Source organism: Antechinus flavipes, chromosome 6 (genome assembly GCF_016432865.1).
Source record: "Antechinus flavipes isolate AdamAnt ecotype Samford, QLD, Australia chromosome 6, AdamAnt_v2, whole genome shotgun sequence".
Taxonomy (NCBI): Eukaryota; Metazoa; Chordata; class Mammalia; order Dasyuromorphia; family Dasyuridae; genus Antechinus; species Antechinus flavipes.
The window spans coordinates 256860311-257138811 of record NC_067403.1 but is presented as its reverse complement, the minus strand read 5'-3'; the positions used below and the strand labels follow the sequence as shown (position 1 = coordinate 257138811).

General features: G+C 52.7%; 9 protein-coding genes and 1 long non-coding RNA gene across 23 annotated transcripts in view; 6 read left to right on the top strand and 4 right to left on the bottom strand.

The window, feature by feature from the left end:
• TMEM225B (transmembrane protein 225B) overlaps positions 1-2170 on the top strand; it is a 9622-nt gene extending 7452 nt beyond the window's left edge. Inside the window, exons 3-4 of the mRNA XM_051967216.1 lie at positions 1150-1284; positions 1709-2170. Of these exons, the coding sequence (XP_051823176.1) occupies positions 1150-1284; positions 1709-1890 (317 nt within the window). The 3' untranslated portion in view covers positions 1891-2170. The remainder of the gene's footprint in view (positions 1-1149; positions 1285-1708) is intronic.
• A 38095-nt stretch (positions 2171-40265) lies between these two features.
• Positions 40266-44049, top strand: LOC127541899 (uncharacterized). Of its 4 annotated transcripts, XR_007948505.1 has the most exons (4): positions 40799-41107; positions 42314-42634; positions 43263-43396; positions 43528-44049. It is a non-coding gene; the product is annotated as an uncharacterized LOC127541899 (long non-coding RNA). The 4 variants fall into 4 exon arrangements; XR_007948503.1 differs by lacking the exon at positions 40799-41107 and adding an exon at positions 40266-40475 and having other exon boundaries at positions 43263-44049; XR_007948504.1 differs by lacking the exon at positions 40799-41107 and adding an exon at positions 40681-40791 and having other exon boundaries at positions 43263-44049.
• Positions 44050-44137: 88 nt separating this feature from the next.
• On the bottom strand, positions 44138-46527 carry C6H11orf86 (chromosome 6 C11orf86 homolog). The gene is made up of 2 exons (XM_051967218.1): positions 46070-46527; positions 44138-45295 (listed from the first exon to the last, which is right to left on the bottom strand). Exons 1-2 carry the CDS (start codon positions 46382-46384, stop codon positions 45185-45187), a joined length of 426 nt encoding a protein of 141 aa, XP_051823178.1. The 5' UTR covers positions 46385-46527; the 3' UTR covers positions 44138-45184.
• A 22422-nt stretch (positions 46528-68949) lies between these two features.
• Positions 68950-143171, top strand: PC (pyruvate carboxylase). 2 transcript variants are annotated; one of them, XM_051967207.1, is made up of 21 exons: positions 68950-69054; positions 121386-121509; positions 121673-121857; positions 121937-122102; positions 122180-122325; positions 122445-122562; positions 122661-122812; positions 123515-123633; positions 124368-124530; positions 127470-127652; positions 139102-139246; positions 139381-139470; positions 139552-139773; positions 140049-140205; positions 140644-140884; positions 140971-141220; positions 141406-141650; positions 141772-141951; positions 142026-142274; positions 142345-142485; positions 142593-143171. In XM_051967207.1, the coding sequence occupies exons 2-21, from the start codon at positions 121386-121388 to the stop codon at positions 142839-142841; spliced, it is 3525 nt and encodes a 1174-aa protein (XP_051823167.1). In that variant the 5' UTR covers positions 68950-69054; the 3' UTR covers positions 142842-143171. The 2 variants fall into 2 exon arrangements, with proteins under 2 accessions (XP_051823167.1, XP_051823168.1); XM_051967208.1 differs by lacking the exon at positions 68950-69054 and adding an exon at positions 109464-109567.
• On the top strand, positions 89949-90278 carry LOC127541707 (small proline-rich protein 2H-like). The gene has a single exon (XM_051966925.1). It carries the CDS (start codon positions 89949-89951, stop codon positions 90276-90278), a length of 330 nt encoding a protein of 109 aa, XP_051822885.1.
• LRFN4 (leucine rich repeat and fibronectin type III domain containing 4) lies at positions 129248-132872 on the bottom strand. The gene is made up of 3 exons (XM_051967210.1): positions 132770-132872; positions 130989-132393; positions 129248-130163 (listed from the first exon to the last, which is right to left on the bottom strand). The coding sequence occupies exons 2-3, from the start codon at positions 132335-132337 to the stop codon at positions 129599-129601; spliced, it is 1914 nt and encodes a 637-aa protein (XP_051823170.1). The 5' UTR covers positions 132338-132393; positions 132770-132872; the 3' UTR covers positions 129248-129598.
• A 944-nt stretch (positions 143172-144115) lies between the features above and the next one.
• On the bottom strand, positions 144116-146844 carry RCE1 (Ras converting CAAX endopeptidase 1). Of its 4 annotated transcripts, none has more exons than XM_051967211.1 (8): positions 146116-146844; positions 145798-145900; positions 145607-145690; positions 145439-145517; positions 144974-145141; positions 144790-144820; positions 144647-144709; positions 144116-144567 (listed from the first exon to the last, which is right to left on the bottom strand). In XM_051967211.1, exons 1-8 carry the CDS (start codon positions 146586-146588, stop codon positions 144246-144248), a joined length of 1323 nt encoding a protein of 440 aa, XP_051823171.1. In that variant the 5' UTR covers positions 146589-146844; the 3' UTR covers positions 144116-144245. The 4 variants fall into 4 exon arrangements, with proteins under 4 accessions (XP_051823171.1, XP_051823174.1, XP_051823173.1 ...); XM_051967213.1 differs by having other exon boundaries at positions 144249-144567; positions 144790-144861; XM_051967214.1 differs by lacking the exon at positions 144647-144709.
• A 90-nt stretch (positions 146845-146934) lies between these two features.
• On the bottom strand, positions 146935-208356 carry C6H11orf80 (chromosome 6 C11orf80 homolog). 3 transcript variants are annotated; one of them, XM_051967209.1, is made up of 16 exons: positions 207880-208356; positions 205297-205438; positions 203175-203228; positions 188921-189024; positions 165436-165519; positions 163902-163957; positions 163618-163689; positions 162065-162257; positions 158426-158573; positions 156393-156533; positions 153812-153933; positions 153183-153293; positions 150097-150180; positions 148573-148642; positions 147178-147365; positions 146935-147068 (listed from the first exon to the last, which is right to left on the bottom strand). In XM_051967209.1, exons 1-16 carry the CDS (start codon positions 208354-208356, stop codon positions 146985-146987), a joined length of 2130 nt encoding a protein of 709 aa, XP_051823169.1. In that variant the 3' UTR covers positions 146935-146984. The 3 variants fall into 3 exon arrangements, 1 of the variants encoding a protein (XP_051823169.1); XR_007948498.1 differs by lacking the exon at positions 148573-148642; XR_007948499.1 differs by lacking the exons at positions 146935-147068; positions 147178-147365; positions 148573-148642 and having other exon boundaries at positions 152892-153293.
• On the top strand, positions 208309-248104 carry SPTBN2 (spectrin beta, non-erythrocytic 2). The gene is given in 38 exon segments (XM_051967219.1): positions 208309-208407; positions 227103-227280; positions 230431-230582; positions 230721-230894; positions 232176-232267; positions 232350-232430; positions 232549-232664; positions 233208-233320; positions 234053-234240; positions 234330-234447; positions 234650-234808; positions 234912-235214; positions 235323-235476; positions 235564-236434; positions 236626-236763; positions 236851-237607; positions 237830-238032; positions 238144-238234; positions 238660-238806; positions 239514-239777; positions 240009-240233; positions 240366-240455; positions 240563-240832; positions 240938-241068; positions 241331-241535; positions 241816-242190; positions 242486-242730; positions 242809-242947; positions 243249-243333; positions 244015-244164; positions 244167-244210; positions 244379-244527; positions 244616-244691; positions 244780-244824; positions 244998-245218; positions 245677-245850; positions 246560-246602; positions 247325-248104. Coding segments are annotated over 37 exon segments (7182 nt in total). The 5' UTR covers positions 208309-208407; positions 227103-227120; the 3' UTR covers positions 247559-248104.
• A 7652-nt stretch (positions 248105-255756) lies between these two features.
• LOC127539790 (RNA-binding protein 4B) lies at positions 255757-265361 on the top strand. 5 transcript variants are annotated; one of them, XR_007948034.1, is made up of 5 exons: positions 255766-255969; positions 256785-257208; positions 262373-263060; positions 264659-264740; positions 264976-265361. XR_007948034.1 is itself a non-coding variant. In XM_051964125.1 (4 exons), the coding sequence occupies exons 2-3, from the start codon at positions 256797-256799 to the stop codon at positions 261173-261175; spliced, it is 444 nt and encodes a 147-aa protein (XP_051820085.1). In that variant the 5' UTR covers positions 255757-255969; positions 256785-256796; the 3' UTR covers positions 261176-261191; positions 262373-262469. The 5 variants fall into 5 exon arrangements, 4 of the variants coding, with proteins under 4 accessions (XP_051820085.1, XP_051820086.1, XP_051820084.1 ...); XM_051964125.1 differs by lacking the exons at positions 264659-264740; positions 264976-265361 and adding an exon at positions 261144-261191 and having other exon boundaries at positions 255757-255969; positions 262373-262469; XM_051964124.1 differs by having other exon boundaries at positions 264659-265361.
• Positions 265362-278501: the final 13140 nt, after the last annotated feature.

Here is a 278501-nt window from a genome sequence, read left to right as displayed (position 1 = left end):
AGGAAATATTTGGAAAAGCACTTGGCTAGCTCTTGTTATTTCCATTTTGCAGTTGAGGAAACTGAGGCCTGAAGCAGGGAAGTGACTTGCTTTGGGTCATCCAGCCCGTTAGTGGCAAAGCTGGGCCTGGGAGCCAGATCTGGGGCTCTGCCCCCATGAGGCACGGGAGGCCAAGACTGGCCCGATCCCTGGGGAGAAGGATGGCCTGGCATGTGGGCGAGAAAGGTTCCCGAAGCTCCCCCACTCCCTCCTGGCCTGCAGGAAAGCTGTCATAGAAAGCCCCTGGGAAGTTGTGAGAGCCAGGTAGGATAGCCCATTTCTACACTGGCACTGCTGGGGGTCCCAGGGAGGAGCAGAGAGCTCGAATGCAATGTGAAAAGAGAAAGGGACCGGCTGACCACTCATAAGTCCTCTGAGTCTCAATTTACCTGATGCTGATGCATTTTGGGATTCATAGGATTTTTAAGCTGGAAGAGACCCTAGAGATATTCCAGTCCAATCTTCTCATTTTACAGATGGGGAAACTGAGGCCCAGAGGGAGTAAAGGGCTTTATTTAGAGTCACTCGATAGCTAACACACTCAGTTTGTCCACCTGTAAAATGGGGACAGTAATTTTATCTTGTATGTCTTCCCTTACAGGGCCATTTGTAAAGATGAGCTATTTATCATCATTATGATTGTTGCTGTTTTCCTGGGAGTGGGGAGTGAGCAGGGGGTAGGCAGCCACAGGACAGAGCTTTTGGGCCCAGCTACCTCCCTTCAGACTCCCCCCTCCCTCCCCTTGCAAATTTTGGGGGCCACATGAAAGAGTTTAGAAGCGGGGGAGGGGGGTGATGAGCTGTCTCTTTTAGGTAACACATTTATGGCAGCAGCCCTTCAGGCCAGCAGGAAGAGACCGGGAGGTGGTGAGGGCCTTGGGCACCCCTGTTATCTGGGGGTCTTCAGGCTCCTCGAGAAGTGTCTGGTGTCTCCTCTGGGAGGCTTCCAGGAAGAGGCCCCACTTCTGGCCCCCGGCTCTAACAGAGGAAGGGCTGAAAGGGGAGGGGGTTTGGGAGGCGCCAGCGCCTGACTGAGGGGTCCGGGCCCGGGTGGGAGCTACTCGCGCTCAGCTCCCCAGGAAGTCCACTTGCTTTGGTGTCTGGGACTAGGACTGGCCTTGTTCGGATGCCTCATGTTGTTCTCGATGCAAGTTCTGGATATCTTCAGCCAGGAAGGCTGGAACTTCGAGCTCCAGTGGCCCTTCTACCTCGCCAGTGTCAGCATCCTGGCCTTCTTTGCAGCTGGTGAGAATCAGGTCTGGGGGAACCAGGGCTAGGCCCAGGGCCTTCGAGGGCGGGTGGGAGCCAGAGCCAGAGCCAGAGAGAGCCCAGGGAGGATCCTCAGGGCAATCCTGCCTCCCCCTCACAGCCCTGGGGGATATCTCCTCACTGTTGGTCCCAAGGGACACAAACTAGATAAGGGGTAAGAGCTGAGAGGGACCTTAAAGCCAAGCACTGATGTCACAGCTGCGAGGGGCCTAGAAGCTAGAACCCAGACAATCTGAGCTGGACGAGGTCTTGGGACCTAGAACCTCGACAGACCTGGGAGAGGCCTTAGAACAGAAAGGGCAGAATGTCAGCATTGGGAAGACCCTTTGGGGGAGTCCCTCGGGGCCCACGCTCTGCCCTGGCCTTCCAGGCCGGCCCTGATGTCTTTTTCTTCCCGTAGGGACTATCTGTCTCAACAGTTACAAATATTCCTGGAATATATTATACTTATCTCCCAGCAAGCTTATTTCCAGATTAAAGAGACACAAACCATCCAGAAGCTTACGGAAGCAAATGATCACGTCAATCACCCCCCGAGAGTCTATCCACACTGGCTACGAAATCACCGGCAGCGATCCTTAATGGCCCTCATGTTCTTTCCCACGGGCTTCTCTCTAGCTGATCCCCGCTGCCCCACCCTGCCTCAGGCTACCTTCTCCTTGGCAGAGAGGGGTCCCAACTTGGGCTCTGGGCACTGGGTCGCCTCCCTGCTCAACCAGCCTGCCCCTTTGCACCCCTTCCCCTGCTCTCCCTGAAGTAAGAATTGTGTCCATGTTTAACATATATTGGATTATTTGCCATCTGGGGAGGGGGTGGGGGGATACAAAGTTTTGCGAGCTTCAGTATTGAAAAGTTTTCCATGCATATGTTTTGAAAATAAAAAGCTTTAATTAAAAAAAAAATTGGTTGTATCGGTCCCCATTACCAAGCACCCCACCTTGCAGATAGTAGGCACTTAATAATTGCTTGTGGAACACACGAATCATGACCAGAACCCTCTGAAGAAGTGACATTGTTTATTCCTCACCAGCAGCCCTCTGATAATGCTTTATCCCTATTTTACGGAGGCAGAAGTGACCCTGGAGAGGTAAAAAGGATTCACCCAGAGTCAATAGGGAACAGGAAATGGATGTTAGCTCACTGGTCCCTTCTGAGTACCAGGCCAGTACTATTATGAATGAGCGGGTGAACGGATGAAACAAAGAGTGAGTGAATTAATGAGGGAAGTATGAGTGGATGAATGATGAGTGAATGAATGAAGTAAGGAGTAAATGAATGGATGGAATAGTGAATTAAGGAGGGAAGTATGAGCAGATGAAGGATGAGTGAGTGAATGAAATAATGGAATGAATGGATCAAACAGCAAATTAATGAGGGAAGTATGAGTGGATGAATGAGTAGTGAATGAATGGATGAAATAGTGAATGAGGGAAGTATGAGTGGATGAATGATGAGTGAGTGAAGTAATGAGTAAATGAATGGATAGAATAGTGAATTAATGAGGGAAGTATGAGCAGATGAAGGATGAGTGAGTGACTGAAATAGTGAATGAATGGATGAAAGTAAGCAAATTAATGAGGGAAGCATGGATGAATGATAAATGAGTGAATGAAGTTATGAGTGAATGAATAGATGAAACAGTGAGCAAATTGAGGGAAGTATGAGTGGACGAAATAGTGATTGAATTAATGAGGGAAGTATGAGTGATTGAATGATGAGTGAGTGAATGAAGTAATGAATAAATGAATGGATAGAATAGTGAATTAATGAGGGAAGTATAAACAGATGAAGTGTTGGAATCTTTACAAACTGCTAACTCATTAGAGTTGATTATTGCTCTGATCATACAAGAAGATGTTTTGGGCCAGAACCTGAAACAAGGTACTAAGTAGAACTAATTGATACAATGCTTGTGTTCACACCTTTACTCATTGGAGTTCACAAGTGTGGGAGATTCACAGAGTAAATTTTGTAACTTTGTGAATTCACACCTCCCTTGGGTGTGCCTCCAGAAGGAGGAGTCAACCTTTGGGCTGCGTTTTGGGTGATTATTTACTCTTAACTGAAATTAAGGCTGCCTCCAGAAAACCTCCCTGAGAAACCTGCTCTCTCTCCCAGAGAGAACCTTTATATTATTTTAAAGAAGAAAAAGAATACCACATTTTGGCGCCCAACATGGGGCTGACAAAATCCTGATTCCAGTGGAAAAGCCTCTGATCCTGATCCAGTGGAAAAGTCTCTTCAACCCAGAAATTAGGGTGAGTACAACAAAGAAATTTTGTTAAAAGCATTAAAGTCGAATTTCAGCTAAGATGGGACAGATATTTAGAAAACAGCCTGTTTCTGTTCAAGGAAAACGTTTAGAGAGCATTGTCAAAGTTATGGAAAGGTTTGATTATAATTTTGGAGCAGATCACTGAACTTTTAGAAATTGTTAACTACATATGTCCTTGGTTCTCTACAGAAAAGGAATTGGATTTAGACGAGTGGAAATTAATAGGAGAAAAACTGGGTGAATACTACAGACCTAAATCAAACTCAATGCAGTGGACATTAGAAAGAGAGGATCTTTTTTATAATAGAAATGGACCTGACTCAGTTTCCAAAGACATAATTAATACGTATAATTTAATACAATTGGCTATAAGAAGTTATTTAAGTGTTAGAATGAAGAAAAAGAAAGTGCAGGAGGGAGAAGTGCCAACTTTACTAGGTGAAAAGGAGGATGAATCAGATGAGAATGGAGTTAATTACAATTCTGAGTGTGATACTTCGCAGCAGGAGGAATTAGAACATTCCACATCTCATGCTCCTCCCCCCTCAATTAACCCTTTATGGGTGGAGGAAGAAGGGGAAGGGAGAGAGGCAGAAACACAGTCAGCATCTCCTGTGAAGCAGAATATGACAAGATTAGAAGAGGCATTAATTAAAGCAAAAAATGAAGGAGAAGATATATCTGATTTTCTAACTGCATATCTTGTGATTGAAAAGCTTGACTCTTCCAGTCAAAAAGAGAGAAAATACACTCCTTTTAATTTGGAAAAAATTAAAGATTTGAAAAAGGGTTGCACTCTTTATGGGGCTACATCCTCTTATGTGACGATGTTACTAGATAATTTGTCTTATGAAATCTTAACCCGAATGACTGGAAATCAATAGCTAAGACATGTCTAGAACCGGGACAAAATTTATTGTGGCTTTTGGAGTTTCATGAATTATGTAGGATTCAAGCCCAACACAATAGGCAAACAGGAGCTATTGGACAAATAGTTTTTGACCAACTAGCTGGTGAAGATCAGTATGCAGAGAGTTCAGAACAGATTTATTATCCCATAACAGTGTATGAGCAAATTTCTAAGGCTTCAATAAAAGCTTGGAATTCTCTCCCTGGACAGAAAGATAGAAATAAAGCTTTTACAAAAATAGAGCAAGGTCCCAATGAACCTTTTGCAGATTTTGTGGGACTTTTGCAAACAGCTGTAATAAGAACCATTGGAGACAATGCAGCAACAGAAATAATGACTAGACCTTTGGCTAAGGAAAATGCCAATGAGGTTTGCAAAAAAATTACATGGGGGCTAGACAAAGTTGCTCCTTTGGAGGAGATCATAAGACGCTGTGCCACAGTGGGCACAAATGCTTATTATACCCAAACTATGATGAACATGGAAAGACAGGGTCCTTCTTGGCAAAGAAATTCTAGAGAAACTCGTCGATGTTTTCAGTGTGGAAAAGTTGAACATTTGAGAGCTCATTGTAGAAATGGAGATAGATTGAGAAGACAGGGTGAGAGAAAACCCAAAACCCCATGTCCAAAATGTAACCGAGGCTTTCACTGGGCCTCTGAATGTAGATTGACCCAGAGGAATGAGAGGCAGGGCCCAACTCCAAAGTATCAATCAAAAGATAGGTGGGGCATGATAGCAACTGAGGTTACACCCAAAGAGACTTTAGAAATTCAGGACTCTGATGTTATCAACCAACAGAAAAGCAATCAGGATTACAGTTGGGGAGAATACAGATTTTTTTTTAACCCAACTGGGCAGTGTCCAGGGCAAACAGCTCCAATGTAATTACTAGATGATAATGAGAAATCGCAAAAGTGGTAAATAGAAGGGAATTAGATAGGTTAACTGCTTGGGGAAAAGGGTCTGCTTATATTTCCACAGGTGGAGAAGGAATCAGATGGCTGACAATGAGACTGTTAAAAGAACTTTAAAATCTTCAGCTTTCAGTTCCTGAAAAACCAGCAACAATCATTGGATTTCCTGAGATGAAATAGAAAAAGAGAAAAATTTCAAAACAAAGGAGATTTAAGAAGCATCTGACACTGAAAGAGCATGGCTGACAATGAGACTGTTAAAGGGACTTTTAAAATCTTCAGGAATCATTGGATTTCCTAACACAAGATGAGACTGTTTTAGTTCTTGAAAAAACCAGCAAGAATCATTGGATTCCTTGAGATGAAAAATTGTTGATGAGACTATTGCAGTAATTCAGAGCTTACGGGAACTATTGGATTCCTGGCACATGAACTAATGGACAATGGATTCCTTTTGGACGATTTCTAGGACTTATGGACATGTGTAAATTCTCAGATTGATTCATGTTATTTGTTACATTATTACTAGCCTGTGTTATATTGCTATGTGCTTAGGTAAATTATGTGTAATGCCTCCCATATTGATGGATTTATATATACCATGTATATCTGTTTCAACGTTCTGGCCCAAAACATCTTCTTGTAAGATCAGATCAATAATCTATCAATTCTAATGAGTTAGCAGTTGTAACGATTCCAACAATGAAGGATGAGTGAGTGAATGAAATAGTGAATGAATGGATGAAACAGTGAGCAAATTAATGAGGGAAGTATGAGTGGATGAATGATGAGTGAATGGATGGATGGTATAGTGAGTGAATTAATGATTGAAGTATGACTGGATGAAGGATGAGTGAGTGAATGAAATGAGTGAATGAATGGATGAAACAGTGAGCAACTTGAGGGAAGTATGAGTGGATGAATGATGAGTAGTGAATGAATGGATGAAATAGTGAATGAATTAATGAGTGAAGTATGAGTGAATGAATGATGTGTGAGTGAATGAAGTCATGAGTAAATGAATGGATGGAATAGTGAATTAATGAAGGAAGTATGAGCAGATGAAGGATGAGTGAGTGAATGAAGTAAGGAGTGAATGAATGGATGGTATAGTAAGTGAATTAATGAGGGAAGTATGAGCAGATGAAGGATGAGTGAGTGAATGACAAAATGAGTGAATGAGTGGATAAAATAGTGAATTAATGAGGGAAGTTTGAGCAGAAGAAGGATGAGTGAGTGAATGAAACAATGAGTGAATGAATGGATAAAATAGTGAATTAATGTGGGAAGTTTGAGCAGAAAGATGAGTGAGTGAATGGAATAATGAGTGAATGAATGGATGAAACAGTGAGCAAATTAATGAGGGAAGTATGAGCAGATGAAGGATGAGTGAGTGAATGAAGTAATGAGTGAATGAATGGATAAAAAAGTGAATTAATGAGGGAAGTTTGAGCAGAAGAAGGATGAGTGAGCAAATGAAATAGTGAATGAATGGATGAAACAGTGAGCAAAATTAATGAGGGAAGTATGATCAGATGAAGGATGAGTGAGTGAATGAAGTAATGAGCAAATGAATGGATAAAATAGTGAATTAATGAGGAAAGTTTGAGCAGAAGAAGGATGAGTGAGTGAATGGATGAAATAGTGAGCAAATTAATGAGGGAAGTATGAGTGGATGAATGATGAATAGTGAATGAATGGATGAAATAGTGATTGAATTAATGAGGTAAGTATGAGTGAATGAATGATGAGTAAGTGAATGAAGTACTGAGTAAATGAATGGATGAAACAGTGAGCAAATTGAGGGAAGTATGAGCAGATGAAGGATGAGTGAGTGAATGAAATAGTGAATGAATGGATGAAACAGTGAGCAAATTAATGAGGGAAGTATGAGTGGGATGAAGGATGAGTGAGAATGAATGCATGAAATAGTAAGTGAATTAATGAGGGAAGTATGAGCAGATGGATGAGTGAGTAAATGAAATAATGAGTGAATAAATGGATAAAATAGTGAATTAATGGGGGAAGTATGAGCAGATGAATGATGAGAGTGAATGAAGTAATGAGTGAATGAATGGATGAAACAGTGAGCAAATTGAGGGAAGTATGAGTGGATGAATGATGAGTGAGTGAATGAAGTAATGAGTGAATGAATGGATGAAACAGCAAATTGAGGGAAGTATGAGTGGATGAATGATAAGTGAGTGAATGAATAGATGAAATAGTGAGTGAATTAATGAGGGAAGTATGAGTGGATGAATGATGAGTGAGTGAATGAAGTAATGAGTAAATGAATGGATGGAATAGTAAGTGAATTAATGAGGGAAGTATGAGCAGATAAAGGATGAGTGAATGAATGGATGAAACAGTGAGCAAATTGAGAGAAGTGTGAGTGGATGAATGATGAGTGAGTGAATGGACTGTGACAGAAGCAGTCAATCCTGGGAAAGACCTTGGTCAGAGAAGCAGAGGGTTCTGATTTTCTGAGGGCCATGCACAGCCTGAGAGCCAGGAGAGGTGCCATTTCCATGGGAAGGAAAACATATCTCCATCTCAGCAAATCTGAGTCCGTCTTCCTCATGGCAATCTTTGAGGTCCTTGCAGGTGGCTATGGCGTACTCCCAAAGTCTAGCCTTCTCCAGGCTTCCCATCGCCATTCTCAATATCCTAGGTTCCTTCACCCCCTGCTCATACTTGATCCACCTCCAACTGGTCTTTCCTTCCCTCATTCTTTCCCTCTTTTCTTTCCTTCCCTCTCTTTCTTCCTTTTCCCCTTATTATTGATGCCGGATGCTGGAACGAGAAACAAAGAATGAATCAGCTTCTGACCTGGAAGAACTTGCATTCTGTTAAGGAAAAGCAGTGGATGGACAGCCCAGTCAATACAAAGTTGAAGAGGGCAGGAACTCTGAAAAGGTATAAAAAAGATGCAGTGTGATGGATGTAATCTTACAACAAGATATTCACTCAGTGGAATTGATGAGAGAATGGTTCCCTAGTGATATAATGACTGGCTTATACTCAGTATGATGGATTGATGTCACTGGAATAGAGTACTTGAGAGGTCAGAGTCAGACCGAAGGGAGAGACTGAGATGTGCAGACTGCTGACTGGCTGACTGGCTGACTGGCTGACTGGCTGACTGGAAGAGACTGGAGACCATAGACTGGCTGACTGGCTGAGACTGCTGGCGCAGACTGGGAGACTGAAGGAGACAATAAAGACTTGGGACTTTATTTCTGATTATTCTCGTGATTATTCTGCTGAGACCAAGGCTGGTCCCAAGGCCTCAGAGGCCATCAGATTCAAGCTCCCCGTTTTACAAAGGAAGTCTACAGCTGTTATATGACTTGTTTGGGATCTAACAATAAATGTATATTTTATCCATCATATTCTTAGAATTTTCAGAGGACTGGAGGCTGGGAAAGAGCTATTAAATCAGGATCAGGATCCCCCTAAGCCTTCCACAGGTAAATCAAGTCACAAGAATGACAGGGAGACCATAATTATTTAAGCAAAAATGACCGAGACACTTCAGGAGACTACACGGAAGGTCAGAGTCATGTGTTCTTCTCTGCCCTGCCCAGATCTATCCCACCGCAGCTTGCTGCCGCTCAGCTTGCCCACCTCCTGGAGATGGCATTCCAATGCTCGTGTCGTGCTACGCACAGGCCGCTTGCTTTCCGTACCTGAAACGCTCTCTCCTCGTTAGAATCCTCATCAAGGCTCAAGGCTCTGATCCCCACGCTCCCCAGCTAGGCTTCCTTTCCCAGATGACTCGATTTGCCTGTGTAATGAGCTTAAACTTGATGGCCTCGAGTCAGGATCCCGTGAAAAAAGTTTATCCAAGATCACAGTGGCAGTAAATGGCAGAGACATCTGAGTCAGGAGGTGGAGAGAAGAGACGAGGGAGCTCGTGGAGAAAGAGAATGTTTTCTGCAAAATAGGAAGCGAGGACCTCAGTGAGGGGGCAAGGAGAAGCTATGGGAGATGTGAGGAGGGATGAGGAGGTCTGGAAGAGCAGTGGAATAATGAGTTAACAAAGGTAGCATAGTATGATTACCTAGCAGCAGTGAGAACCCAATCGATTATAGAAAATAAATGTGTATTGGACTTATTCAAAACAGTTGCATGATTTCCCCCAGCTTCAGACAGCAGCATGAATGTAGGAGCAAAAGAAGTGAGTTATGGGGGGATCCAAGGCTGAGGCTTGGCTGGGAGCAATGGGTGAAACGAGAAGGGGATCCAAGAGGAGACTCTGGAGTTGACTTGGTTTGGGGTCAAGAACTGGTATGGGGACAAGCGTGAGGGAGATGCTCAGGGAGACGCCTGAGGATCGAAGGTCATGGCATGAAGAGGCTGATTTGGGTATTGGAAGTTGATTGACTGGACAAGAGAACTCTTTCTTGAATTTTGTTTTTCACTGCGCCAACTGCCTGGCTGTGGGGAAAGGACCAGGCAAACTCTCTTCCGGCTTAATCGTTCCTTTTTCTTCATATATTTAATACAAGTAAATAGGAGAAGAGCACACGGTTAACAGGATTATTCCTGGGTTATTCAAAGCCCCCACATCACTCAATCAATTTAAACATTAAGTGCCTACACTTGCTATGTACCAGGCACTGTGCTAGGAACTGGAAAAAAAAAAAAGACAAAAATGAATTATCTCCTCAATTTCAAGGAGATTGTGTGATCACTTCAAAGCCTAGCTGCCTCCTGCCTTGGTTGGCCCCTCTCACTTCTTTAGGGGAATTATACCACCGGCTTCTAGAAGTCTCTGGTGGCCCAAAGTCAGAATTGTCCATTTGATCTCCTCTGATTTTCTCTACCCCAGATTTCATCAGGAAGCTTCTCCTATCACAGAAGGGAAAGATGTCTCCTTCTCTGCCCCTCTAACTTACTTTTTTTGAGGATCATCTCTAGTCATCCTAATCTATATCTTTCCCCTAGCCCCAGATGGTTCTAAAGGAGAAAATGAGGCTGGTGACTTTATACAACGTCCCCTCCCTCAATCCAACTCATCTGCTTGTCATAGCGTCACCTCCTCGACATCATGGTTTTCTTCAAGAATGAAAGACAAACAACAAAAACAAATTAACCTTTACATGAAACAACAAAAGCAAATTAACCTTTACATGACCTTTTACATGTGGGTCATGTGCCCATTTGGAGCCTACCTTGGTGTATAGTTAGCTGGACTAAACCTCTGCCATGTTGCTTTTCAGTTTTGCCAGAAGCTTTTATATTTTTAATATTATTTTATATATTATTATTATTAATTATTTATATATTATATATTATTATATAATATATATTTTTATTAATATATTTTTAATTTATAATGAGTCCTGCCCACCCATTAGGGTCTCACTCCATCATTTTACAGATGAAAGAACTGAGGCCCAGAGAAGGAGAAGTGACTATGGCATGTTGGCCCTTCAAAAACAGAAATTTTAAGAGATCCAAAAGCATCTCTTATAACAGCCTGAAGAGGAGAGGATTTGGGGGATGATAGTGGGGACTGAGGAATGCTATTCTGTAGGATCGGGATTAGTTCTGCTAGACCCAGAAGACAAAACAAAGAGCACCAGAAAGAGTTGACAAAGAGCAGATTTAGACTTAGAGTAGAAGTTTCCTAATAATGACCACTGTCCCAAAGTGCAATGGGCGGCTTTCTCTTTCACTGGAAGTCTTAGAGAAAAGATTGGAGAGACCAGTTGTCAAGACTGTGATGGAGACCAGGTACCTTTTCAGGGGAGGCTTAGACCAATGGTGACCACTGACATCCCTTCTGGCTGGGAGATTGTGATTGGGGATCTCTGGGAAATCTCCCAATTGCCAGCCTTTGGAACCATTGAATGGTAGAATTTCAAAGTTCCTTGGAGGACCTTGGAGAGCGACTAACGTAGCCCCCTGCACCCCTGGGCCTTTACTTAAAAATTGTTCTTTTTATTGTGACTTTGATAATCAACAAACACACACATGATGAGCCGTCTTTGCATAGCACTTTGGGGTTTACAAAGTATTTCAACATCCCAATGGTCTTTTAGTTTTCCATTGAACACTGCCAGAGAGTAGGAACTCCTTGACCACGGGGAACACCTCTCCGATGCATTGTCCAGAAGTCTATTTTCCTTATGGAGCAATAATGGTGAATCCGTGGGGATTTGGGGTTTCTTCTTGCCTCTCTGAAACCTATTGACATTTCCTATGTGGCATTAATAGTGAATCAGTGAGGATGTGGGGGTTTTTTCTTACGTCTCTGGAGCGTGTTGACATTTCCTGTGTGGTAATAATGGTGAGTCTGTAGGGATGTGGGAGTTTCTTCTTTCCTCTCTGGCTCATTGCCTCTACCCAGAAAATCCAGGCAACTCATCTTACAGTAGCCAGAATTATATTGTCAACAACTCCCCTTGCAAGCAGATGATTCACAAATTCCAAAAAAAAAAGTCTTGAGTTCAAATCTAGCCTCAGATACTTTAATACCTGTTTGTAAAGTAACTCAACCACTGTTTGACTCAATTTCCTCCTCTGTAAAACAGGAATAATAACAGCATCTGCCTCCCAGGGTTATTGTGAGGATCAAATGATATATTTGTAAAGCACTTAGCACAGTGCTTGACATATAAATGTCAACGCTGATGATGTACATGAATATACTGAATCTTACTGAACCATAATGAATTAGGAGAAATGTGGAGTGGTAGGAATTGATGCAGAGTGAAGTGAGCAGGCAGAAGAAAAACATACAAGACTACCAGAGTGTTGAAGGGAACCACAGCAGAGGATGGAGTTCAGACGAAGGCGATGACCCAGGTCGATGGGAGGAGGTGGACCAATATTGGGGGGTTTTGTGTACGTTGTCCGACAAGGCTAATGACCTGGTTTGTTTTTGCTAAGTTGTGTTTATTTTACACAAGGAGGGCTCTCTCCCGGGAGGAGAAGAAAGTGGGGGTACTGGGTAAATAGGCACACCGGCTAATGAGCAATAACATTCTCCAAAGACCTATAAAGCCTGTCAATGACAAGAGAAGGCTCCCAGCATGTCCTGTGCTTCCCGTGTCCTCAGAGGGCAGTTCCTTCTAAAGTTTGGGGGGACATAGGTACCCCTCAGTTAGTAACTCATCAGGCCATCACCAGCCCTTTGCAAAAACCAAACAAAGCAATCTTTTTCTGTCAAAGGGACCCAACCTGACCCTGCAGAGGAAAAAGATACTCAGACCTTCCCAGACCAATTGTGAGTCATCCCGGCTCCTCTGGAACGTCATCTCTTGCTGTGGCTTCCACTGACCTTTGGGCTCAGGATAACTGACTCCATCTCCTGGCATTTGTCACCAGTGTCATGTGGAGACGTAGTGTCTCCTAAGCTCAATGGTGTCTTTGCTCCAGGTATCCTAAGATCTGCTCATCCACCCCCTGGGCCCCTGTTGTCTCCCGGTGTTTAGATGCCCACGAAATCCACTCTTTCCCAGATTTTCTCTCAAGCTCACACATCTCTCTCTGGGGACAAATATGGAAGTGAGGTGTGGGGGGCAGTGGAATAGAGAAAGCTGATTCTGCCTCTGATTTGGGGACTTTAAGTCCTTGTCTTACTGAACCTCAGTCTCCTTTTCTATAAAAGGAGAAAAGAGTAGATAACATCTGAGATTTCTCCCAGCTCTCAATCCTACGAGCCTAAGAACTAGAGATTTTTTCTAGGTTCTGGGAGCTACTGTCTGCCCTGTCTGCCATAGCTGGGGTAAGAAGAGCAGATGAGGGCAACCACCCGGTTTTCTGATGTAATTCAAGGCAGGAGAAGGTGAGGTGGGGAGCAACAATCAGGAAACCCACCTCCCTGAGAATATGTAAGTTTAGTCTTCAGACACTTAAGTTTTCCCTTGTCCAGGCTAAACAAACCTCCTTCCTTTAGTTGGTCTTCCTAAGGCATGCTTTCCGGTCCCTGGATATCCTCATTTGCTTCTAGCTTGTCAGCAGGAGCAGAAAGGAAACTGAGTCCTAGCCCATTAGAGACCAGTTCCCCTTCTGTGGGGCAGCAAGAAGCCAGTCTGGTCTCCAAACATATCCCAACTCCCGAGGGCAGATTGGCCTTAAGGATGGCAAAGACATTGTGGCATTTGGGCAGGGCACAGTAACAGAGACTGTGTCTCTTAAACAGAGCATGGAAAACCACTTCTGCAGACCAGGCCGAGGACAGTCAACCGGTCTCAAACCCATTAGTGAGTTGGGGGAGGATCTGCCCCAACACGTGAAGACCTCTCCCGATTTGTTCCAGTAGCCACAGTGCAGAAGCTGTTTGGACCAACATTGACATCGCCAGGGTCATCCACTGCTTCCCAACCCATCTCCAATCATTTCGTCTCACCACTGGGCTCTGGACCAGAGAGTTTGGTTAATTATTTTGTACGACTCCATCTCACCTAAATCCAATTCACTTGGAAATCAAGACATCACCCTTCTGGCCATTGGTCTTCTTTGAAATGAAAGACGAGCAGTTCCTTGCGCTGCTGCTCCTCCTCAGAACTGGAAGGCTCATCTAGCCTATTGTACCCAAACTGGACTCTGAATATGGTTCCTGTGAGACAATATTCTTTTCCTCACGACCAGTATTAGATACAAAACTGTATTCCCAAAAGTCCAGATTGATTTTCCACACAGAAGAGCTCACACTTTGAGTCCCACAGAGGCATTGAGCTCTTTTCACCTTTGGGCTCATTGTCCTATATTAGCATTCAGGGGAAAAATCTCTTATATAAAATTTAGATATGGTTCAGGCCTAGAATCTCCCCTAAGGAGGTTAACAAGCTTCTGGAAAAGTGCTTAATGTAGAGCTATCAGATATAGGACAGCTATTTTATTTCAACTACACAAAAACGATTAAAAACTAAGAGACTCATCAGTACAGATTAACCAATAGTTAAAAGATAAAAACAAAAGAACTCACTATTTGACAAAAATTGCTGGGGAAACTGGAAAATAATATGTCAGAAACTCGGCATAGACTCACGTCTCACACCCCATAAGGTCAAAATAAGGTCAAAATCGGTACATGATTTAGGCATAAAGGAGGATCCCATAGACAAATTGGGAGAACAAGGGATAATTTATCTGCCAGACCTTTGGAGAAGGGGGGAATTTGTGACCAAAGAAGAACTAGAAAACATTACGAAAGGCAAAACAGAAAAACTTTGATTACATTAAATTAAAAATTTTTTGCACAAACAAAACCAACAGTAACAAAATTAAAAAGGAAATACAAAGCTGGGGGAAAATCTTTATGGTCAGTATTTCTGATAAAAGTCTCATTTCTAAAATATATAAAGAATTGTGTCAAATTTATAAGAATACAACTAATCCCCAAATTGATAAATGGCCAAAGGATATGAACAGACAATGTTCAGGTGATGAAATTTAAGCCATTTATAGTTATATGAAGAAATGCTCTAAATCACTATGGATTAGAAAAATGCAAATTAAAACAACTCTGAGGGACTACCTCCCACCTCTCAGGTTGGTGAAGATAATAGGAAAAGATAATGCTAAATGCTGGAGGGGAGGGGAGAAAACTGGGACACTAATGCGTTGTTGATGGCGTTATGAAATGATCCAACTATTGTGGAAAGCCAGCAGGAATTATGGGAAAGGGTTATCCAACTTTCCTACCCCTTGATCCAGCAGGGCCATTACTGGGTCTGTATCTGATGGAAATCATCAAGGAGGGAGAAGGACTCACGTGTGCACAAATGTTTATAGCAGCTCTTTTTGTAGTGGCAAAGAATTGGAAAATAAGTGATGCCCATCAATGGGGGAATGGCTGAACAAGTTGTGGTACATAAAGGTAATGGAATATTATTGTATAAAAATGATGAACAAGCTGATTATGGAAAGGCTTGGAAAGATTTACAGGAACTGATGCTGAGAGAAACAAGCAGAACCAGGAATACATTGTACACAATAACAGCACGAACGTGCGATGATCAACTACAAAAGGATCAGTTCTTCTCAATGGTCCAGTGAATCAAAGCCACCTCAATAGACTTTGGACAGAAAATGCCATCTGCATGCATGGAAAGAACTAAGGAGACAATGTAAATCAACCTATGCTATGTTCACTTCTTTTTCTGTTTTGTTTGTTTGTTTTTTATCTCTCCCATGTTTTTCCCCTTTTGCTCTGATTTTTCTCTCACTTAACACTTAACAGTGTGTGTTAAAAACAAAACAAATAAACCTAAAAATATTTTTAAAATAAAAGATAAAAATAACAACGCATCTCCTACTCTATCTCTCAGGAGGCAAAGACGTGTCACCTTAGATTCTTACTTAGGCAATTAATAAAGGTCAGATCTTCTGAAGAGTGGAAATAGCTCTTCATCCTTCCTACTTCAGGATCTTTCTGATGATGGTATCCTTTCCAAGAAGCTGTTGCACAAGCAAAATAACAGTATGGATATGGATACATATATTGGATTTAAGAGATACTTTAACATATTCAACATGTATGGGACTACCATGTGGGGGAGGGAGTGGAAGAAGGAAGGGGAAAAATTGGAACACAAGTTTTTGCAAGCACGCATATGCTTTGTAAATAAAAAGCTATAATAACAAAAAAGAAAAATAAAAAAGAAATTGTTGCACAGTGAGATGATTGAGGCTGGTTCCAATGATCTTGTGATGAAGAAAACCATCTGCACCCAGAGAGGGGACTGTGGGGACTGAGTGGATTATAGCACAGCATTCTCACTCTTTTTGTTGCTGTTTGCTTGCATTTTATTTTCATTCTCATTTTTTTCTTGATCTGATTTTTCTTGTGCAACAAGATTATTGTATAAATATGTTTACACATATTGGATTTAACATATATTTTAACATATGTTGGATTACTTGCTATCTAGGGAATGGGATGGGGGGGGGGGAAGGAGGGGAAATTTGGACCACAAGGTTTTGTAAAGATCAATGTTGAAAAATGATCCATGCATAGGTTCTGAAAAAAGAAAATTTTAATAATAATAAAAAAGAAACTGTTGCAGATATCTCCTCTGGCTATTCAGCCAACACTGTACTCCTGAACTCTCCTACTGATGTGGAGGTTTCCAAGGAGACAAATGGATGCTCAGGACTCCTATTTGCAGGTAGCCAGGGATATGAGATTCAGTCTCAGGCTCACCTAGGCAATGCCATGTTCTCTCTGTTATGTGCCATGCTATTGGGAGAGAAGGGAAAGAAAATGTCCTCCCTATCCCCCCTCCCTGCTGGGAGGCAGAGAAAGAGAGAGGGGGAAGGGAAGGAAGGAGAAAGGCTGAGAGGAAAAGAGAGAAGGAAGGAAGGAGGGAGAGAGGGAGAGAGAGGGAGGGAGGAAGGGAGAGAGGGAGAGAGAGAGAGAGAAAGGGAGAGAGAGAGAGACAGAGAGAGAGACAGAGAGACAGAGAGAGACAGAGAGATAGAGACAGAGACAGAGAGAAAGTCAATGAAACAATTCTCTTTTCCTTTGTGCAGCTCACTGGGAGGAGCCTCCTTTTGATTCAGCCACCAGCCATCTTTGACATAGGTCCCCAATCATCAGGGAATGATGCATCTTTTCAAGTGAAGTATCTAATCCTTTGGTACAGAATGAGAGCGCTTGTCCATTCCCTCAGAGCTAGAATTCGAGCTCCTTGGGCACACCCAGGGCACAGAGAACCAACATTACGTGCAGCCATTTTATTTTGTTATGAAACTAGGAGGAGGTTTCTCTCTTTGCTGCAAAATTTCCCCACCACTGGGTTTCATAGTCACAAGTGTCCCTGAAACCATTTGTGATTGACACTAGATTTCTATTGTTTCATGGGACCAGCTGGGGAACCGTGTTGTGACTTCCCCCTTGTTCAGAGGATGCACTTACACCTCAGAAATTCTCCAAGGGAGAGCTTGGTTTGTTTTTCTGTTGATTGTCCAAAGTTAAGAAAGTGGCAGAATGTGTTGAAAATGCAACTGTTCACAGGTACCAGGTGCCAAGGACAGAAAACAAAACGAAGTTTTCCCAACTTCCAGAAAGGGAGACAAGATGCCCACCTGTTTGTACATACAAACTGTTTTCCTTTTGCGCCTGCTCTCAGACTCTTCCTTCTCCCCCCAGTTTTGCGAGCTCGGTGCCCTTGGAGTTACTTCTTTGGGATCAGGGTCCGGACTCCCAAACCCTTCGGGGTGCAGTTACGGAGAAATGATCAGCACAGCGTCAAGCAAAAGCATGTACTAAGATGGCCCGATGGCAATAGCTACAAATCACTTCTCGCTTTAATTGGAAGGAAGAGGGAGCACAGATATAAACTAGACTAGGCATGAGAAGGACACGTGGCCAAGGTCTTAGCCATCCCACTCACCGACGGCCTTCCCCATTACTCAGCTCCCACCTGGGCAGAGCATCTCTGTTGGGCAGTTTGCCCCTCTCGAGGCTGGGCTCCCTAAGCCTCTCCATAGCTCAACTCTCAACATCCAGGGCTCTCTGGATCCATGGCTAGCTCTCTTCTCTGCTGCCAGAGATCACCTCCATGCAGCTCCCTCCACTGACTCTCCAACAGTCCGCCATTGCAGAGCCATCAAGAGCTTTGAAAAAGCCTTCAGAGACATGGTCAATCGTTGACCAACCAGTGGCAAACTACCCCCCCACAATTCTATGATTTAATAAGGGATGATGAGGTAGAAATGATCCTTTTACCTGCCCTTTCTGTGATTTCATAAACTGGGCTGAGAGTCTTGTGACTGGTCCCCTCCATGCAGAGAAAATAAATTCAAAGTAATTTGGAAGAAAAGGGATGAAATGGGAAAGAGTATCAGGAAAGGCCTTAGGAGGGAAGTGGCATCTGACCCCCTTCAGAGCAGACGGGGAGGGGAGTGGAGGGAGCAAGACCATCCCAGGCATCGGGAGCCAGTCCCTGCAAAGACCGGGATGGTCTTTGCATGAAGCACTAGATTTCGGCCCTCGGAACCCACTTGGTATAATGGGAGGGAGCAGCATCCCGTCAGAGAGAGAGGTCTGGGTGGACCCAGGAGATGCAGTCCGATCCTGCTTCCAACACAGGCCCTGAGGACCCTGAGGAATCCCCTTCTCCCCTCAGACGCTTAGTTCCTTCATCTGTAAAATGGGGATAACACTGAAACATCCCACCCCATATGGTCGCTATTAGGTTCAAAAGCAATGTGGCAATTAGAGGTCCTGAATTCAAACTTTGCCCCCTTAGTCCCTGTGTGTCCTTGCTCTCTAGACCTTGGGAAATGAGAGGGTCTGATTGTAGAGCCCCCCTCCCCCAGGGTCCTTCAAGAGCTTTGCCTCTGTGGCAGCCTGTGGAAAGATCCAGGAGTGGGAGCTGGAAGGCTGAGCCTGTGGAACAGCAGGGGCTGCGAGGCTGCAGCAGGAGCCAGATTTGTCTCCTACCATTCAACCTATGGTAAGGAAACGTTCCGTTTCCAAGGCAACAGGAAACAGGGAGTCTGACCCCCTCCTCTGTAAAATGAGGGGGTGATTTGGGCCCCTCCCACCTCTCAATGTCAGGGAAAGGGCTTTGAAAAGCTTTAAGGAAAAAAACAAACCGGAGCTCGGCTCCAGGCTGGGAACGGGGGGCCAAGGTGACCTGGGGAGCGGGACACGTGACAGGCGGGGGGCAGATTCAAGCATCTCTTCATTCCCCACCGAGCGTGGCTGTTGCTGCCCCTGCCTTCCAGCGGTTGCTAAGCAGCAGCTCCGCGAAGCTGCCGCTGACCCTGTTTCCATAGCAACAGACAAATCCTCGGCAACCGACAATGCGGCACTCTGGCCCCCCCAGCAAAGGTCGCTCTTTTTCCTCCCAGCCTTTCCTCCCAGCTGCAGTCTCTCCCTCGCTTAACTTACATATTTCCCAAAGGAAAGGACCAGTGGGTTTTAATCAAATAAATCCTCCCCCACCCTTTCCAAACATATAAGTGCAGCCTGAAGTTTCCCCTCCAGATGGGGGGTCTGAGCCCCAAATTGTCCGACCGGGGTCAGCGAGGGGCCCAGACCTGCCGCACTGTGGGTGTCTCCCCCCCCCAGAAGTCTTCACCAACAAACGAAGCTGTCCTTGTCTCCCAGTCTTTGGCTCCCAAAAGCCAGAACCCCCCATGCTAGTCACTGCCCATCTCTGAGAGCCTCAGTTTCCACATCTGTCAAATGAACATAATCATTAAACCCAGAGTTCTCTTCTCCCAAAGTCATGGCAAAGCTCAAAAAAGGGCTTTGTAAGCTTTAAAATGGTGCAGGATGTTATGATAATAGTGTACATCGCCATGTCAAGGGGAATAAGAATCGGCTGAAAGAGACAAAATGTAGTTAGGGTAATTAGCGGGCTGGTCTGGGAGTTGGGGGCAGTGAGGGATAGCAGAGGATAAAGTACTGGGCTGAGAAGTCTCATCTTCTGTGAGATCAAATCCAGCCTCTCACCCTTAAAAGCCAGTCTCTTCACCCTGTCTGCCTCTGTTTCCTTATCTGTAAAATGAGCCGGAGAAGGAAATGGCAACCCCTGCATTATCTCCACCAAGAAAAGCCCAAACACTCTAAAAACGAGGAATTGGACAGGACCGAACAACAGTCCCCTCCTGCCTGTAGGTCAGGGGTCCTTAATCTAGGATCCACGAATATGCTATTTAAAAAATACTTTGGCCACTGTATTTCAATAAAATTGGTTTCCTTTCACTACATGAACATGACAAGACCGTTCTGAGCAGGGACCCAGAGGCTCCCCAGGGCTGACCCCCAAAAGGCGAAGAAGCCTTGCCCCCAGCTACATCCTTCTATGGTTTGCCACTGGATGAGGGGGATCTCATCTTCACCCCCACCGTCCCTTCTTCTTCCTCGCCCCATGGCTTTCAGTCTCCTCTCTGGCCCCCAACTCCAACCAAGGTCAGTCCAATCTGATAGAACTCCCCTTTATCTCCAGGCTTTATTCAGCTCAGACAATGGCTAAATACTGTCTCCTGCACCAGCTTCAAACTCTTGCTTGGGCTTGGCTTTCAAGGTCCCCCTCCCCCTTCTGGTCACACTCCCCCGCCCCCACAGAGTCCTGCTTCTTGCCTTTGTTCCTGCCTCCCCTGCCCCCACTCTCCTCTACCTCCCCTCCTTTCAGGTTCCCACCCCCACCCTAGCTCTTCCAGTGCTCAGATCTCATCCCGGAGCCCCCCACCCCCGCTGTCTTTCTGTAATTGTTCTTGCCAATCAGCCAACAAATTCAATTACCAGCAATGGCCCAAATGAGCACATTTCTTTAGCTGTTGAGGCCCTTTGGGGGAGGGAGGGAAGAAATGTTATTTCTTTTCTTTTCTTTTTTTTTTTTTTTAAACAGATAGAGAACAGAGGCAGCTGAGAGACGGGATTACAAGAGCCCTCGGCTCAGCTCAGCTCCTGGTTTTTCCTACCCTAGGAGTTAAACAGGAAGGGATTCAAAGCTCCAAAGCCGCTAACCAGGGGCCCTGGAATGGTTGTCTGTGGTCCGGGAGGCTGGGGTTCCAGTCCCTCTTGGGGCAATGGCTAGCTAGAACATTAAGCACCTAACCTTAGGCAACCATTTGAAGTGTTAACAATTAAGCACTGACTGTATGCGGGCACTGTGCTGAGCATTAGGGCTTCAGAGGCAAAAGTGAAAAGTCGGGTCTCATTTTGACATTCGAAGGTCCTGATAAAAGCCTCCTTTCTAAAATTATAAAGAATTGATTCAAATTTATAAGAATTCAAGTCATTCTCCACTGGATAAATGGTCAAAGGATATGAACATACAATTTTCAAATAATGACATTGTAACCATCTCTAATGACATGAAAAGGTGCTCTAAATCACTATTGATCAGAGAAATGCACATTTAAGACAACTCTGAGGTACCACTACACACCTGTCAGATTGGCTGAGATGACAGGAAAAGATAATGTTGGAGGGCATGTGGGAAAACCGGGACACTGATACATTGTTGGTGGAGTTGTGAAATGATGCAACCATTTTTAAAAATTGCTTTTTATTTACAAGTTATATGCATGGGTGATTTTGCAGCATTGACAATTGCCAAACCTTTTGTTCCAATTTTTCCCCTCCTTCTCCTCCCACTTCCCTCCTCCCCATAGCAGGTTGGCCAATACATGTTAAGTATGTTAAAAGAAAATTAAGTACAATATAAGCATACGTGTCCTAGCAATTATTTTACTGTACAAAAAGAATCGGAGTTTGAAATAGTGCACAATTAGTCTGTGAAGGAAATCAAAAATGCAGGCAGACAAAAATATAGGGATTGGGAATTCTATGTAATGGTTCATGGTCATCTCCCAGAGTTTTTTCACTAGGTGCAGTTGGTTCAGTTCATTATTACTCTATTGGAGCTACTTTAAGATCTCTTTGGGATATAAGCCCAGTAATAACACTACTGGATCAAAGGGTATGCACAGTTTGATGTTTTGAGCATAGTTCCAAATCGCTCTCTAGAATGGCTGAATGTATTCACAATTCCACCAACAATGTATTACTGTCCCTGTTTTCCCACATCCCCTCCAAATTTGCACATTATCTTTCCCTGTCATTCTAGCCAATCTGACAGGTGTGGAGTAGTATCTCAGAGTTGTCTTAATTTGCATTTCTCTGATTAATATTAACTTGGAGCATCTTTTCATATGGCTATAAATAGTTTCAATTTCTTCATTTGAGAATTGTCTTTTCATATCCTTTGACCATTTAGCAATTGGAGAATGGCTTGATTTCTTATAAATTAGAGTCAATTCTCTATATATTTTGGAAATGAGACCTTTATCAGATCCTTTGACTGTAAAAATGTTTTCCCAGTTTATTGCTTCCTTCTAATCTTGCCTGCATTAGTTTTGTTTGTATAAAAACTTTTCAATTTGATATAATCAGAGTTTTCTATTTTGCAATCAATAATGATCTCTAGTTCTTCTTTGGTCATAAATTCCTTACTCTTCCACAGGTCTGAGAGGTAAACTATCCTATGCTCTTCCAATTTATTTATAATCTCATTCTTTATGCCTAGGTCATGAACCCATTTTGACCTTATCTTGGTGTGTGGTGTTGAGTGTGGGTCAATGCCTAGTTTCTGCCATATTAATTTCCAATTTTCCTAGCAATTTTTGTCAAATAGTGAGTTCTTATCTCAAAAACTGGGGTCTTTCGGTTTGTGAAACACTAGATTATTAAAGTTATGGGCTGTTTTGTTCTTTAAACCTAACTTATTCCATGGATCAACTAGTCTATTTCTTAGCCAATACCAAATGGTTTTGGTAACTGCTGCTTTATAATATAATTTTAGATCTGGTACAGCTAGGCCACCTTCATTTGATTTTTTTTCATTAATTCCCTTGAAATTCTTGACCTTTTGTTTTTCCACATGATCTTTATTGGTTTTTTTTGGGGGGAGTCTGATTGGTATAGCGCTAAACAAATAGATTCGTTTAGGTAGTATTGTCATCTTTTGTTCGCCCAATCCAAGAGCATTTAATATTTTTCCATTTGATTAGATCAGACTTAATATGTGTGGAAAGTGTTTTGTAGTTTTGCTCATAAAGTTTCAGATTTTCCCTTGGCAGATAGATTCCTAAATATTTTATACTATCAGTAGTTATTTTAAATGGAATTTCTCTTTGTAACTCTAACTGTTGGGTTTTGTTAGTGATATATAAGAATGCTGATGACTTATGTGGGTTTATTTTGTATCCTGCAACTTTGCTAAAGGTGTGGATTATTTCTAATAATTTTTAGTAGAATCTCTGGGGTTCTCTAAGTGTACTATCATATCATCAGCAAAGAGTGATAATTTGGTTTCCTCATTGTCTACTCTAATTCCTTTAATCTCTTTCTCAACTCTTATTGCCAAAGCTAGCATTTCTAATACAATATTGAATAGTAACGGTGATAGTGGGCAACTTTGTTTCACTCCTGATCTTATTGGGAATGGTTGCAGTTTGTCTCCGTTACATATGACGCTTACTGCTGGTTTTAAATAGATGCTAGTGAATATTTTAAGGAAAAGGCCATTTATTCCTAAACGCTTGAGTCTTTTTAATAGGAAAGGATGTTGGATTTTATCAAATGCTTTTTCTGCATCTATTGAAATAATAATATGGTTTTTGTTAATTTGGTTATTAATGTGGCCAATTATACTGATAGTTTTCCTAATATTGAACCAGATTCAACTATTCTTGAGAGAGTTAGGAACTACGCCCAAAGAGTTATCAAACTCTTTGATCCAGCAGTGTTTCTACTAGCTCTGCATCCCAAAGAGATCCTAAAGGAGGGAAAGGGACCCACATTGCTGTTTATGGCAGCCCTCTTTGTAGTGGCCAGAAACTGGAAACTGAATGGATGCCCATCAGCTGGGGAATGGCTGAATATGGTATATGAGTGTTGTGGAATATTATTGTTCTGTAAGAAACGATCAGCAGGATGACATCAGAGAACCCTGGAGAGACTGACAGGAACTGATGCTGAGGGAAGTGAGCAGAACTAGGAGATTCTTGTACACAGCAAGAAGAAGATTATATGATGATTAATTCTGACAGACGTGGCTCTTTCCAACAATGAGATGTTTGAGACCAGCTCCAGTGATCTTGTGATGGAGAGAGCTGTCTGTACCCAGAGAGAGGCCTGTGGGGACTGAGTATGGCTCACAACAGCATTTTCACTCTTTTTGTTGTTGTTTGCTTGAATTTTATTTTCTTTTTTTTTTAGTTAGTTATGACTATTATTTTAGTACATAAACTAATATTTATGCAACCAGAGCAGCAGCTGTGGATGATTCATAGTTCCAATTGAGTGGGAGCACTTTCTTGGTCTCGTAGTACCGAGCCAATGAATTCGGCTCTCATTCAGAATCGGACGGAATTGGGAACCCTCAGCCTTCTGTTTCTCTCAAGATGCTTTTGAACAGCAACAGCTTTCTTCATCAAGTGATAAAGTGTGGTGATCTTTTTCTTCTCAAAACACAGTCAGGTGATAAAAGTTCAGATCTTTTATTATCTCCAATATAGCCCGGTTAACTTAGAGGCCTATCTCTCTGCTTGGTTCCAAGAGCTCTCTCCGAATGTCGCCAAATCCAAAGGTCTGGTCCTTCAGCCTCTGCCTCTGCTTTCTTCAGCCTCCAGCCAGCTCCACTCTTCATCTCATTCCGGAGAAATCCCGACTTGTAGCTTCTTCACTCTGAAGAACTTCTTTGACTGGCCCATTGAAGCTCTATTTATGCTAGTGCTCTCTGGCCCAAAGAGCTTCAAGGGAGGTGTGAACTCATTGAACTCCAATGAGTAAAGGTGTGAACACAAGCCTTGTATTAATTAGTTCTATTTAGTACCTTGTTTCAGGTTCTGCCCAAAACATCTTCTTGTAAGATTAGATCAACTCTAATTAGTTAGCAGTTAGTAAGGATTCCAACAATAAAGCCCTTCAGGAAGGGAAGGGGCGAGTCCCTCGGACTTTAGAATTCTCAAAATATTGCTGCCTATTACCAAGAGTCCTTGTGCCACACCATGAGAATCCCTAAGGATTGCCCGGCTCTGGGAGGGCACCAGGCCCGTCTTGGCCAGTTGATAGATCTGCTCCTTCATAGCAGCCAAGATGAGCATCAGCACATGGCAGAGCAGACTGGGACAGGCCTTCCCAGGAGCCTGCATGTGACCCATGATGGCAACGATCAGGCAGCAAAGGAGAGAGGACGTTGGAGAGCAGGACAGGAAATCGTTCAACTCGACAGAAATGAATTTTCTTTACTTTCTCATTTTTCTTCCTTTTTGATTAGTTTTCTTGAACAGCACAATAATTGTATGAATGTGTATGCTTATGTTCGATTTACATAATTTTTTTTACCATGTTTAACATATATTGCATTATTTGCCATCTAGGGGAAGGGGTAGGGGAAGGGGGGTAAAATTGGAACACAAGGCTTTGCAAGGGTCAGTGTTGAAAAATTATCCTTGCATATGTTTTGAAAATAAAAAGCTTCGATAAAAAAAGAAAAGTTAGGTCTCTTCCAGGAGTTTGGAGGCGGGGGCAGGTTGGGCAATGACTGTTATTTGTGGAAACAGCCTAGATAAGAAGTGATCGCCAGAAGGGTCGCCCCACGCTTATCAGCCAGTCTGTTAATAAACCTACTACAAGATGTGCCAAAATGTTTGTGGCAGCCCTGTTTGTAGTGGCCAGAAACTGGAAAATGAATGGATGAATTCAATTGGAGAATGGTTGGGCAAATTGTGGTATATGAATGTTATGGAATATTATTGTTCTGTAAGAAATGAGGAGCAGGATGAATACAGAGAGGACTGGCGAGACTTACGTGAACTGACGCTAAGTGAAATGAGCAGAACCAGGAGATCATTATATACCTCAATAACGATACTGTTTGAGGATGTATTCTAATGGAAGTGGATTTCTTCGACAAAGAGACCTAACTCAGTTCCAATTGATCAAGGATGGACAGAAGCAGCTACACCCAAAGAAAGAACACTGGGAAATGGATATAAACCACATGCATTTTTGTTTTTCTTCCCGGGTTATTTCTACCTTCTGAATCCAATTCTCCCTGTGCAACAAGAGAACTGCTCAGTTCTACACACATATATTGTATCTAGGATATACTGTAATATATTTAACATGTAAAGGACTGTTTGCCATCTGGGGGAGGGGGTGGAGGGAGGGAGTGGAAAAGTCGGAACAAAAGTGAGTGCAAGGGATAATGTTGTAGAAAATTACCCAGGCATGGGTTCTGTCAATAAAAAGTTATAATTATTAAAAAACAAACAAACAAACAAAAACCCACTACAAGGCGGGCTCCGGACTAAGACCTCAGACTTGTAGAGCCTCCAAGCTGGGAAGAACGAGCCAGTCTGAGTCAGGGGACCCTTTGAATGGTAGCCAGGTTCTAAAAGGGTCTTGGAAAACTAGAACCCTATGCTGAACGTTCTAAGCATTTCAGTGGGCAGATCAAGGTCTACACCAGTTTCCCAGGTTGGGGTGGAGGAGGCTGCGCTCACACCATAGTCAACCTGAAAATTACAAGTTTCAGTAAACCGGAAGCTCAGCGTGGGCCAACAACCCAAAGGAGCAGCCATTGGGGCAATGGCCAGAGCTTAGCTGATCAGTCCCCACTTTGGGATGGTGGCCATTAGGGGCAGCCCATTTTGGCCAGGATATCATTTCACTGGAGAAGACCAAGGGCAAGAAAGTCAGGAGCCTGGAGCCCGTAATGGAGGAGGACCTGGGGCGGGAGAAGAGAAGGGCTGGGGAGCTCAGTCCGTGGAAGAGGGCGCTCCTCCCGTCCCACTGGGATCTAAATGCCCCCTATTAAGCTCAGGGTCAGGGAAAGCCTTCTAGCCTGGAGCTATCCCTCAGGAGGGAGGTTCTTGCACCAAGACCGGGTATGGGGGTGAGGAGGTCCCGGGAGGGGGAGTCTGAACCTCAGTTCAGCCCCAGATTAGAGCAACTGCCTCTTCTGTCCTTCCCACGCCCAAGATTCTGGGGTTCAGACACTAGAGTGCCCAATACCCATCAAGCAGCACATGTTGTGTGACAAGACCCTGGACACAGGGAATCATAGAACCCAAAAAGTGAAAGGGCTTGGGGGCCGTTACTGGAAGAGCTCAGCCCACAAAGGGGGTGGGGGGCTGGGCACAGGAAACGCCCTCAGGCGAGCCCCGGCTCCGCCACTTAGTCTTGGGGAAGTGCCCCAAAAAGAAGCAACTCCCAGGTAGCCATGTGTAGAAGTAGTATCTGAATCCAGGTCTTTCAGGCTCTTAGTCCCCAGCTCTGCTTCCCATGCTCAGACACTTGCAAAGTCTGGGGAAGAAAGGCCTTGGTATGGGCACCCTAAGTGGTGGGACTCTAAGCAGTGGGGGCACTAAGCAGTGGGGGCACTAAGCAGTGAGGGCCCTAAGCGGTGGGGACCCTAAGTGGTGGGGACCCTAAGTGATGGGACTCTAAGCAGTGGGGGCACTAAGCGGTGGGGACCCTAAGTGGTGGGAACCCTAAGTGATGGGACTCTAAGCAGTGGGGGCACTAAGCAGTGGGGACCCTAAGTGATGGGACTCTAAGCAGTGGGGGCACTAAGCAGTGGGGACCCTAAGTGGTGGGACTCTAAGCAGTGGGGCACTAAGCAGTGGGGCACTAAGCAGTGAGGGCCCTAAGCGGTGGGGCTCTAAGCAGTGGGGCTCTAAGCAGTGGGGGCACTAAGCAGTGGGGGCACTAAGCAGTGGGGGCACTAAGCAGTGAGGGCCCTAAGCGGTGGGGACCCTAAGTGGTGGAGCCCCTAAGTGATGGGACTCTAAGCAGTGGGGGCACTAAGCAGTGGGGCTCTAAGCAGTGGGGCTCTAAGCGGTGGGGGCCCTAAGTGGTGGGGACCCTAAGCAGTAGGGGCCCTAAGTGGTGGGGACCCTAAGCGGTGGGCACCCTAAGCAGTGGGGACCCTAAGTGATGGGACTCTAAGCAGTGGGGGCACTAAGCAGTGGGGCTCTAAGCAGTGGGGGCCTAAGTGGTGGGGGCCCTAAGCAGTGGGGGCCCTAAGCAGTGGGGACCCTAAGTGATGGGACTCTAAGCAGTGGGGGCACTAAGCAGTGGGGCTCTAAGCAGTGGGGCACTAAGCAGTGGGGGCCCTAAGTGGTGGGGGCACTAAGCAGTGGGGCACTAAGCAGTGGGGCACTAAGCAGTGGGGCTCTAAGCAGTGGGGCTTTAAGCAGTGGGGGCCCTAAGCAGTGGGGGCCCTAAGCAGTAGGGGCCCTAAGTGGTGGGGACCCTAAGCGGTGGGCACCCTAAGCAGTGGGGACCCTAAGTGATGGGACTCTAAGCAGTGGGGGCACTAAGCAGTGGGGCTCTAAGCAGTGGGGGCCCTAAGTGGTGGGGGCACTAAGCAGTGGGGGCCCTAAGCAGTGGGGACCCTAAGTGATGGGACTCTAAGCAGTGGGGGCACTAAGCAGTGGGGCTCTAAGCAGTGGGGCACTAAGCAGTGGGGGCCCTAAGTGGTGGGGGCACTAAGCAGTGGGGGCCCTAAGCAGTGGGGACCCTAAATGGTGGGGACCCTAAGTACTGGGACTCTAAGCAGTGGGGGCCCTAAATGTTGGGGGCCCTAAGTGTTGGGGTCCTAAGTGGTGGGGGTGAAAGGGAAAGCTGGGAGCAGGGGTCTTTAACTTGGCTCTGAGAGACAAAGGAGTGGGGGAGGAGGCCATCCTAGAATCCTTGCAGTGTTTGGAGAAGAGGTCTGAGCCCCAGAGCTGCTTCTAGAGAGGTTGCCAAGGAAACCAGACACAATCAGGAAAAAGTGATTCCTGGTAATTGGTGCTTCAGGCCTAATGGGAGGCTCAGGTAGGAAGCAGAGAAGGGAGGGAGGGAGGGAGGGCTCCTCCGGGCTGGGAGAAGATGAATGTCTTCTCCAACCCCCTTCCCTTGACAGGTCTCAGTTTACTGAACTGTAAAAACACCAGGTGGATTGAGCTAGGATCAGAGATTTACTAGAAGCCCTCTTGTTGCAGAAATAAACCAAGACCTGGCAAAATTAAATGGCTCGTCCAGAATGACCCAAACTGGCAGAGCTGGGATCTGAACCCAGGATCTCTGCCCTCGTTCATGCAGCATGGAAGCTGGAGAGAGCTAGAAAGCCAGTGTTTAGATCTACATTCCCACCAGTTGGCGGCCAGGTCTGGAGCCGGGACTACCTGGAAGGGATGGCTTCAGCCAGTCTGAGCGGGTCTCTTCCAGACCTACTGTGGGTACAGAGAGTCCTCCCTGGGAGGACCCCCCAGTGTCAAGGACTGGAGTCAGGCCCGATACACGGCGCATCCTGAGGCCGTCCATCCGGCTTCCAGGAACACCCATGAGCCCGTGCCCCAGGGAGCACCAGGGCTGCTGAGGAGGGCACGATGTCCTCAGGTGCACGAGGTTCTCAAGCAATCTGGGAGCACCAACAGCCGACCTGGGCCACGTGGGTACAGTGGGTACAGTGCCCGTGGGATAGAGTGAGCACCCACAGAACCCTGGCACTGATGGCCACGAGGGGGTTATCCCAGAGCTGGAGAAAGGGCACTCCCGCAGCCCAGGAAGGACGGCCCCCAAGCCCAGGGTCCATAAGTCTCAGGATGCACGGGCCTCTCGGTCAATTCCCCTGGCTGGGCCAGAGATGGGTGGTGCTACTTCAGGGAAAAGTCTACCACTGGGAGGTTTCCAAAGCACTTTCCAGTACAATCTTACCTGCTCTTCCCCACAAGCCTGGGAAGCTTGGGGTGGGGAACCAGGGTTAGGGGGTCCTGCAGGGGCTGAGAGCGCTGAGTGATGGCTTGTGAGTGGAAGGAACGGATTGGATGCCAGACGGTGCCGAGGCAGGAATGGTGAATCTGGAAGGCATAAGCACAGCCGGGTGAGGAGCTGAGGTCCCCAAGCTGGGAGTCGGGGAGCGGGGCCCTTCAAAGAAAGACAAGGTTGGAAGAGGGAGATTGCAAGGGAGCGGCAACGCCTTCTGGGGGGGATGCCTTGAGTCAGAGTTCTCCGAAACATTCATGGAAATGTCTGCGAGGTAGTTTGTGACTCAGAGTGCGACACCGGGCTGGCTCTGGATCTGGGAGTCGCCTTTCCATGAGGGGGCCGGTGAGGGGGACAAGGGAGAGGGCCCGGAGCAGGCAGGGCAGCCCTGGAGGAAACCCCCCCAGCCAGGAGGACCTTGGCAAGGTCAAAGATTGAAGAAGAGACTGGGGAATGATGGAGAGGGATCCTAAAATTCATGGCAATAGATTTACAGTTGGAAGAAATCCCCATTTTACAGCTGATAAAACTGAGGCATTAAGTGAGTTAGTCAAGACTACAAAAGATAGAAAGAGTCAGAAGTGAGATTTGAACCCAGTTCCCCCCACTCCAAATCTTTCCTTTGCACCTTGGAAACTTTATTGTCTTTTTACAGAGGGATCAAAGGTGTGAGGGAGAAAGGAAGTCACTCCCAGTGGATGGCCTCCAGTGCCTTAGTAAAAGGAGAGGGCCAAACTCCACCCCTCTAGGAGGATTGCCTTTACCTTGTTCTCAAGCTATCTCCTTCCAACTCCAAAGGGCAAAAATTGGTAACTAAGGAAAGCCCAGAAATAGACACTGGAAGTGACTCACAAAGCCAAAGACGGTCCAGTCTTCTCCACCCGAAGAACATGACGCATCCGAGAGCGGATCAAGGAAGTGGCTCCGCTCAAGTCACTCCGGACTCTGGGACCCCTGGGTGCCCCTTCATCCCTTTAGCCCTTTACCCGGCCTCTGCTCTAGTCAAGCCACAGGCTTGTTCCTCACCCTCCCGCCCAGACAGATCCCACTCCAGGCCAGTCACACAGATCTCATAGACAATCCGAAGGCCTGGGATGTTTGTCCATTGAAAACGTGGATTCCTCCTTGGGAAAAGGGAGACCTTGTGTGAGTGGGCAGATTTCAGGGCCCGAGGGAGCTTTAGCCACTGAGCTGATGTTCATAGTCCATTTCTCTCTTCTCAGAATGAGCTGCGATATCCCATCTAAGATGGCTGAATTAGAGAACCTCAGACTGCCATCAATTATATTACATGGGAGACACTAGCTCAGGACCGCCCAGCATGGCGTACCTCGTCAGAGAAGGGGCTGAGTCTGTGAACCAAGCAGGATTGAATTAGTCCAAAAGAAATGCAAGATGTTCAAAGTTAGAGAAGCCCCGCCCCCCCCCAAAAAAATGTTCACATGGACTATTTGTGTCCGACCCGTGGCAGAGCACTCCGTGCTCATATGGGTCTGATGGGCCACAGTCGGGCACACTGTAACTGGGCTCTCGAGAACAAAGGACACAACCAAGACTGCTGCTGAGATTTCCTGCCTTTAACCTCTCCAGGATTGCCTTGGGGGGTTTCAGCTCCCTCTCAGGCCCCGTTTGAAGCTGACTGAAGGGATATTAAGCCTGATACTCAGATAAAGTAGCCTCCCAAGAGTCAGCGGCCTGGGAACTCTACAATTCAGCCCCCACCTTGAGAACAAGACCACCTCCCTGCCTCCCTGAGCTGTCCAGCCAGCCCTTTTTAAAGGAAGCCCCAGTCCCAGCTACTATCACAAAGGCATGAGGAAGGTCAGGAAGCAGGGATGGCAGTCTCTGAGCACGAGTTCTTGCCTTTGTCCTAAGCACATTTATTAAGAACTAACTCTAAGCCTAGTACTGGGCCACGTGCAGATGCAGCTAAAACTGCCCCTGACTTCCTTGGGCTAATATTTTACTAGGATGGGAGAGAGAACAACATAGGCACAGATAAGGAAAAACAAATGATATACAAAATGAATGGAATAATTGTTGGGGTTGGGGGGAGAATGGGTAGTTTTACTAACAGAGGAAATTCCAGTTTCCAAGGGGGACGTCAAACCAAAGTTGGGAAGATTGAACAGATTTCTGGGGGAAAACCAGGGCTCACCAGAAGAATCAAGAGTTATGTGTGTGTGTGTGTGTGTGTGTGTGTGTGTGTGTGTGTGTGTCTCCCAGAAGGACTTTGTTTTGATTTGTTTCATTATGAACTGAAAGTCTATCTTGTAATGAATAAACAGTATTACTTGGGGTGCTTGCATGGGAAGCTGTTTCCCAGAGGAGGCTTGAGATGGGGCCAAATTAACTTAAGAGAAGCAATCTAGGGGGGAAAGTCCAGAGTCTGGGGTGTTTGGGTTACACAAGAGAGGGAAACTTTCCACTTACAAGTGGAAAAGATTTGCTTACGTTATCCCGCTAGTAACAAAGCTGGGCTTTGACCCCAAATAGATCTCCCCACAGACTGGGAGCCCAGCCCCAGAGCCCAGAAGAATGGAACTATCCCTTGATGGGTGCAAATGATGGGTCCTTCCGGGCACTCCCGGCTTCCAGCTTTGAGAGAGAAGGATGACGTCCAGTCCAGCTCAAGGGGCTGAAGGAAAAGACTGGGAAGACACGGAGGGGCTGGCGGTCTCCATCATGTCCCTCTCCCCAGCTTGTTGCAAGAGGGACTTGGTGCAGTTTCTCCCTGGGGGATGATCCAGCTTAAGCTGTTATCTCTGACTCAGTTCTGCAGTGTCTGATACATATTCTCTGATTTCCGTTTTATTACTGGTTTGGTTCAATGGATTTTCTTGGCTAATTGCTAAGTGTGTGTGCACTGTGGGACTGGGGGCAAGTCTTGGACGTAGGCCTGGGGCTCCTTCTTCCCCTCTAAATTTGAAACAGCATCAGAAGTTAGCTTGAAGCTAAAAATCACATCCCTTCGATTAATAAATTTAAGGAAAGAGATGTCATGTTAGCCCTTTTCTCTGAGAAGAGCAGCGTAGCAGCCTCTCACTCCAACCTCCTGCTTCATTTCCTGGTGGGAATTAAAATGTCTCTTGGAGAAGAATGGGGGGAAGAAGCTAGATTTGTCTATTCTGCCTCCCCATAGCTTATGTAGGACTGTCCTTCTCATCACACGGGGCTTGTCACATATAGGCATATGTGTATTACATGTGTCTGTCCGTGGCTATACATTGTGTCCCCAAAGTCTTCGTGCTGTGGGATGCTATTGGAGCTTTAAGCTGCCCTGAGACTTTTGGGACAGCTTCACATACATAGGCAACATACATGTCGTTTCCAGCCATGTTTAATCCTGCCCGGGTCTACGGGAGAGCCGTTCTGCTCTTCACTTCCAGCAACGATTTCGTTTGTTCCTCCCAACTCCCCTGAGAACAGTGGGAGGGCAGGAATTGTTATTCCCACTCATGGATGGATTTCAGCAGAAGCCGGAGCCATGGAGAGCAAATTACTCACTGCGTCATGAAGAACGCGCGGATTGGCCAGAGAGAGAAGAGGAAGTCGGGGCTAGTCAGCCATTTCAGGCGCCCGGGGACCTGCTTTCTCTTGTAGACAGAGAAAGGAATCAAAATGGAGACGGAGATGGGGATGGAGGGGGAGAGAAACATGCACGGAGATCAGAAGCGAGGGACAGATCTGGGGGAAGATCCCAGGGACGGATAGGGTCAGAGGCCGAGACAGAGACGGGAAGAGGGTTCCAGTCGTAGCCCCTCTTGACCACTATGGATTGCGGGGGCTGCTTGGGGGGGGATCAGTTCTGCACCTCACCACCTGGGGCTCCAGCCAATCCCTTCTCTAGCACCGAAATATCCAAGAGAGACTCAATTCAACGGCAAAAGCTTTTGTTTCTGACCTGACGCAGGTAAATAAAGAGGAAGCGAATGAAGCTCTCGGCCCTCTTAGCCCAGATGTAGGAAGAGGAGAGACAGAATCCTCCTGGTGCCCGGTACAAAGGCCGGAGGGCACACCATGGCCTGATGGTAAATGCCCCCAGGGTGTGCCATCTGCCTTGTGCAGACCCGGGCTCTGGTCAGCTTGTGTCTAGAATCCAGCTGAGGCTTAGCCAAGGCGTCTCCCTCCTGCCATTTCTCAGTTTGTTCATCTGTAAAATGGGCCTGGGCTGCTTACGTCCATCACAAGGCTCAACGTAAAGTACTCTGCAAACCACCAGATGCTATGTAAGGAACAGCTTTTGCTATTCTCTCTGATGTAATTGTGTCACGGCCACGGCAGGATTACTCCACGATCAGTCCCGATGGACGTGGCTCTTCTCAACAACGAGCCGATCCGGGGCGGTTCCCGTGATCTCGTGATGGGGAGAGGACTGTGGGACCGGGGTGTGGACCCCAACATGGCACTCTCACTTTTTGTTTGCTTGCATTTCGTTTTTTTCTCATTTTTTTTTCTTTTTGATCTGATTCTTCTTGTGCAGCAAGATAATTATATAAACATATGCACATAGACTGAATTTACATACATTTTTATCATGTTTAACATATACTGGATTACTTGCCTTCTAGGAACGGGGGTGGGGGAAGGGAGGGAAAATTGGAACACAAGCTTTGGAAAATAAAAAGCTTCAACCAAAAAATGACCCAAAAAAGAGATAGAATTGTGTCAGTAGGTGTGTCGTCTCATTCAGCTTCCTCTGGGAGCTGGCAAATCCCCTACCTGAGAGAAGCCCAGAAAATGGCAGCCTCCCCCAGGAGGAGGCAGCCATGGCATCTGTGTACGCCACTGTCTCAGGGGGAGGCTGGAGGGAGGGTGGACCGGAGGTGGCCTCCCAAAGTCTGGAGGACTCTCTCCACCCCTCGTAGTTCCAGGGAAATGATACCTTTTTAAAACTCCATCAGCCGGAGCCTCCCCCCTAGTACATTAACTGCCAATGATCAGCGTCCCGGTTCCATTTAACCAATTAACGTCAATTAGCAGTTTGTTGTGGTCTTTGAGTCTCCCCACCCCCAGACCGCTGGATCCCCCCTGATGAAGACTCACTATAAACCCCCACGGGATGTGTGGCCCTGATAAAGTCCCTTAACCTCTTCTTTATTTCCCTTTAACTGTGAAATTGACTATGGGGGGGAATGCAATTGCAAGTTTGTGGTGAGAATCCAATGAAGTGATATTTGTAAAGCACTTAGCATGCACCTGACACATAGTAGGCACTTCCTAACTGCTTATTCCCTCCCCTTCCCCTTCCCATTCTTATCATGCTGATGAGATTTTCCTGGGGAAGGCCAGAGCTGCCTCCCAGTCACAGACTGGTCACAAGATGGGTTTGCACTTTATTACCCACATCTGCCCTCCTTGAAATGCCCCCCCCCCGCAAGGGCCGTCACCTCATGTGAACACATGTTCAGGCTCCTGGCCGACTTAATAATCTTCTGTTTGGATTTCAGTTTCTCCCTGTGCCCAGTGAAGGCTCTTATGGCTGACGACAGCAACAACAATAGCTCAGATTTGTATAGCACCTACTATGTGCCAGGTACTAAGTGCTTTACATACTATTCCCCCAGATTCCTATGAAGTAGAAGCAGGTATTGTCTCCTATAGCACCTACTATGTGCCAGGCACTAAGTACTTTATAAATACTATCCCCCGAGATCCCCGTGAAGTAGAAGCGTGTATTGTCTCCTATAGCACCTACTATGTGCTGGGTACTTAGTACGCTTTATGTGTCCCGTGTGAAGGGAAGTAGGTGAAAAAGCGGCTGGGCAGCAGAGAGCTCTTGGGCCGAGGAGGCACGGGGTCAGAAGCTGCTGGTGGCAAATTCCTGGCAGAAATCCTCTGTTTCCAGGCCTCGACCCCATCGGGCCTCCCGGCTGCTCCTCAAACAAGACCCACCATCTACGGACGGCTGTGCAGCTAGGGATGTCACATTCACTTCTGTCTTCCTCAGTTCCACCATCTGTAAAATGGGCACAGGATGCCTCCCTCCCAGTGTTTTTAACAAGCTCAGATGGGATCACTTGGGAAGGAGGTGACTCCATGTGTAATCTCTGCCTCACAGCGCTGGCCTTCTCAATGGGGGGAGGGGAGGAAGGGAGAGAATCTGGGACTCAAAACTTAAACCTGTTAAATGATAGAATATATATGTGTGAATATGGGAATTGGAATATACATATATTTATGAAAGAGGCAGCTATGTTTGGGCTTCCATGACATTAGACCAGAGAAGGAGTGGGAAGAGAAGAAATAAAATTTGGACAATCCAAGAGGGAAATCAGCCTCTCTGGGCTCCCCTCAGAGCATCAGCTCCCTCCAGAGCCAGGGCTGCCGGGATCCCGCGCCCATCCTCATTGAGGAAGGCGAGGCGCTGGTTCCGGGCTCCAGGCCCAATCTCTAGGCCCCTCCTGAGCCAGAGAGGCTGTGATGAGGCGATGGGAGCCAATGGCGACTGTTACCCCCCTACCTTGGACAGCAGACACAGCAGAAAATGTATCAGTGGAAGGGGCTTCCCTGCACTAACAAAGTCCCCACCCCAGCCCAAAATGTTTATTTGTCAAGGTCACTAACAAAATCGTCCCCCCCCAACCCCAAACAGTTGTTTTTCAAGGTCACTAACAAAGTTCCCCCCAGCCCAAAACAGTTGTTTGTCAAGGTCAATGGCAAAGTCATCTCCAATCCAAAACAGTTATTTGTCAAGGTCACTAACAAAGTCATCCCCCCAGCCCAAAATGTTTATTTGTCAAGGTTACTAACAAAGTTCCCCCCAGTCCAAAACAGTTATTTGTCAAGGTCACTAACAAAGTCCCCCCAGTCCAAAATGTTTATTTGTCAAAGTCACTAACAAAGTCATCCCCTCCCAGCCCCAAACAGTTATTTGTCAAGGTCACTAACAAAGTTCCCCCCAGCCCAAAACAGTTGTTTGTCAAGGTCACTAACAAAGTCCCCCCCAGCCCAAAACAGTTGTTTGTCAGGTCACTAACAAAGTCATCCCCCCCCCCCCCGAGCCCAAAATGTTTATTTGTCAAGGTCACTAACAAAGTCCCCCCAGTCCAAAATAAGTATTTGTCAAGGTCACTAACAAAGTCATTTCCCCCCAGTCCAAAATAAGTATTTGTCAAGGTCACTAATAAAGTCCCCCTAGCCCAAAACAGTTGTTTGTCAGGTCACTAACAAAGTCATCCCCCCCAGTCCAAAATGTTTATTTGTCAAGGTCACTAACAAAGTTGTCCCCCCCCAGCCCAAAACAGTTGTTTGTCAAGGTCAATAGCAAAGTCATCTCCAATCCAAAACAGTTATTTGTCAAGGTAACTAACAAAATCCCCTCCCCCCAGTCCAAAATGTTTATTTGTCAAGGTCACTAATAAAATCCCCCCAGTAAAAAATGTTTATTTGTCAAGGTCCCTAACAAAGTCATCCTCTCCCAGCCCCAAACAGTTGTTTGTCAAGGTCACTAACAAAGTCCCCCCCAGCCCAAAACAGTTGTTTGTCAAGGTCAATAGCAAAGTCACCCCCAGCCCAAAACAGTTGTTTGTCAAGGTCACTAACAAAGTCATCCCCCCAGCCCAAAATGTTTATTTGTCAAGGTCACTAACAAAGTCCCCCCAGTCCAAAATAAGTATTTGCCAAAGTCACTAACAAAGTTCCCCCAGCCCGAAACAGTTGTTTGTCAAGGTCAATGGCAAAGTCATCTTCAATCCAAAACCGTTGTTTGTCAAGGTCACTAACAAAATCCCCTCCCCCCAGTCCAAAATGTTTATTTGTCAAGGTCACTAACAAAGTCCTCCCAGTCCAAAATAAGTATTTGTCAAGGTCACTAACAAAGTCCCCCCGGTCCAAAATGTTTGTCAAGGTCACTAACAAAGTCATCCCCCCAGCCCAAAATGTTTATTTGTCAAGGTCAATAACAAAGTCTCCACCAGCCCAAAATGTTTATTTGTCAAGGTCAATAACAAAGTCTCCCCAACCCCCAGCCCAAAACGGTTGTTTTTCAAGGTCACTAACAAAATCCCCCAGTCCAAAATAAGTATTTGTCAAGGTCACTAACAAAGTCCCCCCAGTCCAAAATGTTTGTCAAGGTCACTAACAAAGTCATCCCCCCAGCCCAAAATGTTTATTTGTCAAGGTCAATAACAAAGTCTCCACCAGCCCAAAATGTTTATTTGTCAAGGTCAATAACAAAGTCTCCCCAACCCCCAGCCCAAAACGGTTGTTTTTCAAGGTCACTAACAAAATCCCCCAGTCCAAAATAAGTATTTGTCAAGGTCACTAACAAAGTCCCCCCAGTCCAAAATGTTTGTCAAGGTCACTAACAAAGTCATCCCCCCAGCCCAAAATGTTTATTTGTCAAGGTCACTAACAAGTCCCCCCAGTCCAAAATAAGTATTTGTCAAGGTCACTAATAAAGTCCTCTAGCCCCAAACAGTTATTTTTCAAGGTCACTAACAAAGTCATCCCCCCAGCCCAAAATGTTTATTTGTCAAGGTCACTAACAAAGACCTCCTAGTCCAAAATAAGTATTTGTCAAGGTCACTAACAAAGTCCCCCCCAACCCAAAATGTTTATTTGTCAAGGTCACTAACAAAGTCCCCCCCCAGTCCAAAATGTTATTTGTCAAGGTCACTAACAAAGTCCCCACCCCAGTCCAAAATAAGTATTTGTCAAGGTCACTAACAAAGTCCTCCTAGTTCAAAATAAGTATTTGTCAAGGTCACTAACAAAGTCCTCCCAGTCCAAAATAAGTATTTGTCAAGGTCAATAACAAAGTCCCCCCGGTCCAAAATGTTTGTCAAGGTCACTAACAAAGTCATCCCCCCAGTCCAAAATGTTTATTTGTCAAGGTTACTAACAAAGACCTCCTAGTCCAAAATAAGTATTTGTCAAGGTCACTAACAAAGTCCCCCCCAACCCAAAATGTTTATTTGTCAAGGTCACTAACAAAGTCCCCCCCCCAGTCCAAAATGTTATTTGTCAAGGTCACTAACAAAGTCCCCACCCCAGTCCAAAATAAGTATTTGTCAAGGTCACTAACAAAGTCCTCCTAGTTCAAAATAAGTATTTGTCAAGGTCACTAACAAAGTCCTCCCAGTCCAAAATAAGTATTTGTCAAGGTCAATAACAAAGTCCCCCCGTCCAAAATGTTTGTCAAGGTCACTAACAAAGTCATCCCCCCAGTCCAAAATGTTTATTTGTCAAGGTCACTAACAAAGTCCTCCTAGTCCAAAATAAGTATTTGTCAAGGTCACTAACAAAGTCCCCCCAGTCCAAAATGTTTATTTGTCAAGGTCACTAACAAAGTCCTCCTAGTCCAAAATAAGTATTTGTCAAGGTCACTAACAAAGTCCCCCCAGTCCAAAATGTTTATTTGTCAAGGTCACTAACAAAGTCATCCTCTCCCAGCCCCAAACAGTTGTTTGTCAAGGTCACTAACAAAGTCCCCCCCAGCCCAAAACAGTTGTTTGTCAAGGTCAATAGCAAAGTCACCCCCAGCCCAAAACAGTTGTTTGTCAAGGTCACTAACAAAGTCATCCCCCCAGCCCAAAATGTTTATTTGTCAAGGTCACTAACAAAGTCCCCCCAGTCCAAAATAAGTATTTGTCAAAGTCACTAACAAAGTTCCCCCAGCCCGAAACAGTTGTTTGTCAAGGTCAATGGCAAAGTCATCTTCAATCCAAAACCGTTGTTTGTCAAGGTCACTAACAAAATCCCCTCCCCCCAGTCCAAAATGTTTATTTGTCAAGGTCACTAACAAAGTCCTCCCAGTCCAAAATAAGTATTTGTCAAGGTCACTAACAAAGTCCCCCCGGTCCAAAATGTTTGTCAAGGTCACTAACAAAGTCATCCCCCCAGCCCAAAATGTTTATTTGTCAAGGTCAATAACAAAGTCTCCACCAGCCCAAAATGTTTATTTGTCAAGGTCAATAACAAAGTCTCCCCAACCCCCAGCCCAAAACGGTTGTTTTTCAAGGTCACTAACAAAGTCCCCCAGTCCAAAATAAGTATTTGTCAAGGTCACTAACAAAGTCCCCCCAGTCCAAAATGTTTGTCAAGGTCACTAACAAAGTCATCCCCCCAGCCCAAAATGTTTATTTGTCAAGGTCACTAACAAAGTCCCCCCAGTCCAAAATAAGTATTTGTCAAGGTCACTAATAAAGTCCTCTAGCCCCAAACAGTTATTTTTCAAGGTCACTAACAAAGTCATCCCCCCAGCCCAAAATGTTTATTTGTCAAGGTCAATAACAAAGTCTCCACCAGCCCAAAATGTTTATTTGTCAAGGTCAATAACAAAGTCTCCCCAACCCCCAGCCCAAAACGGTTGTTTTTCAAGGTCACTAACAAAGTCCCCCCTGTCCAAAATAACTATTTGTCAAGGTCACTAATAAAGTCCCCCTAGCCCAAAACAGTTGTTTGTCAAGGTCACTAACAAAGTCCCCTCCCCCCAGCCCAAAACAGTTGTTTGTCAAGGTCACTAACAAAGTCCCCCCAGTCCAAAATGTTATTTGTCAAGGTCACTAACAAAGTCATCCCCTCCCAGCCCCAAACAGTTGTTTTTCAAGGTCACTAACAAAGTCCCCCCCAGTCCAAAATGTTATTTGTCAAGGTCACTAACAAAGTCATCCTCTCCCAGCCCCAAACAGTTGTTTTTCAAGGTCACTAACAAAGTCCCTCCCAGCCCAAAATGTTTATTTGTCAAGGTCACTAACAATGTCCCCCCACTTCAAAATAAGTATTTGTCAAGGTCACTAATAAAGTCCCCCTAGCCCCAAACAGTTGTTTTTCAAGGTCAATAGCAAAATCATCTCCAATCCAAAACAGTTATTTATCAAGGTCACTAGCAAAGTCATCCCCCAGCCCAAAACAGTTGTTTGTCAAGGTCAATAACAAAGTCCCCCCAGTCCAAAATGTTATTTGTCAAGGTCACTAACAAAGTCATCCCCTCCCAGCCCCAAACAGTTATTTGTCAAGGTCACTAACAAAGTCCCTCCCAGCCCAAAATGTTTATTTGTCAAGATCACTAATAATGTCCCCCCACTTCAAAATAAGTATTTGTCAAGGTCACTAATAAAGTCCCCCTAGCCCCAAACAGTTGTTTTTCAAGGTCAATAGCAAAATCATCTCCAATCCAAAACAGTTATTTATCAAGGTCACTAGCAAAGTCATCCCCCAGCCCAAAACAGTTGTTTGTCAAGGTCAATAACAAAGTCCCCCCAGTCCAAAATGTTATTTGTCAAGGTCACTAACAAAGTCATCCCCTCCCAGCCCCAAACAGTTATTTGTCAAGGTCACTAACAAAGTCCCTCCCAGCCCAAAATGTTTATTTGTCAAGATCACTAACAATGTCCCCCCACTTCAAAATAAGTATTTGTCAAGGTCACTAATAAAGTCCCCCTAGCCCCAAACAGTTGTTTTTCAAGGTCAATAGCAAAATCATCTCCAATCCAAAACAGTTATTTATCAAGGTCACTAGCAAAGTCACCCCCCCAGCCCAAAACAGTTGTTTGTCAAGGTCAATAACAAAGTCCCCCCAGTCCAAAATGTTATTGTCAAGGTCACTAACAAAGTCATCCCCTCCCAGCCCCAAACAGTTGTTTTTCAAGGTCACTAACAAAGTTTCCCCAACCCAAAACAGTTGTTTGTCAAGGTCACTAACAAAGTCCCCTCCCCCCAGCCCAAAATAGTTATTTGTCAAGGTCACTAACAAAGTCCCTCCCAGCCCAAAACAGTTGTTTGTCAAGGTCACTAACAAAGTCCCTCCCCCCAGCCCAAAACAGTTGTTTGTCAAGGTCACTAACAAAGTCCCCTCCCCCCAGCCCAAAACAGTTGTTTGTCAGGGTCACTAACAAAGTCCCCTCCCCCCAGCCCAAAACAGTTGTTTGTCAAGGTCACTAACAAAGTCCCTCCCCCCAGCCCAAAACAGTTGTTTGTCAAGGTCACTAACAAAGTCCCCCCAGTCCAAAATGTTATTTGTCAAGGTCACTAACAAAGTCATCCCCTCCCAGCCCCAAACAGTTGTTTTTCAAGGTCACTAACAAAGTTCCCCCCAGCCCAAAACAGTTGTTTGTCAAGGTCACTAACAAAGTCCCTCCCCCCAGCCCAAAATAGTTATTTGTCAAGGTCACTAACAAAGTCCCTCCCAGCCCAAAACAGTTGTTTGTCAAGGTCACTAACAAAGTCCCCTCCCCCCAGCCCAAAACAGTTGTTTGTCAAGGTCACTAACAAAGTCCCCTCCCCCCAGCCCAAAACAGTTGTTTGTCAAGGTCACTAATAAAGTCCCCCCAGCCCAAAACAGTTGTTTGTCAAGGTCACTAACAAAGTCCCCCCAGTCCAAAATGTTATTTGTCAAGGTCACTAACAAAGTCATCCCCTCCCAGCCCCAAACAGTTGTTTTTCAAGGTCACTAACAAAGTTCCCCCCAGCCCAAAACAGTTGTTTGTCAAGGTCACTAACAAAGTCCCCTCCCCCCAGCCCAAAATAGTTATTTGTCAAGGTCACTAACAAAGTCCCTCCCAGCCCAAAATGTTTATTTGTCAAGGTCACTAACAATGTCCCCCCACTTCAAAATAAGTATTTGTCAAGGTCACTAATAAAGTCCCCCTAGCCCCAAACAGTTGTTTTTCAAGGTCAATAGCAAAATCATCTCCAATCCAAAACAGTTGTTTATCAAGGTCACTAGCAAAGTCACCCCCAGCCCAAAACAGTTGTTTGTCAAGGTCAATAACAAAGTCCCCCCCAGTCCAAAATGTTATTTGTCAAGGTCACTAACAAAGTCATCCCCTCCCAGCCCCAAACAGTTGTTTTTCAAGGTCACTAACAAAGTTCCCCCCAGCCCAAAACAGTTGTTTGTCAAGGTCACTAACAAAGTCCCCTCCCCCCAGCCCAAAATAGTTATTTGTCAAGGTCACTAACAAAGTCCCTCCCAGCCCAAAATGTTTATTTGTCAAGGTCACTAACAATGTCCCCCCAGTTCAAAATAAGTATTTGTCAAGGTCACTAATAAAGTCCCCCTAGCCCCAGTTGTTTTTCAAGGTCAATAGCAAAATCATCTCCAATCCAAAACAGTTATTTATCAAGGTCACTAGCAAAGTCACCCCCCAGCCCAAAACAGTTGTTTGTCAAGGTCAATAACAAACTCCCCCCAGTCCAAAATGTTATTTGTCAAGGTCACTAACAAAGTCATCCCCTCCCAGCCCCAAACAGTTGTTTTTCAAGGTCACTAACAAAGTCCCTCCCAGCCCAAAATGTTTATTTGTCAAGGTCACTAACAATGTCCCCCCAGTTCAAAATAAGTATTTGTCAAGGTCACTAATAAAGTCCCCCTAGCCCCAAACAGTTGTTTTTCAAGGTCAATAGCAAAATCATCTCCAATCCAAAACAGTTATTTATCAAGGTCACTAGCAAAGTCACCCCCAGCCCAAAACAGTTGTTTGTCAAGGTCAATAACAAAGTCCCCCCCAGTCCAAAATGTTATTTGTCAAGGTCACTAACAAAGTCATCCCCTCCCAGCCCCAAACAGTTATTTGTCAAGGTCACTAACAAAGTCCCTCCCAGCCCAAAATGTTTATTTGTGAAGATCACTAACAATGTCCCCCCACTTCAAAATAAGTATTTTTCAAGGTCACTAATAAAGTCCCCCTAGCCCCAAACAGTTGTTTTTCAAGGTCAATAGCAAAATCATCTCCAATCCAAAACAGTTATTTATCAAGGTCACTAGCAAAGTCACCCCCAGCCCAAAACAGTTGTTTGTCAAGGTCGATAACAAAGTCCCCCCAGTCCAAAATGTTATTTGTCAAGGTCACTAACAATGTCCCCCCAGTTCAAAATAAGTATTTGTCAAGGTCACTAATAAAGTCCTCCCAGCCCAAAACAGTTGTTTGTCAAGGTCAATAACAAAGTCCCCCCCAGTCCAAAATGTTTATTTGTCAAGGTCACTAACAAAGTCGTTCCCCCCCAGCCCCAAACAGTTGTTTTTCAAGGTCACTAACAAAATCCCCCCAGTCCAAAACAAGTATTTGTCAAGGTCAATAGCAAAGTCCCCCCCAGCCCGAAATGATTATTTGTCCAGGTCACAGGCCATGCAGGCTGGGCGGGCCAGAGGGCACCTCAGAATGCTGCCGGCCAGTCCGGGGCTCCTGCTACCATCATGCTTCACTTTGGGAAGTGAAAGGGTTTCATTGCTGATGTTTCGGGATTCGGAGGCACGAGAGGGTCCCGGGGAAAGGGCTCGGGGAGCCAGCTTGGCTGCGGCCCCCTCTCCTTCCTCTCCAATCTCAGGGACCCGCCCCTTTGGAAGGATGGCTCTGCTGCTGGCCAGTGGGCACCCTCTGGTGGAAGAAATGCTGAACGTCTCCCCATCCCCGCCTTCCATCCCGTTCCCCCCTCCCTCAGTCTCCCTCTCCCCATTTCAGTCGCCATGTCCTCTCCGGGGGAAAAGGGAGGGGAGATGGGCCAGAGGAAGAAGGGGGCGGGCGGCGGCCTCTGAACGAGACACCTCGGAGCAGCATCGGGCCTTTATTCATCAGCAGATGGTGACTTGTGTCCGGTCCCGGCCCCGGCCCTGTCAGTGTGCGGCCGGTCGGGCGGGGAGGGGCAGGTCACAGAGCAGCGGGCACTCCCCGGCACAGCCGGGCCCCCTCTGCCTCTCTGGCCCCTCCTGGTGCAGCCAGCCCCCGCCCAGGCCCCTTGGAAGGGAAGGGACCGCGGCCAAAGGCCCAGGGTGGGCCCTTCCCTAGGGCAGCATCCTTGCTCAGGCCGGGAAGAAGAGGGAGGTATTGGAGGGCAGGTTTTCGGCCAATCCGTGGCTCCGTGAGCATTTATTAAGTGCCTGCTGTGTGCCGGGCACTGGCCAAGCAAAAGCTCTTCCGAGAGGCTACAATCGAATAGGGAGACCCCCTGTCCACAGTCCCCTGCGAAGGAGCCCGGCATCGGTCAATCGGAGGCAGTCGCTCCGGGGAAGGGCCTGGGGCTGAGGGGGCCGGGAGAGGCTTCCTGGGGAGGCGGGATGTCAGCCCCGCTACAGGAAGCCGAGATGAGGAGGAAGAGCATCCCGGGCCCAGGAGCCCACCCGAGGGAGAAGGGGGGGGTCTGTTCTCGGGGGGCAGCGAGGTCCCGGCAGGGGGTCAGGGGTCAGAGAGGGCTTCAGCAGGAGTCCGGCGTCAGCAGCCCTCGCTCTCCAGGCCCCTGAATATCTCCCTTCACCCCAGGGAGGCTGCTGAGGCTAAGGGCCGGCCTCCCCTTCTGGGGCAGAGCCCCAGAAAGATCAATGGCTTCGGCCTCCAGAAGGAAGTCAGCGGCCGGCCAGGAGCACCAAGGGGGTGCCCGGGCCGCGAGGACGGAGGGGGCGCCCGGGCCGCGGGGCCGGGCAAGGCACCCGAGGAGACGCCGCTTGGCCGAGGAAGGGACGAGGCTGTAAATTATAAATAAAGGAGCAGAGCGGCGCCGGCGTCCGCCCGGAGGAGCCTGGGGACTCCCTGGAAGTTCTGGTCATCCCGGGCCCGGAGGAAGCTGGGACAGGGGGTCCTGCCCACCGCCGCCCCCCTTCAGCTGGCAGAGTCCTGGGCGGGGCCGGGCGGGGCCGAGCGGCTGAGGGTCACCCCCGGGAGGTTGGCCACGAAGCTCCCCCACGTTCTTCTCAGGGCATGATCCACCTGCTGGGGGCCAGAGAGGCAGAAGACGGTCAGTGGGGAGGAATTGTGTCCCGGGGGGACGGCTGAGCCCTAGCAGCCCTTGCCCCGCCTCCCGTCCCAGCTCGGCCGGGGATGTCAGCTAGCTCCGTCGCCCCTTCCCCCTTCCAGCCCCGGGCCCTGGGGACGCCGGCTGTGCTGCTGGCCGCCCGGCCACTCTGGGTCTCCAGGACGCCCCCTCCAGAGTCCCAGGATGCTCCGGGGAAGGAGGTCCTCAGGGAAAGCCCCCGCAAGCGCTGGGAATGAAGCCGTGAGGGCCCCCGATGAGGAATCAGGCAGCGCTCCCCCCAAACCAGAACGACAGCCACAGGGATCCCATTCACAGACGGAATTCTCTGGGGTCTGCCCCGTCGCCTAGCCTCAGTGTATTCAGCTGTGAAATGGGAGGACGCTTGCTCGGCTTATGGGAAGCTTCGTCCAGAGCGCTGAGGGATTCTGGGGGGCAGCCCAGGGAAGGAGACCCTCGAAGCCTTATCGTTCCCATTTTACGGACGGAAACTTTGTTTATCCTTCATTCTGGGAGGGCCCTGATGTCAGAGATCAGGCAAGTGAAGTGGAGTTAAATGAGGGAGGGCTGGGCAAGGTCGCCCGCCTCACTTTCCCCTCCAGACTCATGGGGCCGTGGCCAGATCTGGCTCGGGACCAGACACGGCCCAGCTCTGGGTCTCTGTCTTAGGGCCTGGCTCAGGAGGGCGGCCGGGGCCCTTCCCAGCCTCCCTCCTCCCAGCCCCCATCACTTACCTTCTTATACTGGTGCATTCGCTGCCTCCCCCGAGCCTTGCCTTGGATCAGCTGCTCCGTGTCCCCGGGGTTCCCGGCAGCGCCGTCGGGAGGAGGGGAGTCCCCGCCCTCGGGGAGGCCCCCGCTGGCTTCCGGCGGCCGCTTTTCTCTCCGGGGCCGGAGGCTGAGGGACCTCTGGAAGCGGGGGCCCTGCTGGCGGCCCTGGGGGACGAGGGGGCTCAGCCCCTTGCGTTCTGAGCGATCCCCCCACGCGTCCTGGAGTTTGTTATAGGAGGCCCGGGGGAGCCTGAGGGACTGGCTCCGAGTGGTCACCATGGCCGCGGCGGGGAATGACCAGCCCGGGGCCCGGCTCTCTCCTAAGTACCCGGAGCTGCCGCTGCTCGGCCGGGGGAGTCCACACCCAGCCGCCAGGTGACGAGGGACCAAAGGTTGGAGCGGCTGAAGCTCCAAAGTGCAAACCACAGCGAGCTCCAGGTCAAAGGGAGCCCTGACCACCACCGCCCCTCCCCCTCGCCCCCAGCTGCCCTCTCCCCATTTCACAGATGAGAACACTGAGGCTCAGAGAACTTCCGACTTGTCCACGTCCCACAACCAGGAAGGACCAGAGCTGAGATCCCAACCCAGCCCTCTTGATCCCAAGGGCAGTCCTAGTCGTTCCGCCAGAGGTGTCCTGTATAGACGGCTTGCCCTAAGTTCAAATTCAGCCCCTTATTAGCTGTGTGATCCCAGGCAAATGACTTAACTGCTGTCTGCCTCAGTGTCCTCCGCTGCAAAATGGGAACAATCACAGCATCTGCTTCCCAAGGTTGTTGAGCAGATAAAGGAGCTAATATTGTGTTAGCACAGTGACTGGCCCAGAGTACACAATAAATGCTGGTTTCTGCCCTTTCTTTCCTCTCCCTCCTTTCTTCCTCCTTCTTCCCTTCCTTTCCTCCTTGTGTTTCTTCCTTCCCTTTCCTTAATTTCCATCTATTTCCTTCCTTTTCCCTCTCTCTCCCCTCCCTTTCTTCTCTACCTTCCTTCTTTCCTTCCTTCCTTTCCATTTACATCCTTCCTTTCCTCCCTTCCTCTCTCCTCCCCTCCTTTCTTCCTTTCCTTCCTCCTTCCTTCTTTTCTTCCTTGTCTTCCTTCCTTCTCTTTCCTTAATTTCCTTCCTTTTCCCTCTCTCCCCCTCCTTTCTTCTCTACCTTCCTTCTTTCCTTCCTTCCTTTCCATTTACATCCTTCTTTTCCTTCCTTCCTCTCTCCTTCCCTCCTTTCTTCCTTTCCTTCCTCCCTCCTTCTTTCCTTCCCTGCCTTCCTTCCTTCCTTTCCTTCTACGTCTTTCCTTTCTCCCCTTCCTCTCTCCCTTTTTTCCTTCCTCCTTCTTTCCTTCCTTCCTTTCCATTTACTTCTTCCCTTCCCCTCCCCGCCTCCCTCCGTTCTTCCTTCCTTTCTTTTCTCTCCCCTTTCCTCCCTCCTCTCCTAGCACTAAAGGATCCTAGGACACCAGCTGGAAGGTGCCCCAGAGACCCCAGAATAGAAATGTGGGAGTTAGAAGAAGCCAACTAGGACGGGGGGGGGGGGCAGAGCAGTGTGGCTGCGCTCGAGTTCCTCTGGAAGCTGGCAGGGGAGAAGGGGAAACAGAGTCTGTGGGGGACACATCCAAGGGGGGTCTGGGGTGGAGCCCCCAAGACCACGTTTTGTCAGGGGCGTGAATGAGGAGCAGGGGCGGCCCAGTATAGCAGCGTCAGGGACAGGGAGAATTTAGCCATAATGTTTTAAGTCTGTGGGTCGATAAGCATTTATTAATCACCTACTGTATGCCAGTGCAAACTGCCGAGGATACAAAGAAAGGCAAAAGACAGAGTCTATCCTCAAGTAGCTTTTTTTTTTTTTAAATGTGGAAGCAACATGCAAACAACTGCTTACAAAGGAGAAACATATAGGATAAAATGAGGACAGTCACAGAGGGAAGGCAGCCTTGGGGGGATGTAGAAACTGGGGTTTAGTTGGGACTTAAAGGAAGGTCAAAAGCCCCAGAGATAGAAATAAGGGGGAAAAGAACATCAGGGGAGCGGCACCGTCAGGGAAAATGCCTGGAGGGGGGAAATGAGGCAGCTCGAGCTATTATTATTTATTTGTTTGATTGTTTTTGCTGAGCCACTTGGGGTTAAGTGACTTGCCCAGGGTCACACAGCCAGGAAGTGTTAAGTGTCTGAGGCCAGATTTGAACTCAGGTCCTCCTGACTGCAGGGCTGGTGCTCTAGCCACTTGACCACCCAGCTGCCCCAGCTTGTGCTATTACTCATGGATTTATATGATGGCTTGGGTCTGAGAGGATTTCTGCAGAGGGCGTGCTTGTATTGTCCATCTTGCCTAGCGAAGGGCTGGGTCCTAGGTCCAGAGGAGGCAGGAAGGGAGCCCGGAGGACCCCGGAGTGCTCTTCCCCCTTCCCCTCCCCCCTCCTCCAGTGATTCCTCCCTGTTCTCTGGGAGTAAATAGGAATGCCAGTTTCCCAGTGTGATCTGTTATTCCCCATCTCTGACTCTGTTTTACTTTTTCATCTGTAAAATGGGATAACAGTGTTTTTGCTCCCTACTTCAGAACTTGGGCAGTTAGGTGACAACGTGGACAAAGTTGCAGGGTCTGAAGTTAAGAGCTGAGTTCAAATCCAGCTTGAGACACTTACTAGCTGGGTGACCCTGGGCAAGGTCCTTAACCCTGCTTGCCTCAGTTTCCCCATCTGTAAGATGAGCCTCAGAAAGAAATGGCAGATCTTTCCAGTATCTTCACCCAGAAAGCCCCGCATGGGATCACGAAGAGTGGAACAAGACAGACCCACAAAAACACCCAGAGAAGCTTAATTATCTGGGTGCAATATCTGCGATGGCCACCAGGTGATGCTGTCCTGAAGCGACCGGTCTAGGGCTGCCCGAGTCGTGCATAGCTCTTTCCTGAGAGGCTGCAGTACCCAGTGATCGCCACAAGAGGGCGCTCCGACTGCAAGCATGGGCGCCCCTTGGATTATTAACCCTTCCCGGAGCTCTCCGAAGGAAGAGGATGAAATGGCCGCAATACGGCTCAAATTATTAAACGTCACATTTTCAGTCTCACTTCTCTTAGACGCCCCTCCCCCCTTGCCCTCCCTAACCCCCCCCCAATGTCTCCGTTCCCCTCCCGTCGCCCTCCCCGTGCCAAACAGTCACCCCGTGGGATTTCACCACTGCGTGTGTAGGAAATTAAGCTTAAAATTAAGCGCCTCCCCCCCCGGGGGTCAGAGAATCCTCCTGCCCCCCCCCCGCGAGAAGTCTGGGTGCGGAGGGGAAGGGCCCGACTGCCCCCCCCTCAGCTAGAGAAGGACGGGGCTTAGTGCCTTCCCTCCGACCCCCCAGACTGGCTGCAGGGGGTCCGGGGCCGGCAGTCGCCATCAGTCCGCCTTTCCCCCTGCAGGCGCCAGCCGCGCCCGGATCGGCCCCGCCCCCCGCCCCCCCCCCCCCCCCTCTCCGGCCCGCTCCGGTCGGCGCTTTCCCCTCCCGTCCTGGGCCCCCTCCTCCTCCTCTCCTGCAATTCGGAACCATCAAGTCAGAGGATGCAAACAGAGAGGCGGCACGGGGCTCGGAAGCTGCAGAAAGCGCCCCCTCCCGGCCAGTGTGCTCCCAGACTCCATCATCGAGGCCCTTAGACAGAGCGGGGAGGCGGGGGTTATTTCCAGTGGGGGATTGCTCAGACTCTGTCCTGTCTCTCTGCGGAAGATTTTCTGGTCCCAAGATCACCGCAAAGGTGGATTTAAGGCAGGGAACGGCAGCGGTCTAAATGTTCTTGTTCCCAGGGACCCTTGCTCCCATGTTACCTCAGAGCAGGTGGAATGGAGTCTTTCTTTAAGGAATAAAACATTTTTTTTAATTAAAGCTTTTTATTTTCAAAACAGATGCATGGATAATTTCCAACACCGACCCTTGCAAAACCTTGTGTTCCAATTTTTCCCCCTCCCCTCATTCCCTCCCCTTATATGGCAAGTAATCCAATATATGTTCATTAAACATGTACAATTCATATATATTTCTATGCTTCTCTTGCTGCACAAGAAAAATCAAAGAGGAACAAAATGAGAAAGAAAAGAAAATGGAAGCAAAGAACAAAAAGAGAGACAATGCTGTGAGCCACACTCCATCCCCATAGTGCTCTCTGGATGCGGGCAGCTCTCTCCATCACAAGTCTAGTGGAATTGCCCAGAATCACCTCATTGTTGGAAAGAGCCACATCATTGCTCATCGCCTAATCTTGCTGTCACTCTGTGCAGTGATCTCCCGGTCCCGCTCATTTCCCTCGGCATCAGTTCCTGTCGGTCTCCCCAGGCCTCTCTGAAATCCTCCTGCTGGTCGTTTCTTACAGAACAATAATATTCCATAACATTCATAAACCATAACTTATTCAGCCATTCCCCAGCTGATGGGCGTCCACTAAGTTTCCCTGTGAAGAAAAAAGGCCTGAAGAGGCTGAGGGGATACGGACAGAGCTGGAGGTTATGGGTTAGAAAAAAAGTGGCCCAAAGGGAGAAGGAAAGACGGATCCAAGAATACGGGGAGCTAAATCAGCAAAAATGAAACTCTCATGAAGCGGGAGGCAACAAGACTACGGGGAGCATGGCAACCAGTCTTTATTAAGCACTTACTATATAACAGATAGGGTAAGAGTAACTGAGAAAGGGCAGAAAGACAAAGAGGCCCTGCCCTCCAGGAGCTTCCAATTTAATTGGGGAGACCTGGTGTGAACACCCGGGGCAGGGATGGAGTTCCTTCTGCTAGGAGTTGGGAAGAACTTTCTGTTCCACCTGAAGGCTTGCAAAGGGTTACACCTAATAACTATGATCTCATCTCAGGAGGTAGTTCTGGAGCCCAGATGAGGTAAAGATACAACAATAAAGAAATCTGTTTATTTCCCCAGGGTAGGTCCCTAAGACTTGACTGAACTCCCCAAGACTTGTTCAACAGAATGACTATCAATCATTTCTGGTAATTCATGTGGGCCCAGACAATGCTTCCAGGCAGAATCTGGGGAGTTTTGCCAAGGGTTACAATGACTTGGCCAATGACCAGGGCATAGGTAGTATTTTTCATATTTTCATCAGTGTTGGCAATGGGAGAGAATTTTGAAAGAGAAGGGTAGATTTGAGAAGTGAATGACGCTTTTTGAGAATATATCGTCAGACGTGGCTCATTTCGACATTCAGGCCGGTTCCAATGGTCTTGTGATGGAGAGAGCCATCTGCATCTAGAGAGAGACTGTGGGGATCGAGGGGGGATCACAACAGAGTATTTTTCCTTTTTTGTTGTTGCTTGTTTGCATTTCGTTTTCTTTCTCATTTTTTTTCCTTTCTGATCTGATTTGTCTTGGACAGCATGAACATTGTGGAAATATGTTTGGAAGAATTGCACATGTTTAACATATTGGATGACTTGCTGTGTAGGGGAGGGGATGGGGGGGAAGGGAGTGAAAAAAATCTGGAAAGCAGAGTTTTGCAAGGGTGAATGTTGAAAATTATCTATGCAATTGTTTTGGAAATAAAAAGCTTTAATAAAAAAAGAAGGAAAAGAAAATAAAACTCTTGTTTCCACTGGGAAAAAAAGGAAGATATTGTCAGAAAGGAATTTGAATCATGACTTGAAATGTAATATGGAAACTTTAGCTTCAACAGATCTTCCCACAAGACACTCTGGCTGCTATTGGTGTTATCTTAGATAGAATTTGGAGGCAGTCGATAAGAGTTTCTGGCCTGGAGTCAGGAAGGCTCATTCTTGTCTATTCCCAGAATCAAAGTTTCCTCGGCGTTCAGCTCCAAGGGAAGCCAGATTTCTCCAGAGAGGAAGTAGACTCTCAGTCCTCACATTTATTATCTCCTTTCTCTCTTTGTTTCCCGAGGGAAGTTGCTTTACTATATTTCTCTAATAATACTGATTTAGAACATCTTTTCATATGACTATAGAAAGCTTTGATTTTTTCTTCTGAAAATTGCCCATTCATCTCCTTGGACTGTTTATCAACTGAGAAATGATTTATATTCTCATAAATTCAACTCAATTCTCTCTATATTTGAGAAATTGGTCCTTTATTAGAGAAATTTGTTGCTAAAAATTTCCCCTCTCCCAAGTTTCTTGCTTTCCTTGTAATAATCTTGGCTGCATTGGTTTTGTTTGTACAAAACTTTTTAACTTTTCATGACATTAGCTTAATGTCATCAAAAGTCTCCATTTTACATTCCTAATTCTATCTCATTTGCTCATTTTTTGAACGACAGATGTTCTGACAGGTATCATTTTTCATGCTCTCCTAGTTTGCTTATGATATTATTCTTTGTTTCAACCTTGTCCCTATTTTGACTTTCATATATGATATAAGCTATTATTCCTTACATAGTCTCTGTCAAACTGCTTTCCCAGTTTTCCCAGCAATTTTTATCAAGAAATGGTTTCTTTGTTCCCAAAACTTGGATCTTTGGGTTGATCAAACACTAGATTACTATGGTCATTCACTACTGTGTTTTCCACTGATACAACATTCCAGTTCTTACTCACTACCAGATAATTATCTCTTTGTAACACAGTTTAAGATCTGGTACTGCTAGGCTACCTTCCTTCTCTCTCTCTCTCTTTTTTTTTTTTTTTCTTTTTGATTCCTTAGATTTTCCAGATAAATTTTATTATTTTTTCTAGCTCTATAAAAATATTTTTATCAATTTGCTGGGCATGGCACTGACTAAGCAAATTAATTTAGATAGCATTGTCATTTTTTAATTATGTTGGCTGTGATGACTATTTTTCCAATCAAAATGAAGTCTGTGTTTATTTGTGTGAGATATATTTTGTAATTGTGTTCATATAGTTCCTGGGTTTGTCTTGGCAGGTACACTCCCAATATTTGACACTGTCTACGATTATTTTAAAAGGAATTTCTCTTTCTATCTCTTGCTGCTGGGTTTTCTTGGTTAATATATAGAAATGTTGATGATTTATGTGGGTTTGTTTTATACCCTGGAACTCTGCTAAAGTTGTTAATTATTTCAATTAGTTTTTAGTTGATTCGCTAAGATTTTTTTAAGTATATGATATATATCATCTTGTTTGCAAAAAGGGAGCTTTAAAAAAAGTATTTTTCAATGTTCACAAGGTTTGTGTTAGGAACAAAGGTAGCAGAGAAGTTTGGGTCTCCATCGCCTCGGTCAGTGGAGTGTGTGCTCTACACGCCAGTTCCCAGAAAATCCTTCCTTCCTCTGCTCCCTAAGTGCTGTCCCTGTTGCCCGCCAAGAGTTCCTCCTGCCCCTGCTCTCCTCCCTGCTGTGGCGTCCTGCATCATCAGCTTTTCTAGGTCATCGGTCGGTGAAGGAGGCTCCACTCAGGGGCCCTTGTCCTACTGCTGCTCTTCCTTTTCCAGACCCAAGCCCCGACCTGCCCTCTCGGGTCCTGCACCCTCAATGCAGGAAGTCTCACAGCTGTGGGGATCGAGCTCTTCCGCCTCAATTGGGCACTCACTACTGCACAGCAAAGCTTGCATCCTTCCTTCACCAGCTGTCAATCCCACTAAATCAATCAATAAGCATTTATTAAGTGCCTACTGTATACTAAGGAGCTTACAATCTAATAGGAGAGACAATATTCAAACCAATACATACATACTTACATATATAAATTATATATAGGAAAAATAGAAAATAATTCATAGGAAGAAGGCACTAGAATTGAGAGGTTGGGGAGGGTTTCCTGTAGCAGGGGGGAGTTTAGTTGGGAGTTAAAAGAAACCAGGGAGGTCAGGAGTAGGAACACAGGAGGGAGAACATCCCAGGTAAAGGGGCCGATCAGTAAAAACTCGGGGAGCTAAGAGCTGGAGGATTTTGTTTGTGGAACAGGGAGGAGGCCGTGTTACTGAATGGAAGGGTCCATTGGGGAACAAGGTGTCAGAAGGCTGGGAGGGTGGCTAAGGAGCCTTGAATGCCAAATAGAATATTTTATATTTGCTCTTTGAGGGGATAGGAAGCTTCTAGAATTTATTGAGTAAGCAGACAATATAATTGGGTTTTAGGAAAATCTTTTTAGTGTCTGAATGAAGGATGGACTAGAGTGGGGAGAGACTGAGGCGGGCAGATCCAATTATCTGGGGATCCGGTGATGGAGGGTGGGGAGAAAAGGGGGGTCCTGGAGAGATGCTGCAAAGGTGAAGTTGACAAGTTTGGGCAAGAGTTTGGATACTGGGGGGCTGAGATAATGAGGAATCCAGGCTGGGAGCCCCGGGGACTGGAGGAGGCTGGTGCCCTCAATAGTCATTGGGGAAGTTGGGGAGGAGGTGAGGGGGAAAGAGGAGTCCTGTTTGGGACCTAGAGTTTAAAACACTGAAATCCACTATGAGACATCTGAGAAGCGGTGGGAGGAATGCGATTGGAGGTGGGCCAAGAGACTGGGGCGGGAGGACGATCATCAGCACGGAGACGGCCGTGAAACCCCCCCCCCCCATGGCGCTGCTGTTGAGATCCCCAAGTGAAGGGTCTACAGGGAGGGGAGGAGGGTCCCAGCACAGAGCCCGCAGGGACCCCTGGGGTTAGAGGCTGGGGTTTGGAAGAGGAGCCACCAAAGGAGACTGAGAAGGTGCAGTCAGAGAGGTAGGAGAAAGGGGGGGGAGCAGAAAACAGAAAAGAAGGGAGGAAGGAGGGGGCTGGAAGTATACAGAGGTCAGGGACCCCGAGGATGGAGAGGAGGCCATTGGATGAGCAGCCGGGAGACCGTCAGTCATGTCAGAGAGAATGGTCTAGGTGAGAGAAGGGCAGGAGCCTTAGCAAGAGAGCGGGAGGAAAGGGGAGGGGGGGCCCCATGGGCTTCGGAGTCTGGGTACACAGGGCAGAAGGGAGACGGAGGCCAGCGGGGAGGGAGGGCGCGCGGGGCTGGCAGACAGTGAGGGTGGAGGAGACTGGTACGTTTGCAGCCACACGAGAGGGAGAGAGGGAAAAGGGAGATGAGGGCTGAGGGGCCGTGGCTGGAGGGGAGCGGGCAGAGGGCCTTGTCTGGGTCAGGACTGGGGCCACCTCATCATGGGACAGAGGGTGAAGGAGGAAGGGCAGAAGGTGCCTGGGTGATGGGGTTTGAGGAGGGAAGAGAGGGTCTGGAAGAGCAGCTGTGGACAGTGGGAGAGAGAGGGTTTAGGAGATGTAGGGGGACAGAAGCCATTCCAGACCCAGACTTCCTCCTCTCCCCCCTTTCCTTTCCTCCCCCTTCCTTCTTTCCCTCCTTCCACCTCCTTCCTTCTCCTCCTTTGTCCCCCTCCCCAGCATCCCTTCCTTCTCCCCTCCCATTTCCCTCCTTCCTTTTCCTCTCCTCCCCTCCTTCCTCCCCTCCTTCTCTTTTCTTCCCCACTTCCTTTCTCCTCCTTCCCCCTTTCTTTCTCTTCTCCTTCCTCTTCCCCTCTTCCTTCCCCTCCCCTACTTTCCCTTTCCTCCCCTCCCTTTCTTCCTTTCTCCTTCTCTCCTCTCCCTCCTTCCTTCCTCCCTTCTCCAATCCCCCCATCTCACCCTCCCTTCCTCTCGGCAAAGGGCCTTCGCTCTTACTTTGATTAATGAGCTTCCTTTCCCTCCCAGTTTCCCTCTTGAATACTCTTTGGGTCCGCTCCGTTCTACTTTTGAGGACACCCAGTCCTGGAGCCATCCTTCTCCGCCCCTTTCCCTCAAAGGCCCCTTTCTCCCAGCTCTCCCAGCCTGGGTCCCTTGCTTCTTCCCCACCTCTGGCCCCGGGATCAGAGCAGCTTTTGCCCTCCCAGGCTGTCCCTGAACCCCGGGAGGGTTGATGCTCACCCCCCCACCACCACCACGTAGCTTTCCCCAGCTGCCTCTCAGACCAGGGTTTCTTCTGGCGTTCTTTTCCTCCATTGGGGGGGGAAGGCTGCCCTTGGGGCAAACTCCCTGACTGAATGGTGGGTGCTGCTGAGCCTTCAGACTGGACCTCTTGGTCTGGGGCCTCTGGAGCTGGGCTCTCCTGGGGTCCCCATTATCCCCCTTCTCTGGGGCCTCTTCCTCCCTTTGGGCTCTGAGGGGCTCCCCCTGCGCTGGGTTCTCCTGGGGTCCCCATTATCCCCCTTCTCTGGGGCCTCTTCCTCCCTTTGGGCTCTGAGGGGCTCCCCCTGCGCTGGGCTCTCCTGGGGTCCCCGTTACCCCCCTTCTCTGGGGCCTCTTCCTCCCTGTAGGCTCTGAGGGGCACCCCCTGCACTGGGCTCTCCTGGGGTCCCCGTTACCCCCCTTCTCTGGGGCCTCTCTCTCCCTGTAGGCTCTGTCTGAGGGGCTCCCCCTGCTGCTGGGCTCAGGTCACTCTCCTCCTGAATTCCCCCAGACTTCTGGGTCTTGGAGGGCTGGACTGTGCCCCAGGCCTTTCTCCCACAGCTGCCCTGGGAGCACCCACCTGCCCCTGCTTCTAGCACCGGTCCAGGACTCGTGAGGGCTGCTGGGAGTGGGCATTATCCAGGAATGATAATGGACTGGTCAGGAGCACCCCAAGGCCTGGACAGGGCTGCTGTTGCCCATTATGGGCAGGGAACATCAAGCACCAGTGGCCTGGAAGTCCCTCTCCTATCGCTATGGCCTCAGGGCGGACTGCGTCCCACCAAGCCCTGGCAGTGCCCATACCAGGCAGGGACAGCCTCCCCTGCCCACCCCCCCCCACCCCTTGCCAAGGCTCCAAGGTGCCTGACCCCTGGCCCCTGGCCTCGGCAATTAGCTGCTGGCCCGCTCTGAAGGCCTGCCCACCTCGAGATAGTTTACTGAGTGGGAGGGTAATATAAGCAGCTTTTGTGGCAAGAAGCTCAATTAAGAGGCTATTGCCGTAGATCAAGTGGGAAGTAATGGCTGATGGTCATAGGAGGACACGGGTGAAGGAGCTGTTGGGGGAGGGGAACAGCAGCAACCGGTCCCTGGCTGGGAGAGGGGAGGAGGAGAATAAAGGCGGGGAGGAATGGTAGACGCCATCCTGGATGACTCAGACCCAGTGGGGCCTCCAAGGGAAAGGGGGAGGAAGGGTGGACGTAAAAGGAAAGATAATGAGTTCTGTTCTGGACAAAGACTCCCAAGTCTGGGGCTCCCTCTGGATTCCTAGCTTGGGTGTGGAAATTCTAGTCGTATCAGGTGGCTGGCTCTTTATGACCTCACTGGGGATTTTCTTGGCAGGGAGACTGGAGTTTGCCATTTCCTTCTCCCGCCCATTTGACAGATGAGGAAACTGAGGCAGAGTGAAGTGACTGGCCCAGAGTCACACAGCTAGCAAGTATCTGAGGCCAGATTTCAATTCAAGAAGAGGTTTCCTTATTTACCATATTCACAAAAAAAGCATTTTCATATTCAGTAGCACATAAGAGAATCACATGTAAACCATGAGTTTCTACTTCAGACCTCTCGGTTTTTCAATAATTCATGTTTTTTTCAAAACTATCCTGCAGTCTGTGCTCCCTTCTGTTCTCTTCGCTGCATTTTTTTTTAAAGGTCTCAGTGGTGGTCCTCTTTTCTCTGACATCATTATTGTGAATCCCTTCCCTGTCCTCTAGTGAAAAACCATGAGAGAAAAAAAAAAAAAAAAAGCCAAACCTTTCTTGGAAATAAACATAGGCAGGCAAAACAAATCCACCAAATGGCCAAAATGAATGTCTGCTTCTGGACTTGGGTCCGTCTCCTTTCTGTCAGGGGTGACTCACATTCATCATAGACCTGATGATCTGATAGTCTGAGCCCGAGACCCGGAGCAGGGCTCAAGTCCGGTGCCCTCCGCCAACCACTCGGGGCAGCCCCTGTGAGAATCACCTGGGAACCGCTCCTTCTTGTCAAGGTGCCACAGCATTAACCATCCTATCAGTTTCTAATGTTAGACCATCGGACTAAGCTTGGGACTTTATGACAACCGAGAGGACGGTTAATATGGAAATAGGTTTTGCAAAACTTCACATATAAAATGGATAAAATATTGTTGCCTCCTTAATAACTGAGGGAAAGGCAGGAAAGAAGGAGAGAATTTGGAACTCAAAAACTTTAAATGAATTTAAAAAGTAAAAGAGAAGTTGATATGATTTCATCAGTGGAAAGAACACTAAGGAACAGGTATCATCACTTGCTTCGCACCCAAAGGAACATGGGACTTTTCTACCTGATTTGCAGCAGAAATACCACGCTCTAAGATCTTGCCTAGTAACAACCGCTTTGTCTTGTCTACTTTATTGATACTTAAGTTTCTTCGGTCTGCTTGCCTGCAGTTTCTATTTTGACACGGAAGCTCTGGACTTTGGTCATTACAATATGGAACTTTTCTTTTTAGAATTTCTTTCGGGAAGCTACTGACAGATTCTTTCTGTTTTCCCTTTGTCCTTTGATTTTAATAGAACTGGGAGTTTTCACGTATGATTTCTTGAAATGGAATGTTCAGATGTAAAAAAAAAAAAAAAATCTTTGGTTTCAGGGAGTCCAGTGATTCATCGGTGACCTCTCTTTGAACCGTGTTCTAATTCATTTCTTTTGATATCAGATATCTCATATTTTCTTTTAGTTTTCCAACTTTTGATTTTCTTGTAATATTTTTATGCTGACTCATGGAGTCTGGTTTCTCTTGGGTAGATTATTCGGGGAGTCGATTTCTTCCTTTTTGCACTTTTTAGCATTTTTACGTTGCTCTTTAGTGTGCAAAGCACTTACAAATATTAACTTATTTTATCTTCACAAACCATCCTGGGAGGTAGGTGCTAATGGTACCCCCATTTTTACAGATGAGGGATGAGGCAGAGTGACTTATCTAGGGTTACAAAGCTATCTGGATCTGATACCTCCAGGTCTTTTTCTGTCCACTGAGGTACCTGGCTATCTTTTGACATCTTCCCCATTTCTTGAGTAATTATCACTTTCTCCCCAGAGATAATTCTTCTTTCCTCAAAAGTCTTGATTTCCTTTCTTTATTTCTTCTAGGTGTTCATGTTGACCTCCTGGAAAATCCCTCTTTTCCTTTATCTCTGCTGATTGTGATCATGGCACCCCTTTTTCCCACCAGGTTGGATTTCTGTGGCGTCTGTGAATTGGCGCAGATCTCGGGCTGCCCAGTGTTTTCTCCGATGTCTCTCTGTCCAGCTGATGTCAGGGCCAAACTCGGCACCGTCCTCCCCACTCCGCTTTTGCAGCGTGGTCAGCCCTGCTTGGCGGGTCATTCCCCTGCAGTTGAGCCCCTCCCAGATTTCATGTTGAGCTCCTCGGTCTCGAGGCCCTCTACGGCATCTCAGAAGGGAGCGCGGGGGACCTCGAGCTCTGCGGTCTCCTGATCACATCTGGATCGCCAGCTCTTGCTGTGGGGCATCCAAGGTCCCCGCTGGGGCTTTTCAATCCCCTGTGGTTCTTCCCCGCTGTCTCTGAACACAGAATCCCGCAGGCTAGCCATCTCTGGCCCAGCTGGATCACGGCGGACTCGCTTGTCTTGGCTGGCGCTGACCGGAGGCCCTCTTTTATGCTGCCCTGGACTCCAGGCTGACTGAGCAGTTCTGGAGGGTGGGGTAGTCACTGACTGTAGCTTCTCAGGGCATTTCTGGATCATTTACAGCCTGATGCGATTTGTTTTTGCTGGAACAGATCTGTTCAGACGGCCATTTGGCCAGAAGTCCGCCCCACACTCACTCCCACTCCCCCATTTTGTTAGGCTGATTACAATACTCCCCTTTGAGCATTTTACCTTCTAGATGGACTGACCTGTTTGCTGTGTTCTCTGCATATGACATCCCATCTCCCACTTCCGAGTCTGTCCAAGTCTTCTCCGTGCTTGGAAGGCTGTTATTCCTCCTCTCTTCTTCTTGGAATCTCCAGCTCTTTTCCAAGTGGAGCTCAAAAAGTGCCACCTCCTCTAAGAGGTCTTCCTTGATTGCTCTGGCTTGAGAGGTACTACTTTCCTCTAACATGGTGGATTTATTTTGTCTAGAATTTATATTTACTTCTTTGTCAACATCTCTTGACACACAATTAAGCAAAAGCAGCTACCAAAATGACTTCTTTGCAAATCTAGCTCAGAACTGCTGTGGCTTCTTTTTTAATTAATTAATTTATTTTTAATACACACTGCTTTATGAATCATGGTGGGAGAGAAAAATCAGAACAAAGGGCAAAAACATGGGAGATTTAAAAAAACAAACAAAACAAAGAAATGAGAATAGCCTGTGTTGATTTACATTCAGTCTCCTTAGATCTTTCTCTGCATGCAGATGGCATTTTCTGTCCAGAGTCTATTGGGATTGCTTTGGATCCCTGAACCACTGAGCAGAACCGAGCCTTTCAAAGTAGATCATCGCAGGTTCTTGCTGTCACCGTGTCCAATGTATTCCTGGGTCTGCTTGTTTCTCTCAGCATCAGTTTGTGTAAATTTTTCCAGGATTTTCTACAATCAGCTTGTCCATCATTTTTTATACAATAATATTCCATCACCTTCATGTACCACGGCTTGTTCGGCCATTCCCCCCTTGATGGGCATCCATTCATTTTCCAATTCTTTGCTACCACAAAAAGAGCCGCTACAGACATTTTTGCACATGAGGGTCCTTTTCCCTCCTTTAATATTTCCTTGGAATACAAACCCAATAATGGCTCTGCCGGGTCACAGGATATGCACAGTTTTATAACCCTTTGGACATAGTTCCAGATTGTTCTTGGAATGGTTGGATCATTTCACAACTCCACTAACAATGCATCAGTGTCCCAGTTTCCCACATCCCCTCCAACATTTATCATCTTTTCCTGTCTTAGCCAGTCTGAGAGATGTGAGGTGGTACCTCAGAGTCATTTTAATTTGCATTTCTCTGATCCAACATGATTTAGAGCATTTTTTCATTTGTCTCTAGACGGCTTTAATTTGTCCGTTCATATCCTTTGACCGTTTATCAACAGGGAAATGACTTGTATTCTCATAGATTTGACATAGTTCTTTTTATATTTTAGAAATGAGATCTTTATCAGAAATACTGACTGTAAAGATTTTTTCCCAGCTTTGTACTTCCCTTTTAATTTTGATTTTGTTTCTGTTGATTTCTATTGGGCAAAACTCAAAGTTTGTCCGTTTTGCCTTTCATAATGTTCTCTAGTTCTTTGGTCATAAATTCCTCTCTTCTCCAAAGGCTGTAGTTCCTCCTCTCTTCTTCCTGGAATCTCCAGCTCTTTTCAAATCCCTTTACCTGATCTGAGAGGTCAATTGTCTCTTGTAGCGCCGTGTTTGTTTACGGTCTTATCGCCATTTTGAACCTTGTTCTTCTGGTTCTGTTTTCTTTGTCCTGTATCAATTCATATAAGTCTCCCTTTGTGTCTTGGGATTTGTTATATTAACGACTATCGCATATCCTAATTCATGCCTCTTATGACTATTCATTAGCTTCGTTTACCTAGACTGGCAAAGTCTCATGCTATTGTTGGGGAAAAGACAGAGAGATGTGGCCTAGACAATAGGACAATTAAGTAGATTTGAATGAAGAGCTGTCATCCGTGGTCCTTTGTCAGCTCGAGACCTTTCCGTGGAGTGACCTGAGCTGCCAGCAAAGTTATTCTTCTGAGGACTGGTTGAAGGACATGGGGACGGTTAGCCTGGAAAAGCTCAGATTTGGAAGAACATAATAGATGGGTCCTGGTACGTCAAGGTTTTTCTATTAAATAGCGGTTAGATTTGTTCTAGTCAGACCTAGAACTAGAACAGAATTAGGGGAGGACAAACTAGATACAGATGGAGGTATGATACCTTGACGCTCTAGATCCACCATCTCCATCCCATCATCTGTTCTAGGCTGTCTATTTCTCTCCAGTCTTCTCTCTGTGTCTTTCTTGCTGCTTGTTTGTTTATCTCAATTTATACTCAAACTGACAGGTCTGTGACCCCCTGACTCCCCAGATTGAGGCCCACCATATCCACATCCGTCTGGTCACCACTCAAGCTTTTTCTAATAGCCCAAGGAAGTCACTCCAGTATGGGAAGCAAACATTCTTACTCTCATCACTGCAGCTCCTGATCCTCATTTATATGTCATTAAAAGTATAAATGAATAAAGTATAGTTTTCTTAATTTTGTTATATTGGTACAGCCTATCCATGGACATTTAATATTTCTCCAGGTATTTATTTCTTTAAGAACTTTGTGACTGAATCTCTACAAGTGCATTTGCGTATGGCCATTCTCAGATATTTTATGCATTTTTTGGTTATATGATTGTTTCTTAAACATAAATCATTTAACTGCTAAGGCAAAGTAATAATAATCAATCAAAATGGACACACACTTTCAGGCGTTTGCGAGGAGTTCAATGAGTGGGGAAATCCAGGTTTCCTGGTTGTACCCAGGATGACTTGCAACTCTAGATCACAGATCTTGATATCCTGGGTCCTCTGAGGCACGATCTGCACACATAAAGCGGTGTCTCTGTTTGCCCTTCCCTTCTGGTCCTATTGGGCAAAACCTTTCTTCTTCTACTCCAAAGCATTGGTGAGCTCTTTTGCTTCACAGCTCCCCTTAACAGGGCTTTGAGAAAATGTTGTTGTGCTAGATGGGCTCCGAAGTCTCTGAGTTGCCAGATTCTGGGCTATAAACTATAGACTGGACTCTTTATACCCAATGGGGATGATCACTATACTTTCCTACCAGAGGAATCTACCTTCTCCAGTCCCAGCTCTAGGTCCAACAGGACAAACAGGCCAGGGAAGTTAATCAATCAGCCATTTCACTCAGCAGGACAGCCCCAAGGCCCAAATTTCCAAGTCTGGAAGGACAGCAGAGGCAAGGCAAGGTGTGGAAATACATGTGTAACAGGAATGCCATGTCATGAGGAGGGGGAAGCCAGCCAGGACAGAACCGGGAGGAAGCTCGGCCATCGGCTCTCCTACGCCTTTTTGGCGAAGAAGAAACCGAGGTCCAGAGAGCTTCGATAACTTGGCCAGGGGCCCAGGAAGGAAGCAGCAGATCGCTGAGCTGACTGCAAGGCAACACTTTCACTACTCTCTTGTACTGTGTATGGAATCACCCACATGCTCTTTGAGCAGCACCATGCCCTGGGCAAAAGGTCCTATGAATGGGCTCCGGGTAGAGTGGAAACCTGGATGCTGCTTTATCAGAGAGACAGAGAGAAATGGGAGGGGAGGGACAGAGAGAGACAGAGAAATAGAGACAGAGACAGAGAGACAGAATTGGGACAGGAAGGACAGAGACAGAGAGACAGAGAGAGACAGAAATGGGACGAGCAGGACAGAGAGAGACAGAAAATAGGAGGGAAAGGACAGAGGGAGACAGAGAAACAGAGACAGAGAGAGAGAGACAGAAAGACAGAAATGGGAGGGGAGAGGAGGGGAGGGACAGAGAGAGACAGAGAAATAGAGACAGAAACAGAGAAACAGAGACAGAGAGACAGAGAGAAATGGGAGGGGAGGGACAGAGAGAGAGACAGAGAGACAGAAATGGGACGGGAAGGACAGAGACAGGGACAGAGAGACAGAGACACACAAAAAGACGGAGAGAGAGACAGAGAGAAAAAGGAGGAAGAGGAAGAGGAGAGGAAAAAGAAAGAAGGAAAGAAAGAAGAACAAGAAAAAGAAAAAGAGTGGAGAGGAAAGGGAAGGGATTGGGAGAAGTGGGGAGACAGGGAGGAGGAGGGGGGCTGGCTACTTGCTGAAATGACCAGGGTCACATCCCAGCTCCGTCAGTGAATACTCAGGTGACCTTGGATGTGTCCTTTGCTTTTGTGGGTCTGTGGCTTTCTGACCTGTACGGCCAGAAGATCAGACTAGTGTGTCCTTTTCAGATCTAATCTTAGAGTAGACCTGAGCCAGGGGTCCGAGAGGCGCTTGAAGGGGGGCTCCCAGGTTGGGCCCCCGGATCCTGGGCTGTTCTGAGGAGGGGGGGGTCGATCTAGGACCTGCCTGGCCCAGGAAGCTGCTGGGGGGCACCAGTACCCTCCTGGCCCGACCTCCCCCATGGGGCACTTCCTCAGCCCTCTGCCCCTCCCCAGCTCCTCCTGACTGTGCCTTGGCCCGAGATTAGCTGTATTTGTAACACTGCCAGCCCCGTGACTGAAGCCGGGTTCCTGAGCAGCTGACAGGCTGGAGTGGAAGGAGGGGAAAAGGGCTGGGGGCTGGGGGGGGGACGCTGAGGTCCGAGCCTGGGCCTCCTGTTCAGCCTCCATCCACAAACCAAGGGAAGTCGCCAGGGACCTGCCAGGGCCGGCACTGGGATGGCAGACCATGACCCGAGGCCTTTCTTCTCTGCTTTCTATTCTCACCTCCAGCTCCAGCCTAGCCCAGTAACTAGAGCAGCCCTTGGCACATAGTAGGTGCCCGGGCTCCTTCCCGCCAAAAAGTTTTCCTTGCCCTCTGCTGACTATACTAATTGTAAGAGGATCCGGGCGGAACAGAAACCCCTCGAGGACGGGGGCTGTTGTACCTCCAGCCCCCCGTACAGACACTGGCCCAGTTGGTGGAACGGAGCTGGACGGAGAGCCCAGCCCTGCCTTCCCATGGGCCCCGGCGCCCCCGCTCGCATTAGTGTTTGGGGCAGCGCTGGGCCATGGGCTCCCAGACTTAAGTCCCTGCTCCGCGGCTCTGGGCCTAAGCCTTCGATCCCTCCCTTCTGTCCCTCGGGCCTCGGACTCTGAGCTGCTGCCCCGAGACACAGGCCGAGCTTCCCACCCACTTTCTCCCAAGAAGCTCGTGCCCGACCCGGGACATGGTACATAAAACGAGCACGAGCAGAAAACACTTATGGAGAATCATTCTGCGCCCCCATGTTCGGCTAAGAGACCACATCCTATGATGGGGAAGGGTTAAGAAGCTGGGATGTGGGTAAGGAGGAACAGGAAAAAAAATCTGGGAGAATTGGGCAAAGCAAGAAAACCGGGTGGGGTTTTTCCTTGGGAAAAGTCCCTCTGTCCCAGGGAGGCCCCTGGAAGAGAAAGACAGTACTGTGGGGCTGGGGCCATGTAAGCTCCACCTTTAGCAGAGTGTGGCAGGGTCATTCCCGAGCCCACGTCCACCCTCAGAGCCTTCCTCCTGTGTGACTTGGGGTCTTCTTGCCTCAGTTTCCTATCTGTAAAATGGGCCGGAGGAGGGAAAGGCGAAACTCTCCAGCTTTGCCAAGAAAATCCCAAACGGGGCCAAACGGGGGAGTGAGCAACCACCAAAACAACTCCCGCCCTTGGCCCAGCCAGGAGTCCCAGACTCGCCCTTCTCCTTTGGCCACCATCAGCTTCTGGCTCCCCAGACAGGAAGCAGACCGGCACCGTCATCCACATTGGGGTTAGTGGGACCCACCCCCTCTCCCATCACGTCCCTGCGGCCCTTAGAGCAGTGTTTGAAGCCCCCCTGTTCTTCCATCTGTCCCCCAGGGCCCGGCCTTCCCTGCCAAGGGTGTTTCAAATGACTCAAGAGCGATTCCACGGCAGAGGGACCGGCCAAGGGAGCTGCGACCTCAGTGTGCCAGGAGGAGAAAGAAAAGGGGCCTTGTCTGCAGCCCCCCTCACCAGCCTGGGCTTCCCGGGCAGCCAGGGCTCTCGGCCCCATAGAGAGCTGCTGAATAGTTGAAAAAAAAAAAAGAAAAAAACTTTTTTCTCATCCCCTCACAACATGCACATGAAAATCACACTGGGAGGCCCGGGTTCCAACTCCAGCTTTCTTAGGCCTACCTGAGATCTTGAGCAAATGGCCTGGCCTTTCTGGGTCTCGGTTTGCTCCTCTGTAAAATGCCCCCATAAAAAGGCCCCCTCCAGAAGCGTATCTCAGGGGGAGCAGCCCCCCCCTTCCCCCGTGACTCACCTTGCCAACCTAAGGTCAAACATTCAAGGAAAACCTGAATCCCCACAATTCTCAGCTCTTCTGTTCCCAGCAGCAGTGAGTGGGGCCCAAGCCCACCATCTCCCCAAGGAGACCCGTGCAGGGGCCCCCTGAGAGTTGTGATGTTTGGCCAAGGGCTTCCTGAGGAACATGAGGCTGGGCTACCGACTCCTGGGGGACACTGGGGGAGTCTGGGTGGTCCCCGGCCTCGGTCTACTCCTCTGTAAAATGAGTAAGAGACCCCCCTCAAAGGTCCTTCATGGAGGACCCCAGTACCAGCCCCTCCTTTTCCCAGGCCTGGTTCTGTCCAGTGCTGGGGGAGAAGCACTGACAAAGGCCAGATCCGGGAGATGGGGGTCCGGGGGGTCCATCGGGAGGGCCAGGCCCCTTCCTCCCCAGGCTGACTGGGCCCTCTAGAGGGGCAGGGAGAATGGGAAGGGGAGGGAAGCAGCCTCAGGCACCCCGGCGCCATTTCTCCTTCCCCAGCAATAGGTGAGCTCAGCAAGTCCCTGACAGTCTGGTGACCTCCCGAGTCAGCCGGAGACCCCCCTCCGGCCCCCCTGAAGCTCACAGGCCCGCCTTTGTTCTCCCTTCCTCCTTCCACTGCCTTTTCCTCATGGCTTTCCAGAGGTTCCGAGCTAAAAAGCCTGCCAAGCCTTACAGAGCTTCATTCACGTCAACAAGCACTGAAGTGCCTTCTTGTGCCGGGCACTGGCCAAACAAAGACGGGCACCAGACGGCCCCGCCCCTCCCGCTGAGGGAAAGAGGGGGCTCAGAGTCGGGGGTCAAATCCGGCCTCGGACACTTGGGAACTGTTGGCCCGAGTTTTCTCATCTGTATCTTTGCCAAGAGAACCCCTAATGGGATCACAGCTGAACAACAACATGCCCAAAGTCCCATAAGCGCCTGGGCCGGGGGGTCTGGGCCGGGGGTCTGGGACATTTTGGTGTCTCTGAAAGAATTCAGGCTCAGGCAGTCTCCCCACCCCCCAGAAAGAGAATTTATTGGGGCATTTAGGGGGACTGGGGTGAGGCAGCCTCGGGGCTGTTCTCCTTTGGGTTTTTCTAGAGAAGGGAGAGGAGGGAAAAGCGGGCAGGAAAACTGGAAAATAGCAGAGGAGATTTTGCAAGTTTGGACAATCTCAGAGAAAGCTATGCTTGGGGAAAAGTGATCGGCGTTTTCAGGTAAGCTTGGAAAAAGGCCAAAGGCCCTTTTGTTCCGAGGTGAGAGAGAGTGGGGGAGGGAAGATAAGACAGGGTGTGTATTGGTGGGGTGGGGGTGGGGACAGCCGCCACCAATTCTACGGGGGACCGTACAATCCACATCCACGGAGCGCCGGCGGGAAATGAATTCTGCCTCTTCCCAAGGGGGGGTGCAGGTGAAAAGGAGGCCAAGAGAGGATTTGGGGAAGGCCCTAGATGGAGGCCGCGGCCGTGACCCCCAGGAACTATTTTCTGAGGCCGCCTCTTCCAGGCTTGCTCTAAAGCCTCATTCCCCACCTAATTCAGGCCCACAAACGTGGCTCAAGTACCGCTAGAGGCTTGCGGGCCGAGCTTTCACTTCCCTGGCCCGGATGCGGGAAAGATTCCCTTCTCGATTCCCAGCCCCTCCTAGTTAATAATGTAAATTGCTCTTTAACTCACACATCCTGGTCCCTTTGAATTCCAACAGAAGATCCTGTCCCAGCCCCGCCGGGATCTGAGCCAACTTTGGGGCTGCACCCAGAAGCCCCGCGAGCTAAGTCTCCTATTATAAAAGGGAGACACTGGGACCCCCTCTTTGCAGAGGTTCCAAACATGCCGCCATGTGAGGACCCTCTGCCCGTGCCCTCCTTATCTCCACCTTCGCCTATACTTTAATCACCCAATAATAAACCTCTTTTATCAGTCTAGCTCTCCGGCCAATAAAGCTTTTATTGGGAACTCGCCGGTACTAGACCCCTTTAATCCCCGTATCCTTGCGCCGAATCCAAGGGGGCTGCAGGGGAGCTTTGCTTGACTCCCTGTGCCCCAAACCTGCCACTAGACCTCAACTAAACCCTAATCTCGTTTAGGTCCCCAAATCTAGACCTCAACAGCCCCAGCGCGGCCCCTCCGGGCACAGGCTGGCCGTATTCCCGGCTCTGCCCACCCTGGAGATCGGAGGCAGGGTCCTTCAAGCCCGGGCTAGCAAGATCGGCTGAGGAGGGAGAGAGGAAGGGGAGGGGAAAGGGGGGGGGGGAGAAAGGGGTCCGAGGCGTGAAGAGGTTCCCAGAGGGGGAGGGTGCGGAGGGAAGGCCAGGTGTGGAGGTGGGTTTGCATAACGCCTTCGAGGGCCCTTTCCTCGGGAAGAACCCAGGGATGGGCTGGGAGTCTGGGAGGAAGCTCCCTGAGCTTCGGGTCCGGTCCTTTCATTTTCACAGAGGATTCGAACTCCAAGCACTGACACGGGGAGAGGGGAGGAGACAGCTGCCGACTGCGTGATTTCTCCCTTTGCCCTGCGCCTCAGTCTCCCCCCAGTAAAGCGAGATAAAGGTCCCCGCTCCCCTGTTCAGACTTCCAGCTTCCCAAGCTGTGCCGCGGGGCCCCGCCCCGTCCCCGCCGATTCCTCCTTTCGGCCGCTCCCTTGGGGCCGCCCGGGGCTTTCCGCTGTCCCCGCCCAGCTGGGCCCTGTTATGGTTGCGGTTTTAAATGACACGTGCGGCTCAGATGAATGAACCCGGGGGTCCCACCCCCTCAATCAACCAATCACTGCGAACCTCAGTCCAGCCGCTTCCGCCTATCGCGGCGCCCGGGCCGGCGAAGACCGGGGGCTCGACAGCCCACGTGGGAGCTCCGGGCCAGAGGAAAGGGGCGGGAGCCGGGAGGAGGCGGGCCCTAGAAGTCGTGCTGGCCATTGGCTGGGCCTGCTCGGGACGCGGGGGCGGGGCGAGCGCGCGGCGCCAAGGCTTAAAAGTGACTGACAGGCGGGCGCGGGGAGGGGCTGGCCTAGGGAGTGGTGAGTGACGGGGAGAGATGGCCAATGGAAAGAGGGGCCGGGCAGTGGCGCCCAATGGACATCGGGTGGGCGGGGCAGCAGCCGAAGCAAGTTCGGTTGCGCGGGGCTGCAGCGCAACTGTCAGTGGAGGCGGCGGCGGCAGTGGCAGTGGCTGAGGGGCAGCAGCGGCGGAGGCGGCAGAATCTGGGTCTGAGGCTGCGGTGAGTCCCGCGCCCTGAGCTTCCTCCTCCTCCTCTTCGTTCCTTCCCTTCTCTCCCCGCCCCCGCCCTCAGGGGAGCGCGCGCGGACGTTTATGTAACACGCGCGTGGAGGCGCGGGCCCGGCGGGGCTCTAAGGGGCGGGCGGGGGCAGGGACGCGCCCCCCCACGCAAGCGTCACGTGACCCCGGGTCTTCTCCCCCCCTTCCCCCCCCCCCCCGCGCCACCTCATCCTCCGACGCGACCCTCTCAAGTTTGTCATTCTGTGTAATGAGTGCAGTGCACCCGGAGGGGACTCGGTAGTTTCCCCCCTCCTCGCCCCATTTGTACAGGTGTGGAAACTGAGTCCCGGAGAGAAGCCTTAAGCCCCCTTTCTCTGAGACCCCGGACGATCCGTTTCCTAACTTCTTGGAGCCTTAGTTTGCTCTTCTGTAAAATGAAGGGGCCGAGGGCACTCGCGGGTGCCCCAAGGGCCCCCCTTCCCGCATATTCCCATTTTCTGCCGGGTGTCCCCCATCCTCCGGCAGCCAAGAAGGAGGGGGAGACTGAGGCTCCGCCCCTCCCCCACCTCTCCCGGATCTGTAGTGAGGGGAACTTGGGCTTTTGCTCTCCAAGGCGCCTAACTAATGGGTTTTCTGGTCCCGGGCTGCATCTCCTCCCCTTTCCCCCTCTTCGCCTTCCCCTGGTCCTGACCCTCCTCCCCTTCTGAGTATCTGCTGTGTGCCAGGCGCCGGCTCTCCCCGTAGTGCGAACAGAGAGGGAAAATCAGCACGGCCCCCCTCCCCCGGGAGCTCTCAGTTTGGAAAGTGTGCAGCAATTGTGCGCCTGCAGCATACGGACAGTCCGTGGTCATCCCGGACTGCACCCAGCAGTGTGACCTTGGACCTTAGTCACTTTCCTGGACCTCAGACCACACATTAAGGGAGGTGCTCTGCTGGCCGTCCCCCAGCTCCTTCCCGGGCCTGCCCTCGGGGCCCAGGACCAGCACCCCAGGGAGCCAGGCTCCCCAGGGAAGGGTTCATCCCCCGGGCACGGCACCTTGGCCTTTGCCCCTCTCCCTGGGACAGTTCTGCCCTGGAGGTGGGGACTCCGGGGCGTCTGGATCGGGCCCAGCAGCTTAGGCTGGGGCAGGAGGGGGGGCCCACCCTCCCCCCAAGAAATGAATGACCCCGGGAATGACTCAGAAGGAGGAAGCAATTATGAGGCACCTACTGTGAGCCCCACTGAGGCATCCTCTTAGCCCAGCCCCTAACAAATAGCACCTCGCTGGAGCCGAAGGGGCTGTTATGACTTCGGGGGTGTCGGGGGCTGGGGGAGGCAGCAGGAGAAGGTTGGGCTGCTGGGACAGAACTGCTGAATCCCCATTTTACAGATGGGGAGTCTGAGGCGGGGAGCAGTTCAGCTGGTTTGGGCCCAGCCATTGCCGGGGGAAGGCCCTGGGCCTGAGGAGTTGTGGGTCCCATTATCCTGTCAGGTTTCTCTCACCTGCCTTCTCGGCCTGGCTCCCGCAGACCCCTGGTTCTGATTGGGCCCTCCTGGCCCTTAAGGGGTCATGACAAAGCCCTGGGCCGGGCATTGGAGGCTGGCCTTTAGAGCCGAAGCTTCTCCCAAGGTGGCCCTGGTCTCTACCTCCTAAATGACCCCATCGTCCCTCCCGCCTCCTCTCCCCCTGCCTCCGGCTGGCAGCGCCCCCAGGCCCTCGGCTCCCTCTTTACTCCGCCATCCCGTGGACCCCGTCTGGTCTGGCCTGGGCTGATGATTCCCAGCCGAGCTCCCTTCTGACCTCCGCCGGCCTCTGGGCCGGCCCCAAACTCTTCATGGCAAAACGGGGTTTCGGTTTCGTACTCAAGCCCTCACCTCTCTCTGATTCTCCTGTCACCACCATCTTGGCAGTCTCCCAGATCTAGAACGTAGGCGCTGGGTTCTGGTCTTCACCATCTCGCCCTTATCCCCAGTCTCTAGTCTCTCCCATTTCCACTGTGACGTCCCCCCCCGCCCCCAGTGGCCCTCGCCCGGGGCACACTGGCCGACCGCAGTGGCTGCTGGGATCCCGTCCGTCCTTCCCAATCCATTGTCCCATCACCTTCCCAGGAAAATTCTCTGGTTTCCTAATGTCTCTAAGAGCAAATAGAGTCTTCTGCTGGGTCCCCAGAGGCCTTGGCCCCTGCCCCGCTCTCGTCCCAAGCTTCTCCCCCCCGCGTGGCTGGGCTGGGGGCTGGGCCCCCTCAGCACAAGAGGAAGACCTCCCGGGGTTTGGAGTTGAAGAGGAAACAGCGATATATGCAAACTAGCTGGAGAGAGATAAATCTGGGGGAGGGGAAGAGGAGGAGGAGGAGGAGGAGGAGGAGGAGGAGCAGCAGCAGCTACTGCTGGAGACTGAGCAAGGCCCCCTGCAGAGATGGGGTTTAGTGAGATGGGAAGGGAAGGCTTCCCGCCAGGGAAGATGCTCCCAGGTGTAGGGCGGGCCAGGAGGCTGGCAGGGACGGAAGGAGTGGGGCGGGGGCAGGGCTCCCCAGCCCGACCGGGCGGCCGACGGTGCTCCCCACGGTGCTCCCCAAGCTTCGTTTCTCCGTATTTTGCTTTTTTCGACGTGCGCTGTTTGCTGGGACAGAACGTGAACTCCGAGGCCGGGTTTTGCTCTCTGCCATGCCTAGAAGCGTGCCAGCAGAGAGTGGGCACTTGTCGCCCGGGGTCTGAACGGGAACAGCCCCGGCCTTTAGCAGCGTCCCAGAGGCACATCTGGGCCTGCAGTACAGCTGATGAGGCAGCCCGCGCCCCCTCCCCCCAGACCTGGCTCCTTCCGCTCCGGGCCTTTGCAGGATTCGAAATTGGAATCGCCCCTTTTTTTCTTTAGATAATGGTTCAGAAAAACAGGTCCCCAGACCCCAAGGGCTGTTTCCTGTTACCCAAACTCCCAAGATTCTTTGGGCGTCCGAGGTCAGCGGGAGGGCTGAGGAATGTCGGCAACAACGGCTTACCTTCGTGTAGCCCTTGAAAGGTGCAGCTTCTCCCCCGACCTCTAATGTCCTTCAAGGTGGAGGATGACGGCGTTCTGACCTCTGGTGTACAGATGGGAAAACTGAGGCCCAGAGTCAGTGACTTGGTTAGTCAAAGGAAATGCCCAGAGAAGGTTTGAACCCATTTTACAGATGAGGAAGCTGGGGCCCAGAAAGGCCATTACTACTACAAAGATAGGAACGACAGTGGTATTTCCATTGTCCCTCGCTGCCTCTTCTGACTTCCATTCTCCCCTCCCTGCCACGCTGGTGCCCTTTGCACCAGAAAGGGGCCTCTGGTCCCTGGCCCACCACTGACGGAGGGACGGGGCGTTGGGCTGGGCACCAGCTGGCAGCAGGCTGGCTTCTTTTTCATTCAATGTGTTTATTTAAAGCCTCCCACGTGGAAGGCCCCGAGCTCCCTGCAGGGACCCCCAGAGCTTCTCGGAGGGTCCGGGGACGGACGCCAGGGCGAGGACACAGGTGGACAATCGGCATCAAGCTCAGGGGCGGAGGCCCGGAGACCGGAGGCTGCTGCCGTCCCCGCGTGGGGCACTTGTTGGGAAGAGCTCCCTCTGGCTCCCGGCACCGGCCTTGCCTCCGGGGGGCGGCCGGGAGAGAACGCCAGGAGAAGGGTCTCTGTCGGGTGTCTGAGGCCTTGGATGAAGGGGTTTGGGCTCCATGATGTTCTTCAAAAATGAGTTTGAACATTCACTTAAGGCTTTTTTTGAGTTTGGACTTTTCTTCCTCCTTCCATGGAGAGGGGAACGAGCCGGACCGTCCCTGCGGGGCCGAGCACGACGCTTCCCTGGTAGCCAGGCTGCAGAGAGGAAGCGGAGGAAAGCGGTCGCTTCTCTCTGCGCTCAGGGCTCCTCCATGGGGGCCGCCCGTCCCACGGAGCACTCGGCCGGTCGCTGGGGGGGCTCGGGCTCAGCCCGCTCTGCTTGGCGTCAGCCCTGCGACTTCTTCCGCGCTGTTTCTGGACCCGTCGTCCGTAGTCCCGGCCCACGATTCATCCCAGCGCGCCCGGCTTCCCCACAAGGACCACTCTCCGCCCAAAAGGCGCTGCCCCGAATGGTCGTGCTCCTCTGGGGCCTGACCTCGGGGTGTGGGGGGCCACTGTTCCAGAAGGTTCCCGACCCACCCCGGGAGGGCACGAGGAGCCCAAGCTTTGCCCGTCCCTCGGCCTTTTCCTGGTCTGTCCTTTTAGCCAGTCTGATGAGGGGCGGGGCAGAGTTTAACTCCTAGCTCCCATCAGCGATCAGCTCTTGTCCTGTGACTCTCGCCCAAGCTGCCCGTTCGTAGGCTCTGCCCTTTCTTTGGGCCGTTCCCTCTAGAGGTGATGAGAAGCTTGACGGCCTTTGAGCAGAGGGCGGGCAGGCCCTTGGCCGCGGTGCCTGGGCCAGAGGCGGGGAGACACGATGGGGAGAGAGCCGGATGGGGGGCGGCTGGGGCCCCAGGAAGCTTTGGGGGAGTCGGTGGGGCCCCGCGACGCCCTCCCTGTGTGACGAGGGTCAACTCTGCTTCCCCCCCCCTTTTTTTTGTCATGACAACCGTGTTCTTCCTCAGGTCAGTGTTCTCAGCACATTTTAGTGTGGACATTTCCTGGTGACATCATCAAAAGGGACGTGGGTCATCCCCTCTCCATGAGCGGCAGGAGCCGTGACGGAGGCCGGGCCTGACCCTGGCTGGGTGACCCTGAATGAATCACTGCAGACCGTCTCCCCGGCCTTAGCACCCTGAGTCACAGCGTCTCTCCCGCCCTCCCCCTTTCTCTCTCTGTGTCTCTCTATGTTTATTTCTGTCTCTCCTCTCTCTGCCTCTCTCTTTCTGTCTAGGTTTCTCTGTGTCTCTAGCTCTCTTCTCTCTGCCTCTTTTTCTCTTCTTTTCTGTTTCTGTCTCTCTCTTTCTCTCTTTGTCTCTCTCTCTTCCCCCCTCCCTCCCCCTCTCTCCTCCTTTTTCTATGTCTCTGCCTCTAATACTCTTCTCCTCTCTGTGTCTCTGTCCCTGCCTGTGTCTCTCCTCTCCTCTATCTCTCTCTGTCTCTGTTTCTCTGTCTCTGTCTCTCTCTCTCTTCCCCCCTCCCTCTCTCTGCCTCCTCCTTTTTCTGTGTCTCTGCCTCTAATTATCTCCTCTCTGTCTCTGTCTCTGTCTCTGTCTCCTTATGTGTTTGTCTCCCTGTGTCTCTGTCCCTGCCTGTGTCTCTCCTCTCCTCTGTCTCTCTGTCTCTATCTCTTTGCCAACCCTTCCCTCTGCCCCCGGGGAGCTCGCCATCATTATTTCTATTAAGCTATTTTAAAAAGAAGAAGCCGGGGCCTAGACTGTCCCACTTTGCAGCAGTCGTGGGGCTCGTGACGGGTCCCTTGTCCCCGCTCGCTCCTGCAGGTGACAGGGCGTGGCCGGTGCTTGTCAGCTGCCAGGGGTGAAAAAACAATGGCCTCCGTTGGGAAATGTTCTACAAATAAACACAGAGTTTGCCATGTGGGGCCTGTGGCTCCGGGAGTGTCTGTGGCCTGCAGGGATCCTCTTCTCCTGGGCCTGACGTCACTGCCCAGGCCCCTTCCCGGTCAGCCCCGCCGCTTCTCTCCCCTCCCCCCTCCCCCCGGCTGGGGATGTCTTGCCATCCTTGTGCCTTTTCATTCTGCTGAAGTTCAGTCAGGTTAGAGCCGGTAACGGGCACTCTGGGCTTAGGCCCTTCGGGCGGAAGGGAACCTGAGAGCGTACCTCCCCTCCAGAGACCACATCTGCCAGCGTTAGGGCCGCGGGCCCAGAGAAGGATGCACGGAACCAGGGAGGGGCCGAGGGCTCGGGGGGGAGAGGGAGAGCGCCCGCGAGTGTCTGGAGCCCGGGGGTTTTGTGGCCGCGGCTGACGTGAGAGGTAGATAGCCAAGGGGACGTTTACCTTGGCCGACCGTGTCTAGAACGCCACGTGACAGCCCCGCCTGGGCCTCCCAGAAGTTCTGGCTCTTGGGCAGTGGCTCGGGGAAGGAGAGGTGGTGACTTGTCCCTCAGGGTCCCCTCAGTCCCCTACAGTCAGAAGAAAGACCGGGGCAGCTGGGTAGTGGGTACAGCACCAGTCCCGAAGTCAGGAGGATCTGAGTTCAAATCTGGCCTCAGACATTTAACACTGCCTAGCTCTGTGACCCTGGGCAAGTCACTTAATCCCGATTGCCTCAGGGGGAAAAAAAGACTGGAACCTACCTCCAGCTTCAGGACTCCAAGGCCCGCTTTCTTTCCATCATGGCATGATGCATGTCCCACTAGAACATCTTCATTCTACAGGTGAAGGAACTGAGGCTGAGAGAAACAAAAGCGCCCCCCCCCCCCAACCCTCTGCTCACCTGAGTTGGTTCTGGTAGCTTTATGGGAGATTGGGAGCTGAGATGGGCCCAGAAGGCCCTTTCTGCAAGTGAAGAAACAAGGTGTATACGGCTCAGCTCGGGTCCCCCAGCCCTGTCGCAGAGTCTGCCGCCCAGCGCCTTGAACTGTGATTTGTGACACCATGTGTGTGCACAGATATGTGCACAGGTGTGCGCGCAGGTACATGTGCAGGTGTGTGCGCAGGTGTGTGCGCAGGTACATGTGCAAGTGTGTGTGCAGGTGTGTGCGTAGGTTCGTGTGCAGGTACGTGTGTACAGGTGTGTGTGCAGGTATGTGCGCAGGTGCGTGCACAGGTTTGTGTGCAGGTGTGTGCGCATGTACGTGTGCATGTACGTGCGCAGGTGTGTGTGCGCAGGTGCGTGTGCAGGTGTGTGTGCGCAGGTGCGTGCGCAGGTATGTGCGCAGGTGTGTGCGCAGGCAGGTTTGTGTGCAGGTACGTGTGCAGGTGTGTGTGCAGGTGTGCACGCAGGTACATGTGCAGGTGTGATCTGCTTGGTGGAGTCAAGACTGTGTGTATGAATCAAGGTTCCGGGACTTCCCTTGAAGTGAGAGGGAAGCTCACCTGTAGTGTTCTTTTTCTTCTTTAAAATAATAAAATATGAGATGATGGTTCTCTCTGGGAGAAGGGAGATTTTCTGGAGGCAGCCTTAGTTTCAGTTAAGAATAAATAATTACCCCAAAACGCAGCCGGGTGATAAAAGTTCAGATCTTTTATTGTCTCCAATATAGCCCAGTTTGCTTAGAGACCTATCTCTCTGCTTGCTTCCAAGAGCTCTTGCCGCTTCGTCCTTTGCTTCTGCCTCTGCTTTCTTCGGGCTCCAGAGCCAGCACAAGTTGAATCTGTCTTGCCTCTGAGAGAGCCTTCTCAATCTTCAGTTGAACTCTCCACTGGTAGCTTCTTCCCCTGAAAACTCTTCTGACTGGCCCCTTTGAAGCTCTATTTGTTTGAGAGAGAGGAATTGTGGGATGCGAGAGAGAGGGATTATGGGTTTCTCCCAGAGTGCTCTCTGGCCCTAAAAGCTTCAAGGGAGGTGTGAATTCACAAAGTTAGAAATCACAAAGTTTGTGAATCTCTCATACTTGTGAACTCCCATGAGTAAAGGTGTGAACACAAGCATTGTATCAATTAGTTCTACTTAGTACCTTGTTTCAGGTTCTGGCCCAAAACATCTTCTTGTAAGATCAGATCAATAATCTATCAACTCTAATGAGTTAGAAGCTTGTAAAGATTCCAACACTCACCGGCTTTTTTCCTGCCTGTTTCATGGAGCCCAGGAATGATATGTTTAAGAACTCTTGGTTCTGCTGCTTCGTTCGCTCCCCGGGGCTCACCTGGAAGGACAGAGCCTGCCCCGTTCAGTGTCTCTTTGGGATCTGTCCCGCTTAGGTTTTCAAAAAGGGGCATGAATGTTTCAGAAGGAAACTGAGTCACCAAAAAGAGGCCTTTGTAACAATTTGTAAAACTCCTCCCATCCCCCCAGCCTCAGCCGTGTGCCGGAGGCTCCCTCAGTAGGTCTCTTTATGTCCCTGCCACCCCAGTGCCTGCTCCTGTCCTTGGCGCTGCCAGGGAAGAGGGTGGCTGAGAAAAACTGCTTGTGAAATTGTTGGGGGTGTTTTGTTTTGGGGGGGGGCGCCGCCTGGGTCCTGCTCTTATTATCGTGTCATCGTGACCCTTTACTTTGCCCTCTTCTGAGGGGGAGCTGGTCAGAGGGCGGCTTCACCAGCCGAGCGTGGAGCCAGGTCCAGACGGGGCAGGGAGACATCTCTTTTGACTCCTGGAAAACTAACCCACGTGGCCCGTGTGTGCAACCGTGTCTTTCTCTGATGTGGTGCGGCTGGGCCACGGCTGACTTGGGTTACTCTCTCTGCCATCTGTTCCTGGTCAGATGTGCCCGCGCTTGGATCGAGCCCCCGGTCCCCTTGTGATCCAAGACTCTCCGGGCCGACAGGAGCCCGGGCCCGTCTCAGTTGACCCCCAGAGATGAATTGGGACCGGGCTGCGCTCCTGCAAGGAAGCCCGACGTAACCGAAAGGGCGCTGGCCTTGGGTCAGGATCCGGGTTCCAGTTCTGCCACTGCAGCCTCCATTTCCTTGTCTGTAAATGGAAGACTAGATAATCTCGGAGCTCCCTCTCAGCCCCAAATCCTGTGCTTGGAGGCTTCTTTGAGCCAGAAAGCTTGACAGGCTCCTTGAGACTCAGTCCCTGAAATTCTTTGTCTCGAGGTTTAGCAGAGGAGGTCTCTGGGGGACAGTGAGCATTTTGAGGGTGAATGGAGTTAGAAAGTCCGAGTGGACCTGCTGTTCTTTGGGTAAGACCGTTGCGGGAAGCGTCGTCAGTGGGTAGAGAGTGCTGGAAATCATGGCAGCGTTTCTCCTTTCCAGGTGACATGGCTACATGGGGGGCGGCCGGCAGAGAAGGGGCCCGGGTTTTCCATCCCCTTCTGCTGCTCTGCTTCCTCTCTGTTGCGACCCTTCCCTCATCCCTGGCTTTGTTCATCCCAGCCCAGTGCAGAAGAGGTCGTCGGGGGGCCTCCGTGGAGGAGGCATGAGAGGGCTGCTGCCAGTGGGGCAAGGAGACAGTGAGGTGTCCAGAGAAGTGACTCGGACCTTGTCAAAAGGGACAAAAGAGCTCGGAGAGGCCTCTTCAGCTTCCCAAGCGAGCACTTCCTCTTCTTGTTGTGGGGCAGGGCAGAAATCTCTGCCTGGAAGGCCCGGCCGGACAAAGCCTCCAGCTCTAGTCAAACCTGCTTTCCCAGAATGTTCAGGGAAGTGGATTAATGGGGAATGGACCAGAAAATCTTCTGGGGGGGCAGAATCAGATGGATAATGAGCCTCCCCTTCTCTCAAAGACCTTATCATCTAATTGGAAGCATTTAGCTACAGGGCAGATGGCCAAGCCCGGGGTGGGGGTTCTGAGGGCGCTCTGGCTGGGCAAATGGTGATGTCGTGGCACAAGTGCCAAGATAAGCGATAGCACCAAATGGTTTTTAGGACCAGCACTTTCTGTGAGAAGTCCTTAAGTATAATTTGACCTCTGGGAGAAGGAATGGACTCTGGGCAGCCAAGGTTGGGGCCTTTGACTAAATTCGGCAGTAGATATACTAAAATCGGGGACAACACTGAGGAGTTGAGCATGGCCCTGTGCAAGGGGGTCACACAAATAAGCACTTGTTCATTGTTCGGAAGCCTCCAGCAGGGACCAGACTGTTGTGCTTAGGACTTTCCTGGGCTAGTTTCCTTAGGACTGACCCTGGAAATGTTTTTTTTTTTTTAAAGGAAACCCTTTTAAATCAAGATTTGTTTCTTTAAGATTTTTTCCTAAAAGTTTCAGGGAGAGAAGAAAAATTCTGATTAATTTAAATTCTTCTGTAATTCTGTCAATTCTATACAGTCTCTTCTCTACTCCTATCCCCCAACCCGATTTCTCTTCTTCCTGTCAGAGAAATTTAGTTATGTTGGTCTTTGTTTTTTGTTTTCAATGGGTTTTAATTGATGTCTTTTGTTTTTTACATCATCTTAAATTCCCCTGGTATCCCTCCCCTTCCCTCTTCCAGAGAGCCAACCCAAGAGTATTTTTAAAAGGTTTTTAAAAAAAGAAAAAGAAGAGGAAAAGGAAATAAAAATCACAGCTGATTAATATATATTGAAAAAGTCTGAAAACATGCCTACAAGTAACAGCTGTGGACCTCCCACCTCCATGAAGCGCAAGGTTGGGAATGTCTTTTCATATTTCTTTGGAGCCATAATTTTTAAAATAAGTTTACGACATTCACTTCTGATTTTTTTGCACGAGTTTCTTTGCATTTCCATTGTTGTAGTCATTGTGTGAAGTGTTTTCTTGGCTCTGCATCGGTTCATTTAGATCTCTGTGTAGATTTATCATACTTGTTAGAGAACGGGACTATTCCATTCTATTCAGAAACCAAGCTCGGTTTAGTCATTCCCCAGGCAAGGGACATGGACTCTTGTTTCCACTTCTTTGCTCTCACAGAAAGGGCTGCTATAAGCATTTTGGCATATGTGGGGACTTTGTTCTTATCCGGAACTTCCTTGGAGCATAAGGCCGTAATGGAGGCTCAGAGTCCAGGGATACGCACGTTTAATTCACTTTTATTTGCACGATTCCAAATGACTTTCCAAAATGGCCTCACCGGGGCACGGCTCTCCCGGCGTTGCCCTTGTGTGCCTGTCATTCCACAAACCGGATTGCCGTCATCTTAACCAACTTGCCGGTGATGACGTGAAACCGCAGAGTTGTTTTGGTTTTCTTTAAAGGCTTATTAGTGAATCCCTTCACGTAGTTGTCTTCTTCGGAGATCTGTCCGTGTCTTTTGGGCTCTTGTCAATTGGGGAATAGCTTGAAGCCAGAGTTTTCTATTTTTATCCTATATAAAGGCATCTATCACTCGTTTGGGTAAGAATACATAAACTTCTGTATAGACAAAATTAATGCAGCTTCAGTCAGAAGGGAAGTAGTTGAATGGGAAGATGATTTTTTTCAGATTTTTCTGATAAGGGTTTGGTCTCCAAGATACATGTGTTAACAGTTAACATGTATCTCACACACACACACACACACACACACTCATCCCTGTCATCCGCTTCTCTTCTAATCTTTGTTAATGTGATCTTTGGTATTAAGGTCATGTATCATTCAGAAAGTATTGTGGAAGGTGGCGTAAAGGACTGAGCTAATTTCTGCCTGGCTGCTTTCCAGTTTCTCCAGCATTTTTAATCAGCCTGGGATTCTTTCCTAAGTACTTTATGTTTTCTGCTTTATGGGATGCTGGCTTATTGGATCCCATTGTTTCCGATTCCCTCTTGCCGGGTCTGTTTTATTCGACTTTGGGATCTGGAGCCTCGGACTTTAGAAAAAGATGGGACGGAGACTTTCACTGGGGTCTGCGTTGTGGCCGAAAGGCTCACCTGCAGGGGATAGACAGCTTGACTTTGTCATTGCTTTTTTCCCTCAGATAGGACGGTTGTCCTGCTTTCCTTGTTTCCCCTTCAGTCCTGAAGATGCTCCTGTGTGAATTCCCCTTGCCCTTCTCCTGGGAAGAGACCAAGGGGAGCTCTGGTCAAAGACGCTCCCTGCCCAGTTGAGTCTTCGGGGTGCGGACGCCTTGCCCGCCCCTCCCCTCGCCCCCCAGCAATGTCTGTGCTGGAGGCCAAGCTCTGTGGAGTTGCCTGAAACTTCTCAGCTTTTGAGCTTCCCACCCAGGGGCTGTCCGAGTCTTTGTCAGGCCTTGGTGTTTGCTCGTTTTGAAATGGTCCCCTTTTGACAGACTGAGCTGAGAAGGAGGCGGAGGACGGATGGGAGAAGGTGGAGCCTGGAGGTGGGGAGAGTGTGGTCCTGCTGGAGAGGCCCGATAAGGCCCTGGCCTGGATCAGTGCCACGGAGCCAGAGATGGGGGGTGGGGGGGTGGGCCCGCCGGGGCAGCTGATTGGCCACCAGGGAGAGGCGAGGACAGAGGGTGACTTTGAGGCTGGCTTCTTCTGGGGGCTGACTGACACGGTGATTAATGAGGCGCAGGCCCCCCCAGAGGGCTCCTCCATCCAGAGGCCCTTTCATTATCCACTCTGCACCCCTGGCCTTAGGACTCGGCCATTGTCCTTCAGAAAGCACTTTGGAGCCTGGCAGGCCTTCTGTTAGGGGAGGGACGGGGCTCGGCCTTGGGAAGTCTTCTCCCAGCCTTGGGAAATGGGGAGCCTGCCCCTGAGCCGACGGACACCAGCCTGCAGGACGGTCCTGAGCGGCAGCGCCGGCCGTGGAGGAGCGCCTTCCCATCCTTGCGCTCCTTCAGGCTCGGACGCTGCAGAGGAAAGGAGCTCCCAGCTGAGCAGGGCTGGAAGGGTGGCGGGCTCCCGGCCAGAAGGACTGAATAGGCAGACTCCGGGCCGTGGGAGGAATAGCAAGCAGATGGCCTGGCCCAGGTGGGGGCAGGGCTCGGTCTGGGGAGGCAGCAGAGCAGACAGCAGGCGGTGCTCCTGGGGAGGACCGGGGGAGAAGGCAGAGCCCGGGCTGGGGAGGGGGCTCGCCTGGCCCCCGGCCCAGCAGTTCGGGCTGCTGGTGGACCTTGGAACCCTACCATAGGAACCCCTTATGGAAGTGGGACAGATGGGCCATAGCAGTGAGAGAGCGGTGGGTGATTTCAGGGGGTGCCATAGTTCACAGAGAGCTGGACTTCGATGGGAGTTCTAATCCAGCCTCAGACACTTGCAAGCTGTCTAATCCTGGGCAAGTCCCTTCAGCCAGTCTGCCTCAGTTTCCTCATTGTAAAATGAGCCGGAGAAGGACATGGCCAACCCTCCAGTATCTGTGGGCTCACGGAGTCAGACATGGCCGAAATGGCCCACGAGAACAAGGGCCCGGAGCCCGGCTCTGGCGTGGCCCGCTCCCCATCTCCACTTTTGCCAGAGGGCGCCCGCCTCCGTCCGCGTGGGGGACCGGCTCCTCCAGGTGCGAGCCCCGGGCCCTGCGCAGCCCTGAGGGTTCCCCGCGGCCGAGGCTGGCTGGTGCGGGCCCTTCTGTAACTTTCCTGAGGCGGGTGGAATCTTTGACAGATGCTGTGGGGAACATGATCCTGATAACAAGCCCAGCAAAGCCTTCCCGGCCCTGGGAGCGCGGACCTCATGCCTCAGCCACGTGGACCCTCCCCGGGCCCCCAGCGCTTGTGCCAGCGTGACCTTGGAGAACCCTGCTCCCTTCTGGGCTCCCCTGGGACGCGGGCTCAGGAGGAAGGGCCTGGCCTTCAGACAGCGTCCAAGTTGAATTCTGGGGCCCAGAATGTCTACGGCCCTGAGGGACGTAGCGGGACAGGGAAGGCGATAGTTCTGGGGAGTGTGACCCAGAAGGGGGCTGGGAGGGGGCTGCTCGCAGCTGCTCTCCCGGGGGCGTGCAGAGCTGCCTGGGGAAAGGCAGTAAAGGGTTGCCGTGGCCTGGAAGTCAGCCTCAGCCCTGACAAACAGCGTCCTCAGGACAGAGAAGGCAAAGGAGGCAACTCCCGAGCCTCGTGGGGATTTTGAAAGTTTGTGAGGCTAGGACAGGGGCCCGAGGAAACTCTAGGCTGGCGAGCTCGGCTGCCAGTCCGGGAACAGTTGGGAACAGAGCCCTCAAGGGCTGTTTGCTACAGGGCAGCCCTGCCTTGGTCTCCTTTGGTGCAGGAACATCCCGCCGGGAGCCCGGGGACGCGAGGCTCCCAGCCCAGCCCTTCCTGGGTGCTGTTGGCTGGCCTAGATAAAGGCGGAGGCGGCGCTTGCCCAGTCCGAGTGAGCGTTGGCATTCTGCGTAGTGGAGTCAGCCCCCAGAAGGGTCCCGACGGGTTCAGGCCGCTTCCAGCGCAGGGACTTCAGGAGGGTCAGTGCAGAGTCCTACAGATTTTAAAACATATTTCGTAAATATCTCCCAGTTGCATTGCAAAAGTTTTGAGTTTTAAATTCTCCCCGCCTTTTCTGCATCTTCAATACCGGGAGAAGGCAAGCCATGTGATATTGGTCATGACAGTGGGTAGAGCGCTGGGCCTGGGGCCAGGGAGACGCCTCGGCCTGAGTGCAAATCCTGCTTCAGACGCCGACTAGCCGTGTGACCCTGGGCCGGTCCCTTCATCCCGTCTGCCTCAGTTTCCTCATCTGTAGAATGAGCTGGAGAAAGAAATGGCCACCGCCCCAGTGTCCCTGCAAGAAACCCCCACGTGGGGTCCCAGAGTCAGACACGACTCAAATGACTGAGCAGCAGCAACATGACAAAGTCTTAGACCTGCCTTCAGGGAATGAACTTGGCCAGGACAAGGGGACAGTGGTGAGCCAGGACGGCTGCTGAGCCACGAGAAGGGGGATCCTTATCAAAGGATGAACCTCCTCAGAAGGAGGCCAGGAGGGAGACGGGAGGGTCCTCAAAAGCCCCAGCTGCCTGGTCTGTACCTTTCCATTTTAGAGATGATGAACCCAAGATCTTGGGCCCGATTGCTTGATTAAGATTGATTTTAGGACCCAGGCCTGTTAAATCTGGAGAAGAGAAAGGCTGGGGGGGGGGGAGGGGAGGAGGAGGAAAGGTGTGGGGAGACATGGACCCTGTAGCAAGTGATGGGGAGGAGCAGTCCTGGGGCCTGGGTCAGGGCGAGTTGGAAGGATGCTCTGTGGACTGGAGGTCAGCTGTTGGGCAGCCTGGCCCAGGGCAGACCTCGGCCAGAGCCCGGGCCACCGGCCACTTGTTCGCTTTGGGCCCCGCTCTAAGTAAAGAGTTCTAGAACTCGTACTGTGGTAAGAAAGGGCAAGGCCTTCCGGCTGCTCTGAGAACTAAACCAAGCTCAGAATGAAGTATTTTTAGCTGTTGTTTGTTTTTATTCTGAACAGAAATACCCCAAACCTCATGCGCTCCTGTGAGTGTAGAACACAAAAAGACGCTTGTGTACGAAACAGAGAGTGTCTGTTTTATCCTGCTTGCCTTTTTCCCTCTTTCAGAACTGTCCCTCTTGTCTGTTCTCCTGAACTTCTGTTCTCTTGCCGGAATTAAAGGAAGGTGTCCGTGGTGGGCCTCTCTTTGCTACCACTGTGACTCTTCCCTCAGCCCTTAAACCCCAGAGAGAAATTTAGTGAAGCGAACAAATCCCGAGAGGGGCCGGCCTGGTCCTTCTTCCTGCTCCTCTGCCTTCATCCCTAAAAGTGAGTAACACACTCGATGAGGGTGTTATTTATTCCAGGTCCTCTGGAAGCACGAAGGTTATTGCCTCAGGCAGCAGTCTTAAGTTTTCTGCGTTGTCTGTGTAGAAATAGTTCTCCCAGTTGGGCTCACTTGACCCTGCATAGGCCGGACTTCCCAGGATTCTCTCTTCTTACAGTGAAACACTAGCCCATGACGGGCACAGATCTTGGCTTGCTCTGTTACTTCCTGAAAGAAGGGCCCTCCCTCGGATTTTAATACCTGATTTTCTTCACCTCCCCTTAATACTGCCTTCAGGAAGTTTGTTTTGCTTGTGATTATTATCCCTCCCTGGATCATCCTCCCCCTTAACCCTCTCCTGCATCCTCTTCTGCATTTCTCCATGTGTGTAAACCCTTCATCAGTCAGAGAAGAGGGAACGCCTCCGTCTGGGCTTCCCCCGTGTTTGTACTCCCTTCTTCTCCTCTGATTGAAAAACAGCTAATCCCACCTCCCTCTTCTTTCCTCCTGCTTTCAGCCTCCTTTCTCTTTCTTCCACTAAGATCCTCCAACGATGAGAAGCTGTCCGCCTGCTTCAGAGCCTCAGATCTTGGGGTCTGGAAGCACCTCAGTTTCTCCTCCTCCTGTTAGGATACTAACCGTATGATGAAGCTCCTTCCATTGGATCACATTGACTTTTCTAGGTTTCTCTTGGGGCTGCATTTCCGAGTTCCTAGTCAGCTTTTCGGTGTTTTCATTAGAAATGTTTAGAGGTTCCCCCACAGTCCATTCCGCCCCCACCTCTAAATATCAGATCATATTTAGCTTTGCAGGCAAAGTTATTCTGGGAGCTGGGTCTCTACGTCTTTTGCTCTTTGGAATATCATATTCCCAACTCTTCTCTCTTCTGGTAGAAGCTTCCAGGTCTTGCGAGATCCTGCTTCTTTCTGGCTGCAGAATCTCTTCTGTGACACGTGAGCTCAGTGATATTCTTGGTTCTTTTTCTTCTGTGCTTTTCCTGGGGTCTGAGTCAGGAACACCTGAGTTCCGGTCCTGCCTCAGCTATGGACTAGCCACCTGCAATATGGGAATGATATTAGTACCCAGCATTCAAGGGCTGTTGTGAGGATGGATGAGAGGACATATAAAGGGCTTTGCAAACTGCAAAATCCCGTGTAAGAGCCAGTCATTACTGTTCTGAATAGACCTGAGCAGTCTTATTTGGGCCTTCTGGAAATGATGGATCCAGACTGCTTTTCAAGCTTCCTGTGCTGACGCGGCCTGGTGCTGACGCTCTCCCCTGCTTTCGGTCTCTTTCCCTCCATCTTGCTGTTTTCCGTGTCTCCGACTCAGTGGGGCCTCTTGTGCCAACCTTTGACCTTCAGCTCCTCTGCTGCTTCTTCCCCTTCCATCCTTTACTCTTGGGCTGTTCAAACACCCCTTGGGGAAAGGTCATTCCTCCCTGTCTCTGCAGTTGGAAGGAGGTTGACTCTTCTACTCTGGCTCTTTGGATTTCATACATTCCCTTTATTTGTCACTAGGTCTATGACATTGGTAATTCTGGGGAGTGTTTTCTTGGTTTGCTCATCTCTCCATCTTTAGATCCTAAACCAGGGCTTTGTTCTGGGAGAGCTCTGTGTGGGCTGTCAGTTAGGGCCCCCTCCTGGGTCCCTGCCAGAGTTTGGGCCCCCAGGGTCCCTAGTGTGACTGCCAGAGCTAGGCCCCCCCTGGATACCTGCCAGAGTTAGCCCCTCCCTCTCATACCTGCCAGAGCTAGGCCCCCCTGGGTCCAGAGGACTTGTTTTTTTTTTTTTTTTTTTTTTGATTTTTCAAAAGTTTTATTTTAAGAGACAATAATAATAATAACTGACAATTTTAGAAATTTTAAGGTTTGAAAAATATTTTCCATACATTATCTTGCTTGACTTGGAACAACAATCAACCCAGTGAGGTATGGACAGAGGACTTGTAAAGGAGGGACTTTGGCCCTCTCCCCTGTGCTGGAACCGACATAGTGTCAGCGTTTTCCTCTCTGTGGGCCGCAGCTACCCCCGGGCCTTTTGCAGGGACTTTCCCTTGGTTATCGCCTCTGCTGGGAGGCAGGACCAGATTTGCTGGAAACCTGTCTTCCGGGGCCTATGGGTTTTCTGGCAAGGTCTTTGCCGACCGAGGTAGGATCCATGTGAGATGTGGGGCCTTTGGGGTTTTTGCAGGGCAGCTCGGCGCTCTGTTCAGGAAGCCATCTTGGCCACAAGTAATCAGTTAAGTATTTACTCTCCTCCTCGGTCCCAGATTGTGAAGGACTGTGTGTGTTTCCTGGGCTGGGAGTCAGTAGGTCAGACTCAGAGGCCTTCTACCACTCATTGGCTCTGTGACTGTGGACAAAGCACTTAGCTTCTCTGAGCCTCCTGTTCCTGCTTTGTAAAACAACAGAACTGAGTCTCTGCCAGGGCTCCTACCTTCTCATCAAGCTTCAGGCCGAGTGTGGTGTATTGCCAGGCTCGGGGGCATCCCAGCCCACACATTGGCGTTTCGCACCCTCCCCATCCCTTTTGCCTTGGGTAGCGGCTTAGGCCAGCCTTTCTGGAGCTTCTTTGGAAAGGGGGGGATCCTGTATGTCCCAGAAGTCTTTATAAGAATGATTCCCTTTGGGGGCATGTAGGTGGTCTGCAGTGGGTACAGTGTTGGGTGGCGCATCCAGGATACCCGAGTTCACCTACCTGTCTCGGGTAGCTCAGCAAGTCACAGGACCTCCATCAAAGTGAAGCTCCCTTTCATTGACACCATAGTTATAAGCACTACGTAAAAGCTCACTGTGAGTTAGCCCTTATTTAGGGAGCACTTTAAGTAGGCAAAGCACCCCCTCACCACCTGGAAGGGGGACTATAAGGCTGTAAGCGCCCATTCTACAAACAGAATAGTTAAGAGACTTGCCCATTGTCATCTGGCCCCAGCATCAGACCTCTATCCCACCTTTGGCCCAGAATGCATCATGTGGACATGTTCTGCCGGCTTCTTTTATGTTTGACTGGATTGTGAGCTTCTTGAGGGCAGGGGCTGTTTTAATTCTCTCTGTATCTAGCAGCTTGCTTTGCACATAATAATATTTGAGTAAAAAGTTGTTGAAATAGATAAATGACTCCGCGGATGCTCACGAGGCAGCCGAGACGTTCCAGTGACTGAGGCTCCTGGATCTGTGTTCTTTCCCGCCTACCAGCAAGAAGTGCACAAGGGCCAGAAATTCAGCCTCATTTCCAGAATGGAGCCTTCGTTCTGGCCATTGGATACTGGGGTCTGAATGGAGCTTGATCCCTTAAGAGATCCGAGGGCTACAGGCTAGCCGCTCGGGTCAGCTTTCCCCAAAGATTTATCCCCGGCCCTGGGAATCTCCAAGCTCTCTTCCTGGTCATTCATCTAGGCCGACACTAATCCCTTGGCCTTTCCCCGGCCCCAAAACTGTAACCTCCCCATGGAGCTGGAGCAGGCCCCGAACCTCCTTTGTTTAATGCTGAGAAAGAAGTGCCTGTGACCGAGAGAACGTGGCAGTCCTGCCTCACTGCCTCCTCGTCCTGTCTTGGCCACTACTGGACCGGATCCACTAATGCATTGTTCCTTCTAGATTGGGACACAGATACCAGAATTGTGAAATATTAAGGAGCCATGAAGGAAACTCTTGCTTGTTGAGAAAGAAAGCCACCTCTTGGATTTCTTCAAAGTCCCTGGAGAGACTGGTTTGATTTTTAGACTTAGAAGGGTTTGCCTGGAGTCCTCATGGATGCCTTTAGGAGTTGCAGAACATTCTGGCTGCTTCCTCCTAATCCTTCCTGGGTTCTTGAGTCCTTCCATACTCTGCTGGGGCAGCCACAGGACCTCAGTGGACATTTCTCTTGAGGGTCATTTTTCAAGCAGAGGCTTTACCCGGAAGGAGGAGGCTATGGAAAGGTTCTGTGGATGGGGATGAGCCAGGAGGAACCTGGGAGCCAACGAGGCCTTTGAACTCCAAGATGGTGCTATTTCATTTGGATTCTGAAATAGGCTTGAGGAAGAGACTATGACCCAGGAGATGGGCGAGCCTGAGAGAATGGGGAGAAAAGCTCCGGAGCCTGGTGTGGAGAAATCTGGGGATGGGGCTCAGGGCCTTTGGCTCTGCGGGCTTCTCTGCCCTCTGACCAGTGAGCCTGGTCTTTAATGCAGCTCACCTTCCAGGGAATAGCCCTTTTCTACTGGAAAAAGAACCCACTGATGTCTGGGGCTAAGGAGGAGGATCTTGATTGTTCTGGGGAACTCCCAGCTGAGAAAACCCCATCCGTCAATGCAGGTCAGCACCTTAGCACCTTCTCTGTAGCTTAGTGTCTGAAAGAATTGCCCAGAGCACAGAGAAGTGAAAGGGCCTGCTCAGGGTCACCCAGCAAGAGGTGGCCCTGGGTCCGCCTTGCTCCTGAGGCTGCCTCTCAGAAAAGCAAAGCCAGAAAGCAGCCATAAAACTTGAGAGAGGAAAAACCGCCCTGCTCAGGCCGTCAGTCTCATGCTACAGGCCAGGCCTATTGGCCCGCCGAGCAGGTGGAGAAGCCAGCAGGGAGCGTCAATGTTCTAGAGGTTTAAGTACATATTGTTGCAAACTGGAGGGAGCAGCTTTCAGGTAAAGAAAGGAGCACGCCTGCCCAAACCGGCCCACAGAACCAAGGCTGGTGTCTGCTGGTCGAGGGCCCTGGAAAGGCCCTGAAAGTCATGAGGAAAAATAATTGGGTCTTTTTTTTAAAGGAGGTAAGACCAGGCAAACCAGAAAATCGTAACGAGAGAGCAGATGGAGCAGACTGTCCCGGGCTGGTGGCTCAGAGGGCGCAGGAGCCTTGGTGGCAGCCCTTAACATCAAAGACAACTACAGATGCTGAAGGACCGTGGGAGGAGGGCAGCCGGGGGTCCTGCACAGCCTTCTGGTCCGACCCTTACAGTTGGACATGTCTGAGGAAGCCCAGGGTTGGGACTGGGGAAGGTTGTGCTCGATGTCATTTGGGTTCTCATCCAAGTGGTAGAGAAGGACAGAGCCAGGATTTGAATCCACATCCTCAGATTCTGGATTTCTTCCTGCTTTGCCCATGGTCACTCCATGTCTGTACATACGTTTGTTACACAGAAATCACGTGCGTCTCAGAAGGTCAGGCAGCTGCCCTCGTCCTCTCCCGGCTCACATGTTGCTTTTTAAAGGCAGGGCAGTCGTTGGTGGGGAAGTCAGGCCAGACCCTGACATGAGGAAGGGGCAGAGGGGGTCTGGTCAGAGGAGATGGTTAAAGCACCAGGGAGGTCAATGGCAGATGGGTTAAGAAGGAGCTGGGGGCGAGGCCCTAGCCCTTCCTGCCTGTGCTCTCTGGTTTCATGCTGCAGCCCCATTACAAAGGTGGTTCAAGAAAAGATTGGCCCATTTTTCAATGGGAAGAAACTGAGGCTCAGGAAGAAAGCCTCTTGTCCCTACGGGGTAGGCCTGCGGATTCTGTCCGTCTGGGCTGGCCCCAGGCCCTTTGCTGCTTCCACAGCCGCTGAGGAGCATGTCTCAGAAATGTGGGGCTTGTTGTCCAGGTGGGACTATGTTGGCCCCGAGATGTACTTTGAGCAGTGAGATTAACCCCCCCCACCCAGCCACATACACAGCAGTGAGGGCCAACCTTTCACACTTGTACAGGGGGAAAGGACACACGCAACTCAAGAACTGTTTATTTTGTGTCTAATATGTAGCTAGTAGGTGAAAGGAAACACAAATTTGAAACTTCGTAATTCCCTTGCTTGGGTCATTGCTGAAATTCATTTGCAATCCAGAAATTTCAGGGAAAGTGTCCATAAAAGTGCCAGATGGCACGAGGAAAAATCCGGCCTGAGACTCAAACCTCATGGCCAGCTCCCCCCAGGTGCGTAAACCAGCTAGCCCCCTCCAGGTACGTGAGCCAGCCAGCTCCCCCCAGGTGCGTGAGCCAGCCAGCTCCCCCCAGGTGCGTAAACCAGCTAGCCCCCCCCAGGTACGTGAGCCAGCCAGCTCCCCCCAGGTGCGTGAGCCAGTTAGCTCCCCCCAGGTGCATAAGCCAGTTAGCTCCCCCCAAATGCGTAAGCCAGTTAGCTCCCCCCAGGTGCATAAGCCAGTTAGCTCCCCCCAAATGCGTAAGCCAGTTAGCTCCCCCCAGGTGCGTAAGCCAGCTAGCCCCCGCCCCCCCCCGGGTGCTTGAGCCAGCCAGCTCCCCCCAGGTGCGTAAACCAGCCAGCTCCCTACCAAGTAGATAAGTCCTGTACATATGAGAGGAGAGATTCTCACCTCTACCATTTCCTAAAAGGGAACGGACTAAGGTCACTAATTGGGAAACTTTCTATTTTTAAATAGGAGCAGAGGAAAAGCTCATGGGCTAGTAGAGCCCAAAGGAACTAGGAGCCTGGTCCAGTTCCCTCATGGGAGAGATAAGGAAGACTAAGGTCCAGATTGAGAATTGATATGTCCAGAATCATACAGGCAGGATGTGCGGGGTCAGAATTGAAATCCTACGACTATGTAGTAGATCCAACTGTACCAGAAACATTGAGGTTCTAGCTTGAGATCCTATTCATCTTACCTAGAAACAAACCTCAACAAAAACTGATGGATGGAGATATAAAATCAAGAAGTGAATTGGGAGTCAGAGTTCTAGATCTGGATGGGGGGCATCCAGTTGCACACATTCAGGAGGCAGAGATGCATGACGGGAGGTCTCATCCAGAGAGACCAGGACTAGACCTGCCTGCAATTCAGGAGCCGTCTGCATAGAGATCACTAAATCTGTGAGAGCTGATGAGGTCACCAGAGAAGAGGGCCCATGATCTAGACCTGGATGATCAAAGAGATTGAAAAAGGTTCCATCCTGTGGGGAGGAGGAGAATCAAGAGCGAATGCATCACACAACCCTGAAGAGGTCACAGCATCCTGCCAGAGGGGGCCCGGCAGAGGCAGAGGCAGCCAGGAGGGCAAGCAGAAAAGATGATCAGATTTGGCGTTAAGAGAGTTTTAGAAACTTTGAAAGAACAGTTTCAATTGGATGATGTCAAGATCCAGATTCCAAGGAGGTGAGGAGTGGGAGGAGAGGAAGTAGAAGAAACAAATAGTTTTGTGGAGGAGTTTGGGAAAGAAGAGGATCTTGGGAGGTTATTTTTATGTCTACTATGTACCCAGTACGTGGAGGCAAACACAAAATTGAAACTAAGGTTTGCTTCATAATTCCCTTGCGTGGGTTAATACTGAAATTAGCTTGCAATCCAGAAAACAATTTTAAAAGATGGGGGAAGCTTAAGCATGTTTAAAGGCAGTCGAAAAAGACCCGATTAAATGGGTTGAAATCACATATTCAGAGTTGTGGGAGAGGAGGGAATACTGACCACGGCCTGCGATTCTTTCAGTCATGAGGGCTTGTGGGAAATTATGTCAAAATGGATTGTGTGGAGAAGTCCATGACTATTATATGCCAGCTCCACGGCGGCATGCTTGCCTGAGTTCTGGACAATGGACGGTGTTATCCAGCTTTCCTTTGAAAATAATATTTGTAAAGCACTGAGCTTTACAAATCAGAAGTAAAGCAGGGCTGTGGGCTTGTTCCCCCGCCTTTTAGGATGATGTTTTCAGCAATGATGGGGATGGGCACGGCATCAAAGTCAGCTACTGCGCTGATAGAAAATTATTTAACTTTAAAAGGCTATATAGACCAAGACAAAAACGGAGGGAAAAGTGGTATATGATTTTTTTTGTTCCCAGATAATTGTGCACTTAATGCAACACTTGAGGTCGAGATGTGATAAAGTACGGATCGATTCTCTGCAGCTAGTGGTAATTTTGGTTTCACAATTAATACCAAGAAAACAGTTTCTTCACCAGCCAACATCACACCATCCATACCTAGAACCATCAGTTACAGCAAAGAGAGAACTTTTTTAAAAAGCTTTTTTTTTCAAAACATATGCACAGATAATTTGTCAACACCGACTCTTACAAAACCTTATGTTCCAAATTTTCCCCTCCTTCCCCCCACCCCTCCCCTATATGGCAAGCCATCCAATATATGTTATACATGTTAAAATATATGTTAAGTCCAATATATATAAACATATTTATACAATTCTCTTGTTGCACAAGAAAAATCAGATCCAAAAGGAAAGAAAATGAGTAAGAAAATGAAATGCAAGGGAACAATAATCGAAAAGAGTGAGAATGTTATGTTGTGATCCACATTCAGTTCCCACAGTCCTCTCTGGGTGTAGATGGCTCTCTTCATCACAAGATCACTGAAACTGGCATCAGTCATCTCATTGTTGGAAAGAGTCACATTCATCGGAATTGATCGTTGTTTAATATTGATGTTGCCGTGTACGATGATCTAAAGGGAGACGTTTTGAATGCCGTGGCTAAGTTCACTTGTTTTGGCTGTATGCTTTCCAGGGATGTACCCATTGATAATGAGGTTAATGCATGGAAGCTAACTCGGTGTTTGGGAGCTTCCAAAGGAAAGTGTGGAAGAGGAAAGGTGTCAGTCAGCCTACCACTCAAAGTCCAGAGAGCCATCGTGCTGACCTCCTTGTCACAAGCCTTTGAAACCCGGACAGTCCACCAGCGTCATGCCGGGAAACAAAATCGCTTCCATGTGAATTGTCTTAGGAAGATTCTGAAGATCACCTGGAGGATAACTCCAAAACTGAGGTCCTTTCTCTAATCAAAATGCCAAGCATTCAGACTCTGCTGCAAAGAGCACAATACCCATGGACTGGCTATGTTGTTTAAATGTCAAATGTACTTTTGCCTAAAAGACGATTTTATGGAGACGTCTCACAAGGCAAGTGCTCACCTGAGGTCAGAAGAAATACAAGGACACTCTCAAAGTCTCTCTGAAGAACTCTGAAATGGATTGGGAGATGTGGGAGACGCCGGCGAAGAACCAGTCAGCATGACCTTCCCACAGTAAAGAAGGCTCCAGGCTCCATGAGCAAAGCAGAATTACAGTAGCCCTAAAGAAAAGTGAGATGCACAAATTTAGAGACGGTTCCACTCCTGCTGTTCATATGGACTATTTGTGCCCGACTTGTGGCCGAACCTGAATTTGTATCGGTCTGATCAGTCACAGTCGGACGCACTGTACTTTGGCTCCTACAGAGTGATGTCATTCGGGTCCTCCTTAAGACTAAAGGATAACAACCAACCATTTTCCAGGCATTAGCTTAGCTCTGTGCTTTACAAATATTATTTCATTTGATTTTCTCAAGCTCTCAAGCTAGGTGCTTTGTTATCTTCATTTTATTATTGAAGAAACTCAGAGGCAGAGTAAGTGACTTGCCCAGTGTCACACAGCTAGTCGGTGTCTTAGGCCAGATTTGAATGCAGGTTTTCCTGACCCCCAGGCTCAGCATTCTATCCACTGCAGCTATGTAGCTGCCTCTAAATTAATTACATAATTGAATAGACAGTCTGCTTGAGAAGACAAAAAGAGATGTGGTCAAAGGGTCCTGTAGAATAGCTAGCTGAGGCAAGGAAAAAAATTCCCTTTGTTATTAAAAACTGGCACAAAAAGAGAAATTAGGAGAGAAGATGTTGGGGGACTTTGAGGCAAAAAGAGGGGGAGATTTCATGAAAACCTTGATTTCCTCAGTAAGGTACATGGGGAGATCAGAGAGCCAGGGGACAAGGAAATGTGGGAACTTGGGAAGAAAGGACAAGGGTGAGGGTGGAGTCAGAGAATGTCCTGGCTTTGTGAGGGCACAACATAAAAGTGTTGTGGAGCCAGGCAGCTTGGTGACCTGAATTTCTCCAGCTCAGTTGAGCAGCATGGAGGAAGATCCAAGAAGGTAGTCGAGGTGGTCCACCCTTGGGGTTTAGCCAAGCTTGCCTTTTTTTTGTTTACTCCTTTGTTTGATTTTCAAGGCATGAATTGTGATAGGATGAGGGGACAAAGGGCTCAGAGTTGAGGACAGCATGGGCATTGAACTGGTTGGTAATTAGCCAGTGAGAATTGGCAGGAGAAGAAGGTGAAACAAGAGCCCCAGAGGTGGAAAAGTGGGAGGTCATGGGGATGAAGAATAAGTTTAGAAAGACCTTGGAAGATATGGGATAAATGATTATGTTCATACAGGTTCTGGTCAGCTTTTGATCATTGAAGTGGACACTTTTGGTTGATAAAAGTGGCTGAGTGTGGGTTATGGGACTGGGAGAGAATGGGGAGCTGGAGGACACACAGGCCTTCAACGTCACCTGGGATGAGGATAAGTGTTAGGGAAAGGAGGAAGAAACTAGATGCTGACCTCCTTGTGAAAGGAGAGAGAATGACCAAGCCACGGGAGGCCAATGGACAGAAGTCACCAGAAAAGGGGCTGCTGAGTGATATCAGCCAAGCGGAGGCTCTGGGAGGAGGAGTGGACATCTCAGTGGGACACAGTATGGAGAGGAAGTGTAACCGGGCCTGCCTTGTCATCTGGGAGGAAGAAGCCTCTTCACTCTCTGAACATGGAAGTGATGAGGTTAGTGGCAGTGCAGAGAATGTGGAAATCCCCTTTTGGTTGGAGGCTCAGGTTCTTCATGAAAGAATTCACTTATCCAAAATATTAATGGCAAAAATGGAAGTTTATTATTGGACAGGAAGCCAGTTTTGCTAAGAGACCGACTTCTTTAGTAGCAAAGTCCTATTAGGGAACTGGAGGCCGGCACTGAGAAGAGAATGGCAGGGTCCTATTTTGGACATTCTGCAAAGAGTGAGTTTAGGAATTGCCCTTTAAAAAGGAATCTTGAGCTCAGGTTTCAGGTTGAAAAGAAAGTCAAAGTCCCCAGGCCTAGCTGCTTCTCCATATCTGGCCCAGATCTCCATTGGAATTTCCTGGAAAGGGTCTGAATCCCCAAAAGATCAGTGCGGCGCTTTTTGACCAAGATTTCTAATTGAATAATGATACTTGACTTGTCTGGGGAGATGTGCTTTCCCAGGAGGGCCTGAGACTTCAGTGTCCCTTCTTTACAGATCAAAAGGGAACACAGTTTCAGTGACAATTTTCAAGGGCACACAGTTTTACTCCCCTTTCAGAAGGACCCCAAGAGGAAGAGGAAGCTTGCTTGTCAGTGAGCCAAGGGGAATTCCAGCAGGCATAATGGGAAGGGCAGACCGAGCCCAAGTGCAACCCGGAGAGGGCAGGAAGATGGTAGCCAGAGAATGGAAAGTAAGGCTGGGAAGAGATTTACTAAAATGCAGCTAATGCTGAGCAAGGAGCAGGTGGCCGCTGGCCTCGGGGAGCAATGGGAAGAGCATTGGGCTTCAGAGGCCGATAATTGGGTTAGAACTCTTTTGAGGGCAGAAAAGCTGGCTTTGGCCTCCTCCTTTGGGCTGATGATCCTCTCCCTAAAGCTGCTCCTCCTTCAGATTCTTACAGGTTTTGGCTGAGAGCCTCGCCCTCTCCTAATGGCTTCAGTTAACAACCTCAGAGATCCTTGACTTTTCCCTAATTCCCTCCCCACTGCCCCAGCCTGGGCACTGGCCAAAGCTTGTCAGTTCTTTTCCCACAAACTCTCTCCATTCCATGGCCACCAACCTTGCTTGGGCCTCCAGAACCTTTTACTGGTCTTAACTTGGTCTATTACAGTAGTCTTAATTTAAATAAAACATTCTGTTTTTACTTTACCTTTATTTGGATCCAGTAGACTTTGTTTGGATTGGCCTACCCACCTTGCTTTGAGTCTGTCTCCTTTCTAAACCAACTCCCACACGGCGCCCAGTATTATATTCCTAAATCTGACACATCACGTCTACATTCAAAAAACCTTCTGTTTCCTAAGGTCTTTGGGATGGAGAAATACTACTACTATTAAAAATAGCTACTGTTTCTTTAGCACTTACCGTGTGTTTTACAATTATTACCATTCAATCCTCACAACAACCAGACAAGGAGGTGCTATTATTATCTCCATTTCACAAATGAGGAAACTGAGGCAGCCAAGATTAGGTGACTTGCTTAGCTAGGAAGTATCCAAGGCTGGTCTCCTGACTCCAAGCCCAGTGCTCCAGCTAAGTGTTTAAACAGATTCATAAGCTTGACGTTTGAGCTCTTCACAAATGAGTTCCTAACTTACATTTCTAGCATTTCATCTAACTCTTTCACGAACTCTGCTTTCCAACAATCCTAGACTGCTTGCTGTTCTTGATTCACACCATTCACAGGCCCAATCACCACCCCCTCCAAGGTATTCTTGGAAAATTCTGCCGAACGTCTGCCTTTCCCATAAGGACCTTCTCTGTTCTCTTCCGGTATTCATTCTCTGACACTCTCTCTCTCCTCCATCTTGTTCCCTCCCTTAGTCTCTCTTCTTCCTTTCTTAACCAGCCTGGTATAGTTGGGCTGGGCCTTGTATCTAGACTGGAGAGTTCATTGATTTTAGGAATTCCTTGGTGAAGAAACTAACTCTACCAATGCAGATCAACAACTTTCCTTGAATTCATTTTTCTATTCTTTTTTTAATTATTAAAGCTTTTTCTTTTCTTTTTAACAATCATCTTTTTTTATAGCTTTTTTATTTACAAGTTATATGCATGGGTAATTTTTCAGCATTGACAATTGCCAAACCTTTTCTTCCAACTTTTCCCTTCCTTCTCCCCACCCTTTCCTCCCATGTTAAATATGTTAAAGTATAAATTAAATACAATATAAGAATACGTGTCCAAGCCGTTATTTTGCTGCACAAAAATAATAGGACGCTGAAATAATGTACAATTAGCCTGTGAAGAAAATCAAAAATGCAGGGGGACAAAAATAGAGGGATTGGGAATTTTATGTAGTGGTTCATCGTCATCTCCCAGAGTTCTTTCGCTGAGTGTAAAAGCTTTTTTATTTTCAAAACAATATGCATGGATAATTTTTCAACATTGACCCTTGCATAGCTTTGTTTCAGATTTTCCCCTCCTTTCCCCTCCTCCTCCCCTAGATGGCAAGCGATCCAATATATGCTATATATGTTAAAATATATGCTAAATCCAGTATATCTATTCTTTAAATAGATTTTCATTTATTTCATTAAACATTTCCCAATTATGTGTACATTTTTTTAAACAATCATTTACAAAATTTTTGAGTTCCAAATTCTCTCCTTCCTCTTCTCCCCTCACCCGTCCTTGAAAAGGTAAGAAATGAGTTATTGATTATACGTGTGATTATAAAGTCATGCAAAAGCCATGTCGCAAAAGAAAGCGCAGGTTAGGTTTTACAACTGTCGATGCTGAAAAATTACCCATGCATATATTTTGTAAATAAAAAGCTATAATAAAAAAAAGAAAAAAGAAAAAAAAAAGAACAGGTTTAAAAAATCAAGAAAAATAAAGTAAAACAGTATGCTTCAATTTGTATTCAAAGTTAGTTCTCTTTCTGGAGGTGGATCCTTTGGAATTGTTTAGAATCATCGTCTTGATCAGAGTGGCCAAATTTGCCATGATGGATCATCCTTCTAGTGTTGCTATAGTATTGTGAGAATGTAGTGTTGTTATTACTGTGTACGGTATTCTCCTGGTTCCGCTCCCCTCATTTTGCATCAGTTCTCGGTTTTTGTGACATCATCCCCCTCGTCATTCTCGTCGTACGGTAGTTCTCCACCACAATCATTTACAGTTTGTTCAGCCATTTCCTAATTGATGATCTACTCTTAATTTTCAACTCTTTGTCACCGGGAAAAAGCATGTAAGTATCTACACAAACGGGAGCTTTCCCTTTTTCTTTGATCTCTCTGGGCTGCTGACCTACTAGTGGTATTGCTGGGTCAAAGGGTACGCAGGCTTTTATAGCCTGTTGGGCAGAGTCCCAAATCATCCTCCAGAATGGCCGCTCCAGTTCCCGGCTCCAGGGCAGCTTATTGTGCTAGAGCTCAGCCTGGGCTCGGGGCAGGCCGGGTCAGCGGCAGAACTCGACCAACACATTCCCCGAGCGCTCTGCTCCTGATGCCGTCCCCGTCCGGGAAACCATCCACACCTGTTAGAGTCGGTGCTGAGTGGGCAATCGCCCTCTCTCCCCTCCTGCCTCCACCTGCTCTGTGACCACGAATAAACCGGCTAATCCCTGCGCCTCAGTCTGCGTTTGCACCCACCTCACCCCTGTGCGAAGATCAGCATGGTGGGTAGAAAGCCTTCTGTAAATGCACCTAGTCTCGGTGTGCATGTACATATAGGGACTTAAAGAAGGCCAGAAGAAATGAGGGGGGGGATTAACTCCGGGGGGTGGGTGTGAAGACTGAGAGGTGCCAGGGGGTGCCAGCTGCTCCTTGTCAGGCAGAGGGGAGAGGAGGGCGATTGTAAGGGAAGAGAAGAAGAAAATGAAAGCCAAAACCGGGCCTCTGGAGACCCGGGACCTTGTGGGCGAGATTCGGGAAGGGGTGGGGGAGTTCAGGGGCTTGGGAGCAGGTTTTGGCCTCCCCCGGCTCCGATGGGGCCCGGGATTTCTGCATGGTTGCCTCCTCCATTCACTGGGTGTGGGATTCCAGAATGTGTTTCACTGAAGTCTCCTAGGAATCCACCACGGGGCCCCACAGAGGCGGCCCATTTCACAGCGCCCAGGCAGCTTCTCACTAAGGAGGCTTGGTGTGGTGCCAGTCACCAAGGCCCAAGAGCTGGCTTCTCTCCCCCCTGCAGCCCCCCCGCCCTTTGCTCATTCATTGCTTCAAGACTGCACACAGAGGCATAAAGGGGGTGCGGGGCAGCTCCCCCCTTGGACAGAAAGTCTCCTCTGATTCTGCAGCAGTAATTGGAGGGCCAGGCACGTCTTCAGCTTGGTGCCCACTCTATTTCTCTCCCGCCCCCCTCTTTCTCTTCTCTCTCTCTCCCCTCTCTCTGTCTTTCTGTGTTTGTTTCTCTCCCTCTTCTCTCCTTTCTTTTCTCTCTCTCTCTTTCTCTCCTCTCTCTTCTCTCTGTCTCTCTGTCTCTCTCTTTCTCTTCTTTCTTTCTTCCTCTCTATCCCTCTCTTCCCTCCCTCCCCTCTCTCTCTGCCTCTGTCTCTCTCTCTCTTTCTCTTCTTTCTTTCTCCCTTTCTATCCCTCTCTTCCCTCTCCCCCCTCCCTCCCCTCTCTCTGTCTCTATCTCTGTCTCTCTCGCACTCTTTCTTTTCTCTGTCTCTGTTTCTCTCTTTCTCTCTCTCTCTCTATCCCTCACCCCCCTCCCTCCCTGTCTGTCTCTGTCTCTGTTTCTCTCTCTCTCTTTCTTTCTCTCTCTCTCTCTCTAACCCTAACCCCCCTCCCTCCTCTCCCTCCCCTCTCTGGCTCTGGCCCTCTCTCTCCCCTCTTCCTCCTCCGTTCCAGCCTTCCAGGTGTCCACACACAAACCCGGGGGCAGAACTGTGTGCACGTCCTATACTCTCCCCCTTTTGGCTCCTCCCCAGTAGGGAGCATTCTGTGTGGGGAGACTGAGAGGATCCTGGCCCCGCCAGAGAGATGGATGGAAAGTTTGAGTCCAGGGGCCGGGCCACTTTGCCTTTGTAAAGCCCAGCTGCCCCCAGCCCGGCCCCAGAAATGGTGACCCCCAAACAGACCCGTTAGCCCCTCTCCCCCAGTGTGGTAGCTGGGAGAGTGTGATCACACGGGCCACATTCGCCATTTCCACGGGCTTTTCATTCTCTTCTTACTTCTCTCCCTTGACCAACCTTGCTGAAAGCCAGCTGGCCCTGAGCGGCAGAAAAGTCCGCCGGGGGAGGAGGCAGCATTCACAGCAGTGGAGCTGCCACTGGCCCCAGCTCAGGCAGAGGAAGGAGATGGATGGCGAGAAGGGAGAAGCTAATGTCCTCGCGGGACTTGTCAGCTCGCCATTCGGTGCCCTGGCTTTCGCCTTGCCCCGTTACCCCGACAATCCCGAATGAGCTGGGCTGCGGGGTCTCTCCCCTTGGTTGCTGTGGGAAGACCTGGAGAGGTCAGTCCCCGTAACCCCTGACCCCGGGGTGACTGGCTCCGGAGCCCCTTGCTGTGCTCCCTGACTGGTGGAAGGATGGAGGAATAAGGGCCATTGACTGGGGCCCGGTGTCCGAGGGGGATGTTGGCCCCCGCGGGGCGGGCAGCAGCTTTCTGTGGCGTTTGTAGCCTCTGGGCCGAGGGCGCCTTTCCTGACTCACTTGGCTCCAAAGTTTCATCATCTTCCCTGTGTTTTTGTGGAAAAAGTAAACTGCCGGTAAGAGCCCCGGGCGGCTGACGTGGGGGCGGGTCTGGTGGGAAAGGGGCCCAGCCTTCCTGGCTCATCCTTCTGTCGCCAGGGGCCCGGCCCCCTGTGGGGGAAAGGCAAAGTCCTTTGGTGACAATAGACCCAGGGGCCCCTCCCAGGAGTCCCAGCAAGTCTGCTACGGGGAGTGCAGGGGGTTGGGGTGGAAGGAGGCCGGGATTAGCCCGCACCTAGTGGGCGCCCAGCCCCAGGCTAGCTGTGGGGCGAAGCAAAACAGTGACTGAAACAGTCTCCGCTCACAGGAAAGCGATGCCCCTGACAGGTGGGCAAGGAGGCTCTGGGCACTGCCAGGTTAGCCGCTCGCCCCTTCGGAGGCCTCCTCCTACCCCCTCCTGGACGCCAGGTTCCCTCCCCCCACCAGACAAATAAAACAGGGTAGGAACCTTCCAGCTGGCCCGGACTGGCCGGAACATGGCGGGGAAACATTCCCAAAACCGGGGGGGCCTAGAATATACCGAGGCCACAGAGAAAGAAAGAAGAGCGAGGGCAGGGGGGGGGGTCCAGGAGCAAGGCAGGGAGGAGGCAGGAAACCAGACGCTGCTCAGAAGGGAAGACGTGGGGCTGTGGACGGCAGGCAGTGCCAGGAGAGGCTGGCGTGGATCAGCTTGGGGGCACCGCGCTGGGCAGGGACCCTCCCTGAGGCCTGGGCTCCCGTCCGGATCGGGCCTGGCCGGTCCAGCTTCTCCTCACGCCCGTTTCATTGACTTAGCCCGAGCCCCATCTAACTCTTACTATAAATAACACTCTCCTATAAACACACACTCCAAAGTCCTCACTCTCTATGTGCGCGGACATAAACTGAGCACTTAGAGGAAGACATAAACACGCTTAACAAATCTCCCGTCCGCGGACACTCGGCCGTGTTTGGGGACGGACACGGTCATCGCAGAAAGTCGGGCGCAGACGAGCAGGACGAGCAGGAAATGTCCTCGGGCTGCGGCCTTGGGGAGGCTTCCTGGGGAAGGGGGACTTTACCTGGGCCTTCAGAGGAAGCTCAGCAGGAGGAGTGGGAGAGGGGGCGCCTCCCAGCCGGGGGGTTATTGTCGGAGGCTCTTGTTCTTGCGATAACCAGGAAAGGGGAATCGTCGGATTGAAGAGCATCCGACAGGAAGTAAAATAGAAGAAGACGGGGAAAGTAGGAGGGGGCAGGTGATGAGTGGCTCTGAGGGCAGACTGCACTTTGTGTCCGATTCCGAAGGCAGGAGGGAGACCCTGACGGTTACTGGGCAGGGGCTGGCGTGGTAGGACCCGCGCTTTAGGAAAAACCAGTCACTGAATGAAGCGTAGGCTGGCGCGGGGGGAGGCCGAGGCGGGCAGACTGGCAGGAAGGCTAACCCCGGGCTCAGTTAGGGTGGGAGCAGAGTCACAGAAGGGGGACACTACGGAGGGCAAATCTCAAGCCTTGGCGCCATGTTGGATCTGGGGAGGGAGAGATCCTGAGGGATCCAGGCGGACCCCATGTCCTGAGGGCCCGGGGGGTGGGTTGTGTCGCCCCCTAAGTAGCAGGGAGAGAGTTGGGGGGACTTGGGTCCGTTTGGCGGCCTGCTGGACATCCAGTTTGAGATTCCTGAAAGGCCACTGGGGGTGCAAGATTGGGAGTCGGCAGAAAGATCAGGGTAGAGTTAGGAATTCTCGGCATAGAGAGAATGGATCCACGGGAGCTGAGGAAGCACCAGCTAAAGGCACAGAGATGGAGCCGCTCTGTGTGGCAGGGGCTGTTTAGCCGGTGTCACCTGGATGAAGATCCAGCAAAGGGGACTGAGCAGGAGCGGTCTGATGGGGAGGGGGAGAACCAGGGTCCCAGAAGCCTCGAGAGGAGAGAGGAGAAGGCGACTGACGGTATCTGAGGCTGCAGAGGCCCCGGAGAATGAAGATGGGGAAAGACACTGGACTGGGCAGCTCAGAGATCAGTAGCAGCTTTGGAGGGGCCGCTTATGGTGGGGGGATGGGCTGGGGAAGCCCGGTGGGAGAAAGTTAAGAAGAGCATGAGAGGAGGGGAAGTGTGAGCCCCTCAAGGAGGACAAAATACAGGGGGGGAGAGAGAGAGAGGGACAGAGGGTGGGTCCTGTTAGAGCAGGGGGGAGACAGGGCCATGTTTGCAGGCAGGGAAATGGCGAGCAGAGTGAGAGAGGGATTGGAAATAAGTGACGGGGCGGGGATGGCGTGGGGGCAGGCGTGGAATGGAGTCTCTGGGGTCAGTAGCGGGCGAGCTTTGGTGAGGAGGAAGCCATCTCTGCGGGAGAAACGGGGGGAGACACTGAGTGGAGAGAGATGAGGACCAATTTTTCCCCTTTTGGATCTGATTTTTCTCGGGCGGCCATTGTGGGAACGTGTAGAGGAGAACGGCACTTGTGCAGCACATGTTGGATTTCTTTTTTTTTAAGCTTTTTATTTACAAAGCGTATGCATGGGGAATTTTTCAGCATTGACTCTTGCTAAACCTTTTGTTCCAAATTTTCCCTCCTTCCCCCACGCCCTCGCCTGGCTGGCAGGTAGTCCCATACGTGTTAAATAGGTTCAAATATAAGATATAATACATATCGGATTTCCCGCCGCCGAAGGGAGGGGTCAGGGGAAGGGAAGGAGAAGAAAATAGGGGACACAAGGCCTTGCCAGGGTAAATGTTGAAAACTATCTGCATATATTTTGAAAATAAGAGGCTTTAAAAAAAATAAAAAGAAAATATAAAAGATAAAAAAAGAGGAGAGAAAAGGAGCTCATGGAGGATGGCCTCTTGTGTGAAGTATGAGGTTAAGTTTTAGCTGAGAGAATGGGAGGGGGGAGCCTGGGTTTGGAAAAGCTGCTGTGGGATGAGTGACCCAGGGAGGCCTCGGCCTGCCTGGCAGCAGGGAGGGCCCAGCCGGGGTGACATGTCAGAGTTGTAGGAGCTTTAACAGAATGGTTCGTTCAGCAGCAGAGATGGCCGGCCGGCGGGGGGAGGGGGCCAGAGCTGCAGCTTGGCTGGCAACGCCAGGCTGAGGGACTTGAGCGATTGGCTGCAGTTGGCCTGGCGCACAGAGGGCTCGAGATGGACAGTGGCTTGGAGGGTTTCTCGCCTCTGCCACGTGTGTGACGTGGGCCCTATCAGCCCTCGGGCACTGCCTCCACCCCCACTCCTGGAGACACAGTAGTGGGGGGGGGGGGTCTGGCTCCCACTCTAGGCCCGCCTCCATTCAGCCACCCTGGGGATTTTCCTAAAAGCTGTCCCTTTGCAGTCAGTGGCTTCCTGTCCCCTTCTGCAGCCAATGCAAATCCTCTGTGTGGCATTCAAAGCCCTTGGCCACCCAGCCACCTCCCACCTGCCAGTCTTTTCCCTGGCAGTCCCCGGGCCTGGAAGGCTCTCCCTTTCCATCCCTGCCCACTGACCTCCCTGATTTCCACTGCAGTCCTCTTGGGTTACTCCCCATCCCTCCCCTGCAGGGCTTGTTCCCCTCTCCCTGGGTGAGCCCCCTGAGCCCGGGCCTGGCTTTTTGCCTTTTTCTGCTGTTTCCCCAGAGCTTTATCCCTGCTCGGCCCAGAGCAAATGTTCCTCCGGAGACTGAGCAAGTGTGGCTGGTGTGGATAAAGCCCCAGGCCTGGCGGCCCGAAGCTTCTGAGTCCTGCTCCGGCCTCCGACACTCCCTAAGGTGACTCCGGCCTCTGCCTCAGAGGAGCTGGAGAAGAACACGTTAAAGCCTCCGGCATCTTTGCCGAGAAAACCTTACCTGGAGTCACTTAGAGCCGGGCCCGGCAGCCTGGAAGGGAACCGAGGTTGGGCAGAAGGGCAGAGGGCCAGCAGGAAGCAGCAGAGGCTGGTGGACACGGAGGTGGGGCATCTGTGGGGGACAGAACAGTCTGGGGGCCGGTACTTCCAGCAGTTCCACCTCAGCCCCTGAGGTCTCCCCCCATCATTCTCATCCCTGCCGGGGCAGCCTGGGAAGGGGGCTCCTTGAAGCCAGATCCTGAGGCTGCCCTTCCTGGGCCTCTAAAACCTGTCAGACAATAAACATGGGTTAAGTGCCTACTTATGTACCTACCAGGTACTTAAGCACTGTGCTAAGCACTGGGGAAACAAATGGGAAACCCCCCCCCCCAACCCTGCAGCAGAGGTGACCTGGAAGTTTCCTCCAACTCTGCACCTAGGGTCCTTTGTCACGTGAGGAGCTGACCTGCCTCCCCTGCTGGCCTAACCTTTGCCCTTGTTATCTTGGGCTGGCCCTCGGAGCAGGGTCCTGCAGAGACTGTGGGGGGAGGAGAAGCAGGGCCCAGGGTTGCAGGGCTTCCCCCTCTGCCTCGTTTCCCAGCTTGTTGATGGGGGGCTCTGGAAGCACACCCCAGCCCTCTCCCCTCCCCCCATGGCTGGGCCAGCCCTCACCTGGGCTGCAGCTGGCAGAGCCTCCCAAGGAGTCTCCCCCACTTCTCGTCCAGTTCTTGGGACCAAGAAAGGTCATCGTGTTATCAGTGATTCCAGAATGCTGACTTGCTGTTGAGCTGGATCAGTTTAACCTGTGCACCCTGGGCTTCAGCCAGCGCCTCGGGAGGCTCCTGATGGCTCCCACCCCCCGCCGTGGCTCACCGGGGGCCCGGATCCCTCTGACTCTTCTTAGGGTCTCTGCGAGGGCCTCCATCCACCCCCTTCCTTATGGCCGTCACTCAGGGGGCCCTCAGAGCAACGGGTTCCTTTAGTCTGAGGGGAGCCCTTGTGAAGGAGGAAGGTCCGGGGCCCCATCCACAGGTGGGGCTGCTCTGTACCCCCACGGGCACTCACGGGGCTTCCCGAGTGAAGGAATGATGCTGGTGGGGGGCTTGCTACACGGCCACCTGTGTGAGAGCAGCTCTTAGCTGAGAGTCTGAGTTGGGACAAGCCCCCGATTTCTGCAAGGGGGGCTCCCTGCTGAGGGTTCTTGAGTCGCCCCTGTCTCTCTTCCTAACTTGGACTCCTCCCAGCAGCCTCTTTGCTATTACCCTCGTAAATGGAACACACCAAAGGCAGGCATGGACGTAATTGCTAGGTTTAATGTGGGTAATTTGCAGCTGATAATTAAGGTGCTAATTGCTGCTCGTTCCTCCCAGGCCTTTCTCTTAGGTGGTCTGGAAGGGAAAACAGTCTTGCTGGTCATTGCTGCTGCTCACTGTAAACTTAGGGGCCCGGTGCTGGACCGTAGTTGGGCCACAAAGCGGCTTGTGCCCAAGAGGCACCTTCTGAGTCGGAGGCTTCTGAGCCTCCCACTGGCCTTTGTCTTTATTTTTAAAAGTTTACTTATTTGTTTATATGAACAAAAACTCACCCGTCCTTCCCTTCCTCCCCCATGGAAAAAGGAAGAAAAATTTAGCTGATATTTCGATAGCACCTTAAGGTTTCCTTTACAGATATTATCTCGTTTTATCCTCACAACACCCTTCACAAGAGGTGCTGTCATTCCTGTTCTAGATGAGGAAACTGAGGCAAAAAGGAAGTGATTCTCTCAGGCTCACACAGCTGGCCAGGGTCTGGGGCAGGAAGACTTAAACCTGCTGCCTGCACTGTAATCAAGCAGAGAAGAATCCCCCCTCATCACGCTTTCATCTGCCCCCGAGTCCTCATGTCTCTGTTGGGAGGTGAGGAAGCACGTTTTCCCCCACAAGGGCACTGGGCTCAGCCCCTTCTCTCTGGGGGCCCGTGTTTCTGGAGGAGGTCGGCAGGGCCGGCCTTTCTCCCCGGGAGCGTGGTTGGACTGCCAGTCTCTCGGGCGTCTCCTTATTAATTAGCTAGCCAGTCCTGGGAGGCTCCTCCATGCCGGGTGCCGGAGCTTCCTTTCTGCCTGGGGAGACCACCTGGCCATGTGTAAGAAAAGGCAAGACAGACCCGAGGCGGTCCGGAGGGGAAGGCCGGGGAATTCTGCTTATTTTGACTCCTGAGAGGAACTGGGAATTCCAAGAGGTGATGGAGGGAGCCGGTGCCAGTTATGGGGGGGCAGCCCAGCCAAGGGAGGTGGCCCCCCCTAGAGGAAGCTGGCAGGGGCAGGGCAGGGGCCAACCTGGGAAAGGCTGGCCAGGCCACTGAGGAGATCCTGGAGGGTGACCGCGGGGCTCTGCTAAGTGACCGTGCCAGCCCAGGGACGCCGCCGGAGAGGGGCAGCATGGGTCAGGCCGGGGATGTCTTGGGGAATGTCTTTGGATTCCTCATTCCTATTGTTTCTTACACGGAGTGCAATGATCCATCACGTCGCCCGGCTCCACGTCCGCAAGGCGAGGGGCATTACTTTGTCCCATTTTATGTGCTGCTGTCACTGTGTAGACTGGGTCAGGGGGCGGGAACAATTTCATCACTTTCCCCATAATCCTGAGTGGTTTTCCAGGACATGATCCAGATCCACCAAGTGATTATTGCTTCGGGAACTGAGCAGCGAGCCCCCGTGCGCCTGCTTTTTTCTCATCAGTTCCTTTGATGTTTTAGACGCCCCCCTCTCCCCCCAACAGAATTCTATAATTATTTGTCTCTCTATATGAAGTGGTGTCTTGTTTGGCACAGAACCAATTAGCCTTTGGAGGCAGCATTTTTATTATTGGTCGGGTACAGTCACAGAGAACTGGGCGGGTGACCCTGGGAGGGTCACAGTCGCTGAGGGCGGGCAGTCTCAGGGCCCGTCCCTGGGTCACTTTGTCCTTTGTGCTTTAGACTCCCGAGCCCCTCTACTCTTCTTCGGGCCCCTCTGGTTTTCCCAGGAGCATTAGGGATGTGCAGGCCAGAACTGAGCAAGAAACAAGAGCGCTCTTCTGGGGCTCCAGGAATGGCTTCCTCCGAGCCCTGGGACCAGCCCTGTTCCAAGCGTGCGGAGCCTGTTTCTCCTTTAACAAGGAGGGTTTCAGTGCTTGTCAGCGAGGGTTCTGGGGACGCGTTGTAGCCCTCTAAGACCGAATTTGAAATATTCTGGTTATTGTCTCTGAAATCCTCCTTGGGGAGGAGAGGGGACTGGCTTTGTGGTCAGAAAGCCCCGGGTTCTAATTCTGCCTCGGCCACTTAGCGGCTTGTGACCAGCAAGTAGGCCTTAAATTTGGAAATCTCCAATTCATGAGGCCTACAGTTGAGCTGAAGAAGTTCCCACTTAGAGAGTTCCCGCCAGTGTAGAAAGTGAGGCTTCTCTTCCCACAGTATTTAGGCTCAGAGGAGAAAAGCACCTTCTTTCTTTCAGAACCTCTGGGCTGCCAGGCATGGGAAGGGCCCCAGAGTAGTTAGGGGGAAGAGGAGAGAAAATGTTTGCTCAGCCAACCTGTGAAGCTCATTTCCCCATCAAGATGGTCCTCCCTCTCCTCCACTCAAGTCTCCTGTGATCCCTCCCTTCCCTTCTTTCACTGGCACCCTCCGTTCCTAAAAATTAACTGGAGAGAGAGGACCAGTCGAAAATCTCGGGGTACCTATCGGATCTCTTCCCTCTCACTCTCAGGACTGATGTGGAATAATTATTGTTGAAAAAAAATGAAGTAAAAAGAGGAACAAAAATGAGTTAACGAGAGGAATTCTGAGCAGAGCAAAGGGTCACATGGATGTTCTTGTTATTTCATTTGATCCTGGGGCCTCCTTTTGGTTTTCTCCAGAGCCGTCGGGCCCCAGCCTCTGGGCCCTTTCTCTCTCCTGACTAGAATATGCTGCCCCACTTACTCAGTTCCATTTCTAGGACCCCATGTAGCCCATGGAGATTTCCCCTAACCTCAGGTTTCTGTCTCCCTTTCTTCCCTCTCCTTTTTCCCTCTTTACTTCTAAATTTCCATTCTCAGAAGAGTGCTGTTTATTCTGCCTAATACAGTTATCTCTTCCACACTGGGACTTTGCCCACCGAAGTTTTGATATGTCTGGGGCTGGCGAAGAAATTAAATGGAAATTTTGAGGAAGTTTTGCAGAAGCTGCAGATGACACGTGAAGGTCAGCAGGTCCATGACCAAATACTTTGCCCAAACTTTACGATAAAGTACTGATTACACCCCATAGAAGGAAAAAAAAAAAAGAAATCGGACTTCTCTGATATGGAGAGAGCCAGAAAGTTTTACAAGGATTGTCCAGGTTGAACTGTATCCCTGACTCCTGCAAGATGGAAGCGATAACCGTGATTAGGAAGTATGGCTCTTCCCAATCCTCCTGATAATTCTTCTTTGTAGTGGCCAGATTTCCTTTTCTTCCGAAGCTCCCATCTCCCCCTCAGCCCATCCACAGTAACCTTGTTCTTTTTCTCTTCCACGTCCTTCCCTCTGAGACCTACTTCAGAATTCCTCCACAGACTCTCTCCTTCCCTCCTCCTTTAGCCAGTCCCAGAGGACGTAGGTGACCTTCCTTGTGCCCTCATCAACTAGAGGAAGGGTACATGGGAGCTGGCCTCAGACCTCGGGAATAAGTGGGACTTGATCTGGGCCTTGAAGGTTAATCGAACCCATTTATCTCTACAGGCAGGTTTTCCTTCCAAAGATGGTTATTCAGACATTTTCTGATGCATCTCCCCGGGGCTTAGCCCCTTAGCCCTCTGTGGCTTTGCACTTACTTCAGCACTGCCTGTGATAATTTATCCAGGACATTTTGTCTCCTCTAGTGGCAGGAACGGAAGCCCCTGGAGGGCAGGCACTTCCTCACTTGTCTGGGTCCTAGCCTAGAGCAAGTAAGTGCTTAATTAAGGCTTGTTGAGTGTAACTGCCCGTCTTCTCCCTCCCTTGCTAAATAATAATAGTGATTAATAAACACTGTCTGACTCAACTTCAAGCTCTGACTCAAGAAATTGAGCCTACAGGGGAGGGAAAGGGAGAGAGAGGAAATGGAGGAGAAAGAGAGGGGGAGGGGGAGAGACAGAGGGGGAGGGGGAGAGACAGAGGAAGGGGAGCCTGTTGTGTCCGGGCTTCCAAAGTGGAAGGGCAGAGTACCAGGCGCCCCAGTAGGGCTGGAGAAAGGCAGTGTACTTTCCCAGGCCTCCCTTCGGTGCCCGCTGCCCTGCTCAACCCTCCTCCTTGGCTGCCTCCTTGGCGCCCTTTGTTCTGCTTGGAGAGTCAATGGTCTTCCAGGGGAAGGACTTCCAGGCTGAGACCGTGGAAGGCCCTTCTGCCAGCTCACTCTCACCCCTGACCTGGTTTTTTTTTTTCCCTCTCTTTTAAACTGACTTTGCTCAAGGCCTGACCCTCGGCCTGAGATTGGATTATGGGCAGCAACTTTCTCCTCCCTAAATCTAGGGGAGGCCTTCCAGCGTCTGGGAAATCATTGAAAGGGGCTGAACCTGGAGGGAGGCGAGTTAAAAACGGGGCCGGGACAGCAGCCTCGGCACCACGGGCTCCTCTGAAGACCCTTCCTTCCTGCCGCGGTAAGGGGCCGGGCTCGGTGGGTTGGTGGGGGTGGCAGGGGCAGCGCTGCGCCCGAGCCAGGCCTGCTGCTGCTGCCCTTGCCCTCTGGGCAGCTGGCTCTCTCCCAGGCTCTCGGGAGGTGCCGAGGGAGGATAAGCATGCGGGGGGCAGATGAAGCCTTGGTTATTAGGCGATCTGGGCCAAGGAAGGGCAGTAACTGCCGTGACTCTGGCTGGCATTCAGGGGGCTTTTCCCCACCGAGGATGATCCGCGGGGAGTCCCGGCGCTCGCCGTGCCCGGAGATTCCGGGTCAGTGGGAACAGGAGGTGCTGTGGGAGGTTAAAGCCTTATCCTGGGGAGAACAGGCAGCCGGGAAGTGAGCTTTGGGCCAGGCGGCCATAATGTGGCCTTATCAGGCGGCCAGGGGCCCTCTGACCCTGCGGCGGCCTCTGATAGTGACTGTCCGGCCTCCCTGCAAATCCAGGATAGGAAGCTGAGGAACCCTGGGAGGTTTCCCCAAGAGGAGAATGTTTTTTAATCTTGTAGAGTCACAGATGGCAGAACTCGCTTAGTTAGTGACAGAAGGGACGAAGGGCTGGTTCCCCATCTCTGCTGAAGGGAGAGGGGGGCACACAAGCAGCCGGGAAACAGGGGGAGCTTGTCCACAGCTCAGAGTGGCTGCCTTCTCACTGGGGGAAAAACAAGCTGGCCACCTGCTCCCCGCCCCAGGTCACTCTGGGAAGGACAAGCTGATAAAGACTTTCCCTTTATCTCTCAGTACTAATTAACCTGGCTCTGGGGACAGCCGGAGGAGAGCGCCCGGTGGGGCTGTTGGGTGGGATAGACCGTCGTACCCCCTAGGGGCAGCAGGTGGACAAGGCGCTGTGGGAGGCGGGGTCTGGTGCCTTTTCGTCTCCCTCTGACCTGCCTGAAGGCAGGGCCTGGGCCTCTGGGGGGAGGGGGGGGAAGGCAATCACTGCACGTTGTCAGAGGTTTAAGATTTAGAGCTAGCAAGGACTCGGGAACCATTCACTCTCTAATCATCTTACAAGTGAGGAAACCGAGGCCCAGAAAAAGGCGCCTTTCCCCGCCCTGGACAGAAGGCAAGAAGTGACGGCTTCCTGTCGTTACTGCTCTCCTGGTGACCTTCCTCTCCCCCAGACGGACACCTGCTGGGGCCTGGCTCCAGGGCCCAGATTCTCCCCCTCCCCCCTCCCTGCAGAAAGCACATCCCCGGAATGCCTTTCCCACCATCTTCCATCCCCTGGGCACGAGCACTCCCCCGTGCGGGCACAGCGAGCTGGGAAGGCCTTAGCTGGCAGCCAGGGCTTTTCCTTTTCCCTGCTCTTCCCTCTGTCCTCCGCTTGCCTGCGGATTTCTTGGTGGCAGGGAGCCTATGTCCCTTCCCTAAGCATCGCGTGACCTTTGACACTCAGACTGGACGGAAGCATTTGGCTTTTAGAAGAGAGTTGCAGGGAAGAAAGGGGCAGATGGCAGGTTCTAGAAGGAGAAAAGACTGGAACAGAAGAGCGGCTTCAAACTGGTCAGAGAAAGTAGGTGACTTCTTTGCCCCGGGGAGCAGCCTTCAATCAGAACCTTGTTGATCTGGTCACATCCAGTCCTCCCCAGTGAACGAGCCTATACATCAAAAGCCTTTTCCTGTTGTTTGCGTCCTCCTTGTTTCCCCCTCAGAAAGTTAGACCCTAACCCTCATCCCTCTTATTCTGGTTTGATACCAGCAAACAGCAGCCACCCTGCCCCGTCTCTTCTCTCCCGATGCGCTGGCCTATGATACCCCAGAGATGTCCTTTTCTGGGGGCAAAGAATTGGAAATGTAGAGGACGCTCATCCACTGGGGAACGGCCGAACAAACTGTAGCATGATGGGGCTGGGACACGATCGCGTTGTAAGGAACGATGAGCTTCCTGCAGGGAAAGGCTTCCAGGACTGATACAAAAAGAACGTCCTGTGTACACGCGATCTGGCGTCGCGGTCCGCTGTGAATGGCTTAGCCGCTCCCAGCAATACGGTGACCCCGAAGGACGTAGGAGGACGAATTAAAGAATAAAACTTCCTCTATTTTTCCTGAAGGTTTTTTTTGGGGGGGGGGGGGGTCTGTTTTCTCTCACAATGTGACTGAAATGGAAATAAGTTTTGCACGACTACACACTGTGCACGCTTCCCTTCTCCGTGCGTGGGGATGGGAGGAAGGCGGAGAATTTGGAACTTACAGGTTTTGAAAGATAATGTTCAAAATCCTTCACATAGAATTGGGGGGAAATAAAATCCAAATCAAATAATACCCCCAAAGGGGTCGTAAGCTCGGTGAAGGCAGGGACTGCCTTTCTTTTGCTTGTACCTTTTTTTCTCAACTCAGTGTCGTTCTCATTTTAAGACTTAATAAACTCTGGTTGACTTTAGGGGAAAAGAAACTGAAATGTGGGTCTCCATCTCATCTGTAAGGTGGAAGAGGGGAGCCCGACGAGGGGTCTCCTAGTGGTTCTGACCCACCGTCACGCTTCTGTCTGTGATCTCCAAATCCAGACCATAATAGTCCAGAGAAAGGCTAGCCAGTTCCGGCGTCCTTATAGGAACCATTAAAACCTGAGAAGGCAGCGCCCCAGCTCTGCACGGGGCAGGGCCTTGCGTCTCGTGCGTGAGACAGCTCAGCCCCTCTGTGGGCTCGCCCCCTTGGGAGCCCCAAGCGTCCTCATCTCTGATCTGTTCTTGTCGATTAAATTCCCGTCGCTAAAAGGATTTGTATTTTATTCCACAGGAAGCCCTTTCTTTTGTAATCTCCCTCCCCTCCCCAAAGAAGTCTCTTTTGCTTAAAAAAAAAAAAAAAAAAGTTTAAACTCTGATTTCAGGCAAGGCAGAAATGTTTAGGCCGGTGATGCTCAGCTGCTAAATGTGTGAGCTCAAGCCCATTGACTTGACTTCACAGGAGGAGTCCCAGGGATCTGGCCCGGGAAGTGACCTTTCCGCTCACCGGAGCCTTTGCTTCCACCCAGCGGCTCACACAGAGCAGCGGCTCCGAGGCCGCGCTGGCCCCTGCTCTGCCCGAGCGGGCGTTTCACCTAATGGTTAACGTCAGTCTTCCTCGGGGCACTTGGAATCGGCCCGACTTCCCGGGTGCCCCAGCGGCCCCTTACTGTGGAGAGGGAACTTTGCTCTTCGGCCCCTGCTCCGGGAGCGTGAGTTGGAGCCGGGATCCCAGGTCTCCGAGCAGCCGCCGAGCTGGGCCTGGGGGAGCGGCGCAGACTTACTACTCTCGGAAGACCGTGGGTGGGGGCGATCCCAATGCCCCGAGCCCCTCTTCCCCCTCTGGAGACGCTCGTGCACTTCCCGAGGCAGACTGTGGCGTTCTCTGACACTTTGTGAGCCTTTTAGTCATAATTCAGCTGGGAATGACTCCCAGGGACCCCTTTTTTGGGCAGAGATACTAGAGTTGGCCATTCCTTCTCCGTTTTGCAGATGAGGGAACTGAGGCAGACGGGGGAGCTAGGAAGTGTCTCAGGCTGGATTTGAACTCAGATCTTCCTGATTATGGACCTCGGAGATCCTCTGGGACTCTCTGGGGTGAGGGCCTGGGATAAGAAATGCAAGTTCCCCGAAGTTCTGGAGGTCGCAGGGGCCTCCTCAGCATTCTTGCAGGGATCTGGCCCATCTTGGTCTCTGACCAACAGAGAGCCCCATGTGAGCCTGTCATAAAGCCATAAAACCAGCCCCATCGGCTGGTTCCTCCCCTGCTGCCCACAGACAAGCATGGGGGTCTCTCCCCGCCGTATCCTCTTCCCAAATCCTCTTCTCCCCCGCCCCGAGACAGCAAGCGTGGGGCCCCCGTGATGTCTGACGTGCTTCCCAATGTGCGCCCGCCTTCCCCGGGACTCCGGACCACCCGTCCTTGACCTCCCGGCATCTGGGCCTTGGGGCCAGGCTGAGGGGAGGGGGAGGGGAGGAACCCCACATGGGGGGCCCACAGCCACCCCTGGCCCGGCCCAAGACAGCTGGGAGCCCCCTCCGCAGCTCCGGGCAGACCCTTCTCTGGGTCTCAGTTTCCCACTCTGTACAACCAGGGGGAGAGCTTAGTCTTTTTGTGGGGGGGAGACTTCCTTCTTGTCTGCAGGGGGGCCGCCATTGCTTCTGGTGGGCACTAGGTGGCAGTGTTGGCCCTGAAATCCCCCCTGCTCCGCTCCTTTTCTTTGACTCCCCCAGGACAAGGTGAACGCAGTCCAGGTGATCTGAGCCCCCGGCCCTGCCTGCCCACACCCCGGGGGGACGTGGCCGAGGGGCCATCCCACTAATGGAGCATTAATCCCTGGGCCACGGCCGGGCACTGGTGTCCGTGACCATTGGTGTCTGTGGCCATTGGTGGCCGGCAGCGGTCAGTCAGCCCGCAAGTAGGAAAGACCTACTGTGTGCCTGGCATAGGGCTGAGCTAACCCGGAGCCCACAGAGCCTCTGCCCGCGTGGGCTTGGGTGGGTGCCCGGGCTCTGCGCTGCCCTCCCCCTTCGTGGGCCGTGGCCCCTCCTATTCTGGGCCCTTTCCACTCACCCAGTTCTCAGTGTCGCGGCACCTTCCCCGGGAGACCCAAGTGTCCCCTGACCTTGAGGAGGGCGAGGACCTGCCTCCTTCCGCGTGGCATCCCTTCCAGCAGCGCCGTCTCTTTCACCTTCCGTTTGCCAGGGACCTCTCAGGCCGGCGGGGAGGAGGGGAGGAGGGGAGGCCGCCCATCGCCGGCCTGGGATTTTCAGCTCCTTCCGAGGGTGCAGGGGGCGCCTCCAGCCTCCCAGGCCTGGCCAAGCCCCCCTTCCCCGATTGCACAGAATAAGGGCCCTGCTGGCTCTAGGCGGGGGGTCCTGCCAGGCCCCGAGAACTCAGGTGGGAGAACACGGCACAGGCCGTGGGGGGCAGAGCCCCTGTTTCTCCCGGAGCCATGTTGGCTTGTGAGCGAACGTGGTCTGTGCTGAGGCCGGTCCTCGGAGCGCGGCTGGGCCTGAGCAGCCCCATGGGGCCTCCGGCCACAGGGAGAGGGAGGCTGGGTCACTGCGGGCGAGGGAGGTGCGGGTCCCCTTGGAGGGGCCACTTTTGGTCAAAGCTGGGGCTCTCCACCCTTGCCCTGCCTCAGTTTCCCGGCGCTCCCCCACACTCCATCTGAAGCGCAGGGTGACGTAGGATGCTCTGTGGCCACACTGGGCGAGAGCCCGGCCGGGCAAAAACCGGAGGCCTGACGTGAGGCGCGGGGCGGCCCCTCCAGGGTGGGTCACTTCTCCCCCTCCCCCCAGGCATTAGCTCTCTAGAGAACAAGGCAGGCTGGAGGACGTGCTGGTGGTTGCCTTTCCCTCCTTTTTAGAGGAGTGCCCAGCTGTCTCCCTGGCAGCAGCAGGAAATGTTGCCCGGGCTTGGGCACCTGCCCTCTTACCCCGAGGAAGACATCGCAGCCGTTTCTAGGCCTGTTGGGGGGCTCTGGGTCACTATGAGTGCAGGAAGGCAACGTCGGACAGCTCTGAGGTGCCGCTTCTCGCCGCTGGGGTTGGCTGAGATGATGGGAAAGGACGGTGAGGGCTTGGAGGGGGGGGGGAGCTGTGAAGGATCTGGCCGTCCTGGGCTTGGGGACTGTGGGCCTCTTGGTCCAGCGCTGTCTCTGCTGGGTCTTACCCGGAGGACTTCATAAAAGAGGGAGGGGCCCCTTTGTGGTGGCGGGGAGCGGAGGGGGTTGTGACAGAATGTGAGTGTTCTGTGGGAGGTGACGGGCGGGCTCATGTTGGGGGGGCCCGAGAAGAGTTGGATAGACGGGGCTAAGTGAAGGGAGCGGAACCAAGACAAGTGAAGACTGTGTGACCGTCACCCGCCCTGGGCTTGGCTGCTTTTGGGCCCCGGGGACGGAAGGAGCCATCCCCGTATGGAGACAGACCCGTGGGCCCGGGAAGGGCCGGGGCGCCTGCTGGCACCTTTTTGTCACGGTGGGTTTCGCTGGCTTGTTTCTGTCTTCATCGTGTTTTTTCATTTTTGAGCTGATTTTTCTTGCGTATGGGATGAATGTGGGGATGCGTTGGGAAGAATCGCACGCGGGGCCGTACGACTCGCTGTCTTGGGGAGGAGGGAGAGAACAATGTGCAACATGAGGTTTCGCAGGAGCCAATGTGGAAAGCCATCTTTGCGGGTGTTTGGAAAAACAAAATACTATTAAAAAGGAGGAGGAGGAATGTCCTTCCACGGTGACAGCGCGGTGACAGCCTGGCGCGCCTGGGCTTTGGCGCGATCCTCTCAGGCTCCCATCTTGGGCGCCCTCCTGGGGGCCAACCAAATTCAAGAGTTCCTCTTCCTGAGTGCGGCCCCAGCCTCCCACCACACTGCTCTGCTCTGGCCCGGAAGCGACACAAACACGGAGACGGTCTGGACAGAGGTCACCTTCCTGCCTTACCGACTCCTTCCGTGTATCTGCTTACCAAGGTCGGCCCCGGAGCACTAAGAAAACGGCCCTCGCTTCTGCTCAGACCCTCGGAGAAGGACTTCATGCATAACGTGTTCTGAGGGAAAGGCCGGCTTCTCTGTCTGGTGAAAAAATAGAGCTCGGGCCTGACGGCCAGGGGAGTTTCCAATTGCAGCAGCCCCCGAATCCTGGAAGGGTTTTGTTTAAATCCTCCCGATTCACTGCGGTGCCGGGCAAGGTTGGGTCTGTCCCAGGAACGGTGGAAAGAACACTCGGATATATCAAGACACATGAAGGGTCTGATCCTGGCCCTGCCACCAGCTCTCCATGTGAACTTGGGCTAGTTTCTGAGCACTGGACCTCAGTTAGGTCATCTGTAAAATGGAATATTAACATCCTTCTTTCTTACCAGGTTCTTGTGAGATAAGATGAGTAAAAGCATTATTCAGATGGCCTCCCGGCAGCTGCCTGGAGGTTTCCAGACTCTGAGTCAGCCCAGACACTGGGGGCTGTGAATAAGGACCTCCCCGCAGAACACAGAAGGAAGAAAAGAAAGAAAGAAAGAAAGGAAGGAAGGAAGAAAGAAGGGAGGAAAGAAAGGAGGAAGGAAGGAAGGAAGGAAGGAAGGAAGGAAGGAAGGAAGGAAGGAAGGAAGGAAAGAAAGAAAGAAAGAAGGAAAGAAAGAAAGAAAAGAAAGGAGGGAGAAGGGGAGAAGGGAAAAAAGGAAAGAAACCTTTGAAATGAGCACCCATAGTTGAACCAAACAAATGGACACGGTGGTTATGGGCAGACCCTTGTGTCCGTCCTTCTCCGACCGGACCCGGTGCTTTTCTTCCTCATGAGTTCTTTGCCGCCATGTCCCGGATTTCAGGTTTTTGGGTCCTCGCTTCACTGTGCAGCTACACTACCCTGGATTCTCTGGAATGGCGTCTTTCCTCATTTCTTACTGTGTAATAATATTCTGTGACATCCACATGCTCCATTTTGATCGGCCGTTCCCCTGTTATCTAAAAGGCAATCTAATCCTCCTCCCCACCGAGATTCGAGTTCTTTTTTTCCTCCTTTAATCTTGTAGGTGCTTAATAAATGCCAGGTGACCCACAGTGTCCACCTGACATCATCTTCCCTCTTAACCACCTCCTCCCTCTTCCTGCTTTTTTCCTTGTTTGTTCTGGTGTCTTTCCCTGGGGGTGTATGTTCCACCTTAAGATGAGAGCGTTCCACCTGACGTTCCTGCAGCACCCCTTCCTCTGAGTTTGTATGTTGTTGTTCTAGAAGAAGATCGTGATGTCAGGGAGGTGATGCAAGTGAATCAGACTGAAGCAAGACAGGGCCGGCTAAGGTCACCAGCCTCACCTTCCCTCCAGAGCCATCTGGGGCCAGTGGCCAGAGAGATCAGGACAACGGGAGAGGGCCCAGGATGCACTGGGAGACCTTTTTTAGCCTTTTTACGCACAGGTCCTCAAACAAAACAGGGCTTAGTTTGCTTGATGCAAGGCCCAATCAGTGAGTAAGCCCAGATAAGAAATGAGGCGGAACATGGCCTCTTACCGAGTAAAACCAAAGCAGTCTGGGAGAGAAGGCCCTTAGATTTGGGGCCAAAATAGAAGCCCTTCTATTTCCATTCACTCTGAGCCAACCAGGGCTCACATAAAATGTCTGTATATTCCTCTTCTCATCCACCCTACTTGGACACACTATACCCAAGGATATTCTTCTGGTTCAACTAGATCTGGGCAGTTTTCACTGTAAGATCAGTTCCCATGAGTGTTCCCAAGTTTCTCCAGAACCAGCCCCTTCCGTTCATTCTGGCGCTTTCCTGTAGGGACGTCCTCTTGTTTTGTAATTCTTCACAGCTACAAACCAAGCTACTATAATTATGTTTGACCATATGGTCTTTTTCTCCTTTCCTTTATTTCCTTGGGTCATAGACCTTTTAGCGGTATCGCTGGATCAAAGGTTATGCACAGTTTAATGGTTCTTTGGGCCAAGTTCCAGATTACTTTACAGTTTTGCCAACAGTCCATTTTCCCACAGCTTCACCAGTCCGATGGGCTCCAGGGGCACCGCCGCAGGGGGTACCTCACAGTTGTTTTAATGACCATTTCTCTCGTTATTTAGAGCTCTCTTTTTAAAAATACACCTATTGCTAGCTTGGATTTCTTCCTCTGAGAGCTGCCTAGGTCTTCTAATCATTTGTCAGTTGGGGGATGACTCATAAATTTCAATCAATCCCCTGTGTATCTGAGAAATCAGCCTTTTATAATGAGAGAACCATGGGAAAGATTTCTCCATACTTGCTTTCAAGTCTTCTAATTTGACCCGAATTGATTTTGTTTGTGCAAAAACTTGAATTTTATGTAATGAAAAATTCTTCATCTCAACCCTTGGTGAAGCAGATTTCCTGTCTCTAGCTCTGCTGGGCACTTTCCTCCAGGTTCTTCGCCATTTGTGTCTAAATCCGGTACCCATTTGGAGCTTATCTTATTATATGGTATGAGCTCTTGGTCTCTACTTAGTTTCTTCCATTCTGCGTTCCACTTTTCCCAAGAGTTTTGGCTGCATCGTGAGTTCTTGCCCTACTGGGCAGTCCTTGGGCTTCTCAGCCATAGGTTTCCAATCTCATTGGTTCCTGTACATCCTATACCCAGTTTGTTCCACTGATCAACCGTATCGATGATGATGGCTTTGTGATAGTTTGGGATCTGCTCCTGCTTTCGCTTCCTTCCTTCCTTCTGTTTTTTGGTTCTTCCAGATGAATTTTGTTATTCTTTTTCCTAGTTCGGGGAAGTGATTGTTTGACAGTTTTCTTGTAATGGAACTTGACGTACCCTTGAACAATGAGTATTTCTCCATTTATTTAGAGCTGCCTTTATTTGTGTAAAAAGTATTTGGTAACTGGGCCCGAATTGGTCCTAAGAATATGCGTTTGACAGCCGGGTGGGGGATAAATGGCAGCGGGACCGGTTGGGAGACCAGCACTAGGCCTCCGGGCAGCTGGGCGAGACCTCAGTTGGCCAGAGGCTGGCAGGGACTCTTCATCTGTGTCTATAAATTTTTTTACAATGTTGATAATTCCAATATAATTGGTTTCCTAAATTTCTTACCCATTTGATAGTATTCGGAATAAAAGTTATATTAGCCGGCGTTAATATGGCCCTTGGGATTTTGCCAAGCACATTAGGGATGTTCTCATTTGCTCCTCGCCAGGCTCGGGTGAGGAACACTGGGATTATGCTCACAGACAGGAACCTGGAGGCTGAGAGAAGCCGAGGGGCTACATCCGGGAAGGGTCCGGGACAGGATTCCAGGGTAGCATTTCCCCAGAGTGCCAAAGGGGCACTTGATCAACCCCCCTAGGGAGGAGATGTTCCCATTTTACAGATGAGGATATTTTGGAGCACTTGCCTTGCCCTTGGCCAAGGTCATACGAGCCAATGTTCGAATGCAGGTCCCCTCGCTCCCAACACTTTTCTTCTTCCTTAGACTACGACCCTCCTCCTCCTTAGCTCTTAGGGACTTCAAGGAAGCAGTGGGCACTGCCTGGTCCCTAGCACACGTGGGACCATATTTTGGGCTGACTTCCTTCCTGGAAGTGGGTGAAAGGGACCAACTGGGGGGGCTGAGGAGTTCCGGCTCAGTTCCTGGAAATGCTAAGTGAGGGAGAGGTTTCAGGCAGTCCCCCCGACAGTTTTCCCTAAAGATTACCCATGGATCCTCACGTGCGGACTGGAAAAAAGGAGGCCCCGGGGGCCGGCAGGTTCAGGGCTGGGCTCGAGGGCCCTAACTTGGCCCCTGACAGGAGGGAGAGGGATGCTGGGAGCTGAACTCGGCTGGGCAGCCCTCGCTGGTACGAGACCTGCTGCTGGGCCCCTCCGAGCTTCTGCCAGTGCCCCAGTAAATCAGGGGCTTTCCTTCCCCTCAGCAGCCCACCCGGGCACATGGCTGGTGCTCAGTGGGCTCTGTTAGGGCCTTCTCAGCCTCCCTTTGGCCCCGATGGGCCCGCCATCCACCCACCCCCTGTCCTCCCTCCTCGGAGGGCTCTGGCCCCACTGGCGGCTCCAGCTGCCCCCGGACGAGGAACGGGGACAGGAAGTTGCTCCAGCAGGGCCCATTCTCCTGATTTAACTCTTGGCCGGGACCCAGACTTTCACTTGTCTACTGGGCAGCTGGACTTTGAGCTCCGGGGCCAGTGACCACAGGCAGATCAGGAGCTCCTGGTGGGGGAGCCCCAGGCGGTCCCGGCCCCCAGCCTCCTTCCCGGCAGAGGCAGCTCCCTTGCCTGGCCCTGACTCTGGCCCTTGGCAGGGTGAGTACTTGGTGAGGCTGGGCCCTGCTGGTGGCGGGGACAGGACCTCCTGTGTGAGTGTGAGTGTGAGTGTGACTGTGTGTGAGTGAGTGTGTATGTGTGAGTGTGTGTGTGTGAGTGTGTGTGTGTGAGTGTGTGTGAGTGAGTTTGTGTGAGTATGAGTGTGTGAATGTGAGTGTGTATGTGACTGGGTGTGTGTGTGCGAGTGTGTGTGAGTGTGTGGGTGTGAGTGTGTGAATGTGAGTGTATGTGTGAGTGTGACTGTGGGTGTGAGTGTGTGTATGAGTGTCCCGCATGCATGTGGGGAGGAAGCCATCACCAGGGCCCCTCTTCCCGGCCCCTCGGGGAGCCTGCTGAGTGTTGGTGGGTCGCACTGGAGGTCAGCCTAAATCCGTGCACCTCTGGGTTCCTGTGGCCTGGGAGGCCCCTTCCTCCTGCCCCCCTCCCTGGGCTCCTGGACGCAGCTCGGCTCTGGGGCGCTGCCCTCGGCCCCGGGCCCGGCCTGTCTCCGTTCCTGTCTCAGCAGCCTCCATGGCGGCGCTGCCCGTGTCTGGGTTCCCGGGCCTCCCTCCTCTCGGAGCCTCCGGCGGCCCTGATCTCTGACCCCCGGGAGACACGCGCTCACTCAGCAAACATTTCCCACGGCCCGTTCTCCGGTTAAGGTGGCGCTGCCGGCCTTTCAGTCCCTGAAAGCGAAGGCCCCCCGGGGTGGGGACCCCTGCCGGGTGGTCCGCACAAGCTTGTCTGAGAGGGCTCAGCCCCTCCCCCCAAAGGGACTAAGGGACAGCGGGACAGGGATGTGGAGGCTGCTGCTGGCGCCTGCCGAGTGGGCCCGGCCCCTCCCTCCTGGCGAGAGACGCCACGCGAGGTCGCCCCCTGTAACTTGGAGCGAGGATGTCCATCCTTTGAGAGCCCGCCCTTCCCTCCGGGACCTCTGGCAGCGCGGGGCCACTGTGGGGGGCGGGCATCCCTTGTCCGCTCAGGACTCTGTGGCCGGCCCAGTGGAGACCATCGGAGGGAGGCAGGGAGGCTCCGGGGGCCTCCCCGCTGGGGCCGCTCTGACCTCGGGCTCTCTCTGCCTTTCTCTCTCTGTAGATGTGGAGGTTCCGTCTGGCCCACGGGGGCCTGAGGCTCCTGACTGTCCGACGTGCCTACAGCTCCAAAAGCAGCCACTACCCCGAGTACAAGCCCATCAAGAAAGTCATGGTGGCCAACCGAGGTGAGGGAAGGAGCCCCCTCCCCTGCCCGGTCCCCCCTCCCCCGCCCGGTCCCCCCTCCCCCTCCCGGTCCTCCCTCCCCCACCCAGCCCCCTCCCCCCACACACACCCCCGCCCCGTGCCCCGTTCTGGAGCAGAAGCCGAGCATCCGCTTCCCCCCGGCAGGTGAGATCGCGATCCGAGTGTTCCGGGCCTGCACGGAGCTCGGCATCCGCACCGTGGCCGTGTACTCGGAGCAGGACATCGGGCAGATGCACCGGCAGAAGGCCGACGAGGCGTACCTCATCGGCCGGGGGCTGGCACCCGTGCAGGCCTACCTGGACATCCCCGACATCATCAAAGTGGCCAAGGTAAGGGGGCGCCCGGCGGGGGCTGCGGGCTCCGGCCGCCCGTCCCGCGGCCCCCGTAACGGCCGCCTTCCCCGGGCAGGAGAACCACGTGGACGCCGTCCACCCCGGCTACGGCTTCCTGTCGGAGCGCGCCGACTTCGCCCAGGCCTGCCAGGACGCCGGCATCAAGTTCATCGGCCCCAGCCCCGAAGTGGTGCGCAAGATGGGGGACAAGGTGGAGGCCCGCGCCATCGCCATCGCCGCAGGTACGGCCCGCGGGCCCACGGGGGGGGGGGGGGGGCGGCCTCGGCTGCAGAGGCCCCACGCTCCGCTCCCCCCACAGGCGTCCCCGTGGTTCCCGGCACCGACAACCCCATCTCTTCCTTGGGCGAGGCCCGCGAGTTCTGCAACACCTACGGCCTCCCCATCATCTTCAAGGCCGCCTACGGGGGCGGGGGGCGCGGCATGAGGGTCGTGCACAGCTTCGAGGTAACCGGAGAGGGGGCGGGGCGGAGTCGGGGGTCCGGGGGCCGCGCGGGGGGCAGAGCGGGGGGCGGCCGGCGGGACCCGGAGCCCGGGGGAACCCCCTCTCTCGCTGCCCTGCTCAGGAAGTGGAAGAGAACTACAACCGCGCCTACTCGGAGGCCCTGGCCGCCTTCGGCAACGGGACGCTGTTCGTGGAGAAGTTCATCGAGAAGCCGCGTCACATCGAGGTGCAGATCCTGGGTGAGTGCCCTGGGCCGGACCCTCCCCCCCCCAGGCAGGGCAGATGCGGGTGTTTGGGGCTCCTGAGGGGAGACTGAGGCCGGTCCCTGCCTCCCCAGGCGACCAGTTCGGGAACGTGCTGCACCTCTACGAGCGCGACTGCTCCATCCAGCGCCGGCACCAGAAGGTGGTGGAGATCGCCCCGGCCGCCCACTTGGACCCCCAGCTCCGGAGCCGCCTGACCAGTGATTCGGTCAAACTGGCCAAGCAGGTGCTGGGCCGGGGCGGGGGGTCCTGTGGGGGAGAGGAGGAGGGGGCGCCCCCAGTGGCAGAGTGAGGAGAAGGACACGGGGGGGCCTTTGGGGCCCGGGCCAAGCGCTCTGGGGCTGTGGGCAGCAGAGAGCCCGAGGGAGCCAGAGCGTCCTCAGCTGCGGCTGCTGCTCCCCCTCTTCCTCCTCTTCCTCCTCCTCCTCTTCCTTTTCCTCTTTTCCTCTCCCTCCTCCTTCTCTTCCTCTGCCTTTGAGCCTCCCCCACCCCATGAGTCCCACCTTGGCTTCCCTAAGGGAGACCCCCCCCAAGGCTGAGCCTTCCCCCTCCCCCCGCCCCCCATAGACTTCTCCGGACTCATTATCTGCCTGTGCCCGCGGGCCGCCCCCTTGGCCCGGTCGAGCTGGCCGGGACCTCTCCTCTCAGAGCCAGCGAGGGCTCCTCCGACTGCAAAGCTGGAGCTGCCCCTTCCTCAGAGGCCCATGTAGCCCAAGCTACGGTGGCCAGGGGCGTTCCCCGCATGCTCGGCACCAGACCAGCTGGCTCACCCCCCCGCCCCCCGGCTTCTTTGCTCCCTCTTCGCTGCCTCCTGTTGAGCCCGGTGGGCACGGCAGAAGGGAAGGCGCCGGGCCCCCCGATGCCAGGGGATGCCCACCTCCTCTGCCCTCCGGCTGCCTGGGCCCTGCTCACCGGGCTCCCCCCACAGGTGGGCTACGAGAACGCGGGCACGGTGGAGTTCCTCATAGACAAGTACGGCAAACACTATTTCATCGAGGTCAATTCTCGTCTGCAAGTGGAGCACACGGTCACCGAGGAGATCACCAAGTGAGTGTGGGGGAGGGCGAGCCGGGGAGTGCCACGGGAAGGGGTCCCGGGGGCCGCAGCCCCACCCAAAGTCCCCGGTGCCTGAGGAGCCTCTGACAGGCCTGGGAGCCGCTGGGGCCAGCAGGGAGCTGTCCGGGGCCTCGGTGCTGAAGAGCCCCTCGGGCCCACACAGGGGGTGAGAAAGTTGGCACGGGCCTTCAGTCCCCCCGAGGCCCCAGACAGTTCCCCCAAAGTCTGCCCGACCCAACCCAGGCGGCTCGGCCGCTTTCCCCGGGGTCCGTGGGGTCGTGGGCCTGCCCTTCAGTGGGAGGGGGCTCTTTGCAGCACTTGTTGGTACAGGCCTTTGGCCCCCTGGCGCCTCTGCCCGGCGCTTCCCCCAAAGAACTGGGCCCAGCTGAGCAGCCGGGCAGTGTTACGGTGGCAGAGACTCTGAGAGGGAGGAGGGGGTGTTCAGGAGAACCTGGGGAGAAGAAAGGGGCCATGGGGCGGGGGTGGGCCCTGGCACACAGGGACGGCTCCTGTTTTCCTTCAATTTGGCTCCTCTGGAATCTCCTGCCAAGGTGGGGGGCAGGAGGGGGAGGAGCCAGGCCCTGGGGGGGGGGCCGCAGGGCGGGAGGAGCAGTGGCCTGCAGGGGCCCCTCCCTCCCGCTCCTGGTTCCGCTGCCTGGCCCAGAAGCCCTGTGGCCTCGGGCCGGTCCGGGCGTCCCCCCCTCACTTGGCCGCCCTTTTTGCAGCGTAGACCTCGTCCACGCCCAGATCCACGTGGCCGAGGGCCGCAGCCTGCCCGACATGGGCCTCCGGCAGGAGAACATCCGCATCAACGGCTGTGCCATCCAGTGCCGGGTCACCACGGAGGACCCAGCGCGAGGCTTCCAGCCGGACACCGGCCGGATCGAGGTGAGGAGAGCCCCCCCCACCCCAGGGCCCGACTCTCCCGGCTGCTCCCTTTGAGCTCTTACTTCTGGAGCCGCCGCCCCGTGCCACGGGAGCCTCCAGGAAACATGAGGTCCTGCTTGGGCCCCCCCACGGCCTGTGCCTGAGCGGGGGCCACGGGAGGAGCCGCGTCCTAGGCCCAGACCCCGCCTTCCCCAAGCGGGCGGCTCTGGGCTGGGGACACAGAGGGGGCGCTCTGCCCCTCGGAGCCGGCCGGGCACGGTGCCGCCACCGGGGGGCGCTCTGGGTTCTTCCAGGCTGAGGCCCGAGGTCTCACAGGTGGGCCGTCCCGTTGCTGAAGGGGCTCCCCAGGTAGCAGCAGCTGCAAATGCTCCTGGCTTAGTTCTCCGCCTGAATTGGGGGCTGCCGGCGGGTGCAGAGCAGTAACGCGTCCCCCCGGGAGACGAGGGAAACCAGGCCGGGAGCCGGGGAGGGGGGGAGTGGGGCGCAGGGGAGGAAGGAGGCCTCTGCCCCCGGGCTCCGGCCAGCCTGAGAGACGAGCCCGGCCCCACTTCCCTCTCCCTTCTGTCTCTCACCACGGCTAAGAATACCTGTGTATTCTGGGTGTCAGCGGAGCAGCTGCCGCCCCGTCTCCTGACATCTCCCCATCTGGCCCGGCCCCTCAGGGCGGAGAGGAGGCTCTGCAGAGGGACCCCAGGGACCCCCAGGGAGCCAGGGCCGGCTCCCAGCTCAGGGCATCTGGCGCGGGGGCCCCGGAGGGAAGGCCGGGAAGGAGCTCTGCCTGCTCTGGCCCTGGCCCCAAGAGTCAGCCTTGCCTGCACAGCTGCGCTCTTCCTCCTCCTCCTCCTCTTCCTCCTCCTCCTCCTCCTCCTTCTCCTCCTCCTCCTCGCCTGCTTCACCACAAAATATTTTTAGCTGACAGCTCCTGCGCGCACTTGAGTGCTTACCCTTAAATATTTCATTAAGTTCCTCTTTATTGAACACAACAGGCCTCTGCCCCTGGAAGATGGCGCCCCATGCCTTGGGTGCCTCCCCCGGGGAGTCACAGTCCCTGACCCCCCCACGCCCGTCTGTCCTTCGGCCTCAGTCCCTGCCTTGCCCACATCCCCGAGGCCCCCCCGGCCCTTGGAAGCTGGCTTCTCATTTCCCGGCCCGTGAGCCTCCTGCCGGGCCGCCTCCAAAGGCCCTCCCTGGACACTGGTCCGGCCGTTTCTCTGTCCATCCCACGCAGACTGGCCGCCCCCGGCCCCCCTTTCTCTCTCCATCTCCTTCCCCCTCTTTCTCTTTTGTTCTCCTCGTCTTTGTCGGGTTTTCTTGTCCCTTTACTGGTAAGACATCCGAATGCAAAGGAAAGCGTTCCCCCTTCGGCCTCCAAGGGCCCGGCCCAGCTGGCTGGTCCCGCCCTGGGTCTCTGTGCGACGCGGCCGACTCGGCCCCAGGCCTCGATGGAGGGGCTGGGGAGGCACTTAGAGGGGCCCTGAGCTCAGCGGGACACGCTAGATCCCATTTGGCCCAAGAGAAGCGACCTCCCCCACTTTACAGAAGGGGAGGAGGAGTCCCCCATTCTCCAAAAGGCTTCCGTCCTTCCTGATCTCGGCAGCCCTGGACACCATTGGTCACCTCTCCTGGAAACGCTCCCTCTCTCACCCCTGAGGATCCACTGGATCTTAGCTTCCCCAGGGTCTCTCTCTGTCTCTGTCTCTCTCTCTCTCTGTCTCTGTCTCTCTCTGTCTCTGTCTCTCTCTGTCTCTATCTCTGTCTCTCTCTCTCTGTCTCTGTCTCTGTCTCTCTCCCCCACCCTCTCCCTCTCTGTGTGGGTCTCCTGGAGTCTGGCCTGGATCGCCCTTCCCCTCAGCCGCTGTGCCCATTAGTGGGCATGGAGCCTTTTTGGAGCCCGGCTTCTTAGCCCAGTGGCTGGCATGCAGGAGGAGCTTATTAAATGCTTGGGGGGCGCTCTCCCTTGCCTGCTTCTTTGGAGCCTCAGCTAACAACTCCCTGCAGCCACAGGTGGCTCCGAAGCCTCCGCCCATTGCCCCGCTGGGTCGTCTCTGCCCCTTCCCCCATCAGCGGCAGCTCCTGCAGAACAGGCGTAGACGTCACCTTTCCCTTCCCCTCTGCCTCCACTTCCCCAGCTGCCAGACGCAGCACCCGCCTCCCAGGGGCCCGTGGGGCTCAGTGAGCACGCTCTGTGGCGCCCTCAGCACGGCGCCCGGCCCCACTGCCCGGGCACCCGGGCGGTGGTGGGAGCCCAGGGGCCAAACTCCTGCCTTGGACGCTTGGGAGCCTCTGCCCGCCGCGGCTGTAGATCCCCCGGGTAGTTGACAGAGCAGCTAAAATATTTGTAAACAGTCTGGCAAGTAGTAGGTGCTTTGTGAAGCCTCCTCCCTTCTCCCACTCGCTCACCCAGCTCTTGGCACAGGGCCTGGCACTCAGTAGGCCCCTGGGCCCGGGGTGCCCTCAGCTGCTCCCACTGAAGGCCCCCGCGGTGTCTGCCCCCCTTATCCTGCTTCTTCTGGCTTATGTTGGGGGCTGTTGGGAGGGCGAGCAGGCGGGTGCCCAGAGGCCGGCGTGGCCGGACAGGAGAGGGCGTGGCCGAGCAGATGCCGCCTTTGGCTCCTGGGGGGCACCGTTTTCCACCCCTTGTGACGCACAGTAGGTGCTTCCTACGGGCTCTCTGCCCGCTGGTCCCTGGCCTGGCTCTTCTCTCGGGGCTTCTCCTTCCTCCCCAGGCTTTTCCCAGAGAGGGGGCGGAGGATGTGCGGGGGCCGGGGAGGGGGGCTGGGCACCCGGGTTCACTTGCAGAAACAGGCTTGCCAAGTGTCACGAGCCAGAGCGGAGCAGAATTAACCCTTGAGGGCCCTGGAGCCAGCTGGAGCCCCTCCCCGGCACCGGGCTCTCCGGCCGGTTCCTCCTGCCCCCAGCCTTGCCCTCCTCCCCCCCAGGTGTTCCGGAGCGGCGAGGGCATGGGCATCCGCCTGGACAACGCCTCGGCCTTCCAGGGGGCGCTCATCTCCCCGCACTATGACTCCCTCTTGGTCAAAGTCATCGCCCACGGCAAGGACCACCCCACGGCTGCCACCAAGATGAGCCGGGCGCTGGCCGAGTTCCGCGTTCGAGGGGTAAAGGTGAGTGCTGCGCCTCGTTCTGTGGTGTGGTCCCGGGGCAGCGGCCATCGTCACGTCCCCCCCCCCCCCAGCCCGGCGGCTCACCCACACTGGTCTGCTGGAACCGAGCTGTGGCTGGCGTGAATCTGACCCCGGGGGGAGGCTGGTGGGCTCCGTCGTACCCCGGGGGGCTCGGGACGCCCTCTCCTTGGCAGCTGTTCTCAGCAGGGTCTGATGGGCCACTGGGGCCGAGGCAGAAGTTCCAGGGAAAGGACGCTGCCCTTTGGTTCTGTGGCTCCCCCCAGAGGCCCCCGGGGTGTCCGGGTCCGGCCATTGTTAGCATCAGGCCCCTGCAGGCTGCAGTGGTGGGGAGCCGGCCCGCAGGGCTCCGGGCTCCCTTGTTTGCACCAGGCCCGAGGCTGCTGCCCCTCCCTGGCGCCCACGCTGCCCTGTGGGGCTTTCCCAGCTGAGCCGTGGCTGTACCCCACAGTGCGACCTAATGGGATTCTCTCCCCTCCCCAGAACCCCTGGAGGGGCCTGTTCTCCCCTCTGCAGGGGTCTCTGCCCTCTGTCTCCTCGCATCCCCTGCCTTCTTTTCCTCCTGGCACAGCAGCTCTTGTGGTGCTGCGGCCTCCCCGCAGAGATTCACCTGTTGGCATGGCGTGCCTGGGGGCCCCCTGGCACATTTGCCCGGCTCTGTCCCTGTGGTCGGGCACTGCCTGTTATGCCCCACAGCCTCAGTGCCCACTGGCACTCATCCCCACATCATCCCACTGCTAGATGGCACAATGGTGTCCTTGGCCCTGTCGTGCCATCCCTGCCCTGCACAGGGCGACTGGGCGGGAGTCTTCTTGTTTGCTCTGAAGCCCTAGAAAGTTTCCTCTGATCAAGGGCCACCAGGCTGAAAAAGGCCATGCCCAATGCTTGGCTGCCCCCCCTCCCCAGGGAGGAGGGCAGACCAAGGTGGTCACGGCCCAGGAGCAGCCAGGCGGTCTCCGCTCCCAAATCTCTCTGGGTGTAGGGAGACCCCCCCAGATCTCCACCAGCCGGGCTCCCAGATTCCCTGCATCCCTCCCCCAGCTGCATAGTCCCCGTTCCTCCGGAGCCCACTGCCCACCACTCTGGCCCCGTTCCTCTTCCTCCCTGCTCTGTTCTTTTGAAGGCTCCATCTGGTTTTTCCCCCACGGCGGTCGGCGTCGGGGTCCGTGCGGGTGGGTCTGGCCTCGGGCACGGGAGACAGAGGGGCAGCCGGATGCGTACGCGGGCAGGCAGGGGGGCCGCGCCTGGCCAGATGTGCTCGGCCTGGGAAGCAGGGGGAGTTCCTGTTCCTGTCCGTGGCTGAGCTCCCAGCCCCCCTCCTGCAGATGGGATCTCAGGAGAATCAATGGGGCTTTCAGACCCAGACTCCCTTGGCTCTGGCAGTGGCGCTGGGCACGCTGGGAAGGGCACGGGCTGGCGGCTTCTCTCCCCGCCACCCCCCGGCTCTCCGTGCCCACGGGGCCCACCCCTGCGCCCTCCGCACTGACTCTCGCCCTCTTAGCGCCTCTTCCCCGCCCGGTCCCCCCGGGCCTCCGGAGCGGGCTCTCCTCCCCACACGACAAGGCCGGAGCCGAGGCGAGGTGTCCCTGGCATTTTTATTAAGAATAAAAACAAGAATCCAGGTCGGTCCCTGTAGCCCATCGCCCCACAGTGCCGCGAGCACCTCTTCTCCGTGAGTTCCCTCCCCTCCCCAGGTCCTGGAGAGCGGGACAGGGTTAGGGAAAGGCTGTTTTCTTCCCCAAATTACAAAGGGGGAACTGAGGTACAGAGAGTTAAAATGGGTGAAAACCCAGAATCCCGACTCCTCAGCCAAGGAGTGCTCCGTCCACTCCCTGGGCCGCTCCCGCGATGGCCGCCCCGTGTCCCGGGGCCCCCTCTCCTCCAGAGGGCCCGGAGGGAAGAGCTGCAGGCTCCGGCCGGCCCCGGCCTCAGACCACGCTCTCTTCCAGCCGCTCCCCGCTGCCCCCCGCCCCTCGGCACCCAGCCCCGAGTAAGCCGCCGTGGACCGAGTGGCTCCTGCGCGTCCAGGCTCCTCCCAGGCGCCGGGCGTAGCCGTAGCAGCCGCCCGTCTCCCCCAAGTCCAGAGAGCAGCTGCGCTGTGGGCGGGGCGGGGGGCTCCGGGGGGGGTGAGGCTTCGGGCCGGGGCTGGCGCCTCCGCCGTTGGTCTGGGAGTGCACGTGGCTGAGCTTGAGCGGGAGGCGGGCGGCCCCGGTCCCCCGGCCCCGAACCAGCAAGGCCACCGTGAAGACCAGCAAGGCGGCCACCAGGACCCCCCCCACAGCCACCGTCAGGGTGCCCCCGAGCACGTGGGCCTGCAAGGCGTGGCACAGGGGCATGGCTGGCAGTGTAGAGAAGTGGGCACAGCCCAGCAGCCTCGTCGCCGTGAGGTCAGAGGGCACAGCAGCAGGTGACAGGGCCAGGAGGCAGAGGTCGTAGTCAGCCCCAGGGACCAGGTGCTTCAGCAGAAAGTGGCGGCTGGAAGCGGGGACGATCCTGTAGGGAAGGGGCAAGGTCAGTGCCAGTCTGGCCTCTGCGGCCCCCTCTCAGTCCGCGGAGGGCCCCGGCCCAGTGTGCCCCGGGGGAGGACCCGGCGGCCCCTCAGGGGGCTCTTGTGCGTGGAGACAGCGGTGCCCGTGTGGAGACATACACAGAGATGCACGTGTGTGGGTACGGCCGGGGAGGGGGGTGTGAGTGTGAGAGTGTGTGAGTGTGTGAGTGTGAGAGTGTGTGTGAAGCAGACACTCAGCTCTCCTGAGATGCTAATCTTTGCTCCATGGAGTCACTGGCAGAGGCCTACACTATGTGTGCACACGAGTGTGTCTGTGTGTGTGTCAGTGTGAGTGTGCGTGTGCGTGTGCACAGACCCCAAAACAACCCCAGAGCCCCACAGGCAGGAGGAGCATTCACCCTCGGCTCCGACGGCAGCGCGTGCAAACAGACGCCAAGAGATGGATGGAGAGCGCGCCAGGAGCCCCCAACGCCACCCGCACCCTTCCTCTCCTCCCCCTGCCAGCTTGGCTCCAGGGCAATCTCCCCAGACCTAATTTTCATTCCCCGCCCCAGCTTCCCCACCCTGGTCCCCTGCCCGTTCCCTGTCCCACGTGCCCACTGCCCCTCGCCCCTGCTCTTTGCGCAAGCCAAGCCCCCTTCTCTGCAGCTTCCCGGCGCACAGGGGCTGAGGAAGGCGGCAGGGAGAGCGAGAGGCTCAGCGGCCATAGAGCACGCGGCGTGGCCTGGTGGGTGGGGAAGCAGAGGAGCCAGGAGGTGACGGGAGAAAGGGGCCGCCCTGCGTGCCGGGCCCGGCCGGCGGGCTCTCACCGGTAGATGAGGGTCTCGTCCTCGCTGCTGTTGTACTGGATCTGGAACATCCAGACGGGCTCGTTGGGCCTGCCGGGGCCCCAGCTCACCAGCCCAGACGTGGCCGTCACCTCGGACACTTCCACCGCGGGCCCCAGCTCCTGGGCGCCCTCGCCCTCGGCCGCGGTCCGGGCGGAGGCCGCGATGTCCGAGGGCCCGGGCCGGCCCCCGGCGGCGCTGCTGTTCCCGCCGTGGGGGAGGGCCAGCACCCGCAGCTCGACCTGGGCCGTGGCCTCCCCGGCCGCGTTGGTGGCTATGCAGGTGTACTCGCCGGCGTCTCCGGCCCCGGTCACCCCGATCTCCAGCGTCCCGTTGGGGAAGGCCTGGGCCCGGGAGGAGTTTCCCACGAGTCTGTCGTCCGGGCCCACCCAGTGCATGGTGGGCATGGGGTCCCCCAGGGCCCGACACCGCAGCAGGGCCCGCTGGCCCTCCAGCACCCAGAGCCGCTGGGTGTGGCGCGCGATGAGAGGCGGCTCGCAGGAGAACTCGCCCTCGGGCACCGCCCAGAAGTAGCGCCCGGCCAGCCCGGGCGGGGAGGCGCAGGTCTCCAGGTCGTCCGGCCGGGCCAGGCGCCGCAGCCACAGCAGCTCGCAGTTGCAGTGCAGCGGGTTCCCCCCGAAGCTCAGCACCAGGGGGCTGGGGGAGGCGGCCGTGTCCAGGCCCCGCGAGAAGATGGGATCGGGGGCCAGCGTGGCCAGGCGGTTGGAGGTGAGGTCCAGGCGCGAGAGCTGGCCCAGCTGGGCGAAGGCCCCGGGGGGCAGCGCGTCGATGAGGTTGTGGTCCAGGTTGAGGGTGTGCAGCACCAGCATGGAGCCGATGCCCGCCCAGGGCACCTGCCGCAGGTTGTTGTAGGACAGGTCCAGGTCCTCCAGGCTCTCCAGGAAGTCGTCGAAGGCGCCGGCGGCGATGCTGCCCAGCTGGTTGCCGCTGAGGATGAGGTGCTGGAGGTTGACGGGCCCCCGCAGGCTGCCGGCGCCCAGCTCGGCCAGCCGGTTGCCGTCCAGGTGCAGGGAGCGCAGGCTCTCCAGGTCGCCGAAGGAGCGCGCCCCGATGCGGTGGATGGCGTTGCGGGACAGGGTCAGGTCCACCAGGCCCGTCATGTTGCGGAAGTCGGGGGGCCCCAGGGCCTGGATGAAATTGTCGGCCAGCCGCAGCTCCACGGTGCGCCGGTCCACGTTGGGGGGCACGAAGAGGAGCCCGCGGTGGGCGCACAGCGTGCTCAGAGACTCAGAAAGGTTCTGGCAGGTACAGGGGAGGGGGCAGCCGAGGGCCCCGCCGGCCAGCAGCAGCAGCAGGAGGGGGGAGGCCATGGTGAGCCCCCCGGGGCGGGAGGGGAGAGACGGGGCGCCGGCCGCAAGCGCCGTCCCTGGGGAGCAGAAGGCGGGAGTGGGGCGGGGGCCTCGGGAGCCTCCCCGCCCCGCCCCCACCCTCAGAGCAAAGGGGATCCCAGTGGCCGGACCGGCTGGAGCCCGCGAGGAGGCTCCCCCGGCTTAGCTCTGGGGACGGGCCCAGGTAACTTCCCTCCCAGGATCCCTCTGGCATCTTAGACTGGGTTCGGGCTCCCCGCCCGGCCTGGGGTGGTCGGCGCCCCCGCTTCCTCCCTTCTTTTCTCCGCCCTTCCTTTCCTTCCCTCCCCTCCCCTCCCCCAGCCCGATGGCCCCTCCCCGCCCCCGCCCCGCACCTGCCCCCTCCCCTCCCCTACCCTCCCCCGCGTCCCCCGCTCCGCCCCCGCCGCCCCTCACCTGCGCTGTCCTGGCGGGAGCCGCTGCTGCTCCTCCGGGCTCAGGGGCTGCGGCGGCTGCGGGCCGGGCGGGCCGGGCGGGCCGGGCTCCCCCCGGGGCCCCCGCGCCTCCTGCTCGGCCTTCCGCCGGAGCGGGGGCGGGGGCGAGTTCTGGGGCTGGCCGCCGCCCGCACGGCTCGGCCTGGGGTCCAGGCCCTCCCCATGGCGCGCGGGGCTGCGGCCCCGGACCCTGGCCCTGGCCTCCCGGCTCTGGCTCCGACTCCGGCTCCGGCTCCGGCTCAGCTCGGCTCGGGCGCGCGGGCGGGGGGCGGGGGGCGCGCGGCGCGGCCACGGAGCGCGCGCACTGGGTGGGGGGCGGGGACCGCGCCGGGATCCACCCGTGCCGTGCCGTACCGAGCCGTGCTGTGCCGAGTCACAGCCGCCCGCTGTCACCTGGCCGCGCACCTCCCCGCCCGGCCGCGCGCCGCGGCGCCCCTGCGCCCCGGCCCGGGCCGCGAACCCCCGCGCGATCGCGCCCCGCGCCCGCTCGGGCCGTGCCGCAGCCTCAGCAGCAGCGGCAGAGCCGCGCCCGCTCCCACGCCGGCTCCCAGCCTCCTCCCGCAGTCAGCGCCAGCGGCTGCCCCGGCCCGGCGGCAGCGGCGGGGGGAGGGCGGGGAGGGGGCGCCGGCGGCCCCCAGCAGCAGCCCGAGCCGCGTGCCACAGACACGCACGCACACTCACTCCAACTCCCACTCTTGAAGGTCACGATTGTTCTGCATCACTGAGTCACGTGGTGGCACAGCCCCGGGAGCTGGCTCACGCACGTTCACACCGCCCGGTCCCACGTTCCCCAGACTTTGTTCTCCGCTCCCTGGCAAGGTGACACTCGGGGTGGGGCTTGACCCCCGCCCGCCCCGGCCCCACCTGCCCGCTGGCTCTCCCCTCCCCCTACCCCGCGAGCCCTGCCAGGCAGCCCCGGGCCACTTCCTGTCTGTTGCGGCTGCTTTGGGAAGACTTAGAAATAGCCAGACAGAGAAGGAAGTGACCCGGGATGCTACGGGGCCCGTGGGAGCGGGCCAGCTGTTCCGCAGACGCGGGAAGGGGCTACTCAGGTGTCTCCCATTGGCCCGCCCACCCCCGGTCTTACAGGCTGGGGTTGGAGCGTAAGGAAGGGAGAGAGGGGCAGGTGCGAGGAGCGAGGCTGGCCCGCGTTTGGCTAAATGGATGGAGCCCTCCTGCTGCCGCTTCCGTTCGGTGGGACGGGCCGAGTTCCCGGGGGGACGGCCGCATTATGGGGCGGTCAGGCCTTCTCTTCAGGAGCTTCATGCTGTGCCCTCCACGAGCGGGGGCGGGGGTCTCTCACCGAGACGGTCAGCTCGCACCGGGGCAGACGCTAACAGCCAGGAGACAAGGGATTTAGCAGATCCGGTGACCCTGGGGCTGGGGGGTAGAGGAGGGGGAGGGGGCGGCCTGGCTGGGGCTCCTTATTAGTATTTTCCCCAGAGTTACTTAGCATTTTCTTTTTTCTCCAATGACAGACACAGCTTTGAACGTTCTCTTTAAATTTTTATTTTGTAAATTCCAGATTCCCCCCTCCCTCCTCCCTAAGACCGTAAGCCAGCGAGTCAGGTTATACCCGTGCAGTCCCGGAACACGTTTCCACCTTAGTCTTTTTGTGGAAGAAACCTCCAACTAAAGCAAAAAAGAGTGAAAAATTGTCTGCTTTCATCTACACTCAGATCTCGTCTGTTCTTTCCCCTGTGGGGGGGGGGGGATTGTCTTAGATCATTGTATTTCTGAGAGTCACTGGGAGAATCATTGGCCCAACGTGGCTGTTACTGGCTCTAGTTGAGTCCATATTCTCCCTGTTCTGCTCACTTCACTCTGAATCTGTTCCTGTCAGTCTTTTCAGGTTTTTCTGACACCCCCCCCCCATCCTACCTTCCTGCACGGTAGGCTTCCATCGCATTCATATACTTGTTCAGCCCAGTTGAGCGCCATTCCCTCAGTTTCCAGTTCCTCCACCACAAAAAGGGCGGCTGTGAACATTATGGCACATGCAGGTCCTTTCCCCTTTCCTATGGTCTCTAATGATATTAGACTAGCATGTTTATTACTTAAAAAAAAAAAAAAAAAGCCAGTGGCCCTCTCCAATGTCACAGACAGACCCCTCCTGGCAATGATCTCAGTCCGTTTGCTTTAGAAGAGCCTGGTTCTGTGGATGGCAATTCATCTACTCCGGCTGACAGTGAAAATGACTTATAATTGGAGGCTGATTATATTACAATGAGGGTCTTGAGGTCTATGACTCAGTCACCTAAGTCTCGGTCACAGATTTAGCCATTTCTGTTTCTAAAGGAGAATCCACATTTTCCCAGACCCGAGTAATCACCATGAGCAGGAATCTATCTGTCAGGATTTCTTTTACTGTCTGATTCAGGCTTAGTCCGGGGAAGCTTTACCTGGTGGATTCTGGATGAGGAAGTAGGAAAAGTGGAAAAAACTTTGGTCCTGATGATGCTTTGGAGTCAGAATGGGAGCAATTGCACAGGATTCTCCAAGTCAAAGCTTTATTTTGTCAAAGCAGAACAAGAGAGATGAGGCCTTTATCAAAGATACTTGCTCTTAAAAAGTGTTTTTCCAATTTCCTGCTTTCCTTCTAATTTTGGCTTTGTTGCTTTTGTTTGTACCAAACCTTGATCTAGTCAAAATGATCCATTTGACATCTTGCGAGGCTCTCTGTATCTTGTTTGTCTTAAATACTTCTCTTATCCATCGATCTGACAGGTAAACCATTCCGTGCTCTTCCGATTTGTCCATGGTTGTCATTCTTTGTCTAACGTAACCCATATGGATTTCGGGGTACCGTGCGAGATGTTTCTGTTGTATTGTCTTCCAGCAAGTTGTCCGATCATGTATATTTGGATCGTTGGGTTTATCAAACACTGGGGTACTGTGGTCATTTACTACAATACACCGAGTACCTAATCTATTCCACTTATACACTCGTATATTTCTTAGTTTGATGATTGACACTTTATAAAAATAGAGTTTGAGACCTGGTGTGGCTGGGTCACCTTCCTTCCCATTTTCTTTCCATTGCTTCCCCGAGTATTCTTGACCTTTTGTTCTTCCGGATGAATTTCATTATTTTCTAGTGTTATAATTTCGTTTGATTGGCATGGCACGAATTCGTTAAATTAATTTAGGTCGAATTTTCATTTTTATTATATCGGCTCGGCTAGCCTACTAGAGTCATTTTAGGAACTTATTTTTAGAGACGAGTTTTTTTAATTTCTGTGTCTCTATCACAGCTTTGGGAGAGCGATGCTCCTACTTGATTTTTTTTCAATCTTATTTTTTTAAATTAACTATTATTTTCAATTGTAAAATTTCTTCTCTACCCCACCCCACCCCCCATTCATGAAGAAGTGTTCATGTGAAGTCAAGTAACTCATTTTCAAAAATCATCGTTTTGGTTTTTGTTTTTGATTTTGTTTTTGAAAGGAAAATCCAAGAAGAAAAAACTATGTTTCACCCTGCCTTCTGAGTCCATTAATTCTCTCTCCGGGGGTAGCTACAAGTTTCCGTGGGAGTCCTTTGGGATTCTGAGGGATCATTATATGGACCAGAGTTCCTAAGGGTTTCACAGTTGATTACGGTTACAATATTGCTGTCAATGGTGTAGATTGTTTTCCCTTCTCTTCATATTGCAGTTCATACAGATCCTCCCAGGTTGTCCTGAGACCGGCCCTTTCATCATTTCTCATAGCAACATAGCGCTTCATCACATCCGTTACTCAAACGTGTTCAGTCATTCCCCGGTTGGTGCACGTTGCCTCAATTTGGATTCCTTGTTTTGGAAATCTGGACAATTGGTGCCTCGATTTCATAAGTTTATTGCCTGGAGTTACCTTGGTGCTCTAGTTGAGTGCCCTCATTTTAGTGACGAGGACCCCAAGTCTGGCCCAGTTCCCATCATCCCACTCTATCCTAATAGAACTTTGACAATTTTCCCGCGTTCATCTCTCTCTTCTCTTGGCTGAGGCAGTTAGGGTTAAGCTGACCGCACAGCTAGTGTCTGAGGCTGGCCTTGAACTCGGGTCCTCCTGACCTCAAGCTGGCCCTCTGTCCACAGCGCCCTCTAGCTGTCTCTTTCGTGTCTCTCTGGCAGCACAGATCCTTGGCGTGGCCTTGGCTGCAGCTGCCACTCTCCTGGCCTTGGTCTCTAGGGGCATCTCCCCTTTCCTTGTCCAGCATCACAGGGACCGAGGCGTTGGGTGGGGCCCGTGTTGTAGAAGGGACCGGTCATTTATTACTCTCTGAACGTCTTTATTTTAAAACGTGGAGTGATTTAACAGGGCCGTGTTCATTTTCTCCTGCTTTGCATTGTTTTGTGAGGCGCCCCTGCTGACAAATCTCCCACCATCCTCTTTCTTTGGGAAGGACTCCACTTTCCCAAGCAGGGCTGCTCAGGCGGCCGTGCCGAGATCGTGCGGGCCGACTTGAAGGGCCTCCAGGCCCGTCCGGCCTCCTGGTTGCGGCGACCGCAGCCCGGGGTTCTGCGGGACAGAGGCTGGTTCCCAGGGAGGTCTCGCTTTGTTTGACATCAGGCCGTGGGCGGGGCGGGGCCCCCTGCGCTGTAACTGTATCTGCAGCTTCTGGTTGGGGACAGAATGTAACTCGTTAGTTTCCCACTTTCTCTTAAAGAACCAGCGCCTTTCCCTAAAACCAGCTACAATGTTGCCTCTTTGTCTCCTGGCAAGCACCCAGAGGGGCCAGGACTACAGAAAGGGCCCGGGATCCGAGCTCGGGACCCGGCTGCAGGGCTAGAAGTGCTAAGGCCCCTCCCCGGCTGGCCTGGGGGCTTATGGGTACCCAGAAGCAGGGGGTTCTCCTCAGTTCTCAGTACTTGTGGCTATAAAGTCGCCATAGACACTGAATTAGCCAGTCCGGGCCCTTCACTTCTGGGTGAAACTCGGGGTTAGGCGGCTTCTGGCCACGTCGTCAACTGAGCAATGGACGTGACTCGGTCCAGGTTTGTGCCTAAAGATCTTAATAGACGTTTCCTTTTTTGACGTACATCAACAGCGACCCCAGGGCTGTCCCAAGCTCCTCTAGGCCCCTCCGTCCTCCGTAAACCTGCCGCAGCGCTGGGTCGGGAGACGTTTTAAACCGTAAAGTCACGAACAAAAAGCACGTGTGTGTGAAAAAAGTGAGCACCGAGGAGGGCGCGTGAAAGGCCCCCTCCTACGGGCAGTGGCTCAGCCTGGCCACCTCGGGCAGGGAACACGATGGGCTCTGTGGGTCTGGCGCACCCGGGAGGGCGGCACAAGCTCGGTGCCGAACCCCGGCCCGGGAAAGTGGAGACTCTTGCCAGAAGCGAGGGCTCAGCTTCCCCGGGATGGGGCTCCGTCCCTGCTGGCCCGTAACTACCCGCCGGCAGCCACGCTGAAGCCCCCTGGGATGGGGGCCCCTCGAGCACTTGGGGGGCTGCACCCACAAGCTGGGGTGAGCACTGGACAAGTCCCGCCCAGCGGCAGTTTGGGGCAAGCGGTGGCCAGATAGATGTGGTGACTCCTGCTGCCCCTGGGGGCCAAGGCTCAGGCCAGCAGGAGGAAGGGGGACAAAGCGCTCCCCTGAGGGCGGGGCAGAGGGAGGGGGTCTCCAGCTGACTTGTGAGCTCAGCCACAATGGGGTTGAAGGGAGAAAGGGCACTTGGCGGGGGGGTTGGGGCTGCCTACCTGCCCTCCTTGCCTCCTGACTTCAGGCCTTAAGCTGCTGGGCACTGGAGAGCCCAGCCTGCTTCCTCCCGTCAGCCTGTGGGGGGATGGGGGATGGGGGGTGGCCCTTGCTACTGGGGGGCTCCAAGAGGACCCCTTGACCACACCTGTCCTAGGTTCAAGCCTTCTCCCTCTGCACAGGACAAAATGAGGCCAGGGAAAGGAGGGTCCGAGAGGCCTGGGGCAGGCGGCTAACCTGATGTCTCTGAGCCTCGTATGGCGGGAGCGTGGCGGGGCTCAGGGGGCGTCACCCAGATGCCGGTTATTCTGGGGCCCCAAAGGCTCCCAGACCCCCCGGGCCCGCTCCCCTTGGCCTGGCTCCCACGCCAGGGACCGAGGCCTTCCCGCATGCCACCATCAGTGTCGGGGTTCTTCTTCTTCATGATCGGCACAGACCCGGGCCGAGTGCGGTCAGACCAGTCCTTGTTGCCGTTTAACAGTGGGGGGGCCGGGATCGGCCGGCACGCCCTGGAAGCAGCTGCGAAGCTGTTCCCCCTCCCTGGGCCATCCCTTCCCTCGCCCCCTTAGCCCGGCTGCTCAGTGACTCTTCCCCGCCTCCTCTGTCCTGCAGACCAACATCCCCTTCCTGCAGAACGTCCTCAACAACCAGCAGTTCCTGGCGGGCACCGTGGACACCCAGTTCATTGACGAGAACCCCGAGCTCTTCCAGTTGCGGCCCGTGCAGAACCGGGCCCAGAAGCTGCTGCACTACCTGGGTCTGAGCTCCCAGAGCCCCCCTTCCCCAAGCCGAGGGGGGAGGGCTGTGGGAGATAGCGCGCCCCCTGCCCCCAGCCCAAATACTCTGCCCTCTCCCCGCCGGCCTCTGACCCGGGTTCTTCTCTTTGCTCAGGTCACGTCATGGTGAACGGTCCTCAGACTCCGATCGCTACCAAGGCCACCCCGAGCCCCATCGATCCCATCATCCCCCCCGTGCCCATGGGTGAGTCACTCGGGCCCGGCCGGGCTCCTGGGAGGGGGGACCGGGGCGATCCGCGGGGACCTGACGCTCCGTCCTCCCCAGGGCCGCCTCCGGCGGGGTTCAGGGACATCTTGCTGCGGGAGGGGCCGGAGGGCTTTGCGCGCGCCGTGCGGAACCACAAGGGGCTGCTCTTGATGGACACCACCTTCCGCGACGCCCACCAGTCCCTGCTGGCCACGCGCGTCCGGACCTACGACCTCAAGAAGATCTCCCCTTACGTCGCCCACAGTTTTAACAACCTCTTCAGCATGGAGAACTGGGGGGGTAAGAGTGGGCAGAGGACCGGGGGCTCGGAGCCGGGCCCGGGGGGAGGGGCAGGGCTCGGACCTTCAGGAAGGCTGCGTTGGGCTTCGTCTCAGAGCACGTGGGGGGGGGGCGAATCTGGGCTCAGGCCGGGGCTTAGTGTGCTGGGGGAGACGGGGGAGGGGGCCCGGGGCCCCGAGACCTTCTGTGGCCAAGGGTGACTCCGGCATGAGGGCCGAGGGCGGGGCCGGGAGAGCTCTGGCCGTGCTCCAGGGGCCCTTCTCCCTCCTCCCCAGGGGCCACGTTCGACGTCTCCATGCGTTTCCTGTACGAGTGTCCGTGGCGTCGCTTACAGGAGCTCAGGGAGCTCATCCCCAACATCCCCTTCCAGATGTTGCTGCGGGGTGCCAACGCCGTGGGCTACACCAACTACCCTGACAACGTGGTCTTTAAGTGAGCGCCCCCAGACAACCCGGGGCCCCAAAGGGGGGCAACGCCCCTTCCCCTGGTCCCAGGGGCCAAAGGCAAAGCACTTTGAGTGGAAGGAAGAGGACCCACAGGGGGCCCCCGAGCCCCCAGGGGGGCCCTCCCCTCAGCATCCGGGTGGTAGGGCCCCCCCAGGGTGGTCGGCTTCGGCGCTGTGCCCATCCATGCCCACCTCTGACCCTGCTCCAAGCAGAGCCTTCAGGGGGTCCTGTTGCCCCCCCCCATGAAAGATCAAACCGGGCAACTGGGGCCGAGCTGCCCGGGAGTAATGAGGGCAAACCTAAAGGGGGGATGAGGGCCCGTGGGAACGGGGGAGAAGGAGGGCCCCCAGAGGGCCCGTGAGGGACGGGAGACGCTGCTGCCCCGAAGCGGCCCCCCCTCAGCCCCTGCCCTCCCCCCCCCCAGGTTCTGCGAGGTGGCCAAGGAGAACGGGATGGACGTGTTCCGCATCTTTGACTCCCTCAACTACCTGCCCAACCTGCTGCTGGGCATCGAGGCGGTGGGCAGCGCGGGGGGCGTGGTGGAAGCCGCCATCTCCTACACGGGCGACGTGGCCGACCCCAGCCGCACCAAGTACTCCCTGAAGTACTACACGGACCTGGCGGAGGAGCTGGTGCGGGCGGGCATCCACATCCTGTGCATCAAGGTACCCGGGCCCCCGTGCCCCCTCTTCGCCTGCCCCCCGCCCCCTGCCTGGGCCCGCCCGCCCACCCCGCTCTCCTTCCCCCTCAGGACATGGCCGGCCTCCTGAAGCCGGCGGCCTGCACCATGCTGGTGGGCGCGCTCCGCGATCGCTTCCCGGACCTCCCCCTGCACATCCACACCCATGACACGGCGGGCTCGGGCGTGGCCAACATGCTGGCCTGCGCCCAGGCCGGGGCCGACGTGGTGGACGTGGCGGTCGACTCCATGTCGGGGATCACCTCCCAGCCCAGCATGGGGGCCCTGGTGGCCTGCACCAAGGGGACCCCGCTCGACACAGGTAGGGGCGCCCGCCCCCGGCTTCCTGCAGAGGGGGGGATACAGCCAGGGCCTGGGGGAGGGGGGGGCAGCGAGGATCTGGGGGTGGTGAGGACGGGGGATGTAGGGGGATCCAGGGGTCGGGGGGGACACAGCGAGGACCCAGGCCCGTGGCCCAGCTGCCGGCCTCTCTCCCCGCTCCCCCAGGGGTGCCTCTGGAGCGGGTGTTCGACTACAGCGAGTACTGGGAGGGGGCCCGCGGCCTGTACGCGCCCTTCGACTGCACGGCCACCATGAAGTCGGGGAACTCGGACGTGTACGAGAACGAGATCCCGGGGGGCCAGTACACGAACCTGCACTTCCAGGCCCACAGCATGGGGCTCGGCTCCAAGTTCAAGGAGGTGAAGAAGGCCTATGTGGAGGCCAACCAGATGCTGGGGGACCTCATCAAGGTGAGCCCCGGAACGGGCCCTAAAGATGGGGGGACGGAGGCCGCGAGGGGCGCCGAGGCTGGGCGGGGGTCGTGGCCCGGTCTGGGGGTCCCTCCTCAGCCCCGGCCCCTCTCCCCCCCAGGTGACGCCCTCTTCCAAGATCGTGGGGGACCTGGCCCAGTTCATGGTGCAGAACGGGCTGAGCCGGGCCGACGCCGAGGAGGGCGCCGAGGAGCTGTCCTTCCCGCGCTCGGTGGTGGAGTTCCTGCAGGGCTACGTCGGCGTCCCCTACGGGGGCTTCCCCGAGCCCTTCCGGACTAAGGTGCCTGGCGGGGGGCGGACGGGGGGTTGGCCGGGGAGCCTCCCGCGGGCCGGCTGACGCCGCTCCCTCCCCAGGTGCTGAAGGACCTGCCCCGGGTGGAGGGCCGGCCGGGCGCCACGCTGCCCTCCCTGGACCTGGGGGCCCTGGAGAAGGAGCTGGAGGAGCGGCACGGGGAGGAGATGACGCCGGAGGACGTGCTCTCGGCCGCCATGTACCCGGACGTCTTCCAGCAGTTCAAGGACTTCACCCACACCTTCGGGCCCCTCGAGTGCCTCGACACGCGCCTCTTCCTGCAGGGGCCCAAGATCGCCGAGGAGTTTGAGGTGAGAGCGCGGAGCTCCGGGCGCGGCCCCCGGTCCGGCCCCCCCTCGCCCTGACCCCCTTCTCCCGCAGGTGGAGCTGGAGCGGGGCAAAACCCTGCACATCAAGGCCCTGGCCATGGGGGCCCTGAACCGGGCGGGGCAGAGGCAGGTGTTCTTCGAGCTCAATGGCCAGGTGCGCTCCATCCTCGTCAAGGACACCCAGGCCATGAAGGTAGGACTCGGCCGGGGAGGGAAGGAGGCTGGGAGCCGGGCCGGACGGAGGCTGGGCCCGAGGGCGCGAGGCTCTCCGCGACCCCGCTCTCCCACCTCCTCCCGCAGGAGATGCATTTCCACCCCAAGGCCCTGAAGGATGTCAAGGGCCAGATCGGGGCCCCGATGCCCGGCAAGGTGATCGACATCAAAGTGAAGGAGGGGGCCAAGGTGAGCAAGGGCCAGCCACTGTGTGTGCTGAGCGCCATGAAGATGGAGACTGTGGTGACGGCGCCCATAGAGGGCACGGTCCGCAAGGTCCACGTGACCCGTGACATGACCCTGGAGGGGGACGACCTCATCTTGGAGATCGAGTGACCCGCTCCCTCCCTCGTCCCCAGTGCCTTAGCATTGGAGGCCCGCTCTCCCCCGGTTCTTTCGCAGACGCCGCTGCCCGGGAGACCGGGCCGCGGGAAGGGGCGGCTCGTGGCCCGTCGCGGCCACCCCGGGGACCAGCTGCTCACGGCCAGGGGGCCGAGAGAGGGGCCCCCCCCGCCTTCCCCGCCACGTGCAGGACGCGTATCTTTGCCAAATTGGTGCCCTCTTTCTTTGGGGGGAGTGGGGGTCCTGGCCAGGAAGACTGGGGGGACGAGAGACCGCCTCGTCTCAGCCTCGACAGACTCACTCAATAAAGCCGATTGTCATCTCCTCGCTGCCTGGTCCTTTGCCCTCTAGGTCAGCATCAGGCTTCTGGATCGAGTGTGAAACGGGGCGAGAACGGCCCCGTCCCGGGCCGCACTGAGAGCCCCCCCGGTGGGGGCAGGAAGCAGGGTTTGGCCGGAGGGACTTGCAAGGACAAAACAAGCGGGGCTTCCGACCCCACAGCCGAGGGGCTCAGGGAGCTGGGGCAGAGGGAGGGGCCTCCCAGCTCCCCCGCCTCAGAGCAATCCCGAGTGTAGACCTCTCAGAAAGGCTCCTCAGGGACCGGAGGCGAGGGGGCGACACCCCAGGCTGCGTGTCTGGTCTGTCTGGAGCTTCGAGCTGTTCTTCCCCCTCCTTGGTGCCCACAAGACCCTCTGCCCGACCCTCTCGGGCCACAGATTTCCCAATCAGGAGAGGCCCTGGAGGCCAAGTCCAGCCCCCTCCTCACACACAAAGTCACCTGACCAGCACTCGTATCTAGAAAGCACCAGAGGCAGCTCCGAGTCCTGTGCAGGCAATGCAGGGCACCTCAGAAGGTGGTCAGGGATGGGGTGGGAGGGAGGGGGCATCATAATTCTAAGCCGGACTCATTTTTCCTGAGCTAGGGACAGCAGCGCGTATCACCTCCCTCCCCCACCCCCAGTCCTGTCCGTTAGCTCTGCGCGGCTTTGGCCAAGAACCCCTCCCTGTGCTCCCCACAGAACACATCTGTGGGCGGATGGCCAGTGTCCGGGGCTCAGCATACAGTAGGTGCTTAATAAAGGCTGAAGGAGCCCCTTATTCACAAGCACCACTTTCTGAGGAGGCCGTTCCCATGTTTAGCCCCTTTTCAGAGGAGGAAAGCCGAGGACAGGCGGCTGACCTGTTCTGAACCCGTGACCCCGGGAGTGGCGGGGAGGGATGGGGGGTCCTTCCCCATCCAGCTGTCAAAGGTCAGCCCTGACTCTGGGTTACCCAAGTTAAAACTCTTTTAATCTCTGAATACAAAGCCCGATGCAAAAACGGGGGGCCGGGAGGCTGGAGGGGCCGAGGCCCACCCTGGAAGCTGGGATCCCCCCACCTTCTCTTGGTCCTTGGGGTTCAGCTAGCTCCGGTTCCTAGCCCCCCGCCCCTCACCCCCCCTCTCTCGCCGGGAGCCCCGAGAGTCCATAGGGAGGGAGCCGAGGTCAGGAGCACAGGGGGCCGGCCGAGTCCCCGGCCCGGTCCAGGAGCAGGCAGAGGGGGAGGCTGCTGTACAGTCTGGGTTCGGTGAGGGGCTGCAGCAGCAGGACGAAGAGCGCCACGCCCAGGGCGTAGCCCAGCAGCAGCGGGCACCTCTGGGGATGCTCCAGGGCCGCACACACGGCCGGGAAGCCCATGTAGTTGCAAAAAGAGTGACAGAGCACCGGCCCGATCAGGTGACCTGGGGAGGGGGACAGCGGGGGTCAGCGGGCCAGAGCTGGGTGCCCCCCACCCGCCCCCCCTGCCCGGGTCACACCCACCCGTGCGGATGAAGAGGAAGGCCGTGTACGCCCCGAAGACAGCCGTGTAGGAGAACTGGAACGCTGCAGGCAAGGGGGCTCCCGGTCAGCGGGCGCCCCTTCCCGGCCACCCCTCCCCCCCACGATGGCCCCCCAGGCCTCACCAGCCGACAGGAAGATGCTGCCCACACTGCCCTGGCGGAAACGCAGCTGTTCAATCACGTGGTGGAAATGGGCTGGAAGGGAAGGGGGCGACTTGGGGACACCCCGGCCTGCTGCCCCCGCCCCCTGTGGGGAGAGCCTGCTCCCGGGGCCCCCACCCCGCCTGGCCCGGGGAGGGAAACTCACCGACGCCGAAGAAGAGGGGGCAGGTGAAGACGGCGGGGCCCAGGCCCGTGCAGGGGGCCAACATGGGCAGCATGCAGGCCCGGAACACCAGCTCCTCCGTCAGGGGGGCGATCACCTGGTTGCGCAGCCAGCGCATGTCCGTCAGGCATTGCATCCAGGCCTGGGGGGCTGGGGAGGAGGGAGGGTGTGAGCCAGGGGTCCCCCAGAAGCTACCCGGGCTCCCATGGTCCTCCACCCACCATCGGGGCCTATGAGAAACACATTGGGTTTGTCCAATCAAGAAAGTACCGTGAACCTTACTGCACCCATTTCCCCGGAGGGGAGACTGAGGCTGGGATGGCAGTCTGGAGCAGTGCCGAGCCCCGATCCCGACCCTCCTAGGGCCCTATAGGAACCGAGCTCACCCCATGCCCACAATGGGGAAACCGAGGCCTGTCTCCAGCCCCCGGCCCCGTCCCCACTCACCCAAGGCTACCTTCAGTCCATTGGCCAAGTCCCAGGGACAGTCCAAGGAAAGCTGCATCAGGGGGCCCAGGAACAGGATCTGGGGGAAGGTGTGGGAGGGTGTCTGTGAGGGGACTGCCCCACCCCCACCCCCACCCCTTCCCCACCCGGCCCCGACCTGGGACGTACCATGGTCAGCAGCAGCGGCAACAGCGCGGCCGGGAAGATGCCCTCCAGCCTGACGCCCATCAGGGTGAACAGGGATATGCCTGGCTAAGCCCCAAGAAGAAGGGGCGTCAGGCGGGCCCCGCCCCGAGGCCCGGCCCCGTGCCCCGCCCCGCCCCTCCCACCCCCCACGCTCCCTGGCCCCGGCCCCAGACCTGGAGGCCGGTGAGCTCTTGCCAAAGCAGCACGCAGAGCGGGGAGAGGCTAGACACCACGAGGACGCTGGTGAATCTACGCTTGATGACCGCAGGATGGTCCCTGGGGAGGGGGCGGTTAGTGTGCGGGACTCTCCGAGCCCCACCCCCGGTCGGGCAGAGACCCCGCCTCGGGCAGGCCTTCTGTCAGCCCCGGCCCCGCCCCGGAAGGCTATCATTGAGCCCCCGCCCCTAGCCCCACCAGCACCGTCTCTTGCTCCGGAAGCCCCCTGTCACGGCCCCGCCCCTTTTGCGCAAGTCCCGCCCCCCGCGCCGCACCTGGGCAGTTCGCTCTTCCACACGTAAAGGCTGCCTACGTAGGAGCAGGCGAGGCTGAGGCAGGAGCACACGGACACCCAGCAGCACAGGCCAGGACCCGCGCCATTCAGCGCCGCCGACTCGGGCTCGGGCTCGGGCCCAGACACCGACAGCAGCCGCAGTCCGTCGCCGCCCAGCGCCGCCATCGCGCTCTGTGCCCGGAGCCGCGGAGTCCGGCGCGGCGCGCACCAATGACGCGCACCCGGCGACCGTTCAGGCGGCTCCAGCAGGGCCCCCGGGACGCGCAGCGCAACGTCACGACGTCGCACGGAGCTGCGCCTCTGCGCCCTTCGGGCTCCACCTCCTCGCTCGGGCCCCGCCTCTCCCCGGCTTCTGCCTCTCCTTCGCGTTCCCCGAGACCCGCCCCCTCCCTGATCTGTCCCCGGCCCCGCTTCGCTCCGATCCCATCCACGCGCGCCACCGCCCCGCGCCATCCCCGACCCCCATCCGACTCGGACTCGGATTCAGACTCAGACGTCGACCCGGACTTTGACCTGGAATATTATCTGGCCCCGCCCCTCCTCCCGCCCCCCAGCCCCTCGTCTCTCCGGCTCCGGCCCATCCGTTCCCAGGCTCCATCCCCACCCCCACTGTTCTCCAATCCTCAGTTCAGCGTCCACCGCCTCCTCCCCCTGCCGGACCTCCGGTCCCCCTTCTCCCCGGATCTGCCTCCTTCGCCCCCCGGCTCCCCGGTCACCCCCACCTTCCTCTGGCCCCGTCTGCGCATCCCCCGCCCGCGCTCCCCGACCACGGACCGGCGCAGCGACTGACAGGAGCGGCTGGGCTGGCGGGCGCCTTTATTGCAAAAAGAGAGGGTCGGGACTGCCCCTCTAAGGTCCGGGTCCGGACCCGGACCCCGGGCCGGCGCTCAACCACTCGGACAGGTTGGACACCTCCTGCAGCCACAGCGTGTCCTAGGAGGAGAGACGGGGAGGCTCTCAGGGGCCTCCGGGTGGACCCGCTCCCCACCCCCCTCCCTAGGGGCCCCCCTCCCTCCTCCTCCCCTCAACCCCAACCTGTTACCTCCCCGCGGGTCTCGGGGCTGCCGCTGCCCTTGGCCTGGGGGCAGGCGGCTCTCGTTGCTATCGAGCGCTGGGTGGCTTCCCTGAAGCCCGGCAGGGGCGGCCAGCCGGCAGCCTGGGCCTTCCTCGCCAGCCCTTCTCCTGGGCAGCACTTCTTGGGGCTCGGAGCCCCTCCAGGACAGCAGTTCTCTGGAAAAGACCCCAGCCCTCACCCTGTCTCCAGGGCTCAGGCACGTGGGGCAGCATGCAACCCTCCTCCCTCTTGTACCTTTCCACGGGCTCCCAGTGCCCTCCCAGCATCCCATCCAGCCTTGTTTCCCCTATCTCGGGGCCTTTCCACTTTGTCCTCTCAATCAGCGGCCCTTCACCCCTGCCCTCTTCGCTTGGCTTCCTCCCTCTTGGAAGGGTTCCGTCACCCTCCCCCAGATGTTGCCCATTCATCATGGGCTGGATAGCCCTGATCCACTATTCTAGTCCATATCAGTCTCCCCGTTTCTGAATCCATCCCCCCAACCTTTCCATCCCCATCACCACACTCGGTCCCACAGATATTATGTAGAGGACAAGCTTCCCGTATCATGGCCCAATTGCACCTTCTCTGCACCTGCAGAGGCTGAGAGCTCTCAGACCAGACCAGGAAAGTCGCCAGCCATTCTTCCCAGAGGCCACTTGGCAATGGGGAGACTGAGGGATTCTGGGAAGGCGGCCTCCTGGGGGTTTCCATGGCCTAGAGCCTGCTGGCTGCTGGCCTGACTGATGGAGCTCTACCCCAGAGGTGGTTCTCCTCCCCCAGCTGGCCAGTGACTGACTGGTAACCCGGAGCGTGGACTTTGTTAATCATGAATGTATGTAACTGAGTTACAGGGGATGAGCCTCCAGACAACATTCCTAGTACCAAGCACTTTTTGCTATATAAAATATACTTTTGGTGGATGCCTTCAAACCGTGCCGTGCCCTGGTAACTTTAAAGTATGGACTGACGACAGACGTGCTTTTCAGAGCACGTGCCCTGGGCGAGTCGTTCAGTGACGGAGGTGAGACGGCGAGTGGGAGACCCCCATCCATGCGCAGTCCCTGGGAACCAACTGAATTTAGGGATTCTTTTCCCAATCATGCGGCTTGTGGACTGGGAAGCTTTGGGTGTTGGGATGACACTTGTGCTAAGGGGGACCCTTGACGGTCACTTTCAGAGCCAAAAACGGGGCTGCAGTCGAGGGTGGCCCACCAGTTGGGCACGGTGTCCCCCACGCCTGTAGCTGCCACCTTCTCTGCATCTGGCTGTCCTCTCTGCCCCAGGGGACGAGGTTCCTCCCACAGCACCCTGAGAACACTTATTGGGATTCTGGTCACAAGTAGAAAGTGTGAATGTGTGGGAGATGCACACCCAGACCCTCACCTGCCAGTGGCTCCTCCAGGCTCTCCTCCCTGTCCTCCCTCTCCTCAGTGTGGCTCGGCTCAGGAAGCAGCTGGTCAGAGTCAGAACCCCCCCATCCCCCCATGAATTTAGCCCAACAGGCACAGGCCCCGGGAGAGGGATCCCCTTCCCAGAAGAGTGTGGGACATGGAACGGCCACCTCAGATGCCTCCCATCATCCTCCTTGAGAGCATGGCTGGAGCTGTGCCTCTCCTGGGGCCGCTCTGTCCCCCTGGGGGGCAGGTCACCTGATAGCCTTTTTTCACAGCTCGGGAGGATCAGCTCCCTCTAGTCTGAGGCAGGAGCCCCTTCCCCATTCCCAGAGGCCCCAAGCCCTTGCATCTGCAGTGGCAGTGAGTTAGGAAGGCCTGGTTTGAGTGCCGGCCCTGGCACCAGATGACCAGCCTCTCTGCTGGTGCACCTAGGGCTCTGCCTCCTCAGAGCCTCGAGGCTGGGAGGTCTGGGCACGTAGGGAACACCGGAGTGATTGACAAGACGCCCTTGACCTCTGCCTTGGCTGACCCCCTCCCTCGTGGGGTCCATAAGAGGGAAGGGAGAGAACCAAGGAGAACGGGACCCTTAGTGGCCACTCATGGGTCACAGCTAAGAGAGGCTCTGGCTCTCTGTGCCCACAGGCCTCCAGTTGGCAGGTGTCGGGGATGGCGCGAACAGCAAACGCCTTTCTGACCTTCTCCACCTCTAGGAAGTCCCCCCTCCCCCAAGGCCTTCACAGAGCCAACCGCTTTCTGGGAAAGCTGCAATTCGGAAGGAGGGGGCACGAGGCAGCACGTGTTGGGCAAACGAGTGAACCCCTCACCCTGACCCCCATCTCTCAGACCCTGGTGGAGTCATTCTGGGAACCGGGCCTGCCCGTGCAGGAGCAGCAGATGCAGTGAATGAAGACCCACAGGGAAAGTTGTGAGCCCCAAAGTCCGCTTCAGCAGCAGAGCTGGGGGCCAGGACAGCCAGGAGGGCTCCCCAGAGCTGCATGGGGGCGGGCATTGTCTGATTTGGCCCAGAACTGCACACATCAGGTCCTCATCAAGTGCTTTTTCCCTTTCTCCTGGCTTCCTTCTAGCCTGTCTTGCCCCTCCCCCCTTTCTCCCAGCCACTCAGACTGGGGGGCTCATCCTTTCTCTTCTGCCTCCACCCCCATCCTCCCCCCGGAAGACCGACTAAATTGGGAAAGCTGCCCAGCAGAGGCCACCACGCCGGTGGGCACATGGTGAGACCACAGGGGGCACCGAGGTGCCCCTGGCAATGGTCAGCAGCAATGGCAGCCCCTTCTTCCAAGGAGGCAAAGGGATTCCTGGATGTGGAGCTGCAGTTCTAAGACGTCGCCACCAGGGGTCAGGCCTGGGCTGTGAATGAGCCAGCCTCGGAGGACCAAAGGTGGGGGGAACCCTTGGAGGGCTCCCGCAGCCCAGCTGTCACCGGGCCATACCCCTCGCCCTCCGCTCTGCCCGTCCCCCTGGGAAGCCGGGACAGGGCCTCCCAAGAACTCACTTTCTTTGGGTACAGGAAGCGTCGGCACACTGTCTGCCGGAAGGCTTTGTGCAGTTTCTTCCCGAACTCCTGGGTGTCGGCTGCCTGAGGGACCAAAGCTGCAGTCACCCCCTGTCCTGGGGGGTAAACTGAGGCCAGGGGCCTTGCCTGTGCAGCAGACCAGGAGGCTGCCCCGGTCTCCCTCAGTCCTAAGGGTTCCCCCCATCACTCCTCTCTCTGTCACTGCTGCCTCCGGTTCCTACCATCTCTCTTCTAACCCTCTGCCGTCTGCCCCCCAAACTTAGCCCTCCCCAGGGTCAGGGAGCAGCTCCTTGTTCCCAACGCTGCTGGCCGGGTCCTTGAGGACGGCCCCTCCCCCACGGACTATCATTTCTCAGTGTCTCGGTGTCCGTCCCTCGGGGCTCCGTCCTTGTCCTTCTGTCCTTTCTGCCAGCTCGCCCTTCGGCTGCCTGTCTGCTTCCACGGGTCCAAGGTCTTCTCTCTAGAGACAGCCCCCCAAATCCCCACCGCTAGCCCTAACCTCTCTCCTGAGTTCTGGTCCCTCCCTCAATGGGCCAGGCTCAGGCTCCAGCCCCCTCCAGGCCCATGATGCCCCTCTGGGTCTTCTTTGCCTGTTATCCCACAGTGGCCTGAGGGCCTCCCGAGTCCTGGCAAAGCTCTCTCTTTTCCCACCGAGCCGGAAAACTGAAACTCCCCAACCTAAGGGGCTGGGCCCCATCTCTTGGCACCTGGGCAAGTTGTGCCCCCTCCTTGTTCGGGACTGAACAAACAGGCGCACCTACTATGCGCCAACCCCAGGAGATACAAAGCAAAGCACCCCAGCAATCCTATCCCGGGGAAGACAAAGATCCCGGCCCGAGCCAAGGAGGGCCGCCTGGAAGAGGGAGCACAGGCCCAGGACACCAGCAGCTGTCTGGGGAGGGGGTGCTGGGGAATATGGCTAGCGACAAGAAAGGGAGGTGAGGGCTGCCCCTACAGGCCTAAAGGTTGGCATTTTATTCTGGAGGTGAGAGCCAGCCACGTAAGGTGGGGTAATAAGTAGGAGACACCAGGGTCAGGAAAGCCAATTTGGAGGCTGCATTGAAGAGGCTTCTTGGGGGTGGAGGCTAGAACTTATGGACACATATTAAGCTCCTGCTGCGTGCCAAGGCTGTTTGAGGGGCCGGGATACCAAGACAACAGCAAACTCATCCTAGTCCCAAAGCAGCAGATGTTCTTTTGGCTGATAAAACACTAGGTCATCCAGGGGTGGCAGACACAGGTCTGGCGATCGGCGGGAGGGCACTGGAGCCGACTTTTAAAGGAAACAAAGGATTCAAAGGAGAGACGGGCAGCTGGAGCACAGGCTGGAGACTGGAGGAGCGGGAAGAACAGCAGGAGCCAAATGCCAAGTGGAGCCTTGTAGGACCGGGCTGCCAAGGGCACAGGAAGCCACCAGTGGGTCTGAGGTGGCGCATCCCTGCAACCTTGGTATGCCAAAGAGGGTCAGGGTTGGGGCCAGGCCTTGGTCCCATCGCCTCCTCTGGGTCCTTCCCTGCTAACTGATGTGCTGTCAGAGACCCTCCTCAGGTCCCTGCATCCCCACCCATCACCCCAAGTTTCCCCACAACAAGGGGTGCAGACCTGGCAGTCGGCCCCCTCCAGTCCTCAAGCTTCAGTTATCAACGGCCTCCGCTCCTCCCGAGTCCGGAGGCTGCTCTCTCGCTCCTGCCCATCCGCCCCTTTCTGCTTTGGACCCTCAATGGGCAGACCCTCCACCCGGAGCCTCCTGACATGGCCGCAGCCCACGATTCTGCCCTCGCTCTCCTCCTCGTCAGCACCTCCCATGCCCACCACTCCCAGATCCAGGCCTAGTTCTCCAGATAATAAAAGTAACATTTATGTAGCCCTTCATGATTCTGAGCTCACTTGATCCTCGCCCCATCTTACAGAGGCTCCCACGGCAAGGAAGTGGGCGTGAAGTTCTCAAAGGGGCTGAGGCCGGGAAGTGGGGGAGGGGGCAAGACGAGGTAGGGAGCAGGTGTTGAGGAGCTGACAGAAAGGAGAGGCCGAAGGGAGAGATTGGGAAGGGGAGAGGGGGCAGAGGAGCTTGCAGGTATGCATCCCCCACACTCTCTACCTCTGTCTGTCTCGTGTGTGTGTGTGTGTGTGTGTGTGTGTGTGTGTGTGTGTGTGTGTGTGTGTGTGTGTGTGTGTGTGTGTGCCTCTCTCCCCTTATCTCTGTCTCTCTCCCCCCTATCTCTGTGTCTGTCTCTCTCTCCCCCCTATCTCTGTGTCTGTCTCTCTCCCCTCTATCTCTGTCTCTGTCTCTCTCCCCCCTATCTCTGTCTCTCTCTCCCCCCTATCTCTGTGTCTCTCTCTCTTATCTCTGTGTCTCTCTCTCTTATCTCTGTGTCTCTCTCTCTTATCTCTGTGTCTCTCTCTCATCTCTGTGTCTCTCTCTCTCTCTTATCTGTGTCTCTCTCTTATCTCTGTGTCTCTCTCTCTGTCTCTTATCTCTGTGTCTCTCTCTCTGTCTCTTATCTCTGTGTCTCTCTCTCTGTCTCTTATCTCTGTGTCTCTCTCTCTGTCTCTTATCTCTGTGTCTCTCTGTCTCTTATCTCTGTCTCTCTGACCAGGTGGAGGAGCAGCTGCTTGGTCCCCAATCACTTGAGCAGTTCTAAGTGTTTTTGGCCAATCCCTTCCCTTGAGCCCCGGGTTTTCCTAAGCCCATCCCATTCCCCCGTCCTTCTCTGTTGCTGTTGGGGGTGGGGAGCGCACATCCGTGGGTTTGCCGATAAAGAGCCTCTTTGCACCTGCTGGCACAGAGCTGCAGTCACTAGGAGCTTCCTGAAGGGACCCAGAGCAGTTCCATGACATTCACCACGCTGCCTAAATGCTGGAGGGCTGGGAGGATGGATCCACATCAAAATGCTTTTAAAAGATCAAAAATCCTTCCAACAAAAGACTGGACACCAGGCCAGCAGAGCTCTCTGGGGCCCTGGGTGCGGCTCCGCGGAGGAGTCCGAGGAGAGAATTCACTTGGCCAACACCCCACCGTCCCACCGAGTCTCCCTCCAGGATGCCACAGCCACCTTCCCTGCTACCTGGAGGGTCTGGAGGCAAAGGGCCCGAAAGCCACTATTGGTGCTGCCGGAGACGACACTGAGGATGGAGCTCACGGCCACCGGGATGGACGCCTGCACCTTCTGTCGGGCCTGAAAAGGACAAGAATAAGGGGAGAGGGCTGCAGGGGTCAGCACCCACATGCTTCTGCTCAGGGGCCTCAGGCTGGGAAGAAGGACCAGATGAAAAAGAAACATCTGAGGATACTTGGAGAGTTCAAAGAATTTGACCTCAAATAACAGCCTGAACAAGGAGGACATGGATAATAAAAGACACACCTGATATGCAGAGACAAACTTTGGTCAGGTTTTGCCACATTAGGGCTTTTTTGCCCTGAAACAAGAAAGGAAATACCAAGAAAACAGGACAAAAATCAAGCCGGCAAAGGGAAGGAATACCGGGTGAGATGGAGAGACAGCGGAGGACGAGGAGCCGGTAACATACAGTGACTGTGTTTACGAGCCCTCCATTGTGCTGGGATGGAGAGGGGCAGGCCCAGGAAGGTTCATGGTTCAGTTTCCCAGCCCCGAGCACCCCCCCTCGATCACTTGAGTCTGAACTTCCCATCCAAGAGAGAAGTGGAAGCCGAGGGAGGACGTTTCCCTCTTACCTCGAGGGCTCGGTGCGGCTGCCTTGAAGCCTGGTCCACAGCCGCCTGAACAGCATCCTGCACCAGGCTGTGGTTCTCAAGTAGGATGCGATTAAGATGAGTCAGAAGCAAAGATTGCCTCCCTAAAAGGAGAGAGAAGACTAAGAGCCCCGACCTACCATGAGCCACTGAGTTCCTTATTCAAACATTTTTTCAGTTTAACTGATGTCTTTGGTTTTCCCATCAATCCCCAGTGATGTTTCCTTCCCCACCCTTCCCTTCCTTGTGACAAAGAAGAACAGTTAAGAAAAAGCATCTAACCCAGAAATAAGGTCTGACAGTAAATGTGACCCACCATAGTCATAGCCCCCATCTTTCTACTTTTAAAGGCGGGAACTAGTCCCGATCCCTATACTGATGACTCAAGTCCAGACATTTTGCGACACGTTAAGTGTCGTCTCTATTTCTGTGCCCAAGTTCTGGGCAGCCCAGCTCCCCGTTTCAGACAAGTCTCCCACAGTTTTCTCAATCTCATTTCTGTGGTTTCTTAAAGGGCAATAGTGTCCCTTTACATTCATGCACCATTTCCCAACTGAAGAGGAAAGGAAATCGGCATTACTTAGCACTAAGTACTATTATCTCATTGATCCTCACAACCCTTTGAGGCAGGTGCTATTATCTCCATTTTAAAGTCGAGGAAAGGGTAAATAGAATTTAAAGGATTCACCCAGAATCCCACACAGAGAGAATATCTAAGGCCAATTTTGAATTCAGATCTTCCTTCCTAGGGGAGGTGGGTGGAGTTGTGGATGGAGCCCTGAACCTGGAGTCAGGAAGACTTTAATATTCCCAAGTTCAAATCCAGCCTCAGACATTTCCGAGCTGGGTTGAGCCTGAGCAAGTCACTTCGCCCTAGCTGCCTTAAAAAAAGTTTTAAATAAAATATTAGCAAGGAGACTACAATAATATATCATAAAGACCATACAAGATGCCAAGGTTATTGGCCTAAAACTTAATGAATATCACTTAGAACCTCAGAAAGTTGGAGCTGTCCCAGCTCGAGGTCTCCTTCTCACCCTTGTTTTAGGGAGAAGAATACTGCAGGTCACAGTGACCTGGTTACACAACTGCCAGGCTGCCAGCAAGACTCAAATCCAGGACCTCCAAGATTCCATCGCCCTTAAGCAGACAACTTGGGTCTGAAGGCGGCTGGGCCACGCCTCTCTGATCTCCTCAGGAGGATCCTCCCTCCAACAACATGGATCCCAAACCTCTCTAAAACTGCAGAGAGCTGCAGAGATTGAAAAACACAGTCCCCTGCCACCCACCTGCAGGTGAGCCTCTGACTTTGGCAAGACCAGTCTTTGGCAACAGGATGGAAATCTGCCCCTTTCTAGCTTACCATAGGAGCAGAGCTGGTGGGACGGCAATGGACCCACCTCCCTAATGTTACTAAAGAGGAAATGGATGTCCCCTGGGCAACACAGGTTCTAAGTATCCAAGGCAGGATTTGAATCCAGATCTTTTTCAAGTTGATGGGGGAACCCTGAAACTGTCTTCCTTGACTTTTGGGGTGAGCCCTGAAACTCTCCTGACAGGATCCCACCCTTCAGGGCAGTTAAGTGGTTTCATTAAGATTGGCCCAGGACCCCTCCCTACTTAGCTCAAATTTAAGTAATCTCATTTAGCTAGATTTATCAACCCTTCTTGAGCTGAAAATTGGCTCAGGACCACTCCCAGCAAGTGGTCTCATCTAGGCCTGGGGGCAGTGACAACACTGAAGGAATCTCATTCAATTGAAACCTCAGTTTCAGATTCCTTATAAAAAAGGGCAACTTGGGGCTCATTTCTTTGCAGAGGCCCAAAAGCAGGACCCTGCCAGGCCAAGGGACCTCTCCTTGGCACAGCTACCTGCGAGGAGCCTTGCCCACTGAGAAGAGAATTAACCCCTCTTTATCTCTCTCTCTGCCAGGATTTCTCTGGTAGACCTTTACTTCTCTGTCAGGACCTCGCCACTGAGGAAGTCGGCCTCCTAGCAAAAGCTGACTTCTCAGAGCCAATAGACTTCTTTTCGGATTCGTGATTCTTTCACGTTGGACCAGAAGGGGTTCCCACAACTCTGCCCTGCACCAAAACCTCATCAAAGCCAACAAGCATTTATTAAGGTCCAACTTTATGCTTCTTTTAAATACTGGGGATTCAAAGAAAACCAAAACTCAGTCCCTGCTCTACCAGCTCACAGACTGTCGGGGAGCTGAGAACGCAGAGAAGACAGAGGCAATGCACCAACAACTGTGTACAGGGCAGCTCCCTATGAGATAAGATATGGGAGTGTTAGAGGAGGGCATGAGCTGGAGGAGGACTCTGCCGTCCCAGACATGGGTACTGAAGGCCTGGGAGGAGGGCTTCAGAGGAAGCCAGATGGCTGGCCTGCTGACAGACTGGGAAAACATAGCAATTCAATGTATCAAAGAGAACTGGTTTTCAAAATGCCAGAAAGTCATTTAATCCACTTGGCAATGTCTCCGCTGCTGCATCAGCAAGAGGGAGAATCCCGGAGACATGGCCCTGTCATTGGCAGACAGTGCCGACCTCCACCTACCCCAGGCCTCCGACAGCTGAGCTGGAAATCCACTGTGGAAATCCACCATGAGAAAGAGCAGCAGAGCTTGTTCCTCCGAGTCCTGGAGCTGGCTTTTGTGATGGGACTCAATGCAATAACTCACATCGGGAAGAACCACGTCTAAAGGACGAGATCGGATGTGACATTTTAAGATGAGCAACGTTTTCAAGTATCCAGGGTTAAAAAGTTTTTTGTGGCATTGAACCTTACGGTGAATGGGGAACAGAAATGGAGGCAAATATAGGGGACGGGGTGGAGGAAGGAGGGGATAAGTTGGAACAGAAGGTTTTACAAAAGGGTGAAAAATTACCCATGTATATGTTCTGAAAATAAAAAGCTTTAATTTAAAAAATAAAAAGCAAATAAATTTTTAAAAAAGAAAAGAAATATGAAGGCAAGTCAGCTCCCTTTTTGGGTCCCACATCTAAAAAATAAAGTCAATAGCGCCTCCTGGCAGAATCCATGCACAGCAACAAAGTCACTTGGGTCCAAAAAGCGAGGAAGGCCTAAAGCAGCTATGGTGGTTAGGGTCACCCAGAATAGAGACCAAATACCTAAAATCCTAAGGGCCCAAGATCCCCTGGCCCTGGGCCCAAGAACTGCGCAGAACCACAAAACCTTTCCCAATCCGGTTGATGTCCTAAGAACTGAGTGCATCCAGGCTCACCAGCAGACAATTCAGAACAGTCCCCCAGATTGGAAAAGGGTGGAAAATAGGAAAGTTTGAGAACAAAAAAGCAGAGAAAAGCCCCTGGGATTTGCCTAAGTGACCTCTTTTTCATTCTAGCCTTCTGCCAAGGTATTCCTCTGAGAACCACCCCTCTCTCTCAGGGGCCTGTCGTCTTAAGGCCAAACAGCCATCCACCAATCACAAAAACCACGAACTTGTTCTTTACAACCTTCATTTCATTCTGAAATAGCTGAAAAACTACCGAAAAATGGTCTCCTCCTTAAGATCACTTGTCTGGCCAGGCCTCTACCTGTCTCCTTTGGACACTTTCCTTCCCCAACATGGCAACCAATCCCGGGACATCTCTCCCACAAGTCACCGCCATCTGCTGGATCCAACCGTCCCAGCTCCCCTTTGGATTTCAGGCAGCTAGAATTTCTAGAATATTGGAGCTAAGAGCCCGGAAGTCTCCCCGACCCAGCTAATTCACTTCCACATCCCCATTACTGGAGTAGCTGGTAGCTTGGTCAGTTTTTATCAGAGCTCTGCATTCTGCGCATGGGTCTGCATGGAACTGATTGATTCCAACAACCCAACAGTCAGAAGCAAGCTCCTGTTATTAACAGTAAAAGCCCATGATGCCCTCTTGCATTTTATCTGCTTAGCTGAGTTAAGACCCTTTTGTTGTGGTTCCTCCTTTTTAGGCTTGAATCAGCTGGCTAAAATGGGACCCCAAATTAAAGAGAATAAAAGCTTAAAGGGAAGGCAGAGTCATCCGGACCAATCCAAATGAGGCCGAGGATGCTCTCTCCAAGCCCTCTGGCACATAATCACTCAGGCTCTAGCTGAAAACTTGTCTTGGGGGAGGGGAGAAGCCTGATTGCCGCCCCCCACCCTGGGGCCTTTCTAGTTACTACAACACTGTTTCTGCCATCCAGCCCACTGCTCCTGGGCCCACTTCAGGAGCCCTGCACAACAAATCTACTTGACAGCTCCTTTCCTCATAAGAACATGGCTCCCTTGGAGATTAGAGCAAACATGGGTCTCTCTTAGTAAGCCCAAAAGGAGGATATGGATCCACTACTCTCCTCCCACCCAGTGAACAAAAGAATCCCCAGAAGTGGATGGTAGACTAGTGCCACGTTAGTGCCACGTTACTTAAAATTTGATATACTTTGACCTCCCCATTCTGCTTCACCATTTGTTCCAAGTGGGTGGCTTGAGCCAGGCCCCTTAATCTGATAAACCAAAGGGACTTGGCTCCACTTCTGCCCACCTCGGTCGTCTCCAATTCCTCCCTTCCCTCTTCCCATCAGTAGGTTTATTCAAGTGTGAGCTATACCTTCTTCCAAACTGATATTTGAGTTGGGTGCTGCGCACAAGTGATACTTCTTCCAGTCAAAAAGGTAGGAATTATCACTGAAGACAGTTAATGGATGCTCCTGATTGGGAAATGTTAGAGGCAGACCTGAAGGTCCATATAGAAATACATATGGTAGCTAAAGAAAAATACCAAATTTTGGTTTCTAAATCCCCAATATTAAGAGGGTTATAATATAGAAGTATCCTGGTCCATACTTCCTGTAGATTTAACTGGGTAAACATAAGACTTAACCGCTTTAGGCCTCAGTTTCCCCATCTAAAAATGAGTTAGTTCTTTGTTCTAGGCTTCCCTCCAATGCAGTAACTGTAGATAGTCATATCATTCTGTGCTGGCCTTTCCCCAACTACCGGGGGAATGTTATGGTCTCCCAAGCCTGTGTTTGGGGCTCAAGGTGAGCTAAGACCCTGGCATTTGATCCGGGAGCATCACTCAGGTGTGCTTAGGGAAGCCCAACAGCTGCCTCTCAGCCCTCTGCTTTTGTCCTTAGCACTGCCTTCCACAGGCCAGGGCAATAAGGATGAGAAGGATCGAGATTCTCCCCTCCTCGGCCTCTCATGCTTTCTTATAGAGGGAACTTAGAAAAAGGCGTTTCCTGTGAGCATGAGCATAACAATGACAACTAGGAGGAAAGGCCATCTGAATCAGGTATGAGAGCTTCAAGCACTTGGGGGACAGGCAGCTCAGTGACCACATGCGCAAAAGTGAAGCAGGTAAAGAAAAACATCCTCAAAGGGGGAGTGTGAATGAGAGCAACCAAGAAAGGAAATCCTGTGGGATCCCCGGATCCCTTCACTTATACGGGAACATTTCTGTAGGAAATGGTAGACTGAAGTCTAGCCTGCAAAGGATGGACAACCCGTCTAATACTGCTGCAGACCTTTCAAACAGCTCATGCTTCAAAGACCCATCTCGGGGCAGACGTGGCCACTCGGCTCAGACCGCCAGGCCTCTATGACACGGGAGAAGCCGCTTGAGGTTGCATCAGACACACGATTCCCTCAAACTGGCCCCATCCAAACCAGTGAGACCTAACAAAGATTGGCTTCTGCCAGCCTGGCTTTTGGAATCCCCGAGCCCCCTCCACACCTCAAAGTCCAAGAGCACTTCTACTCTTTTTTTTTTTTCCCTAACAAATTTACTTTTGTAAGGCAGTTAGGCCTAAATGACTTGCCTGGGGTCACACAGATAGTAAGTGTCAAGTGAACTCGGGTCCTCCAGACTTCAGGGACAGTGCTCTAACCACTGCACCATCTGGCTGCCCTCAGGAGTGCTTCTTTCTGGCGCCCCCAAATCAGACTTGACCCCATTTATCTAAAGACGCTTCACTTGCACTGGGATCTTGTCAATCTGAGCAAAGCCCTGTGCTGCGGCTGCAGTCTGAGCCCAGCTTCTGCCCTCTGTTTCAATCCCTTCTAAAAGAAGCTTTGGTTTGGGTCTGAGTAGAGGCTGGACAGACAACCATGTGTGTCTGCCCACCCTTTCCAGGGTCTCTTTCCAGGCTCTGCCTCCTGCCTAGAACCCTAGGAAGTTGGCCTTCCGGCCAACAGCCCCAGCTCAGCCACTAAACCTTCATAACCAAAGGCCAAAGGTGAGCCAAACCCTTGGACCCAGCTGTGTCACAGACACTCGGGGCCAAAGGCTCTCTCAATGCCTCGTGCTCCCCATAGAGAGCAAGTTCGGCTCGGAGGCCAAGCTGGGCACTGGGGTCTCCTGGGGCAGAGAAGCAGAAAACCTGCTTCCTCAGGCTCCTCAATGTTCCTCCTCTAAGATTGAAAAGCCTGCTCTCAAAGGTTAAAGAGCCCACTCTGTAGCTTCGAGTGTTGTCCTCTGGTCTTCTCAGTCTGGAAACTCAAGAGCCATTCTCAGGGACACAGAGAGTCGGCTTCTCCCAGATGCCTCGGAGCCTTTGCTTCCCAGCCTTGCCTGCCCCATCTTCACTGTCCAATTTCACATTCATCTTCAATTCTGTAAGCTTCCTCAAATCTCCCCTCCAGACCCTAAACTCTCAGCTGCTCCTCTTTCTCGCAGACATTTCCAAGATGTTGGCCCATAGATGGCCCAAAGGACACCCAGAAGACAGCATCTCTGAAGGCTCAGCCCTTCCCAATTTCCCTCTCAGGGCCCCAAAAGCCACAAAAGCATCGTCAGCTTCGTCCCCCCTTCCCTCTTAGGATATGTGCTGACTGTTGGGCCTCATACCATCCACAGGCCAACCCTCCGGAGATGCAGACAGTGGCCCTCCTTGCCCTGCCCTGCTCCTGTGCCAGATCTGGCCACAGGCTCTGGATCAGGCCACAAGCTGTCTGCCAGTCTTTCTCCTCCTACTCTTCATTTCTAATCCACGTCTTGGAGAACAAGAATCTTTTCTCTAAAGCTAAAGCATAATCTTAATGCCTTTTTCTTGCTCCGAACTCTCCAGGGCCTGCCAGTTGCCTTCTGAATTAAATCAAAATTCCTCCCTCATGCATTGTTAACTGTTCCTCCTTCCCCTTGCGGGTGCCCTCATTTTCTATTACACCCAGGTTCAAATTCTCTGCTTTGGTTGGGCACCTGCCAGACATGTTGGAGGTCACTGAACTGCCTGAGGAGGGCCGATTGTTAAATTTTCAGTATAAACATTTACACTTTTGAAATTAGCCAGTGCCTGATTTGTTGACTGTCCAGATTTTAATGTTTTATATAATGTTTTTTTATAAACATATATATTTAAATATAAATAATATATATAAAATGTAATGAAGACATATTATACTTAATAATGGCTGCATTTGTGGGGAGCTAATGGCTAAGTCTTGGTAGCATGCCCCAGGGCCGCACCCCCAGTGCCTCTGTGACTTCTGCCTCAGTTCTTTCATGTATCAGTTCATAGAATTACCTAATGTGAAACAGAAAAGGAACGAATCTTGGAGATAACATAATCCAACCCCCTCACTGTCATAAAACTAATACGGCGCTTTAAGGTTTACAAGGCACATCAGCGACGTGTGCATATGATTCTGATTTTAAAGCTTCACTAAGAGGGAAATGCTGTGGCCACCATCACGTAGTTCCTGGAGGCTAGAAACCCTGCTCTAACCTCACGCACAGTCGTAAAGCTCTGTAAAAACCCAACGCTGCCGTTTGTTTGCGAGTCCAGCCCTTAAGAGAAACACTTCCCAGAAAACACCAGTGGGGGAAATTTGGGGGGCCTCCTTTACCCGATCCCACCAGTATCCTGTCCTAGGCTTCTCTTAACCTTCTCTCGCATAGCAGATGCTAAAGACAGGCTTACTGATTCCGAGATCTCAGGAAAAATCTCTACAAATGACTTAAAATCATTTTAAGTGGGAAGTTCTCCCCATGTCCTAGGGATGTGGAGTAACAACCACAACAAAAAAGAATTTGAAATGATTTCAATACGGTCCTAGAGGAAGTGAGACCCCCTTATTGTTACAGGTACCCCCCCCGGGGTCTGTGTGGAAGAGGGATTCCCCCAGAAGAGAGCTTGTGTGGCCCGAGTGTCTAAAGTGCCAGAGCAGTTGCCGGCACCCTTCTCGGGCTTGGGAAGATTGATCCATCGCCAAAGACAATCTAGCCCCTGCATCATTCAAAGGATATGGAAGCTGTGGAGATCCTGCTGGTCTGGCTGGGATGGAGCTTGTGGCAGGGACACAGAGCAGCTGCTGGAGTGAGGGTCAGCTCCCCCAGTACGCCCACGGCAGCTTCTTCATCAGGAATGACAAGGGCAACAGGATGCCCCAGAACAGGATGGATTCTGCTGCAGACTTGCTGGGCCCCTGAAAATCCCAGCCTGGTGACCCAGAAAACAAGAAAGGCAACGTGTTGGGGCACTTTTTCCCTAAGGATATGGCTCCAAAAAAACCATTTGTGAAGCCCCTTCTAAGCATTTAGATACACTCACATATACAGGTCCACACAGCTACTCTACTCATACCCTCACATATACAAGTGCACACACATGACACGCACACGCACACACACACACCATTCTCTGCCTGTGGTCGGCTCAGTTGGCTCAGTGCCCCACCGAGGGTGCCATGAATCCTTGTATTGTGGGGACGACCCTGCCCCACACTTCAGATTTCTTCTGAGAGAGGGGCTGCACCAGAGGGCCTGCGTGGTCCCTCCCGCCTCGGAGGCCCCGGGAGCCCAGGCCCTGTTCCTGCCCGCACCACCAGCAGCTTCCCTTTCCCAAAAGGAATGTCAGCCCTCTCCACCGCCAGCTCAGTTTCTCGAGCAGTGACAGTCGGCGGGGCAGTTCGCATGAGCGCCCACGACCCACTTGGCCGGCCAGAGTCAGGCCTGGGAAGGCCCCTGAAATAACTTTGTCTACACAGTATACACCCTCAGTCCAGATGCTTTTTATGCTGCTGGGAAAATTCCATCTCCTAAGACGCACAGGCTAAGTCAGATCATCTCCTCTCCCCAGGAAGAAGCATGTTGAGGGTAAAATTAGGTGGCGACTCTGGCACTAACAAGTCTGTTCTATAGAAGGAAATGTCATCAAGTCCCTTTCTTCCCTCTGCCTTAAACCAAACACTTTCCTCTCAGCACTGGCTCAAATAACCCTTTACCTCCCAATTGCCTGGCGACAGCTCAGAAAGCTGAGCGACTCCAAGGATTTGGGGGAAGGGAAGAAAAACAGGCATTTATACAGCACCTATCATGTGCCAGCTAGTGTCCGAAATCAAATCTGAACTCGGAACTTCCCGAGTCCTCAGTCTGCCTCCCAGATGTGACTTGTGCAGGGCCTCCTCAGTGGGCACATGCCCCCCACTAAGAGAGATCCGAGGGCATCCTCACCAGGGCTGTCAGTGCCAGGCCAAGAGAATGCCCCCTTGCAAATTTAGCTCAGCAAATGCTCCCACAAGAGATCAGACACACGTCTGCTCTAGAGCTTGAAGAGTAACACAAACTCTCACCTCAGAGTGCTAACTGTGATACAGTCGGGACTAGGGGTAAGAAGCTGCACTAAAAAAGCCTTCAGGGGCCACAGCCCAGATTTCAGGTTTTCTAACTCACTGGGGGTCTTGGCAGGGAGGAAGGCAGCACCCTCATGAAGTCAAACTGCCAAAGGAGCCCTCCCATTCCAAGAACCTTCCTCTTTCCCAGGTCACAGATGGGAGAGAGAGACAGAGCTTTTCCTTCACCTCCTATAGTGGTGCTGATTGGTGAGCAGGCCAATCCCATTTAGCAGCTTCGCAACGGGCTCCTTCTCTTCCCTGGGAAAAACAGACATGAGTCAAAGCTCCGAGAGGTCACCAGCCAGCAGCTCCCCCATCTTGTTCCAGCTCACAGCGGAGGCTCTTGGGATGCCACCTCACAAGACTCCTTCCATGCCCTGGTCAGGCTGGTGACTGGCGAGCTGTGGGCACAGGGCTACTTGTCACAACATGAGAAACGGCACCACCCCTACTGCCAGAAAGGGCCTTACCCAAAGGTGTCCTCGGAGAGGACTCCATTCACCTTCACACACAAGCGGAATCTGACCTGCAAACACATGGGAAGCTGGAGTAGAGCAAAGGCTGAAGGGAGACGATACCTCCCAGCCCACCCACAGCGGCCCCCCTCACGACTCAAAGCATTTCCAATCCAATGCAACAAAGTGCTGTGTGCGAGGCTCTGGGAACAAAAGGTTCTCATTAGAGAAGGCCAAAAGAAATCTAACAAGATGAATAGAATGGACATTTATTTAGCACTGACTGTGTGTGTCAGGCACTGGGCTAAGTGCTTTTTACAAATATCTAATTTGACCTTCACAACAGCCCTGTGAGATAGTGCTGTTATGATCCCCATTTGAGGGAACTGCGGCAGACAGACGTTAAGGACCCTGCCCAGAGTCAGATAGCTAATAAATGTCTGAGGCGACATGTGAACTCTGGTCTCCCTGACTTTAAGTCCTTTGTTAACTGTGGGTTAGGGCTGAGGGAAATCGGGAAGGACTTTCCATAGGAGGCGGCATGGTGTGGGTAGAAGCTGTGGATAGAGGGAGTCTACTTCAGGCACCAGGGGTAGCTTATGCCAAAGTACCAAGAAGGAAGACCAGGAGCAGCAGCTAAGCCAATGGAGCCTAGGCTCTGAAAGGTGGACAGGGAGATAAGGAGCAAGGGGCAAGGAAGGGAAGAATGCCCAACAGCTAAGAACTCGGCTATCTCAGGGAGCGGGCTCCCACGAGCATTCTGGATGGCCAGGGCTCCAACATACAACATAGCCATTCTCCAATTTGCTCTCCTGGTCATCCAGAAGCAAAGGGTAGATGGAAGGGGTCAGCACATGCACCTGAAAAAGAACCGAGGCTCATCCAAAGAGGCAACCGCAAGGCTGAAGATGGACCTCTCGTCTGGACGAAAGTCAATAAGTCTTTCTATCCCATCTTACTAGGCAGGTGGTGGGGGCCACAGGAGATCCAGAAAAGATGAGTTCAAATCAAGACCTCAGAGCTGAAGTCAAGCGACTTCACCCGTCTGTCTCAATTTCCTCAAATTTAAATACAGATTTTTTTTGTTTTTCTTCCCAGGTTATTTTTATCTTCTGAAACCAATTCTTCCTGTGCAACAAGAGAACTGTTCGGTTCTGCATACGTATATTGTATCTAGGATATACTGTGACATACTTAACATGTATAAGACTGCTTGCCATCTGGGGGAGGGAAGAGGGAGGAAAGGGAAAAGTTGGAACAATCTTTATCTGCATTTAAAGATAGCACTCATCTCACAGGTTTGATAGGGATCAATGAGATATTTGTGTAGAGCACTTAGCACAATGCTTGTTCCCCTCTCCCTCTTAGTAGGGACTCTAAGCAAACCAGCTCAAACTAAAAACCAGTAGCATCTCTAAGACACACAAACAGACCCTCTTATGTCCAACCATGGAGAATCTTCAACAAAAGAGATGACTTTCTCCTCCCCCCACCTCCCGCAGCCACTGCCCAGTTGCCCACAGCAACATCACGCTAATCAACATGTTACCTTTGGGTGCACTATGCTGGTTTTGTGCAAAAACTGCTTTATAACCAGACAATCTGTCATCAAATTTGCGGGCTTTTCATCAACCTGTTTAAAAAAACACACACACCATAGTCCAAACCCTCAGATTACAAATGTGCCAACATATGGCGCTGTTTCTTGGACGAGAATGAATATTTCACACGAAGCTGTTTGAACATTCAGAGAAAAACAAAATTAAAACCATTGGGGTCAAAATGAGAAGGCAGGCAGAGGCTGACAGATCCCTGGAGGAGGGAAGGCCCTTAAAACCTCTTCTCAATAGCTTGAACTTGACACATTAAAGGCAAAAGGTTGCTTGCAAAGTATGTAAACAAAGCCATGATAGTCCTCTAGGGTATAGAAGCAATATGAGAAAATATTTGTAAAGCACTTTACAAACCTTACGATTATCTACAAATGCTAGCTGTCATTAGTAGATAATGGACTGGAGGAAACAATGCTTAGAAACAAGAACCTCCTCCTGGTTCACACAGGAGGCGATTCCTTCCAATGTTTTAAATAAATTCCCAGAACTAGCTGATTAGTTTAACAGGCCTATATTATTTCTCGACCTTTCAAACATTAAAAAAAAAAATCACACAAAATATAAATTGGAATAGCGTTAAAAGGACCTTTAAGCTCGCTTAGCCCAACTCCTAATTTTTACAGATCAGGAAAATGAGACCTAGTGAAGCGTGTCCGAAATCACCCGGCTCTCAATAAAACACAGCTCTGAAATGCATAAAAAGACAAGGGAAAGAGTCAGGGCTAGGAAACACAATGAAAGTCCCCGTTGGGAAAGAAGGAATGTCCCAAAGCAATCTTGTGGCTAAGTAGGTCATAAAACCTGTGTTTTTCTTATGGTTCTCATCATGGAGGAGCCCCAGGGCTTTGTAAATACATGGCTAATCATGAAAGGAAGCTCGTGAGGTTGCCAGGTAACATATAACTAGGTTTCCTTTTCCAGCTCTTTTCTTTTTTTCCCCAGGAAAGAGCCCCACTCTACATTTCCTAAAAGTGTTCTGCTGCTGGAACAGCTGGGACACCCCCTTCCTATGGGCAAAAAATGCTACTGGCGCTGGGTACCAGGTCCCCTAGAAAGAAGCGGTCAAGTGACCCATGGCCTAGATTCTCTGCCCTCGCTGTTTATAATTATTGCTGGTGTTTGCCGTAGCAAGCCATGTTGCTAATGTGATCGTTATTTTCAGACTTTGGACTAGCCTAGTGATTTCCATTTGTTTTGAGCATGAATACCTCTTTCTAAAGTCAAAAAACTTTAGTAATTAGTGTCTGAACTATTTCGGAACCATTAGTATAATTGAAGAAATAGATGATGACCATTTCAATAACATCTTAAGTGATTCTGTATCAATCACAATATTCACATTTGAAAACCATTGCTGTGTATTATAAATATACATATGTGTATATGAGGCACATTATTCAAATTATAGTCTATGTTTATCATTCTGAAAATGGTGGGGATAAAGATGGATGAACGACAAATTTATTGTGTGCCAAAGCCTTCGGTTGTCAAAATGACTGTCCTTGTTGTGTACATGGATTTGATAATGTCTTAAAATAATTCCCAGGGGAAAAGTAGTTCCCAGGTAGATTATACCTGATTTTTCCTCCTGGGATGTCTACCAGGTCCCTCCTGGCCACCTAGCAGTTCAGAAGAAACAGTATGCTTTGGGTTTTTTCTTGGCAAAAGAGTATTCTAACCCACTGGCCCTACAGCGTGGCTAATGGTCAGACTCTAGGAAAGCAGGTGGCCCTCAGGACACGCGGGGCCGGATTAGGAATTCTACACTAATGGGAAGGAAATCACATACAAGGTAAGAGCACAAGAACCATATTCATCCAGCCAATGGCAGCCCACCGGCAGAGCTGTCCTTCAGCACTGAATCAGTAAACAGGGTCTTTATCAGGTGTTAGGCCTGCTGGTAACAGCAGACAATGGGGATGGGCCAATGACAGTTGGACTTGCCCGTCTTTCTTTCTACTGTTTCAACACAAAGGGTCCATGAAGGGTGGCTAGTTGGTGTAGTAAATGGACAACAACCCTGAAGTAGGACCGGAGTTCAAATCTGACCTCAGACACAACACTTCCTGGTTGTGTGAGCCTGGGCAAGTCACTTAACCCCAATTGCCTCAGGAAAAAAAAAAAAAAAAGGGTGGGGTGGGTAAGGGCAGTCCATGAGTTCCCTGAGGATTAAAAAGGCCAGTCCCTGCTACTCTGGAAAGGAGCAGCTCTGCCAAATCCTATCACTATTCTGTAACTGGCCATGTGGCCCTCAACAAGTTGCTTTACCTCTATGAGCCTCAGTTTCTTGCTTGGTAAAATGTGCTTAGACGTGCAATTCCTGCCTTGCAGGTATGGCTGCAGTCAAATAATGGCAAGTGCTTTTCAAACCTTCACATGCGGAACTTGCAGAATATAAACTTCCGCAGGAACCAGGTTAAGATACATGTCATCCCTGTTGTCCTTGCTGCTATGGGGCTATCCGACAGATGCTTTCAGTGAAGCTACAAAACATTCCAACTCCCTTCTAAAAAGGAGTTCTTTCATGCCATTGCAGTAAGGGTCTGCAGGGCTTTCCTCACTGCTTGTTCACTCGAGTCACCACCACATCCAAAGACTTCAACAGGGACATGCAGGCATCGAAGCAGCAATTCTGCAACTCTAGGGACAGAGTCAAGGTCATGGTCATCAAAGACAGAGATATAGAAAGGCTGTGAGGCTTGCTTTCATCACCTTCCCCAGCTCTGTACCAAGGATGCCATGCTGGTCAGAAATGGATGAGTGACAGATCAAAGTGGACCATGTGGGAAAGGTAACTCCTTTGGTAGCAGAGATGGGGTCTGGCTACTCCAGAAGGAACCGTGACAAAGATCATGGCAGGACAAGGAGGGAAAGGGAGCATGAGTACAGAAACTATTGTGGCAGAGGCCAGGGCAACAATGGCTGTGACTCTTGGAGGGGGAAACCGATGACAACCAAGCTGACCTGGGCCATGCAACATAAATATTCTGATTCCAGCTGGTCCTTACTTGCAACATCAATTTTTACAATTTTTTTTTACAAAGGTTTTTTTGGAGCCTTAAAAAAACAATTCCTTTAGAACAACTCTCCCCTTCTTGCCCCTCCACTGGTCTCTTCTACATAGGGCACGTGGGATGTTCAGGGAGGACTCGCACCTCTACCGTAATGGCTTCCTGAGCTATTTTCAGGGCTGCTCTTCCACCTGTGGTGCCCAACCAGTCACCCAGCTCTTACCTATGCTTACAAAAAGCTGTAGCAGACACAGTGGCAGTCCCACCCCCGTAAAACCATTTTTCAAGCAGATAGATCAAACCAGGTAAGGGTAACTGACAGGCCTCGGACCTCTTGGTGAACTTAGGCAGTGTCTACCTCGAACATCTGAAGACTTTTCTCAGCAGAATGGGTAGATGAGAACAATCCGTTCCAACAGCCATGAAGGCGGCTGAACCAGGTGCCGTGGAGTGCTAAAAGCTTGCCCAGTGCTTGAAGACACCAATGTCTTCCGCTATCTCTCGGGCTACTTCCAGTCATCTTGGCTTTTTTCTTTCCACTGGACTTTAATGACCTCATGACTCATGAAGAAAGAGTGAGGCTGGTGACTTTGTGCAACTCTATTTCCCTTAAATCCAATTTACATACGAGTCAAGAGAGCACTCCGTTATGTCTTTGAAATGAAGGACTAACAAGAAATTTGCTATGTGCTGGCCTGGAGATGTCTAATAAGATGATCCACATATTAAGAAAGCTCCAGTTGTTCTTAGGGGTTTTAAAATCCATTGGGAGAGTTTTATTTTTGCCTCTAAATAACACAATTAAGTTCATTTTAGTTTGTAGACTTTCTGGCCTTACTTTAGTTTTGCTTTAGTTTGCTGAAAAAAATTGGGCTTACCTTAGCAAGCAGGTGCCTAGTCTCCTTGGTCTGCCTGACTTAAGAATAAACGTTTTTTGCTCTTTAATTTTTATTCAGTTCCAAATGCTTATCATAACCCCCTGTATCCCTTCCCCTACTCATTGAGAAGGCAGGAAATATGATACCCATTATACAGAAGAAGTCATGCAAACTATTTATCTATTGGCCCTGTTGCCAAAAATAAAGAGAAAAACACTTCTAACTGCACCCAGAGGTCATTAGTGCTCTAACTGGAGGTGGATAGGATTTTTCATTAAGAGACCTTAGGAACTATCTTAAATCACTATATTGATCAGAATAGCTGAGTCTTCCACAGATAATTATTGTTACAATATATGCTGTTACTGTATAGATTCTTTTGGTTCTGTTCATTTTATTTTACATGAGTTCACATAAGTCTTTCCAGATTTTTAGGAAACCATCCCCTTCACTTTTTTCTTATAACACAATAATCTCATCACATTCACATAGCACAACTCGTCCAGCCATTACCCAACTGAGAGGCATCCTCTCAGTTTCCAACTCTTTGCCATCACACAATTATAGTTTTGCACACATGGATACAAAAAGTCCCCTTTCTTTGATCTCTTTGGGAGAATAGCCCAAGTAACAGTATTGTTGAATTAAAAGGTCTGCACCATTCAACACCTTTTGGGGCCTAGTATCAAATGGTCTTCCAGAATGGTTAGATTAGTTCCATAGTTCTACCACCAACAGGGCATTAATGTATTTGTCTTCCCACATCCTTTCCAGCATTTGTCACTTTCCTTTTCTGTCACAGTAACCAATCAGGTGTGAGTTAGTACCTCAGAGCTGTTTTAATTTTGTCTAATTTTTAATGACACAGAATTGTTTCCATATGGATATTTATTTACAAGTTGGGTTTTTTCTTTTGAAGGCCACTTGTTTATATCTTTTGACTATTTGTCATTTGGAGAAAAGGAGGTATTTTAAAAAAAATACTGATCCTTATAAATTTCCTAAGGATAGATCTGACTTATCATGAGAAGTTTTTGAAAACATTTGTCAATACCTTTTTTTTTTTAAATTTGAAGAGGAAGCCTTGTATTTAGGCTATGCAAAGTAACAAGGCAGATGAAATAGTTTCACACTGATAGTAACACTCCAAAGCACTTTTATGATCTCCTAAAAGCTATTTATAGGCCAAAAACTCAAAGTGTGTCTCAAGTACTAAGTGCTGATGGAGCCATGTTGATTAGTGATAAGGACATGATCGTGGAGAGAAGAGCCAAAAACCTCCAAACTGTTCTCCACAAACTATCATCAAAATCAATGCCGAACACATCCAGTGAAAGAACTCTGGGAGATGACTAAGAACCATTACATAGAATTCCCAATCCCTCTATTTTTGTCCGCCTGCATTTTGGATTTCCTTCACAGGCTAATTGTACACTATTTCAAAGTCCAACTCTTTTTGTACAGCAAAATAACTGTTTGGACATATATACTTATTTTGTATTTGATTTATATGTTAACATATTTAACATGTATGGGTCAACCTGCCATCTAGGGGAGGGGGCGGGGGAAAGGAGGGGAAAAACTGGAACAAAAGGTTTGGCAATTGTCAATGCTGTAAAATTATCCATGCATATAACTTGTAAATAAAAAGCTATTAATAAAAAAAAAAATCAATGCTGAAGCTACTGACCATATACCCTCTCTAGCTGAATTCCCAATTGAAGAAGAAATTTTGGATGCCATTAAGCTCCTTTGGTGTGGCAAAGTGCCTGGCGCTGATTCCAGGAGAGATCTACAAGGCAGGGAGTCCATTTTTGTCCATTTCTATGAAAGTAAATAGATTGTGTCCTATGACAATCATTGGCGGGGTTAAGGTCTTTCTCTTGGTCACTGCTGACATGAGTTTTGCCAGAGCCCCTCTTAATTGGCTGATTCTTCGCCTGGAAGGTGGTCATCTACCTGAGAGCTAGTATGGTTTCAGAAAGGGCTAAGGAATAGCCAATATGGCATATGCTGCCCAACGATTCCAGGAGAAATGCTAGGACCTGATCTAAGACTTTTGACTCTGTTGGTCATAGAGGCCTGTGGAAAATAATGGCCAAATTTGGTTGCCCAGAGTTCATCAGTAGGGTACATCCACTTCATGATGCCGTGCTTGCCCGGTCCTGGATAATGCACAATGCTTTCAAGTTTTCCCAGTCACCAATGGAGTGAAGCAAAGCTGCTTGTCTGCACCCATACATGTTTTCAGCATGTTGTCAGACAACCTCAACGAGGATGAAAATGGCATCAAAGTCAATTACAAACAGATGGCCAATTATTTAACTTCAAAAGGCTGCAAGCCAAGACTAAAGTGGAGGGGGAAGAGGTGCATGATTTTTTTATTTGGAGATGTTTATGTACTCAATGCAACAAAGTAGGGATCAATTCTCTACTGCTAACGCTCATATTGGACCAATAATTATATTGGCTCAAGAAAACATAGGGTCTCCGTCATCCATCCACGGGACCACTGGCTGCTAATAGAGAAATTCTGAATATCTTGGCTATGCTCCCTTACCTTGGCAGTATACTTTCCAGGAATATATACATAGATGATGATATGATGCACACGTTGCCAAAGAGAGCTCAGTGGTTGGAGGCTCTGAAGTAAAATGTGGGAGAGAAAATGTATTAGACTGCCTACCAAAGTCTACAGGGCCCCTGTGCTGACCTCATTATAGCACGCCTGTATAACTTAGACCAGGGATCCTCAAACTTTTAAATAGGGGGCCAGTTCACTGTCCCTCAGACTGTTGGAGGGCCGGACTATAGTAAAAACAAAACCTTTTGGTTTGTGGGCCTTTAAATAAAGAAACTTCATAGCCCTGGGTGAGGGGGATAAAACGTCCTCAGCTACCGCATCTGGCCCACAGGCCATAGTTTGAGGACCCCTGACCTAGAGAGTGTGCCCACAACAAGTCAAGAAACCGAGATGCTTTCGTTTGAATTGTCTTAGGAAGATTCTGAGGTTCATTCACCAAGCATTTCAACTGTACTGCAGAAGAAGCAACCCTAATGAGCTGTCCGCATTGTCTGAATGCCAAACATATGATTACCTAAAAAGCCATTTTGCCCAGAATTCACACAAGGCAAGCACTCACACTGAGTCAGAAGAAGTGACACAAGGACACTCCTTAAGGTCTCTCTGAAGAACTCTGAAATGGATTGTGAGACGTGGCAGACGCTGGCAAAGAACCAGCCACCGTGGCCTTCCCACATTAAAGAAGGGTCTGGGCTCTATGAGCAAAGCAGAATTGCAATAGTTCAAAATAAATGTGAGATGCACAGATTTCAAGACATCTCTACTCCACATATTCATGAGGATTATTTGTGCCTGATTTGCGACTGAGCCTTCTCAATTTGTATTGGTCTGATCAATCAGTCATACACACTGTAGCTTGACTCCAACATAGCAAAGTTATTTGGGATTTCCTCAAGAATGAAGAACAACCAGCCATTTTGAATCAGAAAGCAGAACAATGGAAACATTTTCCGTATATTTTGGAAAATAATTTCTCTAAATTTTAGGGATTAGAATCTTACAAGCCTCTTTTAACCACTCTAATGATTTCCCTTCCTACTGGTCAAAGGTGAATTTTAAGAAATGCTTCATTTAATCAAATTACTAAAAGGGTCTTCTACTTTTAGTGTGATCATTATCCTAATCAATTTAGGGAGAATTCTTTCCTGGTTTATTTTTTAAACATCCTAATTTATTATTTTCATAAATTCTTTTCTTTTAAAATTTTAAGTTCTAAATTCCCTCCCTCCTACTTTCTCCCCCATTTACTGAGAAGGCAACATAACATCAATTACAATATGAAGTTATGCAGAACATTTCTATATTATCCCTATTTTTTTTAAAAAGCAAGAAAATAAAGAAGGTCCTACTTCAATTTGCACTTGATTTCATCAGTTCTGTAAGGAGATAGCATTTTTTCATCATGCGTCCTCTGGAATTGTCTTGGATCATTGTATACATTGGAGTAGCCAAGTACTTCATCATCATATCTGATCATCATTACAATGTTGCTGTTACTGTGCACAAGAATCTCCTGGTTTTTTTCATTTCACTCTCCATCAGTTCATACAGTCTTGCCTTTTTCCCCCTCCTAACCTCCCCCTCCTCATTTCTTATAGCACAATCATACTCCATACGCATATGCTACAACTTATTCAGTCATTCCTCAAATGATGAGCATCCCCTTCATTTCCACTACATAATCATAATTTGTCCCTTGGAATAGCATTCCAAGCCCTTGGCTCTTTTAATTTGGAACCTGCTAAATCTTGTGACTGTGACAACAATATTTGATTTGTTTCTTTCTGGCTGCTTGAAATATTTTTCTTTTAACCTGGGAGCTCTAAAATTTAGCTAAAATATTCCCATGGTTTTCATTTTAGAATCTCTTTCAGAACCTGGTCAGTGGATTTTTTCAATTTCTATTTTATCCTCTGAGTCTAAAATATTGGGGCTGTTTGCCTTTATGATTTACTGAAATATGTCTAAGCTCTTTCTTTGAGTATAGGTTTCAGGTTCATAGTCCAATAATTCTAAATTATCTCTCCTCAATCTATTTTCCAGGTCAGTCATTTTTCCAATGATATATTTCAAATTTTCTTATTTTTTTCCATTCTTTTGACTTAGCTGTTTCTTGATGTCTCAAGAAGTCAATAGCTTCCACTTGCCCAATTCTAATTTTTAAGCTATTATTTTCTTCAGTGACATTTTATACCTCCTTTTCCATTTGGTCAATTCTGTTTTGTAAGGCATCTCTTTTTTGGGTATTTTTTTGATGCCTCTTTTCCAATCTGTTAACTCTCTTTTCATAATTTTCTTTCATCAATCTCATAAACCAAAAAATTTAGGGAATCTCCCCTTCCATTTTTTTTCTATATCCCTCTTATCTCTTTAACTCTTCCAGGAATTCTTATTGGATTTCAATCCAATTAGAATTTTTTTTTAATGATTTAGTTGTAGCTGTTTTCACATTATTGTTTTCTTCTGAGTTTATGTCTTGGTCTTCCCTTCCATCATAGTAGCCTTTTATGATCAAATCTTTTTTTTATATTTTTGCTTATTTTTTCCAATCTACTTTTTTTTTTATTTTGAACTTTATGTTAAAGTTGAGCTTTGTTCACCAGGATGGGGAAGCACTATCCTAAATGTCAGGCCTTTTCACACTGCTGTTTTCAGAGCTAGTTCTGAAGAGTCTGCAAGCTTCAGGTATTTCTAAGGTGATATGATCCCAGGAGAGATATGGCCATTGCTCTCCAAGGTCCTCATTGTTCTGGTCTTTAACCAGGAAGGGCCCTTGATCACCTGTTGCTGCCAAGCACTAGTACTCGACTTTGCTTTGGTAATATGACCACAGCCTCTGCTCCCTTCTGATTGATCCCCAAAGCTCCTCTCTACTCTGGAGTTGTCACCCAAAATTGTATATAGGTAGTAAATTTGTCAATTAGTGCAAATTGTACCCAGTGACAATAAAGGTTCTTTGAACATTCTTTCTGACCAGCTGTTCGAGTCCCTTACCATCTCTGGACTGAGAGCTTCAGAATCTGCCACTGTTGCCACATTTGGTATGTTGTTTTTAATTGTATGTTGCTATGGGCTCTGGGCCCAAATTTCATGGGCTCTGAACAGGCTGGCCTTCCCCTGGTGCCACAGACTTCTCTTGCTAACCTCTTAAGTTTTCTTGGTCTACAAAAATGTCCCACCCTGATCTTTTGTTGGCTTTGCTGTTCCAAAATTTGATTTGAGGCATTATTTTAGTAATGAAGAATATGGGGTGAATTTGGCAGGTTGTCTGCCTCTAATTCACAATCTCTGGCAGGTATCTTGCTTTAGGAAGTGGCTAGTTCTTTAAAAATGATGCTATAAAAAGATTTCAGTATTGGACCTTTCCAAATTAATATTTTGAAAGATTGATAAGGTTTCTCATTCATAAGAATCTAAACCTTCAAACGAGACATTTAGAAATATGATTTTGTAATAGTTTAAAAGGAGAAAGTGAGGGGATTAGTATGGTTCTGTACCTCCAGATGGGTCCTATGAAATGCCTAAGATCCAAAAGTGGAATCAAAAGACCTCCTAGGCAACAGTTATATGAATTCAGCCAATAATATTTTTAAAAATAAGCAATGAACAAATTGCTGCATAAATCTGTAGCAGACATCTGCAGAAACATAAGGGATTTTGATAGCAATCTGAGACCAAGTCACCATTACTAGAAATTACACAAGTGCTATACTTAAGGAGACTGTACTTAGTGACCTACATAAAGGGCAGCTAAGTGTTATATATCCCTGGGCAAGTCCTCAGGATAATGATAGCACCTCCCTCCCTGGGTTCTGTGAAGATGAAATAATAATTGTAAAGTGCTTAGCATTTTATTGTAAAATGAGAAAAATGGAAGAGAAAGAACAAGACTCATGACAGAACCTTGGGAAACACCCATAATTAGGGTACATAATATATAGATGAAGAGCTAGTAAAGGAGACTAAAAGAAATGGTCAGACAGATTGGAAAAGAATCAGAAGAGAGCAGTCTCATAAAAACTCAAGGAAAAATATTCCTTTGGAACAATATCAAGGGTCATTAGAGGGAGAAAAATAAAATCAAGATTCTGTGAATGGTTGGTTTTGTTTCAGTGATACTGACAGAAGAAAAAAAGGGAAGAAAAAAGGAAAACTCAGAGAGGGGAGAACATCCCAGAGGAGACGGTGGGCCGTGTCAACTGGAAAGGAGGTAATGAAGGGCTTCAAAGGCCAAACTACATTTTGTATTTGATTTTGGAGGCAACAGGGAGCCACTGGAATTTTTTGAGTAATGAAGTGACATGATCACAACCATATTTTAGGAGAATCCCTTTGGTGGCTGAATGGAGGATAGACTGGAGTTGAGAAAGACCTGAGGCAGGCAAGCCCACCAGCAACTACTGCAGTAGTCCAGGATGAAATGATGATGGCTTATACCAGGATGGGGACAGTGCTGGAGGAGAGAAGAGGATATAATTGAAACATGTTGGGAAGGTAAAATCAATAGATATTGTGAAGAGCTTCGATATGCAGGATGAGAGACAGTGAAACATCCCAGGTAACTTAAAATTGTAAGCCTGAGGGACTGGAAAGAGAGCGTTACAGCCCTCTAACCTAACAGGGAAGGTAGAAGGTGAGGAGAGTTTACATACTGCATTGAAGACATCTATTGGACATCCAATTTCAAGATGTCAGAAAGGCAGCTGGAGCTGGAAAACTGAAGGTCAATAAAAAGATTAGGGCAGATTTAAGAACCATCAGCATTAATTAATAGTAATTAAATCCATGGGAGCTGATGAAATCAGCAGGTGAAATGGTCTAGAGGGAGAAGAGAAGAGGGCCAAGGACAGAACCCTGAGGGATACCAATGTTAGAGAGCATGATTTGAAGTAGGAACCAATGACCAAAGGAGTGGTCAGATAGCTAAGTGAAGAACTATGAGAGAGCTGTTTCCTGAAAACCTAGAGAGAAAAAGAACATTAAGGAAAGACTGACGGACCGTGTCAAAGGTTGCAGAGAGGCCATGGAGAATGAAGATCGAGAAAAGCCCATTGCATTTGGCACTAAAAGATCATTAGTAAATATGGAAAAAATTCAGGTGGAAGATTAAGCTCAAAGGCAGGATTATAAGGAGTTCAGAAAGGAGTAAGATAGAAAGTGGTGGCTCCTACAGTGGATGGCCTCTGGAGTTCAAATACAAAGGGCAGAAGACAGACAAAAAGCTAACAGAGATGGAAGGATGGAATGTGAACTTTTTCAGGATTGGGGAAGATATGGGCATGTTTGCAGCAGCAAGAAATGAGCCAGTAAAGAAGGAGAATGAAAGTGAGACTATGGGGATGACCAAAGAGCCATCTGTTGGAGGAGAGTATGGAATGGGGTCACTTGGGCCAATAGAGGGCTTTGCTTTGGTCAAGAATCGGGCCACCTCATCATTGGACATAGGGTGAAGGAAAGAGGGGCAAAAGGCGTCTGGTGATAAGAGATGAGGAAGAGAAGAGGAAACTCACAGCAAATAGCCTGCTTTTTTCTGCTAAATATGACGCAAGGATCATAACTGAAAGAGTAGTAGGAGCCATGAGAGAGATCTGAGGAGGGTTAAGAGTCTGGAAGAGCAGCTGTGGAAAGTGGGAGAAGGAGGGATAAAGGAGGTAGAGTAGGAATGCCAGGCAGCAATGAGAGCCCAGTAGAGGCTGTGCAACATAAAACTGCACAAATATGAGCAGGCAGATGATAGAGCACTGGGCCTGGAGTCCAGAAGACTTGAGTTCAAATCCAGTTTTAGACATCTACTAGTTGTGTGATCCTATGAAAGTCACTTCACCATGTTTGCCTCAGTTCCCTCACCTGTTAAATGAGAGGGAAAAGGACACAGCCAATCATTTTAATATCTTTGCCAAGAAAACCCAAAATGAGGTTTCAGAGTCAAATGTGACTAAAAATGACAGAGCCACAGGGAAACTACCCAGAATCCAGGCACGATGTTCCTACTTCTAGTCAGCAGCAAATTTGTAAGAGTGAAGGACAGTGGGAAGGATCCCAGGTGGAGGCTTGGCAGGGCATCATCAGCAGTATTATAAGGGGATGAGGGACTCCAGAGAGGGACAGCAGGGTGGAACTGGTCACTGAGAAGTCAAGTGAAAGAGAAGAGATGACCAGGACAGGATGAGAGGCAGCCTGGGAGAAGATCCAAGGACAGCTGATAAAGGCCACAGTGGAAGAAGAACAGGGCCATGTGAGGGGAGATTGGGGGACAGGTGAAAATCCAATAGATTACGGTCAGATAAAGGGATTTCCCAATTCCTGAATGTGGGAGAGGTGCATTTGTGGGCAATGGTGAGATAGATGACGGCAGGATCATCTCTGGGTCTGGCTGAGGTGTGGTAGAGGAGCAGCTCCTGGGAAGTGAGCGGGTGGAGAAGTTGAATGGCTCAGACATTTTAGGGACAATCGAGGTATGTGTTGAAAACTTCTGGAATCAGGTCAGAAATTGGGGAGCAGAGAAACATTGTGAGCCGGGTATCATCTAAGGAAAGAAAGGCAGTGACAAAGGGCTCTAAAGACAATAGCTACCAGGATTTCGATTGGTTGGTAGATATGAGAAGCATGGACCTCAAAGGAAGAGAAGCTACAGAGAGTGAAGGAGGGAGAGAGAAAAACTAAAAGTGACAATGGGGAACATGGAGTCTCCCAACTCCCCTGCTCCAACCAATGATCTGAGGAGAGTGAGTGAAAGTGCACCCAGGAGTGGAAAGGATGGTCAGGAAGGTTGTGTCATCAGTGGGAGCCAGGATTCAACAAGAGCCAGAAAATGCATAGATGGATAGACAGAGAAAAAGATTTAAGAGGAGGAAAAGTTTGTTATTATAGCGCAGGCACTCCAGAGGACACAGTAGAAGGGCTAGGTAGCGCTCAGATGAATTTTAAGATGGGAGAGTGGAGGGAGATGGAGATAAGGACTAGGGAGCTGGGGCCATGGCATGGGATTTGGAAAATGATCAGCAGGAGTTCAGTCACTGGATTGTGAAAGGTATGACTAGGACTGAAAAGGTTTGTCACTGAGGGGAGGGGACCACTCCTGAACCCTCAAAGGACATGGAGCAAAGACAAGAGGTCTTAAGTCAAATGGAGAGTTGCGCTTCTTTACCCAGGAGGTTCTCTGTACCATAGTTGGGAGGCTGGGCTGGCAGTAGGTGGAAGCAGCTTGTGCTGGGCTAGACTAAGTGATTGGCTTTGGAGCAAACAGACGCTATCTGGTCCTGTCCCAATAGCCTTTTCTCAGGTAACATTGTGCCCAGGAGGAGAAGGGAGGCACAAGATGGCCATTTCTATGTAGGGGATTCACTGGTTTATATATCTATCCCCCATCTCTCCCACCATCAACAACTGAACACATCAAATTGGATATCCCAGGAGTATCTTACACTCAACCTAAATCTAACCTTATTATCTTGCCTCCTAACCCCACCTTGTCCAAACTTCTCTGTTTTCTGTTAAAAAAAAAATCCTCCTCTTTTCAGTATCTGAAGTTCACAATTTCAGTAATGTCCTGGCCTCCTCATTCTTTCATGCTCCCATATCCAATAATAGCAAAATTTTGCCATTTCTACATTCCCAACCTCTTCTTTTCACTCACCTCTACCACTTTGGCTCCAGCCCTCACTGTCTTCTCTCCTCAATTTCTCCAAGTTTTCTAATTGGTCTCCCAGCCTCCTCTGTACACATGGTGTAAAAAGTCATTCTGCATGATAATGTCTCAAAAGTTGTGATTCTCAAACCAGTGGTTTCAGTTTGTAAATAGTCTTTGTGCTAATTAGACTTGGCACACTTAAAAAAAAAAAAAAAAAGGCCAGGGGAAGATTGCAGGGCTCCAGACTCTGGGCCCAGCTACGCTGACCAGATGAAGTCCTAGAAAGCCCACAGAGGCAAGTCTGGCTACAGAGGGTGGGGTCCTTGCTAGCTGAGGGCATACCTGGGAGAGAAGAGTCACAGGTTTGGGTTCCAGAGAAGGGAGACCTGAAACTCGTAGCACTAGAAGGGACCACAGAGAGAGCAAGAGCTGGTGACAGCATTGGAGGGGCCTTGGTCACAGGTCAGGGCTGGAGAGGAGTACTCGAGGTCAAGCCCTCAGAGAGAACTCGGGGAAACAACAACACAAAATATCTGAAGCCTGAGATATTATTCCCCCCTCCCACTTGGGACCAGAGCCTGACTTTTACACAGTTAACAGACAGAAAATAAGATGCTTTTATATTACATGTGTATGTTTGTATATGGATATATATATGCAAAAGAGAAAGAACCAATCATTGATAGCTACTATGGTGACAGAGGAGATCTGGGTTCAAATTCTGAAGAAGATGGTGAAGTTAAAATAGTTTCTTTTATCTCAAAGTAAAAAAGCAAAATGGTCACAAGCCCAAAGAGTTTTTAGAAGAGCTTTAAAAAGACTTTTAAAATTAAGTAAGAGAGGCTAAAAAAAAGTTAGGTTTTTTAAAAAAGAGAAATGCAAGAAAATCAAGAAAATTATAAAAAGAAAAGTCCACCAATTAAAGAAGAGATCCAAAAATTAACAAAATAAAATAATTCTTTAAAAATCATAAGTGGATAAAGGGGGGGAGGGGGGAACCTTTATAAGACACCAAGAAATAACAAAACAGAATCAAATAGATAAAAGAATGTGAAACACCTCATGAGATTAAATATGATGAGCAGGATAGATGATTTCAGAAAAATCTGGAAAGGCGATCAGGAACTGATACAGAGCAGTTTCAGGAGAACACTGTATACAGTAACTACAATATCACACGATGAACAACTGTGAATGAGACATAGCTATTTTCAACAATACAATGATCCAAGACAATACCAAAGAACTCCTGATGAAAAACTGACCTGGAGAACAGATCAAGGAGAAGCAATATAAGAATTGCTCAACTATCTGTATGAACAAAAAAAGAGTCTAGATATTATATTTTAAGAAATAAAAGTTTTAGAATGAGAGAGCAAAATAGAAATAGAAAAAAATCTACTGATCACTACCTGAAAGAGATCCCAAAATGAAAACTCACAGGAGTACCATAGCTGGGGCCTCTAGTTGGTGTAGTGGATAAAGCACCAGCTCTGAAGTCAGGAGGACCTGAGTTCAAATCTGGCCTCAGACACTCAACACTTCCTATCTGTGTGACCCTGGGCAAGTCACTTAACAACCAAGTGCCTCAGCAAAAACAACAACAACAACAACAAAAGAACATCATAGCTAAATATCAAAATTATCAGGTCAAGGAGAAGATATTACAAGCAAATAGAAAAAAATTTTTAAAAATATTATGCATTTACTATTAGAATAATACAAGATTTAGCAACTTCTATATTCAAAGACCAAAGAGCATGTAACAATATATCCTGAAGAGCAAAGGAGCTGGGCTTGCAATCAAAAATAACTTACCCAGCAAAACTGCATTATCCTGAAGGGGAAAAAATGGTTATTTAATGAACTAAAAACTTTCTGTAGTGGCAAGAAACTGGAAATCGAGTGGATGCCCATCAGCTGGAGAATGGCTGAATAAATTGTGATATACAAATGCTATGGAATATTGTTCTGTAAGAAACAACCAGCAGGATGATTTCAGAGAGGCTTGGAGAGACTTGCATGAACTGATGCTGAGTAAAATGAGCAGAACCAGGAAATCATTATACACTTCAACAACAATGATATACAATGATCAATTCTGATGGATGTGGTTCTCTTCAACATTAAGATGATTTATACCAGTTCCACTTGTGTAGTGATGAAGAGAACCATCTACACTCAGAGAACAATGGGAACAGAGGGTGGACCACAACATAGTATTCTCACTCTCTTTGTTATTATTTGTTTGCATTTTGTTTCTTTTTTCTTACTTTTTCTTCTTTCTTGATCTGATTTTTCTTGCACAACCAGATGGCTCTGTGAATATATATATATCTCGGATCTGGCATGTATTTTGGCATATTTGGCATGTACTGGACTGCCTGCCGGGTGGGAGGAGGGAATGGGGAGAATTTTGGCAGGGGGTTATGCAGGGGTCAATGTTGGAAAAATTATTACCCATGCATCTGCTTTGTGAACAAAAAGCTTTAATTTTTAAAAATGTAAGCTCATTTGTTTAAGCAGGAATCATTATTTGACTTTTTGTTTGCTCCCCCACTCTAACATAGTAACTGGTACATAACAAGCATTTCATAAAGATTTGTTCGCTTACTCTCCAAATCCCCTTACTGCAGAAGACTAAGGTTGTGAAGAGCTTTCAGTATGGTCTATTTTCCATTAGATTTGGGAAAAGATAAGATTGGGAGGGGGCAGGCTGAACTTGCGAGGTGATGGGGAAGCACAAGAGCAACATTATCTTCAAAGCATAAAGATCAGTGTCTCTGATGCCTTTCAAACACCCTAATTCTCAGCTTGAGAAATCCCGAGTTAGGTCAGTTCTCAAGATCTCTTTTGACCCTATAATTACAAGCTCTTTAAAATTCAACACCACTTTTCTCATCTCCCATGAATCTAAGCCAAGCACTCCTTTCTCCTTCCTTCGTTGAGAGCTTTTCCACGCCGCTTCATATTCCTATTAATTCTTCCTGTTAATTCCTGTTAAACTTCACCAAATCACTCTTTAACATTCATTGTGGCTACATCATTATCTTTATGAGAAAAATGATGATGAATTATGTTTTTATCTGAATAGGGAAAGCCAACATGTATGACCAAGGTTAATATTTAAGAAGTAAAAAAATGTTAAGATGACATCTTTTGATTCATGTAGAAATTGGATTTAAGTGAAGCAGAGTTGCACAAAGTAGTCAGCCTCACTTTCTAAAGTCCCAGTCAGGACACTTGATGAGGACTTGGGCTGCAGTGAATAACCTCAGAGTCTTTGATGTCTCATCAAGCTCTAAACACTCCGCAACATCTACTTCATTTGCCTTCAGGGCCACTGGAACGAATTGTTCTTATCCGCCCTTTCTGCCAGGGGAAGTCTTTACATGGGGTAGACATCCCCCTAACTCACCATATGCCTGTGAAACCTGGAAAGTCTACTAGCGCCATGCCAGGAAATAAAATTGCTTCTATCTGAATTGTCTCAGGAAGATCCTGAAGATCTCCCGGTGGGACAAGATACTAGACACTGACTTTCCTTCTTGAACTAAACTGCCCAGCATTCTAATTCTGCTGCAGAAAGCACAACTCCACAGGGTTGGCCACACTGTTCAAATGTATGCTTGCCAAAAAAAATTATTTTATGGAGAACTCACACAGACCAAGTGCTCACAAGGTGGTCAGAAAAAAAACCGGTACAAGGATACTCTCAAGCTCTCTTAAGAATTTTAGAATTGATTATATGACCCAGGAGATACTGGCTCAGCATGGCGTGACCTCAAAAGAAAAGGTACTGTGCTCTATGAGCAAAAAAGAATGGAATTAGCCCAAAAGAAACTTGAGATGCACAAAATTAGAGCATCCCCCCCCACCCACAAATGTTTATATAAACTATTTGTGCCGACCTGTAGCAAAGCATTTCAAGCTTGTAATTGGTCTGATCAGCCACAGCGGGACACACTGTAACTCGACTCTAACATAGTGATGTCAAGAACACAGGACAACAGTCAACTTGAGAAGTACTTACTGACCTGAAAGAATCAAGATTTAGGAGACTCTGGATTAAAAGAATAGATATAAGTGTGTGGAGATGACAAGATGACAAGACACAGCTTGATATTATTGGACAGCATGAGGTTTTACCTGATATGGTAGTCAAACACGACTGAACAAACAAAAATATCTGCAGGGAAAATGCACACATGAAGAGTATTTTCCATTTTCAACTATTAATCAATGTGGTATTGAGTATTTCTAGAATAAAGGAGTCCTTATGTTATTGCCAACTAAAAGGATATCTGTCAACTCTTTGACGATGATGTAAAAGTCAGTATTAAGAAGAAGACCTTTCTAAGAAGAGAAGACATGTCATAAGAAATCAAGCCATTCTCCAATTGATAAATGGTCAAAGGATATGAACAGAGTTCTCAGATGAAGAAATTGAAACTATTTATAGCCATATGAAAAGATGCTCCAAGTCATTATTAATCAGAGAAATGAAAATGGAGACCACTCTGAGATACCACTACACACCTGTCAGACTGGTTAGAATGACAGGGAAAGATAATGCGGAATGTTGGAGGGGATATGGGAAAACAGGGACACTGATACATTGTTGGTGGAATTGTGAATACATCCAACCATTCTGGAGAGCGATTTGGAACTAGGCTCAAAGTTATCAAACTGTGCATACCCTTTGATCCAGCAGTGCTACTACTGGGCTTATACTCCAAAGAGATACTAAAGAAGGGAAAGGGATCTGTATGTGCACAAATGTTTGTGGCAGCCCTCTTTGTACTGGCAAGAAACTGGAAACTGAGTGGATGCCCATCAGTTGGGGAATGACTGAATAAATTGTGGCATATGAATATTGTGGAATATTATTGTTCAGTAAGAAATGACCAACAGGATGACTTCAGAAAGGCCTAGAGAAACTTACACAAACTGATGCTGAGTTAAATGAGCAGGGCCAGGAGATCATTATATACTTCAACAACAATACTATATGATGACCAATTCTGATGGACCTGGCCATCCTCAGCAATGAGATGAACCAAATCAGGTCCAATGGAACAGTAATGAACTGAACCAGCCACGCCCAGCAAAAGAACCCTGGGAGATGACTAAGAACCATTACATTGACTTCCCAATCCCTATATTTTTGCCCGCCTGCATTTCTTGATTTCCTTCACAGGCTAATTGTACAATATTTCAGAGTCCAATTCTTTTGGTCCAGCAAAATAATGGTTTGGACATATATATTTATTGTGTATCTAATTTATATTTTAATATACTTAACATCTACTGGTCATCCTGCCATCTGGGGGAGGGGTGGGGAGAAGGAAGGGAAAAACTGGAACAAGAGGTTTGGCAATTGTCAATGCTGTAAAGTTACCCATACATATAACCTGTAAGTAAAAGACTATTAAAAAAAAAAAAAAAAAAAAGACATGTCTCCAATGAACCCAAGGGATTGCCATCTACATGGAGACAAGCTTCTTGCTCTTCAGAATCAGGCTGAGGACATTCCTCCAGAGAACCTACTGTCTGGAACAGCCAAATGACCAATTAGCTGTAGGCTCCGCCTTCACTCTGGATGACTTCTCATGACCACCACTAACAAATATTTTGAAAACCTTTGTTTTACTTTCCTTCTGTCTCTGTAGCTACCTAGATCAGCAAAAGTATACATCCTCTTTTCCTAGTCTTCTGCAATTATCTTTACTATTCAATATTCCTTTAAAGGAGATAAGTCACAATAGGGAATCCTTGTTCGTTCAGAACTATCCTTATGCCTTCTTAAGAAGTCTTTTATGTTCAGTCTGCTAGAAATGGCGACCAAGGCTTCCTCAATGTTGGATATATTTAAATTTGGAGATTCCTGCATATCCCCAACTCAAGTCCTCCACTACTGTTCTGAATTCTGTCACTGAAAGGACAACCATGGCCACTGTTAAATAGCTCATATTGCATAGCATAATCTTATTTCTTCTTTACAACTCTGCTTTCCCATTTTAAGGGACTTGCTTAGGGTCACCCAGTGTCTTAGACAAGATGTGAACTCAGGTCTCCTTGGCTGCAAGAGTAGCACTGTCTACTGTACCATTCTATTTGTCCTTAATAGAATAACGATAAGAAGGAGGCGATACAGGGCTATAAAGAGAATCCCAGACCTGGAATCAAGGTGAGATTCAATTGGAATTAAAGTGCAGCTAATAAATTTCTTGGCTACAAGATACCAGCAGCTCTTTTCTTCTTTCTGAGCTTTCCGTTTCTGCTAACTCTCTAGCAGAGCTGTTGTAAAGAAAGGATTTTGTAAATTTTAAGCCATTATAGCAATGTGAAACATTATTATTAACAAATATCAAAACAGGGATTGATGCTCAAAGATCTTATTAACTTTTTTCTTCAGAAGTTAAAAATTCAGTTTGGGTAGGAGAGATGCCAAACCTTTTTCACAGAACCAAAGAATCTCAGAGTCTGAAGAGACTTTGGAGACAGCCAACTAGTCTAACCTTTTCAATTTATAAAGAAACAGTCATAAATAAGCAGCAGAAATTAGATCTGAAACTAGCCTACTAAACTCTAGACCCAGTGTTCCTGTCATTGTACTAAGCTGCCTCACTCCTCCCTGTACTATTCCTCACAAATAGTCATCTACCCTTTATGTGGAAATTTCCAGTGAGAGGGGACCTAATTTCTCCCCAAGCAGCCCCTTCTGCTTTTGTAGAGTCAGATTTGCTTGGAGAGTTTTACTCACTTAGAGCCCAATTTCCATCCTCAAGTGCCACTTTTGTCCTTAGGAGCCAGAGCAAAAATTCTTAATTCTTCTTCCATATCCTACCCCTTCAAATACTTGAAAACAGATATCATCTCCTCCTAAATCTTCTCTTGCTATTAGTCAATCCTACTCAATCAGCTGGTTGGTCTGGTCTATGGGAATTGGTCCTTAAAGCCTAGATATTCTTAATCTGGTTCCCGCCCTTGAAGTATACGCAGATCTCTGCTTGGACGTGGTCTTCATAGCACCTGATGCTTTCCATGCAACCACAAGGAAACTTTGGGGAACTGGTTTCCAGCCGTCAGTGACAGACAGTTGGTACTGGATAACAAAACGTTTTCTAATCGGCAGAAGAGCCAGAAAAATGAATGATTCAGGAGTTGCTGAGCCAGAACTGACTGCACATAAGTAAAGCGTGAACCACCCGTCTCTCAAGTTTTTACTTTGACAACCCCAAGTGAGAACTGCTTTGAGGGAAAGGCAACCGGGCAAATACCCCAACCTGGCCATCATGAGTCTATATGCATATGGCACCTCAGATGCTACTGAGTTTTATTCTTTCCTGATATTAAGAAAATATGTATTTTGAGACAAAGTCTCAGGTGAATCTCAGTGGACAAGAATGACAGGGGTTGAGGTGAGCAAAGTAGTTGTGGTCAATGACAGAGGGATTCTCTACAGGTGGCTATGCAAGGATAGTTAGCTAAGGATGGCAGCAACTTCAGGGATGGAGATCCTTCTTGGAAGAAAGAAATATCATCTTTGAATTCAATAGAGGCAGCGACCTTCAGAGCTTAGTAGACAACCACATCTAAGGAAAGCTCCCTTCCTCAAAGGGAGAAAAGAGTCTGCTATAACAAGAAACTGGGAGATGTCCATTTGGCATGTATTCCCTCCCCATGTCTCTCATCACAAGTTTATTTCAAGCTTGTGCCCTCTTTTCCCAGGGAATTTATGTAAATGACAGGTGGGGGCAGTACACTCCCAGCTTGCATCAAACTGGTTTTGCTTTGGTTTCTTAGTAAATGCCTTTTCTAAGGAGTGGAAGCCTTTGGCCATTGACGAATGGCCAAACAAACTGTGAAACATGAAGATAATGGAATATTACTATTCTATAAAAAATGATGAACAAACTGACTTTAGAAAGGCCCAGAAAGATTTACACAAACTGATGCTGAAAGAAACAAGCATAACCAGGAATACATCATATACAGTAACAGCAAGATGGTGCAATGATCAACTATGAAAGGCTTGGTTCTTCTCAGTGGTCCAGTGAGCCAAGGCAATTTCCAAAAGACTTTGGACAGAAAAGGTCATCTGCACCCAGAAAAAGATCTAAGGAGACTGAATGTAAATCAACACATGCTATATTCACTTCTTTTTTCTGTTTTTTTTTTTTTTTAATCTCCATTGTTCTTCCCTTTTGCTTTGATTCTTCTCTTCCAACATGATTCATAAAACAATGTGTGTTAAAAATAAACTTGCTACAATTTTTTAAAAATAGTAAATGCCTTTTCTAAAAGTTATTCAATTAGTTTATCGTAAATGGGAAGCACATCATCTGGTACTATTATTAGTACAAATAATAATATCAGAAACCATAGGCCTTGACATGACAGAAACCCGAGAGTAACAATGGCATCCACTGTTTAGGGCTGGGAAGGTGAGAAACGTTATGAATGAGAAATGGCGAGATTTGACAAGTGATTAGATGTGTCTGGCAATAGAAAATGAGGAGTGGAGGGCAACACTGAGGCTTCAAAATGGGAGAATTATGGAAATGTCGCCACCTCTTAGAGAAGGAAGACAGTCTGGAAGAGGAAATTTTAGGGAGAGATGAACACAATCTTGCACAAACTGAGTTTGAGATCCATTCTGAAATGTCCAGTAGGCAACTGCTGATATAAAATAGGAGCTCAGGAGAAAGAGAGAACTTAGAGTCATCTGCAGAGATATCAGTGAAACGTTACAAGGGAGACTGAGGGAAGATCAGAGTCTTTTTGTGTGTTTGTCAAGGACTCCTGAAGCAATCTGGAGAAATCAATGGACTCTTTCTCAAAGTAAAGATTTAAAAAGCATAAAACACATAGGATTATAAAAGAAACCAATTATACTGAAATGCAGTTAACAAAATATCTTTTAGGGCACCTAGATGGTACAGTAGATAGAGCACTGGCCCTGAAATCAGGAAAACCCGAGTTCAAATCTGGCCTCAAATGCTTAACATTTACTAGCTGTATGATCCTGGGCAAGTCACTTAACCTCAATTACCTCACCAAAAATAAGGTTTAAAAAATAGACAAAAAAAAAAAAAAAAAAAAAAAACAAGCCATACTCCAGTTGTATGTCTGTGTGAGAGAGAGACAGAGAGAGACAGAGACAGAGAGAGACAGAGACAGAAGAGGGACTAGGACCAAACTGAGGAACACTCACAGTGAGGTGGAGTGATACAAACAACAGGTTACTGATCATTATAATCACACCTACTACTGCATTTCCCAAAATCATCACGAAGGACTACCCAAACTTGCCTCAAATTTCATTTGGAAGGACGCCAACAGATCCTGGGAACAGCGCGCTTCCTCTGAAGGCCAAGTCAACTTCCCAGAGAATCCTGACAACAGTGACTGAATCTCTGTATAAGAAAATAATAAAATAGAAAAAAAGTTTGGCTAAACACCAGGGTTTCAGGATAGATCTCTTATAACATCGATGAAAAGTCTTCTCTAATGGGAAGGAACAATAAGCACATTTTTACCATGGTCTGAAAAATGACAGCATCAGCATATTGCAACAATGTGTGTACTTCCTTTATAGCCACATTTATTTAATCAATTTCTATTTTCAGTTAATGGCTACAAGGTCACGTCCCAGTGCCAGAAATTTTGAGAGCTGATGGCCAAAGGGCTGATTCACTCGGATCAAATTTGTAACTTAAGAACCACATTTATAGCTGTATACTAGCCAAATTTAATGCTTTTAAGTTGGGAAATATGAACAAAGGTAAGGATACCCCAGAGACTACACTTAGGCCCACTCAGTGACAGCAAAGTCCTTAATGGGTTATCTTCAGCACCCATTCTTTTCTTCAATTTGTGGATTATCCACTCTACTGACTGGCTGTACATCAAACCTCCTCTTCTTAAAGGCACAAATCTGTCCTGGATGACCAGTGGAAGGCAAGATAAAGCCAAGAACATCGGTAAAAAAAAAAAAAAAAAAGGAGAGAGAGAGCGCACAGGCCCCTAGTTTCTAAAATTAAATGTAAATGATTTAATTATCCATTTATATATTATCAACACTTTCTCCTTTCCATTAGTATAGATGATTGATTAGATTATATATGCAATTAAAATCTGAAATTTTAACGAGTCTAAGAACTACGATGCTACCATAATACACAATAAACTTTTAATAATCAAGTAACACATTTACTTTAAATTTACAATATACCTTTCTCATGAAGAACTCAAAATAACTTAATAAAGCTCCATTTATTTTTCCAATTACATGTAAAAATAGTTTTCAACATTCATTTTTGTAATATTTTGAATTCCAAATTTCTTCCCCCCCTCCTTTACTTCTCCCTTGCCCAAGACAGCAAACAATCTGAAAGAGGTTACACATGTACAATCATTTTAAACGTATCCTCGTATTAGTCATGTTGTGAAAGAAAAGTCAGGAAAAAAAGGGAAAATCCATGAGGAAAACAAGCTTACAAAGAAAAGGTGAAAATGGTATGTTTCAATCCTCATTCAGTCTCCATAGTTCTCTCTTGCTGGATGTGAATGGCACTTTCCACCCCAAGTCTACTGGCATTGTCTCGGATCACTGTGTTGCTTAAAACTAAGCCTATCATAGATGATGATCACATAATCTTGCTGTTACTCTGTATTCCTGGCTCTGCTCACTTCATTCAGCATCAGTTCCTGTAAGTCTCTCCAGGCCTCTCTGACATCATCCTGCTGGTCGTTTCTTATAGAACAATAATGCTCCATAACATTCATTTACGATAACTTATTCAGTGACGGGTATCACTCAGTTTCCAGTTCCTTGCCATCACAAACATATTTGTATATGTAGCTCCTTTCCCCTCTTTTAAGATCTCTTTGGGATACTGACCCAATAGTGACACTGCTAGATCAAATAAACCTTATCATTTCAGGGAAATGGCAAGAGCTAGATTCAATTGTATACATATTTATTAAGTTCCTACAATATACATGGAGGACTGCTAGGTAACGTACACTGCAGAGCACAGGAGTCAGGAAGACCCGAGTTTAAATGTAACTTCAGGCACTTATTAGCTACATAACCCTTGATAAGTCACCTAACCCTGTTTACCTCAGTTTCCTTATCTGTAAAATGAGTCACAGAAGGGTTTGGCAAACCACTCTAGTACCTTTGCCAAGAAAGCCCCAAATGGGGTCACAAAGAATTGGAAATAACTGAAAACGAATGTATAAGGAACTGTTTAGAGTATTTGGGGACACAAAGATAAAGTAATATATAGTTCCTGTCCTTAGGGAAAAATTAATTTCACAGAGATAAAATCTTACTTTTCTTAAAATCAGACTGTGGTGTTTTTGTTTTTTACCTAACCCAAATATCTGAGAAAGAAGAGTAGGATTATAGCAGACTGAATTATAGAATTTAATGGGGTAGATGAGAAGCAAGTAAATTCTTAGTTCTATCATTGACTTATTTTCTGGCCTTAGGCAAAATTTTATGATTGAATTTGCCTCACCTATAAAATGAGGAAGCTCATTTCTGATTTCTCCTTCTCCATAAAAGCAAGATGCCTGCTTAAGGATTTTTAAAGTTTTCTGAAAATATTTGTAAAGAATTCTGAATTTAAATATTAAACTAAAAATAGTTTTCCCTGAATCATTCAAAAACTCAAAGACAATTAGAATGTGAAGTGTTGAGCAAACATAGCCAAGTCAAGACTAATTTGGCCAGATGTGCAGGAAGGTCTCAAGTGGTAATATCTCTCTTTCCTCATGCATTAAACAGTTGGAGGAAGGGATACAGCAGGAGAAGAGAAAGGAGATAAAAAGACAAGGTAGAAATGGCAATCTTTTTTTTTTTTTTCCTCCTTGAGATGATTCTTCAACAGCAGATAGAAATTTAATCATCATTTATAAAAACTGAAGAAACGGATTCAGAAGAGAGACATTTACAATGATTATGATTATTTAAAAACAATGAAACTTGAACACAAAAGATATTGGGAGATAATAAATAAGCTGTTATATTATTTTGCTAAAGTTTATGTTATTTTCTTTTCAAAATGTAAACAGAGCAGAATGTGGTTTTATTCTTTATCTTATTTATAGCTGTTGTTTGTTACACTTAACAATCAAATTATTTACATTTCAAAAATCTTATCATACTAGTTAGTTTTCCTCTAGCTTTCCCAAAACAAAATCACTGTTTCCAAGGGACAATGTAGCAACAAGGTTTTTTTTTAGTGTGGTTTGTTTTTTTGTTTTTTAAGAAAACATGGAGACTGAACACAAACCAATTTCAATGAGGGTAAAGAGAAAATATAGAAGTAAACTAAAAATTCTGTGAGTTCTGGGTTTTGTATCCAGTGCACATGCTGCTTTGCCTTCTCTAAAAACTGTGTCAGGGACATGCCAGCATCCAAAGGACACCCACAATGGTGCTCTGCTTCTTGAGGAAGCTCCCCAGTGATGTTCTGAGGCAAGTCTGGTGGAGTGATGGCTGGATTTAAAGACTGAGGATTTGGAGTTGGATATTGGCTTTGACATGGACTGGCTACCTGCCTGGGTCACCCTCTGCAAAATGAATGAGATCAGACAACCTCTGCAATTCCTTCGAGCTCTAAATAGATGCTACTACCATCCCATCCCATAGGATTCTACCACAACTCCGGGAACACTGAGAAAAGAGCGATTCAGGACCAATCATGCCCGAACCTGTTCATTTATTCCCACACATCCCAGAAAGCTGCAGGTAAATGCATTCTTGCTGCAACTCGAAGTGCAAGATAGCATTTCAGTAACAGCTATACTGCCATGACTCCACTATGATGTCATGCCCAGAAAATTATGGTCCACCCAATGACAAGAGCACTTCTTCTAAAACTTCATTTCAGAAGTCTGACTCAGGGCCAACACCTGATTAACAGGCGTGGCTGGCTTCTTCCCAACATGCTGCGCCCAGGAGCTATGTGGTCTTCCATGGCGTGACCCTCCAGCCCTCAAACACTATGATGTCATTGTATTCTATCAGTAGAAAAACCTGCACTGTCTGCTCCTTGAGAATAGCCCTGCTGAAGACCACAGAGACTCTGTGGGCCGATGGCACTGACCAAGCAGGCTAACTGTCCTTAGGCTTGTGTGTCAGCTCTCCAGTGGGAAATGACCCTAGCTGGGCATCAGAGAAGAAAGGAAGCAGGAGAGTTTAACCCAATGGACAGCAAAGATATTGAAGATGGGTGCCAAATCTTCCTTCTTCATTCCCTTCAGGGTGCAGTGGAGGGAAGCTGGCACAGGCTCTCTCAGATGCAGGTAGCAAAGGGGCAGAGATCGCAGCTGGGCAGCTGCTGGGCGGTCCTAGCCTAACTCGAGCAGAAAGGCCCAGGGGCACAATCCCTGCCACAGAAGTTTGCCAGTGCAGGTGTCAAGTGGCCAGGTGGGACATGGGGCCCTTTCTAGAAACCTGTTCTATAAACTTCTATATGCCCCGATCTCTATGCTTCTCACCTATGAACCTATTATGTTCTTACATGCATGAAATAAAATACATGGGACCACTAAGGAAGTCAGTTCTATTAAAATAAAATAAAATAATTTTTATCCCATCCAAGCTGAGGGATGCTTTTGAAATCAATGAACACTATGTTTAAAAAAAAAAAAAAAACCCTCTCCAAGCATAGACTGAGAATGGTGAAGCTCCTCCTCTCTTTCCTGGAAGCCTTAGGGCCAACTATGGCTCTTGGGTTTGAGGCCTTTGCCCTTCTCCTCAGACCAAGGCCACCCTGCCGCCTTTCCTGTGCCCACTCTCACCATCCTGGCAGCCCTCACTTGTCAGGAAGACTGGAACCTGAATTTTGCATCAGGTGCTTTCCAATTTATAGGCTGCTGACTCCAGTTCAAGTGTCTTAGCTCTATTTTGTACTTTATAGCGCATACTTCTATCTGTTCTATAATTTGACTTAAATCCATCATATTTGTCATTTCACCTGGCGTACCATGCCCCCTCTTGAGGGCAGAGATTCTCATTTCATTTTAGCTTGCAACTGAGGCATGGAGCCAAGGTTATATTATTAGTACTGGGCCTCCCACATGGTAGGTAAGGAAACGGTCATCAAGTCTGACGACTACAGAGGAGCTGAATTTAGTCACTGGCCCAGAAACGGCAACAGACACTGTACTTTAAAGTGAGAGGTCACAAAGCAGACTCCTCACATAGCTTGCTTAAGTATCTTCCATATGCAAGGCTCTGAGGGAACCCAAAGGAGAGTCTGACCTCAAGGAATTTACAGGCAAAGGAGAAAGGGCAGGACATGAATAACTTTAATGACAAAGTAGGATATGATTAATTAAAAAAAACAAGCAGGTTGTAAGAGAAGTCTAAGGAGCATGACCTGAAACCTTCGTGCCCTGCCTTAACCAGCTGAGTGTCAGGTGTGAGCGGACTGGACTGGGCGGTCAGTCCTCTGCAATAAAAACGCCAGCTCATACCAACCAAGTAACATGTTCTTGTCTTTGTACTCCTGGCACTCAGTACAGAGTCTGCCACCAACTGCATCTGACATTACATGTATATGTTGTTGAGCTTTTTCATGACCCACTGGGGTTTTCTTAGTAGACACTGGAGGGATCGGCCATTCCCTTCTCCAGCTCATTTACAGATGAGGAACCTGAGGCAAATGGGGTTAAGTGTCCAAGGCTGGATTTAAACTCGGGTCTTCCTGACTCCAGGCCCAACGCTCTATCTTCTACTGTGTCATCTAACTTTACATTTTACACACACACACACACACACACACACACACACACACACACTTTATAGATGTTACCTCCTTTCTCAATGAATGCTCACAACAATCCTCTTGGGGAGCTACTAGCTCATTTCTGAAGCATAGAGAAAGAGGACCATAACTTATTCAGCCATTCTCCAACTGATGGGCATCCACTCAGTTTCTATTTCCTTGCCACTACAAAAAGAGAAGCTACAAATGCTTTTGCACATGGAAGTCCTTTCTTCTTTTTTATGATCTCTTTGGGATACAGGATCAACAGAGACCCTGCTGGATCAAAGGGTAGGCACAGTTTTATAGCCCTTTGGGCAGAGTTCCAAAGTGCTCTCCAGAGTGGCTAGATCTGTTCACAACTCCAGCAACAATGTATTCCACATCCCCTCCAACATTTTATCATTTTTCTTTTCTAGCATATTAGCCAATCTAAGAGGTATGAGATGGTACCTAAGAGAAATGAAAATTAAGATAACTCTTAACAGTGATTTAGATCATTTTTCCGTATGACTACAAATGGCTTTCATTTCTTCATCTGAAAATTGTCCGTTCATATCTTTTGACCATTTATCAATTGGGGAATGAGTTGTGTTCTTATAAATCTGACACGGCTCTTTATATATTAGAAAAGAGGCTTTTATCAGAATGGCTGTAAACATTTTTCCCAGCTTTGTGCTTTCCTTTTAACCTTGGTTATGTTGATTTTGTTTGCGCAAAACCTTTTTAATTTAATGCAAAGTTGTCCATTTTGTATTTCATAATGTTCTCTGGTCGTCTTTGACCATAAATTCCTCCCTTCTCCAAAGATCAGAGAGACAGAGTATCCCTTGTTCTCCTAATTTGCATATGGTGTCATTCTTTAGGTCTAAATCATGTATCTATTTTGACTTTATTTGGGTGAGATGTAGGTCTATGCTTAGTTCCTGAAATATTATTTCCCAGTTTTCTCAGAAATTTTTGTCAAATAGCGAGTTCTATTCCAGAAGCTGGAGTTTAGGGATTTATCAAATACTAGATTTTTACTGTCATGTGTATCTAACCCATTCCACCATCATCCTCTATTTTTTGGCTAGCACCATGCGTTTTTGATGATTGCTGCTTTATCATTCAGTTTTAGATCTACTACTGGTAAGCCACCATCACAGATACCATCCTTTGTATTTTTTTCACCACCAATTCCCTTGATATCCTTGCGCTTTTTTTTCTCCAAATTAATTTTTATTCTTTTTTCTAACTCTATAAAATAATTTGCTACAGTTTGGTATGGCACTGAAAAAGTAGAACAATTTAGGGAGAACCCTCACTATCATTTACTAACTTCAGTAAATGCTGTTGGAATTGGATATGGAATTGGATTGGAAATGGATATCTACATACTAAATTTAACAATGGTCATATAAACTCAGCCTATTTCTGGGTCCTTTCTGCTGAGACACAAGGGTCCCTATGCAGGTGGGAAGTAATAACACAGAATTAATAACATAGACTACCCTGCTCTTGGAGATGGTGGCTCACTGATAAGAGAGCAAGATCCTTGGACACAAATGCTGTCTGGGTTTTGTCTTTTAATCCTCAGTGCCTAACACATTAATAAATGCTTTCCAAATGAAAGGATGTCCATCAATTGGAGAATGGTTGAGTAAATTGTGGTATGTGAATGTTATAGAATATTATTGTTCTGTAAGGAATGACCAGCAGGATGAATACAGAGAGGCTTGGAGAGACTTACATGAACTGATGCTAAGTGAAATGAGCAGAACCAGGAAATCATTATATACCTCAACAATGATACTGTTTGAGGACGTATTCTGATGGAAGTGGATCTCTTCGATAAAGAAAGCTTTAATTGATCAAAGATGGACAGAAGCAGCTACACCCAGAGAAAGAACACTGGGAAATGAATATAAACTGCTTGCATTTTTGTTTTTCTTCCCGGGTTATTTCTACCTTCTGAATTCAATTCTCCCTGTGCAACAAGAAAACTGTTCGGTTCTGCACACATATATTGTATCTAGGATATACTGTAACCCATTCAACATGTAAAGGACTGCTTGTCATCTGGGGGAAGGGGTGGAGGGAGGGAGGGGAAAAAATCGGAACAGAAGTGAATGCAAGGGATAATGCTGTAAAAAATTACCCTGGCATGCGTTCTATCAATAAAAAGTTATTAAAAAAATAAATAAAATAAATTAAAAAAAATGCTTTCCAACCGATTATTCCAACAGCTGGAGAAAGAAGTGGCCAGAGGAAGAGCAGAAAGAGGAACTGCTAAGAAGACTGAAGGAAAGATGTTAAGTCCAATAGGAATCCATGTTAGTATTTCCTAATATCTTCAATTGTTAATGTCCTCCTTCCCTGCCCACCTTGTATTTAAATATCTGATGTTTATGCTACCTTAGATTTATTTGGAACATATACATGTTGTCTCCCCCCAGAATAAATGTCTTTGTATCCATAGAACCTAGCAAAGTGTCAGGGCCATATAGTAGGTACTTAACAATTTACTGACTGATAATGCTAACTAAAAACTATTAGGTTTTAACCTAATAAAACCTCTTAGGGAGGGGTGGGAGGGGTGAGTGATGGATTTAGAATAAGGAGACCTGAAGGTGCCTCTTGGCTTTTCCATTTAATATTACCTGTGGGTACTTAGGTAATTCAACTTTTCTGGGCCTCAGTGAGCTTCATTGGAAACAGATGGAGTAGATAACCATTACAAAGTCCCTTTAAGCTGTAAATCAATGATCTTGTGCCTTTTTTAATATTCAAAAGTATAATGATTCAGAGAATAATTTTGTAAGAAAGCAAAACTATGACAAGTTTGGCTACTTGTCTTAAAGAAGAGGTGATGTATAGGTGGGCAAGACTGAGATAAGAAGCCAAGTCTTGTGAATACAGTGCTCTATATCTGACTCCTGCTTTGGGAATGGTGGGAAAAGAAGGTCAAGTGGTTTGTACTGGGTCACATTGATCCTATCAATAAAGCTAGAGGCAAGATTATCTGCTGGGGGTGAAAGGAAACCTGTCTTGATAAAAACAGAAAAGATCAAGGGCTCACAGAAACTAGAAGTGAAAGGATCAATAAGAGGCAATGGGCAAGGAAGGTTCAGCAGGGGTAAAGAATGCCATGTGAAGTCACAGGAGAGCCGGTGCATATGGCTCCATGACTTTACCTGCAAATAAGTTATCCAAGGTTCTTGACTGGTGGGGCAAGAAGAGCAAGATGGGAAGCAAGGAGTTAGTGGGGGATAAATGGCTGACCATAAGGGGCCCAGGTTTGGTAAGAAGGAAAATGAAGGTAGAAGAAAAGTGGTGACAGATAAAGAACTGGCGTACACAATAAGGGCAATGAGTGAGGAGACAAGTAGAGCTAAGGGAAGATTTGCAAAGTCAGAGATCACCGACTAATAGATTCAGAGCCAGATGATTCTTAGATGGCACCTGGTCAGCTCTTTCTGCCTTGTGCTGGGATAGATCCAAAAATTAAATAAGATAAGGCCTCTGTCTTCATCCAGGAACAGTGAAAATGAGATGTGAGAGGGTCCTGAACATCCACTTTAATTCAATAAATGCTGATTAAGCTCCTAAGTGTGTGGCTACAGTTGGTACTAAATACAGATGCATTGAGAACATGCCGGAATAGAAAAGTCTTTAAGGAGATTGCCGGGTGACAGTTAAGGTGACTGTGAATTGGGTGTTAAATAAAGCCAATGAGAAAAAGTGCATCTTAGACATCCCTCTGATGCCTCCAGAAAAGCTAGCTGTGACAGACAGGACACTGGGCTGCACTCAGAAGTCAAGCTTCCCTTTGGGCAGGTCATCACCCCTCTAGGCCCCATTTTCTTATCTGAAGACCAAACTCACAGATAGGTAACACAAAAGATGCAAAAGAAACAATGAACAAGAAGCACTTTCTAAACCCTCAAAGATGACATGGCTCTGTTAGCTCTCACTTTCAGTCTAATTTCACTTGGCCACTTAGAAATGAGAGCTGTCTATGGTCCTGTCCCCTTCAATACCATCAGGCCTCCCACGAGATGACATCCTAGCAAAGGAAATGAGACTGGTTGGTGGCAAATACAGAAGGGAGGTAGAGTTAAGAGTCCAGAGTTGAATTAGGTACCCATAGGTGGATTGATGGCCTGGCTTCCTGCCAACTAGGCAATAGCTACAGTATCAAGCTTTTGTGCCAGAGCAGATGAGAGACAGGCAGATGCCCATCAACCAACTGCTTAATAGAAACAATAGCACATCACTTGCCTCCAGCTGGCATAGAACCAATTTCTAAGGCCTCCAGGAGCCACTGCCCCCGACTGTTCCTTTTTCTTCTGTTTTCCAACAAAATTCAAAGGTGTGAAGATAGAGAGAATGTGGCTAAAGTTGGAGAAAATCATTCCTGGTCATTTTTTCCTCTTTACCACAAATTCTTAACACACCTCCACAGCAGTTAATTAAGTGAACATAACTGGGGTGAATGTGAGAAGCATGAAGGGGAAAATAAGAAGCAAGAAAGCCTTTGATTTTCTGTTTCATCTTCTATGACAGGATAATCTTCTGAAGTCCCCGACATGCTGACAAATATGACGAGAACTCAGAAGCTTGAGGACTGAGTGTGATCCACAGCATTTAATGGCTAACACAGTATCTTAGATTCAATTCCTCATCCCATCAATGACTTGATAATGAAATCAAATTATAGGAATGGTAATGACATTTGCTTCTGATCGACTTCATGAGAGTAAGATAAAGTTTGCAAAATGAGCTCCAGGAAGAAAAGGATTCTCTCACTATAAGGGCAGCAATATCTCAGGCAAAGAACAAACTTTCTCAGATTCCCGAGTTCGACACTGGAAGTTTCTCATCCTTTGGTAAGCAGGCCTGAGCCTGTCTAACCTTGAACCACCCAAACGCACCACTCCTAGTTTTCTAGGCCAACAACAAATTAAGTTAAAAATAATAAAAAGAGCTTCCCCTCACTTCCTGCAGAAGGGTGGAGTACAGGGCGGGGGGAAAAAGGCAAGCAATGAATTATTCAAAATAGACACCTTCAGCCAAACTGTATACAATACTACTTCAAAGATTAATATACTAATCTAGCCTGGTACACAAAAAAGGAAGGCACATTTCTCAAAACTTGGAAAAACCATCTTAAAAGAGGGTTAGCAGTCATTAGCAGACAAAAACCCTACAATAACTAGAGTAATCAATAATAATTAATAGTGAAATGAGGTAAGATACAAAGGTAGAGAGAGGAAAAAACAGGTCAACAAAACAATAAAACAAACAACTTTAATATCTAGTCTTACTAAGTAGATATTTGCGACGAAGGACCCATTATAGTGGATGGCCCAGGACAACAGATAATGTATACCCAAAGACAGAACTATGAAATTTATCAACATTTTGATAAATATAAATATCTATTCTTCAAAATAGCCACTACAAGATGCTCTCCTGACCCCAAACAGTTTTGGCAATTCTTGAAATTGCCTTCTGGACCAGTCTGAGACATTAGAAAAATGAGTCAAATCTTATACAATCACACCTTGTTTACACCATCTGTCACTGTTACCCAAACACAACAAATACACAATCAAAGAAAGCTGATTAATGAACCAATGGAAAAAACCTTTGAAGTACTATACATTCTAGACATTTATCTCACCCTTCTTCCAGTCGACATCTTTATCTGAATGGCCAGGACAGATTCCTTACTCACTTAAGTGTTTTGTCTAGCCTCTCCTCTATGTGAGTTTAATTAAATGAATAGAAAATTAAAAACTGCTATGAGCAGCTTGCATCTAACAATCGGGTTCCTTCTCACAGGACCATTCTGGATCGATAGGTTGTCATAAAATATCCCAAGTCAACAAATCTTTAATAAACATGTCTTGTGTGCTAGGTGTGATACAAGACTACAAAGGAAAATGGTTCCGACTTAAGACTCTTACATCTTAGTTGAATATATATACTGTGCTATTCCCAGGTTCTGGGTGCTTATCAGAGTGAGAGTTCTCATTCGTAGGCCACAACCCAATTACTCCATGCCTTAATATGGGACATCCAATGCTGCTCTGGTCAGCCTTTTTGGGACTGGCCTCTTCAAACTTAGCAAGGTTCAATCGTAAACAATAACACCATGTTATTTATTGCAGGTGACCCCTAGTTACTGTCTTTTGTGGTCAAGAGCATCTGCCAGAGTCTACAAACCAATAAGAATCCAGAATCACTATTCTACCACAGGGGATCACTGGAAAACAACCTTGATAGAGGAGTAGATGATATAATATAAATATTTTTAAAAATGTATATATAATATAAAAATGTTTTAATTAATTAAATAACCAGAAAACAATATAAGCCAGTTAATCAAGTAGCACGTATTCACTAAGCATGTGCCAGGTACACAGTATACAGACAAAAATGAAAAACCCTGTCGCCAGGAAGCTTATGTCTGTTGGAGGAAAAGGAGAAAAAGCAAAAGCAGGAAGAAAGGCAAGTTGAAGAGAAGATTTAGATACATTAAGTTTGATATAAAAGTGAACAACTAAGTAAACTATTCCAGGATAGAGACACATGACTAGAATTCTTGAGAGAGGTTAAAGTTAGCTACAGACAGTTATGAGTCTGGAAGAAGAGTCCAGAGTTAAAGCCCTGAAAAATGGGTGATCTCTGAAAGGAAGAGAGAAAGCTACAGACCAGGCCACTGGTGAACACCCATATCTGGGAAGTGTTGTCATACAGAAGCTACCTGACGGTGGCTGCTGGAGATCCAACCCAGACCCGCAGAATGGATCTCCTCTTGTAAGAGGATGATACAAGGAGACTGAAAGGCAGTTGCTATTCTCTGACCTCTCTCCTCTTCCCTCTGCGTCCAATTTATCTTATTCTCAGTCCACAACACCTGTGTCAATAAAGGCTGTCCTGCAACTCCTTTAGAGGTTATGATTCACAGCTGTGGAGGCTCTCGGAGAATTGACCTGTCCCTTAACAGGGAAGCAAAAGGTCAAATAACAATTTTGGAAGACAAAGTTAGAGGAACAGGAAAACAAAAAAAATTCCGTTTCATGAAACTTGAATCAGTAAAAAAAACATCCAGGAAACTGACCTTGCATTCTATAAAATAATCTGAGGCTTCTTGGGACAGAAAAACTTGACATAACTTCAAGAATGAAAGCTACAGAATAACAAGATGACCAGCTGGATGGCTAGAGCAAATCAGTTTCCTGAGAGCCAAGTTTATTTAGCTTTCTTATTCCAGGTAAGGTTACAATAAAGCAAAAAACTCAGACTTATTGCAAACTTTGGGCGAGACTTAGAAACTTGCTGCTTAATGAATCACCAAAGTTTGCAATGAAGCTAATTAAACTGGAGCAGACTAATGAATAAGTTATTTTAAAGTACCTTTCACATTAAATGTCACAGAAACACTAAATAAAAGGGCTGATGATGCAAATAAGGCAGCACAAGCCCCATTCCTAAGGAACAGGATTTTTAGGTCCAAATGAATGTGAGCAGAGAGCAGGAACAGAGTGGGAGAGAGGAGGGAGGAAATTTGGACCCAGGCCAAGGGCTACTAGAGTGTAATCCCCAGTACATCAGTTAATGCTCAGCATGTCACCTAACCCCAACTCTATCCCTAACAGCACACTGGTGGAAGTTTTTCATTGTTCATCCAAAATGTACTGTTTTTTAAAAAGCCTGAAATGGGAAAACATGAACCTCTCCTAAACAAGACCTCTAAACAAGATCTAAACAAGGAGCTGGTGTTATTTGAAAGGTACTTTCAGCTCAATAAAATATCAAAAAAGTGTGATGGCAAAATATCAGATCAGGTGACTCGGTAGTGTGATGGAAAGAGTGCCGACTCGGGCGGTGTCCTCCAGCAGATCCTGCTTCTCTCCTGTACTAGCCACATGGAGATAGACAAGGTATTTCAAGCCTGGAAAATGAGGGGATATGACCTGTATGCCCTTTGGGGTCTCTTCCAGCCTTAGATCTGTGATCATATTCAGTATCACATAAAGGAGAACTGGTCTTGGGAGTAAGGGGAATCTATGCTGAAATCAATCCCATCTCATACACTATGTAGTCTGAAATAAAACCCTAACCTTAATTTTCTGCTCCTCAATTTCCTCATCTGTGAAATCAAGAGAGGGATATGATGATCTTTAGAGATCTTAGGGTTGCTTTCATCTCTAAATCTATGATCCCATGATCCAAAGATTCTTTATTCTTCGTTGCAAGGGATGACCCCCTGAGGAGGTAGGGAAAAGGTACATTTGAAAACTAAAATGAGCTCATAAAAAGAGATAAAAATACAAATGTTTGAGAAAAATCTCTCAGTTCCATTAGCTTTCAGTTTGTTTTCAAAATAAAACTCAATGAAATAGAGAAATGAAAAAGAAAACACATTCTTAAAACCATAGATCACCCTTCCTTGAGAATACAGTAAATAAGCAAAATGCTGCTTTTATTTTATCTACTGTCATCTAACAGACATGAGCTCAAACCTGAACCACTGTGAAGGAGCTAGGAAGGCAATTAGCTCTATTAGCTGAGTATCACATGTGGCAAAAACATGACTTAAGTTCCTCACAGAGGCAATTCTCTGTGGAGCTCAGAATCAGTAAAACAGTTTGGCCTCTCTTAAGACAATCAATTGTCAAGTTGCCATTTCAGACAATCCTCATCCCACAAAATATACAAACAAAAACAAAAGGATCAAAACCAGAGCCCACTATTAGGGAGACATTCCTTTGGAATCTGTTCTTTACCTTTTAGGAGCTGCTTGGTCACGAAGTCATCAGCCGGGCTTCCTGTAAAGGCAACTGTAAGAAATACACAAAATACACAAAGTTTCACCAAAAATGGAACTCTGAAACCGATTCTATTTAAAGCATCAGACTATATGAACACAGATTAATTATAAATACAATAGATGGCTAACATTTATAGGCTCACATAGGTAAACTGTTAAGTAAAAATCCAAATCCATACTCTGAGATATGTATCTCCCATGTACAGACTACAAACATGGCTTTAAACAGACCACTGTTGTGGGGAAGATTCCTGATGGTTAATCATTAGTTCAATATGTTAATTGCTTCTTTCAGACACTGAATTGAATACAGAAGACTTATAGGAAAACTACAACATGTAGCCAGCCCTCAGACATTTCACTCCTGACATACCCCTCCAGGATAATAGCCAATTCAGGGTCTGGGGCCTTTATTTTCAAGTTATAAGGTAGAAAGGAAGTTAATACTTATGAAACAAATTCATAATCTATGTCTCTCTACCAACTTGACTTTTTCAGAAGTGAAAGGCAAACAATTTGATGAGATTAATAGGGAAAGTCTCTGTTATGTACTCAAACTTAGGCTAAGGCCTAGACATTTAAAGGAGAAAAGCTGTTCAGCTTCTAATAATAGTGATATTATTAAAATAATAATATCACTAGCGAACATATTTAGCACTCTAGCCTTACTTACTTGATCTCATCTGATTCTCACAACTGGCCAAAATAAACGTAGTGAAGATGTGATCATCTCTTTTATAAATGAAGAAATGAGATAGGCTAAACACCTTGTCCAAGATCACAGAGCTAGTAAGTAGCAGTCACGATTCTATGAACAAAGTTACTGATTTCTCAATGTCTTTCAGTAAATAATCCCAAAATAAATTCTACAAACCCCAAAAGACTCGGGCTTAGGTGACAGGGAACAAGAGTGGAGAAGAGAAAATTCTTGTTTGCTCCACAGTGATATAATCTGAATTCCATATTCTTGTTCAGGCCCAGATTAGATGAAAAGGCCTTAGAGTCCTCCCAGCTCTGAGATTCTGTCCCCATGTTATGCTATCATCATAATGTGCAAAAATAACACTCCATAACCCCAATCAGCAGGTTACCTGCTTTGAAAGGCATTAATGAATATATGTCAAAGTAGCCTGGTATTACCAAGAAAGAACAGAGAACATACTAAATTCCCAGTTCTCTGTGGGTAGATCATCCCATTAAGGATAGATGCTGCCCATCCTGGGCTTTCCAACCAGATCATACAGGTTTCCCAGCCACTGTTCCACAGTCACACCATTCATCACATATCCCTCACCCCAAAGAGGGGTGGTTCAGTCAGTTAACAAGCACTGATTATGTGTCAGGCACTGTGTAAGGGCTGGAGATATAAATAAAGGCAAAAACAATCCCTGGATCCCATTCTCCATTCGATATTCTGGTCCTGGAGCTACTACATAACATATATTATCATCATAAGCACTCCTTCCTAAAATATAAAGGAGTTTAATCTGCAATCAACTTTAGCTCTGTTCCTATTAGATATTTAAGGAAGAAGCCAAAGAAAGAATAATAATGAATTGTCAGTCTCTTGAGGGTTAAAGAAACTTGGAACTGTTTGGGTCTGACAAGTGGTACAGATCCAAACCTGTGGAACACAGAGCAAAGCAATGGGGCAGGAGATAATAACTTAGAAAGAGGACTAGGGAAACTGCAGGCCTCTGAAAAATTTCATGAGCTCAGAGATGTCCTCAAGCTAGGTGAAAGTCAAGGTGACCAATGTGTGAGCTGCTCATCTATCAACTCTTCCTTCTCCCTAAAGTTTGCCCTTTTTCTAAAGGAGCCCCTCCAAGTTAAATGACTGAGGCAAATGGTCTATGCTGGGTAATCTGAATATCCCATCACCTAGTATCTGCTCAGTTACCATTTCAGTGAGGTAATAGTCTGAATCATGAAACAGTCACAAGTATCTAAAATAAAGAGATGCAATTCAAGGCTGACTTAAGTTAAAAATCTCAAAACAAATTTTAACAATTATTGTAACAAAATAAAATATAAAATAACACCAAACACAGGGACTCAGCTTCTTTGGGTAAACTTACTGGCTGTCACATAATGAAAAGGATTTGCTCGATGTTTCGAACTTTTTTCTTCTATGGAAATAAACAGCTCCCCTTCCAAAAATGCTTCCCGGCTTACTTCTGCTGCTTCCCTTTTCCAGTGAATAATTATGTACTTCAAAATCTGAAATGGTCACAACTCAGAGGAAGGGCTTACTTGTATTGAACATTAGGGTAACAACAAATGGTACATTAACACATTTTCAATAAAATTAAATTAATAACACCTGGAGTTTCAGGTGCTGGTAATAACAGGTACTAATGACATCAGTTCCTGAGCAGAGATGGTGTGTCTGAGCAAAAGAGCCACCAAAGGAATTGAGACATAAAAGGCCTTATTTATCATTCCTAAAGTATAGGAAATAGAGACAAATTAATTTGTATTAAAAATGTGTCATGAGCCGGAAGAAAGGAACTGAGAAATTCTTTTTCCTGCTATTAATTATGGGCAATACAGATAATAGAAAGGGTTATGATTATCAATATTGTTTCTCTGAATCATCTTAACCATCCCTAATGAGTATATTATAATTAGTCACTTATTCTTTTCCACAGCATCGGTTCATTTGCACTGAACATGAGCTAACTCCATTTTTGAAGAAAGACCATGGCTATAATTTCTGGATCCTTCTTGATTTTTCTGATTAAAACACTGATTCTTTTAAAAATACATTTAAAGCAGTAATAAAATTTTCAGTACTGTTACCATTTGTGTAATATGTTATATTTTTATACTATGAGACTGAGATAATAAAAGAGAGAAATTACCAACTTATTTTAATTTTTGCTTTCAAAAGGACACTCAAAAGAAGACATTACAACAAGGCAAAGAAGTCAAAACTATTGGAGGAAGAAAGCACATTGCTCAGATCTGCCTTCTAGCCTATATGCAAGCCCACTGAATTAATCCACATGCAGCACATAAACCTTGAACAGGGCACTGAAGACAATCAATGAAGGGAAATCCCTCCTAGAATGAACAAGGAAGAAGAAGCTAGCCAGTGTATGTTCTATATATTGTTGTCAATGATCTCACAAGCCAGTTTTTGAAATATCTGTATTCTTACTTCTTATGACTGCAAATTATGGGTTCAATGTGATCTATTGGAAAGATATACAATCATGATCAATTATGATTTAACTCAAGAAAGCAGCATAAAGGAAAGTAGCAAAGAAATGAAAGACCCCAAAAGGAGATTAATCATTCATGTTGGAAGAAAGATAAGAGATAACCATGGGATATTAAGAGACTGAAAGAAGGCCTCTAAAGTACCTAATAAAGACACTACAGAAAAACACAAACAGAAGAAATGAACAGGATAAAAAATCACAGAGAGATTTCAGTTTTTACCCAATGTGGGTCATTAATCCATCAATGGAGAGTCCTTTACCAACGCATTCCACTTCTGATTTCTGAGACAAGAGTGTAAAAGGACTTCTCTGGTTTTCTCAATAATTAAAAAAAAAAAAAAAAAAAAAAAAGAGGCATTAGACCAGATGGATTTGGAAGTCCCTACTAGCTTTAAAACAATATTTCTATTAAACTTGGCATGAATGATGAGAAATTATGCCTTGTAGAAGTATAGACTAATAATTTTTTAAAAGTCAGAGATTGAATTTAAGGAAGATAAATCTAACAAAATTTATAAGAATTTAGTGAAAATAGCAAAGAGAAGAATCTTCAGGCCCAGATATTGGTCCATATTCTACAGTTCAGTTCAAAAAGGAGCAGAATCAAGGGCAACTGAGGAAGATTTAAAAAAAAAATTTAAGGAAGATCAGGGAGTAGAGCCTTGAAGTGGTAAATAGAAGCTCATAAAGGAAAAGGTTAGCAAAGCAAGGTAAGAAAAGTAGAGCAAGGGAAGGGTAAAGCAAAATGAATTAATGATGACAGGAACAAATAGTGAAAATGACAGCACTTTGGTGTAAAACTTGAAGAAGGGGAGTCAGAAGGAGTTGAGTTCTTCTGACTAAAAAAAGGGAAGTTGAGTGCTATTGATTTTTAAAAGATAATCAGCTCTAAAAGTCATAACCAAGAGTTCTAAAAATGGACACAAGTGATTTTTTTTAAGGTTTAAATGGAAAGACAAGATACACCAATGCAATGCTGGTGGAGCTGAGAATGGCACAAGCATTCTGGAAAGTCATTTGGAATTAGGCAAATAAAATGGCTAAACCATTCCCACCCTCCTCGATGAAGTCACTCTTTTCGGGAATATTAATAGCACCCCTTCTGGTGGCACATGAAGTGGACAAATACCCACGGCCTGGGGGACGGGACTACAAATGCGACCAGGCACGAGGGTTCTGGGAGAAGCAATGACGTCAGAGGGAAGACTGACGTCAGGGTTGGAAATACAAAACCCTTGCCCAGAGGCGCGCGTGCGCGTGCTCGGCGGCTCCCCAGGCCTCTATCACTTCTCAGACTTTCTCATAAAACCCCGCCAGGGAGTAATTGTAAGGACAAAAAAAGCCCACAAAAAGGGCCCTTTGCAAAAGGAAGGCCAAGAGCCCCCGCCCCAGTCCTCCTCACGCCGCAGCAACTGCCCGCCGCGCCACCATCACCTCACACACGGCCCTCGCCTCCATCGCCCACGACACGGCCGACGCCTCCTCACGCGGGCGTCTCTCCCGCCGCGCGCTTACGCCTGCGCACAAGTGCCCGATTCCGGCGCGTGCCTCCGACGCCCCGCCCCGAGGCTCGCTGCGCCTGCGCTTTCTCTGCGAGCGCCGCCCTACCCCCTCCCCTCCGCCCGCCCGAGCTCCAGACGGAGGCCGAGGCCGAGGCGGAGGCGGAGGCAAAGGCGGAGGCGGGGTAGGCGGGGGCCGGAGGAGGCGGGGCCGGAGGGAGGCGGGCCGCCCCGCAACTCCACCCACCAGCCCGCCTCCGCGGGCGTCCGCTGACGGATCGGGCCAGCCCCGGCGCCGAGGGGGCCCCGCGGGCCGGGGCAGGGATGGCCGGGCGCCGGCCGGGGCTGGCTCTGGGGCTGCCCGCAGGCGGCGGCCGGGGACGAGCGGCCCCGGCGAACCAGCGCAGCCCATGACCTCGTGACTTGTGTGACCTGTGACCCGTGACCCGCCGGCAGGTGTCAGGTGAGCGAGGCCGCGCCCCTGAGGCGGGAGGGGTCCTGCAGTGTCCCTGTTCTTGCCCGGCGCACGATTCTCACCCAGGCCCTCCCCCCAGCACCCTCCCCCGGACGTGGTCTTGGGCGCTCCCACTCCAGACGCGGGACTCTTTCCAGGTTTCTCGGTCAGTGAGGGACTTGAACTCGTGTCCCCTCCGAGGTGTTGGCTCTTCGATACTCTACGGCCCTGGAGAGTGGCTTAGGCTGGGGGTGGCTTAGGAGGGATGGGAGGAGGGGAGAGAGAAGGGGGATGGAGAGATTGGAGGAGGGGAGAGAAGGATGGAGGGATGGGAGGAGGGGATGGAGAAAGGGGAAGAATGAATGAAGGAGGGGGAAAAGGATAGAGAGAAAGGGGATGGAGGGGGGGAGAGAAAAAGAGGATGGAGGATAAGATGGAGGAATGGGAGAGGGGGATAGAGAAGGAGATGAAAAGGATGGGAGGAGGGGAGAGAAGGAAGATGATGGAGGGATGGGAGAAGAGATGGAGGGATAGAAGAGAAGGAAGGATAGTGGAGGGGAGAGAGAAAGGAAGATGGAAGGTTAGAGGAATGAGAGACGGGGGTGGAAGAATGGGGGAGAAAGGGGATGGAGAAGAGAAAGGGATGAGAGAAGGGGGATGGAGGAGGGGAGAGACAAGGAAATGGAGGGATGGAAGAGAAGGGAGCATGGAGGAGGGAAGAGAAGGAGGATGGAGGAGGGGATGAAGGGATGGGAAAAGGGAATGGAGGAGGGAAAAGGAGGGATGAAGGGTTGGGAGTAGGAGGGATGAAGGGGAGGAAAGAGGGGAGAGAGAAAAGATGGAGGAAGAGGGATGAAGGAAGAATGGGAGGGTAGAATGGAATAGAGAGGAAGGAAGGAGAGGGATGGAGGAAGGAGGAATGAGAGAAGGGGATAGAAAAGGAGGAATGAGAGAAGGGAGAGAGCTGTGGGAAGAGGGGGAGGGAGGGAAGGGAAGAATAAGAGGATGGAGGGATGAGAAGAGGTAGAAGGGAGGAAGAAAGAATGGAGGAGAAAATAGAAAGGGGAATGGAGAAAGGTAGATGGTATAGAGCATGCAAATGGGAAGAAGGAAAAGTGATATGGAAGGAGGGGAGGAGGGGAAAATAGGAGAAGTGGTGAGAAAGAGAGGAGAGGAGGGCTGTTGGAGGGGGAGGATAGAGGGATGGTGGGAGGGATGAAAGAAGGGAGGGGAGAGTGGGGTGGAGAGATGGGAGGCAGGAGGAGGAGGAGGAGGAGGAGAAGGAGAATGGGGGAAGAGAGAGAGGGGGAAGCAGGGATGCTCTGGAGGCAGTCCTTAGCCCTGGTTTCTAAGTCTGTCCCTGGAAAAGAGTCATGGGAAACTTGTATGTGACCCCTGACACTCCCCCACCCCAAGGTCTCCAAGGGGTCTCAGGGAGCTACTTTGGGGCGTGTGGCGAGAAGAAGCGCGGGAGTCCGTGCCAAGGCAGCCGGGGCAGCGCGAGCTCAGCTTTCTTGGTTATTGATCTTGGCGCCCGATCCCTGCCCAGCCCAAGGGCTGTTGGTGCTCCTGGCAGTATTACTGGGCTGGTACCGCCTCTCACGGAGAGATTCTGGGACCAGAGCTCCCAGCGAATGATTGCCCAGTGTCTTCCTCATCCCCCGCTCTGTGCTCCTTGAGGGAGGGTCGTGGCCATGCTCCTACTTCTGGATTCGTCCAAGCTCAGGCGCCCACCGGGGCCTCTTTTTGGTCCTGTCGATGACGGTGATGATGGGGCAGACCCAGAGAGGGCGGGCGCCCTCGGAAAGCCCCTCTGTGTGCCAGGCCCTGGGGGCACGCCTCCCCTCATGGCAGGCGGGTGCCCCCGGGATCCCCATTTTATAGAGGAGGTTATGGGACTTCCCTGGAGTCACCCAGCTAGTAAGTGTCGGAGGCTGGATTGGAACTCAGACCTTCCTCTCTCGGACCCAGGTCCACGCCCTGCCCCAAGAGGAGACTTCCCCAGCCCGCTGGAGCCAGAACTCGGGCTGCCGAAGCCTGGGGTGCCATCTCCCAGGTGGCTCTGGCCCGGCGTGGGGCCTCCAGCACTGATGAAAAGGCTGAAACCCCCCTGAGGACCCCGTGCGCTTGGCTGTGGGGTGGCCCCTGGCCCAGCAGTGACAGAACCCAGCCAGGCCCCCCTCCTCCGTCACACTTCAGAGCCCCAAGTCACCTCCTGGCAGGAAGTTCATATAGTGTCACTTCTTGATAGTTGGAGAAACAGAGGCACCCAGTCACATGGTTGGGACAGGATTTCCCCAACCCCTTTTCTGTTGAAACTCTCCCTCTTTCTGTCCTTGGCCCCCCTCACGTGCCCTCCCCCCAGCCTTGTTCTCCCGCAGGCTCCCCAGAGGAGAGACTGAGGCAGGAAGGGGTCGCTGAGGACACAGGATGAGCCGGGTCAGAGATGCTCCATCTCCCCACAGGAGTTGGAAGGAGTTAAAAGAATCAGGTCCTGAGCAAAGCTGCCCCCCCTCCACGTAACCGGGTTTCCTGAAATGGAGCAAGTCCCAGATGCTTCTCTACTAATCACATCCCTGGAAATGGGGCCAGGATGCTCAGATTAGCTCAGCCCCTCACCTTCCTGGGGCCCTCTCCACCTGGAGCCCAGAATCTAGGGCAGTCGGAGCAACCGCCTTTCCCCGCTTTGTTCTTGGGGTGGGGGGCCTATTTCCTTCTGGTGCCAGGAGGCATCATGGGGGAGCGCCCTAGGGCATTTAGGCCAGCAGTGGGGAGCAGAGACCAGAACCTCTCCCCTCACTGAAGCGACAGACGCACAGTTGGTTGGTCTTTGGGTTCGGCTCTGAGTCCTCGGGCAGCCCAGGCCGCCTGCGCCCTTTCTGTCTCCTCCGTGCCCAGCCTGACTCAGAGCCCACGAGAAACATTCCCCAGGAGCTCCTCTCTCTGGGCGGGATTTTGTCCGTAGGCAGGGCTGGGTCTCTCCCGCCGTCCGGCTGCCTGCTCGCAGGGGAGGGTGGGGACCCTAGAAATGTGCGGGCAAAGAAGTTCCGGTCACAAGGAAGCCTGTTAACCCAGAGGCCAAATGAGGAGCAAGTCCATTAACTAGGCCAGAGCCGTCTTCCAGCAGATCTCGCTCCAGAAGCCGAGGTGGAAGGTGGGGACCAGAGCAGTTTCCTCACAGAAATGGGGTCACAGAGAGTAGAGCCATTGGGGGTTTTCTTAGCAAAGACATTGGGGGGGAGGGGGGTTGGCCGGGGGAGGGGGCTAGCTCATTTTACAGATGAGGAAACTGAGGCAGACAGGGTGAGGTTGCTTGCTCAGGATCACCCAGGAAGGGAAGTCCTCCTGCACCACCCAGCCTTTTGTCTCCAGCCTCAGGGGCAGATCTGCCCCCCCGTTTGGCAGCCCTCAGTGCCCCTCTGCCATGCTTTTTTTTAGATAGACTTTTATTGAGAAAGCCGCCACCATTACCGGGTGACTGGGAGCCGGGTCTGCTCCTTGTTCAGTTGCTCTGCTCCCGGGGCCCTCATTAGGAGGGTCTGTCCTGGGGATTTCATTCATGGAGGCCACTCGTGGGGCAAGAAGCTCTTCCCGAAGCTCAGAACTTCTCAGAACCTTGGGGAGCCTCCCAGTGCCCTGGGGGTGAGGGGTATAACCAGAGGCGGCTCTGGCCACTAGGCCACACTGCCTGCCTCTTAAAGAATGCTCATCGCCTCGGTACTTTATCCCAGGGGTAGGACACGGTACGAGTCAGATCTGCAAAGGTTTTGTGCGTTATTGAGAGAAACACTTCAAAAGCTGGCCGTGCCCTCCCAAGGGGCACCGGGGGTGGGAGCCGGCCCTTCGTCACTCGGCGGTACCTAAAACGCATGAGGAGGGAGTCCAGTGACGTGATTGCGCTCTTTCACTAAATGGAAAATGGTCGTGACTGAGACCCCTCCTTTTACCTCAGATGAAGCCAGATTCTCCCACCCTGGCCCCGAGGTCAGGAGGCCCCCAAGGTCAGGAAGCTTTGAGGTCAGGAGGTCAGGAGGCCCCCAAGGTCAGGAGGCCCCAGGGTCAGGCTCTGCTGCTGACACTCCCTGGCACTGACTCTGAGCAAGGCCCTGCTTCAGGCCTTAGCCCCCGGGGTGCTGCAGAGTGTTTGGTAAGGAGGGGGCTGTCAGTGACAGGCCGGGGCCAGGCCCCTCTCCATCCACTGCGTGATCTCATTCCTGTCCCCCACCCTGTGAGCGAGGAGCTGTGATCGTAGCCTGTTTTTTAAATGGGGAACTGGAGGCTGAACCCCACGGGCCGACTCTGTGCTGTCGGGAGCCCTCCCTGCTGGGGGCACCAGCATTCGGGGAGGACAAAGCAAAAACAGATGAGAGCGGGCGGAAACGTTTCCCCCTGAGCCGGGGCTGAATGCGTCCCTGGCTGTGGGAGTCACTCACTGCCCTCCTCGGTCTTGACTTGGCTAAATCAGGAACCCCCAGTCACAGCCGGTGCGTCTGAGCCAGATTTGAATCCAGCTCTTCCTCCCTTAATTCCAGCCCTGGCTCCATGGATTTTGTTTGGCCCCTTGCTGGGGCCCGAATGAGCCGAGGGGGGTTCTGGGCCACGTCCAGCTTCAGAGAGCTGTGCCAATGGCCACCAGCTGTCAGCTGCAGCCGCTGCCGGCCGGGTCTGACCCCTGGGGAGTCTCCGCGCCTCTTGTCCGGGGGCTATTCAAGGCTTCTTGCTGGCAGGGAGGGAGTCAGGGATGAGCTGGGGGCGGTGTTGTTTTCCAAGGTCCCCTATGTTTCCAGAGCCCCGTGACTGGACTTTGTTGAAACAAAGAAATGCCACAGAACATTGTGTGCTGGGAAATCACCGGCTTCCTTGGGCTGGAGATTAAGCCCCGCTTGACTCGCTCCTTGCATTAGAAATCACTGAGATTTGCGCCGAGTCCCAGCCTGCTCCAGGTGGGCAGCCAGGACTCTCAGCTTGGCCTGATGGCGCCTTTCTGGGCCCAGCTTTGTTTATACTCTGGCTTGCAAACCGTAGTTTGGGATCAAAGATTGATCATGTATGGATAAAGGACATTGTGAATCCCAACTGGTCCAAAATAAATGGCTCCTGATGAACCAGCTTCAGTTTCTGGTGCTTTACCTGAGCTCCTGCTCTGCCCCAGAGCCGCGGTGGGCTGGGAAAACCTCCCTTTCTGGAGGGGAAGCCAGGACTCCCCTCGTCCTCAGTGGCAGCTTTCTGTTCTGAGGCTTTCTGCCAGGAGCACCTCCTTGACGTGACTCCTCATCTCAGACTGGGCTTCAGAAAGGGGCTTCGGAGTTGATGGGGTGGTGTCGTCCTTCGCCCCCAAATTTCCCGGCCTAGAGTCCTGGTGGAGCCAGCAGGAGCCTGATGCTCGGTCTGCTGGGGGGATGGGGAGGGGGGAGGTGATAGCCACACATTCACATCGCCACCTTGTTGTCCTCATCTGGGAAAGCTTTGGTGCCTGTTACGGAAGAGCCTTTCCCTCGCTGGGCATTAGAACCACTAAACAAAGCTAATTCCCTCGGCCAAGGAAAATATGGCGTGACATTTCAAATAGATTGTCTCCAGGAAACTGCCTGCCTTCTGATGGTTAAAATGAAATGTCTGCAAATCCAAGGGTTTAGCCAAATGAACACCTAAGGGGAAGTTCCTGTTGAGATATCTAATAATATAGATGGATATAGAATATACCTTTGAGATCATTGGGTGCATCAGTGTGGAGCCCAAGGTCCCCACTCAAGACTGAGCTTTGGATTTGTGAATGGTGACCTCTGAGGCACAGAGGTTCCATTACTAGAGCCCTTCACACTTCCCAGGCCCTGGGGGGTGGCTGGGCAGGCCCTCTCTGCCCAGGTCATCCCTCTCGGTCAACCTTCTTGCCCAGGTCACCCCTCTCGGTCACCCTCCCTGCCCAGGCCATCCCTCTCGGTCAGCCTCCCTGCCCAGGTTATTCCTTTCGGTCACCCTCTCTGCCCAGGTCACCCCTTGGTCAGCCTCCCTGCCCAGGCCATCCCTCTCGGTCACCTAGGCCTCTGAGGTCTTTTGCTGGTAGGTGGGCCGCGTGTTCCCGGCTGCACTTGCACCTTTAATTACCTGCCTCCCTCAGATAAAGGCCAGCAGAACAAAAGCTGGCTTATGTGTGGATGGAACAAGCCAGTCCAGGTCATCTCCACGCTCGTGTCTCTGGCCCAGATCTTTTTAAAAATAAGTCTGGTTTTAATGAGCTGCTCTCCCTTAGCCGGCCTGGTTTGGTTGGCTTGGCTCAAGGTGTTGCTGTTAAACAGTTAGCCCGGACCCGGGGCTGCCCCCAGGACTGGGCGAGACCCGCCCTGGGCAGCAGCCACTCCCGGGAGAGCTTTATCGGAGGCACTTTGGCCACGTGTCGACCTAGCAGGAGCTCTGGCCTAGGAGTGTATTGGTGGGTTAACGGCTTCAGATGGTTCAGAGATCCCTGGGAAACATTCGGGTCACAGCTTCCCTCCTTCCTGGGACTTGAATGGGGGTGGGGGGTGGGGTGGCAGGCCTGGTCTCCCATAGGTTCCATTCTCAAGGAAGGTTATTGCAAAGGCCAAGTTGAAAGCAAGATTTCTCCCCACCGTTATGGGGGGGGGGCTTCATGTGCCCACCATGGCATCCCCTGGTGTGTGTGTGGGGGTGGGCACAGGAATACTAAAAGCTTAAGAACCAGTGTGGCGGCTCCCCCGGATACTGTTTGTTACCAGAAGGAGAAAAATTAGAAATTAAAGGTGTTTTGGGTTATAATTCGGGGTCCTTAAGCCAGGAGCATCCCACAGAAAGCTTCAGCCCGGGGCTGGCCCAGAGCCCTCTCCCCATCTTTAATTGTGCGGCCTCCACCCCGCCCCCCCAGGGTCTCCCGTGGCTCTTGCCCTCTGGGAGGTGGTCCCGGCGCTGGGGGCCCAGCTGGCCCCGCTCACAGCCTCGGGCCACTCAGGAGCAGAAGCAGGCTCTCCGCAGCCGCCGCCGCAGGGGCTGATGTCAGCGTGCTCTGTCCCAGCCCCAGAAATCTGGGCCGCGTTGGGCCAGAATTCCCTGAGTTGATAAGTGGGGCTGGGAAGCTGCAGCGAGTGAGGACAGGTCAGAGAGACTGATTGATGGGAAGGGGGTGACTTCATGGAAGAGCAGCCGGCCCGCCGGCCCGCCCAGACGCCCGCAATCTTAGGGGGAGAGCGGGAGAAGGGGGCCCGGAGAGGAGCCGGCGGGCCCGAGGAGGACTTGGGGGACCCCAGACAGCGCCGGGGGAAGGCTTCACGTAAGTCCCCCGGGGCTGGGGGCCAGGCCGGGCGCGGGGTTGCCATGGCGCCGGGCCGGGGGGCTGGGCCGGGGCGCAGCGCGGCCGGCTCCAGATGGTGCTGAGCGCCCCGCATCCCGAGGGAGCGGGCGGCGGGCGGCGGGGGGCGGCTATTGTCCTCCTTTGCCTGCCGCCGCCGCCGCCGCCGCATTCCTGCTGCTCGCGCCCGGCCCGCGCGTCACCGGCGCCGCCACGCGCCCGCACCCCGCGCCCCCCGCGCCCGCCGGCGGCTCGCTGCCAGCCCCGCGCGCCCTCCGCTCCGCTCCAGCCTCGCGCGTGTGCCCGGCCGCTGCCCGGCGCTCCGCTCCGCTCCGCCTCCTCCCCCGCCCGCGGCCCCTCCGGCGCCGAGCACCGGCCACCATCCCCTGCTGCCCCGAAACCGTCCCATCGACTGACGGCGCTCGTGGCCTGGCCGGGCCTCCGAGGTAGGGAGGGAGGCGGCCGGGGCGGCCGGGCCGCTTTGTCGGGCCGGGGAGGGGGGGCGGCCGTGACGGGGCCGCCGATGAGCTCAGCTTTGTGCAGCGGGCGAGCCCCAGCTGGCCGGAGCCGGCCGGGGGCGGGGAGGAGCGCGGGGCTGCCGAGAGAGAAAGGGGCTGCCCTGCCGGGAGGTGGGGAGCCGAGCCAGCGCCGCTCGGGGGTGTCCGCCGGGGCGGGAGGTGGCGGGCGCTCGGCTTTTGCAGGTGGCCCCGGGGTTGCGGTCCAGTGGGCTGGGAGGACGCGTGTGGCTGCCCTCCGGAAGGGGGCTGGGCCGGGACCCCTCTGCAAGGGTGCCTGGGGCTTGGGCCGTGGGGGAGGGGGGCTGACTGGCCGCCCCCGGAGCCGGCGCGCGTGCATCTCGGGGCCTGCGCTCGGCCCCCTCGGAGCCGCCGGGCGGCCGCGGCCGGCATTGTGGGCAGGCCCGGGCCGCGGTGGGAGCTTCTGAGGCAGCCGCTGAGCAAGGGGGACGAAGGAGCCGGCGAAGGCTCGGGCGTCTGCCGCGCCCCGGCGGAGGGGGGGCTGGGCACGGCCCCTCCGCCGGGGCGCTACTGCCAGCTCCGGGGCTTCCGGCGTTCCTTGCCGTGCACTTTGGCTCCAGTTCTGGGAATTCTCCCAAACCGCCCCCCCTCCCCGGGGCTCCCGGGGCAGCTTTTCCAAGACGCAGGTTCGCCCCTGCCCCAACCTGCTGCCGAACTCCTGGAGGCTGTTTCAGCAGCCGCCCTCCTCCACCCCAAAGCAGCCCAGGCCAGGAGAACCGGCCGGGTCATGCTCCTGAAAGAAACGTGGGCAGTGAGCTCTAACTTCGGGCGCTCTCGGGGCTGAAGGCTTGGGGAGGGAAGGGGAGAGGCTGTGGAGCAGAGGGCACCGGTGCCCCCGGAGGGGGTGTGCTACCCCGGGCTCCCCCTCCCCCTCCCAGTGCATTCACCCTCCCCGGAACGCCGTCCCTGCCTGTTCCTCTCCTCTTCCCACCTGCCAGTATTCAAGTTAAATAAAAGAGGCCCTTTGCTTCCCATCTTGCTCAAGCCCTCTATGCTCCTGCGGGGCCCTCATCCTGCTCCCGCGGGGCCCCTCATTCTGCTCCCGCAGGGCCCTCATTTTGCTCCCGCGGGGCCCTCATCTTGCTCCCGCGGGGCCCCTCATCCTGCTCCCGCAGGGCCCTCATCCTGCTCCCCACCTCTCTTACAGAGCATCTAGTCCTCCCTGGTGCTGGCTGCCTGGGTCTGCTGTCCCCCCTCCCCCCAGTTCTCCTCCCTTCTGGTCGGGATCCCATTTTAGACTTCACAAACTCCATTTCTTTCTCCTTGTCAGATATTCCTGGCTCCGTTTTGGCTCAGGATGTCTCTGGCACATTCCATCATCACTTTGAATCTTGAAATTGCCCAGACAGAAATTCTGCACCCATTTGCCGAGGGGACTGAAAGACTAAGATCTGGACTGAGCCCCGGGTGGAGGGGCCTCCCAGCTCCCGCCTCAGCTCCCCTGAGCAAAATGGAGCAGCTTGCCTTCCTCCTGGCACTCAGATTCCCTTTGCCAGCTTCAGTTTCCTTCCATGTAAAGTGGGCAGAACAGCACGTTAGTGCTCACCTTAAAGGGATGCTGGGAACCTTGTAGGAAAGCAAGTTGGGGCTACTTCCCGCTGGCCTTTTCTCAGAACCAACCTTCACCCTTTCTTTCCATTGATTGATCCAGTCACTCAACAAACACTTGTCCACATCCGCTGGGCCAGGCAGTGAGAGAGGCCACCAAACCCCAACTCTGCCCTCAAGGAGCACGGGGAGGGAGCTGGGGCACAGTGCGGGGCACCCAAAGGACTGTGATGGCCAAGAAAGAATCAAAAGTTGGAGCAAAAGTATTTTAAGGAGAGGGAGGGAGAGGGAGAGAGAGAAATAAAAGAGAGACAGAGGAGAGAGATAGAAGAGGCAGAGAGAATGAAAGAAATAGAAGAGACAAAGAGAGAAATAGAAGGGACAGAAATAGAAGGGAGACAGAGAAAGAGAATGAGAGACAAATAGAAGAGACAGAATGAGAGGGAATGAGACAAGGCAGAAATAGGAGACAGAGAAAAAGAGAATGAGAGAAAGAATGAGGGGGAAAGAAAATGAGAGAGAGAAATAGAAGAGACAGAATGAAAGAGGAAGAAGAGAGAAAGAATGAGAGAAATAGAATAAAGAGAGAATGAGACCGAGAAATAGAAGGGAGACAGAAAGAGAATGAGAGACAAATACAAGAAACAGAACAAGAGAGAATGAGACAAGAGAGAAATAGGAGACAGAGAAAAGAGAATGAGAGAAAGAATGAGGGGGAAAGAAAATGAGAGAGAGAAATAGAAGAGACAGAATGAAAGAGGAAGAAGAGAGAAAGAATGAGAGAAATAGAATAAAGAGAGAATGAGACCAAGAAATAGAAGGGAGACAGAAAGAGAATGAGAGACAAATACAAGAAACAGAACGAGAGAGAATGAGACAAGAGAGAAATAGGAGACAGAGAAAAAGAGAATGAGAGAAAGAATGAGGGGGAAAGAGAATGAGAGAGAGAAATAGAAGAGACAGAATGAAAGAGAAAGAAGAGAGACATAGAAAGAGAAATAGAATACAGAGAGAGAATGAGACAGAAATAGAAGGGAGACTGAAAAAGAATGAGAGACAAATACAAGAGACAGGACAAGAGAGAAATAGGAGATAGAGAAAGAATGGGGGGGGGAGAATGACAGAGAAAAATAGAAGAGACAGAATGAAAGAGAACGAAGAGAGACATAGAAAGAATGAGAGAAATAGAATAAAGAGAGAGAATGAGACAGAGAAATAGAAGGGAGACCGAAAAAGAATGAGAGACAAATAGAAGAGACAGAACGAGAGAGAATGAGACAAGAGAGAAATAAGAGACAGAGAAAGAATGAGGGGGGGGAAGAGAATGACAGAGAAAGAAATAGAAGAGACAGAATGAAAGAGAACGAAGAGAGACATAGAAAAGAATGAGAGAAATAGAATAAAGAGAGAGAATGAGACAGAGAAATAGAAGGGAGACCGAAAAAGAATGAGAGACAAATACAAGAGACAGAATGAGAGAGAATGAGACAAGAGAGAAATAGGAGACAGAGAAGGAATAAGGGGGGAAAGAGAAAGAAATAGAAGAGAGAGAATGAAAGAGAATGAAGAGAAACAGAGAGAGAATGAGAGAACTAGAATACAGAGAGAGAATGAGACAGAGAAATAGAAGGGAGACTGAAAGAGAATGAGAGACAAATAGAAGAGACAGAACGAGAGGGAATGAGACGAGAGAAATAGGAGACAGAGAAAAAGAGAATGAGAGAAAGAATGAGGGAAAGAGAATGAGAGACAAATACAAGAGACAGAAAGAGAGAATGAGACAAGAGAGAAATAAGAGATGGAGAAAGAATGAGGGGGAAAGAGAATGACAGAGAAAGAAATAGAAGAGACAGAATGAAAAAGAACGGAGAGAGACATAGAAAGAAGAGAGAAATAGAATAAAGAGAATGAGACAGAGAAATAGAAGGGAGACCAAAAGAGAATGAGAGACAAATAGAAGAGACAGAACGACAGAATGAGACAAGAGAAATAGGAGACAGAGAAAGAATGAGGGGGGAAAGAGAAAGAAATAGAAGAGACAGAATGAAAGAGAAAGAAGAGAGACGTAGAAAGAATGAGAGAAATAGAATAAAGAGAGAAAATGAGACAAGAGAGAAATAGGAGACAGAATGAGAGAAAGAATGAGGGGGAAGGAGGATGAGAGAGAAATAGAAAGAGTGAGAGACAAATAGAAGATAAAGAAAAGGAAAGAGAATGAGAGAAATAAAAGAGACAGAATGAGAATGAGAGAAGAAAAGAATGAGGGGAGAGAGAGAAATGGAAGAGATAGAATGAAAGAGAAGAGACAGAGAAAGAAAGAGAACGAGAGAGAAGGAAAGAGAGAAAGAATGAGGGGGGAGAGAGACAGACAGACAGACGGAGAGACCGAAAGCGACTGGCAGCCTTTTCCCTAAATCTGGGAGGTTGGCTCTCTGGCAAGGCTAGCCATGAAGAAGAAAAATGGTGTCTGCAAACAGGAGCACGGGTGGGCCGGGCTTCCCTCTCAATCATTGGGGTGTTGGTTCAGGAGGAAGTGTGCCTGCAACTGCCAGGAGGCGGAATTAGCTCTGGCTGTAAGAGTTTAAGCTACTCAGTCCGGCCTCGAGGTTGATGGCTAAGAATAAGGTGCTGGTGATCCTGTAATCTGGATTAGCCGGTGTGCCCTGGCAGAGTCCGCCCAGCGGGCAGTGCCTTGAGAACCACCCGCCCGGGGGACGCACAGGCCGAGGGCCCCTAGGAGAGCAGGCATGTGGTTCGGGGAGGAGGGGTAGGATGCGGGCATCCTGGGAAATGGGAGGACGGGGGCTGAAACTCCGACAGTGAAAGCAAACAGTTTTTCTTGGATACAGGTTTAACCCTGCCCTGCGTGCCGCCTGTCATTCCCACAGAGAGCTGAAGACATGTAAACACAGGCAGAGAGAGAGCTTGGGACTGCCTGGAAACAGAGAATTTTGTGAGGAAAAGCACGCATCCAAGGGGGCTCTGGAAGCTGGAGAAGCAGGGAGCCGAGGGCCCGGGGGACGTGGAGGAGGGGGGCACACACGCGGAACCTCAGAGATGGGGTGAGGGCGCGCTTGGGAGCCCCAGCAGCCACCCCTGGGAGACCCCAGCAGGCGGAAGGGCCGCTGGTGGGTATTAGTAAGGAACCAGCGTTTGCCTTGTTAAGCTCCTGCCGGGTGCCCACTCACTCCGTGCTGGGCGCTGGGGAGACGGGCACAAAAATGGGGGAGCCGCTCCCCTTAGGGAAGCCACACGCTGCTGGCACCAAAAACCCCAAACACAGATGAGGAAATAAAAAACCACAGGTGAAGAAAAATAAAGGTCAAAATGATTAAAGGTCATGCGGGGAGCCTGGTGAGGGCACTGGCTCAGAAGAGGGGAAATCAGGAGAGGCTTCCTGTAGGAGGTGACACTTCAGGGGTCCCAGAGGGTAGAAGTGAGCAAAGAAAGCCTTGCAGCAGCAGGGAACAGCCGCTCCTTAGCGTGCGCTCCACATCCAGTGTCCCGTTTAATCTTCACAGCAGCCTTGTGGGGGTGACCTTTATACTGCAGAGAAAACCAAGGTGAGTGACCTGGCCAGGATCATGGAGCTACGGAGGCCTGAGGCAGGATTAGAACTCGGGGCCAGACCTGGCCAGGACCACAGGGCTAGAGCTGATTGGTTCTTGGGGACAGATGAGGAAAGCTATGATGCTGTGTCGGGGGCTGAGAAGCGACTGGGACCCAGGACTTCCTGACGCCAAATCCGGATTCCTTGATATTTGTGTTTCTGTCTCGTGCGTATCTGTGGTTGTTCCCAGGGGGCGGCAGCTTCTTGCAGGCGGGGGCTGACATGTTCTGAGCACGGTGCTGGGCAGGGACCCTAGGGATGCAGGGCTTTCAGGGCCAGAGGCGTTTGAGTTCCACCGAGTCCCCGTAGGGAGCCATGGGGGCTTTTTGGGCGCCGAGGGGAAGCGACCTGGCTTTTCTGAGAGTTGGAGTTGGGATGTCTGGGCCTACTCGAGTCCCTTGTGAGCAGGGAGGGGTCCTTCTCCAGGGCCCTCCTTCCTTCCTCGGCCCATTGCGACAGAGCATCCCCGGGACCCCAGCAGGTGCTGCTGCAGAAGTGTCCCGCAGCCATGTTTCCCCTGGCCTCTGCTTCTCTGCTCTAAGAAAGGGAGCGGAGGAGGGAGTGAGCCCTCTGCTTGATGGGTAAAGGGGAGACAGCCGGGGGGGGGGGGCCGCCCACTCAGGGGCCCTAGGCACACAGTTAAGAGACGGGACCAGAAAGCTGTGTCTCCAAATCTGGGGTCCTGCAGCCAGAGGAGCACGGGGTTCTACTGCTGTCAGGGAGACCAACCCTGAGCTTGGAGTGGTCATTGCTCCAGAGTTCCAACCCAGCTTCAGCCACCTAACTCCGTGTGAGCTTGGGCAAGTCACCTCTCCACTTGGAACCTCAGTTTCCTCATCTGTAAAATGGAGAACTCTCTGCGGCCCTTTTTAGCTCTCAGCGTGTGGGTGCTCTTAGGATATCGTCAGACCAGTTCTGGGGAAAAACCAAACCAAAACGAAAACCAGAGCCAGGGGTGATGCTTGACTGGCAAGAGAAAGACAATGAGAGTTTCCGGTGAAGGAGTTCGGGGGGGCGGGGTGCAATGCAGAGTGGCGGATACTACATGGTTTGTTGGAGGGAGCGTTCCTTCCATCTGGGAGAGGCTTCTTGGAGGGGGCCGCGTTGGAGCCTTGAAGGGAGATCCAGGAGTGGGGATGGGGGGCAGAGCACTCCAGGCTTGGGAGAAAATGGGGCCGGGGCGTGTGCGAAACCCACGTGAGAGATCCTGAGAGAAGGACCTCTGGGGGGCTGGGAGAATCCTGTGCTCCCGTCACTAGCCCTGCACCGGGACCAAGGGGCCCCCAAGGAACGGCCGGCAGGGAGAAACGGCGCTGGGTTCCTCTGGCCCGCCCAGCGGGCGCCTTGGAGAGGGGGTTTTCCAGGAGCATGGGGGCAGGTCGGCAGGGTCTGACCCCATTGGGGGCCATCCACAGATGGAGCAATCTCGGTCCTAGCCGTTAAGGGCAGCACTGGGGGCAGAACCAACCCCCATAGTCACTGGGCCAGTGCTCAGAACTTCTGTAGCCATAGGAAAAGAAAGGGCCAGTTTGCTCAGCTAATCCAGAACCCCAGGGGGCCTTGCAGGAGACCTGGAAACTGGGGGCTCTTCCCTTTCCGGTTGGATCTGGTAGGACCATCTCAGGGCTCGCCATGGAGCAAAGCCAGAGCCTATTCTAGACTGCCAGAAGCCAAGGCGGGGTCACGGGTGGGGACTAGTCTCCCCATCCAACCACAGGGGCAGGGCCGGATAGGGGCCTGGCACAGGCCCCGAATCCAGACATTATTAAATATTTATTGTTAAGTTATTAAATATTTAAATAAATAATTAGATTAAATGATCCTGAGATTTGAAACACGACTAAATAAAAAAACCTAAACAGGGGCAGCTAGGGGACACAGTGGATGGAGCACCAGCCCTGAAGTCAGGAGGACCCGAGTTCAAATGTAACCTCAGCACTTAACCCTTCCTGTCTGGGTGACCCTGGGCAAGTCACTTAACCCCAATTGCCTTGGGAGGAGGGGGGAAAACTAAATAGAAAAACCTAAGACTAAACCCAAAAGGAGACAACGAAGGCAAGTGCCCTCAAGAGGGCTTGGAAGACATGAATTAGGTTCAAAATTGAAATGAGAGCTCCTGGGAAGAATAATACCCTAAGAGAATGAAACAACCAGAATTTGGGGATTCCATGACAGAGCAAGAAATGTTTAAGGCAAAGGACTGAAAAATGAAAGAATTTATAAAATATCTACCATTAAAAACAATGGACCTAGAAAACTGGAGAAATAATTGGAGACTCATTAGACTCTCTGAAAATCATGAGAAAAAAAATTTTGAATATTTTAACATTCATTCTATTATATGAAATCGTAAGGTTTCAAGAAATCATAAAAGAAAACTGTCCAGATCTATTAGAAGGGGACAGGTTAAAAATAGTTCTGTCCAAAAGACACCCCAAATTGTCAACACTTAGATCCGTAGCTTCCAGGTTTAAAAGAAATACCGGAGTAAATAGCCAGAAAGCAAGTCAGGTGGCAAGGAAGCGCAGCCAAGAATACACAAGACTATGATACAGCCACCACAAAGGAGAGAAGATCTTGGAACATGACGCTCTCAAAGGAAGAGCGTACAACCAAAGGCAGGGAGGCAGGAGACAGCTGTGACTGAACGGAACAGTTAGTAGCCCAATTGCCTGTCATGTAGACAGCAGGAAGAAAAGGGTCAATGAGCCTAGGATGAGAGGCTGAGACCAGGATGTAAAGGGCTTTAAATACAAAATAAAGGTGTTTGCAATTTGTCTTAGAGGCAATAGGGATCTTAGAAGCTTTTTTGCTTTTTTTTTATCAAGCTCTAACTTTTAAAGAAATTTTCAATAGAATTTAATTTTCCAAATACATGTAAAGATAGTTGTCATTTTTGTAAGACTTTGTGTCCCAAATTTTATTCCTTCTCCCCTTACCTCTCCCTTCCCCAGAACAGCGAACAATCTGATGTAGGTTAAGGGCTTTAAAGACCAAATAGAAGTGTTTGCAATTTATCCTAGAGGCAATAGAGATCCAGAGGAGCTTCTTTTTTTTCTTCTTTCTTTTTTCTTCCTTCTTTCTTTCTTCCTTCCTTCCTTTTTCTTTTTTTCTTTCTTCCTTCCTTCTTTCCTTTCTTCCTTTCTTTCTCTTCCTTCCTTCCTTCTTTCTTTTTTTCTTCTTTCTTTTTTTCTTCTTTCTACCTTCCTTCCTTCCTTCCTTCCTTCCTCTCTTTCTCTTTCTTCCTTCCTTCCTTCCTTCTTTCTTTCTTCCTTCCTTCCTTCCTTTTTCTTTTTTTCTTTCTTCCTTCCTTCTTTCCTTTCTTCCTTTCTTTCTCTTCCTTCCTTCCTTCTTCTTTCTTTCTTTCTTTTTTTCTTCTTTCTACTTTCCTTCCTTCCTTCCTTCTTTCCTTCCTCTTCCTTCCTTCCTTCTTTCTTTCTTTCCTTCTTTCCTTCCTTCCTTCTTTCTTTTTTTCTTCCTTTCTTTCCTTCTTCTTTCTTTCTGTCTTTTTCTTTCTTAGCTTCTTGAATAGAAATAGGGCTTTTGGTTGCATATTCCTAACCTGAAGGACTCCGTCAGAGTTTCTTTACTTTTAGACTTTCCAGGGATTTGGTTGCTTCCCATTCAGACTTCATAAATAGATAGATCCATCACGTGAGTTCTCATTTCTGTCAGTCCTATGCCCCCAGCACCCTTTCTTCAGAGTGATTCACTCCTTGCCTGATGGTGATTTCTGTGTCAATATTTATGGATCAAACTCAGAGGGTACGGGCCTAGGATATGTGGTGGACTTGGGGGAGAAAAAGCCATCTTGGATCTCTCTTCCCTGCCCAGGCTTGGGTAAGCCTCTGCTGACAGAGGAAATAGGGGCTCCCCAAACAGTCCTGCCACATAACCAGCAGAATGGAAGGGATCAGGTCCTAAGCAAGAGAGTCACCTGTCTGCCTGTGCATGTTGTCTGATAGCCTCCCCACGTCCCACACAGTCCTTTCTTTTCCCCAAGCCTCAAGAAAGACTTCTCTTTCTGTTTTCCATTACCCCGGCTCCAACTTTTTTTACACTTTCAATAGTATTTAATTTTCTAAATACGTGTAAAGCTACTTTTCAACATTTGTTTTTATAAGACTTTGTGTTGCACATTTGTTTCTTCCCTCCCCTTCTCCAAGACAGCAAGCGATCTGATATAGGTTAAGTAGGTGCAATTCTTCTAAAATACTTCCAAATTTGTCATGTTGTGCAAGAAAAATCAGACCAGAAAGGGAAAAAGGGGGGCACCGTGGGCTGCGAGCCACATTCAGCTCTCTCTGGGAGCGGGCGGCAGTTCCATGGCAAGTCTAGCGGAATCGCCTGGTTGGGGAGAGCCACGGCCGCGTAATTGTTCTTACTCCGTTCAGTGTTCTCTGGTTCTGCTTGCTTCCCTCAGCAGCAGTTCGTGTAAATCTCGCCAGACTTTTCTGGAACGAGCCTGCCCAGCCCCAAGTTTCAGTCTCTCACTTTTGGGCAGCCTTGGGGCAGCGCTGACTCCCGATGGCGGGAGCAATAAGGTCCCAAATTTGGGGTTCGGGGGGACCTCCTGTTCCACGGCTCACCCCGACACAAAGCTTCCTCTGAATCCCCTCGGGCTGCTCGTGTGGGCCACGCCGCCGTCATCACCCCTTCTCCCCTTCCTCAGATCGCTTCTCTGCTTATCCGCCGTCTCCCCGCTCCGGTTTCTCTTTGAGCGCTAGAATCGAGCGTGACACACGGCCTGTATAGGCCTCTGATACGTGTTTGACTCGAGTTAATGGTTCACACTGGACCTTTGACCTTTGACGGGACCATCCCATGAACTTGCGGGGATGGAAAAAAATCCACATGTTGGTTTTGAGGAAAAAAATGTTTGAGTCAAGTCCTCCATAGCTCTGGCAGGACCACAGAGCGGGTCATATATTGGCTCATTCGCATCATAGACCTGGGATCCTAGAAGAGACCACAGACTGATTCCTGGGGGGAGCCCTGTAGCTCTCAAGGAGAGGGCCCCATTTTTTAAAATGAATGTTAAAAATGTTTTTGCTTGTAATTGGGGGGGGGGATAAAACATTATTTTAAAAAATCAAAGGACAGATCCTCCACAGATCGTAGGGCGAAGGGCCTTTGGTTTCCGGTTCCTCCTGCCTGAGGGAACCCCAGGTCCCTCGGACCCTGCGGCCTGGGCTTTCTCCAGCCCCTGAAGCCTCCTGGAGCCGCCTCCTCACTGCTCTGCCCCTCGGTTAAGGCGGCTTGTCGCCCGCCCCCGTCCCTCACCTGCCGGCCCCCTCCGCTCTCTTCCCCCTTCCATCTCCTGGGTCTCCCGCCCCAGCCACCCCATCCGTGCTCCCTTGGCTGCCGCAGAAGGAGCGCTTATCTTTATTGCGTTCAGTGCTGACGACGACTGCTGAGAACCCAGACTTAAAAATGAGAGTGGAGGAGACTGGGAGCGTCGGGTTGGGGAGACGGGAGAGAACAAATAGATGGAGGGAAAGGAGGCCCGAGGGTAAAGACTGACCCATTACGGTTCTGGCCACCGAAGCCTTGGCCCCGTCCAGCGCTTCAGCATCGGGCCCTGGTGTGAGTCTGTCGGTGGAAGTGGCTCCGAGGAGACGCCGAGCCCTCCCGCTCGGGGGCCGGGGGGACTTGGGGGCCAGGGAGGCCTGGGCCCAGCGGGTGAGCTGTCCTCGCTCCCTCCCCACAGGGCCGGGCCTCTGCCACCATGAGCAGCACGCTGCAGTCCCCCACCGACTTCGACAGCCTGGAGATCCAGGGCCAGTACAGCGACGTCAACAACCGCTGGGAGCTGCCCGACGTGGACTGGGACAATGAGACCAGCTCGGCCAGGCTCTTTGAGCGCTCTCGCATCAAGGCTCTGGCAGGTGCGTTCTCCGGGAACCGGCCCTCCCCCCGCGGGGGCTCGGGGCGGGGGGAGAACTCTCGGCCGGTGCTGCCGGGGGCAGAGCAGCCGCCCGGGCCGCAGTGTGCCCGGCTCCCTGCCCTGCCCGGCCCCCGCTCCGGGCCTGGCCTTCCTCCTTCCCTCGGCCACTTTGGGACCCCTTTCCTCACCTCTCCCACCCCCCGATCCCTCGTCCCCCGCGTCAGGCTTCCCACGGGTCTCTCCCCCGGCTGCGCCGGGTGCCCCTGCCCTCCCCTCGGGCTCCTGCAGGCAGCCGCAGACCAGTTGGACGGGCCCTGCCGCGTTCCTCAGCTGAGCTGTCATGACCCTGCCAGACCCCGGCCCCTACCCCCCCCCCCCGCCTTGCCCAGTTTCCCAGGCTCCTGGGAGAGAGCTCCCCGGGGGAGGCTCCAAGGGTCAGGGGTCAAGTCCAAGGATCAGACCGTGGGAAATGTTCCCTGTGCCAGCCCCAGGCTTTGGCCCTCGGCTTATGTCCTCAAAGAGGCTTCTGGAGGCGGGAGGCTCAGAAAGAAAGGCCTGGGAGGAGGGGTCCGGGGTGGGCTCTGGCTGTGGCAGCAGGTAGGGGAGCAGGCGGGGAGCTCCCGGCCGTCCCAGGCTCCTTTGCGGTCTGGTCCGTCTGTCTGCTGGGGAGGGGCCCAAAGCGTGAGGGCCCCAGGCCAGGGCCGGGCTCTGCCAAGGGAGACAGAGGTGGGTGGAGCGGGAGCCGCAAAGGGGTGTGTGTGCGCGCTGGGGGGGTCCCCCCATCTGTTCCTTCCCCAAACCACCCAGGGCAAGGGAGGAGCTCCACCGGCTGCAAGGGGGGGTGTTGGAGGCTTCCCGCTGGGAAAGCCTGGGGACCGGGGCTGCGGGGGGACTGGGAAAGGGCCCCCGGACCCGGGCAGCAAGTGGGGGTCTCCTCGGAAGGCGCCATAGGGGCTCGGAGGCCAGCGCTCCCAGAGAAGCAGGTCTAGGGCGCTCTGAGGGCCCTCCTCCCCCGCGGGGCCTGGCCCTGCCCCAGCCCCTCGCCCCGCCTCCTCCCCTCCCCCGCCGCTGTCCAACCTGTTTGTCTGGAGTCCCCTGGCTCTGCCCCTGCCTGCCAGACGGCTCACCAGGTGTGCCCCCTGTGCCCGGCCGGCAGCGCCCGCAGCAGCAGCAGCAGCGCTCGCAGCTCGGCGGCCCCCACGCCCCCAGGTCCTCGCACCCCCGCCTCCCCCGCTGCTCCCCCCAAACTCGGCCCGCTGGGCATGGACTGAGGGTCAGCGGGCAACATGAACGGGAACGGGCTCGTGGGCAACGGCCTCGGGGGGGCTGGGGAGCTGCACCGGGAGGCTGCGGAGGGGGCCCGGCGCCCCGGGAGCCCCCTGCTCTCCCCCGCCGCCTTCATTAACCCTGCCCAGTACGCCAGCGTGCTGGAGGGCCGCTTCAAGCAGCTGCAAGGTGAGGGTCCCCGGGCCGGGGGGGGGGAGAGTGAGAGATCGTGTGTGAGAGAGATTGTGTCTGTGTGTGAGTGAGTGAGTGTCTGAGTGAGAGTGGGAGACTGATGTCTCTCTGTGTATACGGGCGGGCGGGGGGGGGCACGGAGAGCAGCGGGGCTGGCTCAGAGGGAAGCGGGGCCCTGGGAAGCAGAGCGGGGAGGGGAGGAGGAAGCGTGGATGCGGCACCTGCCGGGCGCCCTTTCCAAACGCCACTTTGGGGCCCCCGGGCTGTCGGGGGAAGGGCTCCGTCGGGTTCGAGGGCAGGAAGGCGCCCCAAGAGTAGCGGAGGGGGGTCGGAGGCAGCGGGGGCGCTTCTGTGCTGGGTGTGGGGGGTAACTGTGGGTCAGGAGACCCTGGGGAGGGAAGGTGGGGGTCGCAGAATTGGGGGCGCCGTGTGCCAGGCGCGTGGGGGAGCGCGGAGCCGGGCAGGGGCGCGTCTCGGGCAACTCCAGCCCCGCTGCTGCAGACCCGGCGGGAGCATCGGGGGCCGCGCGCTGACCCGGGCGTCCTTGCCGGGGCCTGGGTGTGTCTGGGTGGGCCGCCGGCTCGGCCCCGGCCCCTCCCCCTTCCGGGTGCATCTGTTGGCTGGCTTTTTCCTCTGCTTCCCGGCCTCGCCTGGCTCCGGCCCAGACTGCCCGAGGTTGGCCGAGGTTGCCCGGGCTCGGAAGGCAGAGCGGCGGAAGGGGGAGGGGGACAACTCGGGGGCTCCGGATGGGGAGGGGCATGGGAGCATTTCAGCACAAGACGGGCACGGGGGGGACCAGGATGTGACAGACGGGACCAGTGATTTAGGGGGAAGCGTCCTCAGAGGGGAAACCGAGGCTCAGAAGGGAAGGTCAGAGATCTGGGAAGGACCGGGGGTCATGTTGGGTCCACATGGCGCCCCGTGGGCGCGCGTCCCTGCGACCTCGGAGACTCGAGGGTGACCCTTGGCTTTACTTCCCCGACCCTCAAAGACAGGGAGGGGCTCGGGAAGTAGCAGCGTCCCGGAACGGGGCGCTCCACATGGAGCCCGGGAGGAGGGCGTCTGGGGCCCACGGGCCTGTCTGACCACGCCCTCCGTAATTTGAGGCCAGAGACCTTGACTCCTGGGCCTCAAGGTATGATTATCCCCATTTGGCAGATAAGGAGACTGAGGCTCAGGAGGATGAATGGCCTCTACGGACCAAGGGCACGGGCTTCCCCGTCTCTCCCACTCCATTACCCCTCCCTTGGTCTCTCCATGAAGCTTATTCCTTTCCCCTTCAATCATTTTTATTTATGAGATCATCAACAAACATTTATTAAGCACCTGCTGCATGCCCGGCACCATGCGAGGCATTGGAAGTGGTTTTTACTCTCAGGGAGCTTCTCTTCTGTGGAACGGGGGGCGATGGGCCCAGAGTCGGGGGTCTGGGGTTCGGACTCGGCCCCGACCACCAAATGAATGAGTCATTTAGCCGCGCACGGGAACCAGAGGGAGAGCTGTCGGCGGCCACCCCCGCACCGAGCCCCATCAGTGGCCCACTCGGGGTCCCAGTCTCTTCTTCTCCAGAATGACAGGGCTGGGCCCCGCGGGTGGGCCGAGGTCCCCGCTGACTCCTTGGGGGGCGCGGCCCTGGGGTCGGGGTGGGGTCGGGGTGGGCCGGGCCGCAGCAAGCCCCTCTTGGTGCCCGCAGATGAGCGGGAGGCGGTGCAGAAGAAGACGTTCACCAAGTGGGTCAACTCCCACCTGGCCAGGGTGCCGTGCCGCGTGGGCGACCTGTACAACGATCTGCGCGACGGGCGCAACCTGCTGAGGCTGCTCGAGGTGCTCTCGGGAGAGACGCTGGTGAGTGCCCGGGAGCCCCTCCCCCCGGGATCTTGGGGATCCGGCCCCCTGGGGGTCGCCCCCGGCTCCTGCCGCTTTGGGGGGGGGAGCTGGAGAGGAGGGCCTCGTCCCCCCGCCCACACCCTCCCTGCCCTGCAGCCGAAGCCCACCAAAGGGCGCATGCGCATCCACTGCCTGGAGAACGTGGACAAAGCCCTGCAGTTCCTCAAGGAGCAGAAGGTGCATCTGGAGAACATGGGCTCCCACGACATCGTGGACGGCAACCACCGCCTGACGCTGGGCCTGGTCTGGACCATCATCCTCCGCTTCCAGGTACCCTCCGGCGCCCCTCCCCCACACCTGCCCCCCTTCCCCCGCTTCCACCCCTCAGCTGCCCCCAGGCCCCCGCCCCTCTCTCCAGATTCTCCTCCTGGCGTCTCTCACCAGCTGATCTCTCCAGCGCACAGGAGGCCCGGGGCACCCCTGCCCTCCCCGGGTGGGGCCATTACCTCTCTCGGACCCCCACAAAGGGCCCCCCGTCCTGCAGCCCCCGGCCCGTCCTTAGCTGCACGGCCACTTCTGGGCTTCCTCGGGGGGTGTCGTCCCCCGCTGGGGGCCCGGCACACAGAAGGGGCTCACTAAGTGTCTGCCGCTTGGCCCCTAGCGCCCTTTATTCAGTTAAATTCAGCGCGCACTGATTAAGCTCTGACAGCGTGCGGGACTCTGAGTGTGGGGGAGACAGAGGCCGAGGCCACCGAGCCCTCCCCAAGAGGCTGGACTCGGACACGAATGTACAACGGTCCCAAGCCGGGGGGGAGGGGAGGCGGCGCGGGGCCTCCCGTCCAGCAGGCCCGGGACCGCGGCCCACTTAGGGAGCCCCTGCTGGGCGCCGGGGGCGGGGCCCTTCGGCCTGGAGGAGGCGCTGGCCAAGCCCGCCAGTGTCCCTGCCACAAAACCCCCCGGGGTCACAGAGCGGCCGGGGCAGAAAGAGCCCCTGCCCTCCCAGAGCTCGCAGCCACCACAGGTGGGGGATAAGGGCAGGGGGAGGCTTCCGGGAGAAGGCGGGATGTTAGTGGGGGCCGGAAGGAAGCCGGGCGGCTCAGTGGTCGCAGTGCAGGAGGAGAGCCTGCCGGGAGCAGCCAGGGGGCCGGGGCGCTGGAGCCTCAGGGACCCCCGGACTTTACGGAGCAGGGGGTGACAAGAGCAGATCCACGTTAGGGGAACGTCACTTTGGTGACCGATGGCAGACGGTCCGGAGAGGGGAGGCCCCCGCGGCAGCTGCTGCACTCGGCCGGGCCCGAGCTGCGGGGGGACGCGGGTGGGGGTGGGGACGCAGGCTCTGTTTGGGACGTCCAGTCGGGGGTTTCAGAAAGGCAGGGGGCAGAATCCCCTGTCCCGGGGGCCAGGGCAGCTTCTCCAGCCGGGGAGGGCCACGGAGGAGAGATGGCCGTGTTCCTGGACGCACGGCTGCCCCACAGAGCTTCGGAGCCTTGTCCCTTCGCCCGGCCCCGGTGCCCCCCCGTCCCTCCCTAGTGGGGAGGGGGTCCCCACGTCCGAGCCGGTCTCCGCCCCTCCTGCCCCCTTCCTCTCTCTGAGGGCCCCCTCCCCCCCCAGATTCAGGACATCAGCGTGGAGACCGAGGACAACAAGGAGAAGAAGTCGGCCAAGGACGCCCTCCTGCTCTGGTGCCAGATGAAGACGGCAGGGTGAGGAGGCAGCTCCGGGGCGGGGGCGGGGGGGGGGGCGGCAGGAGCCCCCACTGACGCCTGCTCTTGGGCCCGCTCACAGGTATCCCAATGTCAACGTGCACAACTTCACCACCAGCTGGAGGGACGGCCTGGCCTTCAACGCCATCGTGCACAAACACCGGTGGGTGGGGGCCCGAGCGGGCAGCAGAGGGATGGGGGCGGGGCGGGGAGCACGCGGCCAGGGCGGGCCCGGCCCCGCTTTTCACGGTCTCGCGGGTCCCTCTCCCCGCTCTGTCCAGGCCGGACCTGTTGGAGTTTGACTCGCTGAGAAAGTGCAATGCCCACTACAACCTCCAGAACGTCTTCAACCTGGCTGAGAAGGAGCTGGGGCTCACCAAGCTGCTGGACCCGGAAGGTGGGCAGGAGGGGGACGGCCCCGCTCCCCCCAGGCCTGAGGGCTCGGCCCCCCGGGCCCCAACAAGGGAGAGTTCTGTGGGACGGGAGAATAACGAAGGACGTCGGTATCCCGACGCTGCGAGAGCCGGGCCCCTAACGCAGCCGGGCCAGCGAAGCCGTCTCCCCAAGGGGGGCCCCGACCACGCCCCAAAGGGGCATCTGCCCCCGCCCGGCCCAGCTGGGCCGCGTCCCTCTGGGTCCCACACTGGGGGTCCTGAAGGCTGCAGCGCCCGGGGGCCCCTCTGGCCATCGTCCAGGCCGGCTGACGTCCCAGTGACGCCAGGCTCCTTCCCCGGGGCTGTTGGGCCCATTGCTTCTCCTCTGAAGCGCTCAGGCTTCGGGGCCGGGACAGCGATCTCTGCCCCGTGACCTTTCTGCCTGAACGGCTTAATTGCCAATTTGACCCACGAGGCCGCCCGGAAGGTTGGCCTTTCTCTAAGGGGGAGGGGGCGGGAGGGCCCAGAGGCCCCACGCCGCGGACACCGGCCCTCCTCTGCCCCAGATGTGAACGTGGACCAGCCCGATGAGAAATCCATCATCACCTACGTGGCCACTTACTACCATTACTTCTCCAAGATGAAGGCCCTCGCCGTGGAAGGCAAGCGGATTGGCAAGGTAGGCCCCGGGCCTGGAGGGGGCCAGGAGGGGGAGGGGGCCTGGAAGGGACCAGAAGGAGGCCCTGGGCCTGGAGGGGGCCAGAAGGGGGCCTCGGGCCTGGAGGGGGCCAGAAGGGGTGGGGGCCTAGAGGGAGCGAGGAGGAGGAGGGGGCCTGGAAGGGACCAGAAGGAGGCCCTGGGCCTGGAGGGGGCCAGAAGGAGGCCCTGGGCCAGAAGGGGGAGGGGGCCAGAAGGGGGCCCCAGGCCTGGAGGGGGCCAGAAGGAGGCCCCGGGCCTGGAGGGGGCCAGAAGGAGGCCCTGGGCCAGAAGGGGGAGGGGGCCAGAAGGAGGCCCCAGGCCTGGAGGGGGCCAGAAGGGGTGGGGGCCTGGAAGGGACCAGAAGGGGGCCCCGGGCCTGGAGGGGGCCAGAAGGAGGCCCTGGGCCAGAAGGGGGAGGGGACCAGAAGGAGGCCCCGGGCCTGGAGGGGAACAGAAGGGGGCCCCGGGCCTGGAGGGGGCCAGAAGGAGGCCCTGGGCCAGAAGGGGGAGGGGGCCAGAAGGAGGCCCCAGGCCTGGAGGGGGCCAGAAGGGGTGGGGGCCTGGAAGGGACCAGAAGGGGGCCCCGGGCCTGGAGGGGGCCCGACATTGAGGACAGACCCCGGCTGGGGGGATGCGGGGACGGCTTCCGGGAAGCGCGGCACTTCCTGCCGGGGACGGCGGATAGTGAAGGCGCGGTGGCCTCCCGGCCCAGGTGCTGGACTATGCCTTGGAAGCCGAGCGCCTGGTGGAGAAGTACGAGTCCCTGGCCTCCGAGCTGCTGCAGTGGATCGAGCAGACCATCGTGACCCTCAACGACCGGCAGCTCGCCAACTCCCTGAGCGGCGTGCAGAACCAGCTGCAGTCCTTCAACTCTTACCGCACCGTGGAGAAGCCGCCCAAGTGAGCCGGGCCCCTGCTGCGGGCGGGCGCAGAGAGGCACCCCCACGGCCGGGCCTCGCGGCCTAAGCTCCCTCGTCCCTCCCCCCCAGATTCACCGAGAAAGGGAACCTGGAAGTTCTGCTCTTCACCATCCAAAGCAAACTTCGTGCCAACAACCAGAAGGTGTACGCCCCGCGGGAGGGCCGGCTGGTCTCGGACATCAACAAGGTGGGTCTGCTCGGCCTGAAGAGCCGGCTTCCTCGGGCTCCTGGCAAGCAGCCTCAGTCTCCCCTGAGTGGGCCACCAGTCCTGGGACCCTCCGCGTCCCCCACCTCCGTGTCCCCCCTCCCCTCCACGTCCCCTCTCCCCTCTGCATCCCCGCCCCCGTACTCCCCCTCCATTGCCGCTGACCAGGCCCCAACGCTCGCAGGCTTGGGAACGGCTGGAGAAGGCGGAGCACGAGCGGGAGCTGGCGCTGCGCACTGAGCTGATCCGCCAGGAGAAGCTGGAACAGCTGGCTGCGCGCTTTGACCGCAAGGCCGCCATGCGGGAGACCTGGCTGAGCGAGAACCAGCGCCTGGTGGCCCAGGTGAGCGGGTCAGGAAAGGGCCCCCGGGACCCCTCAGGCCGTCTGAGGCAGGGGGCAGGGGAGGGGGGTGCGGGGGCCTCAGGGCTCCTCTCCTGCCCCGCAGGACAACTTTGGCCTGGAGCTGGCGGCCGTGGAGGCCGCGGTGCGGAAGCACGAGGCCATCGAGACCGACATCGTGGCCTACAGCGGGCGCGTGCAGGCCGTGGACGCCGTGGCCGCCGAGCTGGCCGCCGAGCGCTACCATGACATCAAGAGGGTGGCGGCCCGCCAGCACAACGTGGCCCGGCTGTGGGACTTCCTGCGGCAGATGGTGGCGGCTCGGCGCGAGCGGCTGCTCCTCAACCTCGAGTTGCAGAAGGTCTTCCAAGACCTCTTCTACCTCATGGACTGGATGGAGGAGATGAGGGTACGTGGGGGCGGCCGGGCCCGGGGCGGGGACGGGGGGCCGAGGGCGGGACCAGGCCCAGCCCGGCGGGGGGAGGTGCCAGCCCCGTGTGCCGTGTCTCCGTGCCAGGGCCGGCTGCAGTCTCAGGACCTGGGCAAGCACTTGGCCGGGGTGGAAGACCTGCTGCAGCTGCACGAGCTGGTGGAAGCCGACATCGCCGTGCAGGCCGAGCGGGTCCGGGCCGTCAGCGCCTCGGCGCTCCGCTTCAGCGACCCCGCGGCAGGTGAGAGGCTGGGGGTGCGGCGGAGGGAAGCCCGGGGGCCGCCGAGGCGCGGAGGCGCTAAGTCCCTCCCTCTGCCCTCCTCTCCAGGCTACAAGCCCTGCGAGCCCCAGCTGGTGTCCCAGCGCGTGGAGGCGCTGCAGCAGAGCTACGAGGGCCTGTGTGAGCTGGCGGCCGCGCGGCGCGCCCGGCTGGAGGAGTCGCGCCGCCTCTGGCGCTTCCTCTGGGAGGTGGGGGAGGCGGAGGCCTGGATCCGGGAGCAGCGGCATCTCCTGGCCTCGGCCGAGCCCGGCCGCGACCTCACGGGCGTCCTGCGGCTGCTCAGCAAGCACGCGGCCCTGCGGGACGAGATGAGCGGCCGCCTGGGGCCCCTGCGGCTCACGCTGGAGCAGGGGCGGCAGCTGGTGGCCGAGGGCCACCCGGGGGCCAAGCAGGCGGCGGCGCGCGGGGCCGAGCTGCAGGCCCAGTGGGAGCGCCTCGAGGCCCTGGCGGACGAGCGCGCCCGGGAGCTGGCCCAGGCCTCCAGCCTGCACCAGTTCCTGGCGGAGGCGCACGACATGGAGACGTGGCTGGTGGACGCCCTGCGCCTGGTGTCCAGCCCCGAGCTGGGCCACGACGAGTTCTCCACCCAGGCCCTGGCCAAGCAGCACCGCGCCCTGGAGGAGGAGATGCGCAGCCACCGGTCCGCCCTGGACGCGCTGAGGGAGCAGGCCGCGGCCCTGCCGGCCGCCGTGGCCCAGGCCCCCGAGGTGCAGGGCTGGCTGCCCGCGCTGGAGCGCCGCTACCAGGAGCTGCAGGCGCGGGCCGGCGAGCGGGCCCGGGCCCTGGAAGCCGCCCTCGCCCACTACACCATGCTCAGCGAGGCCGGCGCCTGCGGGCTCTGGGTGGACGAGAAGGAGCAGTGGCTCAACGGGCTGGCCTTACCCGAGCGCCTGGAGGACCTGGAGGTGGTCCAGCAGAGGTGAGCGCCCTCCCCGGCCCCTCCCCGCGAACTCAGGCCTTTGAGGGCCACGGGAGTGACGGGCCCCCGCCCCCGCCCCTCCTTTCCGAGTGGTCCTGACCTGCAGAGCCCCGGGCCTGGGAGGGAGGGCAGAGCTGGGCCCGGGGCGCAGCCAGTCCCAGGAGCCCGGCCTCCGGTCTTGCCTTGGGCAGGTTTGAGACTCTGGAGCCTGAAATGAACGCCCTGGCTGCCCGGGTGGCCGCGGTCAACACCATTGCCCAGCAGCTGCTGGAGGCCGAGCCGCCCGGCAGGGACAGCATCCTCGCCACCCAGAAGCAGCTCAACCAGAGGTGAGGGCCCGGGGGCGGGGGCGGGCGGGGCAGAGGTGGGAGGGGGCGCTGCGGCCACGCTCACAAACAGCCGCCCCCCCCCCCAAGGTGGCAGCAGTTCCGGATCCTTGCCGACGGCAAGAAGGCGGCCCTGACCTCCGCCCTGAGCATCCAGAACTACCACCTTGAGTGCACGGAGACCCAGGCCTGGATGAGGGAGAAGATCAAAGTGATCGAGTCCACGCAGGGCCTGGGCAACGACCTGGCCGGAGTCCTGGCCCTTCAGCGCAAGCTGGCCGGCACCGAACGGGACCTGGAGGCCATCGGGACCCGCGTGGGGACGCTGGCGCAGGAGGCGCACGCCCTGGCCGCCGGCCACCCCGCGCAGGCCCCCGCCATCGAGGCCCGGCTGCGCGAGGTCCAGGAGGGCTGGGAGGGCCTGCGCGCCACCATGCGGCGCCGGGAGGAGTCGCTGGGCGAGGCGCGGCGGCTGCAGGACTTTCTCCGGAGTTTGGACGACTTCCAGGCGTGGCTGGGCCGGACCCAAACCGCCGTGGCCTCAGAAGAAGGGCCGGCCACGCTCCCCGAGGCAGAGGCCCTGCTGGCCCAGCACGCGGCCCTGCGCGACGAGGTGGAGCGGGCCAAGGGCGAGTACGGCCGCCTCCGCGCCGTGGGCGAAGAGGTGACGCGCGACCAGGCCGACCCCCAGTGCCTCTTCCTGAGGCAGCGCCTCGAGGCCTTGGGCACCGGCTGGGAAGAGCTGGGCCGCATGTGGGAGAGCCGCCAGGCCCGGCTGGCCCAAGCCCACGGCCTGCAAGGCTTCCTGCGGGACGCCCGGCAGGCCGAGGGGGTGCTCAGCAGCCAGGTGAGACGGGGCGGGGGGCGGCGGAAGCGGGGACGAGGGCTGGCCGCGAGAGAGGAGGCGGGGAAGAGGGGGCCGCGCCCCAGCTCCCTCACCAATCGGGGGGGGAGGGGGGGCCGGATCCGGAGGCCCCTCTCGGCATCTGCGCCCAGACTGGCTGCTTTCCCAGAAGCCCCTGCCCGGGTTTCCCAGGCCCGAGCAGCGCTGACTCTCTCCTCCCCCCAGGAGTACGAGCTGTCTCACACCGAGATGCCGGGGACCCTCCAAGCGGCCGACGCTGCCATCAAAAAGCTGGAGGACTTCATGAGCACCATGGACGCCAACGGGGAGCGGATCCGGGGGCTCCTGGAAGCGGGGCGCCAGCTGGTGGCCGGGGGCAACATCCATGCCGAGAAGATCAAGGAGAAGGCGGATTCGATCGAGAAGAGGTGGGCGGCCCTGGGGGGAGAGGGGCCGGAGGGCAGGGGGCGGGAGAATGAGGGGCCGGGCAGGGGATCCGGGGGCCAGGGGCAGGTGACGGACAGTCGGCATCCTCACAGGCACAGCAAGAATCAGGAGGCCGCCCAGCAGCTTCTCCGCCGTCTCCGGGACAACCGCGAGCGCCAGCACTTCCTACAGGAGTGCCATGAGGTGCGTCGCCGGCCCCCTCCCTCTGGGTCTGCAGTCGCTCTGTCCACCGCCCGACCTCTCCCCCGGGGCCGGGCCTCCGGGCTGTGGCCACGTCGCGGGGCTCTTCCTGGCACCCACCCCGGCGGGACCCGCGCTGCCGCCTCCCGGCTGTCTCCAGACCCGCTCCTTCTCCCACGTCTCCCCCTCCCGCCTCCGTGCCCGGAACTGCCTCCCTCCCCAAGGCCCCGGGGCCTGTCGGGCTCAGCCCTGGGCCCTCCTCTTCCTCAGACCGAGCCCCCCCTTCTCACCAAACATTAGGCTGGGCCTTCTGGGTGCGGATTGGGCCCCTCGGCCGCGTATGTGGGGGACCCGGGTCCCCACCCCCCCGCCTGCCCCCCCCGGCCCCCCCGACTCTTCCTCAATGACCCCTTTCCCGCCGGGTCCAGCTGACGCTGTGGATCGACGAGAAGATGCTGACGGCCCAGGACGTGTCCTATGACGAGGCTCGCAACCTGCACACCAAGTGGCAGAAGCACCAGGCCTTCATGGCCGAGCTGGCGGCCAACAAGGACTGGCTGGACAAGATCGACCGGGTGAGGGCCCTCGGGCTGTGGGGGAGACGAGGGGGGCGTGCCCACGGGGCGCAGGCCGGGGGGGTCCCGCTTTACTGGGGGGAAACTAAGGCTGGCGGAGGTCCCGGAGCCAGTAAGTGTCGGGCCAGCCAGGGTCAGACCCGGGGCTCCGCCCACCGCCCCCTTAGTGCAGGTGCTCCCTCAGTGCTTAGTCCCTCCTCGTGGCAGTGAGGGTGTGGCAGGGCAGGGGGGGCCCGAGAGTTCTGCCATCTCCGAAATGCTGCGGGCGCTTTCCCGAGGGATCCAGCCCAATAAGCACATCCGTGTGTCCGGCCTGGGGGGCGCTCCGCCTGAAATACCCGGGGGCCGGGGGGAGGTTTGGCGGCTACGTCCCCCAGGAGAGCTGGAGGGGGGGTTGTGGGACCGGGGGTGGGGGTCCAGGGAAGCCGGCTGGCACCTGTGGGAGGGGCTTCAAACGTCGCCGGGAAGATCCTACAGAGAAGTGAGTGAGGAGGGCCCGGGTGGCAGAGAGGCTGGCCCCGCCCCCTCGGTCCTGCGGCCCCGCCCCCTCGTCCTGCGGCCCCGCCCCCTCGCCCTGCGCCCCCGCGGGTTTAGAACATGGTGGAGAAAGGCTGTGGGAGCTGCCGAGAGGGGCCCGGGGTAAAGCGGAAGCCCGAGTCCCGCGCTCCGAGCCGGGCGGGCGCTGAGGGCCCAGTCTGCCTCCCCAGGAAGGGAAGGTGCTGACGTCGGAGAAGCCCGAGCTGAAGCCCCTGGTGGGGGAGAAGCTGCAGGCCCTGCACGAGCGCTGGCAGGAGCTGGAGGAGACCACGCAGGCCAAGGCCCGCAGCCTGTTTGACGCCAACCGCGCGGAGCTGTTCGCCCAGAGCTGCTCGGCCCTGGAGAGCTGGCTGGGCACGCTGCAGGCCCAGCTGCACTCGGACGACTACGGCAAGGACCTCACCAGTGTCAACATCCTCCTCAAGAAGCAGCAGGTGCCCCCGGGGCCCGGGCAGGGGGGGGGGGGGGCGGGGCAGGGGGGCCTAGCAGTGGGGGGGTGGGAGGGCCAGGGGGCGGGGCGTGGGGGGGAGGGCCCAAGGGGGGCCGCGGTGGGGGGGTGGGAGGGCCAGGGGGCGGGGCGTGGGGGGGAGGGCCCAAGGGGGGCCGCGGTGGGGGGAAGGCGCCCAGGGTCACCCAGACTCACGCTTGCCCCCCGGGGGCCGCAGATGCTGGAACGAGAGATGGCCGTCCGGGAGAAGGAGGTGGAGGCCATCCAGGCTCAGGCCAAGGCGCTGGCCCAGGAGGAGCACGGGGCGGGAGAGGTGGAGCGCACATCCAGAGCCGTGGAGGAGAAGTTCCGGGCCCTGTACAAGCCCCTCAAGGAGCGCTGCAACCGCCTGCTGGCCTCCCGCGAGCAGCACCAGTTCCACCGGGACGTGGAGGACGAAATCGTGAGTCCTCGGGGGCCCGGCTGGGCCGGGGGGGGGGGGGCCTGGCCGGCTTCGCTGCCCCCGTCCCCGGAACACCGGGAGCCCCCCCGCCCTCGCCGGCCCCCCTGACGCCGCTGCCCCTTCCTTCCCCAGCTGTGGGTGACCGAGCGGCTGCCGATGGCCAGCTCCACGGAGCACGGCAAGGACCTGCCCAGCGTCCAGCTCCTCATGAAGAAGAACCAGGTCCGTGCCTCCCCGGGCTCCCGCCCCTTTCCCCGCCGGGCTCCGGGGCAGGGCTGGGTGGGCGCCGGGGCTGCCGGGGCCCACGGCGCCTCCTTCTCCCCGCACAGACTCTGCAGAAGGAGGTCCAGGGTCACGAGCCCCGCATCGCGGACCTGAGGGAGCGGCAGCAGGCCCTGGGGGCGGCCGCGGGCCCGGAGCTGGCGGCCAGGGTGGCCGAGCTCCAGGAGCTGTGGAGGCGCCTGGGCCAGGAGCTGGAGCAGCGCGGGGCCCGCCTCCGGGACGCACTGAGGGCCCAGCAGTTCTACCGCGACGCCGCCGAGGCCGAGGCCTGGATGGGGGAGCAGGAGCTGCACATGATGGGTCAAGAGAAGGCCAAGGTGGGCGTGGGCCCCCTCCTTCCCCCCTCCCCCCAGTGCCCCTCCCTCCCCCCTCCCTCCCTCCCCCCAGCGCCCCTCCCTCACCCCCCTCCATTCCCCCCCCAGGACGAGTTGAGTGCTCAGGCAGAGGTCAAGAAGCACCAGGTCCTGGAGCAAGCGCTGGCTGACTACGCGCACACCGTGCACCAGCTGGCGGCCAGCAGCCAGGACATGATCGCGGCCCAGCATCCCGAGAGGTGAGGGGCCCTGGGGCCTGGTGGGCCTGGCGACCTGCAGATGGAGACCCCGGGGAGGAGCCTGCTCTGCCCCCGCGCGCTGTGTGACCCGGGCCCACCCTGCAGCCCCTGGGAGCTTCTGAGCTGGGCTTTCCCGAGGGTCTGCCCGGGGCGGGGAGGGCGCCGGGACCTTGGAAGTGCTTCTGGGCTGGGACGGGCACCGGAGAGGGGAGAGTCCGAGGCCCCGGCCGCCCTCCATCCCCGGCCGCCATCCCCCCCGCAGTGACCGGCTGACCATCCGCCAAGCCCAGGTGGAGAAGCTGTACGCCAGCCTGAAGGAGCTGGCCGTGGAACGGCGGGCGCGGCTGCTGGAGCACCAGCGCTTGTGCCAGCTGCGGCGGGACCTGGACGACCTGGAGCAGTGGATCCAGGAGCGGGAGGTGGTGGCCGCCTCGCACGAGCTGGGCCAGGACTACGAGCACGTCAGCGTGAGTGCGGGAGGAGGGGCGTGGGCATGGGGGGGCCGGCAGCCCAGGCTGGGGGGAGGGGAGAGAGTGGGGGGAGGGGCGTGGGCTTGGGGGGGCCGGCAGCTCAGGCTGGGGGGAGGGCGGTCCCGGACTCCCTGGAGCTCAGACCCTGGAGGATGGGACCGTGACCCCTCAACTCCTTCTCGCCATCGTGGGGCAGCGCGCCCCGAGGGGCCCCGGGCGGGGGCAGAGCGGGGGCGCTCTCCGGGCCGCCCCATCAAGGCTGTGTTTCCGGTCCCAGATGCTGCGGGACAAGTTCCGGGAGTTCTCCCGAGACACCAGCACCATTGGGCAGGAGCGGGTGGACGGCGCCAACGCCCTGGCCGACGGGCTGATCGCGGGGGGCCACGCCGCCCGAGCCACGGTGGCCGAGTGGAAGGACGGGCTCAACGAGGCCTGGGCCGACCTCCTGGAGTTACTGGACACGCGGGGCCAGGTCCTGGCCGCCGCCCACGAGCTGCAGCGCTTCCTGCACGTGGCGCGCCAGGCCTTGGCGCGCGTCCAGCACAAGCAGCAGCAGCTGCCCGACGGGGCCGGCCGGGACCTGAACTCGGCGGAGGCCCTGCAGCGGCGGCACTGCGCCTACGAGCACGACATCCAGGCGCTGAGTGCCCAGGTGCGCCCCCCGGCCCCCTCCCCTCCATCTCCACCCTCGCCCCCCGCGGAGGCCGAGGGAGCCTGAGCACGTCGGGGCGGAGGGCGGGCGGGGGGGGGGGGGGCTGGGGGTAGTACTGGGGGGTGCGGGGGGGGGTGCCGGGGGGTGCCAGGGGAAGTACTGGGGGGGGCGCCGGGAGTGCCGGGGGAAGTACCGGGGGGGGGGGGCGCCAGGAGTGCCGGGGGAAGCACCGGGGGGAGCACCGGGGGGGCGCCGGGGGAAGGGCTCCCCTGAGCCTCCGTCTGGGGCCCCGCAGGTGCAGCAGGTGCAGGACGACGGGCACCGCCTACAGAAGGCCTACGCGGGGGAGAAGGCGGAGGAGATCGGCCGCCACATGCAGGCGGTGGCCGAGGCCTGGGCCCAGTTACAGGCCAGCTCGGCCGGGCGGCGCCAGCTGCTCCTGGACACCGGGGACAAGTTCCGCTTCCTGCAGGCCGTGCGGGAGCTCATGCTCTGGATGGACGGGGTCAACCTGCAGATGGACGCCCAGGAGCGGCCGCGGTGAGTCTGGGGGCCGGGCGGGGGCCGGGGCGGTCTGAGCTCGGGGGGCCGGGAGACTCAGTGTCTGTGCACCCCCAGGGACGTGTCCTCCGCTGACCTGATGATCAAGCACCACCAGGGCATCAAGGCCGAGATCGAGGCCCGAGCTGACCGCTTCTCCTCCTGCATCCGCCTGGGGCAAGAGCTGCTGGCCAAGAACCACTATGCGTCCGAGGAGGTGACCCCGGGCCCCTGGAGAAGTCCCCCCCTCTCCCCCCCACCCCCGGCCAGGGCGGGGCTTGTTTTCTCCTGCAAATACGGCCTTGGGCTTGAGCTCAAGGGCCAGCGGGGACCCCCCCCCATTTATTAAGCGCTTAACTGTGTGAAAGACCCCGCCCCAAAGGGCTTATGCTGGGGGGGAGGGGACACAGACCAATAATGGGGGCCTGGCGTCTCTAGAGCATAGATGGAGGGGCCACAGGAGGGGTGACCCCAGGGGCGCCTGCAGAAGCCCCACTCAGTCAGGTCTGTGCCTCCAGATCTCAGAGAAGCTGGCCCAGCTGCAGGCGAGGCGCCAGGAGACATCTGACAAATGGCAGGAGAAGATGGACTGGTTTCAGCTTGGTGAGTCGGGCACCCGGCGGGTGCCCCCTGGCACAGCCCCATCCTGGAGGCTCTCACAGGCTCCTCAGGCCCCCTGGGGTTATAGAGGTGGCCAGCACGACACGTGGCTGCAGCCTCAGGGACCCCCAGCCGCACTGACCCCGACCCTCAGCCCCAGCTCACACTGACCCCTGGTCTCCAACCTGCACTGACCCTGACCCTCGGCCCGCACTGACCCTCGACCCTCGGCCCCAGCTCACACTGACCCCTGAGCCCCGGCCCGCACTGACCCCCGACCCTCAGCCCCAGCTCACACTGACCCTGACCCTCGGCCCGCACTGACCCCGACCCTCAGCCCCAGCTCACACTGACCCCTGAGCCCCGGCCCGCACTGACCCTGACCCTCAGCCCCAGCTCACACTGACCCCGACCCCTGACCCTCGGCCCCAGCTCACACTGACCCCTGAGCCCCAGCCGCACTGACCCCTGACCCTCGGCCCCAGCTCACACTGACCCCTGGTCTCCAACCTGCACTGACCCCCAACCCTCGGCCCCAGCTCACACTGACCCTGACCCTCGGCCCGCACTGACCCCCGACCCTCAGCCCCAGCTCACATTGACCCCGACCCCTGACCCTCGGCCCCAGCTCACACTGACTCCCGGCCCCCGGCCCGCACTGAGCCCCAGCCCCCCCTCCCGCAGTTCTGGAAGTGCTCGTGTTCGGCCGAGACGCCGGCGTGGCGGAGGCCTGGCTCTGTAGCCAGGAGCCCCTGGTGCGGAGCGCCGAGCTGGGCTGCACTGTGGACGAGGTGGAGAGCCTGATCAAGAGGCACGAGGCCTTCCAGAAAGCGGCCGCTCCTGGGAGGAGCGCTTCAGCGCTCTGGAAAAGCTGACGGCGGTGAGCAGCCCCGGGCCCCCCCAGCCCCCGCCCCGCAGCCTTCGTTCCTCTCAGAGCCCGCCTGTGCGGCCCCTCTGCGGTCCCTCCCCAAACACCGAGCATCCGGAGCAGCGGCGGCCCCTTGGCTTTCAGAGCCCCCCTCACCCCCTTGGTCTTTGGTTCTGGCAGCTGGAGGAGAAGGAGGAGCTGCAGAGGAGACAGCGGGAGCAGCAGGAGGAGGAAGAGCGGAGGAGGAAGGAGCCTCCAGCCTCAGTTTCCCCAGCGGCGCCTCCCCATGGGGATCACGTGGATGGCCAGGCAGCTCGGAGGCCTCGAAGGTTGGGTAAGAGCAGGGAGGCTGGAAGGGGGGAGGAAGGAGGGGGGAGCCCCAGGACAAAGGTCACCCCGCGTCTCTCGCTCTCCCAGGACCCAGGCCCGGCTGCCGTCCTCTGGGGAGCCAGTGGCGGTCAATGGCGTCTGCACAGATTCGGAATCCCCTCAGGTAAGCTGTCCGGCCCTCGTTGGCAGCCCCCCCCCCATCAGGCTCTCGACCTTCCCACCCACGTAACCCCCCGCTCTTGTCTCTGCAGCCCCTGTTGGAGCAACAAAGACTGGACCAGAGCAGAGAAGGCCCCGTGAGTCTGGCCCCTGGGTGGGGGGAGGAAAGGGCAAAGGTGAGGGACGGGGGGGGGGGGGAGGGGGGCAGCGTGGAGGCCGAGGTGGAGAGTGCGGGAGGACGCCCTTGGGTCCAAGCCGGGGTCGTGGCCTCTGGTGGGCGCGGTCGCTGAAGGCTGCCCTTTCTCCGTAGGCCCCCGGGGCAGGGGAGGCAGCCAATGGACCCCGGGGAGAGAGGCAAGGCAGGGCCCGAGGCGCTGCCCCTCCCCCAGTGCCCCAGGGCAGGGCCCCCGAATCAGCCTATGCGGCCACTTTGCCCCCTCGCGGCCCTGAGCTCTCCGCCCAGGAGCAGATGGAGGGCCTGCTCTGCCGGAAACAGGAGATGGAGGCCTTTGGCAAGAAGGCGGCCAACAGGTACCGGGGACGCGTCTAGGGGCGGGGCTGGTGATGGCGAGAGACCTGTTTGGGCCTGGCCCAGCCCCCGCTGCCGGCGGGGAGCCGGAGCCCCCAGACCCCAACACCGTGTGGCGCCCCGCTCCGGGCCCCCGCCGGCTCCCCTTGTTTCCTGGGACGGACCCAGGCGTCTGTGGGCAGGCAGAGAGCGGGAGAGGCTGCCCGGGGCAGGGGGCCTGGGGCTCTCCGCTCAGCCCTCTTCGGCCCTGCTCGGGATCACCGAGGCCTTTTGGGAAGGGCGGCCCCTGGGCCTGAGTGCGGCTCCCCGGCCTCCACAGCCCCAGGCTGGTCCTGAGGCTCCTCCTCACCCCGTGGGCCCCGGGGGAAGCCAAGAACCCCAAGGGGGATGAGCGGGCTCGGGAGCTGGGCACAAGTGCCAGCCCGGCCGGCCGCCTCACCCGAGCCCCTGCGCCTCGCAGGTCGTGGCAGACCGTGTATTGCGTCCTGCGCCGTAGCACCCTCGGCTTCTACAAAGACGCCCGAGCCGCCAACATCGGGCTGCCCTACCACGGGGAGGTGCCCGTCAGCCTGGCCAGGGCCCAGGGCAGCGTGGCCCTGGACTACCGGAAACGCAAGCACGTCTTCAAGCTGGGGTAAGGCCGACGACTGGGTCGGGGTGAGGAGGGCAGCCCTGGAGGGGCCAGACTCCTTCCAGCTTCCAGGGAGTGTTGGGAGAGGGCGTCAGGGCATCCCGGGCCCCGCCTGCCCACCGGAGGGGACATCGCTCCCCTGTTATGGCTCCCAGAACCCGAGGAGCCTGCCAGGCCTGCCTCCCCGGGCGCTTCTGGGCCTCCCCGGGCGCTTCTGGGCCTCCCCGGGCGCTTCTGGGCCTCCCCGGGCGCTTCTGGGCCTCCCCAGGGGCTTCTGGGCCTCCCCGGGCGCTTCTGGACTTCCCAGGCCCCGCTTCTGGGCCTCCCTGGGCGCTTCTGGACTTCCCAGGCCCCGCTTCTGGGCCTCCCCGGGCGCTCCTGGGCCTCCCCAGGCGCTTCTGGACTTCCCAGGCCCCGCTTCTGGGCTTCCCCAGGGGCTTCTGGGCCTCCCCGGGCGCTTCTGGACTTCCCAGGCCCCGCTTCTGGGCCTCCCTGGGCGCTTCTGGGCCTCCCTGGGCGCTCCTGGGCCTCCCCGGGCGCTTCTGGACTTCCCAGGCCCCGCTTCTGGGCCTCCCTGGGCACTCCTGGGCCTCCCCGGGCGCTTCTGGACTTCCCAGGCCCCGCTTCTGGGCCTCCCCGGGCGCTCCTGGGCCCCAGCCCTTCCCTGCACCGGGACCTTGGCTTTGCCCTAAGCTTCTTTCTTCCTCCACAGTTTACAAGATGGAAAGGAGTATTTGTTCCAAGCCAAGGATGAGGTGAGCTCACCCCGTCCTCGGCCCCCATTTCCCCCTGCATCTCCTGGAATCCCCTTCCCCCTTTTTTCTCAGCCTCTCCCTGAGGGGGAGAGCCAGGCCGGACTGTGGAGGGCATTCAGGGCCCCACGGAATCCTTGGCCCTTTGTCCTAGGGGCACTGGCCACCAGTCCAGCTCTGGAGGGTTTCTCCGGCAGCTCTGCCCACAGGGCTTGCGTCTGTTCTCTCGCCAGTCCCTCCAACGCCAACTCTTTCGGGTCGGGGGTGGGCCCTCCTGCCCAGCTAAAGAGTGCCCCTTAGCAGACTCAGGAATGGCGGTTAATGGTTTGGACTTCTCGGCCCTTGGCCCTTAGCCACCCACGAGTGAAAATCCTTACTCGCCTCGGATGCCGGCCCTTTACTGGGCGCTGCTCCAAGCCCGCGGGCCTCCCCCAGAGCCAGCCGCATTTGCCCAGAGAAGGGCCAGCTGCCCCTGACCCCACCAGCACCCTCCGCCATCTTGGCTGGAGTTTTGCCCGTTTTCCCAGGGTGCAGTTGGTCTTACTTTGCACTCCTGGGTTCTCTGGTGCCCCCCAAGAGAGGAGTTCCCACAGCTCCCGTCTTCGGGCCAGCGAGCCTGAGGGAGGCCGCCCCCTGCCCCCACCCCCACCTGTGGGCTTCTCTGGGGGGGCTGGGTCACCGGTAGCTTTAACCACGGCGTTTGCCTCCCGCCCTCCATCCCACAGGCGGAGATGAGCTCGTGGCTGCGGGTGGTGAACGCGGCCATTGCCGCGGCCTCTCCAGCCTCCGCGGAACCCGAGGACACCGTGACGCCCAGCGCTTCCCGGGGCATGACTCGGGCGATGACGATGCCCCCGGTGTCCCCCGCCAACGCCGAGGGTCCCGTCACCATGCGCAGCAAGGAGGGCAAGGAAAGGGACCGAGAAAAACGCTTCAGTTTCTTCAAGAAGAACAAGTAGGGGCGGGCCGCCCCGCTGGACCGCAGCCCTCGCTCGCAGCCGGTGGGCAGCAGCCCCCGGGGACTGGCGCCGAGCCCCGCCCGCTGCTCAGGACCATCCCCAGGAGCTCTGATTGGAGATGCCCGGGGTTCTTTTCTTCTGCTATTTAATTTCCAGACTGGCGACGGGCCCCAGGCTGTCCCCGGTTCATCTTTCCCCCCTCGTCCGTTTGGCTCCCCCCACTCCCCTCTCCCCACGGAGCCTGGGACGGCCCCCCGTTACCCTCTGCCAAACGGGGCCTCGCCGCCCACTCTGCCCCGGCCTCAGGCCTCCCCTCTCCACACAGCCGGGCTTCCTCTGGTTCCGTGTCCCGTAGGAACCAGGCAGGAACCTGCCGGAGTGAAACGGGCCTTGGGGACGGGAGCGCGGACTGATGGAGCCGGTGATGCTGACGGGCTCGCCCCACTGCCCCCTCCCCCTCCTCGCGCTCCCAGGAGCGGGGGGCTCCTCTGGGGGGTCCCCACCACGCCGGGACGTGGAGACGATTAAACCACTCAGCTCTCTGTGCCTCTGGCCTCCTGTGTGCTTTCGTGCTCTCCTCAGGCCTTCAGCCCCTCCCGAGTCCCACTCTCTAGTACGTCCCCTCAGAGGTGTTCCCCCCTCCCCGGGCAGTGGCCAGAGCCACTGGGGCCCAGCTCGGTGCCCCGACCTCACCAGCCCCCCAGGCCCCAAGTGGCCCTGCGGGCGCACCCCCCCCACATGCCCTTTGTCCCTGGTACCTGGGGGAGATTCCCCACAAACCCCGACTCCCACCAGAACACGGCTCACTTCATGGCAGTGCCCAGGTCACGATGCCCCTCCTTCCAGGCCCAGGGCCAGAACTATGGGTGACAGTCCCAATGCACGGGCCCCTGGGGAGAAGTCATCCAGAGCCCGAGATTCCATCTGGGCAGAGCAGCAAGAAGGGCCGGCTGGCCGTTCGAGCCCGGGCCCCAGAGCCGCCGGGAGCTGCAGGTCGGTGGGCACCGGTGCAGAAGTGCCCCTGCCTGCTGATCCCCTGAGGGAGCCGGGCACCTGGGCACGACATTCGTGCTTTAGGTTAGCGGCCCATGGCAAAGCTGAATCTGCTGCGCCGGCCTGGGGCAGGGCTGGGTGGGAGAGTCCCGGGTCAGCTGGGGACGGGCCGGGGCCGCCAAGCCTGGCTATCTCGCCCATCTCCCCGAGCATGTGATCTGGCCGAGCGAAGTAATAAAACCACCTTCCTGGGCACGGCCACGTGAAAAAGTCTGGCCCCCAGTGACCCGTGGAAGGCGGACACCGTGAACTGCCACCACGGGGGGGCCGGCCTCCAACTGTGACTCAGGGGCAGAGAGCCCGGGGAAATCACGGGTCCCGAGCAGCACCGGGGGTCCTTCCTCTCCTGTCTACTGAAGCTGTAGGCAGAGAAGGGGGAGGGGTGACAGGGCATGGGGGGGAGGGGCGAGGGGATTTGGGTGGGGACCACACTAAGAGGTGGAAATGTGGGGGGGTGTTTGCCAACAGAGCCATTCTCTGAGCTCCCATGACATTATGGGTCCATCCATTTTGAGCAGAGTATGCTGGGAATTGTGGATAAAAAGGGTTGGGAAGCCTTAAAAATGCCTGTAGACGCTCGAGGACGCTTGGGACCAGAGTAGGAAGGACCCAGTTGGACCTTCCTGGCCAGGACCCCGGGGACCGCCGCCCAGACTCGCAGCTTCCTCCTCCCCTTTCCTGTTGGCCTTCGTCCATGGAAACAACGTCAGGGCTGGCGTGGGGAAAGCCCAGAACTTTTTTTTAACGAGAAAGGTGGGCCAGATCAGACGAGGGAGAGGGGCTTGGTGGAGGAACATTGGGTTGGGAGTCAGGAAAACTGAACCCCCCAGTCTCGGAGACCCCCGGGCACTGACAAGATGCCGTTTTTCACCAAGTCTTTGGAGGGAGGAGGCCCCTAAATAGGCTTGGACCCACCGGATGGAAGAGCAAACTGAGCTGAGCACAGCCCCTGGCACACAGTGGGTGACTGCCGGAGAAGGGGGCGCAGGCAGCCCTGGGGTCCCCACAGAAAGCTGCTCCAGGACCCGGACTCGGGGCCTTCAACTCCTCATCTGTGCCGTGAGCTAAGGCTGCTCGGGACCCTCCTTCCCAGCTGTCTAACGGCCCAGGTCGTCGGCCCTGGGCACCAGCTGAGTTCTGAGAACAGGAGGCAGAGGAGGCAGCAAGGGGCACTGGGAGAGACCCGGCACAGACCCCGGGGCTTCAGGAGCCAGGAGGGCAACCCGCCACTGCCACCGGCGGTGAGCCCAGCACATCGGGGCAGAGAGGGGGCTCAGAGGTCACCAGCCCTCGGGGAGGAGGACTGAGGCAGAAGGGGGCTGGCTCTCTGGAGGCCCTCGGGGCCAGCTGGGGTCTTAGTGGAGTGAAGGAGGCAGGAGGCAGGAGGCAGGAGGCAGGAGGCAGGAGGCAGGAGGGCCACCAGGAGGATGGTCAAAGATGGACTCTCTCATCTCTGGTCCTCTCAGCTCTTAAATACATCGTACGATTACATCATTACAGCACATTGAGCATGTGTGAACTAGGGAACCATGACATCACCACAATGGGTACTAAGTACATGTGTGAACTAGAGAACCATGACATCACCTGCTGAGTACTGAGTATCTATGGGAAGTAGAGAACCATGACATCACCACACTGAGCACTAAGTATCTATGGGAACTAGGAAACCATGACATCACCACGCTAAGTACTAAGTATATATGGGAAGTAGGGAACCATGACATCACTGTGCTAAGTACTAAGTATATATGGGAAGTAGGGAACCATGACATCAACATGCTAAGTACTGAGTATCTATGGGAACTAGGGAACCATGACATCACCACGATGAGTACTAAGTATCTATGGGAACTAGAGAACCATGACATCAACATGCTGAGTACTGAGTATCTATGGGAACTAGAGAACCATGACATCAACATGCTGAGTACTAAGTATCTATGGGAACTAGAGAACCATGACATCAACATGCTGAGTACTGAGTATCTATGGGAACTAGAGAACCATGACATCAACATGCTGAGTACTGAGTATCTATGGGAACTAGAGAACCATGACATCACCGCGCTGAGTACTGAGTATCTATGGGAACTAGAGAGCCATGACATCACCACGATGAGTACTGAGTATCTATGGGAACTAGGGAACCATGACATCACCGCGCTGAGTACCGAGTATCTATGGGAACTAGGGAACCATGACATCACTGTGCTGAGTACTAAGTATATATGGGAAGTAGAGAACCATGACATCACCACACTGAGCACTAAGTATCTATGGGAACTAGGAAACCATGACATCAACATGCTAAGTACTAAGTATATATGGGAAGTAGAGAACCATGACATCAACATGCTAAGTACTGAGTATCTATGGGAACTAGGGAACCATGACATCACCACGCTGAGTACTGAGTATATATGGGAACTAGGGAACCATGACATCACCGCGCTGAGTACTGAGTATCTATGGGAACTAGGGAACCATGACATCACCACGATGAGTACTGAGTATCTATGGGAACTAGGGAACCATGACATCACCACGATGAGTACTGAGTATCTATGGGAACTAGGGAACCATGACATCACCACGATGAGTACTGAGTATCTATGGGAACTAGGGAACCATGACATCACCACGATGAGTACTGAGTATCTATGGGAACTAGGGAACCATGACATCACCACGATGAGTACTGAGTATCTATGGGAACTAGGGAACCATGACATCACACGATGAGTACTGAGTATCTATGGGAACTAGGGAACCATGACATCACCACGATGAGTATTGAGTATCTATGGGAACTAGGGAACCATGACATCACCACGATGAGTACTGAGTATCTATGGGAACTAGGGAACCATGACATCACTGTGCTGAGTACTGAGTATATATGGGAACTAGGGAACTATGACATCACCACACTAAGTACTAAGTATCTGTTGGAATCTTTACAAACTGCTAACTCATTAGAGTTGATAGATTATTGATCTGATCTTACAAGAAGATGTTTTGGGCCAGAACCTGAAACAAGGTACTAAGTAGAACTAATTGATACAATGCTTGTGTTCACACCTTTACTCATGGGAGTTCACAAGTATGAGAGATTCACAAAGTTAACTGTGTAACTTTGTGAATTCACACCTCCCTTGAAACTCTTAGGGCCAGAGAGCACTATGGGAGAAAACCCATAATCCCTCTCTCTCGTATCCCACAATTCCTCTCTCTCGTATAAAAGAAACAGACAGAGGCTCTCGGACAGATTTCGGTGGAATTACATGAAGAGTGGAGCTGGATTGAAGGCTGAAGAAAGCAGAGACAGAAGCAAAGGACAAAGCGGCAAGAGCTCTTAGAACCAAGCAGAGAGAGAGGCCTCTAAGAATCTAGGTATCTGGGCCCAAGGAAAGAGACAAGACTTGGAAGGAGAAATAAACATTTGTATTTTTACCAGCTGTTTACCAAAACCAGCTGTGTTTTGGGGTAATTATTGATCTGAACTGATACTAAGGCTGCCTCCAGAAAACCTCCTCGAGAAACCTTCTCTTGCAGAGAGAACTATTAAATTAAAAGGAAGAAAAAAAACTCCACAAGTATCTATGGGAACTAGGGAACCGTGACATCACCGGGCTGAGCACTAAGTATCTATGGGAACTAGAGAGTCATGACATCACCACACTAAGTACTAAGTATATATGGGAAGTAGAGAACCATGACATCACCACACTGAGTACTAAGTATCTATGGGAACTAGAGAGTCATGACATCACCACGCTGAGTACTGAGTATCTATGGGAACTAGAAAGTCATGACATCACCACACTGAGTACTAAGTATATATGGGAAATAGAGAACCATGACATCACCGTGCTGAGTACTGAGTACATGTGGGAACTACAGAACCATGATATCAATATGCTGAGTACTAAGTATATATGGGATGACATCATCAGGCTGAGTACTAAGTATATATGGGAACTAGGGAACCATGACATCACCCTGCTGACTACTAAGTATATATGGGAACTAGAGAGCCATTATCTCATCAATCCCACTGAGTTAACACCCTCGGGTAAGTACCTTTGCTTCAAACATACTTTTCTCAGAGTTCCCCAATATCTGTGTTCCTCTTGGTGGGGGGCCGGGGGGGGGGGGCACAAAAGTTCAGAATGAATCCTTGTCACATCCCATTTGGGCAAGGGAGGCAGGCTCAGGCCCTGCCCAGGGAGCTGATGATATAATCACTAAGTATAGGCAGGAGTACTTGAACCCAGATCCAACTGTGGTAGCCATCTCTGATCTTTAGAAGATCCCCCAGCCTAAATATTCCTTTCTATAATTTCCAGCCATTTTCCCCTGTTCTGGCTCCCGGGGCCCAGCAGGCCCCCTCCCTCATCTTCTAGAGTGAACACACTCAATAACATCAACTGATCCTCTCAATGCTTGTGTAGTTTAACAAAAAAATCGACAGAACATGGCAGGAGCGATAGAGGGGGTCTGAAGACTCCTTATTTCTGGAATCTCAGCCTTTTTTTTTTTTTTCTGAGGCAATTGAGGTTAAGTGACTTGCGCAGCTAGGAATTGTTAAGTGGCTTGAGTCTAAATTTGAAGTCAGGTTCTTTTGATTTCAGGGCTGGTGCTCTACCCACTGCGCCCCCCAGCTGCCCCCACCTCAGCCCTTCTTGATGCCTTAACTAGCTTCATCACACTGAGATTCATGTTGAGTTTGAAGTCCACTAAAACCCCCAGATCCTTTTCAGACAAACTGCAACCTGCCGATGACCCTCTCCCATCCTGCACCGCCAGGGAAAGAGGGAGGACTCTAAGTATATCTGGATATTGTTGAGTTTTCTAAAAAAAAAAAAAAACCAACTCTCTAGAGAAATTTCTCTAGAAAAACACCATATCGGGAGAGTTTGGATTTTCCAAGTGGCTCAGATGTGGAACCAAAGCTTTTCCAATAGATTGGAGTTTTTAAAATTTAAAATGGTCATTCTAAGTAACAATGACTACAGCGTTAATATTCAAATACATTTAAGGGAGCCAAGTTTTAACAGCTGAAATCTGCGCTAAAGTTTTGGGGAAGCCAGGATGGGAACATCCAAGCTCGGATCCCAGCCGCAGCCCCTTGCGCCCCCCCCCATCCCAAGATTCCCACGTGTATATTCATTTTTGTCTGGCTGATGATGCGAGCTGGAGAGGGAACAAGGCATCTAGTCAGGTGGGAGGAGAAGCCCCCATCTCCCCCCCCCCGAAGGGGAGCTCCTCCAAAGCAGGGACTCTGACTTTTCTTTGTATGCCCGGGGCTTAGCACAATGTTTGGTAAGGTACACAGTAGGCACTTACTTAATGCCTGCTGACTGAATACAAGGTGATGGATGTGAGAGAGAGGATACTGAGGTAGAGAATCTGGGTTGGGACCAGTCTGCTGTGGAAGGAAGGCTTCAGACCCCCAGGGTGGGGTGACTGCAAAGAGTAGGGATGCCCATAATACTGCGGGGCATCGCCAAGCAGGAAGCGACAGAGCCTGCCGCTAACGTGGACTTGAACTCACTACTTGGAGGGAGAAGCTCAGGAGCCACAGGGCCTGGCCTCAGTTTCCCCAGAATGAAGAAGGGAAAGTAAAAGGGGTTTTAAATCCAAGTCATGTGATTGCTGTGGTTTGGTGGAAGATCCCCTTTGGGGTATTTCTGGGCAGATAGTGCTGCTTCCGTTTCCTTTCCCAGCTCGCTTTACAGCTGTGCAAACTGAGGCAAACACACCTAACTGACTCGCCCGCTGCTAGAAATGTCCGTGGCTGCATCTGAACCCAGCCCTTGCAGATGGGGGCCCTGCCCTCTCTCCCCTCTCTCCCTTCCTCTCTCCTTCCTGCAAAGACCCGCTGCAGTACTCCCTTTCGCCACTAGGAGGGGCGCTATACGCATGCTTCGGCTCTCAACTCGAGAAAGGGCCGAGTTTCACGAGGCAGTCCAGGGCATCCGGCCCGAGACCCCGGTAAGGGGGATGCTTCCCTCCCCCCCCCTCACCCCCCCGTGGCGGTCGGGATGCCTGTGGACCAAGTCTTCTCTGATTCCCATTCTTTAATGCACACGATAATATAGAAAGGCGGGAAAAGGAAATCAATCTTTAAGAAAATCAGTGATCAAAATACTCGTTAAAAACGAACCCCCAGGGAGGAAGCCCGGGTCTTGTTGGATTTTCTTTAAAAAAACAAAAAAAAAAAACACAAATCTCTAGAGTGTCGGGAGGAAAACACCGTACCGGGAGTTTGGATTTTCAGATGTGGAACCAAAGCTTTTGCAACAGATTGGAGTTTTGAAAATTTTAAATGACCATTCTAAGTCACCTAATGACTAAGCGTTAATATTCAAATACATTTAAGGGAGCCAAGTTTTAACAGCTGAAGTCTGCGCTAAAGCTTTGGGGAAGCCAGGATGGGAACACCCAAGCTCGGATCCCGGCCCCCAGCCCCTCGCGCCCCCCCACCCCCACCCCGCCCAATCCCAAGGGTTCCCAAGTGTATATTCGTTTTTGTCTCGAGGTTTCACGGGTCCCCAGGAGCCGGGCAGGATGGCTCGGGAGTGCCCGGCCGAGGCGGGTGTAGACTGATAAAAGCGCTTGCGGACTGGGGGCAAACAGCCCGGCTTGCTGGAGCGCCTTTCCGGACCACGCCCGCGCCCGTCTCCCCTTCAGCCTTTGTCACCCCCGCCCGGCTGCGGATGGCATGACCCATTATGAAGGCCCATAGCAGCCCCCAAAACCCCGAGGCGCCCGGGACAGCCCGCAGCTCTTCCGCCGGCCTTCCATGGAACGGTCCCCGTCGCTGCCACGTGGCCTTTGAGAAACTGATTAACCGGCGGCCGTAAATTCCACGTTCCACCTTCCCGGGCGTCAAGTGGAATAATCCGCTTCCCCCCCACACACCCGCGGTTCAAAGAATCCCGCAATGGTTCAGTCCAGCCCCTTTCCTTTTGACGTAAAATACAAGGCCGGGTTTGCAAGGCAGGGATTGGTCGGCTTTGGGGGGCGTAGCCGGGCGGGGGCAGGGCGCTCTGGCGTCATCGCCATGCCCCGCCCTGTAGGCGGAGAGAAAGGCAGGCGGGGCCCGCCCGTTTGCTCACGCTGTTTGCGCGCGGCGGCGGGATTGGCTGGCCGCAGCGGTGAGCGCTCGTGCTCGGGCGGGCGCGCTCGCGCCGGGCTCGTGCCTGCCTCCTGCGTGCGTGCGTGCGTGCGTGCGTCGGCCGCGGCGCGAGGCGGGCGCGGAGTCGGGAGGTCGCGCCGAGGCTCGAGCGGCCGTCGCCATTTTGTCGGGTTGTCTCTGACAGACGCGGGAGCCGCCGCCGCCCCCGGAGGTGCGACCGGGACCTGGGGGGGAGGGAGGGAACGGGGGGGGAGGGGGCCGTGTTCGGGGCGAGGCCTCTGCAGGCGGGGCCGGCGCGGGGCGGGGCCGGGGAGGGCTCTGCTGTCTGGGAGGCGGGGCAGGGGCGGGGAGGGGCGGGGAGGGGCGGGGCTCCGAGTGCCCGGAGGGCTCCCTGAGGTGACTCCCAGAGTCCATTCTCTGGCTGGGGTCTTCCCGATGGGGAAACTGAGCCCTGAACCCAAACGGACATGTCCGCCCCTCCCGGCATGCGCCGAGCTGACACCCCCGCAGGCCGAGCTAGTATTTATTGAGTGCTTGCTGTGTGTCTGCGCTGAAGACGAGACAGCTGCTTCCCCTCCCCCCTCGTGGCGCGGGCACACAGAGGGCGCTCAATACGTGCTGACGGTCTCAGGCTTCCCCTTGGATCCACCTTCATTCCCCCTAATGTGAACACGAAGCTCTTCCCTCCCCCCTGCTGGGGACTCTTGGTCAGGAAGGGAGGGACTTTCAGCCTCCTTCAGGACAAGGCCTGGCTTTGACCTCTGACCCCACCGTGACCCCGTGACCTCACAGCCATTGGGCCTGAGCCATGGTGGTCAGGCTCAAGAGAGGGTTGGCATACAGCAAGCACTCTATAAATGCTGCTCCCTCACTGGGTTGACAGACTCAGAGGGCTGCCTGGCACACAGCAAGCACTCTATAAATGCTGCTCCCTCCCCATCTGAGAACTGAGGACCTGAGGGCAGTGGCTAATCCCAGGGTCACTAGATCAGGCCCCCCCCCCAACGGCATCCTTGTCCCCCACAGGCTGCTGTCGAGATGGTGAAGCTGTTCATCGGCAACCTGCCCCGTGAGGCGACGGAGCAGGAGATCCGCTCTCTGTTCGAGCAGTACGGGAAGGTGCTCGAGTGCGACATCATCAAGAACTACGGCTTCGTGCACATCGAGGACAAGACGGCGGCCGAGGACGCCATCCGCAACCTGCACCACTACAAGCTGCACGGCGTCAACATCAACGTGGAGGCCAGCAAGAACAAGAGCAAGGCCTCCACCAAGCTGCACGTGGGCAACATCAGCCCCACGTGCACCAACCTCGAGCTGCGCGCCAAGTTCGAGGAGTACGGGCCCGTGATCGAGTGCGACATCGTCAAGGACTACGCCTTCGTGCACATGGAGCGCGCCGAGGACGCCGTGGAGGCCATCCGCGGCCTGGACAACACCGAGTTCCAAGGTGAACTGCCCTGGGGCCTGGGGAGAGGGGAAGCACAGGTCAGGAGGGCAGCTGGCCTTCAGGGGGACGTCCCTCATGGCCATCTGGTGTAGCCAGAAATCCCGTCTGAGGGCGATTGTGGGGGGCCAGTTGTAAACATGCCGGCTTCCTCCCGAGAAGCAAGATCACATTCTTCAGCCCCTTCCCATGCTGGCTTCCCGAGATCTCGTCCATCTGTTTCTTGGGGAAACAAACCGTAGACCAGTATGTTAAATCGATTAGTTTTCTGCAAATTTGTCCACTAAGGAATAGTGTCTCTTTGGGGTGAGAAAGGCTGCAGTCCCTTGGTCACTCCCATCCAGGCCCAAAGGGAGCTGGCTTATTGCTAGCGTGTTTTTTTTTTTTTTTTAATGGACGAGGACTGCCTGGTGCTTTGAGTTCTCCGAGGGACTCATTGTTCAGTGTCTTGGGTGATTGGCAGTGAGGGGGGCCTCTCGGGGTAGCCCCCTCGCACTGCAGAATGTGAGTCTGGGGTTGGGGATTGGGCTGCTTGGTTTCTTCATTCATGGATTTCAAAATAAGCAAAGCAAAAGAGCCCATGGTGCTCACTCTGCCCCTTGACAGATTGCTAGAACAGTGAGAAAAGGTGCTGGATTTTTCTGAGAAAATGCATAGACTTGGAGATGGATGGAAAAAATGTCTTTGGCAGTCTCCATTACATAGGGAAGCACAATCGGATGACCGTTATTCTGGGTCACACGGAGGGGTCGGGCAGACCCTTCTGTCACCACTGTGGTAGAATTGGGTGTAGTAGGGAAGAAGGCAGATTCTGGGAGAGGAGAAAGGGCCTGTATTCACTGCATCACTTGGACAAGCGCATCTCAGATGAAGGGGTTGGAGTCAGAGGGGTTGTGCCGAGCTTCAGGGGGGAGACTCTAAATGAGGTAGCTCACATGGTCTGTCACGGCACCCCTCCTGGTCTCTCAGAAAGGGTTTAGGGAGCCAAGTCAGCTCTGGCTTCCGGGCTTCCTGCTGAGGAGCTCTGGGACTTTGCTTCTCGGTGCCTCATTTTTCCTGTTGTAAAATCGGCATTGCAATGCAGCCTCCTTTCTTTGAGCCTCTCACAGTTGTCATGAGAACAGTATCCAAGGCTTTGCACGGAGCAGGTGTTTAATGATGTTTGCGGAATTGAAAAGTAAAGTGAGAAAACAGATAGAATTGTGTCCTGGCAACTAAGAGCATTTCTAGAGCTACGAGGGAATGTTACGTCCAACTGTTAGTCCTCTGTCACGGGCAGGAAGCTGCTTAGGGCTGAGGCTTAAGCTGTCCTGGTTTCTTTCCTTGAGTGCTGATGATCTGGAAATTCCCATTCATAAAAGAATTTTTGTGGGAAGAGGATTTTGGGGGACGAGGGGGATTGGAAACTTATCTAAAGAAAAGAAATGCAAAATAGTTGAGTTAAAAGAAAAATAGGAAGCAAGCTCTAGTCATGTTGTAGTTCACAGTATTATCCTTAAATTTTCCTCCCCCCCTTAATTCCTTTGGGTAAGAATCAAAGAATGATGAAAGTTGTGTGTGTGTTTAGGGGCAGGGAAAGGGGGAAGGAAGCGAAAAGGTTTAAATGACCCTGTAGTTGGTGCCTCGGCCACTTCTTGAGGAGCTGGAAGACTTAGAAAAGATTTCCTTTTTTGAGTCTAGAACATAAGCTCTGCCGAGCTCTTGGCTTTCCCCAAAATCCCATGGGAAAGAGAATCCCAGTCAGGTGAGGTTTTTTCATAACCAATTCTGTTTTGTTTTTCAGATGATGAAAAAAAGTTTAGCGTAGATAATAGAAGTTTCAAATTTGACAGAATCTACAAATTAGGAACCAACTAACCCGGCCCATTAAACTTGAGAAACTTGGCCTATTGGGTTGGCAACCCTGGGTATCTCTCAAACCTTATGTTTGTATACACACAGAATCGAAGAGCACCCAGGAGGCTGCTGGGCCTTCTCTGCCGGGCCCAGGGCTAGCGTCTGAGCTTGCCTGACCATTCCATTCTTGTTACCCTCTCCTCAGGCACAAGAGTCTGGGCCTTAGGTCCATTTGCCTCACCACTTCCAAATGTCAAGATGAGAAGGACGAACTTTTTGTCTGTGCAGGATTCCGGGCTGTGTTATTGAGGAGATCTGGCAGATCTCCAGCTTAGCGTTTCCAAATGGATCATTCACCTATTCTGGACAGTTTAAAGCTTTTTTTTTTTTTTTTTTTTTGACTTTTCATTTGGAGGTGGTGTCATCAAGCCTGTGCCCAGGGGAGAGGAAGAAAAAGCTCTAAGCTTCCTCTAGGCAAGCTAGCCAAGATGCTCCATGGCATCTTAGGATTAAAGGCAGTCCCTCACTTTTTTAAAGGAAAGGTGCCTAGAAATTTAAGTAGGTCTTCTCTGGAACTCTTAGTCCACAACCATACATGATAGAAAGCCTTAGGAATCCCTAAAGAAACGGTCTCTAAATAAACAAGAATTTGCTTTTTTGAATCTGATTTGCAAGGGCTCAGGTGTACAGCCTTTGCCGTTTAAATGAGTTTTTTGGGGTGTGCTACTTAGCCAGCTGTGTCCTGGCCCTCTGGGAATGCTGGCAAACCCTCTGCGCGCTGCAGGTGGAATCTAGCAGGTCTCCCCTCGGTCAGTGATGACAGAGTGTTGTCTTATGTTCCCACCCTGGAAACGACTCGTCTCTGTGCCACTGGTGTTCCAGAGCAAGGGGGCCTCAGAGCTCTCCTCCACGCCCCCACCTCACACTGTGGAGGTGAAGCCCCAGATTGCCAAGACGATGCCAGTGGAGCATCACGTGGGCATGGCCGGTTGGCCGTGGGGGCCGCGGAGGGCCCGCTTGGGCTAAGTCGGGAGGAGCCGATGACCAGGCTGACTGTAGGGCAGGCTAGAAGGGGCTGGGACCCGCCCCGGGAGGGAGCCCCCCACCGGCAGTCAACTGGGGGTTCTTGAAGTGCAGAAGTCACTCCTGGGAGATTTGGTCACGCCTCATGCAGCAGGGAGGGGCAGTTTTTAACCCTCTTGTTCTTCTTTCAGATATCTTTGCCTTGGTGTCCCCTAAGACATGGTAGAAGTAGAGAAGCAGGACATTTTCCAGATGCTATTAGTAAGGCTTTTCAGGAATCACGAGTAAAAGCCCCATCTCTAACCTTTCCAAAAGCTTACGGAAGTAAATGGGAAAGTCATCAGTTTTGAAAGATGTTTTAGTTCCAGGTAAACAGTTAGTTGCCTACTACTATATCACTACAGAGAAACGGATTATGCCTTAGGTGTTTACAAACTAAATGTTACCAACCAGCAAAAGGAATGAAGGAGGGCTGAAGACTGGAACTAGCAGCAAGAATAGAAAGCCTCTGGGGGCCCGCTTCTCCAAAGCTGATCCAGAAACTTGGAAAAGCCTGGTTAGTAGGGGGAAAACATTCTTCAAAATGAGCTTCTGGATATCACTCTGATTGGCCGCTTTGAAAAAATTCACACCAGAATCAGACCGCCATTTTGTAAATCACTCAGTCCAAATTTCAGAGGTCACAATCAGTTTTATCCATTTTGAGTTTGTAGCTGTAGAACCGTTCCAAGTTCAGTCAGTACTGTAGGACCCTGAATAACTTCCAGTTTGAAGATGGGGGAAACTTAAATAGCCAAGTTTACTACCTGGTCAAAACTTAAGAGTTTGAGAACACAGTTAATGACCCTGACATCTGTTTTGCCAATTGTGTCGGTGTTGGTGACAGAGCTAGAAACATGGATTCTTCTGAGCCGGAGGAGGCAGGGACTAGATGAGGTTTGGGTTGGTCGAAGTCATGAGACATTGAGGCGCGAACGCGTTCTACTAAAGTGATGTTCCTGCACTAACCCACTCCCCTCTCAGGGTCAGTGCATGGCGCTGTTCTGGCTGCCGTTCTGAATCGGGGCTGTTTCCAACAGGATGGTGGAGCACGGGGCCTCCTGTCGAATAGCTGCATCCAGAACAAGGTCTGTTAAAGAGGTAGCATCTTGCTGATCACGGAGGGGGACAAATGCAGTTTGGTTTTGCTCTAAGCGACCCTTATGTGAGTCATCCTAAAGCGCAATCCCCACTCTGTACTCTGCACCGGACTCATCTGGGCTGCCTTGATTTCCAAAGTCTTATGCGCTTCTGGGACCCATTTATCTCGCAAAGTACCCATTTTCCACCAGGCCCCCTCTGAGCAGCCTGGGTGTTTCCTGTAAGGGTCCCCGGGCAAGATGGTTGTTTCCTGGGAAGTATGGATGTAGCATGTTTGTCTGGGTGCCCAGAGGCCTTCAAGCAAATGCTGCATTTTTAATCGAGTGGATGATCCCCCGTGAAGTTTTTGGGGCGAACACCGCAGGACGAAATGCCGAACATCTCTATTGTGGGGACGATGGGACGAGCGTAGTGTCCCCAGAAAACTGGTACCGTCTCGAGTTCTTTTTGCCCCGATTCCATTTGTTGAGGGACTGCAGACGAGTGGTTTTCCTTTGCACTGTGGGCCTTGACTGACCTCTGGTGGAAGAGGTTGGGTAACTGGGATGTGGACCAGTGTGTCTCACAGTCCCAGGCCTCCTGCAGAGTGAAGCAGACGAGCCTTGTACACGCAGCCCCTCAGAACCCTCTGGTGATAACCTGCAGAAGGGAAAGCTGTAGTAACCCTCTCTCTGGGTCCTAGGCTACCACAAGGTGCAGAGACGCTGACGGCTCCGTTAATTAAGCGCAGTCTATGGGTAGACCGTGTGTGACAAGAATGGGGGGGTGTGGAAAGATGATTTCCAAATCTTTCCAAATTGAGGTACTTCTGAAAAACTAATTTGGAAACCTCCGTGACAGAGTTCCAATGAGTAGCAGTCCTAGCAGCGAGAAGTAGAATCTTGGGAAAATGTCTACGTCTGTGCGAAATAATCGGAAAGTTGGGGGAGGGACGCTTTCGAAAGGGCCGGTTTCTAGGGATTCGAGTCCTCCCACTCTCACCTCGATTTCACTCGGTGGATGCTTTTTCTCCCCTCCCCGGTGCCCCGTGTGCCGCAGCTGGGGGCGTGTGTGCGTGTGTGTGCGTGTTCCTGCGGGTGTCCGGTTCTGACCCAACTCACTCTTGGTTGTGGAGGGGAGGCGGGCCGGGACCGAGTAACAGCAACCTTCTCGCGTCTGTTTCTTCAAGGCAAACGAATGCACGTGCAGCTGTCCACCAGCCGGCTTCGGACCGCCCCCGGGATGGGAGACCAGAGCGGCTGCTATCGGTGCGGGAAAGAGGGCCACTGGTCCAAAGAGTGTCCAGTGGATCGGACGGGCCGTGTAGCAGACTTGACCGAGCAGTATAACGAGCAGTACGGAGCTGTTCGCGCGCCCTATACCATGGGCTACGGGGAGTCCGTGTATTACAACAATCCGTACGGAGCGCTCGACTATTATAAGCGTTACCGGGTGAGGTCTTATGAGGCGGTGGCGGCAGCGGCGGCGGCCTCCGCGTACAACTATGCAGAGCAGACCCTGTCCCAGCTCCCACAAGTCCAGAGCCCAGCCATGACCAGTCACCTCACCTCCACCTCTCTCAACCCTTATGATAGACACCTGTTGCCGACCTCAGGAGCTGCCGCCGCCACCGCTGCCGTGGCTGCCGCCGCCGCCGCCGCCACCGCAGCTACCTCCTCCTATTATGGGCGGGACCGGAGCCCCCTGCGCCGAGCTGCAGCTGCGGTCCCTACTATTGGAGAGGGCTACGGTTACGGGCACGAGAATGAGCTGTCCCAGGCCTCGGCAGCCGCGCGGAATTCTCTGTACGACGTGGCGCGGTATGAACGGGACCAGTATACGGACCGGGCGCGGTACTCGGCCTTTTAAAGCTCGAGGTGAGAGTGGGGTGGGTGTGGCGGAGAGGTTCGATTTAGTTGAGGTGAAAGGGACGCAGTGCTTTGTAGAGAAGAAAGCCCTCCGCTTCCTGCTGGGAACAGCCTCGCCAAGGTATCAGTTACCCTTTGAACTCCTCTCTCTCTGGCCTAGGGTGGGAGGGTCACCGTGGTCAGAACGTTTCTTTTCGTTTGATTCCAGTTTCTTATAACATCTTTTCTGAGAGCAGTTCCTTTTTTCCCAAGGACAGAAGCACTCCTGACTGGGGGGGCGGGGCCCTCCATCCTTAACCGATTTCCATTTCAGCAGACGGACAAAGCCAGGGACCTCCGGGCCCTGTAGTCTTGGGACAAAGTAAGGGGTGATCACATCATTTGGGGTGAGGAGACTCCCCTTCCCCACCCTTGGGTGAAAGCTGACCGTTCTAGATCTGGCCCCACGTGGGGCTGCTTCCCAGCAGAGAGCAGAGCATCTGACTCGATGTTGCTAGCTAACACAGGCCCGGGACCTGGGCTGGGCGGCCATAGGCCACCTCAGGCTCTCTGGGATGCTGGGCAACTGTCCCATGCCCAGTCTAGTCCATGGATTGGAACGTGAGTCTCCTGGCAGTTCTTTCCAGCTCGGCCTGAGACGTCCGCTTTCTTTCATGTGTTTTGCTTAAGAGGAGAGATTGAGAGAGAAAGATGACTTCTAAGCTGCGTTTTCTGGGATGCTCTTGCTAGAAATTGAGATTTTTCCCTGGGGTTGAACACTCAGCACAGGGCTCTTCTGAGGATGGCTCCAAACACTTCTTTGGGATGGTGGAATTAGAGGGAGCTGCCCCAAACTGTGGGTGCCCTTGGTGGGGGGATAGAAATAGCTCCGTGTCAGCCGTGGGTTCCCCTATTCTTATGAGGGGGCATCTGTCCCTGAAAGAGAAGCCCAAGGGCTCAGTCTCAGCCGAAGGCAGGTTTTGATTTCCTTTAGATAGAGGACAAAGAGAAGGTTGCAGAAGTTTGCCCCACGAGCAGGAAGCTGGTGGTGTCTGCACCCCAGATGCCCGATGGTGAGGATGCAGGGATGGACGCCAGTCAGTGGTGGGCCGGCCCTTGGGACACGGCCCTGGGTCTGCCGCTTGGAGATAGGAGCCTAGTGCTAGCTCAGGGTCTTCCCCAGCTCGCGCTGGCCGGAGAAACCCCATAGGATCCTGTGTGAATTATGGAGGTTTGACTGCAGTGGGAGCAAGAGGAGGAAGTCCGGGTTGTAGATCTGAGGACAAAGGACACTCCTTGCCATCTGTGCTCAGTTCATTCTCCACTTTGAGAAACCTGTTGTCTTTCAGGCTAGAATCAGCCGTGAACAGTGGCAGGCGGGCACCCCCCTGCGGCGGGCCGGGTCCCCACGTGCCCACGACCTTCCAGGAACCCGAATGCGTGGTGTTCCTTGTAAAGCCCTGACACTGCGGGGCCCTGATTAGTGATGGGGGAGTGCAGACGTGTGGCCCGAGTCTGGGCCCTGGGCCGCTCCCTCCAGGGCTCAGCACCCGCCCCTGGGGGGCAGCTCCCCGGGGAGTCGTGGGGTCCGCACTGACACTTGTTCTCTGTTTTCTCTCGACAAACAGGATGGGAGCCAGGGCCTTAGCACTCGGAGCCCAGCCGTCCTCCGGACAGTGTATAAGCCTCTTGTGTTGTGCTCTCTTTCAGGTAGGATATTTGCGGGCTGAACCCTCGGGCTGCGGTCGTATGGGAGAACTTGCTTCGCTCGCGCGGTCCCCTTTGCCGGGATGTTCCCGTTGCTTCATGTTTCAGTAAACAAAGGAGTTTGTGACCAACTGTGGTTTTTTGTTTTCCCCTTAATTTAATTCTTCTAAGGTGGCTCTTTCTCCGGCTAACGAGCGCTGTGTGTAACTTCTCATTCAACATTTCCTTCTTTCCTCAGCCTGAGAGCAGCCCGGGCTGTGGGAAGGACTCTGCTGGCCTTGCCCCTCCTGAGGGAACCTGGATTCCTTCTCCCTCCCGGCTTCTCCTGGGGGGTCAGCTCCCGGCCTGGGCCCCCAGCAGTAGGACCTGCTGGCCCTTTACGGGACTGTCTGGTGTCAAATAGCCCGTTTGCTCTCACTCTGCACCCCATCTGGACTGTCACGCTGCAGCAGCTGGCCTTCTGAGAGTGCCGGGATCCGGGGGGGCGGGGGCGAGGGGGCACGGGGCGGGGGAGGGGGGCGCTTTTTTAACGACCTCTGATCATGGTGCCAGCATGTGCTGGAGGCGACTCATCCCTTCTCTCCCCCCTTCCCTTTGAATAAATAAACGTTTCTAATGATCCGGTTTCCTGTTCTCCTAACTGGTATTTAAGGCTTAACACAGATCGTGCCGCGCAAGGGCAGGGCTTCGACGGGCGCCAGAGGGCGGGGGCGATGTTAATGATAGAGCCGCATTTATAGAGCACCTGCTGTGTGCCAGGCACCCACTAAGTGCTTTACAATTAGCGGCTCATAGGAGCCCACGTTGTCCCTGGCAGGGAAGGGCTGCTATTATTTCCAAGGCAGGCAGTGGTTAAGTCCTCGAGCCCAGAAGGTCTGAGGAGGGATTGGAACTTGGGTTTCCCTGACTGGGTGAGAGCAGCTGGCGGAACCCGGTTCCCACGGGATCTTGTGGCTCGACTGGGCCGGCAAACAAAGAGGGTTCCTCTCCCAAGTTCCTCTCCTTTTATCTGGGAATGATTGACAGCACCAGCCGTCCTGATGCTCCCGGATCACCGTGATCCGGGGAATTCACAGACAGCTGTTTAGGGGCATCGATTAACCCGTGGTGACTTAACAGATGGCCTCGGATTAGCATCTCCCGCCTGCAGCAGCTTCTGAAGGAGAGAACTCTCAGCAAGGCGTCCGGGCACAGAGGGCCCCTCGTCTTGGTCCAAAAAGTGGGTCTCCTCCCGCCCCCTCCCCACCTTGTGTGAGCGCCCCCCAGCGAGCATGGGAATGGGCTGCCAAATGTCCAAAGGGACCCTGAAAAGGGGAAGGTGTGGCCCTGTCCCCCTGCAGTGGTGGGGCCCACTGGGGAGCACTTGCAGAGGGTGATAGTCCCTCCCTCCATCCCACGCTGCTTGTTTGTCTGTGAACAAGCCTTAACTTTCCCACCAGAATGTAAATTTGGTGAGGGGATGAGCATTTATTAGGCACTTGCTGTGTGTCAGGCACTTTGCCAAGCACCTTCCCTGTGCTCTCACAAAAATTAAGGCTGGGGGAGGGTCAGTATCAAGTTCATTGAGTGAGCAGTGAAGTGGGGAGTGGGCCCGGGAGCGATGAGGGGAATGGAAAGGAGGCCGAGGTTAGGTTGTGAAGGACTTTAAGGGGCAGGGTCATTTGGGGGGGGGGGGGCGGTCTCAGACAGCAGGGAGCTGGTGGTGGGAACTTTGGCTAAGGAAAATCACCAGTGGCCAGCCTGGGCCGGAATGGATCCCTCCCATGCTTCCCGGGGATGGGAGGGGTCTTTCCCCGTGGGCCGGGCCGGGCCAGAATGGACCCCTGTGCACCTCCCTTACTCTGTCAGGGCCCAATTTAGACACATCCTCAGTTTCTCGCTCCTCCCGTTGCTCCATGGGGCCCAGTGCAGACACCTCCTTGGACTTTTTGTGTCTCCTATATTTCTCTTGAGGCCCAGTGTAGACTGGTTTTTTCACACCTCCCATTACTGTCGGGGCCTTCCCGGCTTTCTGACCTGCTTTTTCTGCCACCCCGTTTATTTCCCCGGTGGCTAAACTTGCGGCGGCTCCCGCTTTTCGCAGCTGGGTCGGAGCCTCTGAAGACCCTGTGCTTCCTGTTGTTAACCCAGGATGGATTTGTTCCTAATGCCCAGGTTCCTGGCTCAGGCCTTCCCCAAGCTGCCCATCACCCTCTTGGGGGAGCTTCTGTGGGTCACCTCCCAACGGCTGCGCCGAGAACGTGGGCCCGGGATCTAGGTGCGGTTCTCCCTTCCCTTCTCCCAGGGGCCTGCGGGGGAAAAAAGCCCAGCCCTGATGCAGCCGGGCAGGAGTTCCAGCCGTGGAAGGAAAGAACAAAGGCCTCCCCGATTCTGCACAAGAAAGACGAGCTTTTCCCTGAGAATGTTTGTTGCAGAAGCTTTGGGGCCAGAGAACAGGGGCCAAAGGGTGGCCAGGGGTGCTCCGGGCAGGGGTGGCTGTGGCCCAGGGGGGCAGGAGTCGGGGTACCAGCCCCCACTGGGGCACAGCTGAGGGGCATGGGGAGGGGGGTAACACTGGGGAGAACGCCAGGGGCGGGGAAAGAACTAGTCCAGCCAGACCTGTCCCTTTCAGGCTTCTCAAGCTCCAGCCTTTGGTGGCAGAGGCCGAAGGCAAACCCGGAGAAAGCCGCGACTGAACCCCTAACCTTGAGAAACCCAGTTATTTGAACTTCAAAAGAAGACGAGGCTTTAAAAAGAAGCCGTTCTGTCGTTAATGATACCTTGTGTGCTCCCGACACGGCTCGTCCCCCTCCCCCAGAGCCTTCTCCGGAGCCCAGAAAGGGCCAGAAAGCCTCGGGGCGCCCCGGGAGGAGGTGGCAGGGAGGAGGGTCCTCATCCTGCTGCTGCTCCTAATTACAGGGAGCCCGCTCCGAACCTTTGTTCTGTCTGATCCGCAGGCGAGGGAATCGGCAGCTCCTGACTCCCAGCACCGCTTGGCCAAGTGGGGGAGCAGGAAGCCTCGGGAAAGTGGGCCCAGGGCTGGGGCGGGGCCTTGGCTCTGCGGGGCCTTGGCTCTGCGGGAACATTCACCTGACGGAGCCGGGAGAGACCGGCCGCCATAATCTCTCCACAGGACGCAGGGGGCCCCGCTGGCCCTCCCCATCCCTGGGCTTGTGACCGGCCATCAGTCCTCCGGCACTGACGAGCTGGGAAACCTGGGGTAGCCCCACCTGGACCTCCCTGGGCCCACACCCGGGCTGCCCCCAGACCTCCAACTGGAGGGAGGGAAAATGTCCTTCCTCTTAACACCAGCCTCCTCCCGGGCGGTCCCGGATGGAGGAGACCTCAACCCTCAAAGGCCCATCCCCCGCCCCCAGTGCAAGACTTCCCCAGAAGCAAGAACTCTTGAATTTTTATTAAAGCTTGTTTATTTTCCCAACATCTGCGTGGACAATTCTTCAACATCAGCCCCCGCAAAACCCTGTGTTCCGGTCCCCGCCTTCCCCCACCCCTCCCCTAGAAGGCAAGTTGTCCGATGTGTCAAACATGGGAGAAATCTAGCTTAAATCCAGCGTGTGCGTCCCTAGTTCACAGTTATCTTGCGCCGCGCGAGGAAAAGCAAATCGAAAAGGAAAAAATGAAGCAGGAATCCTCAGCCCAAGCTCGGGGAACGTCAGCTTTATTTATTCTGGGCTCTTCAGATGTCTGTATTTCAACGGGCTCGCTTCTGGCCGTGGGTCCTTCCTTCCCTCCCTCCCCACCATTGCCTCGAGGAGATGCTGGACGGCCCGCGGGGGCCTCGAGGGCTCCCGGATGTTGCACTAGGGGGGGGGGGGGGAGCAGACATCTTGCCCCGGCCCATTCTGCGCGCTTCGCCCCCCCCTCCCCGCCCAGGTGATGGAAGGGGCCAGAGAAGGCAGGCGGTAGGAAAGCTGCTGCAGCACCGGGATCCTGAGGGGGGCGGGCGGGGCCGACCCCTCCCCCCCTCCGTGATTCCCATCGGCAGTGACAGCTGAACAGCTTCTTCCCCGCCCCCACAACAGGTTCCCTCCCTCACAAGCGCTCGGCAGCGCGCGGCTGGGGGTTGGGGGGGAGGGGCGAGGCCTTTTCTTTTACGTCCCCCACCAATCCCAGGGCCGTCCCCCGGCCGCCACCTCCCAAAGGACCGGCCTTTAGAACGCACTAGAGAAGGAAAAAAGCCGAAGGCCCTTCGCGGAGAGCCCGGCGGGGAAGCGCGTCCGGGGCCGCCTCGGGCTCCCAGGGCACGGCTTCCGTCCCTTCCAGCTACTCGGTCCTGACCCCGGCGTGTGGCCTTCCTGGTCCCGCCGCGCCTCCCTCTCCCCCCCTCCCCCGGAGTCCCCCCCCTTCCCCCTAACCCCCGGAGTCCACCTCCCCTCCACCCCACCCCCGGCCCCCGGAGTCCCGCCGCGCCATTCCGCGAGGGAGGGGTCCCCGGGGCCGGGCTACCACAGCGAGTGCCGCCGGAAGTATTTTCGTCTAGTCTGACCTTGGGAGAGCGAGCGGTCCGGACGTCTCGCCCCCACCCCTCCACCCCTCCCGTTCCGGTGCTTCTCAGGACCGTTGGACCCCCTCAAAGCTCTACCAGCAGCACGTGAGCGGGAGCCGCCCCCCGGCTCCTCCCAGAGGAGCTCCCGTCTGTGCTCTGGACCCCCCCCGCCCCCCACCCCGTCCCCAAAGGAGGTCCAAATGGGGGCGTGGCTTGGGCAGAAAGGAGGCGCCCACAAACCGAGTGGGAGAGCCAGGGGTAACGGGCCTCTCGGGCCTCGGAGGAGGAGCCGGAGAACATTAGAAAGGCAAAATGACAACTTCGATGACATTAAATTCAAAAGGCTTTGCACAAACCAAACCGACAGAAACAGGATTAAAAGGGAAGAACAAAGCTGGGGAAAAATGTTTCCAGCCCGCATTTCTGATCCCCGTCTCGAGCGCTGTCAAATTAGTGCCAATACAAGTCATTCCCCATGGATAAAAGATGCATTTTCAGATGAAGATGTTAAAGCCATTTCTAATCGTATGAAAAGGGGCTCTAAATCACTATTAGAGAAATGCAAATTAAGACATCTCTGAGGTACCACCTTCACCCCTCAAGGATTGACTAAAACGACAGGAAAAGATGCTGATGTTGGAGGGGATGTGGGAAAACTGGGTCACCGCCGCATCGTTGGTGGAGTTGTGAGATGATGCGACCATTCCAAGAGCGATCTGGACCTATGCCCAAAGGACTACAAAACTGCATAGGCTGTGACCCAGCAGGGCCATTCCTGGGTCTGTCTCCCAAGGAAATCATAAAGGAGGGAAAAGGACCCTCGTGTGCAAAAATGTCTGCAGTGGCTCTTGTGGTGGCAAAGAACTGGAAAAGGAGTGGATGCCCATCGATGGGGCTGAACAAGCTGTGGCACATGAAGGTGATGGAATATCACTGTCCTGTAAAAATGACGAACGAGCTGATTGTAGAAAGGCCTGGAGAGATTGACACGAACTGATGCTGAGAGAAACAAGCAGAACCAGGAATACACGGTACACAGCAAGATTGTCAAAATGTTCTAGAAAAGATCAAAGAAGGGGGCAGGAACACTTTAGTTTGGGAGGGCTTCATGGAGGAAGAACTCTTGAGGTGACCCTTGGAGAAGAGGATCTTACCCTCCTCCACCCCCTTGTCTTCCTCTCTGATCTCGAAGGTAACCTTGGTATCCTCCTGCGCATCCTTCAAGGCTCCATCCCCGAGCATCTTCATCTTTCTACAGCTCCAGTCACTGCCTCGATGGCTCCCAGGGACGGACCCGCAGCCCCACGGGAAGGTCTCCCCAGCACCTCAGACTCGCTCTCTCAGCCAAGCTGCTTCTATCCCCTCCGGTTTCTCCTTCTGAAGTCTCCGGGTTTTTGGTGGCGCCCACGGGAGGAGGATTTTTCCCAGAGATGGCTTCCACCGGATTTGGTGACTGAACTTTGGGGAGACCCAGTTTCAGAGTCCGTGACTTTGCTATAAGCTGTTGCCTCCCCAAATTACCTCATTCATCTTGTACTTACACTGTATATACTTATTGTTGGGGGCAACGGAGGAGATGCGGTCCCCTCTGTCCCCGCCCCCACCCCTCGCTTTGCCCAAGGCCTCCCTGGATCACTGGCCCATCACCAAGAATGACATTTTGAATCTGTTCTGGAAATCTCCCCGGTGTTGGCTCTTTGGAGCTGGAAGAAATGGTTTCCTCAGACGTGAAGGCACCCAAACAGCTTCTCCATCCGGCTCCATGGGCACGGGCAAAGAAGCCGTGGATATGGAATCGAAGCCCAAGCAGAAGTCCGTGGGATCATCTCTAGCCTGCTGAGAAAGCCGGTTGTTAAGTTTTCACCATGAACTTTTGCATCTCCGGTCAGCAAATGCACAAATTAAGACTTGACTTATTGCTGTGGATTGTCTGAGCTTAAGAAAGTGATGAGAGAATGTTAATGATGTAAATGAAACGTAAAAGTTTATCGTGTAAAATGCCAGTTTTACAAAGCCCAGTATTTCCCCTTTTTTGTGAGTGTCTTGTTTGCTTGATTTTTTTTTCTTCCTTGTGTTTTTTTTTCCCTTTTGATTTGATTTTTCTTGTATAATATGACAAATACTGCAAATAAGTTTAAAAGAACTGCCCGAGTTTAACCTCTATCAGATTACTTGCTGTTTTAGGGAGGGAGGAAGGAAGGGAAGGAGGGAGAAATCTGCAACAGTTTTACCAAAATGAATGTTGAAAACCCATACATATATTTGGAAAAAGAAAATACCATCAAAAAATAAAAGTTTATTCTGGGCACATTTTTCTTCCTTCTGGGGAGCTGCTTGTTAAACATTCTCCAGAAAATAGTGATTACAGAGGGAGCGTCTGACTCAAAAAAGCTTTGCCATGAGAGTTTTTGAAATGTGCTTCTTGAACTGTAGGATGAGGGAAATGTTCTAGATAGTGTCTAGAACAGATAGCAGCGCCAAAGGGAAGGATGAACCACCTGGTATCTCCCCCTTTTATCCCATCAGACCAGAAGGGATGCTCTTAGTCTGTTCTTTTTAACACCTGACTCCAGTGTGACTTCATTGTCTACAAAGTCAGACTGGGGGATCCTGGGATGCTCCCACTGGGAAAACTGGTGATTTGAACCAGAATCTTTCCCCAAAGACTTGGTTCTGAAAAAACTTCCTGTTGGTGAGAGCTGTCCAAGAATGGAGTCGGCCACCGGCCACCTCGACCGCTTTGGGGCCGATTTAAAAGGTGGCAGGTGGGTGGCTGGTGCAGCCTCAACTTTGTGAGTTCAAACCCAGCTTCGGACACTAACGCACTGGGTGACCCCCTGCCTACCTCAGTTTCCTCAACTGAAAAATGAAGAGAATAATAGTGGCTACCAACCAGAGTTGTTCGGTGTAATGGGCCAGAACTCAGTGGAATCAACAATAGTTCTCTGGTTCAGTATGACTGATTTAACCTTGCCACAAATAATGGTTCCCTAGTGACATAATGGTTGGCTTATATTCAATATACTGTAATGATGTCATTGTAGTAGGCATATCAACTGGGACAAAATCAGCCACGGAAGACAAGGCTTGACCAGCTTCATGGCGGCTCCCGTGCCTCCACTTCTCCCCTGAAAGCAAGGCCCATTGGGAGGCCCTCCAGAAAGCTAACCGCAACATTACGCTTCCGAAGATCAGATGAGACGTTACTTGCCCAGTGTTAAAGCACCATCCCCGGCACACAGTAGGTGCCGGTCAAATGCTGGCTACTGTCATTACTGGCTCCGTTCCTTGGGGGTCCTTCAGGTAGTCTCAGTGACCCTTGATGTGAGTCAGGGTTAGATGGAGGGTGAAATCAGTTCTCAAATATGGCGATTCTGTGATAAAATTTCAGTTCTTCAGTCAGGTCTGAGTCTTTGTGACCCCATTTAAGGTTTTCTTGGCACAGATACTGAAGACCTTTGTCATTTCCTTCTCCAGCTCGTTTTACAGATGAGGAACATGAGGGAAATGGGATTTAGTGACTTGCCCAGGGTCACACTGTAATGCTGGAGAAACTGAGCAAGATAGAGATTAGAGAACAATTTAGTCATTTATTAAATGGAGAGATATATTGGGACCAATGGATCCATGTTTGGTCCCAGGACTGGCCGAGACTATCCTCTCAATCAGACAGCAAGCTTTTTTATAGGATAACAAGAACAATGACATAACGGGGGAGGTCCCTGGATGGGGTTGGCCTAAATAGGGGGAGGCACCTAGGATGACATAATGGGAGGTACTGGAAGGGCTCCTGATATTCTAATGATGTCTAAAATGGAAAAAGACCTTTATCCCATTAAACATTAAGAGGGAATAAGTATAGCCTAAAATCTTATATCTTAAGACCTTTATCCCTATCAAACATTAAGAGGAAAAGGTCATAACCTGAGGCAGATAGGACAATGGGGAAACTAGGTCAGGACATCAAAAGGGAACTGGCACAACAGGAGGTGTCTGTGGCCAGATTTGAACTTGGGAAGATGAGTCCTAGTGACTTCAGGATCAGCATTTCCTCCACTGCAACACCTGGCTGCCCAAAAGTACCAGTACCCGTCCCGGCCCGGGCAATTCATAAAACAAATTAGTATGCCAATTGTTAATCTGGGTATCTCACCCTTTGACCTAGCAGTGTTTCTACTGGGCTTGTATCCCAAAGAACTCTTAAAGGAGGGAAAGGGACCCACTTGTGCAGAAATGTTTGTGGCAAGAAACTGGACACTGAGTGGCTGCCCATCAGCTGCAGAATGGCTGGATAAGTTGTGGTATATGAATGTTATGGAATATTATTGTTCTATAAGAAATGATCAGGAGGATGGTTTCAGAGAGGCCGGAGAGACTCACAGGAACTGATGCTGAGGGAAGTGAGCAGGACCAAGGAGATCATTATCATAGTAACAAGAAGACTATAACGATGATCGATTCTGATGGACATGACTCTTTTCCACAATGAGATGATTCAGATTAATTCCAATGATCTTGTGCTGGAGAGAGCCAGAGACAGACTGAGGGACTGAGTGTGGATCACAACAGAGCATTTTTGTTTTTTGTTTGTGTTGCTTGTTTTATTTTCTTTCTCATTTTCCCCTTCTTGTGTAGCACGATAAATGGGAAATATGTGTGGAAGATCTGCACACGGTTAACCTATATTGGATTATTTGCCATCTAGGGGAGAGAGTGGGAGGGAGGAAAAAAGTGGGGGACACAAGGTTTTGCAGGGCTCAGTGTTGAAAATTATCCAGGCATCTGTTTTGAAAATAAAAACTTTAATAAAAAATTGGGGTATCCCCTTCTGCCTCCGTTATAGTGGTAACGGTAGAGAGAGCAGTCACACAATTTTCAGACGCTGACCGCCAGAAGGGGCCGTGTCTGGATCAACGTTATTACCACAAACTAAACAAGAGGGAAAGGGAAGTCAGACTCTGGAGAGAAAGATAGAGGAGGCGAGGGAGGCGATTCCATCCTTGAACCGAAGGCCACGAAGCAAACAGCAGAAGTTCACGGGGACATCCTGGCCTCCTTGCCCTTGGTGCTCACATAAACCCAAGTAAAAAATCCCCTTGGAAGATCCCTTCAGCCTTCCCCTTGACATCAGCTGCAGTGGATGGATGAACGAGTCGGTCAACAACACTGATAAGCGCCTAGTGGGTTCACTAGCTAGGACAGAGCTTGGCACGTAGTAGGCACTTGTTAACCCTGTGTCAAGCACTGCTAGACACCAGGAGAGACAAAAAATGAGACCTCAAAGACGGCACAGACCTTGTACAAAGACCTTGATAAGTCTCCAAACTGACCCACACCCAGAACTTGGTGACTCGGATGTTCGAGTCCAGAAAATGGGGGGAGGGGGGCCCCGAAAGAAAAAACAAACCTGCTCAGGCCTCAGAAATGAAAGGGGTCAGTCTGGCATCCACAGATTACTTTTCTGAAGGACAAAGTTTGAGGGGGTCGACGGAGATAAGCAAAGAACAAGACCCCCTTACCCATCTCCTCCCCCCCCAAAGGAAAGCGACTGGGACTTCCAAGATTGGAAATATCCATTTCAGAACCAGCATCCACGCAACTGGATCACCAAGTTAGGGACAAGGGTCAAGGGTCAGGAGCAGCTCCAAGTTAAGAATAAAGACTGTAGGCCGGAGTTCCTTGGGGTCTTTAGACAACACCAAGGATTCACTTTCTCCGTTCCCGGAGGCGGCAGGTATTTTACTCAATAGTCACTGGACTAGAGCCCCGACCCTGAGAGTGAAGACGAACTGAGAGGAGGGTCCCGAACCGGCCCAGAACCCCACTCTCCAGGACCGAGGGGGAGAGCCGGCAGCCTCCTGAGCCTGGCAGGGCCCGCCAAGGAAGGGGGGGAACCTGACCACGAGTTCTCCCTGCCCCCAAATGCTGACAATGGGGGAGGCGGAAACGAGGCTGCGGAAAGGCTGCCAGGCCATCCCACCCACCCGGGCCCGCGGAAAGCGTTTCCAGGGGAGCTGGAAAAGTCCCCGGAAGGCAACGAGGAAGCTTCCTGCAAGGAGGCCCCTCTCCGGTGGGCCGCTGCCCAGCCCGGCATAAATGGGCCTTCCGAAGAGGGCGGGGAGAAAGCAGGGGGGGAACGGGCGCGTAGGCACAGACACAGACACACACGTGACACACACAGACGACACAATCACACACATCCCCCCTCCCCCAAGCATCCGCTGGGTCCCAAGCACAGAACAGAGCCCCCAGCCCCTGCTTTCTCATCTCGCCTTGTCGAGGTCACAGGGAAGGGGGGCTTTTCAAGAGGACTTCCCGTGGCCCCCCGTTCGGTCTCCTGCGCTGGGACACGGAGCCGCAGACGAGCCCTGCACACGTGCAGCGCGGGCTCGGTTCCCACTGCTCCGCCACGCCCCACCTGACTTAGGGGTCACTCCCCCGCAGCGAGCGCCCCTCCCCCACTTCTGCTCCTCGAGGGGAGGGGTCAAAGGCAAGGACAGGGCCTTTCGGGACCCGGGCCCTCCCGGCACTGAGGAGGCAGGAGCTAAGGAACGGCCCCTTCCTCCAGCGTCGCTCCCCCTCTGGGCGCCGGGGGCCCCTGGTTCTTCACCTCCGGATCAGCAGGCTAGGCTCTTCCGCTGGCCTGCGGCGCCGTCGTCCGGCTGTTGGGTCGTGAGGTCACGTGACATCACAGCTCTGGCGTCAGGGCGCAGGCTCCGCGAGGGGCAGAGACCCGGCTCATCCTCCAACCCCGCCCCCCCCCCATCCGCTGCCCGGCAGGGGGCAGCTCAGCAGGGCCTGGCCACCGGGAGACACTGGGCAATAACTCTCATCCCGACCCCCTCCCCCAACTGGAAACTTGGATTCCCTTCTTAGCTCCGAGCCCAGAGAAAGCGAGTGGGGAGCGGGGGGGGGGGGGGATCTCCGTCCTGAGCACCCGCGGCTGGGAGCGGCCCCCGGGGCTGCCCGCTGAAGCGGAGGGCAGCGAACTACGGCGCCCGTTCCGCACAGCCCCAGCTGAGGGTCTGGACGCTCAGAAATCCCGTTTGATGGCGTCTGAAAATGTAGGAAGCGGCGCTGGCTCCCGGGCACCCTCCGAGAGCTTCCTAATCCGTCTCCTACAGGGAACCTCAGTCTCCAGGCTGACTAGGCCCTGAAGGGGATTCCGATCCCAGAGCGCATGCGCTTTAGCTGCTTGTAGTCAACAAGCGTTTAATAAAATCACCACTGAGGCGGCACCTCCCGTGCCGCGCGCCCCGATGATTCCTCTGACTGACAAACGTCACTGACCACTGCTCCCCGGCCCACGTGACTCGGACTGTAGGCCCGAAACCGGCAGGGCCGCCCTGCTCCCCGGGCCCCTTCTGCCCCTTTCTAAATGACTCCCCCCACGCGCCTGCGCCCTCCTAACGGGCTGGGCCACCCCCCAGTGGCGGCCACCTCTCCTTTCCCAAAGGAGCTGCTCGAAGCACTTTCGCTAACCTGGGTCCCTTCCCTTTTTAACATTCTTTAATCCCTTTAAAAAGGTTCTGATTCTCCAAGACAAACTTGTCCATCCTCCTCTTCCTCGAGCCATCCCCAAGCTTTCCGAAGGCCCCGAATTTGCCCCTCAGATCTGCCACAGCCCCTCCCCCCCTACAAGCGTGCTCTCCTCTGGGACACTCCGCTGACCCAAAGTGGGCCCCTCCCCCATGCTGGCCTCCCAGCACCCCCGGGGTGCAGCCCTTTGCCAGTTCTTTCTGCTGATCCACATCCTCCCTTCTCAGATCCACTATGGGTCTTCTGCCTATCACCAATTCCTCCACAGTAGCCTCCGATTCCAGAGTCTGAGCTTCCTTCCAGTTTCCCAGACTCCTCCCTGTGTTTTTTGCCCAGATAACCTGTGGTGATCTTATCCCCACCCCGGGAATAGGGTGCACGGGGACAAAGGTCGCAGCCCATGGGGGGCTGCTGGGAACTCACCCCTGCCGTCAGCCATCATCCTCCCCGTACCTGGTTGAGCGCACCTGGAGGTCAAGTTGGAAGGCTTGATGCAGGGAGGAGGGACGCTGAGACCAAGGGTGCTTGGACTCCAGAGCTGCTGCTGACCAGTGAGGGGTCCCAAGGGAGACCCCTTTCCTCTCCTTTTAGTTTTTCCGAGTACAGTCATGGCACATACAGGTGGGCACGGGGCCCACTCTGGGGGTAGCGCCACAAATTGTTTTCCAACCCACAGAGCCACCTGCCCACCTGCTACCTTCCCATCCTCCCACCTGCCCGTCGGCTCCCAGCACCCCAACACTGCCATCTTTCCCCACGGGATGGGTGCCAGAAGGAGCGGCAGAGCATCCCTCCTGCACCGTTATTCGGACACTGGATAGCCAGGCTTTCTGAGAAGTGCCTTTAGTCCCGGCCAAGATCCTTTCTTTGGTGTGAAGCTTTCCCCAGTTCCCCTCAGTCCTAGAGCCTTCTCTCTGTTAATCACTCCCTATTTAGCCCTGTTTGCATGCTGCCCCTCCCTTAGACTGTAAGCTCCTCAAGGGCAGGAACTGTCTTTTGTCTCTTTTTGCACCCCCAGGGTTTGATATAGTGCCTGGTACACAGTAGGTGCTTAATAATTTTTTTCTCTTTTTAAAAAAATGTATTTGCTTTTTTAAACACACATTGCTTCATGAATCCTGTTGGGAGAGAAAAATCAGAGCAAAAAGGAAAAACCATGGGAGGGAGGAAAAAACAAAAAAGCAGTGAACAAAGCGTGTGCTGGGGGACATTCGATCTCCTTGGTTCTTTTTCTGGATGCAGAGGCCTTTTCTGCCAAGGTGCTTAATGTTGACTGACTAACCAACGGCTTACTTCTGTCCTTTGACCAAACAGTCTCATGGACTGGCTCTTTCCATGGCCGGTGCTCCCTTCATGAGGCACTCCTGCCTCAGTGCGGATTTCACCTCTCTCCCAGCCTCCTAATCCCTTTCCCTGCCTCCCGCCTCTCACTACCCCATTCCTTCCCAGAAGCTGCTGTCTAATTTTCCCTAAGTGACCTCTGACCCCGAGGCTTTCCAATTCTGTCGGCCGGCCCCCCACTGCTTCTAGAATAAGAGCTCCATGGTCCCAACCTATCTTCCCAACTGTGTTGGGCCTTCCCTCCACTTCCACCCTCGCGATCAAACTGGGCTCTCCATTTCCCAACTCCGTGCCTTTGCCCTAGCTGTTCCCCATGCCTACAATGCCCTCCCTCCTTATATCTTCCTCTTCCTTCCTTCTCAACTTCTTCAACCAGCTTCTGCATCAAGCTTTTCCTG

Coding starts and splice junctions, on each gene's coding strand:
- C6H11orf86 (XM_051967218.1), bottom strand. CDS start 46,384: ATGGTGACCACTCGGAGCCAGTCCCTCAGGCTCCCCCGGGCCTCCTAT. Junction 45,296..46,069: donor GAATGCACCAGTATAAGAAG/GTAAGTGATGGG, acceptor TCTGGCCCCCAG/CAGGTGGATCATGCCCTGAG.
- LOC127541707 (XM_051966925.1), top strand. CDS start 89,949: ATGGCCAGCTCCCCCCAGGTGCGTAAACCAGCTAGCCCCCTCCAGGTA.
- PC (XM_051967207.1), top strand. CDS start 121,386: ATGTGGAGGTTCCGTCTGGCCCACGGGGGCCTGAGGCTCCTGACTGTC. Junction 121,510..121,672: donor AGTCATGGTGGCCAACCGAG/GTGAGGGAAGGA, acceptor TCCCCCCGGCAG/GTGAGATCGCGATCCGAGTG. Junction 122,563..122,660: donor CATCGAGGTGCAGATCCTGG/GTGAGTGCCCTG, acceptor CTGCCTCCCCAG/GCGACCAGTTCGGGAACGTG.
- LRFN4 (XM_051967210.1), bottom strand. CDS start 132,337: ATGGCCTCCCCCCTCCTGCTGCTGCTGCTGGCCGGCGGGGCCCTCGGC. Junction 130,164..130,988: donor GACGAGACCCTCATCTACCG/GTGAGAGCCCGC, acceptor CCTTCCCTACAG/GATCGTCCCCGCTTCCAGCC.
- RCE1 (XM_051967211.1), bottom strand. CDS start 146,588: ATGGCGCGGGGCGGTGGCGCGCGTGGATGGGATCGGAGCGAAGCGGGG. Junction 145,691..145,797: donor AAGAGCTCACCGGCCTCCAG/GTCTGGGGCCGG, acceptor CTTGGGGCTTAG/CCAGGCATATCCCTGTTCAC. Junction 144,568..144,646: donor CTTCCTCTTCATCCGCACGG/GTGGGTGTGACC, acceptor CCCCCTCCCCAG/GTCACCTGATCGGGCCGGTG.
- C6H11orf80 (XM_051967209.1), bottom strand. CDS start 208,356: ATGGGCTGCGCTGGTTCGCCGGGGCCGCTCGTCCCCGGCCGCCGCCTG. Junction 163,690..163,901: donor CTCTCCGAGGACACCTTTGG/GTAAGGCCCTTT, acceptor TGTTTTTCCCAG/GGAAGAGAAGGAGCCCGTTG. Junction 147,069..147,177: donor GCCCCGAGACCCGCGGGGAG/GTAACAGGTTGG, acceptor CTCTCCTCCTAG/GACACGCTGTGGCTGCAGGA.
- LOC127539790 (XM_051964124.1), top strand. CDS start 256,797: ATGGTGAAGCTGTTCATCGGCAACCTGCCCCGTGAGGCGACGGAGCAG. Junction 257,209..262,372: donor GGACAACACCGAGTTCCAAG/GTGAACTGCCCT, acceptor TGTTTCTTCAAG/GCAAACGAATGCACGTGCAG.